Source organism: Sciurus carolinensis, chromosome 18 (genome assembly GCF_902686445.1).
Source record: "Sciurus carolinensis chromosome 18, mSciCar1.2, whole genome shotgun sequence".
NCBI lineage: Eukaryota > Metazoa > Chordata > Mammalia > Rodentia > Sciuridae > Sciurus > Sciurus carolinensis.
Window position 1 is genome coordinate 9,904,712 of NC_062230.1, and position 221,741 is coordinate 10,126,452.

Genomic DNA, 221,741 nt, shown 5'->3' on the forward strand with positions numbered 1-221,741 from the left:
GTCATGACCGGGGTTTGTGGCCACTTATTATGATGATTCCGCCGTCTGGGACGGACCCTAACTACTGGGCACCTGCTGTGCGTCCTCGGGTTCCCCATCTTAACGACCCCGCGAGGTGCTTGTTACTGCCCCCAGGTTACGACGCCGGACCGAGGCTCGCGAGGGGGCGCGGGAGGGCTGGCTCCACCCGGACCCCAACCCGCCCTCCGCTGGCTCCTGTTAGGCCCCTCGCTGAAGCCTTCCCACACCTGATGTTTAATGGGTTTGTCATTAAGACTGTTGCAAAATTGGAACACTTAGGATCACTTCCTGTAGCTTTTTTCAAGGGCTGACCCCGTAGCACTTCCCGTTTTTTGTGCTTTTATGTGTAACCTGCATTTTGATTCCGCGCTAGGAAAACGACAACTCCTCTCAAACCCGCCTTGGTTTTGATTTTTAATAAAAGACCATCACATTCTTTCATGACAAGTTAGACTCTTCCAAGCCCATCCCCGTCTATCTTGTATCTCCCAAAATCCCATGGAGAACAACTGGGGAGTGGGCCAGATTCAGGCCTGACCGACTTTAGGGGTGCAGCCAGGTCAATGAGGTTGATGGGGAGTGACCGAGGGTTTCAGGGTGAGCAGAGGCCCTGGCTGTTGCTCCTCAGAGACAGAACAGAGCGAGAGGCCAAGTGAAGGTGGGAGCCCCTGTCCAAGGGAACTTGGCGTCCAGCCCCATCAACATGAGAGGTGGTCCCAGGTCAAGCTTCCTGAACCTGGTCAGCTGTGGCCACCCAGGTAGGGACCCTCATCCTTCCCCCGTGCCCTGAAGACTACTAGTAAACAGTCAGCCTGGCCTTCCTGATATCCTTTCCTTACCAATACCCAGCTCAAGCTGGAAAATTAACCTTCAGTTCACAGACTAATTTCATCTACCCTTATTCATCAAACTCACAAAAGGTGTGGCCTCTGGCTCCCTTCCTTTCCTATAAGTGATTTCTTTCCTCCTAGCAGTGCCTCTGGTTAGGAACTCCAAATTCACAAGTGCTCCTGGATCTGGGGGGGTGGGATTTTCCATCATTACTTTGATGATTACTGCTGCCCTTCATTCAGGCAGCATGCCACTTATGTACACCTGCTGTCCCCGTTCCAGTACTGAGGGGGACAAAGATAACACTGATGGGAACACAAAGAAGGAGCAGTTGGGTAGGGAGCCAGACAGTAAACTTGGAACTGCAGTGGAGTGACCTTTGTGTGCTGAGAGGTTAGAGGTGCCACACCCAAGGAGGTAATGGACCTGAGTGTCCTCGAGTACCAGGGCCAGAGCCCAGCTCAGAGGCCAGTGCCATGACTCTTAAGTCATGTGGTGTGGCCCTAGAAGGGGTCTCCAGGAGACAAAGGCAGAGCCCCAGAAGTGAGCCCAGTCATTGGAGGTGGGAGAGCATCTTGTAAGAGCTAATTGTGGAACTGCAGGGAGCTTAACCAGGTTAGCAGCAGATTTGCATATTAGAAAAATGACTGGCAGCAGAAGGGTCAAGAAGATGGAAGGAAAGTTGTGAGAGGTTAAGAACCCATTAAGACTTGGTAAGCTCCTAGGTAGAGAGATAAGGCACTGAGGACTCAGGATGCTTAGGTTTCTGGCTCAAGTGACCATAGATAGAGACACCTGCTCCTAGCTGAGGACTCAGGAGAAACCGCTCTGAGGGAAAGGATCAAGCAGCCCAGTTTGCAAAGGTGGACTTGAGCTAAGGCTGCGTCCCTGAGTGGCACCTGTGGAAAGCTGGAAGAGGATGCGTGCGGAGGTCTGGGAACCCTTGCTGAAAAGTCTGCCATGTCTCATGGCTGAAGTGGCTGATCCGAGAAGCATTTGTGAGCCTAGCCTGTGAGTGGATGCACCCAGAACAAAATGGAACATCCTGCCTACGGAGCTTGAGTTCTCAGGGCCTGGGGTGGGGGACGGGAATTAGGAAGTGAGAAGTGCTGGCAGGAATGAGCAGGCTCAAGGAGCCAGAGAGCGAGGGAACCGTGCAAAGACTAGAGGGCGTCCCACAGGTGGCCCTGGAGAGGGAAGAAGGAGCAGATCACGTTTGCCGGTTTGTTTAAGGTGGAGCAACAGATTGTTTGCAAGCTGATGGAAACTGTCCGGCAAAGGGAGGAGAATGATGCAGAGGGCGAAGAGGAGGTCCCACATGTAGTAGGGGCAGCCCCTGCTAGGATCCCAGATGGTCACCCAGTCACCACGGAAGCAGAAGCTGGCGTGGGCAAGCCGCTGGGTGCTGAGGGACGGTGCTCACTTGTTCACCCAGACATGCTGGCCTCTGTCCAGAGTGCTCCACTCATCCCCCCCACCATCCAATGGAAGGAAGCATTAACATCCCAGTTGCTTACGGAGGAAACTGAGGCACAAAAAGCTTTTGCAGTGCTTCCAAGGTCCCCCAGCCCTCGGACATCAGATCTACCACGAGTGGCCCTGAGGCGCGCCACACTGTATCTGCTCCAGCAAAGTGCTGTTTGCTGGTTTTAGCAGAACCACATTCCTGCTGAATGCAGTATAGTTCCCTTAGACCATGGTTCCTTCTAAGCTTATTTTTCAGATAGCTGAAATTCTGCTCTTTATCCACTTAATGTATCACAAAAACAAAAATTGTTTAGTATTGCCATTTCCATAAAAATAAGTAAATACAATTTTGATTTTGACTGTTTTGTGTAAATGTTTTCTCTGCTGGGGCCACAGCAGGGATCTGGTCATACAAGGAATCCACTGGCGCCTACCTGGGGGACTAGGGGAAGTGCCATTGTCCCCCAGACCTGACAGACACCATGACTCTTCTCAAATGTATCAGAGGAAACCAAAATAAAGATCATGCCCTTGAGAAGTGCTGATAACCCATCACGTGAGTTTCTTGGCACATACGGGATGCTGGTATCTCACATGGTTGGGATTGTGACCAAAAAGGGAAGCAAATATAATTTCAAAATCCAAGGCTGTAACCAATTACAAGTGCCTCGCTCAGGGAAGGACCTTGCCAAATATTTGCTGAATATGTGCTAAATGTTTATCTTAGATAAACACTTTTAAGTTTTATGGTAAGCCCGTGGTAAGCCTTACAATTCTACTGGGCAAATATTTCTAAATATTTTATAAATTAAGCACATAAGTTTCAACATCACACACAAAAAATGTCTCTTTAGTTGAATTGCTTAGTAAATCTCATAAGTTACATGCATCCATATTTAAATCATTCTCTAAGGGTGTGGTCCTCGCCAGATAATCCTGCTCACACAATGGAACATAGAAAGTCTCCCTTTGTAATCAATGTTTTCAAGCAATCCTCACAAGAACAAAGAGCAAATTCTGAATAGTAAGTTTCTGGTTAAATAGTTTTCCACGTTGCTGTCTAGGAATCCCCGAAAAACCATTGTAGCGTTAATGGTTGCACAGATGTATCTAGATGAACATGCTAAAACATGGACGCCAACACAATGCCGGCAACCGTGTGCAAAATTAACTGAATGCCTTTCCAAGTAATAAAACAGAGTATGTCTCCAAGGTGTGTGTGTGTGTGTGTGTGTGTGTGTGTGTGTGTCTGGGCGCATGCCCACACGTGGCGGGGATGGAACGCAGGGCCTTATGCATGCTGGGCCAGCGCTCTGCCGCTGAGCCACATCCCCAGCCCACCAAGACTTCCTGACGGGGCAGGAGGAACCCAAGGAAACTTTATCCAAATGTGGATGTTGAGGGAGGCACAGGGAGGGAGCAGACTGTGGTTGGAAGAAAAACGGGTTCTCATCCAGAGTGTTCTCAGACGTGCTCCCTTAAACTAGAGGCTTCAAACATCTTTCAGAATTAGAATAATGTCTCTTCTTTAAGGACATTTTGGCCTCATCACCTTCCAGAATGACAGAATCGCCCTTTCAAAATGGAACTTCAGGGCTGAGGAGATAGCTCAGTCGGTAGAGTGCTTGCCTTGCAAGCACAAGGCCCTGGGTTCCATCCCCAGCACCGCCAAGAAAAAGAAAAAGAAAAATGGACAAAATGGAACTTCAAGGGAGAAGGCAACATCTGTCACACACCTGTTGTGCGTTGGGCGCTGCGTGGTGATTCACACTTGTGTTCTGGCATCACATCTAACCCTCAGAACCAGGAGACACTATGCTCCCCAATTCACGTCTGAGGTCAAACGTTGGCTCTCCACTGAGTGGGGCTCCCTGCACCCCTTGTATCTACGTATCATCTAAGCCATGTTGTGGCGTGTATCATCTAATCTCTGTATCTGAAGCACCTGAACACAGTAGGTGCTCAATAAGCATTTGAAGTTGAGGTCACGTGCCCAGGATCACTTGCCTAATAAAGAATTCAAATCTTCCTCCTCCAGAATTGAGCTCTGGTGGAGGGACGATGCTAGTGAAGCTGGGAAGAAGAATGTTCTCTGGGATCTCACTGGGTGGGGCTTTGTGACTATGGGATATCATCAGGGGAAATGTGCCCCACAGCTTTCCTACCCTGTCAGAGAGCACCCCACAGAGGCCTTCCCCTTTGAAACCTGCCAGCTGTGGTTTACCAGCTGTGGTTTACTCTGCAGAGGCAGAGAAACCAAGTGGAACTTGAAGCACACCTGTTACCAGGTACTGGAGTGCCGAATCTGGAATCTTCTTTGGTTGGGGGAAGCAAACTACCACTCCCAAGTTGAGACAGAGAAGTCAGTCCTTGGTGGGGAAGGGACTTCTGGGACCCACCCTCCAGTAGTGATTTTTAGGGGACTTTCAGGGCCTAAGGGTCTTAGTCTCCTCTCAGCCATGTTCTGTGTTGCCAGCAACATCCAGAACTCAGTCCTCCTCAGGTCCCAGTGAAGGAGCAGACACGGGCTTTGAGTTGGTGTCCTGGGGCCCTGGCTCTGTGAAACAGGTAGGCTTGGGGACAGCTCTGGGAAGAGTCCTTAAGAAGAAGGGAGGTGGCCATGGTAGAGGGACAGAGGGAAGAAGCCACAGTGCCTCTCTTGCAGGAAGTCCTCTCCTCTCCCCATCCTTTCTCCCCACCAGGTCCCTGCACCCTGACATCTGGTGGGGCTCCCTCTCTGGCCTCCCAGGGGCCTCCTACCTGCTTCCTGCACCGTGGAGGCCATGGCTAGCCTCAGAGAGACACCCAGGAGCGGAGGAAGGGAGCCTGAGGTCGGGCCAGGAAAAGCCCCCTTATGGTCCAGCAGCAGGTGGACAGTGGCCGACATGAAGGAGCAACCCTGAAGGCCAGTAGGAAGGACCCATCCCATCGAGGGCGGGGGGAGGCCCAAGAGGGACTACACAGGGCCGGGCCTCGCAGGGGACAGAATGCAGCCTCACAATCCTGCCCTGCGCCAAGATTCTCAGGTTCTGAGCCTGGAGCCCTGCCTCCGGGAGGAGGTCACGGTCCCGCCTGCCAGACCTGTCCTCTCAGAGCGGAGCGGTTCAGGGAGAGGCCCATTTCCTCCCACGGCCGAGGGAATCCTTGATACAAAACACGACATTTGAGGGGCTGCAGAGCCAAAATGTGAAGACCAAATCCGCAGGGCACCAAAGACAGCGCCCACAGCCAGGCCCCAGAGAGTGTCCATGGGGACTGGGGAGGTGAGGATTGTAGCCTCATCTGTGACTTAGGCAGGAATGGCCCCCAAATTCCATGAACCAAGCTCCCCCAAACAGAGCACTCATTTATTTGGTTTCGGGGGTCCCTTCTCTTGATTTCCTGGGGCAAGGTCACTCTTGCATTTCCAATGTAGATCTTAGAAAAAGGTCTGTGTACTTCCACACCTCTGCCAAGATGTCCCCTGGGCTTTGTAAGGCCGGTGTCAGGACCCAGCCTCCATCAGCAGGAGGAATCCAGCAGGTCCACTCTGTCCAGGGCCTGCCTGCATTTGTTGACTAGCGTCCCTCAGCTGGGCAAAATCAAGTTCATCCTGGCTGCTGCAGGTGAACGTGGCGTCAGGTGTGAGAGGTGGAATCGTTTCTCGCTACGAACTGCGTACCACTCTGGGGGATCCATTTTCAAATCTGAGCTGTCATCTGAAGCTGACATCATCGCAATTGGCAAAACCGGATGCTGGGAAAGAAGTTTTGGTCTTTGGGTACCAAAATAATAATAATAATGCATCTTGTCACTTTTGGCTTCCGAGAAACTCCTTTCAGTGCACACCTGCTGCCCGGCTCCAGAATTTCTCTGCGTACACACAGGAGCTGGGGCCTGAAGAGGTTTTGTCTGCTTGTTTGTTTTTCAGTGCTGGGGATGGAACCCAGGGCCTCATGTTAGACAAGCACTCTGCCACTGAACTACACACAGCTGTTGGCCTTTCCTTCAAAGACTGTACAGATTTCTTTTCCAGCTCATGACCCTGATCCAGGCCCCCCCACAACTCCCAGACACTTGCAAGACTCTCATCTCTCTGTGTGCCTGTCCCACTCCACCATCAGAGGAATCCTCCATGAGAGTGAGTCTCTCGGCAAGCTCCCAGCTCTCCCTGCTTAAGGAACATCAGCGGGCACACCAGTAAGTCCAGCAACTCAGGAAGCTGAGACAAGAGGATCCCAAGTTCAAGGCCAACCTGGTCATCTCAGTGAGATCCGGTCTCACAATGAAATTTAAAAAGGGCTGGGGATGTAGTTCAGTGGTAGTGAGCTTGCCTAGCATGTGCAAGGTCCTGGGCTTGGTCCTGTTAGTGGTCCTGTTAGATGGAGACCTCCATCGCCCATGAGATCCAAGCTCTTCAGCATGCTATTTGAGATCTCTGTGCCCTATGCCAGGTGAAGCACCAAGTATCCCTGTTATGGCTTGGATGTGAGGTGTCCCCCAAAAGCTCATGTGTGAGACAATGCAAAAAGGCTTAGAGGAGAAATGATTGGGTTATGAGAGCCTTAACCCACTCAGTGAATTAATCCCTGGATGGGATTAACTGGTAACTGAAGGCGGGCAGGTTGTGGCTGGAGGAGGTGGGCCTGGGGGGCATGGCTTTGGGGTATATATTTGTATCTGGAGAGTGGAGTCTCTGCTTCCTGAGCATCATGGGAGCTGCTTCCCTCCGCCACACTCTTCCACCATGATGTTCTGCCTCATCTCAAGCCCTGAGGAATGGAGTCAGCTGTCTATGGACTGAGACCTCTGAAACCATGAGCTCCCAAATAAACTCTTTCTCCTCTACAATTGTTCAGGTCAGGTCTTTTAGTGGCAGCAGGGAAAAAGCTGACTAAAACAATCCCAGAGAAGCACCTTCATGCAGGTCGATCTTTCCTTCCCTCCTAGCATCCCAGCATCACTCACTTGATGCATCTCTAAAGTGCCATTTCCATGGATATTTCCATGCCAGTCCATGGATATTTATGCTAGTTCCTGGCATGTCCTCATTCCCAGTCCTTAGCTAGAGTCAGTCAGGTAGGGAGAATTTCTCCCACAGCTTCTGATAACGCACACAGACTCCAGATAAGACTGCAGCATTTCAAACTCCCCAATGCCCTGACCTACTAACTAGAAGCCCATCCGTGACTCAGTTGCCCCATCTGCAAAATGGGGCAACAATTGTAACGCTTCATAGATTTTTGTGAGGTAAATGGGGCCAGCACTTGTCCCTGAGGGGGTGCCATCCACACTCTGGAGTTCTTGCCTCTGAACACTCACTTGGTGCTGCCCGGGTACCCTACACACAGAATCCTCACAGCGAGCATTTACATAATGCTAAACATGATTGTCCCCTGCCCAGAGGTATCATAGTGATTGGTGTTGAGTGGATCATTTCATCTTCCCATTAGGTACATGTATGCTCCAGGGAAGTCCAAACTTACCCTCTCCGAAGGTTCGATAATTCAGTTGCTGAAAACAGACCAAACTAGCCAGATTAACAGGGAAAAGTATGGAAATTTATTAATAGGCACATGTATATGGGAGTCATACAAAATATAGAACCAAAGAGAAGGGCCAGATGGCTGTGGTCTAAATAGCCTCCTCACAGGGGAGAGGGCTGTAGGGGTGCTTGCTGTAAGCAACTGTAGAGGGACAGTGAATATTTTTTTGGGGAGTGGAGAATGAGCCCAAAGAACAGACAGGGCCTGGGGCAAAGCTCTCTGGGCCTTAGACATGGAATCGAATTTTTAGTTTCCCTTTCCGAGTCTCATCTTCCCTGGTGGGGGAAATTTTAGAAACAAGACACCCACTGCCCTCTCAGGCTAAGGTCCACACAGGTGTCTTTCCCAGGATCGTTTTCTGAGCTCCAACAATACGCAGTTTGCACAATTCGACTTTTTCCCCACGTTCGATCACACCCGGTGGATTTTCTGTTTCCCTTGGAGATCTTTGCACTCGCGTAGAGATCTTCCATGTCGTCTTCCACATTATTACATGTCCCTGTTCACTGGAAGGCCAGGCCCTGCACTCAGATTCCAGGACCCACGTCCTCTTTCCTTTGTGGACCAGGTTCCCGATTGTCCCAGAAGCATCTGGAACAGAGGACATCCGCACTCCCTGTACCTTGTTTAAGGTTCAATTTATTAAACTCATATGTCTTAGGAGCCAAAATTTTAAAGTGCTTCTTTTTGGCACATCTTAATAATGATTATGGGTGTCATTGTATTAATTCTCTTATGCAATTTAGCCTGCAATTATAAATGTGGCATGGTTGTCTTATAAATATTGCAAACACCTTACGTAGCAAATAAGGCATATGCTAAAAGTGACTACAAATCCAATTTCTTGATCTATAATATCAATATCATGGGTTTCACTTATTTCCTTTATTTAGAAAAACATCTTATTTCCTTTACTAAAAAAAAAAAAAAAAAAAAAGCCTTTCCAGCATTATAGTTCTATTTATTTTGATATTCTTCCAAGTTTGCAGACCCCAAAGTAAGCTAAGGCATCAGCTAAGGCATTTGGGTTGCAGATGGGTTGATGTGGGCCAGGACTGTATGCTGGTCTGGGGATTCGAACCGTGGTCCTCTCGCATGCTAGGCGAGCTCTCCAAGTGGAGCTATCTCTCGAGCTCTCGAGCTCAGGACTGTATGAAGATTGCTCTTCCCTCTGGGCGCGCACACCTGTAATCCCAGCGGTGCAGGAGGCTGAGGCAGGAGGATTGAGAGTTCTAAGTTGGCCTCAGCAAAAAGCAAGGTGCTAAGCAGCTCAGTGAGACCCGTCTCTAAATCAAATACAAAATAGGGCTGGGGATGTGGCTCAGTGGTTCAGTGCCCCTGGCTTCCCTGGTACCCCGCCCCCCAAATTTACATTTTCTTACTAGTATAGCATTAAAATTAGCCATACCATTAGAAATTCCATTGCTAAGCAGTGAAAGACTGAGACTCTACTCTGACCTCTCTTTGCGAAGACGCTGGGACCCTCTTCTTCCTGGTTCTCTTGAGGGACCCCCAGTCCTGGCATTCAGTTTGTTCCTTAAGTCCTGTTTTTGTTGCCACTGTGTGGCATCACTGCACAAGCAGATGAAGACTGTCCTGACTGTCCCAGAAGCATCTGGAACAGAGGACATCCGCACTCCCTGTACCTTGTTTAAGGTTCAATTTATTAAACTCATATGTCTAGCCATCTCCAGCAGTATTGGCTTTCTATGCTGCATGTTTTTGTGCCTCCCCGAATTTCATATTCAAACTGTCCACTAATCCCATTCATCCCCTTCAGATCAAATCACCATTGAAGGACCCACCACAGGGTCACATCACAAGGTGCAGCCCTCTTGAATGGGGTTAGTATCCTCATAAAAGAAGTAGGGGGGGGGCTGGGGAGATAGCTCAGTCAGTAGAGTGCTTGCCTTGCAAGCACAAGGCCCTGGGTTCGATCCCCAGCACCCAAAAAAAAAAAAAGATTTGGGGGAGCTCTTGACAGCTTCCACTCTGTAAACATGCACCAAGAGGCACCAGCAGTGAGGCAGAGCAAGTTCTCAGACCCTGGGTCTGCGGATGCCTGGACCTTGGACTCTCACACTGGAACTGTGAGCAATAAGTCTATTATTTATAAATTACCTAGTCTAATGTGTTTTGTAAAACATGACCCCAAACTTTGCACCTTGAAACAGTGTATGCTCACGCTCTCGGTCTCTGTGGGTCAGGAGCTTGGGTACAGCTTTGCTGGTCTTCTGCTCAGTGTCTCACGAGACAACCACAGCGCTGATGGGCCGCATTCTCATCTGGGGGTGGGAGTGGGGAAGAACCACCGCCACGTCATTCAGGTGGTTGGCAGCACTGGACTGAGGGCCCTGGCTTCCTGCTGACTTAGCTGGGCGCAGGGCCACCCAAAGTTCCCTCGTATGCAGCCCTCTCCAGAGGCTGTCTGGAAGACAGGAGAGCACGTCTCTACCTCAGAGAGGGCCAAATCCCTCTTACAAGGCTTTTACCTGTTAAAGCAAGTGTATGCAAGATAGTCTTCCTTTTGAATTAACTCAAAATAGTTGATTTGATTACATCTGCAAAGTTCCTTCATCTTTGCAGCATTTGGCTAGATAGAAGTCACAGTCCCAGAAAGAGGAGGGGATCACACCAGGGGCAGAGATTGGGAGCACCCTGGGGTGTGCCTGCCACGCCTAATTAATGAGCTCAGTCTTGCATTTCTCTGCATTACAAGCTTCACTTCATGTATAGTAGCACATCCCTTAGGAGTTTCCTTATGAACTCATGGCTGTACCACATCACTAGGTCCCCCAACCTCAAGGCTGACTGGTACATCTCTTACTTAGCCTCTAACCACACTGGCCTCCTTGCTGGTCCTGGGTCTTTGTACTTGATGGTCCCTCTACTTCACTCTTCCCTGAGATCCAGACTCCTTTACTTTATTCAGTGTACATGTTTTTCTATCTATTTACCTCTGCTAAAATATCATGTCACCCAAGACCCCAAGGCTGCTCTGAAAGGTCACTGACAGCAGGAAAGAATAGCCAGGCTCCAACTGATGGCTTGAAGGCAGAATCCCAGCTGCCTCTGCACCTGCCATGTGATCCCCAACCCCTGAGGCACCCGTGTCTCCCCTGATCAAGTGAGGACAACAATCAGGGCTGTGACAGTCACCTGGCTCATGTACACAGTTGTTCACCTTTCTGCTTTCTATCTGGTATGGAATTTGGGGGCCTCTCACATGTAGTTCCTGGAGGAAGTCACCTTCCTTCTTGGCAGTCTGCAGCCCTGGTCTGTACTTGTCTCAGGCTCTGCTCCCTTTCCCTGGCCTTTAGATTCATAGATGTAATCATCTTGGGCTGCCTCTGGAAGCTTCTCCATACCTAGACCAAATTGTCTGTCATCCCAATCACTTCCACTACCTGCCCCCAGTGCACTAACAACAGACAGATTCACAGGAGGAAAGACACACAAATGTCCTAAGTGCACAGGGAAGACCCATAGGAATGTCATCAACTGTGAACTGAAGGAGGTTTAAAGCCTCGTAGCCTCTTCACGATTGGAGGAGAAGGAGGGGGAATACGGTGACCTGGAGGGATAGAGAGTGATTATTAGGGAGTATGAGTGGACCCAGGAGGCAGAACTCAGCCTGCAAATGACTCTCTTTGGAATCTGAATGAGCCTAAGACAGACATCTTGTGACGGGAGTCCATCCAAGCGTGGCTACAGTCCTGAGTCTTTCTGTGGGACAGATTGTGAGATTTCAGAGAAGCGACAGTGTTGTCTTTGGCAGGTTCAGTCTTAAGGGAGGGAAGGGAACATCAGAGCCCTCCCCCCCCCCCTTGCAAAACAAAGAGGATCAAGAGATGGAAGCGGGGGTCAGAGAGAAGGGGAATCTAAGACTATCTCCCCAGCTCGGCACATCAGCCCCACACCATTTGCTGAGCCCTGACACCAGCTCTTATTGAGCACTTACTGTGGGGTCTTCTCTGCCACGTCTCACGTGGAGGAGGAAAGGGCCAACTGCCAGAGGAGGATGTTGGTGGTTTTTCTATCTATTACCCAAAAAACTAATCTACTCAACGAACACACGAGCACCAATACGCTCTTCATACGAGAGGGGTCGTGTCGGGTCTGGCCATGCAGGCTCCAGTCTCTTACAACATGGAGTCGCCCAGCTCTCCTTTGTTTATAACATAGAGGTAAAGGGGGCCAGGACCAGGAGGAGCTTCTTCTGTGATGGCCAGGATAGGGTGGAATTAGGGAAGCCACTCTCTTAGGGGGAAAATTCCAGAAGGAGGCAGGGAACCACTCCCACGCAGCGCCACATGCTACCCGGCGGTTCCTGGAAGCCAGGCCTGTGCGTTCCATGGCTCAACCTAGTCTGATTCTGCCAAATAAGGACGGCTTCCCACCACTTACTATACCTACCGAACTGTGCCAGGGAGTGACAGCTGGACAAACTATCCCCAAATTCACATTCCTACAGCCTCTTTTAACTGATGATCTTTATTGCTTAGGGAGGAAGAAGAGAGGCAGTAACTGTAAACACTGGGAAGAGATGTCCTGCATGGAGTGCTTCACCCCTAGGACACACACTGTTGACACGATGGTGACCTAGAAAGAGGAAGTCAGGGATTATATATTGAAGACTTCCCAGTTAATGTCCCAGCCAGAAATGGCTTAAGAGATTAGACTCTGAGCTCCGTAAGGACCCGTGCCTGACCCGTGACTTCTCGACTCCCTGGCAGGCTCTATTTATTGACTTGAAAGTGACTCAAGTGCTGTTGAAAGGTTCTGCTCTGTGTAAGGGGACCTCAGGTTCCTGCCGGTGGCTTCCCAGGCCAGCACAGAAGGATGCACTTCCTGTTTGTGAGGATCTGAGGCCCACAGTACGGCATGTGGCAGGGGGTAGACGTGGCCCCCTTGTGCCCAAAGCAAGACAGGGACATTAGAAATTCACGTGGTCCCAGGCAGGAGTCTCAGTCCTACAGTCGCTAGTTCTGAGGCACAATGGCTGGATTTTGACTGTGGAGGGCTGCAGTTTGGATCTTGCATGTCCTTCAAAGGCCCAGGCATGTGTCGAAGGCTTAGTCCTTGGCGGGGCACTGTTGGGAAGTGGCGGGGTGTGGTGGCAGAGCTGGTTATTGGGGATATGCCCTGCAAGTGGTGAATGAGAACCGCCCCTGCTCCACCTTTCTCTTTTGCTTCCTGGCCACCATGATGTGAGCGGCTTGGCTCTGCCTCGCGTACCCGGCCATTGTGTGCTGTCTCAAAACAGGTTCAAGAGCAACAGGGCCAGCCAGTCTCAGACTGGGGCCTCTGGAACCGTGAGTCAAAATAACCCTCTTCTCTGTATAAGTTGATTTCAGGGATTTGTTAAGTGATGGAAAAGCAACAAGCATCATGTGAACTCCCTTCTGCTTGGATGTCTGAGCAGGTCTGGTAGAATATGAAGTACAACCATCTTGGGCTCCAGTTCCTGCCACAGAGCACCAAAAACCCTAGGAATTTCCGGAGTGACAGTATCTCCTGTTATCCATCATACCTGAGTTTGTGTTACTGAGGTGACTTTACCCTCATTGCCCGAAAGACAAGGACAGTCCCTTCTCCAAGAATGCTACTGGTGGGAAACTGCTATTTGGTACTCTAGCTTCATTAATGGCTAAAGTGAGGGGTTCTGTCCTTATAAATTTCTGTCACAAGGGGCTAAAAGTCACTCATAATGCTTTAAACTATGTTGGGCCATTTAGGGCTTTTGTTTTAAATTAGAGCAGCATAATTATACATGTAGTTCATTTTGGCAAAATCATACATGCAAGGAATAATTTTAATCCTGATTCCCCTCCCCACACTTTTCTTCCCCTCCACCCTCCCCTATTCTCCCTCCTCTACTAAAGTTCCTTCTTTTTTTATGTATTTTTTATTTTTATTTTTACAGACTGCATTTTGATTCATTATACATAAATGGGGTTCAACTTTTCATTTCTATGCTTGTACACAATGTAGATGACACCATTCATGTAATCATATATATACATAGGGTAATACTGTCTGTCTCAGTCTACTATCTTTCCTTCCCCTACCCCCTCCCATCCCATTTTCCTCTACACCATCCAAAGTTCCTCCATTCTTCTCTTGACCCCCCAGCCACCCAACCCCCATTATGTATCATCATGTACTTATCAGAGAAAACATTCAGTCTTTGGTTTTTTTGGACTTGGTTTATCTCACTTAGCATGATATTCTCCAACTCCATCCATTTACCAGAAAATGCCATAATTTTATTCTTCTTTATGACTGAGTAACATTCCATTGTGTATATATACAATGAGGGGGCCACGTTTACCCCCTGCCCCATGCCGTACTGTGGGCCTCAGTTTCTTTATCCATTAATCAATTGAAGGGCATCTAGGTTGGTTCCATAATCTAGCTATTGTGAACTGAGCTGCTGTGAACATTGATGTGGCTGCATCACTATAGTATGCTGATTTTAAGTCCTTAGGGTATAAACCGAGGAGTGGAATAGCTGGGTCAAATGGTGGGTCCATTCCAAGTTTTCTGAGGAATCTCCATACTGCTTTCCAGAGTGGCTGCACCAATTTGCAACTCCACCAGCGATGTACAATGTACGCATCTGCTCCAACACTTATTATTGCTTGTGTTCTTGATAACAGTCATTCTAATTGGAGTGAGATGAAATCTTAGGATGGTTTTAATTTGCATTTCTCTAATTACTAGAGATGATGAGCACTTTTTCATATATTTGTTGATCACCTGTATATCTTCTTCTGTGAAGTATCTGCCCAGTTCCTTAGCCCATTTATTGATTGGGTTCTTTGTATTTTTAGTGTAAAGCTTTTTAGTTTGAATCCATCCCATTTATTGATTCTCGCTTTTATTTCTTGCACTCTGGGGGTCTTGTTAAGGAAGTCTGGTCCTAAGCCAACATGATGAAAAATTGGGCCTACTTTTTCTTTTATTTGGTGAAGTGTCTCAGATCTAATACCTAGGTCCTTGATCCATTTTGAGTTGATAAACTTCATTTTTTCTACATATGCACACATACATAAAGGTGAAGTCCCCTGTGGTTCCTTTACATATGAATATTACTTGACTTCTTAGAGTCATTCCATGTATCTTCCCCTTTCCCTCCTTCCCTCCGGTTCCCCTTCTTCTACCCCACTGATCCTCCCTGTATCTTTATGATACCCAACCCCTCCCCAACCATCTTCTTTCCTTTGTTTTGCTCTGTCTCCCACAGATGAGAAGACAACATTTGACCCCTGCTTTTCTGAATCTGGTTTATTTCATTTAGCATGTTTTTCTCCATTTCCATCTCTTTATTTACTGGCAAGTGCCATTGTTTCATTCTTCTTTATGGCTGAGTAGAACTCCATTCTGTGGAGTCGTGAGCCAGAGAGCAGAGGGCGGTCGTGCCTGGGGAGGCTGTGGCGGTAGCAGCGATGGAGTCAACTAGAAAGCGGAAGGCGGGGCTGCGCCAGCCTGGTGGCTCTCGCGTGCTGCAGCCAGGGGCCGCCCTCTTCTCCCGTGGGCAGTTTTCCTTCCCTCCAGGAGGAAGAAGCCAGCTCTGGCCGATGGCAGCAATCCCGAAGGCGCCCTCCTCCAGGAGCAGGGTTGGTTGATGACGTGCTCATCTTTGAGGACGTGGGCTTCCCCAAGGGCGTGGGTGACATCAAATTTCTGGTCTGCGCCGACTGTGAAATTGGACCCATTGGCTGGCATTGCCTCGATGACAAGGACAGTTTCTGTGTGGCCTTGGAATGGGTTTCCCAGGAGTAACTGAGGGGACGGGGGCTCAGATCCACCCCCAACTATAAAAGCTCTCCCCACGAGAACTGGCATCTGCCCGGTGTAACTGCCCTGCTGCCTTCTCTGTGCGACACCCAGGACGAGCCCTGCCACCTACAGGGGAGCATGCGGGGCCAGCCCTGCTCCCCGCACGCCTCCCTGCACGCCTCTTGCTTGGTCCACTGTGCATAACGTGCTGATCCCTTTTTCCCCTAGATTCAGGACACTGTCACACCTTCACACATCTAGTCTCATGCCTGGTGCTCTGCAGAGGCTCCATTTTACCCAGGTCTTGCTTTTTTTTTTTTTTCTTGTATTCACCGTTTTAGCCATGACACATGACAAAAGATGCTCCTGTGCCGATAGTGGAAACTCCACCTTTTTCTCTCCCTCAAGAAAGCAAACCTGTATTGGAGACAGACTGTTCGGGGGCTAACCTTGTTAGCTACAGTCATTTATTCTTTCTTAAAAGCAAAAGGTTTATGAACTTCAGTATTTAAGCCACTAATGAGAAACACATTACTTTGGATACATCTCTAATACCATGTTTGAGACCCTTTACTCTGGGTTGATACTGACATTTTATGCAAAGATGCATGTGGTCCCTCTTCCCTTTGAATCTTAACGTGGTTTCTTTTATTAGCACCTCGTGTCTACAGCCTATACATCAGCATCAGACTGTCAGCTCCGTCTGGCAGCCACCCAAGGGGAACAAACCCTGGCTGTTAACTAGGCAATCCTGGAGAGTGGAGGGTATGGGATATGTAAGGGAAAGGCCTTTGCCTTTCTCCTCTGGCCAGCTAACTTTCTTCCATTGTTTTTAGGAGACTTGTATAATAGTATCATCATTTTACTGGACATACTAGACCATGGTCCTCAGAATTTTGATTTCATCTAATCTCCCTACCAATCCAGAATACAGACTTCTCCCACTAAACACACACACACAAAACTCCATCGTGTGTGTGTGTGTGTGTGTATATATATATATATATATATATTTTTTTTTTTTTTTTTTTTTTTTTTTTTGCACCAGGGACTGAACCCAGGGGCACTTAACCACTGAGCCATATCCCCACCTCTTTAAAAAAAAAAAAATATATACATATATATATATATATATTTTTTTTTTTTTTAACTTAGTGACAGGGTCTTGCTAAGTTGCTGAGGCTGACTTTGAACTTGTGATCCTCCTGCCTCAGGCTCCTGAGCCACCATGCCCAGTTATATCATATTTTCTTAATCCATTCACCTACTTACAGGCATCTGGGCTGATTCCATAATTTGGCTATTGTGGATTGTGCTGCTATAAACATTAAGGTGGCTGAATCACTGCAACACGCTAAGTTGAGATATTTGGGGTGAATACTGAGGTGTGGACAGCTGGGTCACAGGGTGCTTTTGACAGTGGTTGTACTAATCTGTAGTCGCACCAACAATGGAAAAGTGTACTTTCCCCCACATGCTCATCAGCCTTCATGATTATGTGTGTTCTTGATAACTGCCATTCTAACTGGAATTGAGATGTAATCTTCCTGTAGTTTTGATTTGCATTTCCCTAATTGCTAGAAGATCTGAACATTTTTTGTTTTTGGTATATTTCTTGGTTATTTGTGTTTCTTCTTTTGAGAAGTTTCTGTTTAGTTCTTTTGTCCATTTATTGATTGGGCTATTTGGGTTTTGTTGTTGTTGTTGGTTCTGGGGTTTGAATCCAGGGGTGCTTAACCATTGACCCACATCCCCAGCCCTTTCTTATATTTTACCTAGAGACAGGGTCTCCATGAGTTGCTTAGCACCTCGCTGCTGAGGTTGGCTTTGAACGTGAGATCCTCCTACCTCAGCCTCCCGAGCAAGCTATTTGTTTTTCTGCACTGAGTTTTTTAGTTTTTTATATATTCTGGATATTAATCCTCTGTCAGAGGAGCAGCTAGCCAAGATCTTCTCCCATTCTGTAGTCTCTCCCTTCACTCTCTTAATCATTTTCTTTGCTGTGCAGAAGTTTTTTAATGATTCTTGATGGCATCCCACTTATTGATTCTTGGTTTTATTTCTTAAGCTTGAGGTGTCTTGTTGAGGAAGTTGGCACCTGCACCTGTCTGATGGAGTGTAGAATTTGGTGCTTTTTTGATATTTCAAAATTGGTTTATTTATTTGTGTTCAGTTAGAAAAAAGGTTACAAAAGCTAAACAAATTAAATGTAAAACACAACTAGTATTCTGGGGTCACTAAGCTTAATGATGAACCACTATTGCTTGTGTTACACAAATTTGCAGTTATCTCAAAAAAATACTTTGGGGTTTCTTTCTTTCTTTCTTTTTTGGTACTGGGGATTGAACCCAAAGATGCTTTACCACTGAGTTATATCCCCAGTCCTTTTTTTGGGGGGGGGTGAGGGGGGTACCAGGGATTGAACTCAGGGACACTCAACCACAGAGTCACATCCCCAGCCCTATCTTGTATTTTACCTACAGACAGGTTCTCACTGAGTTGCTTAGTGCCTTGCTTTTGCTGACACTGGCTTTGAACTCCAGATCCTCCTGCCTCAGCCTCCTGAGCAGCTGGGATTACAGGTGGTGTGCCACCACACCCAGCTTCCCCAGTTCTTTCTAATTTTTTTATTTTGAGACAGGGTCTCACTAAGTTGCATAAAGCTTCACTAAGTTGCTGAGGCTGGCTTTGAACTTGTGATCCTCCAACTTTAGCCGCTATGATTACAGGCACCAGCTCTGGGGCTTCTGAGCATGTGCTTTCTCCAGCTTCTTTTACTCCCTCTAGTTCCCTTCAACGCCCCTCCCCCATCACTTCACTTTCCTTCCTCCCACGCTCCCTTTCTCCCTCTCACTGAGCCTCCTTTCTATACTGAAGTTGAGCCCCCTCAAAAATCTAGCTCTGATACCCCACCTATTTTAATGGCCCCTTTTAAAAGTAAGACTAATAAAGATAATAATAAAACTGTTACTTATGGACAAAGGCTGAATTACATACTATTGCTGAAGATGTTCCCAATGTTAAGGAAGACTCAATTGAATTTTTCTGACAATTTGATCTTGGCCTTTCACATTTATAACAATTAAGTTGATCCACCTATCTGTGGAAGATGTTTTGGCTAAGGAATAGATTGCAGTGGCAAATTTAGATGACCCCATTGGGGATTTCTCTAAAGTGGGTGAAAGAGGCCAGGCAAAAACTCAAAAATTAGCACCACTTCATAAACAAATGCCAATTCTATTTCCCAAATGCATGGACTGGTGTATTAGCCAGCAGTACATTCAGCAGCCAGACGAATTTATTTATGATTATTATGCTTGTTTTGAGAAAATTTTTAAAAAATCTGGCATTAAACACCTGACACAAAATATGCTCTTTTACTTCTGTTGTTGAGACAATCTTCAGGATGACAAGTACTTCAGATAAACGATACTCCCTGTCCTGAATGTTTAAAGAGGTTCCATTAACCGGGGACATAGCTTACCTAGTATGCGCAAGGCCCTGGGTTCCATCTCCAGCATTGAAATTAAAAAAAAAAAAAAAAAAAAAAAAAAAAAAAAAAAAAAAAAGACCTAGACTTTTCTTGCTGAACAGTGTTCAAAACTCTAGCTCAAGAAAACCACAGAAGGGCTGGGACTGTAATTCACGGACAGGGTACTGGCCTGGGTTCGATTCCCAGCTTCATAAAGACAAAACTAGTTATGGGCACTTGAATTCGGGTTGCTCAGTTTATGAGCTTTCACATTAAACTATTACCACTAAACCAAATTCCTCAAACTCCTTCAGTTCTCCCAAAGACATGAGTTACTCCCCCCAAACAAACAAAAAACTAAAAATCCTGGTCATTTTTAAACAACTATAAAAAGTATTGCATGTACGTTGGCAACAACAGCAGGGCTTTAATAAACTCCACATCCTTAACAGCAGCCCTCGGTAGGCTTGCGCTGAGAAATCACATTTTCCCGATGTTTACAGCAATCTTTCTAGGGCTACAGATTTGATAAACAGAAACGAGGTTATTAAAGCCCTGGTTGACACAAGAGCTACCTTTTCTGTCCTCACCCCTATCAGCTTCTCAATTCCTCTTCATTGGAGTCAAGAACTCCATGGCAGGGCTCTCAAACCAGCCATTAATCCCAACCCATTCTGTTTCACCTGGGACCTAGGTAGGAATTTTACCAATTCCTAATAGTTCCTTCTATACCTATACATCTGTTGGGAAGAGATTTTCTTTCTTTTCTTTTCTTTCTTTCTTTCTTTGTTGGTACTGGGGATTGGACCCAGAGGCACTCAACCACTGATCCGCATCCTCAGGTTTTTTTTTTTTTTTTTTTTTGTATTTTATTTAGAGACAGGGTCTGAGTTGCTTCAGGCCTCGCTAAGTTGCTGAGGCTGGCTTTGAACTCTTGATCTTCCTGCCTCAGCCTCCTGAGCTACTGGGATTACAGGCATGTGCCACTGTAACTGGCTTAGAAAAACAAGTCTTAAAAGAATTAAGGTCTCGCCTGGCGTGGTGGCTTAACCTTCTTTTAGTTGTATTTGAATGACTGTTATTAATATGTATCATTATTGACTTGTATGTCTCCTCCCTAGTGGAAGCCTTCCCCCTGCACAGGACCATAGCCATGGCAGGCAGTAAAATGCTACTTTTAAAAGATTATCGTTGGGCGCAGTGGCACACACCAGCAATCCCAGCAGCTCCTGAGGTAGGAGGATCGGGAGTTCAAAGCCAGCCTAAGCAATGGCGAGGCACTAAGCAACTCAGTGAGAACCTGTCTCTAAATGAAATAACAAAATAGGGCTGGGGATGTGGCTCAGTGGTTGAGTGCCCCTGAGTCCAATCTCTGGTACCTTAAAAATTAAAAAAAAAAAAAAAGATTATCATTTTGTGGGGAGTACCTCTGAGCTGCATAATGACAGATCATCTATTTTGTTAGACAAGTAAGTGTTCAGTTTGCAAAATCTGGCCCATATTCCAACGTTTCCATTGTGCCTGCCAGCTTCATCCTCAGGATCGATGGAAGATACTGATGAAATCCTAAAAACTCAATTAGCTAAACTACTGGAAACCTTTGTCTTGGAGTAAGGCTCTGCCCCTGGTGCAACTGAACCTTAGACCTACTGCTTCAGGTAAAGGTGAATTGTCACTGTTGAAAATCATCAGCAGCAGATCTCTAGACATGTTTTTTTTTTTTTTTTTTTTTTTTTTTTTTTGCGGTGCTGGGGATTGAACCCAGGGCCTTGTGCTTGCAAGGCAAGCACTCTACCAACTGAGCTATCTCCCCAGCCCTCAGCAGATCTCTGAGACCAGATCAAGGACTCCATAAACCTCCTATCCAAAAAGAACTCTCCTTACTTAATGTCAAGAATTTGCAAAAGCCAAGCTGGTATTGTGGCTCAGTGGTGGAGTGCTTGCCTAGCATGCATGAGGCCCTGGGTTTGATTCTCAGCTCCACACACAAAACTAAATAAAATAAAGTTTTAAAAAAAGGTAAAATTCTTTATTAATAAAAAAAAAGAATGAACAAAAGCCCTTAAAATAAGTTCACAACTTATAGAACAATCTTGTCACACTAGCAAACAATCTTCAACCTGGCAATTATTGTGCTAGAAACCCCATCTTCATAAGAGCACTTTCCAATCTCATTAAAAGGCTATTATTAACTCACTTTAAGCTGCTAAACTTAAAGACATTGGCTCAGTTTTGTGTTTCTCACTTAAAGGTAAGTTACTCTACCTAAATAGTCTACTGACATCCCTGGAGACCTCAAATTAAAATCACTGGTCACCCAGAAAACAACTCACACCAGTCCTGGAAAAATAAAGCAGATGGCACTGGATATAGTCAGCTCTCCCAGAATTTGGGAACTGGGCTTTAAATTATTTTTACAACTTACCTAATGCTGACAATACTTGCTCTTTTCTTTATATATTTTCTATATGATCCCACACATTGTGTAACCATTTCCCCTGCCAAAACGCTGATTCCAAGATGGACTGGGTGTAACCACTCACTCTTACTGGGTCACCTCTGATGAAGAATATCAAGGTATTGCCTAGCCCTGCTTCTGAATGTCTCATTGTCAGTCTTTTTTTTTTGGGGGGGGGAGTGGGGGGGGCACCAGGGATTGAACCCAGGGGACACTTATCCACTGAGCCAAATCTAGCCTCTCTTTCTTACTCTTATGTGGCCTCAAGTTCTCCATCCACAGTCACCTCTTTGCTTCCTCCCTCCCTGGATGACTTTCTGGGAATGAGCCTTTCTAGTTCCAAGGGACAAGACCTATGAAAATCAACACACAATCCAAAGATTGATCTTGATGGTTTTCTTTGAAAAGATCATGATCAAAGTGGAGTGGGGGGAGCATGCAAAAATTAAAGGAAAACTATGATGAAATCACTGAAAGAGCTTTTCAAGAAAGAGTGGGGAGGCCATCAAAGGAGGACTTATCCATGGTTTGACTACTGCCAAGGAATGTGACCTTTGGTCACCTTCACCCTTTGACCATAGGCATCTAGGATGACTGGAAAGACCAATGGCATTGTGTCCTGAGATTCAAGATGCACATCAAGTTGTTATCAGGGGCCTGGGGGTATAGCTCAGTAGTAGAGTGCTTGTTCAGCACGCACAAGGCCCTGGGTTCCATTCCCAGCCAAAAACACACACACACACACACACACACACACACACACGTTATTCAACTTTTGTTTTATGGACATTCCATTCTGCTTCAAAATTCTTTTCTTTTTGGCTAACAGTTACGATCCCAGTTCCTTCTCAACATGAGCTCCCTGCTTCCTGCCTTGTTCACTGATTCAGAGTTGTCTGAACTTGTGTCTCCCAAATTGCAATTCCTAAGACCTCCCCAAATTAAACCCTTTGCTTTTACCATTTCTGAGTTTGGACTGATTAGTAAAAATAAGCATTTCCCTGACTTCTCTGAGTCATTCCAGCAAACAGTGAATCTGAGGCCAGGGTCATGGGGACTGCTGACTTACAGTCATTTGGCCATAAATATGGGAGGCCCAGGCATGCGAATGGCATCTGAAGTGGGGCAGCCTTGTGGGACTGGGCCTTTACTTTGTGGGATTTGACGCTGACTTCAGGTAGATGGTATTGGAAATAAAGTGAATGGCAGGACATCCTGCGGTGACAGATAATTGGCTGGTGTGGGGGAGTTCAGAGTGTTCTGTATCAAACTGTAGAGAAGCAGGTGTTGTTAAAGACAAGCCTTGCTCTCTCAAACTCCCAACCCCCAAGATAAGGACAGAGGAGCCCTGGGTGTTGGCCAACTGATTCTCAAGTCTATGACTTCAGACCTGCAGTCAATGACGAAAAGGGTAGTTAGGAACTCATTCCACTGGTGGCAGCAGCACCCTGCATCCAGGATCCAGAAGTGAGTGGAGACAGTGGCAATGGGGCCATGCCAATGGCCCCAGTGCCACGTCATGATCCGGCTGCTGCCCTGCAAGCCTGGAGCTGTGGTTTTCCCTCTCGGCTGCCCTTGGCTCCTGTGTCCTGACCTGGCTTTTCGACCTTCTGTGGATTCCACAAGTCCCACGACATCCGGTACCACAGATTCCCTTTCAGCTTTGGTTGGCAACCTATGAGCTCTGACTAGCCGTGTGAACCTGGGCAAACTACCTTCTCCCTCTGTAGGTAAAGTCAACTGGGGCTAATAACAGTTACTGAGTCTGCCTACATATGGGGTGAGCTCCTCTTTCTCCATGCGAAGCTCCTTCGAAAGATTTGGTAACATTGGCTAAACGTTTTGTTGAGGTGCTGAGGATTGAACCCAGAGCCCTGAACATGCTAGGCAAGCGCTCTACCCGTGAGCTACAGCCCCAGCCCCCTGGCTCAACTTTCTGAGAATGAAATGGATGTCTTCTTATAACTAATAATTTGGTTTTATATAAATATTTTGAATTACATTATGTATGAAATACTATTTTTAGATAATTTTTTTTCACTCTCACTTTTCTAGAAATAACTTTCTGGGGCTTCTATTCATTCTTGATGGTGTCACCACAGGACCCTCCAGGGCACATCATCTTGTCAGTTCTCTGGGTTGGTCAAGATGTGGCATTTTAAGAAATCAGGTGTGGTACTGGATTAGTCATCCCATTCACGTAAAATCAAGGTAGCTGCTTCTATCTTGTCCTTTTTAGGGGAAAAAAAGAAAAACTTTCTTAGTTGTAAAATATAATACAAAATAAAATGGAAGAGATAGGAATGTTGTGAATCAATCATTATAAAGTTAAACTTAAGTAATCATCACCCATGACAAGAACTGGAACACCCCCATGCCTAAATGTCCCCTTGGTGCCCCAAAGGCATTCACATCCTAATTGCCATGGTAACATTATGGTAATCACTTCCTTGCCTTAATCCTTATTTTTTTTTCCTTTTGTACTGGGGATGGAATCCAGGGGTACCTTACAACTGAGCTACATCCCCAGGTTTTAGTGTTTATTTGCTCAGGGTCTTGCTAAATTGCTGAAGCTGGCCTTGAATTTAGGTCCTCCTGCCTCAGCTTCCCAAGTCGATGGGAACAAGTTACAGGAGTGGGCCACCACGCTGCCTTCTCATTTTTATCATCAAGCACACATCGTCAAACATAATGAAGTTCTTTGGGATCACAAAGACTCTTTGGGGTCTGTTTCTTCGCTTAGCACACGTTAAGACTCATCCATGTTGTCACATCTAGTTGTACCCTATTCATTTAGTGTTACCAACAACATTCCACTGTAGGACTCCATCACCATTACCCATCAACCCCCTGGGGATGTACATGGGGGCTGTTAGGAACAGCGCTGCTAAGCACTCCCTGCATGTTCTCCGCTGTGTCTGTGGTCTAGGCCTCAGGGAGCGCCCATCTCCAGCTTTCTTGGTGATGTCACCGATTTCCCCAGGGACAACATTACCCTGCTTACTACTGAGGAGGAGCAGTTTTCCGTGTTTATTGGCTGTTTGTTTCTTCTGTTTTTCAGGTGCCTGTTTCTCTCTCTACTTGCCTGTGGGTCTTTCTCCTACTGACTGCAGTTCTTCCTATTTCTGGATCCTAGCCCTTTGTTGGTTGGGTGTTGCAAATACCTTCTCTCACTCTGTGGCTCACCTTTCCCCCCTCTTAATGGTGTCTTCATAAAGAAAAGTTCTTGATTTTATAGTTGAATGGATTTTTTTTCTTTGAGGTTAGTTCCTTTTGTGTCTTTTTTACTTTTTTTTTTTTTCCTTAAATCCTTCCTTATTTCAAGATCTTTAGGATATTTTCCTTTCTTTTTTGGTACTGGAGATTGAACCCAGGGCTTTGTACATGCTGGGCAAGTGCTCTACCACTGAGCTACACTCCCAGATCTTTTTATTTTTATTTTGAGACAGTGCCTCGCTAACTTGAGGACCTCCTGCTACAGCCTCCTGGGTAGCTGGGATTGCAGGTCATGACCGTGTAGAATACTTCCTTTATTATCTCTTACAAGGTGTTCTGTCCTTCTCATGTAGATCCATCCTAGAGGGGCCATGTGTTTAGGCTTAGGCCTCTGAGCCTACCACCTCATCCGGTTAGTATCCCTTTTTACTCTCAAAAGTGTCTGTAAAATTTCCTTAAGCTTTTCTTTTTGAAAAAATGTAGCATTTCTTTGCTTAATTCTGATCACTGTACATGACTGGTTTTTGAAGGTTTAGAGAAGCATAACCAAATACTACAGAAGTTCCCACCTGCTGGCTGGTGACATGGATCCTCAGTGCCCTGCCTGCCCAGGATGGCTGTGCGAGTCTCAGCAGAGCAGAGACCAGGAAGTGCCTCTTCAGGCCCTGTGGAGGGCAAATCCTGCCTGCAGCAACAGTTGGCAAAGTTCCATTTCCGTATTGGAAAGAGAGCTGATGGGCTCAGGATAGAAAAAAATTCACCTGGAGTAATGATCCTAAAACTCATTTGTGGGTTGAGGTGGTAGCTCAGTGGTAGAGTGCCTGCCAGCATGTGTAAGGCACTGGGTTCAATCCTCAGCACCATATAAAAATAAAATAAAGGTACTGTGTCCATCTACAACTAAAAAAATATTTTAAAAAATCCTCATTTATATAAATGATCACAGAACACAAATACAACAAAAAACCCTTTAGTTTCAATAACTGATGTGACAATTGTATTTCTGGAATCAAAATACACAGGTATGTTCCTTTTATTTATTTTTGCAGTGCTGGGGAATCAAACCCAGGGCCCCACTGTGCTAGACAAGTGCTCTACCATTCACCACACCCCAGCCCCGGGCATGCTCCTTTCACATACAGGCATAACATAGATTACTTGGGTTTCTGACAACCTGTGATTTTACCATCATTAGACACTCCTCAAACTGTTACCAACAAGTGGCAGTCATATGGTAGTCATGCATAGAGCAAGCACCAGCCCCTCCTAAATACAGAGGTGCATGTGCCTGCCAGCACATAAAGAGTTGGGATCTCAAATTAGGGTAGGAGTGCAAGTTTTATTTAGCTTCTTGGAAAGTAAGTGAAACCGGCTTTCCTTCTATTCCTGACCCTTGTACTTTACCATGGACCTTAATTAAAGAACTTTATGCACAGAACTCAAACCCCACGGTTGTATGTGGACTCTCCTGCCCTCTTGTACACTGCTCTCTCCCCACTGGACTTTTTTAACCCCAGATGAAAATATCTCTGGCCAGTGTGAAGAAACAACACTGCTAATGAGGAACATAACTCCCAGGAAGAATCTGGACATGTCTGTCAAAGGAAGGTTTGATTCAGCCATGCTTGCACGATTTGACGATCTGATCTGGCACAGTCCGGAGTTTTCCTCAGGCCTAAGGGACTTATCATTGACTTCTAGGTTTGGTTCATTGTTTATCTGTTTTAAGTTTTAGAGGTCTTAGGGTTCTATCTTGGGGCGGTTATTGTTTAGGTTTTTAGAAATAAAACATCACTTCACTGCAGGGCACTGCTGCTTGTGTTTTGATATGAGAATCTGGACATGGACATGAATTTCAGGTTTCACTTCCTTGCAGATGGTTTCCCCTGCCAGGGATTGGGGAGGGTGGAGAACAATTTAGCAGTTTCACTTAGCATGTTAATCATCACAAGGAAAAAAATAAATGTTGTACTTGATTTAATTAGCAGAGTGTAAAGGAAGGAGCTGGCCACTCCAGGTCCAAGTGGGGAGAAGAGGCAGACAAAGCCAAGAAGCAGGGTTGGCCAGGGTCCACTCAGGAGGACCAGGCTCACTGCCAGACATGTGACTAGCTTTACAAAGGAGGCATGACTGTAAGCAAAATTTAAGTAAAAACACTACTGGGAACCACTTGTGATTAACAGTGTACTCCGAGAAAGTAAGCTTTCACAGAAGAAAAGAATCTAATCATGGTGAACAAATGGGCCATCAGAAAGCGAAAGACCTACCCACTTCCACCTGCAGCTAATTGCCACACACATTGCTGGTGGAGGTGGGAGAGAACATGGAGACAGGGAGCCATGGACTGGCCAGTTCTGCTAATCTCTGCCCTTTCTCTAAGGTTCTTCCAACATTTTTCACTGCATGACCTGCTGGTTGGTTTTTCTGCAGGTCAGGGGGCACTGTATTCATTCCTTTGGTATAAATCCAGTACCTATTATGAGTTAGTCAATCATTAAGTCCTAGAAATTCCAATACATATGAAAACATCCCTCCCTCAAAAATCTCATAGCATAGTCAAGGAAAAAGGAGAGAAAACAAACAATTATAATACAACATATGAAGGGTCAGAATGGAGAATGTACAAAATCATGAGGGCATCAAAATGCAGGCCTACTTTCCCTCGGGGAAGAGTTGACCTTTGCTCTGAGACTTGAAGGCTGAATGAGAGTGGACAAGGGTGCATAGGACATCTGAGACAGTGGGGGCTGTGTGTAGGAAGCCTACACTGACAGAGCCGGGCAGGGTCAGTAGTAGCAAGTTCTGCTGAAGCTGGAGCCTCAAAGCTCAGGGGAATGGCAGACAAGAGGCTACCAAGGAAGGCCAGGCTAGTGGGCAAGATCCTGAGCTGATGGGCAACCATGCAGCAGGGTAGCAGTCCTCCCTCCCTGTCTCCAACACCACATACAGATGTAGTAAGTCTGTCATCCAGAACCCAGTCCTCTGTCTGTCCTGTGGAAGGATAATGAACCCTGTACTACTTCTCAAGTGTTTCTGGAACTCTCATTAAACAATGAGCAATGATGCAAATGGCCAAGTACCCTAAATCAAAATATGCAGAGGATATAATAATAATATGCTGGATGCCACATCCCTTCTCACTTCATCCTCCCCACAACCCAAAGAAGCAGGCAACAGTGTTAACTTACAGGCCAGGACTCAGGCTCAGAGCCTGAGCAACTCACACTGTGACAGAGCTGGGATTGGAACCCACTGGGTCTGGCCTGGAAAGAAGTGGCAAGGTGAAGACAGAGAGGAAACAAGAAATGAAAGAGATGAAATATAATAAAGCAAAAATAGGAATGAGGATTATTCTTTGTGGGTGAGGGCAGAAAAACACAGACCTCCCGACCATCAAAAGGGGCTAGATCTGCATAAACTGAAAAAACTGGGAGTAGAGGGGACAGGCGTTCCAGGTCTGCTTCATCAGACCCTAAATTCAAGGAGACTGCTATGGAACTGGCCCAGTACATGAGCACTGCAAGGAGTCATCAAGAGCCACTAATCAATGCTTCTTTTACTGAGGAAACTGAGACCAAAGAAGAAAAGTGGCTACGTAAGTGCACAGACAGCAGAATCCAGGTCTCTCTACCTCTACACGGTATTTCTGCAGTCTAGTGGTCACTCATTCTCTTTCTGCTAATAGTACCCCAAGTTTTCTCTGAGGAACCATGCCCTTTGCCTCTCTGAGCCCTCACACTTTGCGAGGGAGGCGAGGTAGAGGACTCTACCCACATTTCCAGACTAAGTCCACAAATACTAATCCCTTAGGTGTAAGAAAGGGTCAACGTTAGATGCAGCGCTCCACAAAGCCATCCAGGGTTAAGAGGAGGGTTATTCTTTTTCTTCCACTGGTGTTGACCTATCTGGGGCTTCCCAGTCATGACTGCTAGGGAAAAAGTCTACCTGCATTCTCAGAAAGAATGCAGACAGGAGGGGCTGGGGTTGTGGCTCAGTGGTAGAGAACTTGCCTAGCACATGTGAAGCATTGGGTTTGATCCTCAGTACTGCATAATAATAACTAAATGAAAAAAAAAAAGGTATTGTGTCCATCTACAACTTTAAAAAAGTTAAAAAAGAAAGGAATGCAGACAGGAAATGAAAATGTTCATCAGCTTTCCATTACTGCAACAAATACCTAAGAAAATTAATTTATAAAGAGAAAAGGGGAGCTGGGGTTGTGGCTCAGTGGTAGAGCGCTTGCCTAGCATGGGTGAGGCACTGGGTTCAATTCTCAGCACACATATAAATGATAAAGGTCCACTGACAACTAAAAATATATTAAAAAAAAAAAAAGGAAAAAAGTTTTGTTTTGGCTCACACTTTGGGAGGTTCAGGTTACTGGTCCTGTTGCTTTTGGGCCTGTGGTAAGGCAGTACATTATGGCAAGCAAGATGGTAAGTGAAAGAAAGGAAGAGGACAGGGCTGAGGTTCTATTACCCGCTTTCAGAGCAAACTGTCAATTATCTGATGACCTCTCACCAGGCCCCACCTCTTAAAAGTTTCCACCTCCCAACAGCCTCAAGCTGGAGACCAAGGCTTTAACACAAGGACCTTTGAGGGGCATTTCAGGTGCCAACTCTAGTACCGAGGAAACTAGTTTCAGGTGGCACTGTTTTAGCCACTGTGTCAGGCCGTGCATGGCTTTTCGCCAGACATCCCCTAGTTTTTCTCCCAGTCCAGCAGCGGATTCAAACACCCACGGTCCAACACTTACAGTGCGAGTCGGTCATTCTCTGAGTTTGTGTCCTCTTCTTAAAAATGGGAATAACATCCATACCTGCCTCTTTGGGTTATGGAGAGGAAAACACGTGTTAATATTATTAATTATGTTAGCTTTAATTAGATTGTCCCTGGAAACAGTTGGTGCAACACAGTGACCTAATATTGACACCAGGGCACGCTACATGTAGTCGCACGGTCACGTTTCCAGGATTCCTCTCGTGAAGTGTAAAACTTTAAGTCTGTGTGCTCGAGGGTTACATTTCTGCTCGATGGAACCCACGGAGACACCGGTTGCCAGCTTCCTCTTCATTCCGCGGGCGCGGCGCCCACACGCCGGCGCTCCTCTGGTCCCAGCGGCGGGTGCACCCAGACTCCCTCCCGGCCCGCCCCCTCTCCTCGCCTGCGGGCCCCGCGTCCACACAGCCTGCTCCACTTCTGCGCAGGGTCCTGGGAGGCGACGGCCGGCCTGCACCGGGTTTCGCAACCTGGAGCTCCACAAACTGGACCCAGCCCGACCCGGCGCGACCCCGGAAGTGAGCGGGCGCGCGACCCTCCGACCCCTAAGCCGACTGGAGGCGCCGCGCAGCAGCCAATAGCACGCTCCTAGGCCGCTGCGTCATGGAGAGATTGGCCAATGGGCGCGGGCCTGGCCGCCGCTTCCGGCCCGTCCTCTCGCCTGCGGCCGGGGCAGGACCGGCCCGCTAACCCAGCTGCGGAGCATCCACGGTGACCCCGCCCGGCCGAGTGCCGACCCAGGTAAGCGCGGCGCCGCGCACCCTCCGCAGCGGCGCAGGGTCGTGGGCACTCGAGTCCCGGCCTCTCCGGAAAAGTTGGGACCGCGGCGCCCCTGCAGCGGCTGCGTTTGCCTGGACTCTTGAAGGGGAGGGAGGGACTGTACCTATGCTCTTTCCTGCACACCTGGAGGGCGCCGCCCCAAACCCGGTCGGGGAATGCCCAGGTGCCAGCGCAGGGGCAGATTAAGATGACGCCCCCACTCCAGCCTTTGGATTGACGTGATTTGAGTAGCAGATCACTGGAGGCTCGCGGTTTCAGAGAATGGAGCTTCAAGGGGCCTGTCTGGCCTTCTTCCTGGGCAGCGGTGGGAGCAAATCTGCTTGTCTTGGGATTAACTGGGCAGATGGTCAATGCCGCTCCGACATATGCTACTGGTGGCAGTGCAGGGGCCCACCTGTCGCCTAAGTGCCGGAACTGGGATGAAAGCCAGTCTGACTCAGGGCACCTCCTGCCTGGTGATACTGGGTGGACCCTGTTCTTCGGGAACAATGCGAGTTCTGTTGCTTCCTCGCACCTTTTTGGACCCTAATATCACTTTTGAGCAGTCTGCACTTGGCAACCAGCAAACTGCATTAGTAGCTCAGTACGCACCAGGTGGGAGTGACAATTTAACAGACAAAATAAGCAAGAAACTTTTCAGGAAGGGTCCTAAGGCGGATTCGGAAGAGGTAAATGCATGGAGAGCTTCCTTGTTCTGTGTCCCTCCCTCTACCACATCTACCCCCAGTTGCCTTGGGCACTTTTTGGTTTCTGGAAGGGACGTGTGTATAAACTGAGGTAGAAAAGCAGATGGCTTTGAGGGTGCAAACTGACTGAAGGTTCAGCTCAAATTCATTTTGTAGTTCTTGGTGAGTTGAAGCCTCCTTGGTAGATAGGCACTCCATCCCTTCTGCTCTACAAAACAAAGACGCCCCAGAATTTCAGAATGGTAACACTTAATGCTCCAACTCCTCTACAAGAGTCACATGACTCAGGACAGGTTGCTTGGGTATCTCATAGCCAGAAAGTAGCATGTGAGGAGTTAGGGGTGCCTCCTGGCAGAGGCAGAAAGGAGGTGTGCTGACCAGTGATATTTACCCCGTCGTCACCTTTAGCTGGGTAGTGACTGCTGTCTGAGTCTCCATGTTGAAGGGAGTTTGTAAACACAACCCCCACTCCTTCCTTTCTCTGCAGCAGAGTATTCTTCCATTAACTGCCCAGAAGGTTCAATTATGTCTGGAAGGAAATTACTGCTTAGTCATTTATCTAAAGAAAAGTGTATCAAATACAAGTCAAAGTCTCTGTTCTTTGAGCTTAACCTGCGACCCGGTCTAACTTAACTGGTTGCTTACGTGTTGACTTGTGAGGTATCTTTGCAGAAAAAATTATATTAAAAATGACACCATGGAAACTGACATTATTTTTAATTTCCCTCTTACTATTTTCTTTATTTTTAAATTTTTTTATTAGTGCATAATAATTGTACACAATGAAACTGACACTTTTAAATGAAACTTTTTTGCTAACATTTTATGATGAAGATTTTCAAATATATAGCTGAATTGAAAGAATTGTACAGTGAATGCCCCTATACCCACCATCTTATTCATTATACTGTTGACCCTTTACTTGCTCTGTTGCATCTCTTCCCACCAATTGTGACCTTATTATTTATTTATTTTTGGTACCAGGAATTGAACCTATGGGCATTTAACCACTGAGCCACATCCCCAGCCCTGTTTTATTTTTTATTTTGAGACACAGTGTCACTCAGTTGCTGAGGTTGACTTTGAATTTGTGATCCTCCTGCCTTACCCTTCTGAGTCGCTGGGATTACAGGCATGAGCCACCATACTCAGCTGTGACCTTACTTTTTAACTAATTTATGATGCTTTGCTTTCCCAGAGCAGTGGTTCTGTCTGGGCTCAGAGAGTTGGCAGTACATATTGGAGGTAGGTAGAGGTCGTTATCATTAAACGGTTGAGCACCCGCCCTGTAGATCGCTGATAGGAGGAAGCAAAGAGGCCCCAAGGCTTAGGTCCACCAGAAAGGGACCTGATTTTTTTTTTTTTTTTAAATGAGAGATAAGTGGCAGTTTGTGGTAGTAAATGCCATGTAATGAAATGATATCAGTAGCACGATTGAGTTCTTACTGGATACTGAACGGTGTTTATCATAAGCTCTATGCTGTATTTAATTCTCACAAGATAAGTAGGTCACTATTCCTTTCTGACTTTTATGCATTAGTAAATCGAGGTACAGGAAGGTAGATAACTAGAAAGTAAGGGAGTGAGGACCCAAATTCTGGCAGTCTGAGGCCAGACAACTCTTCTGAGTTATTGTGCAGGTACCAGAGGGACCCTTGCAGCCTGACCAGGGAGGAAGGGTGCGCTAGCTAGGGACCACCAGGGGTTCTGACTCAGGCACCTGGACACCAACACAGCTGACTCCAGAGGGTTGATGTTCCGGTGGTTCGTTTGTGTGTCTGACAGACATTGGCGCTCATGAGGTTGAGGAGGTCAGCGGTTCTGTGGGGCTCTCTCCCCAGGCTTGTGGCTGATCGGTGTCTTTCCCATTGTCTGTCTCTACTTCCTGTCATGGGTGTTTCCACAAACTTGGCTTCTGTTCTGCCTCCCATTTCCCGTTCCACATCCCCTCCGTCACTTCCTCCTCAACCCTCACTCTTCTTCAGGTTTGTCAGATCCACTCTGTTCCAAAGAGCCTATTTTGCCCACGGCACATGCTCCTGTTTTCAGTATGTCCTATCTCTGGGCATCAGTACAATCGCAGTGCCTTCTGGAGCGCCCACGTGCCTCTGGCATGCTGCAGTGGTAGGATGGCATGGCCCAGCCTCAAGGCACCTAAATAAACCTGTCTGTCTCCTGGTAGCTCCAGTTTCCAAACCAGATGGGCGGTATGCGTGTCTTCAGGCCTTTCTTTCTCCTGTCCTTAGGGCAGTATTCCCTTGTTGGATCTGGGAGCCGCCCAGTCAGGCAGAACTCTTTGTTGTGACTCCCTGCCACCCTCAGCCTGCAGCCCATCACTCTGTGTTTGGCTGCACTGGATCTGGCTTTGTGACCCTGCTGTAGTAGGACACCTGCTCCTACCAGAAGCTAGGACTCCAGGAATTATCTCAAGGAAAAGTAGCATTGTCTACCCAAGGGGTTGGGGGACAGTCAATGGCAGATCTTGGCCACCCCAAACAGAGCACAGAGAAACAGAAAGGGGAAAGGGTTCTCTGTGCTTCCTGACTGTCATGTCCTGAGCTACTTCTGCCACACCCTTCCACCATGATGTTCTGTCTCCTCTGGGGCCCAGAGCTATGGAGATGGCCGACAGTGAACTGAACTTCTGAAACCATGAGCCAAAATTTCTTTCCTCCTCTAAAAAAGGAAAGAGAGGAAAAGGAGTGGAGAGTGGCAGAGGGAGAAAGACAGGAAGAAAGGGAGGGTGAAGAGAGGACCTTTCTGTCCTAGAATTCAGAGTCACCTGGCCCCTACACATTAGCACCCGACTTACACATTGGCAAATCCAGGTGTGGACAGGTTAGCTTTTGTGCTACTAGAAAGTGATGGATCCAGGACCTGTATTCTGGTGGAATAGTAGGAACATAGTGACCTACTTACCTTATGAAGATTAAGTCAGATAATACAGGCACCGAATGTGTGATTATTGAGGACCATGCACAGCTCTGGCTGGAATAGCCAGGCTGTGTGGACACCCTTCACCAAACCCAGACAGGAATGTCACAGTGAGACCAGCTCAGGGGAGGACCAGATTTTACCAGATCTATACACTTCCATTTGAAAGAATATGGTTTCTGAAACACTGTAACAGAATAATAATATGCATTAGATTTGGGGACTTGGGTACGTGGATGTTACATATTTTTTTCCTGTACTTTTCTCTGTGTTTGAAAAGTCCTCATAATGAAAAGGAAGAAAAGGCAAAGAAAGAAAAAGCAGTCCACACTGGAAGCTGGGCTGTGCTTCTGATCTGTGGGGTGACCACCGATTCCTCCCTCCGTGCCCCGTTCTGCCACCTGTGCATGAGGCTGTCATGGTGGAGGGCTCCCAGGTCCTGCCTAGCCCTGATTTCCCTGACTGGGAACCAGGACACTGATTCTGTTTCTCTCTTGCCACCCATTTTCCTCCAGCCGCTGCCACTATGCCCACCTCAGCGCTGTGGGCGGTGGACCTCTTTGGGAGAGTGTACACTCTCTCCACGGCTGGCCAGTACTGGGAACTGTGCAAGGATGCCCAGCTGGAGTTCAAGCGCGTCAGTGCGGCCACGCAGTGCTGCTGGGGCATTGCCTGCGACAACCAGGTCTATTTGTACATGTGCGCCAACGATGTCCCCATCCGCCGCCGAGAGGAGGCCTATGAGAATCAGGTAGCGGCCCACGTGTGCACCGTTGCTCAGGTGGTTAGATTGCTGGGTTATTGGTTAAAACGAACTGGAGAAGGGACAGAGGTCCCAGCCTGCCCACCAGTCCCCACATCTGTTTTCGCTGTTGTACTTAAGATCCACACATCTTGGGCTGGGCTTGTGGCTCGGTGAAGGAACCCTTGCCTAGCATGTGTGAGGCACTGGGTTCCATCCTTGGCACCACATAAAAATAAATAAATAAGATAAAGATCCATGCATCTGGGGCTTGGAGGGCTGCAGCCCCTGGTGTCTTGTGAGAATAGGCTGGTTGGGTCTGTAGGAAGCGGGCTCCAGCAGTGTTCAGAGCCGCTAGAGCCCAGGCTGACTCATGCCTTCTACTTCCTTACCCCCTTGGAGTACTGCAGCTATGGGTGGGTTCTTCCCCAGTTTGGGGCTGTGCTGATGCACTGACATTATTTTTTTTTTTTTGGTACCGGGGATTGAACCCAGGGGCACTTAAGCACTGAGCTACATCCTAGCCCTTTTTGTATTTTATTTAGAGACAGGGTCTCACTGAGTTGCTTAGGGCCTCACTAAGTTGCTGAGGCTGGCTTTGAACTCACGATCCTCCTGCCTCAGCTTCCTGAGCTCCTGGGATTATAGGCGTGTGCTACTACACCCGGCCCTGATGCCCTGAGTTTTGATAAAGTGGCATGAAGTCCTTGATTCCTGAGTCCCAGTGCGGACCTTTCACTAATCTTCCATGCCAGAGATAAGGGGAGGGGTCTGCTGGCCCGGGACCCATTGGACCTGGAGGGGCCCTGCCCAGCTGGGTCCCTTTCTGGCAGGCTCAGGCCTAAGGCCATCTCTGTATCCCTGGCCTCAGCGCTGGAACCCCATGGGTGGCTTCTGCGAGAAGCTCCTGCCGAGTGACCGCTGGCAGTGGAGTGACGTGAGTGGGCTCCAACACCGGCCGCTGGATGGGGTGGCGCTGCCCTCGCCACACTGGGAGTGGGAGTCGGACTGGTACGTGGATGAGAATTTTGGAGGGGAACCCACCGAGAAAGGGGTAGGTGAACTCAGTACCCACCGTGGCAGCCCCTGGGGGAGGGGGAGCTTGGGCCCAGCCTGTGCCTGCAGCGCTGCTGTCCCCAGTGGTGTCTGACCCCTGCTGGCTGTGGGGTCTGCTTCTGGTCCTGCTGTCACACGAAACCCTGCTCCCTCCCCTTCCTCCCCACTTTCCCTAGCTCTTCAAATTGTTTCCTCCAGAGCCTTAGAAAGTCCCCATCTTGGCATTTCAGGGCTGGACGTATGCCATTGACTTTCCCGCCACCTACACGAGAGACAAGAAGTGGAATTCGTGTGTGCGGCGGCGGAAGTGGATCCGGTACAGGAGATACAAGTCCCGGGACACCTGGGCCAAGGTCCTCCTGCCTGGGCATGGTGTGGGGGTGGGTTCTGGGGACAGTGATCCCTGGTAGGAGGGTCACAGGTAACTTCATCCCACCCACTGCTTGTGGCCAAGGGGCACCATGCCCACCCTGGGACCTGGCCCTGGGTGCACCATATGTCCCTTCATCTGGGAGATGGCCACATAGGGAGCTACCTCAGGCCACAGCCTAGGATGACAGAGCAACTCCCCTCCTCCCAGGCCGCCTCCCCAACCAGGGGAGGCACCTGAAGCTCCAGTGCTATTCCCCTGACCCATAGGAACCTCCAGCTCAGGGACAGGGGGCCTGGCCTCAGCATTCACAGCTGCCAGCCTAGCCTGCTGGCCACCGGGGCTGGGAGAAGCCAGGAGAGCAGGGTGTCTGTGGAAGGTCTGCACCTGCAGGGCCATGTTCTGCCATAGCCCCATTCTAGGAAGAGTCACACAGGCAGGTCACTGGGAAGCCAGAGCCAAGACCCTCAGGCAGATCTGCCTTTGAAGCAGGAGCAGCAGTGCCATTTGGGGTGGCTTAGGGAGGAGGGGACCCCGGCCAGGAGCCTACAGTGCTCTGGCTGCCGCCTTCCTGCAGTCAGGCTGTTGTGGGCCAAGCTGAGGATGGAAGTCGTGTCCTGGGGGGTGCGGGGGAGGAAGGTGCCATGTGGGGCCTGACCAGGTACTCACCAGGTAGTGACAGCCACTGCTTCTCACCTCCTCATTTCAGATCCCCTCAAAGGATGACCCCAAGGAACTCCCTGACCCCTTCAATGACCTCTCTGTCGGTGGGTGGGAGATTACAGAGGAGCCTGTGGGCCGCCTGTCTGTCTGGGCTGTGTCTCTGCAAGGAAAGGTAAGGGCACACCCTCTGGGTGTTCTGGATGGGAGGCAGCCAGGGAGGCCAGCCACAGGCTGGGGTGTGACAGGGGCTTCCTGAGGTGGGAGAAGGAGGGCTGCCCTTGAGACTTCCTGCCTGGAGCTGGGGCTTGCTGAGCAGGCCCTATGTTCCCAGGCTCCCCGCAGGTTTCCTTCCTGTGGGTCTCTGGGTCTCACTCTTCCCAGAAGCCTCTGATCCCCATCCCATACCTGGTCCTGGCCTGTCCTCTAAGACCATCTTGGGCTTAGGTGCCAAAAATGTCTCCTTAAGCAGATTCTGGGCTCCCTGCCAGCTCCCTAGTGGTGCTTCCCACAGTCTCTGGGAGTATTGTGCCTGTGTGGGTGTGTGGGCAAATGGACGGATGCTGGGTGGGTAGATGGATAGTAGGCAGGGGGTGGATGGTGGGTACGTGTGTAAATGGATAGATGGAGGATAGGTAGTTGGGTAATGTGCGGGCAGATGGATGGTAGGTGGATGAATGGGTGGCAGTTGAATGGATGGATGGTAGGTGGGTAGATGAAAAGATTGTGGGTGGTTGGAGGGACAGTGGGTGAATGGATGAATAGTGTTTGAGTAGGTGGATGGATGGATAGCGGCTGGTTGGATAAATAGTTGGTGGGCATGTGGGTGGGTGGATATTGGGTGGGAAGATGTTTAGAGAGAGAATCCTTTTCTCAGGGAGTTTGTAAATTAAGCAAAGGAATAAAACCCACCTCAACAGCAGCAGTATCACAGTCCCAAGCAGAGGGCACCTAGCACTTTTCATCGTGGTTTCATATCATTTTAGATTGTATTTTATGATTGTTCAGTAACTCTTACCACAGAGTGACCACAAGTCCCCTGCTGGCTTTGGAACTGTCAAAGCAGGCATTTTTAACAGGCTCACCTCCAGGGTCATGTTGGGCCCAGGTTTAGGTTAAGCACAGGTGCTTCCTCTGAGCCACCCTGAATAGTGGTGGTGAGGGACCAGGCAGGGTGAAGGAGCAAGGGACCCTGCCCACCTGGATGCAAAGAGAGGGGAGGACAGGGGCCACAGAGCAGTGTTGACGTTCTCAGTAGCAGCCACGAGCCAGCACCACTCCTGTGGTCTGTGAAAGATGGCACCAAAACCCTGTGCTCCAGGAAGAGCTAGAGAGGTAAATGTATCCTGAAACCGACTGGTGGTGGAAGGGGACTTCCAGGCCTGGTTCTGCAGTGTCTACTGAAAGGACGGGTAGGTAGGATTGGGAGAGTAGGATCCAGCCTTCCCTGGACCAAGCAGAGGTGTGCAGCTTCCTCCAGATGAAATGCAAGCAGTTTGGACTATGTTCGGGAGCTGCTCAGAGTAACTATTCAGTTTATGGAGCAAAAGAAGTGGGCATTTTAGACTTTGTTTAAACTGAACTAGGGGGTTTTCCTCCTAAGCACTTGGAGTCTGGCTTCTCCTAGAGACCAGTGTCCTGAGAGCACATCACCACTAGGGGGCGCAGGACACCCAGGCCAGCTGGGAGCCTCTGGGCACCAGTGTCTGAGGCTGAAGTGGTGGGTGCTGGGTAGAGGATTCTCACAGGCAGATGACCAGGTCAGTCCCATGGGGCCACTCAAATCCAGGGTTTACATTTTTTTCACCACCTTGGGGTCATTAACTTCATCAGCTGTGGGGGACATACACCATCAGATATGTGGGTGCAGCAGAGACCCCCCCATGTGCCACCTGTGTGAGCTGGCAGATGTGCTGATGTGAGTGCCATGCTCTGCTCTCTCTCCCAGGTGTGGTACAGAGAGGACGTCAGCCACTCCAACCCGGAAGGCTCCTCATGGTCCCTGGTGGACACCCCCGGAGAGGTGGTCCAGATCAGCTGTGGGCCCCACGACCTCCTGTGGGCCACCCTCTGGGAGGGGCAGGCGCTGGTCCGGGAAGGAATCAACAGGAACAACCCCAAAGGTGGGCAGCTCAGGACTGGCCCTGAACCCCAAAATGGGAAGTGGGGTGGAGGGAGCTTGCTCCCCAGCATTTTGGCTGATGGAGTGCCGCCTGGGGTTTCTTTTGGGCTTGGCAGGAAGTTTCTGGTCCATAGTGGAGCCTCCTGGGTCTGAAAATGGGATCATGCACATCTCCGTGGGAGTCGGCGTGGTCTGGGCTGTCACTAAAGACCGGAAAGTAAGATGGGGATGCTGGGGGCTGGGGGCGCCTTTTCATGTTGAGGGTTTCTGTTCTTGTGAGGGTGGTCCATATCCTTGAGAATAAATCTGGCATCAGCCAAGCACTGTGGACGTTTTTGCTGTTGAAATCACCGCCTGTCCCCAGATGTTCCTCAGTATCTGCCCTTGCCCTCACCCATAGCGCTGTATTGACGTGGGTTGCTGAACAACTGCATTTACCACTTCAGAGCCCAAACATTTCCAGTAACCAGAAGCCAGTCAGCTGAATGCCTTACCTTTCTCCTGTCCAGTGTTTGTTATTTGTATTTTATCAGTGGCAAGCCCAGTAAGATTAGCCAATTTCAGATTGCTTTCATGATTTCTTTCCAACCACACATCAAGGGGATCCCCTAGCACCCAGGAGGATAGGGGCCCTCAAATCTGAGTCTGTATCTCCAGGGCCTCAGGCCATGCCTGGCCTGAAAAAGTACAGCAATGTATCGCCAGTAGGTCCCAAGCACCCCACTTCCTAGGGATCACAACTTCCAAGTCCCTCTTACAGCAGCACATTGTCCCCTGTAAAGTAAATGAGCAAAAATTCGATTTATATGGGAACTTGTTCAGCCTTCAGACAAACGTTTGATGTTCTCACTTTCTTTGGTTAAGAGACACTGTAGACATTCTAGAATTTTTTTTAAACTGGTCTTGCTGTGTTACCCAGGCTCAGCAATCCTCCTGCCTTAGCCTCCAAAGTAGCTGGTATAACAGGTGCATCCCATCGCAGCCAATTCTCCAGAAGTTTTTGTAAGAGGGATCTGAGGGTCTTCTCATGTAACCCTTCCCCTCCCCATACCCCCCCACCTCAGGAATTCTAGAACATGTGAGTGCTGCTAGATCAAGGTCCCCGTGGGTCTGAGACTGATGGGGTCCAGTACAGGCCACCATCCAGAGTGGGTAAGAACAGCCATAGGGGACAGCTGATCCAGGGTAGGGGTTGTAGCATGACCAGCAGGGGAGTTGTGGAGCCACAGGTAGGCCTGGGGAAATTGTTGTGTATATTTTTGCAAGTCAACATGAAAAAAGTTAGCATTAAAGAGACTATTTCATATAACATTAAGAATAATCCCCCAATAGGGTATTTATTCAGTAATGAGTTTATAAAGAAATAGTTTTCCTAAATGACCCTTTGTGCATGTTAAGGCAGAGACTAGATGAGAAGCTGCAGGATCCGTGAAGCAGAGGTCAGGCAGGATGGTGCCAAGAGTAGGGGACACGGCAGGATGTGGGAAGACAGGCATGGACGTGGATCCACATCTCCTTTCTAACCCGTCCATGTGCCCTGCTCATTCATAGCCAAAGGATTCATTTGTTCTTCCCGAGCCTTAGAAAAAAGCCCTCTGCTCCATGGTTCCCCCAGGGAGGCCTGTTTATTTTGGACTTTTTCAGGTGTGGTTCCGAAGAGGTGTCAACTCTCACAACCCCTGTGGCACCAGCTGGATCGAGATGGTTGGAGAGATGACCATGGTGAACGTGGGGCTCAACGACCAGGTGTGCACACGGCTCCAGGGTCCTGACACACCCTCGCTGCCCAGCCCCCCGCTGCTCCTTCTTGCTCCTGGGCTCTACTCATGGGAGTCCAGCTGTGGATGGCACCCAGGGTCCTGGAGTCTCCACTTGTCCCAGCGTCACTTTCCTAAAGACCTCCAGAGCAGTGAACCTGGATCTGCTGGGGTGGGGGTGGGGTTGTCCCCGAGACAGGAAGGTGTCATTTAAAGGTATTTGGGGGAGTCAGAAACGAGGGTTGGAACTGGCCTCCAACTTTGACTCTGGACTTAGCTTCTCATGAGTGTCATCTGCATAATTTGACAGTGTGACCTCCTTATAAACAATTAGGTTTGGGTCCTTTTGAGACTCAGAATGCAGTCCCTTGCTGTGAGGTGATACCCCCAGCCCCACCTCCACCCCTAGAAACATGGAAGTTCCCTTGGGAGTCAGCTCCCACCAGAGGCCACACGGAAGATAGTGTCACAGGCAGACCTTGCACCCCGGCACAGCCCCACTGTCCCTGGATCTGGCCACCCAAAGCTCCCAGTCTGCCTGAGGTCGAGGAGCCAGGCCTGGGGCCCTGCTTCCCCTGAGCTTGCTGCTGAGCTCACCCCCTCCATCCCTGCTGGGCTTCTCTTCTGCATTGGACTGTTGCACCCCCCGCCCCACTGACCTCCCAGCCCTAACACACATGCACGTACCCCGGGCACGTCATGGGGAAGGGAGCGCTTGGCTGCGTTTGCAGATGTGTTCTTCAGCCCTGCCAGCCCTTCCCGCCACCTAGTCTCCCCCTGTGCCCCCAGTGAGGGCTAAGAGACCCAGGTCTACTTCTAGCCTCTTCTGATAAGCACCTCTGTTCCAGGTCTGGGGCATTGGCTGTGAGGACCGAGCTGTATACTTCCGGCAGGGTGTCACCCCCAGCGAGCTCAGTGGGAAGACATGGAAGGCCATCGTCGCAGGCCGCGAGTGTGACCGGTCCCACTCTGGCAGCTCGTCAAGCCTTCTCAGGTGATCCACGGGTGGTAGGGCATGGAGGAGCTGGAGGGAGACAGGCTCTCTGTGACCTCAGTAGGCAGGGTCCCTCTGGTTAGTGGTTGCCGACGGGCATGCACCAGAGTCTCCTGGAGGCTGATCAGACAGATCTCTAGACCCCGGCTGAGTTTCTGGTTGAAATTTTGCATTTCTCCCAATGATAAATGATACTACTGTTGCACTTTTGGCGACCATCTTGGGACCTATGGGTCCAAATTGTGTGGGCAAGTCCCAGCTCTGCCTCCAGTCACGAGAACACAGTCAGGTGACCTAACACCCAAGCTGTGGACACATTGGCTCTACCATGGGAGTGCCCACATTCATGAGCCTTGACCAAGGTGACCTGTGGGTCCTGTCTGTAGCCTGGGCCCTCCCACACTCTAGTCTACTCCCCTCAGCCCCACCCCCCAGAGCTTGGCGATCAACACTGTACTGTACTCCAGCCCAGTGCCTGGGAGATTGACCAGGGCAATTGGCTTAGGTTTTACCCAAGGGTCTGGTCTCGGTTGTTTTCAAACTGGACTGTATGTTGGCATTAGTCCAGAAGCTGCAGAAACTACTGATGCCAAATTTTCATGTCCTTGGATTTGGCAATGGTGTCTTAGATATGACACTGAAAGCATAAGCAACAAAAGGAAATACAGTCAGGCAGGGTAGCACATGCCTGTAATCCCAGGGACTTGGGAGGCAGAGGCAGGAAGATCTCAAGTTAGAGGCTAGCCTCAGCAACTTAATGAGACCCTGTCTCAAAATTTGAAAATATAAGAAGGAGTGGGGGATGCAGCTCAGTGGTAGAGTACCTCTGGGTCCAGTCCCTGGTACTTTAAAAAAAAAAAAAAAAAAAAAAAGGAAATATAGATGGTCCTTTATGGTGATTTCATTTAAGCATTTTTCAACCTTGAGAGGGTGTAAAAGCATTCCCATATGGCTATTCTCACTTTCAGTACATTTTTCAATATATTACATGAGCTCTTCCATACTTTTATTGTGTCCTGTGTTACAGGGTTTTGCCCAATTGTGAGCTAATGTAAGTGTTCTAAGCATATTTTCGGTAAGCAGGCTAAGCTGTGTTCAGTAGTTAGGCATGTTAAATTCATTTCCATCTTACAATATTTTCAGCTTATTATGGGTCTATCAGGACATAACACATCAGAAGTGGAGGAGCATCTGCAGAGAAAAACTGAACATCATCAAAATTAAAAACTTTTGTGAATCAAAGGACACTATCAAGACAATGATAAGTGCCCACAAAATGGGAGAAAATGTTTGAGAATCATATATCTGATAAGGGCCTAGTATCTAGAATATATAAAGAGTATATAAAGAAGTCTTGCAGCCCAACAGCAGAAAAGGTCAGGTTGGGGTGGTAACTCTGGTAGCTCTGGTAGGCTCTGGGTTCAATCCCCTGCACCAAAATAAATAAATAAGTAAATACAGAAAGAAAAGAAAGGAAAACAAAAGAGAAGAAAGATAGTCCACTCCTATAATCCCAGCAACTTGGGAGGCTGAGACAGGAGGTTGCAAGTTCAAGGCCAACCTGGACAAGTTAGCAAGACCCTGTCTCAAATAAAACATTTAAAAAAGAATTGGGGGTATATCTCAGTGGTAGAGCATCCCTGAGTTCAATCCTTAGTACCACAAAGAAGTGGGGGGCAAAGCAAAGGAGGACCTGAATAGATATTTCTGCAAAGATATACAAATAACCAAAAGAAACATGAAAAGAGCTCAGTATCACTAGTCATTTGGGAAATGCAAATTAAAACCTCAGTGACATAACCACTTCACAGCAACCAGGACGGCCATAATCAAAAGAAAGATAGTCACAAGTACTGGTGAAGATTCATGGAAATGGGAACCCTCATACATTGCTGATGAGGACATAAAATGGAGCCCTTGTTGTGAAAAAGAGTTTGGTGGCTCCTCCAGAAGTTAGGCATAGAATAGCCACATGACCCAGTAAATCCACTTTTTGGTGTATAAACAAAAGAATTGAGTACAAGTGTTCAAGCAAAAATGTATACAGGAATGTTTTTAGAAGTATCAGGGATAATAACCAAAAGATGGAGGTAGCACAACATCCATCAGTGGTAGAATGGATGGGCCAAAAGTGGTGTACCCATTTTTGGTCTATCCATTCTTCCATGTAATGGGGTGATATTGACCAATAAAAGAAATGACGTACTGACATGTGGTACCACGTGCATGAACACTGAAAACATGATGCTAAGTGAAAGAAGCCAGATGCGGAAGGCCACCCATTGGTCCCACGATTCAATTTATATAAAATGTCCGGAATAGGCAAATCTGTAGTGACAAAAAGCAGATTAGCAGTTGCCGAAGGGGTTGTGGGTGGAGGAAGGGGAGGGTGGGAGTGACTGCCTGGTGGGCACAGGGTTTCCATTTGGTGATGAGAAAGTTCTCGAACTCAGTAGAGATGAGGTTGTACAACATCAACCCACTAAATGCCACTAATCGAACGCTTTAGGATGGTTTGTTTTACCACAGTGAAAAAGATGCTAATTCCTGATCTTCACCCCTGGGCACATTGAGGTGATTGGTCTGGGGTGAGGCCCAGGCGTTTCAGCTCCCTGGGAAGCAGGTCTTGTGCAGAAGAGGAGACAGGAGTTCAGAGAGGTCATGGCTCCTGAGGTCACATGGGTAGTCACAGTGGGACTGCACATCCCCCATGATGATCTGCTCTGTTCTGTTCCCAGTGCTGGCTGCTTCTTTGGTGATGAGGTGAGGGTCAGTAGTGACTCTACATCCCATGACACTGACGTTTCTTCAGAAGTTGAGAGACGGGACCTTGAGCAGCCTCTCCCCAGAGAGTCTTTGGACAATCCCAGGAACCCCAAGGAGAGCTCAGCCTTGGAACCTGGGGTCAGCAGGACTGCAGGTTGCGATGAGGAGAAGGCCTGCCCAACTGAGGGCAGAGGGGAGCCTGCTCCGGCCACTGGTCCCAATGAGCACCCTGGCCTGGCCTCCACCCCAGCTGAGCTGCCCTGGACCAACATTGACCTGAAGGAGCCCAAGAAGGCACCCAACCACTCAGCTGCTGGCTTTCCTGAGACCACCGGCCTCTCCTCACTGGGGCTCTTCCCCCTGGGCTTGGAGGAGCCCTACGGGGCGGATGACCACCCACTGTGGGCCTGGGTGTCAGGAGGTGGCTGTGCAGTGGAGGCAGGCTCCGTGCTCAAGTGGTTCACTGTCCAGTCTGGTAAGGGCCATGTAGGGTCGGTAGGACCAGGTGTCCCAGGAGATGCCGCTAAGGGGAATGGGGCATGGAGCAGGCCCACTGTCCTGCCTGAATGCCCCAGGCTGCTCAGCAGCCCTGACCCAGCCCTGGGTCTGTGTGGCCTTCAGAGTTCTACTGGGGTGGTCAAGAGAAGGAGCACAGAAGCCAGGCATCCCCTGCCCTCTGCAGTCCTCTCCCAGTCCCGGCTGGGGACAGTAACTTGCTTATGAGAGCAGACTGTGGGAGGAGGGCTCACAGGACATGCCACCGAGATCGGAGCTTCCAGCAGGAAGGGCTGATGTGGGGGTGGGGAGAGCAAGCCCTGGCCTCCTGCCTAGCTGTGGCAGGATGACACTCTGGCCTCCTGCAGGCCTGTCTCCCTCAGTGCAGACGCTGTCCCTGTCCATCACGCCAGCCCAAACTGCCGCCTGGAGGAAGCAGATCTTCCAGCAGCTCACGGAAAGGACCAAGCGGGAGCTGGAGAACTTCAGGCATTACGAACAGGCCGTGGAGCAGGTGGGCACCCAGCTGCCCCCAGTGCCTTCTTTTCAGGAGACACTCATTGAGTGGGCCAGAGGAACATGGAGGCCTCTGTCCGTCCATCTTGGATGTGCACCATTGCTTTCAGGCCCCAGGGTGGACTCAAGGATCAGGAAGTGGCTTGTTTATTCCTCCATCCTAAAGGACTTTTGTTGGGACCTCACTGTCTTTAGGGCACTTTGTGGGCACTGGGGCCCAGAGATGGCGACGGGCTCAGGGGTGGGAGCAGGCAGGAGGCGAGAAGCAAATCCTGGCGTTCTTGCCCTGCCTGAGAACCGAGTGCCCTATGGTCTTGCATTTTGTTGAAATGGGTCCGGATAGAGCTGTGGGCAGCCACACCCTGCCCATGGCGGCCCTGCCTGGCATGGCCCATGCAGCCTCCAAGGTGGAGCACCACTCTTAAAGGCCCAGAGTCAGGCTGAGGAGGGAGGAACCGCACCAGGCACACACTGGGCTGCCCTCGGAGGCCCTGGCCCATGCTCATCTTGTGCAGAAGCTTCCAAAGTTGGGTCTCAGCTCAGGGCAAACCATGTTTCCAGGTCTGACTCCCTTTCTACCACTGGGCTGGCTACAGATCGTCCCTGAGCCCCAATTCCCCATCCAGAACATGGTCTAACCATGCCAGTCCCCCTGGCTAGGTGAGAAACAGCAGCCGATGTAGACGGCTCTGACTGGGTACGGTGCCTGATAGCGACTGTCGTCAATGGGAAGAGGGGCAGCTGGGAGGGTGGAGGCTGGGAGCACCGGGCAAGGAGCCCCTCACCATGCCAGCCGAGGTTAGGATCCAGCGTAGCTCAGGGGTGCCGGGAACTGGGGTCTGTGGACCTGCTTGTGATGGTGTCCCTACTGCCCGGATGCCCATATGACAGTCGGTGTGGGTGAAGACCGGGGCCCTGCAGTGGTGGTGTGACTGGAAGCCCCACAAGTGGGTGGACGTCCGCGTGGCCCTGGAGCAGTTCACGGGGCACGATGGGGCTCGAGACAGCATCCTCTTCATCTACTACGTGGTCCACGAGGAGAAGAAGGTAACCAGCAGCGGGTGAGGGGAGGGCATCCTCAAGGGACAGGGTTTCCTGGAGAGGGCATGCAGGGCGGTCTCCAAGGTGCTCACTCCAGTCTGGCCAGTTCACAAGGTGCCCAGTCTTGCTCATGCCAGTGGTAGGCCTGTGTGCCTCTGTATGTGTGTGTGTGTGTGTGCATGTGCGCACGTATGTGTGCACATGTGTGTGCACACGCACGCCACACCACAGCCTCCTAGAGCCACCTGCCCTCTAGCAGCCATTTACAGTCACTAGTTTTTTAACTCAGAAGTCAGGCTGGGGAAGAGGAGGCTACCCATCCTCCTGACAGCTGGCATGTGCCAGGCAGTCAACACCAAAAAGAATTTCTTTAAAATGTCACTAATGCCAAGCACAGTGGCCTCGCCTATGGTCCCAGTGACTCATTAGGCTGAGGCAGGAGGATATCAAGTTCAAGGCTAACCTGGGCAAGTTAGTGAGAACCTATCTCAAAAAAAATAAAAAGGTGAGGAATATAGTTGAGTGGTGAATCACCCCTGGGGTCTGTCCTCTATAGTGCAAAAGAGAAAAATGTCACCAAAGCATGTGTTCGCAAAGTGCGGCTTCAGTACTGGCACCTGCTGGGCCCTGTAGCTGCCGGCGTGACTAGCAGGCCCCAAGGAAGAGCTCTAGAATGAGAGTGGCCCCAACCCTGCCCGCGATCACTGCCGCTTGGAGCCCCAGCACTGCCCTGAGGCCACCCTGTGCCCAGGGTGACAGCCTTGCTGTGTGCTCCTCTTCCAACAGTACCTTCACGTGTTCCTCAATGAGGTGACAGTGTTGGTCCCAGTGCTCAACGAGGCCAAGCACTCCTTTGCCCTGTACACCCCCGAGAGGACACGGCAGAGGTGGCCGGTGCGCCTGGCTGCTGCCACCGAGCAGGACATGAATGACTGGGTGAGTGAGTAGGGGCCCCAAGGGCCAGGGCATACGGGGCAGCCAGGCTCGGCCTGCCCCAGAGTGACTGACCAGGTCTCCACAGCTCGCCCTGCTCAGCCTGTCCTGCTGTGAGAGCCGGCGGGTCCACGGCCGCCCATCCCCACAGGCCATCTGGTCCATCACCTGCAAGGGAGACGTCTTTGTGAGTGAGCCCAGCCCAGACCTGGAGGCCCACGAGCACCCACTGCCCTGTGACCAGATGTGAGTGGGCTGCACCTGCATGGGCCTGGGGCCTTCCTTCCTCTTCCCCTGAGCACCTAGAACTTGTGGTTCCAGAAGTAGGGGTCAGGAAGACCAGCCAGAGCCACCGCTAGACCTACTCAAATCTGGGCTCAGCCCAGGTCAGTGCCACCCACTCAGCAGTCACAGAATGGCCAGGGGAACGTGGAGTAAGGTCACCAGACTTGACTTGCACTCTGTAGGGCTCCCGGGTCAGAGAAGCCAATCTCCCACCACCAGCACACGGACTCAGGCTGCTCCGCCACCTCTCTCTCCTCTGAGCCCCTTCGCTCAGGCCCCTGGAGGCAGAGGAGAGAGAATACCTGGAGTGGTTCTTGGGGTAAAGCTGGCAGGCTTGGCAGTCGGGTGTGGGGCAGCTGTGTGGGGTGTGGGAGGCCTGGAGCAGGCTTAGGCTAGCTCGGGGTGGCTCTTTGGGGGCATTTAAAGTCACAAGAGGGAACGAGATCACTGAGGGCCATGGTGTAAACAGAACCCTGAGGAGAATCAGCAGGGGACACTTCCTGATCAGGTGCTGGACTCAGTTACCATGGGTCACCATGGAGCTCTGGAAACCCCCACCATAGAGGGGGATCCTGGATGCTCACTGAAGCCATGTGCGCCCCACACCTTCAGATGACAGGGTCATGGCTTCAACCTGCAGGAAGCTGACCCAGCTGCTGGTCTTACTGTTGCCCCTGCAGATGATGAGACATTCTTGCCCTCTGTCCTGGCCTTCACGCCTGGCCACACCTGCATTGTGTGGCCAGCCGGTCCCCATACCCCAGCCTGCAGGGGATCTCCACCCTGATCATTCAGCTCAGGGTTGGGGACAGGCTCCTGAATACCTGCTTTGCCCTCTTTAATGTCGGTTAACACTAAAGTGGGGGCCAGGTGTGTTACCAGTTCTGCTGGACCCAGGACTTGTAGGACAGCTTGTCCATGAGAGGCCAAAAGGAAAGGCCCAGGACAGGTGGAAGGACAAAGCTGGACTGAGATGCCTTTCTCGGCCCTCTAGGTTCTGGCGGCAGATGGGAGGCCACCTGCGGGTGGTGGAGGCCAATAGCCGTGGCGTGGTATGGGGCATCGGCTACGACCACACGGCCTGGGTGTATACAGGTGGCTATGGCGGAGGCTGCTTCCAAGGTGAGATGGCTAAAGTGCCCCTGGCTGGCAGGACTAGCTCCCAGGCCTGCCCAGAGCCTTCCCAGGTGCTCCCTCCTCTAATCCCCTTCTGGTTTCCCTGTCCAGTGCCAGGGCTGCTGTCCCAGTACTGACACTTGGCTAAGAGCTGGCTGACAGGTGACCTTCACCACTGCCAGCCTCTACCGAGGACAGTTCCAGGCCAACCCATGAGACATGAGAGCCCGGAGACCAGGTCTCGCCTCCACGAAGCCCTCCAAGAATGAGTGGAGGGCCTTGAAGATTCTAGAAGGCAGCTGCCAGGTTTCAGCCCCTGGTTTCACAGATGAGTCCTCAGGGTGCACTGGGGCAGCTCCGCGACCCAGGCCTCCTGACGGCCTGGCCCAACCCCTGAGTCCTGGTGGGCCTGTGGAGAGCAGAGGCAGAAGCAAGTGTGGAAACAGAATGTGCTGGGAACAGAGCATGGGTTGGGGTGTGGGAGGTGGCGTGCTCGGGAGGTTCTCATCCAGGCAGTGCAGCCCCAGAGTAGGCATGTCACAGAGCAGAGACACCCAAGCCCGACAGGCCCTGTGAGATTCACTTAGCAGGCCTGCAACCCGGCTCAGCTGCCTGGCTCCAACCCACCCTCCCCACCCTTTCTCTGAGGGCCTTGGTGCTTCAGAAGGAAGTCAGGGGTTCCAGGCAGGCCAGTGGGGCCTCAGGACCATGTGGCCTCCTCTGCCCACAGGCCTGGCCAGCAGCACCAGCAACATCTACACACAGTCGGACGTGAAGAGCGTCTACATCTATGAGAACCAGCGCTGGAACCCCGTCACAGGCTACACCAGCAGGTGAGTGGCACCAGGGCACCCTGCCTGGGCCAGGTCACAATCCTGACAAAACTGGACAGCAGTGTCCAGTGCAGCCTCGAGCTGGCATCAGGCCCTCTACGTGGAATTAACTGAATGTTACTGCTTGTGGAGGGCGCTTTTCTTGGTATAATGAATATTAAAACTTGCTTACTAAGGGGTGTAACATAAAAAGTTCACGATACTTATGTATGTATTACATACATACCGTGTGCACCTCCCACTGGGCTCACACCTCCAACACCAGGTCAAGAGACAGAACATTGCCGAATCGCACCCAGCCCCCACCATCCCCCCACCCCACTTGCCAAGCCCCAAATCCTAACCGCTAACAAGATGGTGGTCTTATTTGGGTGTTTAGGCAGGTGGAGGTGGTGAGGGACTGTCTCCTGTCTTGCCGGAATTTTCTCTCAGCAACTTTTGATGTTTAAGTGCATGTAGTGTAGTTGATCAGTCCTTTCCTTTATATTAAGTTAGGATCTTTAAAAAAATCCTGAAGTGAAATCTTACAATCTGCATAACTCTGTGGTGGTCACCTCAAAGCAGCCACAGGCAGCATGTCCCTGAAGGAGCACCAGAGTCGCCATCAAACTCATATACAGATGCCAAAATTTGAACTGCATAAAATTTCCACCCGCCACAAAATGTGATTTTTCTCTTGATCTTTATCGACCACTTAAAAATATAAAAGTCACTTAGCTGACAGGCAGTTCCAGAACAGACGTGCGCCTGTTTGGGCCCACGGGTTGTCATTTGTTGACCCCGTTCTGTAAGCTTCATTCCTCAGCCTGGGGAGTTGCGTCTGGAACTGTTATGTGTACTACGTGGCATGAGGTCCTTTGTTTTGTTTGGTGTGGTTTCCATTTATTCATATGATTTAATAAGGCTTTGTTTTCCCCGGTGTACAGTTGCTGTAGCATCTTTGAGCCTTTCCCCTTTCCTTGCAGTACTGGGGATTGGACTCAGGGACTCTCTACCACGGAGCTACATCCCCGGCCCTCTGTTCATTTTTATTTTGGGCCAAGGTCCCGCTAAGTTGCCCAGGCTGGACTTAACTTGCAATCCTCCTGGCTTGCGAGGTCACAGGTGTGGCCATTGCCCTGGGCTCTCTTGGAGCATCTGCAGGGCAGTGGGGCACCTCCTGCTGGTGCTTCTTGTGTGAACCACGTGCTTTGAAAGCAGAGGTTAGTCCTTATTGACGAGCTCCTCGAAGGCCACGCTGGCCAGGAAGCGTAGCTCTTCAGGTCTCCAAGACCATGGTAGGGACACATGTCTCTTACAGTTGGGAAATACCTCCAAGTTTGTCATACAGGACTAGCTGATGGAGCTGGTCCCAAATTTTGCCGTTAGACCCCTTCTTTCAGGCCTTGTTCACAGGGTCTTTTTCTTTCTGAGCTGCCTCTCTCGGGGTCTCCTTCCTTCTCTCCGTGACCTTTCTTCTTGCCTTTCACGAGACCTAGAAAGCGGTGGTGACCACTTGTAGCCTTGCAGGGATGTGATTTTCACTTGAAATATCCAGGGACTCTCGCTCCTTATTGAAAAGACTGTCCTTTTCCTCCTGGATTATAGGGTGCTTTCGTCTTAAATCAGGTGTCCACACGGCGCGACTCCACTCCACGCCTTTCTCTTCCATCAGGCTATTGGGTGTCCTGAGGCTAATCCCACATTGACCCAGTTATGGTCCCTTTACAGGAGGTTTTCAGTGCTAAAGGGACAAATCCTCTCACTGTCTTCAGTGATCTATTTTTTAACTATTCTTCTCGATGAACTTGAAAAGCAGCTTGTCCCAGTCCTGGAAAGCCATTGGGTGGCCTTGAGTCTGACGCTCAGTTCGGGTACAATAGCTGCCTTACGTAGTAAGTCTCTAAAATGCCAACAGAGTTCATTCTTCCACTAATTAACTTCTTTTCCTCCTTTTCTTTTTTTGTCGAGATACTCGGGATTAAACCCACGGCCTCACTCACTGCTAGGCAAGTGCTCTATCACTGAGCTATGCCCAGCCCTATAATTTCTTCTTAATCAGATTTTGTGATTTTTTTTTTCTTTTCTTTCTTTTTATATTTTATTTTTCTAGTACTGGGAAATGAACCCAGGGGCATGCTACCACTATGCTACACTATTTTCTTTTTTTTGTTAATTTTAAGACAGGGTCTAAATTGCCCAGGCTGGCCTCAAACTGGATCTTCCTGCCTCGGCCTCCCAAGTATCTGGAATTATGGGTGTGCACCACCCTGCTCAGGTTTTGAGATTTTCTACATAGGGATCTTGACATCTTTAAAGACAGTATTTCATATTTTTGGTGCCATTATAAATGGCATATTCAGATTTGTTAATTTCATGGTTTTTAACTGAGGCCAGAGTGCAGTTGGTTTCCTTTCTGGCTTTTTCAAAGTTGGTGAAATAAATATCAGGCAATTGAGGAACAAGCTTCATGGCTGCTCCAGTCTCACTAACCAGAGATACTAACTTCCCTGTGCATTTTGGTGTCCTTCTCACCTCCTTTGATGCATGTGGGCCTCTGGGAGGGGAGAAAGACCAGTGCGTGAAGGTAGGCTGCAGGGACAGTCCACCCGAGGCGACCCTGCCCATCCCACCTTCACTCAGCCCTGGATGCAGGACAACCCACAAGCACTTCCTGTGTGTAAATATTTGTGTGTCTCACTGTTTATCCTAGTAAACCAGAGGCAGAGCTTTCCTGAGGCAGTGGGTACTCCCAGAAGCCCACACCCGGACTGTACCAATGTCCACGGCCTGCATGTGCTTGACCTTCCGCTTCCCCTCTCCCCTCCTTGTCCTTACCAGGAAGGGCTCGCTGCTCCCTAATCCAGAGAGAGAGCCAGGTGGGCATCCCAAACATGCTCCAGCCGTGGGCTCTGGGCACCTGGGCCTCACAGCTGCTGCCCACACCTGGTTCCTGTGCTGCTTGCTGCTGTCATAGTGCCCTGTGTGGCTGTGTGGCCTGGACAATAGAGATGCATTGTCCTGGGCTCTGGAGGCTGGAAGTCAGAGGTCAGGGTGTCACAGGGCTGGTTCCTTCTCTCCTCTTCTGCCTCGCCAACAGCGCTCTTCACATCCTCCTCCCTCTGCGTGCATGTGGGTCTGCATTTCCCCTTTATATACCAGTCAGAGTAGGGCCACCCTCGTGACCTCCTCTCAATCAGATCACATTCGTACTTACTGGCTATTAGGACTTCATAGTCTTTTGGGGACACTATTCGACTCATAACCCCAGGGAAAGAGAGGCAGCTCTCAGACAGCACTGTGGCCTTGGTGGACAGCATGGTTGTTATGGCAGGGCACCATGGTGACGTGCGTTGCCTGGTTGGTCTCCCCACCATGGGCCAGTTCTGAGTTTGCCCGCCACGCCTGGCGAGCGACTGTGCCTGGGGCCTGCTCCCAGGGTCTCTTCACCTCCCTGCTCTTGTCCTGCTGCAGGGGTCTGCCCACTGACCGGTACATGTGGAGCGATGCCACTGGGCTGCAGGAATGCACCAAGGCTGGCACAAAGCCCCCGTCCCTGCAGTGGACCTGGGTGAGCCCCCGGTGGCCCGGAGGAGGGGGCCCTCCTGCACCACCCTGCCCTCCCCAAGTTCCTGGCTGGCTGCAGACCTGGGCGTCCCGTTCTCACTGACACTCCTCCCCAGGTCTCTGACTGGCACGTGGACTTCAGCATCCCAGGGGGCACAGACCAGGAGGGCTGGCAGTACGCCAGTGACTTCCCTGCGTGAGTGTCTCTGCCCTGGGCTCGTGGGCCAGGTCCTTGAGCATCAGGACCCTGGGCTGGGTGGCCTCCTGGCTCTTACCCCTCTGCCAGGCTGGCCTGCCCCAGCCCTGGTCACTTCAGCTGCTACGGGGGTGGGGCTGGTGGAGAGGAGTGGGAGCACCACCCACACCTGGCCCACCTGGCTGCTGTGGTTCCTTAGCACCTGGCTCCATCCTGCTGTGTCAGCCTGAGGGTTCTGGAGGGACCAGTGGTGGGACCTGCTGTTCTGGGCTGAGGGGCTTCAAGAGGGCAGGGGACCTTGGGCACCTTAGCAGGGAGTCCTGGGGGACTTTGGGCCATTTCCTGGATGCCAGGTGGTAGTGGGGCCAATGCAAGGGAAAATGTCAGGGTGAAGGGCAGCCCCTTCTAGGCCCTTGGAGTGAGGCAGGCGCCATTCTGGGAGGCAGGTGTGCCCAGGTGGGTGGGTGGACAAAGAAGCAGATGCTGAGCCACAACGTGGAGGCTAGTGGGCAGTGGGCGGTGTTGAGGTCCATGTGGCTGTATGGACCCTCACAGTGTGAACCATGTCCAGTCCAAGGAAGACCAAGCCAGGGAGCCTGGATGGACCTCGAGTGGGTGGCTTCCCAGCAGGACGCAGCTGGGAGGAGGAGGAAGGTCCCGCGACTAGGCCTCCAGCACTCAGCCTTCCTCCCTCAGCCTCAGACTGAGGGCTCCCCCCAAGAAAAACTCTTATAGGGCCTGGGAGGGGAAGGCCCCCTCTCCTGACCCTCTGAATGGGCAGTGCCAGCCCAGGCCCCAAGGAGGCCCCGGTCCCAGGAGGCCCCAAGCCCAGGGGGCCTTTGTAGCAAGACAGCCCTGACCCCACACTCATCTGACCCCCTGACCTACATCAAGGCTTTGCTCTGCAGCAGTTGGAAAAGAACGTGTGTAGTGTCCTTTTCCAGAAACTCCCGCTAGGTGGTCTTGGTTTTACCTCCTCTTCTGCAGCTCATACCACGGGTACAAAACCATGAAGGATTTTGTCAGGAGAAGGTGCTGGGCCAGGTGAGCTGGAACCACAGGGTGGTGGGGGTCACAGCCTGGCTCTTCCTGGGCCAGATCTGCTGGCCTCTGACCTCAGTCTCTGGGGAAGAAACGGGGAGGGGGGAGGGAGGAGAAAACCCAAAGTAAATGTCAGCCCAGGAAATGCCCGCGGGCTCCCCGCGCTCTGGTTTCTGAAGAGTTTGTTTTCAAGAACAAATAAGAGAAATGTCACTGGCAGGCCCTGCTTGTGGGTAGGAGGGAGGCCTGGTCGAGTTGGGGGAGGTGTAGGGGGCAGAGAGGGGGCCCCTCACTCCTGCCCCCGTGGTGCCCTCCAGGGGTCCTGGCCCTGCCCTCCCTGAGCCTGGAGTCTTCTGCTTTCCTTCGCTGGCAGGTCGGCCATCTCAGTTCTATTCACTGCGCCCTCAGGTGTCCACCTTAGGTGGCCGGGGCAGTGCCAGCCCCTGAGGCTTGCTGTCATGCTGGGCCCCTGAGTGTGTATTCTTTCACTGAACAGAAAATGCAAGCTGGTGACCAGTGGGCCCTGGCTGGAGGTGGCTCCCATCGCCCTCGGGGACGTGTCCGTCATCCCAGAGAGCCCAGAGGCTGAGGGGTGCCAGCACAATGTCGCCCTCTGGGCCGTCAGTGACAAGGGGGATGTGCTGTGCCGCCTGGGCGTGTCTGAGCTCAACCCTGCGGTGAGCACCTCCGGGGTTCAGGACCGCCGTCATCCGCGTGCTTCCTCAAACCGGAACCTTGCTTTGGAGCCAGGCTGGCTCAGGCTCCCCAGGCCGGCCCAGGACGGCCCCTGTGCGTGGAGCTGGTCAGAGGGCCTCTGGGCAGTTGGTGCTGAGGATGAGTCGACAGGAGGAGCTGTCATCTTTCGGGGCCAGGACCTGGGCCAGGGGGTGGGGGGGACAGAAGGGGCCCAGGTGACATGGGGGCTCTCTGGCACCCTTGTTAAGGTGCACATGCAATTATTTTTCCTGCTTGAGGACTGAGAGGCCCAAGCCCAGGGGTTCAGCAGCAGGCCAGGATCAGGCTGTGGTCAGGGTGAGTCAGGCAAGGCCAGGTTCATGTGTCCCTGGGCTTCCCTGGACTCCCTGCCCTTCCCCAGGTTTCCAGCCCAGAATTAGATGCTGGATCTTGTGCCATACTTGGTCCTGGGGGCAGAGGGGCTCCCTGACTGGTGGCCACATCAGCTGTACCCCGTCCCGTCTCTAGGGTTCCTCCTGGCTACACGTTGGCACAGATCAGCCCTTCGCCTCTGTCTCCATTGGGGCCTGCTACCAAGTGTGGGCTGTGGCCAGGGATGGCTCTGCTTTCTACAGGGGCTCCGTGTCCCCCTCCCAGCCAGCCGGTGAGTGCCGCCTTCCAGGAGGGCCCCACGGACAGCACGCTGTGACGGGGCCATCAGAGCAAGGTTCCAGTTCAGCTTGAGAGGTGCTAGTGAGTGGTGCCTCTGGACCAGTCACAGGGCCAAGCCATAGCTGGTGACAGGGCCGCCCTTGTGCAGCTGTCCTACGCCCCGAGCCAGGCCTGTCTGACCCTTGCTGTGTGACCTACTGTGACCACTCTAGCTGCTCTTCATGGGTATCTGGAAAGTGTCCAGCTGGGAGGGTAGTCAGAGGGATGGCTGAGGGGCTTACAGCCCCCTCCACAAAGCGGAGGTTGAAGGTGGCCACCATGGCATGCCTGCTGTGTGCCAGGCTGGGCACCTTCAGGTCTACATTGGTTACACTGGTCTGTTGGGCCCCTGTTGACACCTGCCATGCCCTTCAAGGGCCCTGGGCAAGGCCAGGATATTGGGTGGACAGTGGAGCTGAGCAGCCTCGCTGGGCCTCAGCTCACCAGGCCCCAGCTGCATATGGACTCTCAGATTTGGTGGGCAGCCCCTGAGTCAGCTCTCCCGTCACAGGTGACTGCTGGTACCACATCCCACCTCCTCCCAAACAGAGACTGTCCCAGGTGTCTGTCGGGCAGACGTCTGTGTACGCCCTGGATGAGAATGGCAAGTGGCTTCTGTTCCTGCGTGGTCGGCTTGGATGGTGGGGTTCCCTGGGGGACAGTGGGCAGGCCACGGGGAGGCATGATCTCCATCAGGAGCCTGGGATGGCCCGCCTCTGGATCTCTTCTGGAGGTGCTTAGACTTTCCTGAGCCATGTTTCCCCTGGGGACATGGAGTGCCAGGTGTCAGAGACAAGCAGTTGGCCTATGCCAACTGGCCTCCACATTGTGGAGGTAGGACACTAAGCTGCAGTTCAGGTCTGGAGAACTTTGTACTGCCATGAGAGGTGTCCTGAGGTCAGCCTTGTTAACCAGGGCTCCCCAAGTTAACCAGGGCTGGGGGAGTCACTGGCTCCAGATAGCTAAACCCTAATTGGACAGAAAGCTGGTCATTGCCACCACTGTCAAGGCTGGTGACCACATGGCAGAGCTGGCACTGGGAGTGTCTTCTAGAAGATTCCATTCAGGCCTATGACATGGAGCCCCATGGGCAGCACAGGGCTGGTGTCAGCCATACCTGACCCCTCTGTCACCTTAGGCAGGGCTCTTAGGCAAGTTCTGTCACTATAGATGAGGAGATGGCTAGGAAAAGGCAGAATGGAGACTTGAAATCCAGGGTGTTTCTTCCAGATCCGGTTCTCTATTTTGTTTAAAAAATTCTTTGTCCTCAGTTTCTACCTCAGTAGAGACAGGATAACAGCAGCGCTGCCCAGCACAATGGGGCAATTATGAAGCGCAGGTGAAGCCCGGAGTGTGGAAAGGGCAGAGCTGGCTGCGGCCCAGGCTCGGCTGTGGGTCAGTGGGAGCCGGGGTGTGGAGAAGCATAGGGGCACCGCCCCCCACGTCCCAGACCCCGATGCACGCTGGAGGGCCGAGGCTCTGCCCTGACGTTGGCTGCCTCTCTCCAGGGAACCTTTGGTACCGCGGAGGGATCACGCCCAGCTACCCGCAGGGCTCCAGCTGGGAGCACGTGTCCAACAACGTGCGCAGAGTGTCCGTGGGGCCTCTGGACCAGGTGGGGAGCGGAGGGTGGCGGCTGCTTGGGGTCTCCGGGCTCCCTCCCTGGCCTTCCTGCTCCTGCCCACAGCTGGGCGGGGGCTTCAGCGGGCCTGTGTTTCAGGTCTGGGTTATTGCCAACAAAGTCCAGGGGAGCCATGGCCTGAGCCGGGGAACGGTGTGTCACCGCACAGGCGTGCAGCCCCAAGAGCCCAAGGGGCAGGGCTGGGACTACGGCATTGGGGTGAGTGTGCGCCACATCGCTGTGCCCCCTCCTGAGGCAGAGCCACTAGAGCTGTCAGCCTGGCTAGAGCCTGACAGAGCCCAGACAGAGCCCCTCAGGGGTCCTTGAGGCCTTGGTAATGTGGCTCTGTCTTTCTAGGGAGGCTGGGACCACATCTCTGTCCGGGCCAATGCCACCAAGGCCATCCGGAGTGTGTCCCAGGAACAGGAGGCTCGTGGCCCTGTCTGCTGCTGAGGCCACCCCTGTCACCTGGAGGCAGGGATGGTGACAGGCTCGAGGACGAAGCTCGAGCCCTTCTTGTGCTGAAGTGTGCCCCGTGAGAAGGTATCGCCCAGGCTGACTCAGGAGGGTGCCTGGTGGGGGGCGTGGCCCCATCGGAAGTGCAGGCTGAAGTGCCAGGGTGTGAAGCTCCGCTGGAGGCCCCCACACTGTCCCCAGTCTTGAGGAACTGGAGGAACTGCGGGCTGCGGGGAGGGCCGCGCCCCGCCCGCCCCACCTGCTCCTTCCCTGTGCCTTCCACCTGCCCAGTCCCTGAGCCTGGAACTTGGAGCTTGCCAGAAACTCTGGCCCTGGGAGCAGAGCCAGGGAGGAACGCTTCCGAGCCAGGTGCCCGTTGCATCTGGGCCCTGCCCTACCCCACGAGAAATGGCGGTGGGTCTCCAGGCCTCCTCAGAGCAACACTTGGGAGTTTTAAGAGTTAAGCGGAGCTGGCGAGTTGCAGATAAATGCTGAAGTGAGGTGTCCTCCGCAGGTGGGTCGGGGCCTGCTGGGGTGCGGGGGACATGGTGTCCAAGTGCAGGTTCACCTTGAGAGCCCTCCGTGGGGGAGGATCTGGGGCCCTGTTGCAGGATGGCTGGGTAGAGAGGAGCAGCATCCTGAGCCCCCCAGGCATTGTGGGAGCAACGCTGTGCCCACGGGCAGGTGTGGACGGAACCTGAGCTGTCCTGCCCCGGGGCAGGGAGAAGGCACCTTCCACCCGGAGGCGAGAGCCCTGCCTTGCCAGGTGAGGAGGAAGTGCCTGGCCTGCGGCCCTCGCCCTCCCTCCTGCAGCCTCCCCGCCGTGGTCACCCCCGTGTGACCCTTAGGCGAAGTCTCCAGCTACTTCCTACACTGTGCCTGGGAGGTGACCAGAGCCAGGCCCTGTCCACGCTCCTTCTGAGATGGAGCGAGTGGACTGGCCCCTGCCTGGCCCTCCCAGGCTGCGTCCTGTCCCGTGGTTAGGAGTGGCCAGCTCTGCGTTCACATGCGATTCCACTTTGCTGTGCAGGGCTTGTCACCAGAAGCTGACCCTAAGCATGGTCTCTCTGGGGGTCCCCTCCCACGTGCATTTGAGGGCCTGGTGTCCACAGTTTCTAGAGGTGGGACCAGGCATGCCTGAGTGCAGAGCCCAGGGGAAAGACAGGAGTGACCCTGGGGTGACCCTGTCGGCTTCTATCTCAGCGTCAGTTTTCAGGGCGGGCATCATGGATTGTTCCCCCACAATGTGACTTGTATGTTCCTGCTGTGACTTGCTGTCTGCAGGTGGCTCTTAGCGAGGCATTGAGGTGTCACTCTGCCCTCTAGAGTGACATGTCCTCTTGCTGCTCAGCACCAACTGTTCACCTGCTCAGCATCCCCACACTGTCTTGATCCCTTGGATGCTTTATTCAATAAAAATTTACACCAGTGTAAATGGCATATTTTTATTAATACATTTTGATTAAAATGCACAGTTCCCCATGCATCTGTATGGGGGGGGGCAGAGCAGCATTTGCCCTGAAATCTTTTATTTTCATTTACAACACAGCATCAATTTTACTAGTACTTTGAAGGGACCATTAGAAAAAAATAAAAGTAACGTTGGGTCACTTATGAAGCATTTTTCACCACAATGATGGGGCGCAGGCCATCCAGTACCAGTTGAGTTTTCCCAGATGGAAATTGCTTGCAGTTCTGGAGTCTTGCTCTGGGGGGAGGTGACAGGATCTGGTGGCCCAGGTGACCTGGGCTCAGAGCAGGTGGATGGCTCCAACCCACTCATCCAAGAACTTGAGAAAAGAGCCCTGCAGGATTGAAGAGTCCAGCCTGGGCTTGGGGTCCAGGGCATGTGTGGAGGGAGGCCCAGCAGCAGGCCCTGCTGACTGGCTGCCTGCCTGCCAACCTGTTTCCTGCCCTCTCCTCAAGAAGGACTTGGGCCTCTGAAGATCCTTGATGTGGCCAAGGGCATACAGATCCCTTGCCACAGGTGAATAAGGCCTGGCCAGCTGGGCCCAGGTCACTCTCTGGGAAACAGGTGCAGGTGCCATCTGAGTGCAGAAAGTGCCAGGAGGCCATTGTCCTACAAGGCAGTGATTCAGAGGCAGCCTGGTAAGCCAGCCACAGGTGGAGGGGATGGGCGCCTGGACAGAGCCCTGATGGCGCCCACCCCCCATGCTTCTGTACTTCACTAGTCAGCACACCTGGCAAGTGCAGGGTTGCACGGGGCCTGCTCTGGCCCAGACTGCTGGAAACAAGAGCAGCTGGTCTGCAGCCCCATGATTCCCTGCAGTGGAGGAGGCCTCTACCATCTTGTGAGCTGCTGGGTAGGTCCCCTACAGCAGGGAAGGACTGAGCCCTGTCCCAACCTCAGCTCACATTGGTTGGTGCCCTGACCACTGACCTTCCACAGTGGCCATCCGGGAGGGGCAGACAGGAAGACCTGGAGTACCCACCTAACCCATGAAGAATGCTAGCTGGGGCATTGAGGCCAGACCAGGCCTTCAGGGCTGGCAGGAGGGGCACAGGATCAAGTCTCCTTAGGACAGGGATACCAACAAGCCTAGGGCCATGTCCACAGAGCCTGACCAGGAAAGTTAAGATTGAGTGGTTAATGCCTGTTCCTTGGGGTGCACATGACCAGGGCTGACCCCAAACCCACTGGCACCTTCAGTGTCAGGTGCCACACCCCTCAAGCTTGGGTAGGGCAAGGCTGCCCACTGTGGGTGGCAAGAGTTCATGGCCCCCACCCACAGCAACTCAGGAGGGGCCTGGCTCCCAGGGGACTCTGGGACAGCCCTGGGCAGAGGGCCAGGGACGGGGAGATGCCAGCAGGGGTTGACAGCAAAGTGGCCGAGTCCGGCAGAGCCAGTGGGGCAGGAACGCCCCGACAGACGGAAGCAGGGCCAGAGGCGGTAGGGCTGCCAAGCCACCCAGTGCTTGCCATTAGGGAGTACACTGTAGGGGGAGGGACGCTCCTGCCACCTCAGGCTCCTCTTTGCACGAAACCCCAACAACTCAAAACAGGACCCAAGAAATCCTCAAGTCTTGTGCCAGTTAAATGGCGACCCCACATCAGCGACAGAAATGAAAATGAATAGCAAGCGGGGCGGGAGCCTGCAGGAGGCCCAGGACAAGCTCTCTCCCTGTGCAGGGGCTCTGGAGCTTCTCTCCAGGAACGTGGTCCCCTCTCCACCCCCCGCCCCACAGCACCAGGGCCGCAGACTCCCAGGCCCGCAGAGACCCTCCACAGGCAGAGCCGGAGAGCTGCTGCCTCCCCAGAAGCACCCACTTAAGAAGGAAGAAACTCCTCCCCGCCAGCTCCCTTTAGGAAGAACCCAAGATCATCGATTAGTGTTTCCAGGGGCTGAAGAGCCACCATCTTGGCTCTGCCACATTCCCTGGGGGGCTTTGGGCCCTGGGCCTGGGCTTACTCTAAACTGGGGGGCTGAGCTCATGCCCTTGCCCTACAATGGAGTGTGGAGGATCCCTCCCCGGCCTTGGCTTCTGCAATAGCGGGGGAACTCGTAAGCAAACATTTTCCTGGAATCTCCCCATGCCCAGGAGGGAGGCCCCCACTGGTGTCCACTTGGGAAGGTGAGGGCCTTTCCATACAGGCCTAGTCCACTTGGCTCAGAGATAAAATGGAGAACTTGGGATGTGCTGAGGGGCTTGGGGCTCATGCTGCCCAGGGTCATGGCCCAGACTAGACTGCTTTCTTGTCCCTTGGGCGACTGGAAGAACCTACTCCAGGGAGATGGCTGAGCTGAGCATTCAGGGAAGATGGATCTGCTGGGCCTGCAACCTCATGGAGTGTCACCAACTGGTCTGGGGCTTGCGGGAAGGACGACCAGGGTTGGGCTGGGCAGGCTGGGCCACCACTGCCAGCCCACCCCAGGGCCTGGCTGTTAGGTGCCCTCACGGAAGCTGTGGATCTGTGTGGAGTACCGCTGCAGGTGGCCCTGGGGTTGGGTCTCGGTGGCTCCAAGCGAGCCCCCAGCCGCCTGCTGCTGTTGCTGCTGGTAATGTTGGTAGAGCTTGGGGCCCTGCCCCTCCAGGCCCTGGAGGCAGCCACTGGACATGGTCAGGATGGTGGTGGTCAGCGACTTGATGTAGTTCTTGGCCAGCGTGAGCGTCTCGATCTTGGACAGCTTCTTGTCGGCCCGCACGTGCGGGATGACCTCCCGCAGGGCCTGGAAGGCGTTGTTGAGCTTGTGCATGCGCTGTCGCTCCCGCTCGTTGCTCTCCAGCCGCCGCTGGACGCTGCTCTCCCGACGGCCGCTGGCGCCCGGCCTCCGGCGCCCGCTCTCTGCCCGTGCCCCAGCTCCGCGGGTGGTCCTGCTCCGCAGACCCTTGGTCAGCTCTATTCCTGTGCCCGACTGGGGCCTGTCCACTGTCTGCTCCTCAGGCGTGGCCTCTGTGTCCTGCAGCGGTGCCCGGCGCCGGGGGGGCCGGTTCTTGGTCTTCATGGCTGCAGACGGGTCGTCTCAAGAGGTGGTGACTGGGAGGGGGAGGTCTTTGAAACTGAAATCCAGAACATAGGCCATTCTGTGGTCACTCAGCATGTCCAGTAGACACTCAGGGTGGCCTGTACGTGGGTGCCTTTGCCAAAGAAATGCTATCACTAGCCAGGGGCAGTGCAACACTTGGAGCAGGTAAGGAACCCCAAAGTCCTTCCCAATCACATACTGAACCCTGAGCTCGGGTGGCCCTGGGGCTGGACCTCAGTGGCCTCAAGTGTTCCTCCCAGCCTCTTGCTGCTTCTCCTCATCTCCCTGTTTAATTTACATAGAGCCCCAAAACTTTCCTGTATCTCATGTCCTGTCTCTAAGGGGGTGGGTGGCTCACATTGACCCGTGGACCTTATTCTGGTTCCATGCCCCTCACTGCTCCTGAACTTAGGTGACCTTTGACACTTTGTTTAGACCACCCAGAGATGTGTCCCAACCCTGGTTCAGAGTGGCCCCTTGGCTGGAGGTTGCAATGCCTCCTGTTTGCCCCAGGGATAGGCACGCTGCCTTGCAGGAAACACTCAGGGGCAATATTCGAACCAGAACCACTGTGGACATAAGGCACCTGTCACAGGTCAGAGGGTGACCATTGCAAGGGCCCTGTAGCAGAGCCGAGTACCACCACGTGGATAGCGCCAACTGTGTGCGTGTGTGTGGGCGGGCGGGGGCTCGCGGTGGCCACCCCCTGGGTTTTCTCCGATCGGCCCTCTGGTCCTGCCTCTGGGTCCCCTCCCCGCAAAGCACCCAGACGCCCAGACTCCCGGTTACCTGGGGATCCGCGGACGCACGCACCAAGGCTGCCCACGGGGGACAAGGACACGTCGCTTTAGCCGCCCCGGGCGGGGCCGCAGACGCATGTAAATGAGCCCGCTGGGCGGGGGCGGGGGCGGAGGCGGGGCCGGGGCCGGGCCGACAGCACCTGCGGGCCGGGTGGGCGGCCACGCCCCCGTTCTCGGACCGGGTGGCAGCGCAGTGGCGGCCCGCCCCCTGCCTACCCACGGGCCAGCTGCTCCGGGTCCGCCTGGAGCTCAGGCCGGCCGGTGCAAGGCGGGCGGCCGCTCTGCGGGTGGGGAGCCCCAGCTTCATGAGGCCTGCGGAAGCCCCGGGACCGCACCTGGGGTAGAGGCTCAGAAGGCCCAGCCAGCCAGTCGCCAAGCAGCCGCTCTTATAATAGAGAATCTTAACTAATTTTTAGAATTTTGAGACAGGGCTGCCCTAAATTGCCCAGGCTAGCCTGGAACTTGCAATCCTCCTGCCACTAGTAGAGAATCTTTAAAAGGGTAGCAGTCACAATCCTTGAGCAAGGGCCAGGTTTCCCCAGCTCCCAGCATACCCCAATTTTTGCTGTGAACCCTGTACACCCAAGGGCTGGGGGACGCCTGCTCTGCTCCGCCTGCCTCAGCCCCGCTTGGGGTGGTTGCTGCCTTTGGTAGCTCCTGGTGCCTGTCCTGGTCAGCGGGGAGGAGCTGGCGATTTCTGGATCAGCATTTCCAGGGACCAGCGGCAGACAGGTTGGGCTCAAAACTGACTCTGCTACTCACCTGCTGTACTCCATCATCCCTTGCCTCAGCTTCCCCACCTGTTACAGGGATTTAAAGATGCTCAAAGCAGCACCTTGCTCAGGAGCTAAGACAAGCCCCAAAGCCACATGAACTGTCATGTGGCTGGCAGGCCTGAACCCCACTGGGTCATGCTGCCGAATCTTGGGCACCTCTGACATGGGACTCAGGTCTGCTTCATCCACACACTGAGGGTCTCACCTGTGACCTCAGGTGACCAGAGTCAGCCCTATGGGCCATGGTTAGGGCAGGAGGCTGTCACCTCCCTCTTGGCCACTTGCACCTTGGTAAGGGACCAGAGGGACACCCAACTCCATGCAGAAAGGCTGGTTTCAAGTGGAGGTTAGTTTGGTGGTGAGAGAGAGGATCTTGAAGGCTGAGCCGAGCAAGGACCTCAGAAATTAAAATGCTTCTGAGTTCTTCAGCAGGTGCAGAGCCTTCAAATGACAGGTAAGATGCTAAGGCAGCCCAGCCAGCACCAGGGCCCTGCTCTTGCATGATGGAAAAGCCACAGAATAAACGAAGCAACAGAGTTTATAAATATATAACTATATTTATTTTGAATATTAAATAGTTTTTAAATTACAAGCAATTTATTGAATCACACTATGCATCAATATACAGTAAAAATCTTACAATTTAAAAATGTACACAATTTAAACTGAAAGTTCATTAACTGTTATATTGCCGTGAACCTCTTCTGACTGTGAAGTACAAAGGCCTTGTAGGTATGATCACCCCAGGCCCTCATCTGTAGGTGAGTCCCACCACCCAGACCCAGCGAAGCCTGCATGGACTTCAACAAGTTAACAGTCCGTGTTCGAGCGTTCCAGCTGACCCGGATGGGTGTCAGTAATGCAATACTGTCAACACATCTTCAAGAACTTATTTATATGCTAAAGAGAGTTTTCTTTTTCAACAGCCAAGACTGGCGCCAACCCCATTGCTACTTAGGAATATTGTTTTTGAGATTTTCATCGGGAGTAACTGTATGCCCATTCTTATTTCAAGGCTACTCCTCATGAGCTCAATGCTCTGAAGCCCCCTATAACTGACATTTGTAGTATGACACTTGCTTTGCATCTGAATTTTTAGGTGACTGGCTGAGCAGAGGAAAACGAGGAGCTGCCTCCCTTCTGCCAGGCCCCTGGGACAGACATGCAAAAGGTCATTAGCTCTACAAATACCCTATGGGAAATATGAATAAAAGGAAGAGGTTTTTGGAAGGTGTTTTACGGCAGCAAGACATACAAAGACTTTTTTCTTAGATAAAACCATCTCTATAGAAACAGGCCTGAACATTTAAAAATAGAATGGATGATCTTTTTAAATTCAGCTTTCTTCTTTCACCCTTAAGATGAATGGCTTCTGACCCAGACATGGATCTGAGTCTCAGAAGGATCTGGGAGGACTTTCTCTACAGTTTTTTCTGCTTATGACAGGGACATTTGATAACAGGAATCAGCATCTAGCTAGGAGGGGAATGACAAGATTATTCGTATTACAAGATTTAAAATATACACACTCCACCAAAGTAAGATCTAAATCAAGTTGGACACATCCTGTATGGCTACCCAAAGGAGGGCCAGGAAGTGCCTCAGGTATTAGAAACCTCCCCACTTCGTCTAGAGAATGCCGATGATTTACTTCATTGCATAACTTATTAGAACAAGTACCGTTCATAAAACCCACTACTGGTAACCAACTTATTAGTTAAAAAAAAAAAAAAAAAAAAAAAAGAAAGAAAACAAAAAAAGAAAAAAAGAAGCCCAACAACAAACCCCCAACCCTGAATTGAACAACAAGGCGCATGCTTGACACTTCAAAAATGGATTGAAGTTTTAATCTATTGAATTAAATTTCTTTGTATTGCTTGAGATTTCAAAAAACCATGTTGACTCACAAGTTTATCAGAAATACAGTCTTCCCCTCCATGCAACACCACAGTAAGAGCCACCCCACCCCATCCCCAACTCAAGGTATAAAATGCTTTTGGCAATTAATTATGAGAGTGATACAGACCTAAAATAAATAAAAGTGGGAATTATGTTGTTAAAAAATCTTAATATAGTGAAAAAGGTACAGCCCCAAAATATCAGTAAATGTATCCTGGGCTAACTATGTAAGAAGGCTATATAGTCTATGGATCTGCTTGATTTTAGTCACTTAAGTCTGAACTCTTAAACCTATAATTTAAAAAAACGAATATAATCATATCTCTCTTAACTAAGACTGGTAGATAGAAGTAAAAAAAAATCAGAAAACTCAGGAAGTCGCCATGGCAAGAAATTCAGTTCTGACATTTTGGCAAAATCATCTTCAAAGCCCTGCTTCCAATGTCAAGACCCAGTGCTCTCGGCAGACCCGGAGAGCACTGTGTTCAGACTAAGTCGGGGGCAAGGGGACTCCATTCTGAATTTTCTTGCTTTGGAAAGTTTTATTGCTTAGTAGAAAAAATTTGTGGAGTGAATCAGAATTCATAATAAAGGTCATAATTTACCACATAAACTCTAGCCAACATCCACATTTGCAGTTTGCACGGGACTGGAGCCGGTTGATGTCACGCAACCCCGGCAGCAGTCTGGAGATTCATTCCAGTGTCTTGCTGGAGTCTGGAAAGCAGATCAGCACCCGAAAATATCTGGGGCGAAGGGCCAGTGTGAGGGGACTCAGCCCAGGAGGATCAGTGCTAGCTCAAATAGTGTTGCTACGTCGCACTAGCCACTGGAGACTTCCTGATGTCAAAGCAGAGCTCAAGGACAGCAGGATGAGGTCGGCTTTGAGTCAGGGAGGCCCGATTCCTGCCGGCTTGGGATGAAGCTGCACTGGACGCACTCAGTCCCTTTCAAATCAGAAAGAGAAGGGAAAGGCTGTGCAGATAAGCCCCTGGGCTATGTAGGCTGTGACAGTCACACAGGACAACCAGGAGGCCACATCAGCTGCTGAGGCTCTGCCGTGGTCCTGTCTTCTTCCTTGTAGCCGCGAGACGCGGTCTATCTCCTGGGTTACAAAGACACCCGCCATGACCTGGAGGCCCAGCTCCAGAGATTTCTCTCTTCCCAGTGCTATGGAACCAGGGTCTTGGGCATGCTGGGCAAATGCCCTACCACCCAGACCCCTGGAAATTTTTTAAGCGCTTGACTCAACCACACCTGAAGTAGACAAACAGAATTATTCACACGGCCCTCAGCATCCAGAGCCCTCTACAGGAACACACCGGGATGCCAGTGCCTCGGAGGAGGGACACACACAAGAACTACAGCAGTTAGGCCACTGGGGGACGGGGGAGTGGGGAGGAGGCCACACACAGCCTGCAGCTTGCCTGACCTGCCACACCAGAACCTGGCCCCAGGGACAGCAGCCTGCAGCTGAGTTCTGGGGTGCACCTCCTGTCAATCTTTACCAACAAAGGGTTGAAAAACAGTGGGGTCAGAGTGGGAGCATCCCACAGAGAGGCTGCAAGATCCTTCAGCTGCTCAGAGAAGCCTCATTTGCTACAGGGAAACCATCTAATAGAGAACAGACAAAATGTGTTTGATTCTATCAACAAAACAGAGCAGTATTTTTGGATTCATCAAAAATATTTCCTATAAGAACATAAAACACTAACATTCAGAATCAATATCATTTATGAAAGAGTACCATATGTACAGTTCCAACAATTCTGAAGACGGCATAACACTCAAAATATTTAAGCTTTACAAGTACCATGCAGAGCAAATAAACTATTAAAAAAAAATCAAACTAGTGAATAGCACCAGCTTGACCTGCCGTATTTTCCTTGAATAATTTACGATTCTGTACAATATTGGGACTCTTAGAACACTTATCCACAGTGCAATTACAGAGAGCAATTAGTGATTTCTTTAAAAACAATAAATATGGCTCACTTGTGACCATTCCCCTGGTGCACCCTCCACAGCACCTGTGCCCAGACCAGGAGGCACAGGTGTGGATATGGAAGAGGAGGCGGAAAACAGACACACACCCGGGTGCACACGGTTCCCCATACACATGGAGGCCGCGTGACCACCTTGCCAGGATGACCAGCCATGAGCACTTCAAGTGTGAGGGGGCCGCAGGTGAGTAGCTGTAGAGGGGCCAGCTGCCAGGCCCGGCGGCGGTCCAGCGACCCTTCACCTCTGAGTCCCTCTCCCAGCTCACAGCAGCAGCGGTGGATATGCTTGCTCAGGCTGACACGTGGAACACGGCTTGGCCAGAGTGCGTCGCAGCCAGCTAATCTTTTTCTCCATCTTCACTGCTGCCTATGTGGGAGAGGAAACAGCACAACAAAATGGGTTTTAAAAAGGATTGTCCCAGGAAGTGAGAGTCGGGGGAGTCTCTGACCAGTTTGGCAGGAAAAGGATATAGCCGTACCTGGCTGCCCCACACCTGCCTAAGCCAACCCGTCCTTCCTCAGAGCAGCACCTGCCGACTGCACACACAGCTGCTCAGCTCCCATGGCAGCTCCACTTCTGCACCCAGGGCACGAAAAAGCCAGCCCCAACCTGCACGTCTGCCCCAGAGACCATCAGGCGCAGCATTATCTAATCGGCACCAGCCAAACAGTGCAAACACGGATAACAACTCTTTATATTTCACATTTATTATTTGAGCTGTAAACTTCAAAGAAAAAAAAATGTACCTATTAACATTATCTTTCAATCTAGGTACGGGGAAAAAGAACCCAAATGTTCAGATATTGCACCTTCAAATGTGCCCCTGCCATGAATTCCCACCTGGTCCTCTATCACCGAGAGACCAAGACTTAAGACTTAATGGCAAAATCAACAACCCCAGGGAAGAGCCAGAGCACACCAGGTTCAATTTCAAAACCACAGGTCGAGTGTTCTTAGCATGCACCTTCTGAAAGGCTGGATCTCTGGGAAAACTAGAGACTGGGGGAGTGGGAGCAGCAGCAGAAGGGGAAAGGGGGCAGGAAAAGGCACCGGCTGGGAACTCGTAGAGTCCCGGAGCCAGGCAGCCTCCGGCTGGTTCCCACCTTTGGCTCAGGTCACCAGCCCAAGCAGTGGCAAACAGTAATGAGCCCTCAGAGTAACCCCGAGAACACTGTTAAGATGGTGAGAGTTTTACAACAAAAATGTATGATCCACTCAGCAAGTACCAAGGAAACAGCTGATCATGGCTTTGAGTCCAGGGAACACCCCAGGCTGAAACCTGCCCCACCTCCACCACCCACCCAGCACACAAGGGGCACATCTCACCTCCCTGCTCAATGTCCGAGTCAGTGAGATGCGTGAGAGAGAAGCTGGCGATGTTGGCAGGAGAGATGGAGAACCTGGAACAGGGAGACACGTGCGGCCAGCTCTGCTCTGTGCTCCGGGCTGGTGGTGGCGGAGAGAAGTACTTGGATGTTTGAAGAGAAGGCTTGGAACCGAGGAGGTTGCTCGTTGTCTTCGACATGAAAGGATCTGCAGAGAAGTCATCGTCCCATTCGAAGCCTCCACCTGAAAATAAACAAACCCCCGATTATCACTCTGTGATAAGGAGAGAGGGAGCACTCAAAGGCACAGCTGTACTTGGCTGTCCAGACACAGCTCAGCTAGCACCTGGCGGGCCGCTCCCCATGTGTCACAAGGCTGAGAAGATCACTTGAAGCAACAAACTATGTTCTCCCAAACGATCCCATTCTTTGAAGCTGTTTTTTGGGTTCTTTTAAAGTCAGCCAGGGAAGGGAAATACCTTCTTCATCCGTGGGGCTTTCAGAATGCATGCACCTGCTCAGGTAGGGGGAGCCAGGAGACGGTGCTGGGCTGTCTGGCCCGGGGCCATGTGCTTCTCCTCCACAGTGTCCCAGCTCTTTGGTTGGGGTCTCCTGAAAAGCCAAACAGAAATCCCTGTCAGCCTGCCTTCAGGAGCAAGCACCCAGTGTGGCTGCAGCCAGGCTGGCAGGTGCATCAGATCGACTAACTCTGAAGTGAGCATCTCAGAGCAAGAGCGGCTTCAGGCCTGGGCAGGGTGGGACAGGCCCACCGTTGCCCTTCGCTCTGAATACAGCTGACACCTGGGTAGGATGTGTGAAGCCACTCCCTGGCCGCCGAGAAGTCACCCAGCAGGCAGATGGGGAAGAACCCCAGAATTTAAGTGCCACCAAACCACATTTCCTCCGGCTATCCCCTCCTGGACTCAACCCTGCCTGACAAGCAGTGGGCACTAGTGAACATGGGGCTGCAGGAGAGGCCTTGGTCCTGTTCCAGCGAGGAAAGGGGCTTCTGATACAGAGAGAGGCTTGGCAGCAGAAGTTTCGGGTAGCTTTCTTCTTTTTTCCCTGTTTGTCACCCAGCCCCATGCAATCCTGGGATGAAGGTGCCTACGATTCTGAGGGGGAGAGACTTCCTCTGCACTGACCAACAGCAATCCCCCAAAAGCAAGTGGGTCCCCTGCCGAGTGCCTGCTGCCTCTACTGCATGGCCAGACACAGGCCCAGCCAGGCACCCTCGAGCAAGCATGAAGCACAGAGGGGACCAAAGTCCAACCTTCTAGCTGGGGACCAAACAGGGGAGGCCCAAAGAAGTGAACAGCACAGGGCCATCACAGAGGGAGGAACTCAGAAAAGCAACCCTAGAAAGTGGGTGAGGAGCCCCCGGGCCCACCTGAGCTGACTCTAAATAACCACGAAAGCTCTGAAAACTGAACTTCAGGAACTGCAACCAAGTCCCAGCCCAGCCCATGGACAGCATCCACAGGTACAGGTGAAGTACACAGCAAAGCCTTCAAAAGGGGAACTAACACTGAAACCACAACCCACAGAAGGCTGGCTGGAACACGTGACCTGGTCCCAGCTGGGTGACAGCCTGCTCAGACAAAAATACCACCATTCTCCATGGGATCTAAGACAAAGAGTGCACGTCATGAGAGAATAAAATCCAGAATTGCTTAGCATCCAAAAAAACAGGAAAAACTCAATTCACAGGGCAAGTGATGATTGGCAGATGCCAATGCCAAGAGGACATAGGTATCAGAATTATCTGAAAAAAAAAATTTAAAAAGTGCTGAGGCTTGGGGTACAGCTCAGTGGTAGAGCATGTGGGAGGCCCTAGGTTGGATCCCTAGGGCCACAAAAAAATAAAAATAAAAAAAAAAAGGAAGGGGGAGATACGTTAATGAATGGAAATACCGAAAGTTTTAGCAAAAGAATAGATAAGAAAAACAAAATGCCAACTTCAGAGTAGAAAGCTACAAATGGACTTTTAAAACTCATTAGTTGACAAAGAAACAGTCAATTTGGAGATAGAGCATTAGAAATAATCTAATCTAGCCAAAAGCAAGGGGGAAAAAACTAGAAACAAAAGCAGAGGTCTGAGATCTGGGGGATGATCCCAAAGCCCAACACTGCGGTCCCAGGAGGAGAGGAGAGGAGACAGAGTATGGTATGGAAAAGGTACTGGAAGGGACTGGGCCCAGTGGCTACCCCTGTAATCCCAGCAACGAGGCAGGGTGAGGCAGCAGGATGGAAAGCTCAAGGCCAGCCTAGGCAACCTGGCCAGATCCTCTGTCAAAATAAGAAAGAAAAAGGACTGAGGGTACAGCTCAGTAGCAGAATGTCCCTGGGCTCAATCCCCAGTACCGGGGGCGGGGGGGGGGGGGGGGGGGAGTACTGAAAGGGATAAAGGCTGAAAACTTCTCAAATTTGGTGAAAGACATAAAACTACAGATTCAAGAAGCTATGTAAATCTGAATGGGATTAACACAAAGAATTCCATGCCCAGAGGCATCACAAGCTGCTAAAAGCTAAAGACAAAGAAAATATCTGAAAGCTGCCAGAGAGAAAAGACACATATTTATAGGGGCATAATGATCTGAGTGACCACAAACTTCTCATGAGCAATTACGAGGGCCAGAGAAAGTGATGCTGCATGTGTGTGTGTGCATGTGTGTGTGTGTGTGAGAGAGAGAGAGTGTGTATGTGTGTGTGTGAGTGTGAGAGAGTGTGTGTGTGTGTGAGTGTGAGAGAGAGAGAGAGAGTGTGTGTGTGTGTGTGAGTGTGAGAAAGAGTATGTGTGTGTGTGTTTGCCTAGGACATGTTAGGCGAGCACTCTACACTGAGCTACATCCCAGCTGGAAGTGATAAAATTTTTTGAATGTGGTAAGAAAAGAACTGTCAACATGGAACGCTACATTCAGAGAAAATATCCTTCAGGCCTGAGTGTGAGGAGGAGGAAAAGGAAGACAATCTGTTGCCAGCAGACTTGGGAGTGAGCGAGAGGGGGAAGGGAGTGGGGAAAAGACAAGAGAAAAGGCAAACAAACTTCTCCAACTGGAAGGGAAATGACACCAGATGGAAACCCAGAGCCATCAGTAATGAATAAAGAACAACAGAAGTAACTATCTGGGTAAATATAAAACTATTTGTCTCCTCCAGAATTTCTAAAATATGTCTGATGATTGACAGTAAAACGGCACACTTTGTGACAGGTTTTGGGGGTACGTATGTAACATACAAGACAATGTCAGGACAGGGAGGGAGGGGGCGACCTGGGCAGTGGCTAGAGTCTTGCAATCCATGTGCAAGTGATGAGAACCTGATTCTTAGACTGTGAAAAGGTAAGTATGTATACTGAAACCCTCAACCACCAAAACTATAACACACACACACAGTAAAAGACACAATAAATGAAACATAATACTAACAATGTTCTATTACTCAAAAGAAAGAGGAAGAATCAGAAGAACAAAATGGGATACCTGAATCCAAGCTTATTAATAATTTTATTAAGCTGTGTGTGGTGGCTAATATCTGTAATCCCAGCGGTTTGGGAGGCTGAGACAGGAAGATCACAAGTTTGAGACCAGCCTCAGCAACTTAGCAAGACCCCATGCAACTCAGTGAGGTCTTGTCTCAAAAAAATAAAAAGGGTTGGGATGTGGCTCAGTGGTAAAGCATCCCTGGGTTCAATGCCTGGTACCACAAAAAAAAAAAAAAAAAAAAAAAAAAAAAAAAAAGCCTAAATTAAATACTCTACAAAAGAAGGATTTTTAAATAGGTTTTATTTTTTTTTTTGAGGTACTGGGGATTGGACCTAGGTGTGCTTCACCACTGAGCTATCCCCAGACCCTCCCACTCCATGCCTGTCTTTTTTGACAGGACCTTGCTAAGTTGCCCAGGCTGGCCTTGAACTTGGGATCCTCCTGCCTCAGTCTCAAGTCACTGGGATTATAGGTGTGTGCCCCCCACCTTTCCCATGGGGATGGAAGGGGTGGAGAAGGTTGATCAATGGGCACTAAGAGAGGAGTACTAGTGTGCTGTCCTACAGTAGGGTGACCACAGATGATGAAAATGCACTGTGTATTTCTTGAAGCTAGAAAAAAAAAATCTTAATGTTTTTTGGCCATAAAGAAATGATAAACGTTTGAGGATGCAGATATGTTAACCCCGATTTAAACAACACCCGATATGTATGTGTGTCGCAACATCACGTCACCCCAAAAATATGTCCAATTGTTTTTATGTACCAGTTAAAAATACAAAAATTAAAAAGCAACCAATTATATACTATCTATATTAAATTCATGATATATTTAACATTAAAGATAGATTAAAAGCATAAGGAAGGGCTGGGGATATACAGCTCAGTTGGTAGAGAGCTTGCTTCACATGCACAAGGGCCTGGGTTCAATCCCCAGCACCACAAAAAAAAATAAATAAATACACTTTTTAAAAAAGCATAAGGAAGAAAAAGATACACTACACAAACAGTAATCGAAAGAAAGTTAGAGCAGTTATATGAATATTAAAGGGGCTGGTGATGTAACCCAGTGTAAAGCACTTGTCTAGTATGCCCAAGGCCCCAGGTTCAGTCTCCAGCACCACACAAAAAAATAAATAAATAAAATAAAATAAAATAAAATAAAAAAGAAAAAGGAATAAAGGACATTAGGAAAGGAGTAAAATGTCAGCTGACAAAGACATGATCACCCTAGACATACATGAACCAGCCAGAGGTGGCTCGGGTAGAGCACCTGCCTGCCTGCCTAATGCGCATGAACCTACCACAGCTGCAAAACTTCAGTGAGGCGCACACCTGTAACCTCAGATAGGAGGAGGCTGAGGCAGGAGGATCTTGAGTTCAAAGCTAGTCTTAGCAAAAGCGAGGAGCTAAGCAACTCAGTGAGACCCTGTCTCTAACTAAAGTACAAAATACGGCTGGGAATGTGGCTCAGTGCCCCAAGTCACATCCCCGGTAGCCCACACGAAAAAACAAAACAAAACAAAACTAAACAAAAAACACCTCAGCAAAACTGACAGCAGTGAAGAGAGAGCTGCAGAAATCCACGATTATAGCGGCAGCTTCAACACCTCTCTGAAGAGTAGTAACTTAGAAAATCAGCAACTGAACAAGACCATCAACAAACGAAACCTGACATTTACAGAACAGTAATCCACCATAAAAAGCAAAACACCCGCACTCAGGTGCACATGGAACACTGACCCAGGTAGGCCACATCCTGGCTCTCAAATCAACCCTAAAAGGTGTAAAAACGGAAACCACTCTAACCACTGTGGGGCCAAACTAGAAATCATCAACCCAAAGGCACAAGAAAATGTGTAACCCTTGGAAATTAAACAACATTACAAATAATCCATGGATCAAAGAGGACAGCCTAAGGAAAACCAGAAAATCACCTGAGCTGAATGAAAATGAAAACACATTCTAAGAACAGTGGGCTGTGGCTAAGGTGGCACACAGAGGGAAATTACAGCACTAAATGCTAATGCTGGAAAACTTGGAAAAACATCAAGTTTTTACCTTAAGAAGCTGGGGAGGGGGGAGCAAAACACATTCAAAGTAAGCAGGAGGAAGGAAATAATAAAGATAAGGCAGCAATCGATGAAACTGAAAGGAGAAAAACAAAAAAGAAAAAACCCACGAAATCCAAAGCAATTCTTGGGAAAGATCCCCTCTGCATAATTTCTTCCAGAAACCACAGGAGTTTGAGGAAACACTCGCCAACTCATTCTATGAGGCCAGCATGACTCTGACACCAAGACCAAGACAGTGGCAAAAAACAGACAAAAACCCAAACCAAGGAACCAAAACACCTGGGTGGGCCCAAGAACGTTTATTTCTCAAAAGCTGCAGTGCGTTCTGTGTTCACCTGCCTCCTTTTTGCTCTTGGTAGAAGAGCACCTTCTCTTCCTAGGCTGGCTGACAAGGGGTCTCAGGTGTGGGGTGGTGGGGAACAGCTGGGGAAGCAGCAGAGCAGGCAGCCTCCTGGACACCCACGTTCAGACCCAGCCCAGGAAGCTACTCTTCTTCCTTTCAACACCCACCTCCTGCTGAGGTGCCTCTGAAAGCAAATTGTATTCAAATGGGAGATGTATCCTGATTTTTTGGGAAACCCCTTAGGAACAAAGGTGAACAGAGCGCAAAGAACAACAGAGCACAGAGCAACAGAAAGGAAGACTCAGAGGCAGGAGGTGGAACCGCTGTGGGTCCAAGAGGGAAGGTGCTTCACAGAGGCCAAACTGCTAAGGGCTCTGCTCCAAGAACTAAGCAAAAAGGGAGCAAGCACCATGAAGGACGCCAAGGACCCACACCTTCTGGAACATGAGGGGGCCCATTCCCACGACTGAGCTTCACTTATAATCCAGCTGATTACAAAAGCAAATTCAAGGACTACAAAGACCAGTAAACAAAGAACATTAAAAAACAATACTCCAGTTAAAAGTTGTTCCATTTTTTCCAGGAGCCTGTCTGTGCCCACTGAACAGCACATATTAAGCCTCCTGCTCCATAGGGGAAAAACAGGACGGGTCCAGGGGATGGGGCAGACGGGCCACAGACCATCCTGATGCCAGCACATCACGCTCCCAGACACACTGCAGGGACTGCTGCTGGCTGGCGCATCTCCAGAGTTGTGTGCCAGCGACTGTTCTAGGCCTGCACCCAAGTGCCGGGTGTTATTGCCAATTGTCAGATTCTAAAAATTTGGTCTGTAAAGGGTAACTGAGAGACCCAGGAAGAGCATCCAGGTCCGCTTCCCTTAATTTAATATGAATTCCCTGGGCAAACTGGGCATACCTCTGACTATTCTTGGAACTGGAACAAACCCCAAATGACTGTGAGTAATCGCAATCTGTTGCCTTGAAATGGTAATTACAAAAGACCACAATCTACACTCAACTTCGTAACATGTTCTGGAATTCTCTAATACAGATACAGGCATATAAAACAACTTAGAGGCAACAGATACCTGGTCAAACAGGTAGACTGTGACATCATCAAAAAAAGTCACTGCCTTCTTCTCCTTCTTCCAGTCATCAGGCAGCTGATCAATGGCCTCGGCTGCTGAGGGTTTCAACAAACTCCGCAGGTGCCTGCTGTCGTCGTCGTTGCTGAGGATCACAGGCACAGGGTGTTCGACGTCATCCTCTGACTCGGAGCTGAGGCTGTGGAGGTTGAAGGCCCTCAGATCCTCGTCGGAGTCATCGCTGTTCTCATCCTCCTCATCTGCGTCCATCCCGTCCTCGGAAAGGTCAAGCATCCCAGACACGGCCAGCTTGCCCAAGTATTTCCCTTCAATGTCGGGCTCCTTCAGCTTGGGGCCCTCGGAGTGGCTGGACAAGGATTTATCCACTGAAGAATTCGCATATGCAAGGAGTTCATTAGTGTTGGTTCCCGTGGAGGTGATGGTGCAGGGGCGATCTTCTTGTGTCTCGAAGTCATCACTGCTAAGTTCTGAATTCAATAAACTCAAGGGGCTCCTGGCCTCATCTTCCATGGGATGTGTCTGTCTGGAAATCTCGGCCTGCACTGACTCCAACATTTCTTGTACTTCCAGATGACTGGAATTCTGCATATCAGATGGACAACTTCGATCTGGTTCAATCTCGTGGGTTTCCAGGCAGCTATCTTTGGCACCAGGGCTTTGCTCTGGGGTGACTGGCTCGGGCAGGGACTGGCCCTTTACTAATGCCAAGGCTGAAGCGGAGGTTCCGGGGACCTCTTCAGACTTTTTATCCGGCTCTGAGTCATTATCTGAGAAGTATGCAGAGTCTCGATATGAACTCTGGGAGCCAGGTGCAAAAGTCTGTGAGGTGCCTTCTGCCCCTCGGTGGCCATCACCTGCATCTGAGATAACGATGACCGGGTTGGGAGGCAGACTGCTATGACTGCCATCACCCGCTGCAGCTGAGTCTGAGTCTGAGGTACCCTCAGGGGCAGGGTGCAGAGTCCACTCAGGAGACTCCAGGTTCTCTGTTTCATAGCCACTATCTGCTGGCTTGTCAGGGGGCAGGAGTTTCTGAGGGGTGTGGGAGCCTAAGGATTCCAGTAATGCTTCATGGACATCCACTGAGTCCAGGGAGTCTGGGGTCTCCACTGACTGCTCTGAGGTTGGGATGGGTGTTGACAAGCTGTCTTCTAAAAGGCTATCTTGACTGGTGGAGTCTGATGAAAAGGCAGACACCAAACCTGCATCTTTTGTGTCAACTTTATAACTGAGCTGATTTAAAGTCTCCACAGTTTCCAAGTTTTTCTCCAGCAAACTGCCTTCGTGATCGTCTTCCGAAAGCAATTGATTTTGTAAGTTCTGTCTCAATTCTGGAAGACTGTTCCCTGTACTCCCCCGACTAGCAAGAACATCGTCTATGAGAATGGAGTCCCCTTTGGTTAATATCAAGGCCTCCTGGCTTTGGTGCAACGAGTCCCAGGGCCCACTGTCCACACTGTGGGTTCTGGTGTTGGTGGAGGGAATCTCAACCACAGCAGGTGTAGAGTCCGGATTCAGGTCCTGGAAGAGAAGGTCCTCAGGGATGCTGACATCCAAACCTGCAGGCTTGGTCCCTTCCTGCTCCAGAAGTGACCCTGGGGGGCCATCAGGAAGCATTTCTTCGGCTGTGAGGGAGGTAGGAGGTACCTGCACTTCTGGGGAAGACTGCAACGAGGTGTTCCAAGTGTCGCCCTTTAGTGTGACTCCTGCCTCTCTACCCTTTGTGCCCAGATTCTCCTGAGACAGAGGGAAGCCTGGTGTCTTTTCAGTAAACTTAAGTTCAGTGTCTACAGAGTTTCTAGGAGATGTTTCTAAAACAGTGTCAGTAAAACTGGCATTCTTAAGTTCTGTTTGAAGATCACTTATAAATTCCTTGCTAGACAATGAGCCTCTTAGTAAGTTTTTCTCTTGAAGAAATAAAAAGTTTTCTGTCAATTCTTGAACATTCAAAGGATCAAAGTGATCTTGGCGCAAAAGATTTTCTGATAAACAAAGAGGATCATGGTCAAAAAGCTTACAGGGCTTTTCTTTGTCTGAGTGGCAAGCTATTCCTGACTCGCTGGGGTCATCCAAACTAGAACCTAAAGTGGTTGGCTTAAAGTCAGTTTGAACTCCATTTAGTTCCATTAAGTCGAATATTTTTTGGTGACTGGGCAAATCTTCTGTTTTGTCAAGATCATTAAATATATTGTTGAAAGGGCTCTCAGGGCCACTGGTAACATGTAAATCCTCAGCTAAGCCAGAATCCTTTGGGTCTGTATTGCTCTGAAAGAAATCTTCATCTGTACTGGATTCCTCAAATTCCAGGTTCCTGAGGGCAGGAAACTGGGATGCCTCTGCTCCAACCCTTTCTGGATTATCCATTTCGGTTGTGAGCAGTGCAGGTGGGTAATCAAGCTCCAAGTTTCTACCGCTTTTCTCTTCTAACTGGATGTAATAGTCACTTCCAACTGAAAGGTTGTGAGCATCAAACACAGGAACCACTCCAGGGGCCCGGAGGGGAACCTCCTGGCCACTGTCATCCTGTTTTCCGGGCCCAGGATCTGAAAGGGAACTCTCAAACACTTCAACTGGAAAGAAGATGCTTGAGTAGGATAAAGCCTCATCAGGGTGGCCCCGGCCGCGCTCATCAAAATGATCATGCTTGGCGGCCTCCCAGACGTACTCAAAGCTCAGCCCCTGGCTTGTTTCGGTCACTGTGAGAACCTCCTCCATTTCACGACCAAGCCGATCCCTGGTAAAATGGTCGAGGATCGGAAAGGCGGCGTTGCTTGAAGTGTCTCTGCTATTGGTGTTTGGTTTGAGAGCGTTCCACTGTTGTTCAAAGTCAACTTCTGCCTCCCGCTGGCTCTGCATGCGCAGGTAAGTCAACAGTCTGTGGACATCTTCAGCTGCTGGTCTCTTGTCTGGTGACAGCCAGCAGAACTGTAGGACTTCATACCTGAGTGGCATAGCAGAGATCATGAATGGCAGGATGATAAATTGTCTTAAGAACACACTTTATAAGGACCCTAAAGCCAATTTAACACCCCAAACATTTCTACACTTTAAATCACTGCCAAGCACATTAAGGAATTTAGTTCATGGTGAGATCAAGACTCAAGAGGAAATGAAGAAATATAACATCTGATCCACTCAATTTTTGGTTTTGGGACACTCCATGGTAACCAACTATAATTCGTGTTCCAGTCATTTGTTCTTCTAGTGTTTCTACAATGACTGAGCCACTGAATTTAGAAACTGTTCTTCCATGCCCTCCCCACACCCTTTTCTTTTTTGTTTGGTATTGGGGATTGAACCCAGAGTTGCTTTAACCACTGAGCTAGATCCTCAGTCTTATTTTTTTTTTTTTTTTCGTAATTTTTATGAGATGGGAATCTTGTGAAGTTGTGGCTGGCCTCAAACTTGGAATCCTCGTGGGTCAGCCTCCCATGCTGCTGGGATTACAGGTGTGCACCACCAGGTCTGGCCCATGCTCTCCTCTTAACACAACTGTTAAGTAGGGAATGTATCTATCTTACACTTTTACTCATTTTATTTTGTGAGAATTCACAGACAAATGCTGTTGTAACTAATCTCTATTTCCTGGATAACAAGTTTCTGTGGCCCAGGGCTTCCTGTGATCATGAAAAGAGATGAAGGTAGAGACAGCAACCAGGAGCAAGGTCTTCAAAGGGTTGTCTGAGTACGGCTGACATCTTAAACTGTAGTCATAAGCAGAAGGGGAGACAGACAACCTCACAGGACTGGGTTTATGGAGTAAAGGTCAAGATGTTCTCAATGAAACAGCTCTAGAACTTGGGGAGCTGAGCAGCGCCTAAACACAGGGAAGCCAAGCTTCTGAGGCACTGCCAGCTGGTCTGAAGGAAGGTGAACCTGATCCTAATTGGAAACTGAGCAGAACAGATCCAAAGTTTCTCATATAAAGTAATTTTGTAGGGCTGGGGATGTAGCTCAGTGACAGAGTAGTTGCCTAGCAAGTGTGAGGCCATGGGTTCCATCCCACATACACATACACAAATGATTAAAAGTAAATTCATATTTAAGATGTCAATATACATTACACAAATCAGTCTCCACTGCCAATCTGAACACTCTCTTTTTCATGTTATCCATGTTTTCTCCCATGTCAGTCATCACTTATCTTCCATTGAGCTACATGCCCGGGCCTCTTTATTTTACTGATAAGACAAGGTTTGGTTTAGTTGCCAAGGTTACAGGCATGTGCCACTGTGCCATAAATGGCTTCATTTTAAAATAATTCCACAATGGAAAGTTCCCTTACTGTTGGCTTCTTTATTTAGTTCAGGTAATTTTTTTTTAATTTCATGTAAAATTTAAGTTCCTGCTTGTTTTAAACATTTTTTGAAATATTAAAATTTTAAGAAAGAGCAAGGTGTGGTGGGGTGTGCCTATAATCCCAGCAGCTCAGGAGGCTGAGGCAGGAGGATTGTGAATTCAAAGCCAGCTTCAGCAACTCAGTGAGGCCCTAAGCAACTCAGTAAGAAATAAAAAATAATAAAGGCTAGGGATGTGTCTCAGTGGTTAAGCACCATGGATTCAATTCCTGGTAAAAAAAAAAATTTTTTTTTTTTTTTTTTTTAAGAAAGCTGTTTACTGTAAAATTAGTCATGGGTAATGTACAAATGAGTGTTTTTCTTAACACCTACTGCTTAAAAATAGGAAACATATGAACTAGCATCCATGGAATCACAATTCCCTTGCCTTCCGAAGATAACAAAGAAAAACATGAAGTTACCCACCATCTATCAGAATAAGGCTGCTCCAGCTGGGGCTTCGGGAGCTTCATCTCTCTCTCTCTAATGACTTGATTGAGGACATCCAGGTTGGAAAGGTTTGCATATGGCTGGGCAGCGTTATCAAAAAGTTCCCAAAGGGTCACACCCAGCGACCTGTGGGAAGAACATGCCTTTCTCTCATTAGATGTCAAAAATTTAACACCCATATATTTATTTGAATAGACAGCAGTTTCGAGAACGAGGTATGTACTGAAGAGACTAATAATAATATAATTAACATGATAAAACTCCCAAACTAATAATCTGCATCGAAATTAATAGCAAAAAGAGGCACTGCCATTAAATGAGGAGAACAAGACTGCCTTCTCACATTTAGCCATTTCTACTCTAGAAGTATTGACCAAGGCAAAAAATATGAAGGCAGTATGAGGTAATAACAACTGTCAACTTAAGTAATTAGTTGAAAGACCATTAGAATGTTTTAAGAGTTCAACAAAATGACTGAAGACTAAATAAATACCTGAATTCTGGGGTAGGAAAAAAATTCCATATTCACAACAGTTGTAAACACCAGAAAATATTACCCCGTTCCTACCCCCACACCTCCCGTAACTAGGGATAGAACCCAGGGCTTCATACATGCTAGGGAAGTGCTCTATCATTGAGCTACATCCACAGTCCTTTATTTTATGTTGAGACACAGTTTCATTAAGTTGCCCAGGCTGACCTTGAACTTGTGATCCTCCTGCCTCAAACTTCCACAAACTTCCATGCCCTCAGTAACTAGAATTACAGGTATGTGCCACCACGCATGGCTCAGAAAACACTAAAGAAATCTTGACATGAGTGAAAATTCTCTTCCCCTTTAGACCCACATCTTTTGTTTTTGGTTAATCCTCATTATCCTGAGTCTAAGGGACCTATCTGGTACAGGAGCCTCAGGGCTGTGCAGGTCAGATGAAGTGCTTTCCTTTCCACTACTTGCAGGAGTCTTCTACCTACTGCCAGGTTCCCAAACATGCTGTCATTTGTGTCATCCGGGAAGCTTTAAACGTGGACAGAGTTATTTAGGATTCAGGTGTGGCCTAGGAGACTGGATTTTTAAAAAGCTCCCTAGTGTGGGCTGGGGAGATAGCTCAGTTGGTAAAGTGCCTGCCTCGCAAGCACAAGACCCTACGTTCAATCCCCAGCACCGAGAAAACAAAGCAAAACAAAACAAAAAACCTCCCTAGTGATTCTGACTTCTACCAGATTGGGATATTGGTGGACTAGTGACTCTGATCACCACCTACCAGAATGTTTCTTTGACTTACAAACTGCACTGAGGAAATAGTTTATTTGATGTTGTACAATAAACTTTAAATTTTATTACACTTTTTTTTTTTACAAGTTAGTGAAAAAAATCAGCATATTGAGTATCTTAGTTGAGAGATCATCTCCATCAATGAAAATAAAAGGACCTGAAGCTCCTGATCCAAGCCAGAAGGTAAGAAGTACTTTCTCTTCTTTGGCACAGATGTTAGGAGTAGATGACTGTTTTTTTGTATGAAAGAAATTTAGGACTCTGTCAGTGACTTTAGAGAGTTTATAATTTAACTGAGGAAAATAAGAAATTCATGTGAAATACTAAAATCAAATAGGCATTGTATGATTAGTGGCAAAATTAGTTTATTACCACCAAGCCTGGTTTGACCTTGGCCAAATTCTGTCTACCTGTCTCGATTTCCCCAGATTTCTAACTTACCTCCCTTCCCCTCTCCTTTTAAAAAGGTCCATTCCAAACCAAACCCCTTTTAGGTCACAACCACCCCACATTTGTCAGAGGCATAATGCACAGCTTCCCAGCTTCTTAGTACCAGCAAACTGCATTTTTCTAGGAAGAAAAAAGCCCTGTAGTTTTTCCCCCCTCCCCACCAAATTCTGCATGAAGTCCCTCTTGCTCATCCTGGCACAAGCAGGGAGACTGCACCAGCACGGCCATCAGCGACTGCTCCAACTGTCAGGAACAAGGGCCGGCCCTGTCTCAGGGAATGCTGGCTATGTAAATCAGGTGAATCATCCTGCTAAGTGCAGCAAAAACCTGGATGAAGCAAAAAAAGCATCTTTTTAAAGGCATCACAGATGCAAAGAATATAAAATCTAGATCTTAGAGAACTAAGGAGAACAGAAGAGCATCTTTGCCTTGGGGCATCTACTGAGTATCTAGGCTTCAGTTTGCATTTTTGAGGCCTAAGGGACGGGCTGTGGTGAACAGGACAAAGCCCTGGGCCTGTCCAGGGTAAGGGGTCTTAAAGAGTGACTTCCTCATGGCAGGAATAACCCTGTCTCTAAAAGGCAAGCTGCCAAGGCAATGAGATAGGGGGAGGGAGGGAGAGGAAGAGAATAAATGTGTGTATGTAAGGGGCTGGAGCTAAGAGTAACCACAGAGCTCACCTTTACTGGATTTGCAGCCTAAATTCACATCATCTGTGTATTCCAAAAAATGGAAATATGGAAAGCCCTGGCTGGCAGTGCCCCAGAACACCCACATGCCCAGCCGAAGCAAATACAGGCCCTCTATAGAGGAATATGCCTCATTCTAGATCTCTAAGGATCAGCACCATAAAAAGCCCCAGAGGAAACAAGGCATCACCAAGAATCAGGAGCCCATCTGGGCATGGTGGTGCACTCCTGTAATCCCAGTGACTCGGGAGGCTGAGGCAGGAGGATCGCCAAGTCAAAGCCAGCTTTAGCAACTTAGTGAGACCCTAAGTAACTTAGCAAGACCCTGTCTCAAAAAATAAGGGCTTGCAGTGTAGCTCAATGGTAATGCCCCTAGATGCAATCCTCAGTACTGCAAAAATAAATGACAATCACAGTATTACCCAACGGTCCAACCCCTTTAGATTTTCACAACAAATATTCATTCATCATCTACTATATCAGGCCCTGTGGTAGGACACAGAATATAAAACAGACTTGGTTCCTGCTTTCATGGAGGAAAATGGGTAGGAGAGGCAGTACTGGGAAAGCTAATTACATTGTTAGAACTGTGATAATTGCTACGGTGTCACCGAGTTGCCTTTCCACACCATCAGGCACTCTTTGTTTCCTCCATCTTAAAGTAAATACTGTCACATTTAAAGAGAAGGAAGTGGGTCCTTGTTAAAAAAAAAAAAAAAAAAGCGTAAGCAGTAAAACAGACACGTACCAGATATTACTATACTTAGTTTGCTCTGCAGTTAGCAGTCTATCTTGAAAGCTGGTTACTAATTCTGGAGCAGTCCATCGCAGAGGGAAAATTTTTTTATCATCTGTCTCAATATAATCCTCCTGTGTAGTTAGAAAGCATACGGAGTTTTCAAAAGAATTATACCTGTCATGAGCTCAATGATTTAATTCCAGGACATTCTCAGAAAAATTCATACTCAGCTCCAAAACATTATCAGAACAAAAGTGGGCAAGAAGAAAGACGTTCTGGGTGGAGGGAAGGGGTGAGGAGTTTCTCTGAAGCCTGCTGGGCTTCCTGAGCTGGTCTCTGAGCCATGAACGCTCACTTCGTCACCCTTCCTGGAAAAGGAAGGTACGCAGTGTCTGCTGCAGCGACACAGAGCCTGAGCAGAGCTCTTTTCCACACAGGCTGGGCCTTATGCACTCAGGGGGGGTGTGCCGTTAATGAGTAAGAGCCCGGGCCTGAAAGCCTGACAGATGGTTGTAGGTCCTCATTCCGTCAGTTACCAGTGATGTGGTTCTCAAAAAGCAGCAATGAGAAGCCTTTTTCCTTCTCTGTAAAATGGGGATCACACAAACCTACCTACCAACCTTTGGAATGGGGATTAAATGGTAATGCTCACAACTACTTCACAGTGTGTGGTATATGGCAAGTACTCAAGACACTAGAGTCACTACAAAATGGTAGACAAATAACCTACTTATATTTGCATAACTCATTCTGAAAAGATCACCCCTTCTTTCCACAAATAAACCCCATAAGACTGTATAGATATTATCCTCCTATTGCTGCTTAGAAAGTAAAGGTCAACTGGCACAGGTGAGGTCTCCTGACAGAACAGAGTTGGGACAACTTCATTTGGTTGGGCTACACACACAACACACAAACACACACACACACACACACGTGCACACACACATTAGATGAAGCTCTTAGCTACCTTTTTGGTAGGGATGTTTTTGGCAGAGTATAAAAATCAAACCCAAGTTACTGAATTTGAGCCAAAATTTTACTGATCATGGAGAAGCATCTATTTGACATGTACGTTTTGTTACATAAGTAATAATTGTTGCTTACAAGTTCATTCTAAAATTCATTTACGTACCATCAGACTATATATCAATTACAATGAGCACAACTCTTTTTAAACAGAGTATTTGGAAAGTTGTCACAAGACTTTGGGCACAGACAGTGCTGCAGACAAACCACACACTGGTAGCAATATTCCCATTATGAGAAGCAGAACACACCCCACTCCAGAGACGCACTTGTGACCAAGACTCTCACCCTCTCTTCCAAGAGCTGAGTGGTGTTTGTGACGAGACTTCATGCTGAAGCTAAATGAGACTAAGGAGCCAGCAGTTAACACAGGGCTTACCTTGTATCTGCTAAATCCTATTCCGTAATCTCCCACCTTCACGTTTAAGTCAGAGGTTAGAAAGCAATTCCGCAGGGCTAAGTCACTGTAGAGAGAGCACAGTGGACACAAAAACAAGAGAATCAACAATCAGGATAACGTGGCTCGAAACTGTCATGGACAAAAGGCTTTCAATAGAAACCAGAGTAGTGTGCAAATCTGACTTAACTACCAGGTTTTAAGTCTTTTTCAGAGAGAAAGGGCTATATACCATAGTTCTAATCACTTAATGGAGGTCACATGTGGCAAATAACTATGACTGGTAAGGCTAAACACTGATCGCATCTATACCATGTTCTGCACTGAAACCACATTTATGGCTTATTCTCTAGTGTTTTAAGTGTGACCAAAAGAGAATTCTAAAATAGCTGAATTTCTTGGAAAAAAATTTTTTTTACATCTGTATTGAGTCTAGTAAGAGTCTACTCATTTATAAATATTAATAGTTACCACTTCAAGCAGCCAGAAGTAATCCACATTATTAAAAATATTTCATTTCCCCCCTCCTTTTTTCAAAGATATGCAAGCATTTTATATGGGGCCCTTTCAAATCACTCTCATCTATTCTGAACTCTACCTCTCTACAGGGAGGTAAAGAACATATTTTCAAGACCTATTAAAATAATTCATTTACATAATTTGTTTTCAGAATGAGCTAATTTTCAAAAGCACATACCTTGACAAGTAAAAATTAACTTTTTCTAAAGGAACTTCCCACAAAGATATCAGGTTAAATTTTCTGGAGTTTTGGTTTTTTAGAAAATATCCACATACATTCATACATACATATCTGTATATCTATAGGTACAGACATATGTATGTACAGGTAGGGGGGGAGGGAGGGAAGGAGGAGTAATGTGCCATTTGAGGGTAGAAAACTGAAAATGCAGACGTTAAGCTTTACCCATGGGACTAATAATTGCAACTGTGCGGCACTGTGGGTTGTGACAACAGAATGGAGGTTTAGCTAGCTGCTGAGCACCACTATCTAGCACCTTTAAGGTCTTTATATCCAGATCTCATTACACCTTCTCCACATTTCCAAGACCAGGGGTAAAATCTGGATAGCAGTATCCCAACAGAGGTGTGTGGGTGTCCTCTTCAGATGGGGACAGTTCAGAGCTTAGGGCCATCTCAGGGCCACAGGATGACTGTATCCCCCACCCCATTCTCCTGTCCCTCCAGACAAATGTTCAGTGTAGGTCTCAGATAACAACAAGTGTGAATAGTCAGTCACACATACAGAAGGCCTCTGGATTTGAATGCAGACTGACTGACATTCCAGGGCAAGGAGGAACACTTTTCTTCGCTGAAACCAGAGGCAATGGGAAGAAACAGGGGCCTGCCACATCCCGCCTCCACCCCAGCACTGCCCAAGCTGCCACAGCTCGGCACAGCAGGAGGAGCCCTGGATGTGCGACTGCACTGCTCCGGAACCCTGCGGTGCAGGATAAGACACGTGTGTGCGTGTGTGTGTGTGTGTGTGTGTGTGTGTGTGTGTAGTGGAGGCTCAATCTCCTCACAGGACTACAGTGATGCTGGAGATGGCTAACTCCCAAGATTGTCAAAGGGTAAAATAAGAATGAAGGTGGGTGTCTTGAAGCGCTGAAGTGCTATCCAGACTCAAGGTGGGAGATAATCTGGTAAATTAAAACTGGTAACAATCAATACTCCCTGAAGTTCAGCAACATGTGAAGGTACAGAAGAGAAAAACAGCAGGTAACCTGACGTCAATGGCTGCTCCTGTCAGGAAATACAAACACACAGCCAGCATATTATCCCTCAGGTTGAAAAACAGGTCTAGTGACGACTTCCGAAGTTCCAGCCCTGAAGAGCTCTCAGAAGGCTCTGACTGGTAACTCCATTTGGCAGCACTTGCACTGGTCCAGCTGACAATGACTGTGAGGGACTTAGGGCCCTGGAAAGGGAGCTGGAAGGTCCTGAGCGGGAGGCAGGAGGTTGCAGGACACAAGGTTTCCAGCCATTCACATGGAAGCACAGCCACTTGTTTTAACTCTTGCAACTACAGACCCACCTTGGGAGAAATTTTCCAGTGTAAAAGGCTCAAGGAGGCAGGAGCTATTTCCAAAACAACCCGGGCCCACATGTGTGACCCAGAGTAACTGGAATTCCTCAGAAAGGGAGCAACAATAGGAAGTCGAATGCCTGAGAGTTACTGGATACTCAGAAGCTTAGCATACAGTAACCAATTTAATCTTAACAGCACTTCCAGGTGAAGAGGGTAAAAAAAACAAATTTGTTGAAAAATAATCTCGAGAGGACCAAGCAAGAAGGCTTACAGCGGTGAGGCTGAAGAGCGGCATTCCGACCACTGCAGCCGGGTGCCCTCTGCTCCCCACGCCTTCTGCCCCCAGCAGCCACAGAGCTCAGGCTGAAGAGCCTCTGTGAACTGCTCTAAGTGGCACGCAGAGATGCCAGGAGGAGACTAAATTGAGAGGATTCTGGGGGATGCAAGGGAGGCCTTCTCGGAGCTGTGGCTCTTCCGCCATGCTTAAGAGGTCAGTCCCTGCCAGCTGAGCATCTACTGCCAAGTCAGGCACCTGCTAGATGCTGGGTACCTGGAGTGTGAAATTCTGACCAGACTCTGAGGAAAATGCCTCAGGTTGTAGCGGGCCCGTCACTCCCAGTCAGGTTTTGAGGACTGGTGACAAAATGGGATAAGTCCTCCAATGCAGGTTTTCTCCAGGGTTGGCAGGTGCTGAGACAACGCTAGACATCCAGGTCTAAACAGGTCTCAACGGGCTCTGGCTTACTGGTCGCTATACACAACTGCAAAACTGACACAATACATAAGGAAGAAGTTTTCAGGTACTGGACAACAGCCCACCTAAGGTTCTGACCCAGAGAAGGGCAAGCTCCACACTCCCTCGCTCTGCTCAAGGCCACCTAGCACACCTAGGCCGAGATAGAGCCTAGGGAGCGAAGTCTCCTGGTGGTGGATACAGGAGTAGATCTGGAGGCTGAAAAGGAGAGGCTGCTCTGACAATGTCTAAAACCAAGAAGAACCTAAGCTGCTAGGTAGCCACCTTCCAGGACAAGGCTATTCACTTTCAGTGGGGTAGTTCTCACGCTGGAGTGTGTATCAGAATCACTTGAGAGCTCTGAGCTGGGTGTGGGGCACACACCTGTAATCCCAGCAACTCGGATGCTGAGGCAGGAGGACCCCAAATTAGAGGCTAGTCTCAGCAACTTAGTGAGACCCTCAGCAACATATGGAGACCCTGTCTCAAAATGAAAAATCAAAAGGACTGGGGATGTAGCTCAGTGGTAAAGCACCCTTGGGTTTAACCCCCAGTAGTTCCCCACCCACAAAAAAAACAATCGCTTGAAGGCTCCTTAAAACAAAAGGCAGTAGGCCGGGGGACAGGGGCAGAGAATGTGCAATGATTAGGGTTCAGGCTCTTATACCCAAGACCTGCACCACAACCACCCAGGTTTGCAAGGGAAGGGGTGAGATGCCAGACAAAGGCTCTTCCTTTCACTGAACAACTACATACAACCTTCCCAATTCAAGTCTAGACTAGAAGCTGCATCGGATCAGGGTCAAAGACAGTCAGCACGTTTTGTGTGTGCACATTTTAATCAGTGCTCAAACTGCTGGTTAAAAAGGCAGCTAGCACATTTACCACAGATCCCAGAATGGTGATTCTCCCAGGGGGCCCAGGCTCACCTAGGACAACGGAGCGTTGGGTATGACCCCAAGGCGAGCGGCTGGTCACTATCTGATGCTTGCCTCTGTTTTCCTTCAGTGTTGCATGCCCTGAGCCTGTGGCACGCTTCTCCTCCCAGAACACACCACAGCTCTGCCTCCCCGATCCTCTTATGCACACGCACGCGCACACACGTTCTGAACTACTGGGTGATGGAGATGCTAGGCTCTTTCTGCATCTTCCTGAAGTAGGATCCTTTTATTTACAAATGCCTTCCTCCATTCCTTCCATGTTCTTGTATTAACAAATTGGCATGTGCCATCTACATAATTTTTTATATAATATATACATACTTAAATATATAAATACACACACACACACACACACACACACACATATTTTTGTAGTAGGGATGTAATCCAGGGCACTGTACATCCCCAGCCTTTTCACTGAGTCAGGTTTTGCTAAGATGCTCAGGCTGGCAACTTGTAAAGCTCCTGTCTCAGTCTCACTGAGACATGTTCACAGGCAAGCATCACTTACCTGACTCTTTATAACCTTTCCCTACTTTTATACATAACACGCATGCAAACATACACAGATATACAGATGGGGATTAAGGAGTATTTGCCTTACAAAAACAATTTTATGCCTACTAATCTACATCTTCATATAACATGGAAATACCTAACAACCAGTCTAGCAATTCTGTCTTTCTTTACAATAGCAGTATAACATTCCACAATGCAGATGTTAAGTTATTCTAGTTCCTCCATAAACACTTGGTTTTTCTCTACTTTCTATGTGTCACCCTTTCAAATAATGCTGCAATAGTTATTTCTAACACATATTTTGAAGTTTTAGTGTTATCCCATTTTCTATGGGATTGAGTCTAGGCATGGAATTAAAGGCAATATGTATTTTTAATTATACAGATATTGCCACATTGCTTTTCAAAAAATGTAATAGCGTACACGTAACACAGGACAGCTGCCTCCCAGCACCAGATGCAGCCAGTCCTTTAACTGCTCAGTCTCAGGTAGAGCTAACCCTTGAGCTGCTATCTGCATTGCGATCATCTTCCCAACCTGTTGGCTTTGTTTATGGCTATCTGCTATTACACAAATTATTTCATTTTTATAGTCAACCACATGTACTTTCCATTTCCTAACTCCTGGGTTTCCTATCTTAATTCAGAAGGTCTCACTCGCACCTGTGTGATACATATAGTCTTCCAGAATTCTGTGGCACATTTAATTCTTTTAGCTGTATTTTCATATATGGGATAAAGAAGTCCAATTTCTCCCAATAACTGCTTGTGCCACCATTTAATAAATATGCTACCCTTTTTTACACAGATTGGAAATATCACTTTTGTTGTACGTTCACTTTCTTTTTTTCTTTTTCCTTTTTTCCGGTACCAGGAATTGAGCCCATGGGTGCTTAACCACTGAGCCATACCCTTGGCCTTTTTAATTTTTATTTTATTGATTTGAGACAGGGTCTTGCTAAGTTGCTTAGGGCCTCACTATGATGCTGAGGCTGGCTTTGAATTTGGAATCCCCCTGTCTCAGTCTCTCATGCTGCTGGGTCACTAGGCCCAACCATATATTCACTTTCTATATGTATCATGCACTATTAATATATTTCTCTGCCAAAACCATATTGATTTTTATTATAGTGGCCTATTGTATATTCTGATATATGGTAAGGCAGGCTCTCCCTTCTTCCCTCATGATTCTTTTTTTTTTTTTCCCATATTTTATGGCTCCTTAAGACACTTACACTTCTATAGGAAACTAATGATAATTTCAACCAAATTCCTCCTGCCAAAAATGAAAACCCTGTTAGGAATTTAACTGGAATTCTTTATGTTAACTGACTCTTTCTGTTGTCTTCCCATCTGCCCAGGTACTGTTTTATATAGTTCAATAAGATTTCACAGTCCGCTTCATTTAGTCCTGTGTCTTTCTCACATAATTTGTTCCCATAATTTATGTTTTTGGCATTACTATACATAGAATGATTTTTCTTCCACCCTTGTTTCTATGTATTTATACCTAGTACAGAGAATAACAGCTGGTAACTGGAAATCATTCAATAAAACTTAACTACTATTTCTAAACTGATTATTTTCTCACTTATGCTTGTATTCACTAGTACCTTCAAAGAAAGGTTGAAAACTAATGGAAATAGTATGCATCTCTCTCTGCTTTGTAATTTAGTTGCAAAGGCTTTATTTTGCCATTTAGAATATTTGCTTTTGAGTTTTTGTAAACAGTCCTTATGAAATGTCCTTACGCTATGTAAGTTGTTTCTCTTCTTTCCTATTCAAGATTAAAATATGGAATGGCTGTTAAACCGTACAAAATGATACTGATATATTTCTCTTCTTTGATCTTGCCAATGTGATAAATTATGCAGATATTCCATATGTCTAGAAGTTGTACCTGTTTTATTCACACATTGCTGGATGTAATTTGTTAGTATGCGTCTATATTCATTAACAAAAACTGCCTGTGGTTTTTTTTTTTTTACACCACCTTTTGTTGTTAAAACCATGATGGATTCATAAAATGAGTGGTAGACATTTCCATCTTCTTTATGGTCTAGAAGGGTAAATAAAATGGAGTTTTCCGTTTGCTCAAGGTTAGCTGGAAGTCACCATGAACCCTCTACACCTGGCACCTTTTTAATGAAAGCTCTTTAATCACCTTTTTAGTACAGCCACATCGTCCATTTCTCACTGGGTTTAAACTAATTTAAATTGGTTCTTTTCCCCTGATGCCTTTCCTCATTTCTATGTGAAACACATGGTGAGAGATAAAAAAGTAAAGAAGATCCAACACTGGGCTTCAACACATTTTTCACGTAGGAGGTAAAATTAAAAGCATCCATGGACAGCCACCACCTACAAATTCCTATTTGGTTTTCTTGTCAGTACTTCCTTCTCTCACCAAGCAGCCCCGAACTGTACTGCAAAGCGATTAAGTGCTCATATGCAGACACACACCTTCTAGACACGCCCTCTCATCACCTACAGAATGAGCCCAACGGCCTAGTCTTTGTCTCTATGCTCTGGCTTCCAGCTGCCCCTCCCTTCTCTTTTCCCCATGTGCTGCTGTTTGTCTTCTGTGCCAGTTAAACTAACAGCTCCCTACACTCCTTTTCTTCGTTCCTCCCCTAATACATGTCATCTTGCTACTTCATTCTCCAGCAACTTCTTAATCTCAATCCTCTACTTTATGCTCATTTAGGATCACTAAAATGCCACCTCCTTCAGAAAACCTCTGGGGATGCCCCAAGACCACATTATACCACACTGGTATAAATGAGCACACAGAGTGTTTGTGCCTGGGTTCAAACTGCTCCTTGCACTGGTGGCTGAGATAAACAGTTCACCACTCTGAGCCTCAGTATTCTGCTCTGTAAAAGGGGTTAATAACTGCACTATCCTCATGGCTCAGAGGGTTATTTCTATCTGGGAACAATCAAATAAGTATTCACAGAATGTTCTATGCAGTGATCACCCTGCCAAACACGGCCGCCCACGTTTTAACTCTCCTGCTGGGGCATCAGCTGAAAATATAGCTTTGATTTTAAATACATTTCCCTCTCTCTCACCTTCTATAAACTGAACTTTGCAGACTATAAAAGTTCAATCAGTGGATTCTTATCCAAGGAAGTTTATGCTGTCTTCAGTTTATTATCAATCAGATTCAAAAAAGCAAGAAAACTTAAAATTCTGAAAAGAAACTGAGGACCACACTCATTCATCTTTGTTATCATCGTCACCATAGTCATCTCCTCTCCCACGTCTTCCTCCTGTGTGTGACACTAGGCACTCCATGACTTCATTACTCTACATTAATCTGAAGAATTCAGCACTGGCATTAGCATTCCACTAGTGAAGACCCGAGGCCTGGCCTGCCCGCACCCCCGTAGGTGTCCATGACACTAGAACTGCAAAGCCTGAAGGGGAATCCTTGTTTCCATCAGGAAAGCAAAGTGATGTTAGAGTTCTACTTCTTTTTTTCATTTAACACCAGTGTATGCCAGGCACTACGGCTTTGATTTGAATTTAATCAAATGAATTAAAAGCAAACGCACACATATTGTCATATATGTATTTTTTCCTTAAAGACCAATCTTGACAATAGTAAGGATTTTTTTTTTTTGTACCAGGGATTGAACCCAGGGGCACTTAACCACTGAGCTGCATCCCCAGCCTTTTTTTTTTTTTTGAGGCAAGGTCTTGCCAAATTGCTTAGTGTCTCCCTAATTTGCTAAGGCTGGCTTTGAACTTGATATCCTCCTGCCTCAGACTCCTGAGCTGCTGGGATTATAAGTGTGTGCCATCAGGCCCAGCCAGGAATTTTTAAAAGTATAAAGATTTGACATTCACACAAAATAAGGAAAACCCCTAATAATTCACTAAAAACAAGTCAGACCAGGGCTGGAGTTGTATCAGTGGTAGACCACCAGCCTAGCTTTGGGTTCAAACCTCAGAACCCACATAAAAATAAATAAAATAGGGGGCTGGGGAGATAGCTCAGCTGGTAGAGTGCTTACCTTGCAAGCACAAGGCCCTGAGTTCGATCCCCAGTACCACAATAAATAAATAAATAAATAAATAAATAAATAAATAAATAAATAAATAAAATAAAGATATTGTGTCCATCTACAACTAAAACAAAACAAAACAAAACAAAACAAAAAACCAAAAACCCCACCAGACCAGAGGTGCAGCTCCCTGATTAGTGACAAATTTGTTAAGTTTTACCAGTGTGGGCACCAAGGATACAATCTAGTCAAACAAAACATAAAAAGACACTTAACAAGGGTCTCCCCCCACAACCCCTGTACTAGGGATTGAACCCAGGAGCACTCTATCACTGAGCTACATCCCCAACCCTTTTTACTTTTTGAGACAGGGCCTTGCTAAGTTGCTGAGGCTGGCCTCAAACTTGGGATCCTCTTGCCTCAGCCTCCTGAGTCACTGGGATTACAGGTGTGTGCCAACACACTGGGCTACCAAGGGTTTATTTATGGTGCCCCTACACTGCAGGATTACCTGATACTTTGGTAGCTGGAAAACTTAGTGACCTCAGTGTTCTTGGCAGAAAGTAACCTGAACTTTAAAACCAGACGTACTCTGAAGAGGCTTTTCGGTGCACTGGCATCACCGGGGACCTCCTCAAGGCCTCTGGCTACCTAAGCCAGCACAAGGGCACACCTTGCCTGTTGGATACTCAGCACTAAGCCACCACAGTGACCTGATGGCATCTCACTGCTCAGGAAGCCACTGGGGCAGACAACAGGGGGTCCTGATATCTAGGCTACCTGTGAGTAGGAACAACAGTGCTTGCTATTGACACAGCACTCAGGAACGCTGTCAGGGCCACTCAAACACAGGCTGCCTGGAACCCAGCCATAGGGCTCTTCTCACACATTACAGAAAAACAAGACTCAACTAGGGCAGGCGATCAACCCAATCAGTTCCCAATCACTACAACTCTGGGTTGGAGGGCCGCTGCCCTATTTCAACCCAACCAACACGGCAAGTCCCACTTTGAGTCAACCAACAAATATTCTAAATCTCAACTTTTAAATATGCCATATGGTAGGCTACCCACACACACAAAAAACAAAAACAAACAAACAAACTTAAAACACAAAATCCTGACCCACACAAAATTTTACATAAAACAGGCCTACTTTTAAAACAAAACATGTCAGTGCTTTCAAGAATTTTCTTTACCTTGAGCTTTTGTTTGTACTTGAATAAAATCCAAATCATGTGATTTAATTTATCATCTTTATTTGTTTAAAGTCCACAGATTCTAAGTAAAACTTTAACTCAAGGGAACTCACAAGAACATACTATTTACACTGACACCCTCGGTCACTTTTTAAAATATACCAGTGACAGGTACTTGGGCTTTAACACAATCTCTAGCTGTCTTTGGTAACTTTAAGTTGTTAATTATGATTTTTAAATGTTACCTTTTCCAAAATTTAAAAATCCCTAAGGCAAGTATTAGGCAAAAATCAGCTGTATTTGACAAAAGATTAACAATAAAAATTGTGCTACATATTAACGTGTTATAGAAGATACAAAGACTAAATATAGGGTTTCTCCATTATAAAATGAAAAGGTATTTACATTCTAAGTTCTAAGTAAGGAATTCTGCCTTGGGTCTTAAGAAATCCATAACTTTTCAGGGCTTTTAAGAACATTTTATCAGAATGACTTGTTCATTACAGCAAATCAAATAAAATGCAGATGTGTAGGAAAAAGATTCACGCTTCTCTTTTTTTTCCCCACCATGAAGTAATACTGAGAGTGTGACAAAAACTTTTCTAAGCCTGTCCACACACTCCTAACAAATGCAACCAGGTCTTCTCTTACTTTTAAAATCACAGTCATACTACAAACGTATTAATCTGCAATCTGGTTTTTTTTTTTTTTTTTTTTTTTTAATATAATACTTCACAGACACCTCCCTCAAATCAAGATATAGGTGTTCCTTTTCAGGTCTTTGTGTTATTAAGAGCTACATGACTTACTCAGTCAACTAATGAGATCATCCCTGGTTTCCCCAGAGAGCTAAGAAATTAAATGTCTTTAAAACATAAATCGGAGGTCAAAAATCTGAAGAAAACAAGCAGAAATCTCTGGGGTTCACAGAACAGATCCCTCATCTGCTACAGGACTCAAAAACCTTGATTGTTTTCATTATGAAAACCACCAATGAACAAAATAAAATGTACAGGTGTTATTTCACACAGGGTCCTTGAAAGTTTTCAACAGAAATGTTACTTGGATCACTGCACTGCTCACACAGTGCCTGACCACGTCTACCCTGGCCACGAGGACAGGCCTCCAGATCCAAGGCCACGACACCCTCTGCTTCTGAGTTGGCACCTTTAAGCCAACCCTTTAAATGGTGAGACGCCAATACTATGACCTTCTATGAAAAGATGCTATTGGTCTTGCACTGGGGTGTGAACTGGGGCATACTGTGTCTAGCAGGTACAATCAGAAGCCTAGAGGTGACATGAAAAGGATGCAGCAAGCAAGATGTCATAAGGGAGACTGGGTCTGTTTATTCCCTACTCTGTGGCATGTATGCTTTTTTACATTCTTTGAAATTTTGGAAATAATTTCCAAACCTTAAGCTGTATTAAGATCATTTATTCACTAGTATTGGTTTAATGAAACCCAACTCAACCTTTACTTGGACACTGGGAAGAACAGATGGCTTCTACTTGTTTAAGCCAAGGTTTACTCCACAACCTGTCCTCCTTCCATAGTGCCTTTTCACAAACTGCACAGCCTCTCTGGTCACAACACTAGTGATGTGTGAGAAGCGCTTGTGCCCAGCCACACCCACCTGTGCAGGAAGTGCAGCTTGTGCATGGCCGCCAGCCCCGCAGCAATCTCGCATGCCATCCTCTGCAGCAGCATGGTCTGTGAGTCCCCCCGCATGTGCTCTTGCTCATTGCGCAGGTAAGCTTTCAGATCACCCTGCAAAAAACCAGCTCATGTGAGTGTCAAGGAGCATCATTCAAACAAACCAGCATCCAGACGTGTGCTTTAGCTGACACTCACTATCAAAGTCACTTACCAAGAGCTACTGAGGTTTGCACTTAATGAAGAACCTTGGACTGAAGAAGCTTCGAATTACAAATAGTAAGTACAACCCAGTATTCCAAAAGTACAGGACATGGTTATGCTCTTAGGGTCAGTCTAACTAAGAGTTTTAAAATGTAAACACATAAAGCAAAACAGTAAATAAACACAAATTTGTAATTACGCAGAATGTAAACTAAGTGCAGTGCAGAAGTCTAGAAGTTTCCAGGAACCAAGGGGTGATGTGGAGAATGAAAGGAATGGTGTCATTTGACTGCATGACTTCAGATTTGTAGGAGACAGGTGGTCAGTTAGCCCTTTCACCTTTGAAGCACCAGCGATCCAACAGAGAAGAGAAGACGACAAAGATGAAGGAGGGAAGGGGAAGTCTGCTCAGTGCAGAAGACACTATGCAGGTCTCCCCCAGCTTCCTTCCCAAGGATCCTGTGCTGCCCAGAGACCACTGTGAGAAAGAACATTCTGGCCACTCCAAAATACTTACCAAGCTAATAAGGCTATTCAGAGGACAGCAGCCTGGGCAGGAAAAGGAACAAATCCCAGTCAGGCATCTGACACACATTCCACATTGAACACCTTGGCTATTCTGTGCAACTGCCCTGGGTCACCCATCTTTACTTCATGATGGCATGTCTACCTTCTGGGGGAGCACACTTTTTGGGGGGTACTGAGGACTGAACCCAGGGTTGCTCTAACACTGAGTTACACCCCCAGTCTTTTTACTTTTGAGATAGGATCTTGCTAAGTTTCCAAGGCTGGGCTCAAACTTGCAATCCTCCTACCTCAGCCTCCTGAGTAGCTGGGATTACAGGTGTGTGCGACCATACTGGCTTGGGGAGTATACAACATAATCAAATACTTACTGATGTGATTTAATTCCTGCCTCCCACTGCTGAATAGAGCCTACTAACCTGGACAAAGGGGCATATATTTCTTACAGGAAACAAAAGAAAGATGTCTATTTCTCCTCTGGAGTAGTGCAATGGGAACAAAAGGATAAAATGACAGGTTTGGAGAGAAGTCTGAGGGGGAGAGCAATGTTGGCTGGTGTGCAGGGTGGAGCCAGTGGAGGGTGCTGCTTCCCTGAGCCCACAAATTGATGTGTTGGACATTAACTTATTCCATGTTCATTTCTAGAAAACAAATTGATTAAATCTGCATACTGATTTAATTCACCTGCTAAGGTAGAATTCTCTTGACTAGTTGGTAACTGAAAAGTAGAAGCACATTCTAGCCATCTATTAGCTCTGCTGTCTTGAGCAAATTTAACGTCCCTAAGCCTCAATTCCGTACCTGGAAAATGTGTGCAGTTCTAAGAAGTGTGTGCCACAGGTAACCAGTGCAAAAAACCCTAGCGGGTGCTTGGCACAATGCTCAAAAGCCCAAGTGGTAGGGAGAGTCACTATCAATATTATCACTTGTGCAAATATCACTGAAACTGGGAGTGGAAACAAAGGCAGATTCTTGGCGTGGACCAAGAAGTTACATTAGAATGTACTTAGTGTTAAACGTGGACAAATGTTGATAAAGGAATATTGGGTTTTAAAATTTTATCCTGGGAGGAGTTTATAAAAGTTATAAGAAATGTGCCATTTAGTTGGTCAAGGAAAACTTCCATCCTCAGGAAGATATAGATAACAAGTGAACTCAGAAAAATTCTGGTAAACAACTCCAGACCTACAGCTAATGGGATTCTTGTTTGTTTCCTCTGGTACTAGGGACTGAACCCATGGTACTCAATCACTGAGTCACATCCCCAGCCCTTTTTATTTTATATTTTGAGACAGGGTCTTGCTAAGTTGCTCAGGGCCTCGTCAAATTGCTGAAGCTGGCTTTGAACTTACAATCCTCCTGCCTCAGTGTGCTGAGCAGCTGGGATCACAGGCGATCACAGGCGTGTGCCACATGCCTGGGTCTAAAGAAATTCTTAAAAGGTAGCCCAACTAGAAAGTAAACGTGAACAAAGCATGAGTCTACTGATGTTACCAACAAGAAATGGCGACTTAAAATCTTTTACCTAAACCTTTTGCTGCAGCAACAGCCACCAAAGGAAAAACTAATCCTCACATGAAAGTATGATTATATGGTGCTGTGTCTAGCCAATTCCCAACACAAAGAGTAGCTGCTGGCAAGTGGTGTCACAAGTCACTCTGGCCATGAAGCTATTTTTCAAGGTTATCTAAAGTAGATTCATTGCCACTCACTGTTCTTTAACTGTCTTCTCTCCTAATATCCTACTTCCAAATTTCATGGGAACATTATAGAGAGAAGATTTCACTTAAGAATAGAGAAGGTCACCACAGTCTAGGCCAAAATATCTTTGACCAGGGAATGAAAAATTAACATCAAAGTCACAGGCTCCTCAACCCAGCCAGATTACTGCTCCTCACAGGGGTGACTCATGATGGGTTATATGGGATCCATGGTTCATTCCACGTTCTAGAGAGCTCTCCTGGCACCATAGTTTATTTTTTTTTATTTTTTTTGGTGCTGGGGATAAAACCCAGGGCCTTGTGCTTACAAGGCAAGCACTCTACCAACTGAACTATCTCCTCAGCCCCCTGGCACCACAGTTTAAAAGAAAAAAATCAGCATACAACTTTTAATCACTATAAAGATTTTTATATTAATCTACTCTATCAAAGCAAACAACTTTATTTATGTATCCGCTTTGTTTTATTTATATTTTAATGGTGCTTGATAAGTACACATGGATTATTACTTTGGTCTTTTATTTAAAGAAAAACCCCACCAAGAACAGCAATGTATTTGGAATTTAATTACATTTCCTTTATTCAGTTTTTAAAAATTTCTCGGGGCTGGGGATTTAGCTCAGTTGGTAGAGTACTTGCTTTGTAAGCACAAGGCCCTGGGTTCGATCCCCAGCACCCAAAAAAAAAAAAATCTCAGCTCCTTCCCCACCACCCCGCAAAAAAAAAAAAAAAAAAAAAAATTTCAAAAGAAAAATCTCTGCCACTAGGTGGCAGCAAAGGGCTACATTAAGAACAGACAAACCAAGCAACTTGTAAGGGCTTCTTGGAATGAGCTCATAAATTCTAACACAAAAGGCCAGCAGGGTTTTATCTATTTTTTTTCCCCTTGCAGGACAATGAGAGCAATGAATTGATTTCAATACAATATAAAAATTCAACAAATAAATATCTTTATGATGAGAAATTATCATCATAAATTTAAAATGATTTTAGGGGAAACTTATAACTTTTCAATAAAATTTAACAAAAAGAAGAAAGAACAGTGCCATGCTGGGTATCCGCTGAAGAAGCGAAACCTCACTGAGCCCCGCCAAGCCTCCATCCACAGGCCGTGCCTCACATACATCTCCCACACCCGCAAATCTCCTTTGTCACCAGGGATTATTACCCTTGTTTGTGCCTTCTCAACTCAATGTCCTCGGTAATTCATCATGTCTCAGCTCTTTACTGCTGAAATACTTGTCAGGCAAATCCAACAAAAGAACAACTTGTCTTCCTCCTGTTCCAGCTCCTCTCCTGCTACCTCCTATTCCTCTTCCTGGACAAACTTCTGGGAGGCCTGGCTGCTCTGGCTCCATCTCCTGAGCCCCTACACACTTTCAACCACTGCTCTCCTCCACACCCAAACGATGCCTCCTCTAAACACCAGCATAACAAAGCAGGGGCCCCTTCCTTCCATCTCCAAATGTCATCTTCTCCTGGCTTTGGGACAACCTTTCCTGAGTTTCTTCCTGTATCAAAGTCCCTCCTTTCCAGTGTCTTTCACTGAGTCTTCCTCTTCTCAGGGACTTGGAAGTGCCACATGCCCTGGGGCTCAGCTTGTGGTCCTCAAGGCATGGACACCTCTGTGGGATTTTATCTACCCCATGGCACCAGAGGCCATGCCTCACATACTCTCTGGCCCAGCTCCTCATCTCCAAACCTGTGCGTTCCCTCCCTGTGCATCTGAGAGGCACCTCAAGTCAGACACGTCCAGCATAAAACTGCCAATCTGCTGCACTGTTTTCCAGCAGATCACAATTGAATCAAAGATGTCATTGTTAGTCTTCTTTGTCACGAGACCCCACCTTCAACCCATCAGCAAGTCCTACACCTATTTTCAAAATGAACTCAGAACCAGACTACCTTCACAGGGCCACACTGTCATGCTGGCCCAAAGCACACCCCACCTGACGGCATTCCTATGACAGCCAGAGAGGACTTCCTACTCCCACCTGGGCAGCAAAAAGTCATGAGTTACCCTGGTTATTCCCTGAAGTTCTGTATATTTTTGGCCTGTCCCCCCCACTAGAAGAAGGACACGGCTGGGTTCTGGCCAGTTTCTTACTGTTTTTTGAAACTAAAGAACAGCACAGCAGTGCTGGGTACACAGCACATTCAACAACATCTGCTTACTGAGTGGGAGGAAGAAGAAAGGACTCAGAGAAGTTCAAATGACAACCCCAGATTAAGATGAGATGATCATTTCCCCAAAGCAGTTCATCCCAGCATTTGTGTGTGTGTGTGTGTGTGTGTGTGTGTGTATTGTTTATTGGGAACTGAACTCAGGGGCACTTATCCAAAAAGTCACATCCCCAGTCCTTTCTCATATTTTATTTAGAGAGAGGGTTTCACTGAGTTGCTTAGAGCCTCACTAAGTTGCAGAGGCTGGTTTTGAACTCACGATCCTCCTCCTTCAGATTCCCGAGCAGCTGGGATTACAGGCGTGCACCACCATGTCCAGCATCCTACCATTTTAATTGAAGTCGAATAATAATGAACTTAGGAATAAATCTGTAATTTCAAACTTTTATTGGGCTTTAAATTTTTTCATTACTTCATTACTCTGTATATTAAACTTAGCCAAAGACAATTTGGGAAAATACTATTATTTTTATTTTAAGCAAGTACAAATCTGATTGTGTTTAAAGTTATGCCTTCATAGGGCAATACAATATATTTACATCAAGGACAGGGGGTGTGAGCTGGGTGAGGTGGCAAATGCCTGGAATCCCAGCAGCTTGGGAGGCTGAGGAAGGAGGATTGCGAGCTCAAAGCTAGCCTCAGTGACTTAGCGAAACCCTGAGCAACCCAGCAAGAACCTGTCATTAAACAAAATACAAAAAAGGGCTGGGGATGTGGCTCAGTGGTTAAGTGCCCCTGTGTTCAATCCCCAGTACCCCTCGCCACGCCCCCCGCCAAAAAGAACAGGGGATCTAAATTATTTTAAAACTCAAAGTTGTCACCCACATCTCAGAGGGTGTTTCCACAGAGATCCATCACAGAGCACTGCCATTCCACAGAAACACAATGCTAACAGAGAGACAATTTTAAATTCTAGTGGCAATACCAAAATCATAAGGAAATAAAAAGCAGGTAAATGTGGGCTGGGGTTGTGGCTCAGTGGTAGAGCACTTGCCTAGCAGATGTGGGGCACTGGGTTTGATTATCAGCACCACATAAAAATGGATAAATAAAATAAAGGTATTGTGTCCATCTATAACTAAAAAAAAATTTTTTTAAAGCAGGTAAATGTAACTTTCGTAATATACTTTACTTGACCCAATAAATCCAATATATTATTTTTACATGTAATCAACATTTAAAAATTACTGAAGTTGGGCCAGGCATGATGGCACATGCCTATAATTTCAGTTACTTGGGATGCTGAAGCAGAAGGATCTCAAGTGTGAGGTAAGCCTAGGTAACTGAGCAAGATTCTGTCTCAAAACAAAACATTTTGAAGAAGGGTTGGGGATGCAGCTCAGAGTTAGAGCTCCCTTAGGTGCTATCCCCAGTACCAGAAAAGAAAATGAAAGAAGAAAAAAGAAAAGGGCTGGGGATATAGCTGGGTGATAGAACACTTGCCAACACCTGTGAGGCCCTGAATTCAATCCCAAGTCCAAAATAAGAAACAAAACAAAACCAAAAAATAACAAAACAATTTTATCTTTCTTTTTTGGACTAAGACTTTAAAATCTGATAAGCATTTTATAGGTCACAGTACACCATCCAGCCAAGCCGCATCCCAGTCCCACAGGGCTGGCTGCTGTGCTGTACAGTGCAGCCACAGATCCTGACCAGGGCCCAGGCAGCCCAGCCGGGAGCACCAGGGAAGCCAAGGTGCCAAGACGCCTGTTACAACAGCACCTCCACCCTGTGCTCCTGCTCTGGGCTGCACAAAGGTGCTGTGAGCAGTGAGAGTTGTCACTGCAATGACAGGAGGGAGCAGGGTGGTCACAGGAAGCTGGTGGAACAGTATTAGGAAGCAATGCTGGGGTGGCATGAGGTAAGCAGCAGGGTAGGCAGTGAAAGGCCTGGCCACAAGCAGCCAGGTCTGCCTATCACAGAGGGCCAGACTGTGCTGTCCCAACTAACAGCTAGGCATGGGAGGGGAAAGGTCCCTGACAGGCACCAGAATAGGGCCAGGCCGGGGACTGGGAATATGCCCTCCCCACCTGGTCACCCCACACCCCCACTCTCAAGCCTGATAGGGATACTGGCAGTAAGCACAAGCATCCATCTGCTGGCTCCAAGTCAGACAATGATCACCTGCTCCTCTGTCCTCCGCACTGTGACTTCATGTCCCTGCTTTTCTAAGTGATCTCCATAGGGTAAGGGACATGTCGTTCCTCTGTATGCTCAGCATCTGGAAGAGTCCCTGGAGCATGGGATTCATGACTATAGTTATAAACAAGAGACTGAACTAATGAGGCATTTTCTGTGCAGAGGGCACAGGACAGAATCAGCCACTAGTTAAAACCCCCACTTTAGTACTAATAATACAAGCCCTCGGGCAAGTCACATGCATAAAGGACAATTAGAAACAGGACCTGAGGACATGCAGACCTGGACAGGATTCTTCCACAAGTCCCTTCATCTGACTCAGGCTCCTACCTCACCCAGCCGTCAGGCGACACTTGTGATGAGTAATACAGTCCCAACACAATGCCCGAGGCTGACATAGCACCTGGGTAGAGCAGCGTCACCCAAGGCAGGAATCTTCCTCCCTACACCCCACGAAACCAGCAACTCAGATTTCCTTCCAGGTCTAAAAGCTCTGAGCCTTTAGTGCCCCTTGATTCTGCCCAGCCAGTCACCTGCTCTTCACCAGCCTGAGGAAGGCAAATTCCAGAGGAATGCGGGGCACATCAAATACCAAGCAGACTTCTCTCCTACTCTCATCTGGCCACTGCTAACTGATTGCTTTCAGAAATTCACTCACTGCGTTAGTCTGAACACAGTACAGGAAATAAGAACACCACACTCAAGAACAGACCCTTGCAAACACAATATGATCACCCTTGCTCTGCAGTCTGGTGATGGAGAACTGTTGACTAGGAAGAAAGTTCACCTCCACTCTTCTTACCATTTCAGCATGCAGTCTGGTCTCCAGCATGGTCATCTCCCAGCCTTCCACCTGATCCTTCCCAGCAGGCCCAACCTGCCTCACCCACCATGGCACCATGCCCCTGCCCCAAGTCTCCATGTTTCAGTGGCCAGGTCACCTATTGTTCCCACACTTCCAAGCCTGGCCCCTGCTGCAGCTGCCATCCTTTCCTGCCTAAAGAGTTCACCCACTCACCTTCCAACACTCAGAGCAAATGCCAATTTCTGTGCAAAGCCTCCCAACCACAGCAGTTAGAATTTCTATACTTTTGTGCATTCTAAGCAAGCCTTTGTTTGAAGGGCTGGGGGTATGGCTCAGTGATAGGGCATTGCCTGTCAAGTGTGAGGCTCTAAGTTCAATCCTCAGCACCTCGAAAAAATCCAAAAAACAAAACAAAACCCAAAAAACCTCACTTTCAGTGTACTTTTTCTGTCAGCACACTGGCGTGTTTACTTGGAGACTGAGTGGAGTCTCAGCAGCAGTGTTGTCATTAGCTGTTCGAACCTTTATTTAATAAGTAATTATTGTCAATTAAGCAAGTGAAAATAACTACCATTTACAGAACACTTTCTGGGTTCAGTAATTTTATTCACCATGTTATTTCATGGGTGAAAATTTACAGGTATCTACACTGAGGCTTATGGAGGTTAAATAAGCACACCTGGCGGCAGCCGGGCAGGGACCATGCTCACGACTCCTGAGCATCGAGCACCAAGCACCAAGCACCAAGCACCAAACACTAAGCACAGCTCTTGCAGCTCCATATAGGTTCGACATTTTTGTGCTGAATGAGTGATCCTAACCGAACAACCCCACCGCCCGGACACCGCTGTGAGGCGCTGTGTGCCTGTTCCGCCAGCAGGGTACACACGACACCCTGCAGCCATCACTACTACCTCATTTCATGACACGCTCCGTCTGCACTACACACCAGTGCTGCAGACCAGCTACCAAACTCACTTGGCAGAAGTTTTATTCACTTTCAAAATAATTCCAAGCTTTCTAAAATCAGGATGATGGTCTGTTTTATACAGAATTGCTTAAGTGTGGAAATATTCTCTCCTTTCCCCTTGGGAGATGGCTGCACTGTGACAAAGACACTGGAGGCAGCTGGTCCTTTCACTGTGGCTGCCGCAGCTCATGACAGACCTGGGACCACTGCCCTCTCTGACCCTTGGATGGTGGCTAGAGGGCAGTCCCTGCCTTGGATGATGCTACTCTGTTTGGGCTGGCCTGTTTCTGGGCAGGTTCTGGTCGTGCAGGCTGGGAGCAGGGCTAAGTGTCCAAGAGAGGCCCTGTTGTGTCCTGGGGACATCCTGCAGTCTGCAGGCGGGTGCCCTCTTCAGCTCAGTGGGCAACACCACGTAACTGCTTCTCTAGTCTCTGCACAAGTTGATCCCAGAGTAGGTAGACTTCAGGGCCAGTGACCTGGTCAGTGACGCATCCTTGCTGCTGAAGAACCTGTTCCTTTTGAGGTTTTCCAGGGCTAGGGGTGTGAGCATGAAGCTGGCCCATGGAGATAAAAGTGCCCTCTCACTGCTGGGCAAGCTGGAGGGAACCGAGGTTAACAGGCTTCACCCTGGTATGGAACTGTCATGTCACACAATGACCAAAGATTCCCAAAGGGCATATGAGCCTCCTCATAGCACAGATAACACCTATAGCACCTTAACTAGTAGGTTTTCTTAAAATATATGGTAATAAATGCTTAACATAAAAAATCTATCAGCTCAGCCATTTCTAAGTTGTACGTTCCATAGTATTAGTACATTCACACTGTTGTGCGATATGGCTACAGTCCACCTACAGTACTTTTTAATCTTGCAACATGGAAACTCTGCATCCATTAAACAACTATTCAACTCCCTTGACAACCAGTCTGCCTTCTACCTTCTGTCTCTATGAATTTGACTGTTCTAGGGTCCTCCCTATAAGAGGAGTCACATAGTACTTGTCTTTTTGCATCTGGTTTATTTCATTTAGCGGAATGTTCTCATGCTTCATCTACGCTGTAGCATGTGTTAGAATTTTCTTCCTTTTTAAGGCTAAATAATATTCCACTGCCTGTATATACCCACATTTGTTTACCTACTGCTCCATGAGCGGACACCTGGGTTGCTTCCATCTCCTGGCCACTATGAATAATCCTGCTCTGAACATGGGTGTGCAAGCATCCATTCCACTTTCACTTCTCTGGGACTATCCCCAAAAGTGGAAATGCTGGACTATATGGTAGTTCTATTTTTAGTTTTTTGAGGAACAATGACTGTTTTTAAAATTTTAGTGTTGATCAGCCTGTAGGAGTGAAAGTTCCCTCTGTGACTTAGATGACTCATGTAAAAGAAGTTTCAATAAAACTAATTTGTTATTCTGGAGGGTTGTATATGTAATCTTTACCCCAAAGTATTTAAGTTCAACAAATCTAAGTACATTAATATGCTTTGAACACTTATTTCAAGTACCTGGATACTTAAATATACTGGTGTATATTTTAAAATTTGAGATCTGTTAAGTATTGGGGGGGATTTTACAAGATTGTTAACAAAGAACATACATATTTGTTATATTTTCATAAAAATAATGTCTACACAGTGATAGAGATACAAAGAATACTCTAGAATTTTGTCAATACTGGATCATTTATGGTAAGTGTAAAGGAGGTATGTATTTGGCTATGTTTTAAGTGTTTCTTTATAAAGCAAGTTAAATTACTACTTCCCCAAAAAAAAAAGCAGGACTGGGGACATAGCTCAATTGGTAGAGTGCTTGGCTCTGGGTTCAATCCCCATCTCTCTCTCACACACACACACACTAGAATAAGCAGCTTCAATAAAAACTAAATTAAAACAGCACTAAAACAAAATACATCTCTTGAACTCATTCAGGGGAAAACAGATGTATTTTACCATTCCAGGAAAAAAAACAACCATAAAACTTTCAGGAATGGACCAGGCACAGTGGTCCATGGCTATAATCTCAGAGACTCAGGAGGTTGAGGCAGGAGTTCAAAGACAGCCCCAGCAACTTAGCAAGCCCCTATCTCAAAACAAAAAATAAAGTCGGGCATGGTGGCACATGCCTGTAATCCCAGAGACGTGGGAAGTTGAGGCAGGAGAATCTCAAGTTCAAAGTCAGTCTTAGCAATTTAGCCAGATCCTAGGGAATTTAGTGACACCCTGTCTCAAAAAAACAAAAACAAAAACAAAAAACCCAGAAACAAAACAACAAACAAACAAAAAAAAAAACCAAAGGTTGTGTAGCTGTGTGGCTCAGTGGTTAAGAGTCCCTGGGTTCAATCCCCTGTACCAAAAAATAAAATAAATAAAAAATAAAAAGGGCTGGGAAAGTAGCTTGGAGGTAGAGTGCTTCTGGGTTCAATATCCAATATCAAAGAAAAAAAAGCCAAAATAAAATGTCTGAGGTTTTATAAACCCTCAATTAGCCCAGAAACAGGTGATACTTTAAAAAGGTGCTGATTCCTATGATATTCCTGTTATGTTCAGTCACAAAGAGTGTATTTCAACTGTCACTTATAATCAACACTGGGAACTTAGGGAGCAAAGGTGGCATGCTCAACATCAAAGAAACGTGGACTTCTGACAAGCAGATCTATCCTCACACATGGGTGTATTTGGTGGTGCAGATTTTTACTCAGTGCTCTGTCGCACTGGGATCATCTATTATGGGGGCCACCAGAGCTACATGAAAAGGAAGCTGTTTGCATATCACGATAACCTAGGAACACAATATTACAGCTCTGATCACACTGAGATAATTAACACAGAACACCACCGAGAACTCCTTTCTCTTCGTTTTTAAGTACTACTCAATACCTTACAATGTCTGTCCCTTCTACGTGAGACCTAGAGGACAATGCATTCTACCTCTGTATCTGGGAGAGTCTGGTACTGTCCTATTACAATAACTATTCAGGGCACAAACACCCTCCATCATGGGATGGCCCAAAGAAGTAGGTTTAATTCCAGCTCTCCTCATAGAAAGTGAGTCCTCTATGAGGTTTTGGTTTCCTTGGGGCAGGGTTAAAATATTGGTTAATTCTAGACTTTGCAAAGTTCAGTATGCATGTTACAATTTCTAGTATAGCCACGCACAAAATCAAGAGTTACTAAAATTCAAACTAGTAGATGGGGAAAACTGAAACAAGAAAAATCAAGAATCCAAAAACTTAAGAACAGCTCCCCCAGCATTCTCCCTCTCTCTCCTCCTCACTCTCTCTCTCACTCTTATTCTGACTTTCACTCACTCACTTTCTCTCTCTCTCACTCTGTGGGCAGACACTCTGCCTGTCTGCTTAATAAAATCTCTTGCGTGAGGAAAAAAAAAAAAGTGGCAAAAAAGAAAAATTGGTAGAGGAAGGAAGAATAACAGAAATAGGTAGAGAATTTACCAACTACCTAACTATAATAAATGTAAATGAACTACATGTTCCATTTTAAGTGACCAAGATTGCCAGATTAATAAAAATTTTAAAAAGCTATTTATGAGAGATGTAAACTAGACAAAAATGGATTAACAAACATGAACCTAACCAAACAGGTGAACTCTGCCCAATGGAATGCTGGCATAACTAGATTAATATCAGCAACAACAGTCTGTGTTGTTAGTAATGCTTTTAACCTTAAAGAGAGCCACACCACAATGATAAAAACTTAAAGTCATATAAAAATCATCATAAATCTGAATCCCTTCCACAACAAAGAATCAAAATGTATAAGAATGGCCAAAATTATAAGGAAAATTCACAATCAAGGTGGGAGAATTTAATATGACTCTCTTATTAAAGAACAGAAAATTGATTCAAACCCTTTTACCCCCTCAAAAAAAAAAAAAAAATCAAAAGGGTATAGGAGATTTGAACCTCATGAACTTGAACCCAAGGCCCCATCACACCGCCATACAAAACAATACCAGAATACACGTTTGTATATGTGCACACACCAGCATTTAGAGGCAAAAAGCACTGACTGTTGCCTGGAACAGAGCTGCAGCTGACCAAGAGCCAACATGGGAGCAGAGCGAGAACCACTTTATGGTTGTAAGTGCAGCCATGGGGACTCAAGGGTCACTATGGCAGAATTAAAAAAAAAGCTAATATGTCAAGCTTACTAACTGATTTTCCTTTGGAATTAACCACTTCTGCCAATGAGAGAAATATTCAAATCTCATGTAGGAATTAAAGCAAAAATTCACAATGTTTATTGCACTCTTTCTACTGTAACCACAGGAAATGCTATCTGAATTAACTGGGGATTTATTTTGGGGACTCCCAAGTTTCTGTGCACAGCCAAGAAGCTTAAATGTTCTGAAAACTGAGATGATACAAAGAAATCAATTAAAACCTAGAAAATTCAATTAACATCTTCCACTGTTTTTGGAAAAATAACAATTATGTGTTAAAAATAGGTTTGAGAAAAGATGAAATATTCCGCACAGGAGAAAAGATGTTTATAGGAAATTTTCATGTAGAAATTGCTATTAAAATGATTCACAAAATGTACAAAAGACCAATCTTTCCAACTAAAAATCTCTGTAATATTACCATGCTAAGAAATACTTAAGATAATATATTTATCTAAATTTTTAAAAATATTAAAGTCATATACATTCACTATTTTCAACAACTGAGAGATTGTGGGTGTTCTATTGGCAGGAGTATTCTTGGGCTTCCTCAATGTGGGAAATTAAAATTTTAAATGTCTGGTTGAAGTGAAGACCTCGAGCTCTGATTCAGTCAAATACTTGATACACAACATTTTCGTAAACTCACTGAGCTTTATTTTAATCATAAATAAAGTTTGGACAACTGTTCATACCTCGCTCAGGGGTCTGTTATTATGAAATATGGTACTGTGAGTGAAGAGCTCAGCACAGGGCATGGAGTATAACAGAACACTCATATAGGTGTCAGTGAACACAATTACCAAAGGTAAGGAGTCAGTGCATCACAAATTCTTCAAATAAAGGACAGACATGAAAGCAGCCCCAAATCCACCATTTATATCTGTCAAAAACACCTGATTGCCAGGTGTGGAGGTGCACACCTTTAATCTCAGGGACTTGGGAGGCTAGGTAAGAGGATGGCAAGTTCAAGGCCAGCCTCAAAACTTGGCAAGACCCTGACTCAAAACCAAATCAACTAGGGATAGAGCTCAGTAGTAAAGCACCCCTTGTTCCACCCCCAGTACAGCAAAAGGAAAAAGAAAAACAAGAAAGAAAGAATGAATAAGAAGAAGGAAAAAAAAAAAAAAAAAAAAACATGTAGATATAACTCTTTAAACCTTCAACTGAAATCTCTATTAAAAACTTACCAAGTCGCAGAACTCAAACACCAAAAGATAGGGAATGGCTTCTACACACTGTCCAACACACTGAAGAATATTTGGATGCTGAAGAATACTAGCAAAAATAAAATTCACGGTATTACTCATCAGGAAGCATGCTTCAAAAATTGTTTAAATAGTAATTCAACTTTAACAACCATAATGATTTAAATACAGGATGACAAAGTAAAAAGATCACATAAGGATTATATGAAACAGATGCAGACTATTACCTAACGATTAAATAATTCAAAAACAAGTATTTTCTCAAATTAAAAAAATGAACTCCCAACATAATATTTGTCTTCAGTAATTTCAGTTTAGAGAAAATATTCTGAGGCAGCATTTAAAAGGAAGGCAGACAAATACATAAATTCATAAAGCATTTCTATCCAAATATTAAATAATTCAAGTCTCTCCTGTGGCTGTCTAGTCTATACACAATTTCCATAAATTTCCACAGCATATGCAAACTCTTTCTGGAAAATAATTTTTCCAAAAGAAAAATAAAGTAAAATAAAAGACAGTTCAAAATAATTTTTTAAATACTCATTCTGAACAAATATGAGTTTATAGGAAACTGCAAAGTCAGTGTAAGAGGTCTAGTACCCCTCACCCAGTGTCCTGCACTGGTACACCTGACAAATCACCTACAGTACAACAGCAAAACCAGGAAACTGCCTTGTAATGAAGTGTCATGTGCACACAGCTCCCCGCCAGGTCACATGAGCAAATTCTTGTGACTACCACCTCAAAAGAGATACAGAATAGTCCATCAGCACACAGATCTGCCCCACACAACCCATTTTTGTCCCCTAGCAACTATTAATCTGTCTTCCATTTCTAGAAGGTTCTCATTATAGAAATATAGGTCAAGCATTCCTTATCCAAAATAGCTGGGACCAGGGGTGTTTCTAATTTCTTTAAAGTTTAGAATATCTGCATATACCCAGTAAGACTTAAGTGTCAACAAAAGATTCATTTATGGTTCATATACATTCACTATACACACAACCTGCAACTGTCATACGGTTAGGTGTGGAATTTTCCACCTGTAGCTCATACTTGGTACTCTGAAAGTTTCAGATTTAGTAACATTTTGGATTTCTGATTAGAGATGCTCAACCTGTATTATATAAATGGAAATATATGGTACGTGGTCCTTTGAGATTGATTTTTTTTACTCAATATAATCCCCTTGAGATCATCTAAGCTGCGGTACCCATCAGCAGTTGATTCCTTTTGATCGCTGGGCACTAATACATGGTATGGATGACCCACTGTTTGTTTACCCATTCATCTACTGAGGGATACTGTCATTTTTCCAATTTTTTGCTAATACAAATAAAGCTGCTATGAACTCTCACAGAAAGGTTGTTGAGTAGACATTAAATTTTCATTTGTCTGGAATAAACGCCCAGGTGTATATAGCTTCTGGGTTATGTGAGGTAATGGTTAATTTTATTTATCAGTTTGGCTGGGCAATGGTGCCCAGATATTTGGTCAAACATTATTCTGAGAAGGTGTTTTTGGATGAGATTATCATTTAAATCAGTCGACTCTCAGTGAAGTAGGTCCCTCCATGTCAGTGGGCCTCATCCATTCAGCTGAAGCCCTTGTAGAAAAAAGAATACTCTCTCCACGGAAGAAGGAATTCTGTAGCAGACAGCCTTGAACCCTGACATCAGTTCTTCCTGGGTCTCCACCCTGCTGGCCACACTGTAGATTTTGAACTTGTCAACACTCACAAATGCATGAACCAATTCCTCAAAATAAACCTCTCCATGTATATATAAGTCCTCCATATTCACAGGCTGTACATCACACACACAACCAAGGATTGAAAATATCTGCAGAAAAAATTGAGTCTCTACTGGATATGTATGGACTTTTTCTTGCCATTAATACTTAAAAAAATACATTATCACAACTGTAAACAGAATTGAATATGTCATTTAGAGATGATTTAAAATATACATGAGGACACGCATAAGGTATATTCAAATATTCTTTGTCATTTTAGGTAAAGGACATGAGCATCCTCAGAATTTGGTATCCCGGGGGTTGGGGTACTGGAACCGATCTCCTCGAATGCTGAGGACAACTGTGTATACACCCCGAGCAATATATGAAGTCTAGTTTCTCCACATCTTCCCAGCATTAGGTATTGTCACTACATTTTCACTTTAGCTTCTCTAACAGGTATGAAGTGATATCTCAATCTTAATTAATTGTAATTAATTGTGATCTTAATTACTTTAGTAGCCAGTGATACTCAATGTCTTTTCATGTGGTAACTTGCTATCCAAACATACATACTCTTTGGTAAAATGTTTCTCAATCTCTTTTGATGTTATAATTGGATTGTTGTTGCTTTTTATTTTTTTTTTTCCTGTTGAGTTATGAGAGTTTGTTATAAATTCTAGATGAGTCCTACTGTCAGCTATGTGGTTTGCTGACACAAAGTATTTTCTTCCAGTCTATATCTGGTCTTTTCATCCTCTTACCAGGTGTGTTCAACAGTTATTTCACTGCTGTGACTAAAAAGATCCATCCAGAACAATTGTAAAGGAGGAAAAGTTTATTTGAGGGCTCACAGTTTCAGAGGTCTTAGTCCATAGAAGGCTGGCTCTATTTCTCAGGCTCAAGGTGAGGCAGGACATCATGGTGGAAGAGTGTGGCAGAGGGAAGCAGCTCACATGATGATCAAGAAGCCAAGAGAGGGATCCACTTGCCAGATACAAATATATACCCCAAAGTCACACCCCAATTCCCACCTTCTCCAGCCACACACTACCATTTTAATTACCACTCAATCCCTAACAGGAGATTAATTCAGTGATTGGGTTAGGACTCTTATAACCCAATCATTTCTCCTCTGAACCTTCTTGCACTGCCTCACACGTGAGCTTTTGGGGGACACCTCACATACAAACCATAACACCAGGCACTTTCATAAAACAGAAGTTTATAAATTTGATGACACAATTTACAGATTTTTTTTCCTTTAAGGATATTTTTGGTGTCATGTCTAAAAACTCCTGATTAAGTTCTAAATCTTAAAGATTTTCTCCTATGCTACGTTCTAAATTCTTAAGAGTTTTATTTTTTACATTTTAAACTATGGACCACATTGAATTAACTTGTGCATGAGAATCTTTTCTCCCTACAAACACCCAGCTGCTTCAGCCCCAGGTACTATAAAGGTCATCCTTTCTTCAAAAGCTGCTTCATGCTTCTACCAAACTTTGGGTGACCACACTTGAACCAGGCACGAGAGGGCTATTACTAGATTCTGTTCTGTTCCATTTGTCTATCCCTCTCACAGTAAGAGGTCTTGAAATTGAGTAGATGATTGTTCCAACTTTATTAAATATTCTCATTCTTCTTTTAGCTATTCTAGCCCCTCTGGTTTTTGTAAGTTTTTTTTTTTTTCCCTTTTGCTTTAGAAACAAATTTGCATGTCATCCTTGTACCTGGGGCCATGCTACTCTTCCTGAATCATTCCTATTTTTAGTAAATATGCTGCTGAAGTGAGCATATAACCTTATATATAACCTTATAATTACCTTATATGTAAGTATGAAAAATCTTAATGAGATTTTGATAGGAAATGCAATGACTTATATATCAGTTTGTGAAGAACTGACAACCTCACTACATTGAGTCTTTCAATCCATGGACGTGGTCTGTTTCTCCATTTATTTAGATCTTTGAATTATTTTATCAGTTGTTTGTAGTTTTCAACATACAAGTCCTATACATGTACCCAGGTATTTACTTTTATGCAAGTGTAAACATTATTAAATGTTATTATTATTAATATTGGCACTAGGCATTGAACACAGGGGCACTTTACCACTGAGCTATATCACCAACCCTTTTTTTTTTTTTTTTTTTTTGTGGTGCTGGGTATTGAACCCAGGACCTTGTGCATGCGAGGCAAGCACTCTACCAACTGAGCTATATCCCCAGCCCCCCAACTCTTTTTATTTTTATTTTAAGTCAAGAGTCTTGGTAAATGTTGAAGAGGACCTTCAACTTGGGATCCTCTGGCCTTAGACTCCCAAGTCACTGGGATTACAAGTGTGTACCACCACATCCAATTTTGGTTTTCACACATTCATGGCTAGTTTATAGAAACAAAATTGACTTTTAAAACTGTTTTGGCAGTGCATGGGATTAAACTCAGGGCCTGAAGCATGCTAGGCAAACACTCTCTCACTGATTTACATTCCAGTCACAAAATGATTTTTTTATGTTATCTTATATTTTGCAACCTAGTTCTGGAAGACCTTTGTGTAGATTCCTTGGGATTTTCTACATAAAACATCATGTCATCTACAAATAAAGACACTTTTGTTTTCCTTTCTGATCCATATGCCTTTATTTTCTTTTCTAGCTCTAGTGAGTTGGCAAGAATTTCTGGTACTATGCTGAATAACAGCAGTTAAGAGCAAATATCCATGTGTTGTCCTGAACAAGAGGGTAAAAGCATTCATTCTTTCACCATTAAACATTCCAAATGTAGTATTTATTTCTTTAGAAAAATTTCTTTGACTTTCTTTTAGGGTAAGTTTGCTGCTAATAATCTCTTTTAGCTTTCCTTTGATTGACAATGGGCTGATATTCTCTTCATTCCTAACACATCTTCTCTGGACATGTAATTTCACAGTTCATATCTTTTAGCACTTGAAAAATGCCATCCTGTTTCTTCTGGCCTCCAGGGTTTCAAGCTGAGTTTCCTCTCTCGGTAAGGTGCAGCTTCTTCACTATTAACAGCTTTTGTCTTTAGTTTTCAAAAAAGTTTGGGTTTATCCTGTTTAGGACTTGCTCTTGAATTGATAAGTTTTGTCTTTTCCAAATTTGGGAAATTTTTAGCCATTATTTCTTTGAATACCTTTTCAGCCTTTTCTCTTTTCATTCTGGGACATCTATGGCATGAATGTTAAATTTTTTTGTTATAATTCTCAATGTCCCTGAGGCTTGATTTTTTTTTTAAGTCTATTTTCTTAAATTGGGCAATACTTATTATTTTATCTTCGACTTCACTGTTTCTTTCCTCTGTCCTCCGTACTCTGCTGCTGAGATCATTCACTAAGTTTTTGTTATTTTGTGGTGCTGGGGATTAGGACCCAGGGCCTTGGGCAGGCAAGGAGAGCACTCTACCAACTGGGCTATATCGCCAGCCCTCATTCACTAAGTTTAAAATTGCAGTTTATTTTTCAGTTCTATAATTTCCACTGAGGTCTTCTTCATTTGTTTGCTGAGACTCTGCCTTTTTCCCATTTGTTTCTAGTGTGTTGCATATCCCTGAAGTGCTTTAAAATCCTTGCCAGATAATTCTTGCCACTCCATCATCTCAATGTCAGTGTCTTTATCTTATTCAAGTTGAGTTTCCTTGCCTCTTAGAATGAATAGTGATTTTTCAATTGAAATGTGGACATCTGGGGTTTAGTGAGACTCTGAGGTCTTAGGGTCTTATTTAGAATGTATGAAGGCAGAAACCCCAAAGCAGTTTTAAACAGTTGATTTTTTTTTTCCCCTTTGTGTGTGTGGTAGGGAAGGCAGGTTACCAGGGATGAACCTAGGGGCACTCTACCACAGGGTTACACCCCCAGCCATTTGTGTTTTGAGATATGGTCTCGCTAAGTTGCTGAGGCTGGTCTTGAACTTGTGATGCTCCTGCCTCAGTGTCCTGAGTACCTGGGATTATAGGAGTGTACCACTGTGCCTGGCTAAACTCTTGATTTTAAAAAGACCACAGATTATTTACAGGACAAATGTAAGGCTTACTTACTAGTAAGGTTCTCCATTTTTCAAAAAAACATCTTGTTCTTTGGGGCTTGCACTTGCTTTTAACTCCTTCACTATTACTCTTGCCACACTGGTACCTGTGTAAATCTCCCCAAGAAGGACCTAAAATCAAATAACAGGTTTTTTTGTTAGTTACATCAAAATGGTAAAAAAGCATGTCTCATTAACCAGGAAATGGAAAAAACGAGAATCAACAAATCAAGCAAAGATGGTTTTCTACTACTTTATATACCATCTCACAAAAAGCGTAGAAAACTCAAGTATTTTTCTTCACTAAAAGGGCCAATTTAAACTATTCATTAGAAATTTACAACATTCATATATTTCACACATATATCTTTTCTGTTCATTTAAAAAATTCATTGTATTTTTATGGAAATAAACCATGACATTACAGAAAAGCAATTTATAAGTTCATTTCAAACATAACTCAAATGTTTCTCAGAACATTTTGAACTAGATTGATATTTAGCCTATTGTAAACACAAGGAAGTTAACTGACAGCTAGCCAATGTACAATCACTGCACTAAAATTTTTAAAAAATCCATGGTATTCCAATGATACCAGGCCCTCCTCTTGTACCAAATCTTCAGCCAAAACACACATAAAAAACACTTCACTGAAATTATCAGAATGCAAAGTAAGAATGAGCTACCTCATGTAAGAACTAGCTACAAGAGAAATATTAAATACAACACAGGTTAGTGCAAAAGCACTAAAAAATACCATATTTTACCAACTTAAAATGATGACGAAGTAAAAGGCTTTTATTATTTCTAGAGAATTATCAAAACTAAATGACTTCCTTTAAGAGAACTTTTTAAAAAAATTTCTATAAAATAGATTATGTCTATTTTACTGCCTGAAAACAGTAACATCTTGAACAGAACTCAATGTGTTTATCAGGAATAAAAGGGCAGAAAAGTAAAGAAAACAAGAAATTCTAAAAATTAACTAAGTCACATTCTTTGTTTTAAATAGTTTATGCAAGTATAATAAGCATATCATAAGACATAAATTTTAAAAAAGGGGGGAAGGAATAACAGCGGGCCACTGTAACAACCTCACCAGTGCCAGTCTTCCTCTCTCGGCCTTCCTGGTGTACACTGTGCAGGGCCAAGTCATTCAACACCTGGCCTCTCAGTTCTTGTACTTCACTTCTACAATTTCAGCAATCACTTCCAGGGATCTACACCTAGCTAACAGTTATTCCCCAACCTTGGATTCTGCCCCTCCTCTACCAGGCCCTTTATTCCCAGCTTACCTGCTTCCACACCGACTCTGCGAATCCATTGACAGTACCAGTTTCCACTGGCGGCCTCCCCTGCTCCCACCCTCTCTCACCTCCTTCACCTTCGCTACTCCTTTGCCTTCTCTCTGAAGTGCATCAGCTTAGCCAAACCACAGTGCTGAAGTAAACTGCCAGTCTCAAATATAGAGGAAAACACCAGCACGATGACAGCTCCCATTTCAAATTTGTGGTGGTCCCGAGAGCTGCCCACCATGTCCCTATACCTCCTGAGCGGATGCACTTTCCTAGATGGCTCTCACACCTTCTCCTTCAAACTTTCAACACATCTTTTCACTCCTCCCTTTCAAGGGAGATAGTGGCCTCCTAACCCACTGAGACAACTATCACAAGGGCACCTCCTTATCGTACCACTACCCCATGTACCTGCACCTACGTCCTCATGCTCTGCTTCTGCCCCATTTCAAGAGAGAGACCGCCTCTGCTCCTAAGACCAAATCCCCCAACCATGCTACTGACCCCTGACCTCCTGTTCATTAATGACTTTGCTCCTACAATTACTCTCATCTCCTGCACTGTCAGTGTCCTCCCTCCACATAAACATGCTGCCCATCCTACAAACATAATGATAATAAATAAAAATCACGAAACCTTTCCTTGGCCCTCTGGATGTCCCCAAACAACTTACCACTCCAGTTCTCTGCTACTTTTTAGAACAAATCCCCCAAGAAAGTTGTCAAATGCACTTTGTCTCCTCTTCCTCTCTTGAACTCATTGTTTTTAAGGATATGTCACTGCTATTCCCCATAAACAGTTTCTTTCCAACACACCAAGGGCCTCACACTGCTGAATCCTAGACCTTAAAGTCTGCATCTTACTTGGCAAGCCACAGCATTTGCTACAACTGATCAACTGATGTTCCGGGAATTCCTCTTCATCCCACTTTTAGAATGTGCCTCTCCCTACTTGCTGGGGGACTCCTCTAAGTTCCTTTGTTGGTTCCCCAAATGCACCAACCTCTCCCCGCTACACAATCTCAGGGCTCAGTCCTTATGCTTCTCCCCGTTTTTCATTTTGAAGTAATTTCAGCTAGACTCACTGCTTTAAAGACCATCTATGTATTGAGTTCTTCTATCTACCTATCAATCTATCTATCTATCTATCTATCTATCCATCTATCTATGGCCTAGAACCTCCCTCTTGAACTTGATCTGCATTCCCAGCTGCCTATTTGCTAGCACCACTTAGATGTCTAAAAGCCATCTCACACCTTACTTATCCAAAAAAGAACTCCTGACTTCCTCCTCCATACCTGCTCCTCCTGTTGTCTTTCTCATACTCCAGCTGGAGGGAAATCCATTCTCCCAGTTATCAGGCCCAATCCCACAGCTACCTGGGTTCCTCCCTTTCTCACCATCCCCAGTGCTATCACCCAGGATCAGGTATGACTGGGTCTCTCCCTGGATGCTCATGGCAGCCTTCTAACCAATATCTCTGCTTTAACCTTGGCCCTCCATAGACTACCCACTACAGTGTTCCTTTGAAAAGGTAAGTCAGATCATGTCACTCATCTGTCAACACCAGAGCAAGGCCCTGGGTTCAATCCCCAGTACCACACACAAAAAAGCAGTCTTGGGCTGGGGAGATAGCTCAGTCGGTAGAGTGCTTGCCTTGCAAGCACAAGGCCCTGGGTTCGATCCCCAGCACCACAAAAAAAAAAAAAAAACAAAACACCAGAGCAATCCCTACTTCACTGAGAGTAAAAGTCAAAGTCTCCAGCTGCGTGCACTGTCTGTGTCTACAGTTCTTCAGTGATTTAGAAGCCACAAGGGGAAGGGAAGAAACAAGAAAGGGGAAAGAGAGAAGGGAGAGAAGAAAATAATAATTTACTCTGAGAAGGATAAAAAGTTTCTAAAAGTCCAGGTCCCTTCTCTTCTTACTGTTCTTATGCTAACAATTAGAAAAGTCTCTTGATAGGGTTTAAAAAAAATAAAATGGGCTGGGGTTGTAGCTCATTGGGAGCGCGCTCACCTAGTACACACGAAGCCCTGGATTTGATCCTCAGCATCACATAAAAATAAAATAAAGGTATTGTGTCCACCTACCAAAAAACCTAAAGACTAAAAATATATTTAAATTTTTTTTTTCTTTCCCCCTCAGGTGTGAATGTTTGTGTCCCGAAATTCCTAATGTGAGACTATTATAAGGCAGGGATTTCAGGAAGAACTAGTTTACTGTCCTTCTGAAAGAGAATCCAGCTGGGTGTAGTGGCATGTATCTGCAATCCCCCAGCTACTCAGGAGGCTGAGGCAGGAGGACTACTTAAGCCCAGGAACTGAGGATGAGCTTGGGCAATGTAGCAAGATCCTCTTTAAAAAAAAAAAAAGGCTCCCAAGAGTCGCCTCGCCCTTTCTACCAGGTGAGAACAGTGTGAAGGTGCCATCTATGAATCAGAAAACAGGCCTTCTTCACCAGATGCCAAATCAGAAGGCACTTCCCAGACTCCAGAAGTGTGAAAAATAAATTTCTGTTGTTTTTAAGTTACCCAGTTTATGGCATTTTGTTATAGCAGTCTGAATGTTAGACAATCTTCTGAAAGAGTCACATACCCAGGAATGCTGCAACCTGCATTCCCATGCAGTTTTATGGACAAAAAGCAACCTCTATGCATACTATAGTGTCTATGGAGAAAGTGGAATGTCACACAATTCAATTCAAAATTAACTTTAAATTCTAAACTGTATAAACAAGAGGGGGAAAAAATCAAAGTGAAAAACATTATACCTTTCCGAACCAGCCATTTCCAATTTCCTGTATATAGTTTAGGCTGTGGCGGGCAACTTGAGACTTCAAACCTTCTGTAGAGAAAAAAACATTTAAAATATAAATATCTAACTAAAAATAAGTATTAAATACATAAGTACAAATTCTAACACAAATTTAACGCTTGTGCTACTAAAGGTAGAAACAAATACATAAAACACCTCTTTAAAACTAATAAAACCGGGTGCTGTGGCACATGTCTGTCTGTAATCCTAGCAACTCAGGAGGCTGATGCAGGAGGATCAAAAGTTCAAAGCCAGCCTCAGCAACTTACCAAGGCCCTAAGCAACTTACCAAGACCCTGTCTCAAAATAAAATCATAAAAAGGGCTGAGGATGAGGCTCAGTGTGTTAAGCATCCCGAGTTCAATCCCTGGTACCAAAACAAAACCAAATAAACCCCTAATAAAGCCAAAACAATTTTAAGTCTTAATATGGACAATATTTTTGAATTAGCCTTCTGTCTGATTCTATAATACCTCGCTCTGTTTTTTCTGATCCAAAAACTCTAGTGTGGGGACAATATCAACAGGACCAATATAGACCTAATGGGAGTCCCAGAAGAATGACAAAGAGAAAAAAATAATTGAAGACAATGGTAGAAAATGTCCCATTCCTACTAAAGGATATGCATCTACATATCCAAGAAGCTCCATAAACTCCAAGTAATATTAAACTCAAAGAGATCATCACCAATACACATTAAATCAAACTCTACCCAGAGATAGAGAACTGTATAAGCAGTAAGAGAGAAACAACTCACCATGAGACAGAATCTTCAATGAGATGAACAGTCAATTATTTATCAGAAACTATGGAAATCAGAAGGCAGTGAGCTCACAGATAGAAGTGGTGAAAGAAAAGATCCACGAATCAAGAATTCCATATCTGGCAAAACTATCTTTCAAAAATGAAAAACAGCCAGGTGCAGTGGCATATGCCTATAATACTAGTGACTTGCGAGGTTGAGACAGGAGGATCACAAGTTTAAGGCCAGCCTCCACAACTCAGGAAGACCTTGTCTCCAAAAAAGGTGGTGGGCTGGGTCTGGAGCTCAGGAGTACAGTGATCCTTAGTTCAATCCCCAGGGGACAGAGGGCGAGTGAAGGGGAAAGAGGAGGCGAGAGGGAGAGAAATGGAGAGAGACAATGAACAAACAGGAGAAATTAAGATATAAAATATTCTCAGATAAATGTTAAGGAGTTTGTTTCTAGTATACCTGACCTAGAACAAACATTAAAAGGCTCTTTTAAAAGAAATAACGATCTCCAGTAAACCTAAGTAGGTAAATAAGATGGTAATGTTCTTGTATGATTTATATTGCTCCTCTATTTCCTACATGATTTAAAATAGGAATGCTTTAAAAAAAAGAAGTAGGCACAAAATGTGTAACAATATACAATGTAACGATGTAAAGGGAGGGAAAGGGCTGTACAGAAGCAGAGTTTTTGTTTGCTACTGAAGCTGATTATCAATTTAAACTCAATTGTTATAAATTTAGAATGTTAACATGTAATCTTTCATGTCCACTAAGAAAATATGTGAAAAACATATTCAAAAGGGAATGAGAAAGGAATCAAAATGGTATACCAAAATAATAATTCCTATCAAATTTCAATGGCCTATTTTGTAGAAATGGAAAAGTTAATTATAAAATTTATATGTAATTGCAAGGAATTCAAAATAACTAAAAGAATCTCGAAAGAGAAAATTGGAGGACTCACTCTTCTCCATTTCAAAACTTACTACAAAATAAAAGCTACAGTAATCAAAACAATGTTGTAATGGGATAAGGACAGGCATACCAACCAATGGAATATAATTAAGAGTCCAGAAATGAATCTAAACAAATATGATAAATTTATTTTCCAAAGGTGTGCCAAGAAAATTCAATGGAGAAAGGACAATGTCTTCAAACATTGTTATTGGGGCAAGTGGATAACCACATGTAAAAGAATTAAGCTAGACCCTTACCCTACACCATACAAAAAAAATTAAGTCAAAATGGACTAAAGACCTAAATTAAGGAGCAAAATGACCTAAATTCATGAGCTAAAACTATAAGTTCTATAGAAGATAAAGAGGAAAATCTTCATGACCTTGGATTTGACAACGGTTCTTAAATATGACACCAAAATCTCAAGTTATCCAAAGAAAAACAAGATGATTTGGAGTGCACCAAAATTAAGAACTCTTATTCACCAAAGGACACTATTGAGAGAGAGAGAAGTGAGGACCTACAGGGTGAGAAAATACGCAGATCATGTTAATATGAAGCCATCACAGTTAAGACTGAGACAAAGGAACAGACTGATCAACTAACAAAAGAGAGCATGAAGCCTAAAACAGAGCCACACACACAGGTAAGCAGAGAGGAAAGGAAGGACCAGCAAGTGAATGAGGCTGGGGGTGGGGGGAGCAGCAATCTACAAGAAAAACTTGCATTCCCACATTCAAAAATCTACTCAAGGTAGATTATAGGCTAATGTCAAACCAAAATCTTAAAACATTATCCCTTTTTTAAGACACTGAGTCTAAGACTATTAAATTTTGGCATCTAAAACAGACTGCTAAGCCATCTTAATATCAGTTCATTAATATATCACTTTTTGTGTAGGTATGTGATTGACTTTCTTTTTGTTATTTCCAGAAGCCCAGAGTGCTGGGGACTCGAACCCGGGCCTGCAGCATGAGAGGCTGGCACTCTACGAGGTGTGCTATATGGACTGCTGACTTTCTTTTTTAGTGAAACATTTTGATTTCCTTTCCTGTGAACTTTTTTGTGGTTACCATGGGGATTACGGTTATCCTAAATTTATAACAATCTAGTTTGAACTGACACCAACTTAGCTTCAAAACTACAGCATAAACCATTGACACCCAGCTGGCAGGAACAGAAACTGGTATAACTTCTGTGGAGGGCAAGTTGGCAAGAGCCATCAAAATGGAACACATACATTATCTGACCCAATTCTAAAAACGTATTCTACAAAGGCACCAGCACAACAACAATGTGCAAAACAACCTAGATACCGGCTTTAATGACAAAAGATTAGAAACAACCCAAACATCCATCAACAGGAGACTGACTGTGATAATTCAAATAGTATAACTTATAGGCAAGAATAAATATGCTCTCTTTATTAATATGAAAGTATCTCGAAGATACATTGGTAAATGGAAAAAAAAAAAACATGTCAAGCAAAATATTTACCATGGCAACTTTGGGTAAAAGGGGGAACTACGTGTGTGAGGGATGGAGAGTACATGGAAACCTCCGGACCTTCTTTCTTCTCAATTTTGCTGGGAACTTAAAACTGTTCTACAAAAATAAAAAATTAAAACAAATTTTAAAACAGTGGGGAGAGGTTTGTATCTAGAAACTCTGGAAAAATACTTAAGAAACCAAGAAGAGCGGTTCTTAGCTAGGGAAGGCAGGGGTGGGAAATAAGGTTGGTTCAAATATTACAGGGTGACTTTTCACTACTTATACCTTTCTATCTGCTTTGATTTCTGAACTGTGAATATATTATCTATTCAAAAATACAATTTAAAAAGAGAAAAAAGGGATAAAAACAGAACTTCTAGACTTGCTTGTGAATATGTGGCACACCTTTTTTACATATTGCAAATATCTTTCATAGTCAAATACAACTCATCTTCATCCTTTTGCAGGCATAAAAAATAGTCCATTATTTGCCTGTACTGGAATTTAGCAAGTTACATATTAATATTTAAACATTTTCCTTTTTATATTGCCAAACAATGCTGCAATAAATCCCTTTGCACATGTTTGTATACTTAATTCGTTCCTAAAGATAATTCATTAAAAGTTAAAGTGCTGGATCAAGAGCAAACATATTTTACACTTGTGTGTGTGGTGCTTGGGACCGAGTATCTTACATACTGATGCAAACTGCCAGACTGCCCCTCTGGGAGGGAATTTCTTTCCACGACACAGCTGCACTAAGGGCAAGTGGAAGAGACTTTATATTTCTCTCTTACACACACACATACACCCAATCATGACCTACAGCAAGTGACACATTACTCTTGTTCTTATACTTGTGAGAACTTTTTTTTTTTTTTTTTTTTGCTTTTCTCTGTCATATTAAGGATTGAACCCAGGGACGCTCTTAAATTGAGCAACATTCCCCATCTTTTTTTATTTTTATTTTGAGACAGGGCCTTGCTAAGTTGCTGATACTGGCCTTGAACTTTTGATCTTCCTGCCTCAGCCTCCTGAGTCACTGGGGTTACAGGTCTGTGCCACCATAAATGGCCTCTGAACTATTAATATGTAACAGTTTTCATTCTTTTTGTAGTTTACAAATTTTTTTGCTACTATGTCAAATAGGCATATACTCCTTTTTCCGTATCAAATATTTCATTTTATGATTCAAATCTGGCTTTTTTATGGCTTCTAGATTTACTGCTATATTTGGAAAGCCTCTTATATCCCAAAATGATAAAAATACTCTGAAAGTATTCTAAACTTACAATGATTTCTTCCTATTAAGAGGGATTTTAGAATAGAGGAATTCAGTAAAACAGAAAGAGGGGCACGTATATGAATGCTACGATAGCTGCCCAGTTCATGCCCATTGTCAGTCTGCGCATGTGCTGGAGGTAAAGTCAACCAGAAGGCCTATAAGAGGTTTTACTTTCTGGCCTGAGGAAAGAGAAGCTCCTTTCCTCCCTCACTGCAAAACCACGGAGATACCAACAAGGAACAGCCAGCAGTCATGCTCCCCACCGAAGAGAGAAGCCATCTGAGAGATGAAACTGACATACAAAGGGAAGAGAAAATGAGCAGTGACTGTAAAAGGCCCATGGAGTTCAAGGCCCTGCTTCCAGCTGTCTTCAAGGGCAGCTTCGCCCCTTTCCCATGGTCTGGGTCTCTTTTCTACTGATGCTGATCTGAGTTAGGATTCAACTAATTGAAAGTAATTTAGGGTTAAACAATAGACCTGGAAAAGCCCCAGTCTCTCAGGGCTTTCCTTAAGTATGAAGGAAATAAAATTTTCAAACAAACTACAATAAAGCATTCCAGTGTAGAGATGAGTATACTTAAGTTATTTCAAGTATATTTTGGACTCCTTTCAAACTAAACTATTTTTTGTTGAGGTAAGGGTATTATTTACAGAAATTAAAACTAAGAACTATGTGTCATTTTCTAATATTGCAAAACACACAAATATTAAATACATCTTACTTTACAAATACTTTAAATGAACTACATCAGCATATAGTATTTTACCTTATTTTTTCTTTGAGCCATGCATGCTGACAGGAGTATAATCAACTTGAATTTGTACTGCTCTAAGCACACCCCACAGCACATGAGGTACCACAAATGGCAAGCTTGGCACCTACAAGACCTTAAACAGCCTTCTTATACCAGTCCTGGAAAATCCTACTTCTTAAGCCCTCTTCCCACCATACAAATAGCAATAACTCCTTTAATGCATTCAAGAGATCAACTAACATCTAATCAAACTCTATCTTAAGAAGTAAATGAGTGCTGGCGATATAGCACATCACGTAGAGTGCCTGACTCGCATGCTCGAGGCCCGGGTTCAAGTCCCCAACACTGTGGGATTGCGGAAATAGCAAACAAACAAAAGAAGTAAATGAAAAGCCCATCTGATTAGCATAACTGTATATGCCCCCCTCCCTCAAGTAGAATGTTCTAGTGAAGACAGGAATGTCCAGAGTCTGCAGAGAAACCAGTCTACCCAAGGACAGCCAAGGAGCTCAGCACCAGTGTGCAATTTCAGTGCATCAGGAGAGAGGTTTTACTCTTTTATTAGACCCAGAGGCCACAAAGAAAACAAGGGTTTTTTTGTTGAACCCAGGGGTGCTTAACCACTGAGACACATCCCCACCCCTCGCCCCCTTAAACATATTTTATTGAGAGAATAAAGTTGCCTAGGGCCTTGCTAAGTTGCTGAGGCTGCCTTTGAATTCACAATCCTCCTATCTCAGCCTGGAAACAGCAGCCTTTGCAGGAATGAAACAGGCCTGAGCACTAGAACACAGCTTCACAGGGAGCAGAGCAAGACAGACAGGCAAAGCAGGAGGTGGGCTGCCCAATACTGCATGAGAGCAGCAAGGTTCCTGTTCTCACTGCTCAGAGATAATGCACCACAATCTGACATTAGGTAAGGTCTTACCCACAGAAGGCTGGAACTGTGATGGAGCTGGAAGTGAAATATTTGGTACTGAAAGTGTGAAGACCTCTGCTGGGGACTGGACAGAAGGGGTGTCTTCTGCTGGTGGTGTGAAATCTATCTCATCATCAAAATTATCTTCAAATTCCTAAAATCAGAGGGAACCAGTATTAAAAACCACTGGCTAACATTTAAGATATGAATATTGCTTCACTCATTTGGGATATGCTGTCAAAATTCCCCCAATTCATACTTACCTCAAGTAAAAAGCATATGCGATTATGCTCTCCAACTCCAAAGAGCAAAATAAATAAAATTTGAAAATAAATTATACATATTTTATGTAACTTTTAAAATTGATAGTTTGAAGTTAAATGCAAAATTTTCTAAAATGGAATGGAACTTAACATGGAAATACTCAACCAGGCTCAAAAGTTTGCTTATAAATGATTAGAGTTTAGATAATTCTTCTAAAATTATCATTTACTTTCACAAATATCTCTGCAAATCAAAACAAATTCAATTTTATTTTTAATTGTGTGTGCATTTCTAATTACACTGTGCTTTCTATTAAAGACAGTTAAACAACTCAGAAAAGTTATTTTTAAGTAAGCCCTACTTCTCTGGAGAAAGTAACAATGGAAAAATTGCTACGCTGGGTAGAAAAACCATCAGCATGTGAACCACAAAGGCTAGCAAGAAACTGTGTGGCATCAAGGTGCATTTAACATACAAGAGGATCTGGTGTTCCCAAGATGAGTACTTGAAAATTGAAGAAGTACCAATCAGGCTGTGGGAACATTTAAATGGCTCTAGAGGGCAGAAAGGCTCCCCATCTTCCTATTCTCATTCCCATGAATTGAGCACCCCTTGGAATGCAGGTTAATTTAATACACATAGAGAAGACTGTCAAGTGGTTTGCTGGTTCAGATAATTACCAAGTATCCCCCCTTCCCCAGCACCACACAGAAGCTGAGAAGAGATTAGTGAACAAGATCCTTTTTCATTTTCTGCCAACATCCTTCTTTTCTTCTTCTACCACCTTCCATTAGCCCCCATCCAATATAAGGGAGAAACAAAACGTGATAATGGTAGGTTTCCCTGACATTTACGTTTTCGCATGCATGTGAGAAGACTTTATCCTCATACATGTCACATGCATGCTTGAATGCATTAAAGGACATTATTGTTATTTATATGGGAGGAGGGAGCAGGAAAAATGTGGTACTCAAGTTCGATCTATGAGGGCACTTCTGAATAAAGAGATGGTTCGATTTTCCTTGGGACATTCCTAAAGGGTCTTTCATTAAAAAAACTTGTCCATCATGCCTACCTTAAAAATAATGCCACACAAAATGTGGCAGCAGCATGATATACCAGATGATTCTAAAGATTCAGAGAGGTATACAGTATAATAATAATTTAAAAAATGACCTAAGTCTAGCTCTTACAGTTATGCCAGTGACTATCTGGATGAACCTGGGCAAATCACTTTACCAGACTGTAGATTCCTGGTCTATAAAGTGACTTTCCTGGGACCATTCAGTTCTAAAATTTCAGAGCTCTGTATCCAAAGGAAACATGGCAATATTCTTATTTAGTCACACAGATCCCAGAGCATTGTGGCCCCTGCATCGAAATCACCCTGGCATGCTGGATAGCAATAAAGAATCCCAGCCTTCAGGCAGCATCACAATAAACTCCTTCATTCAATACTGACATTCAAAACAGGACAATCTAAGGCAAGAATGAGGTATCACGAAATGTGAGACCTGACTTCAGTATCAGCAACACTGATCAGACTTTATCTTTGTCCCAAAATGGCCAGGTTTCTATACAAAGTCCCTCAGCAAAACTGACCAAGAAGGGACATAGATTCTCTACCCACAAATATGCTCCCAGTAAGTAGGTTGTCATTAAGTCCCCACAGAAGTATCTTCAGTGATGTGAAAGCCCAGGGGCTGGTGTAGTGAAAAAAGCCTCACAGGTCCAGGCAGATCAACTCCTCCAGACAGGGGCCTGTGCTGGGTGAGTCCTGCAGCCTTCCTTTGCTCTTGGCCTTCTGTGCATCATGCAGTGTTGAGTCCAGAGGATGGCATGTCTAAGTCTTTAGAGCTGCCTCCAGACTCCAGAATAGAGATCACACAATAAAACAGGTAGGAGGCTGGAGAAATCAGGTCCCATGCCCAGTGAAAAGGTTTGGGTAAGAAGTAAACTTTGTTTTCCTATTTGAACCAGTGGCCCTCAGGACAGTGCAGTCAGTAGGGCAACACATTAAGGAGCATTTTCTCTGGAGGCATACACTCCCTATTTACTTTTCCCCATGTACTCCTCCTTAACTAGTATTTTTAGAACTCTAATACACGCCAGCAGGCATGCAGCAAGCTCTAAGGCAGGAGTTCCCAGCTTGTTTTCTGGTAGATTCCATCCATCTGCTGCTACATCAGCCCCTCTCTGTCATTCCTCTCTGGGCTAGGATTTTATAGTCAGCAGCATTCTCCCTCTCTTTGGGGAAATCAAGGTTTCAAGGTAAACCTGAGATTTCAATACTCTTCCTCATATACAAAACACCAGGGGATCCCTTTGTGATCTAATGACCACAAAATTCACCAGCCTACAAAAGTTTAGAAAAAACCCAAACCAGTCTGTTCTTCCATATAGACACTTCTGAAGAGCAATGATCAGTTGCTTAGAACTTATGGCAAGTAAGTTCAAATACAATGCTTTATTCCCACCTAGCAAAAACTTAAACTCACCACACCTTGTGCTTATTGTCAAAGATGCTCCAAGGCAGGGTTGCCAAACTAAGGCCAGAGGGCCAAATTCAAACTGCTGGTTTTTGTAAATCTAGTTTTACTGGCACAAAGCCAAGACCAAGACCATTTATTAACACAGTTCTGTGGCTAATGTAGCACTATGACTGCAGGACTGAGGGTTGGGCAGCTGTAAGAGGGACTTTAATGGTCCACAGTATTTACTACCTAGTCCTTACAGAAAAGTCTGCTGACCCTTGCTCCCAAAAGACTGATACACGCCACTCTATTGAAAATGTATCCAAAGATGACTACCTGCTCTGCCATCTGTGCTCACCTTAAAGTCTATTTCTGGGTCCTTACAGCAGGAAACACAGTTTGCAATTAACACTATTAATATCATTAAGCTGCACACAGACAGGATCACAAAAGATGCAGGAACTTCTGTAGTAGGTGCCTCCCCTAGAGACAGAGAAAAAAAAAAAAAACATTAAAAACATACACATTCCAAAATCCATCTTAACTACTAATACTTTCTTCTAGACATAAAACGGACCAAAGGTTAATAAAATAATGCCTGTTCATGATAAAGCTGATGGTCAATTCAGAACAGGAAATTGTTTTTTTCTTAAACTTTTTATTTTGCAAATCTTAGATTTAGAAAAGAGAGGGGAGAATTCAGAGTTCCCACATACCCTTTGCCCAGCTTCCACTAATGTTCAAATCTTACATTTCTGTGGTACATTCATCAAAACTAGGAAAAAACATTGGGTATAACACTATAAATAGAGCTTCAAATTTTATTTGGATTTTACAATTTTCTCCACTGAAGTCTTTTTTCAATTCCAAAGTTCAATCCAGAATACTAATGTTGCATTTAACCATCGTGTCCCCCTAGTCTCCTTCTGTCTCTGATTTTCTCAGTCTTTCCTTGTGTCCCATAACTTTGACACTTCTGAAGAGCAATGATCAGTTACTTTGCGGAATGTTCCTCAACTTGGGTGACCTTATGTTTTCCCAGGATTAGAGTAAGAACCTAGAACATCACAGGGGTAAGGTGACCTTGTTCTTGCATCACATCAGGGTCACAGAACTTGTTCCTGGTGGGCTGAAATTTGACCGCGTGGCCCAGGTAGTCTCTCCACCATACAGTCTTCTCTTTACAGACTCTGTGCCTTACAAGCAGGTTCCAAAGTACATACCCACAAAGAAAGCAAGCAAGCTATACTTTATGGAGTATATGTCTGAAGAGTTTGCAGACATATCAAAAAACTGTAGCAGGGCTGGGGTTGTGGCTCAGTGGTAAAACACTCACCTAGCACGTGTGGGGCACTGGGTTCCATCCTCAGTACTACATAAAAATTAAAAATAAAGGTATTGTGTCCACCTACAACTTAAAAAATATTTTAAAAATACTACAGCAACTAATAGATACTTGGGGGAGATACTTTGAAGTTATTATGCAAATACTCTGCTTCTCCTTAAAGTTTTGCATACCAACTTCCTCATTCATCTGCCTGCAGTGACTGATACCAAGATATTTTCCGAGGTGCTGGGGATTCAAACCCGGGCCCATGTGCACGCAAGGCAAGCACTCTGCGAGCCAAGCTATTTGCCCACTCCTGATACCAAGGTATTTTAATGTGGATTTTCTAGTTCCTTCATTCCTTCTAAATTTGTTATTCAGAATTCTTCTGTAAGGAATATTTGTACTTTTCCTCCATGTGTTTATTTTATTCCATCACTTAATACAGCTATGGGCTTGATGGATGTTTGTTCTTCGGGTTACAATCCAGTATCACCATTATTTATTTTGTGGCTCAATCTGTTCTAGCATTGGCCACTGGGGTTCTTTCAAGTTGACTCTTGGCTCCTTTGACTGCCCCATCCTGTTCTTTTTAATCAAACACTGCCTTACTTTCTGTAGTACAGGAAGCTCCAGGTTCCTCTTGTATTTTCCTACCCTGGCTCGAATCAGCCACTTCTGCAAGGAGCCCTGGCCATGATAAGAGGCTTCTAATAGAGGGGTGTCTGTAAACTACAGCCTGGGGCCTGTTGTTGCATAGAGGAACCTCTAGCTAAGTATGAGTTTTACATCTCTAAGGGTCTGCTTTAAAAACAAACAAAAAGAATATGTAATGGGTACTGAACCAGGAAGCCAAAAATATTTTACTATCTGGCCCATCCCTACTTAGAGCATAAAGATTTTTACATTTTATTTTTAGAAAAGACTTAGTTCTCCTGGAAAACATTCAACTAGGATAATTTTGAACCTTTTCTGAGCAAACTGTTAACTCAGTTGCTGGTGTTTTACTAAGAAACTTTTTCTTAAAAATTCTCATCTATGGCTACTGCACAAAAAAGGAAGATAGAGGCAAGTTAATGATGACACCGTTTTTTAGATGAAACTATGGAAATAAACCCAAATTCCTATGTGAGTAAAACACAGTCTTGAGTATAAAATAACCCTTGTGAAGACCAGAGAAGTCTAAAATGAACACAAACAGGACGAGTCCTTTTTCAATATCCAAAGGTCTACCTGTAAAAGCAATACTGAAACTTCAAAATCACTGGTGGGCTCAGCCCTGCTGAAATCTGTGCTCAGAAGCAACAGTTAGCTAAATGGTGCTGAGCGCTTGCAAGTTCTAAGCGAACAAAGTCCACACGGAGGAGGAAATGTGATGGCACCTCTCAAACCAATCTGGAGGCAAACCAACTGTGGCTGAGAATAAGGATCTCCCAGCCAGACAACCAGTGAACGACACAAGGAGCCTAAGGCCCTGGAAGCCAACTGTCCACCAGTGAGGAGCGAGAGGGCCCTTTCTCCACCTCTGCAGCTAGCTGTCCTCTTAGCCAGTTTGGCTAGAGCTTCCCCGCTGGTATCTAATCCTAACTCTGCTCCCTCTCCTGAGTGAATATGACTCCTGAGGATTATATAGCAAAGTGCTTTCACATACAGTATGGCATATTCTATTCATTTTTAAAATATATAATTCATCCACCTCATTTTAACAAGCCTGAATTTCCGGTGCATCACACTTGAAACTAGGTGGGTTTAACAGGCAGCATTTCTTCTTTTAGCAGTTCAAAAGGAAGGGTGTAACATGATGGATTGCATCTGAGATTTGATAAAATACAGTATTATTTCATTTCACTGTTAACAAGGCCTCTGAAGTAACTGACTAGTTCCCCATCACAGATGAGGAAACTGATATGACCCAAGCACAAGGGGCTACAGACCCCAAGGGCGGGTGTTCAGAACAAGTCCCCATCCCTTCCTGGACATTACAGTCCTGCCTACACGTGATTCACTTTTAACACTTAAAGACAACCTGGTGTACTCTGAAACCAAGTCTATCACTGCTGATGATGGCAGTTCATTCTCCAGAGGGCCTTCTCCAAACTCCACAAAGCTACCTCCTCTTCCTCTCCTTTCACCCCCAGAATTTTTTTTTAACCCTCATACGCTGTGCATTTATTGTAAAACTGGATCAGGCCTGCAGGAAGGCAGCCCAACTATCTGATTCACGAAGTGGTCTTTGTGAGTCATCAGGTAGGCACGAAGTCACACCCACAGTCAGGAACAACAAGCTGGGCCAGGTTTTGCTAGACCTTTCTACCATGCCTGTTCATTTGGGCCAATAGCGAGGGACTGCCCTCCCTTACTCAGATTTCCTCAATGTGACTACCACATGCAACCTCAGCACCTAACCAACTCTTTAAAAGGACCCTACAGATTTCTGTTTGAGAAATTTACTCAATAGCCTCAAGCAGACATTTTAAGTTACCAATTTAAAAAACTATCCATTTGCTGGTGTTTTTCTCTGAAAAGTCCAAAGCTCTGTGCTTTAAATAAACTCTATATACCAATGGAAGAAAAACTTCCATAAAATGAGGAAATCAAATCACAGGCCGGAAGGTGAGATGGGTTTGCACAAACCACAGAGAGGAAGTAAATCTTAGACATGGGCAGCCACAACTGAAACCCCCAAGTCCCTGTGGCCAAACCAGAAACCTAACCCAAAAAGGTTCCTGGTTGCCACTGTTAGGAAGTGAGGAGGAAAGGTGCTTTTCCTCCAACACTGCCAGCTTACAACATTCAAAATGTGTTAAGTCAAATCAATCGTCTGCTCCAGAAAAACGTCAACAGCAATAGGCGTGTCACCCACATTTAGACAGCTTTCCTAAGTGTACACCAAAGGGGATAATTAGAGGCTCAGGGTACTCAGTGCACTTCCCCAAGATGAAGTTTAAGGACACCTGGCATCTCCATGGCGCATCCCATGAGTTTTCATCTTGCAGTTTCCAACGCATTCTAATAGCTACGTAGCACTTGACTCCATAAGCAGAAAACCGGAGGAACTCCAAGAGGTAGGGAGGTACCTATTATCTGCTTTCGCAACAGGGAATTTGGGGAAGGCAGTTTCTCAGCATTGACTCAGGGCAGGAGCACTACCCAACAATTAATTCACCATCAAAAATTCAGTAGGATTATCTGATTCATGATGCCTAGAACCTCAAATGGAACCTGAACACACATGTAATTAACTAAAGACTTGTTAGTGAGTCCATTTCTGAGTTGAATAAAAATCACTAAAGGTCCACAGGTAAAAAAGAAATGATGATCCATGTCTAGATCCATCAGGGATTACATCATGCTGGTATTCTCATTTCGTCATTCCTTCCTCAGTTTATACCTGATACGCTTTTATAAACAAAAGTTTCCTCATATCTGTTTGGTTCAAGTCAAAGGAGAAAGGAAGGTTAGACATGTAAATCTTTCTTTTTCTTTACCAATTATTTTAAAATATGAGTTGGTTCCCTAGCATTCTGTGGAAGTTACCAGTTAGGAGTGTTATTGCTATTGTTTCAGGAAATCATTATGAACTGATGGATTTAAACTACCTGATGAGTTTCAATCCTCTTGTTACTCTTACTGATGTTCATGCCAGTCCATCTTCAGTCAGCTGGTCTGCTCCCAAGTCCTTTACAAGGATCCCAGCAGACTTGGGATGCATTGTTTCCTGGTATGTTCCAAGCTCCCCTTTTGTATTTTCTGCTTCGGACTTCCTATCAATCATTTCCCCAGGGGAGCCCTGGTTTCTTTGAGAGTGGTTTGCTTATTTAAGATCCAGCCTTGGTCAACAAAGTTGCTTATTCACTGCTAGCATCACAACAACTATAGAAAACAATTTGACAGAATTTGGAACACTGAAGGTTGGTATCAGTGTAGTCTAAGAAGTTCCTCTTTTATATATAGTGTATGAGCCTGTTTTCCATTGCTATAACAAAATATCTGAGGTTGGATAATATATAGAGAAAATGGGGTTTACAGTTCTGAGTTTTGGAGATCAAGAGTTCAAAATCAGATGGCCTCTGGTGAAGGCCTCAGGTCAGATGACATGATGATGGGAACACATGTGAGAGGCATCACATGGTGAGATAGGAAGTCAGAGATTCAGGGATCAGGCTCTTATAATCACTCATGAGAGAGCAACCAACTCACTCTGCAATCCAGTATCAATATAATATTTCATGACCTGTGAAATTCATCAATAGCTGGTTGCATGCACACAAAGACAAGACAAAGACAAGACATTACTTGTTTCCTCATGGGAAAACACATATCAACTTGGAAACAGTACACCCCAAACAAACAACAATAAAGTGTCAAACCTGAACTGATTCAAATACTAATGTAACAGGACAGAAATAGAAGGGCGTGTTAAAAACTACCAATGGATATGGAGATTCCTCAGGAAACTTGGAATGGAACCACCATTTGGCCCAGTTATCCCACTCTTCAGTTTATACCCAAAGGACTTAATATCAGCATACTATAGAGACATGGCCACATCAATGTCTATGGCAGCTCAATTCACAATAGCTAAGCTATGGAAACAACCTAGGTGCCCTTCAATAGGTGAATGGATAAAGAAAATGGGGTATATATACACATTGGAATATTACTCAGCCATAAAGAAGAATGAAATTATGGCCTTTGCCAGTAAATGGATAGAACTGGAGACTACCACGCTAAGTGAAATAAGCCAATTCCAAAAAACCAAGGGTCACATGTTCTCTCTGGTATGTGGATGCTAACACACAAAAAGTGGGGAAGAAGAAGAGAAGTTCATTGGATTAGACAAAGGGAAATGAAGGGGAGATGGGAATAGGAAAGACAGAATGAATCAGACATCACTATCCTGTGTTCATATATGAATACACGACTAGTGTAAGTCCACATCATGAACTATCACAAGAATGGGAAGTTATACTCCATGAATGTACAATATGTCAAAATACATTCTACTATTACGTATAACTAAGAAGAATAAATATAAAATTTTAAAAAGTTAATAAAAAAAAGAAAAAAAAAACACTACCACTGGAATCCAATGGGCAAAACACAGTAGATGAAAGACCCCTGGGGAGAAAAGCCTGATGAACAGTGAAGGGAAGGGAGGGTCAGACATCAAGAGACTTAAAGACACACCAACCAAGTGCACTGTACAGATGTTACCTGAATCATGACTCAAACTATTAAAATCACGACATTTGAGATGTGGAAATCCAAACACTGAATAACTGACTATGTGCAGAAGGTAGGAATCATTTCTTCTAAGAATGTCAATGGTAACATGCTGACATTTTAAAACATGATCCTCATCTTTGAGATAGTGACCTATGTAACAACGTCCGAAATTTGTGTCAGAATAGCACAAGGAGCACATGGAGTGGATGAAGTTCAGGCTGGGTGAAAGATATGTGGGAATCCATCATGGTATCTGTCTAGTCTTGTAAATGTCTCAAGTTTTCCTTTTATTAAGTAAACAATTTTTCCATGCATTAAAGTTTAAATCAAAAATATTAGATATAATAATCTGCAATCTATATTCCTGCCTACTCTTAACAAAGTGTCTTAGCTGGCCAGGGCTGCCACAAAAGTATCACAAACCAGATGACTTAAACAAATGAAATTTATTACCTCACAGTCCTGGAGGCTACAAGTCCAGGATCAGGTATTAGCAGGACTGGTTCCTTCTAAGGGCGACTGGTCCTATGTCCTCTGGCTTTCACTTCTACAACCTGAACTCTGGCTCTCAACTGACCTCTCTCATCTTTCCAGACCCATCTTCTGTCCCTTCACATCCTCCTCCCACTAGGTAACTTCCACTGATCCCTCTTCCCCTTGTTCATCATGAAAATCATCCCTAAGGTTCCACAGTTAAGAGTTCTTGTCTTTGGACCCTCAATTACTGCATTTCCCCATCAAAGAATTGAACACACTAGCTTACATGCCCAGGTGTCTTCCCCTCCTGGGGTCTGGGACCAGGCTGGGTAATCCACCACTGACTCCTCAGAGCCCAGGCCAGGGCAAAAGAGTGAGTGAGAGAGATAGCAACCAAGGGGCACCACCAAGGGAGGGAGATGCGCAAGACGGTCAGAGATCAACCCATAATGAACCCAGAATAAACATGTTTTCAGTGTCAAATAAGTAAGACTGTAGAAGTAGCACTCCTTCAGTAATTTTATGCTGTTACTTGGTAAGGATCTCCCACTAACATCTACTATATTGAAATGATAATCAATTATTCCCCAGGTTTTCAAAAACTCCAACAACATTATTTACCCATTTTGCAATTTATTTTTAGCAATTGTTTCTTTAAAAAAATAAGTTTTGTTAAAAAGTGGATTTCCCCAACCTGTGTTCTCCAGTGATGACAAGTATTTATCCACAAGCCCCATCTTCTCTACCCTCACTTCACAGAAGCTGTCAGGGTAGTTATATTCTTCTAAGTAAAGCAAGAATCCAAAGGCACCCACTTCTCCACGGGAGCCCCAAGGAGCACTGGGCTTAGATTAAAGTCCAGTGCAGGAGCAGGGCATTCCAACATTTGTTTTTAAAAAAGGAACCTAAATTGAGGCTTCTAAGATGTAACTCTAACTTTGTCTGAACATCATGAGTGTGTTTGCTAGTGCTGCTGAAATAAAATACATAGACTAGGGCCTTTAACAGAAAGGAACTGTCCCATAGTTTTGGAGGCTTGGAGTCCAGGTTCAAGGTGCCAGTCAACTTGATTTCTCCTGAGGCGTCCCTCCTTGCCAATGCTGAACAAGTAGCTTTGCATCCCAGAAACTTAGTATATCACTTGGGGAGAAAAACGTGGACAATCATCACAGAGCACACATTTTTATTTAACACCTCAAAATTACAAACCCATCTATCATAAAGGTATCCTGTACATTGGCTCTTAAGTCACTGAATGTTTTCCTTGCTCTTAAGGTAACAATATATCTCTTTGTGACAAGATCAAATAATCTACAAGCTCCCTAATGTATCCTAATATTAGAAAGGGAAGGGGAAATGAACATAGAGCTAAATATACTCAAGCATGCACAACGGCAAGCAGCACACTGATGATCTGGTCAATGAATCAGAGGCTCCACAAAGACCCTCAGCAGAAGACCCGGCCTAGGAGAACAAAATGTACCATGCAAGAGTCACAAGGGCAGAGCATTCCTCTAGTTCAGAAGTGATTTTCAAGGTCAGCCAGCCCAACTGTTCTCTCACACTCACAGAAAGGTTATATAATTCAAGTGCTGAGTACCTGAGAATGAGATCATTTTATATGAAACTGGTTTCTCTTGGCCTAGTCCATTAAAATCTGTTATCAAAGGGTCAGTTCCCTTGCACTTTAAGAACACTAACTGGGATGGGAACTACTGCAGAAGACCTAAGATAGCACAATTTGGCCAACAGAACGTCAGGCCCAGATGACTTCTGTCAGGCCAGTGTGCCCCATACCCCAAAGAAGGGATGGGATGGAGTCTGTGACCTAGAATCTTAATTCAGCTGATGGCACAGCTGAGGTGCAGTGACCTGCCGCACTTAAGTCTGTAACAGCCTCCAATCAGGATCTTTCCCTGAAGCCAGTTGGGAAGAGGAAGCACCTAGTCCCAGAGACAGAAACTCAGAGCAAACTTCCCAGGACTTCTTCCCCAGCAACTGGCCACCTGGAGCCCCTAATGTCTGGGGGAAGGATGTTCTCTTCCACACAACTGCCCACTGCAATCTGGAGAAACGTGTGGGTGATTCGATGGCAGCACTGGATCCTCCACACTCGTCTACAGAGTACAGCCAAGAGTACAGACAAGAGCAGGGCAGAGAGGAGAATGTGTGTGTGTGTGTGTGTGTGTGTGTGTGTGTGTGTGTGTGTGTGTGTGTCTGGCTTCCGGGCAAGGAAGCAGCCCCAAGTATCCCAAGAAAACATGTTTGCCTTTCTCAGTGAATTTCCTACAACACCTTCACAGGGCCATTGTCCTCAGACCCCTTCCAGCTTCCTAAAATCTAACATCAATTCCAGCTAATATGATTGAAACACAATCCGCAGCAATGTGTCCTTAGAAGGACTCTCTTTAGTGAGGAAGTAGTTGTGATGCTGATGCAGCAGAAGGTGGTGTGGCCATCGGGGATGATGGGACTGGGAGAAGGATGGGTGGAGAATTCATTATACTCATCTGTCTACTTGTATATGTTCAAGTCTCCATAACAGTTTTACTTTTAAGTATTATTTTCATAACTAAGCCATATAATGCCTATGACACTGATCTTGATGTGGTTCCATAGCACATAAAGGAAAGATCACCTAGGGCTTCCTGTGTGATAATGCTCCTACTGTTCTGTCTTTATATCATAGAGAAAGATAAGCCCAAAGACAATGTAACCAAATTTAACTGTTTCTAGATACTCAGGACCAACAACGATAAAAGACCTCTAGATCGTGAGGAGAGTGACGGGAGAGGGTGCCTCCTACTGCAATGGCTTCTCAGTCTGCCTACTATGAAATCGTCAATAAGCCCCACCCAGTTCATTCATTCATTCAACAAACCTTTACTAAGCATCTTTTAGGACAGGCACTGCTATATGTTCTGGAAATACAGAAGTGAGAAAACGAAGTCCCTGCATTCAGGTTACATTCTCACGCAGAAGACAGATAACAGGCAAACATATTAATACATAAATAAATATATAGTACGTCAGATGGCAAGAAGTACTATGGGAAAATGAGGAAAAGCAGAGATTATTATTTTACAGGGAATGATCATGAAACACGTTTGATATTATAATAATTCACACACAAGTAACAATGGTGATTTGGTCCCAGGAAGTTATGAAATACTAATACTTAAATGGTAATTATCATGCGCCAGGCACTATTCTAAACTCACGCAATTCCACAACAACCTTTGAAGTAGGTACCCATCTTAAAATGAAGAAACTGGACAATGGAAAGGTCGAGTACTTATCCAAGGTCACAGCATTACATGCGAATGATCAGAGGGCATCCTCTTGCACCCTCCATGAAGGGCAGAGGGCAAGAGGAGGGAGCTGGCAGTGCCAGGACTTGACAGCAGATGGGAGGTGGAGAATGAGGGAAAAGGGCCAAGGAGGAGACCTCCAATCGGCTCCTTAATCCTGTGCTCTTAAACAAGATTAGACTTTCAAAAAAAAAAAGAAAAAAAAATTACCTGACATTTGAGAAAACCTCTTAGGTCAAGGATAGAAACCAACATAAACAGACGATGTGGGGGCAAGGATAGGAAAAAAACTAAAAACAATTACAATATTCTCAGAATAAAGAGGAGATACTACATGCATGACGGAAAGGTAGAATTTAAAAAGTAGGGGAGCTGGGTACAGTGACATGCACTTGGGAGGCTGGGGTGGAGGATCACCTGAGCCCAGGAGTGAGTCCAGCCTGGGCAAACATTGCAACCCCATCTCTAAATGAATGAATAAATGAATGGAGGAAGCTCCTGGCAATTAAATATAACAGAAAAATACACACAGTAGAACAGAGACAAAAAGAGCAACAGAAGTAAAGCAGAGTCTCATTCTAAAAAGGAAAGAATGAAGAAAAGGAAGAGGAGGCAACTCTCCGTTAAGGTGTGTGTATGCATGTGTATGTGTGTATGTGTGTAAACATAAATGAGAATTTTCCAGAATCAAAGCACAAGGTTCTCAAGATGCAAAGGGCTTGCTGGCTGTCTATGTTAATGAATGTAATAAATGGGAAGAGACACCTACCAAGACACAGCTTCACAACTTTTAGAATCTAGAGAAAAGTCTAAAAGCTCCCAAGGAGAGGGGAAAGAAGATGACAAAGGAAAGGAATAGGTCAAACGGCCTCTTACCTCCCAAAGAACACAAGGGGCAGTCAGAGCACCACCACTCCATGCCCCGAACAGTGTCCAGACTTTCCAGGACAGATCAATCAAACAAACACACTGGGATTTAAAGGCCTGCCCAGCACTGTGGGGATGCATTAATGATGTGTACACAAAAACTGAAAAATGGTAACAAAGGGCAAATCCAAGGAAAACAAAAGATGTCAATCATCAGAAACACCACAGGTCAACTGGGAATATCTGTAGTCACAAAAATAAATAATGAGTAGAGAGTTAATCAAAAACTCTGAATAACTACTGAGCCCAGCTCAGTGGTACATGCCAATAATACTAGCAACTCAGAAGGCTTAGTGGGAGGACTGCAAGGTTGAGGCCCGTCTTGGCAACCTGGTGAGACCCTGTCCCAAATTTTTAAAAAAGGAGCTGGGATATAACTCAGTGGTAGAGCTTTCAATCCCCCACAAAACCTCAACAGAGAAGGGGAAGTATGTATCCATGTGTGTGAATATATAAATTATCTTCCCCAGTAGAAATTTAGTATCTAATTAAATCAACAAACAGTGGGGCAAGCATGTAATTTGGCAATATGGCTAAGACAGCTGCAGGACATTGTGGTTGGGGATCAGGCAGTAAGGACAGGATGGGAAAGGGGCTCTCTATTTCCATTATAAGCCCTGGAAAAGCATTTCACTTTTTAAACCATTTACATGCATTATTTGACAAATATTATAACTTACAAAAGAGATAAAGGGATGGGGGGGAGGGAAAAGAAAAGAACACCAAGGAGACAGAAACTATTTAAGGAACAGGACAAAGAAACAGCTGAACAAGAAAGAGGATGGAGGATTCTGCACAGGCAACAGGAATGCACTGCCCTGGAAGACAGAGAAGGACAGATTTTTTTTTTTTTTTGTATTGGGATTGAACCCAGGTGCACTTAACCACTAAGCCACATCCCCAGACCACTTCACTTATTTATTTGTTTTTAAATTTTGAGACAGGGTCTTGCTAAGTTGCTTAGAGCCTTGCTACGTTGCCAAGGCTGGTTTTGAACTTGTAAGAGGGTGGTCTTTTAAAAAGGGTCATGGAAAGAAATACGGTGATCAGTAGTAAAAGAACCATAAAATTAATCAATTTAAAAAGATTATCCCTGATAACCTAAACTAAGAAAGTCATTCAAAATAGGATAAGGTCATGAGGAAAACAATTCATTGAACTGTAATCTATTACACATGCAAGGGGAAGAGATGAGAGCCAGGGCAGCCGCTGCTGACCAAGCTCCAGAATGTTGCTGGAGCTTAGAAAGGAGGGGATAAAGCCCTCAGATCAAGAAGCTGGTGTTAAGGAGCTGAGAAAGAAAAGAAAAATGGCATTTGCCTCTTACTGCACACACTTAATTCCTACCTGACTGTGTATCCAGAAAGAATACACAAAATACCTGCAGAGGAGCACCGTTCTTGGGGATCACAGCAGTCAGCAGAATCTTAAAAGGGTGTAGCTGCCCCACCTCCCTCTCCAAAAAACATAAACACTGATGGTGTCTGAAAGATTTTCCATGTTTACAAATGAATGTTTATGTGTTTATGACTATATTTCTTAAAAATCAGAAAAAATATTCTTGCCACTTTTAATTAAATGGTGTAGCTTCATTTCATTGGTGGAAACTAAAGAGTTGCTCTTGCAAATTAAAATATACATATATAAGAGCCAGGCATGGTAGCACACACCTGTAATCTCAGTGACTCGGGAGGGTGGGGCAGGAGGATCACAAGTTCCAGAAGCCTTAGCAAATTAGCAAGGCCCTAATCAACTTAGCAAGACCCTGTGACTGGGGGTGTGGCTCAATAGTTAAGCACCCCTGGGTTAAATTCCCAGTACCAGAAACTAAAATAACCAAATAAATAAACAAAATATATTATACAATATTTATTATAAATGTATAATAAATATATGAAAGTGTTTTTTAACCTAATTATGGAAGTTAGCATTTTAGTTTCTAATTTTCAAATTGTACTCTTTTAATTCTTCAAGAATCAATTTATGAAAGCTTAATATTTCATCTCTATATTTTCAGACAGTGACTAGACATACAAATCTAGAGGAGACTGACTGGAGTTAGGCTGCATATATCACACAAACGAGAGTGTCTCCAAAGTATGAGGTAGTTCCCCTGTGACTATATGCTAGGATTCCTCATGCCAGAATTTACATCTGACCCTACCTGTCATATGGGATGGCACTGTGACTTAACTTCTCTGGGTCTTCATTCCTCCATCTGTAAATTGGTATTTCAGCTCTGAGCTTCTGTGGACAAGGATTTACAATGCCAAAATTTCTAAGCCTACCAAGTGCCTATGTGGCTAACACTGGTGATCAGATCTTTTATCAAAGTTAATTTTATTTTCCTTAAAGAAAACTAAGTTAAATGACAGATTTCTGAATTGTACTGCTACAACAGTCCTCTGGTAAAGATCCCAGGGACTATTTTGGTAAGTTTGTTATTTTTCAGTGCCTTACTAGCAATCAGTGTATGGGTGTTGCATTTTAATAACAGTCTGAAGTAAAAGTCAAGTGAGCCTCTGCTCAGTAACTGACAGGCTGTAACCTTGGGAGAGAACAGTTGCTGCCTACAAAGACCAACTGCCAGGCAGGTAGGAAGAGGAATCTTCTTTTCAAAGAAGCACAAGTATGATTTATTGAGGTTCTAAGGAAGAATATACAATGTGTGTAAGACTTGAAACAAATTTAGCAGCTATTTTTTTTTTTTCTTTTCTTTTTAAGATGGGGTCTTGGGCTGGGGAAGATAGCTCAGCTGGTAGAGTGCTTGCCTCGTAAGCACAAGGCCCTGAGTTCGATCCCTAGTACTGCAAAAAAAAAAAAAAAAAAAGATGGGGTCTGACAATGTTGCCCAAGTTGGTCTCAAACTCCTGGGCTCAAGCAATCCTCCTACCTCCGCCTCCCAAGGACCTGGGTCCACAGGCACTCATGACTGCACCCAATTTTAGCAGCTAATTTGGAAGATGCCCAAGAGATCACAATACTTAAGTTTTGCAATAAAAAGCTAAAACTACAAAATTTTACAATTACTAGTTGGTTAAAACACATAATTTAAATGTGCAAAATGACTGCAAACTCATCCTCCTTTCTTTTCTAAGTCCAAGATGCCATAGAGATGTACTTCACATAATTAAAGATTGTAGCCAGGAGTGGTGGTGCATGCCTGTAATCCCAGCAACTCAGGAAGCTGAGGCAGAAGGATTCAAGTTCAAGGCCAGCCTCAGCAACTTAGCAAGACCCTATCTCAAAATAAAAATAAAAAGGACTGGGGATATAGTTCAGTGGTACAGTGTCCCTGGGTTCAACCCCTACTACTGAAAACAACAACAACAAAAAAGTTACAATTACAGTGTGTCAAACTCAAGTCTCCTCATCCACATAGCAAAAGTAGTCCCTATTAAGGGAATGGACTTTGAACAGGAATTTGAAGGGGGAAAAGATATGTCCTTTAAAATTGAACTGCAGTCATTTAACTTAAATAAGAGCAACCTCTCTCACAAAACAGTATCATAGATGCTTATAACTAAATTCTCCCACTCAAGGTATACATGTTGCTAAGAGTGTACTACAGTACGAGCCTATGATGTTCTCAAACTCAACTGATTATATGATCATTACAATGTAGCAGTAGTTTCAGAGATAAATGGTTCACTTAGCTCATCATCAGAATATTTCACACATCAAATCATCCCTATTGAAAAACAGGCCACAAATTCTAGGCTATATCAAAATAAACTAACTGAGAAAAATAAACATTTTAAAGCAAAATGTTAACAACATATCCTGGGGGTTGGGGGACCCTGTCAGTTACTATATAGATGAAGAGTCAGGGGATAGTTAAAGATGTTGCTGTGTTACACCTGCTCTAACTTGACTTCCTGAAAAGTGCAAGGCCACCCTGACTCAAGCTGCAGAGGACTGATGCCTGGCAGGTCTATGCCAGGAGGTCCCCAGTCCACAGTGCCATGATCTGACTGTCAAGCTCCGAGCTTCCAGTTTTTACTAATTATACAGGATAGTTATAAAATGTACAGAGGCTGTTATCCATATCAACTTCCGGAGATCAAGTTGAGTTAAAAAAAGGAGTTACTTAGAGGTTATAGCACCCCTGCTTTTCAGGGAAGACTCTTCAGAACAATGTCTAGATACAGTGACCAGCACTGGAGATTGGATCTCTTCAGAACTTTAAAATTTAATTTTTTCTCCTCCCTTGAATCTCCTTAATTACACCAGTCAGCAGATTTCTATTAAATAAACATGATTTTGTATCTAGAAAACTAAGCATTTGTGTTGCAGAGGGGTGGGAGCAGAAATAACCAGAAGAAAACTCTGATTCAGGTGGTTAGTCTGAGTTCCCGTGTCTATACTTCTACAAATACCTAGGAAATCCTGATCCTGATGCAAGCAATCCTGTTTTATAAAAACAACTTTCTTCCTGAAATAGTTACAACTGAACTGATGGGGGTCGGGAGAGACACGCACAGGGGATTTACATCAAAACAAAAGAGTCCTTTCTGGCAGTGGTAAGGGTACAGGTGAAACCAGACTGACCATAAATTTAAAACTGCTGATGCTGGACAAAGGGGACATGAAGATTCACTATTTACTTTATTAATATATGTTTGACATTTTTCATAATAAAAATGAAACGATAAGCTCTAGAAACAGATGGAAGCAAGTCCACAGACCTCTGGGTCCTTCCAGAGTCTTGCCTTTGGACATTTTATCTGAACTTGGAAACAATTAAAGAAGTTGCCTGCAATCCCTTTAAAGGATTCCAGTGTTGAAAGACCTCCTAAAATAATCCTCTCTTGCTAAAGGCCTGGCCAAATAAGTTCCCCTTACATTCTTAAAAATTAGGCTGTTATTGGGAGAGGGTAAATCAAATCTACTTTTACACATCTACTGCTCTAAAAAGAAAAATAAGGTCCTATAAATATCATTATAATGCAGTTAATACCACAAATGTGGCATTTAGAATATTTAAGATGGTATTTAAAAGTTTGCCAGGAAGAGAACATGGGCAGAGTCCTTGCAACTTGTCTGTCTCTAACTGGTTCTTTGTCCCTCCAAAACTGCTCTTCCCCCAACACTAAAGAGTAGACAAGGGAAGTGGAAGATTAAAACTCATATTATTGTAAGTGTCCCAGGAGCAACAAGCAAACCCAGCACCCAGATCTTGGTTTATAATATCCTTCTCCAATCAAATGAACCAGGGGTCCCTGGAGAAATAACTGATTCTAGGGCTGAGGCAGGGAATATACAAATGAGCCTGTCACTCCTTGTAATGCCAGAAAGTAAGGAAGTGCTATTGCAAAAAAAGAAAAAAAGAAAACAGGAGCCAACTGAAAGAGCTCCCAAGGGCCAAGGCTAGTACAATTTGAGCAATAAAATAAATAACACAGTATTGGATTACAAGTCAATAAACATCCATGTGTCCATATTGATATAAATAGATGTGTGCATAAAGAAATAAATGGGGGAAGATAGTCAAATCTCCCATACAGAAGAATTCCAAATCCTTATCTGTAGCTACTTCCCCCTCAGGGTGGAAAGTAACTCGCATGTGCAGTATGCAGATGACAGTTTGGAGAGGGAATAGAAAGTAACTTTACAGTAAGGAAAGCTGACAAATTCCCCCTTCAGCCAGGTGACCAGTGTCAGGTCATGCTGAAAGCATTTAGCAACCTTGACATAATGTGATGAGAAAGGCATTTTATCTTTGTGATCTTCCTTTCAAAACCCATAATCCCCATCTTATCATGAGAAAACATCAAAGAAACCTCAGTGGTGGGACACTACAAAACACCTGATGAATACACCTCAAAACTGTCAAGGTCACCAAAAGCAAGGAACAAACTAGAGGAGCCCAAGGAGACATGACAACTAAACATAATGAGGTATCCTGGAGAAGAAAAAGGACATGAGAAAAACATTAAAGTGAGAACTTTAGTTTATAATAACATATTAATACTGGTGTGACTAATGTACTGCATCAATATAAGATGTTAACAATAGGGGAAACTGGGTGAGAGAAATACAGGGACTCTGTACTATCTCTGCAACTTTTCTGTATATCTAAAGGTAATCTAAAAGCTTATTTTTCTTAAAGACCACCACAAACTTTATTAAAACAAAGACACTCAATAAATGGCCTCATTCCAGATGAAGGACTTGACTAGCTGAAAAGTTAAATCTTCAGGAGAATGAGAGACGCTAATTTCCACCAACCCCTTCTAACACACCTGCGCTATGATGCTTGGGGAAACTCAGTTCTCCAGTACCATCTTCATCATCCTCACTTATAAATTCCAACTGGGTATCTACCACTAGTAACACACCATGAAACACTAGAAATGCCAGTGATACGAGACACCGTCCTTGCAATCCAGATAGAGATTTAAACAAAGACGGAAGCGGTGGTACATGCCTGTAATCCCAGTTACATGGGAGGTTGCAGCAGAAGAATCAGAAGTTCTAGGTCAGCCTGGGCAACTTAGTGAGACCCCCTATTTCAAACTACAAAATAAAAAGGGCTGGGAAGTGTAGCTCAGTGGTAAAGAACTCATGGGTTTAATCCCCAGTACTGAAAAAAAGAAACAATGATAAGAAGTAGTGTTCTATTAAGTACAAGTGGGGGGCTGGGGAGATAGCTTAGTCAGTAGAGTGCTTGCCCTGTAAGCACAAGGCCCTGGGTTCAATCCCCAGCACCCAAAAAAAAAAACAGTTCAAGTGGTAGACTCATACAATGACTCCAAACCCATTTGATCACACAGTCCAACATTAAATTTTCCCTACTTCCATTCCATGTAAATTATCTACAAACCACTAAATATGTTAATGTATCAATATATTGTATATCTGAGTCACATTAGTCAAAATCTTAAAAGGATGAACGAAAATAAATCAAAACCTAAATTGCAAAGTGTTCATCCAGCACCCATGCAATATCTTGTCCCACAGGAAAGACCCTAGAGTTCACCAGGGTAGCAATCTCTAAGGGCTGTGCCACGACACAGAGCTCAGTAGAAAGCTGAGTCTATAAAGAACTTAAAAAAAAAAAAAAAAAAAAAAAAAAAAAAAAAAAAGGATGAAACTGGAGAAGAAAGAAAAGAGACAGGCATTTGCAAATAGGGAGAATATATGCAGAAATGGAGGATGGGAATTTGCACAGAATATTCTGCAAACTATAAGCAGATTAATTTAGCTCTTAAGAAAGTGTCACAGGAGGTGGAGAATGGAAGCAGGAACGAGACACACTAAGCTGATGTGTAGATGCTGTGACCTTCCCTGACCAAAGTGGGGTTAGATATAGGGAGCCAGGGGTTACTGTGGTCACAGGACACTGTTCACACATCTATTTGACCTGATGGAAAGGAAGTCTTTTAAAGTATGAAAACAAACACATATTATATAGTAAAATAAAAATTGCCAAACTTTCTAGATGGGGCAGGGAAAATAAGAGGCACTCACCCCTCTGTCAGGTTTCAGGCACCTGAGACATTTGGCATCAACTGTTCTCACTTTTCCACTTGAATCACAATAAAATCAAGTGAGCTTTGGGATTGCTGCACTGTGCTAACCTTTGCCAAGAAAACATTTTAAAAATACTCAGGTTATTTTTCTGATATGACTGTTTTCTGTGGCAAATAACTGTAATGCCAGGGCATGGTTCCAAGTTAGTCACTTGCCACAATTTTAAAATACCTTGCTTCAATATTTTTGCTCCACAGACATGCTGATTTAACCATATTTCCCCAGCTTTCTCTTAAAATGGTATTTCATATGAGGACTCAAAGAAAAGTTGAGTGGAATCGCAACAATCCTAAATGTGGCAGTCTGTTCCAGACCAGAGATGTTTGTTCAGTTTCTCTCTACAATATTCCTTACCTCTCAGCTGAGTGGCACAAAAATTACAAAGAGTAAAGCACGGCCAGTAGACTGCAAAAGCACTAATTTTAAAGGAAAGAGAAAGAAAAAAACCTTAATCTTCCCAAAGGACATTTTCCCAGGGGAAACATCAGTCCTAGGCAAGTTCTTCCTCAGCCTCACTGCCTTTGGGGATGCTTTATGCAAATATGCAACTGTGTCTGGGATCAAGGAAACTTAGATTGCTCCTGCACTTCGAAGTAAATTAAAACCAGAGACTGTTCACTTGCAAGAGCTTTAGTCATCTTAAGGTTTAGAAACAGGTTTATTATAAAAAAGGAAAACTGATCTAGATCACCCTAAAAATTTACAGCATAGTTCCTCAACATCATATATTTCAAGAAGTAAAAATACCAATTAATATATCATATTTAAATTGACCAGATTTTTTTTATTTCTCTAGAGTCTCCATTCTTCATATACCAAGTTATTCTAAGCCACAAAGACTTTTCAAATCCAGTAAATTGTAGGCATTCCCTGTGAAGTAGCTTAATCTCTGAAGACATACCATCTGCCATTAGTCAATCCTATGACAACCCACCAAATTCACAAAGAAATTTGAAGCAATTAAGAAATCTACATTACCAAGTGCATAATACTAACAGACATGGCCTACCACTGTGACCCTACCCCACCCTCTCAACATCCCTTTTATTGTCAGCCTGGTTTTTAACAGTTGAGTGCTAAGGAGCCAGAAAAGCCCAGGTAACTGGCCCAAGATCTTAAAGTTAGTGAAGTAGAAAGGGAAGACTTTACACCTAGGTCTAACTCCAAAGCCTAAGTTCTTTCTAGGACATCATGTTCCTCCTAGGATTGGTTCACAGATTTACTCTCAACTGCACTGAAAAGTTATATTCTTTTTCTATATCCAGCTACAAGGACTTTTTTAAGGACTCATTTGTTTAACTGTTTCAGAACCCTGGACATCCCTTGTTTACATGACAATGTCTTTTTTATTATATGTACAGTTGTTATCTAAGCGACACAGCCCACAGGGGACAGAGAGGGCCCAAGGACTCTCCGAATTTCAAGAAAATTGCATGAACAAGCAGCACATTGATATCAGCAAAACAGTAGGAATTTGGTAACTTCAGCGCTGATCAGCTACGAAACTGGACAGACTTCCTATTACTGTGCAGTTGGGCATATTTAGTAACACAAAAAATATCACCAAGTAAAAGCAATTATAGCAATCTCAACCTAAATCCAATTTCAAACCTTATAGCCATAAATCCTGAAAAAATTTGCATGGAAAGACTGTTGAAATTTTTATTTCTCAAAAATTGTTAAAATCACGAAAACTCATACTTTAGAAAGTAATTCCTTTACTTTAGAAATCTTTTTCAAGATACCAAGTCTGTTTAAAATGAAAACCCGGGTTTCACAAACTGTGTTTGTGGCTGAGTCCCACCGGCTTCGCAGGCTTCCGTGAGGGCCTTTATCTGGAATTGCTAAAAGCTTCCTCTGTACTCTGTGACCTAATATACCGCAGAACAATAGAAGTGGGCTTCCCTGTCTAACCACTATCCTAATATTAATAAGAAAGTGAGGCTCAGAGGAATGCTTTCATATATACACAGTCTTTCTTTATTTTGAATCCCAATTTATGATGTGAATCCTGGGAATCTTACAAAAGGCACGTCATGTTTTCCAAGAGAAGAATGATTTGATAACCATGATCCGGAGGAAAAGACTGAACTGTAATCTTAGTTTGGTTATTTAACAGTGTGCAGAAAACAGTAGACTTTCTCTCTTTATGTAAGCTTCCTAGTGGGACCAGTAAGGTCTCAATCTACATAACAATAAGAGCCTTGCAGCAGAAATATTGGATTCTCAGAAAAAGAGGCTCCCAGACAGGGGCATAAGGGCATTCCACAGCCATGAAGAGGCCCAAAACAAAGTTCAACCAAGAAATGCCTTCTGGTCTGAGGGTCAAGGGCAATCCACATATTTACACAGTTTTATTATGATTCAATGAGTAAACACCTTTTCAACTTTCAAACCTAGAAATAACTCTGGGTGATGAAGGCACTTTGGATTAATAAACGTCAAATTAAAAGCTGAATTTTAGTTAAATGTCTCATCTGTTTCGTATACAAATAGGTTGACAAAGAATAAAACTCAAGTGTTTTTTTCAACCTATTTGTGATAAGCACGCTTTTGCCACTGTGCCATTAAAGTTTGAACTTTAGAAAGAATATGACCAAGGAAGCAAAAGGCCCTATGCAAAGGATCTATCCTTACTTGAGAAGGTTAGCCCTATCTTGGTTTGGAGAACAGGCCCCGAGATCATCAAAAGCCTGAGAGTTAGGTTTTCATATCTCAGTGCTCTTTTACCTTCCATAAATGTTCAAGAGAGGTTCTTCTTTTCTTAGCCAGAGCTCTCTAATTGGGATTAGCTCAAAGGTTTCTTTATTCTTCTTGGTCTAATAGATTCTCAACCAAGAATCTATACCAGTTACAGGATTAATAACTTCTTCTGGATGGAAAGGCAAACCCCCATAACTATGTTTGTACATCTTTTCTGCAGAATTTAACTCTAGGTACCTGTTATTCATGTACCATACACCTAACCACACACGTTTACTCCAAGGACCAGAAAGAACAATCTCAAAAGTTGCTATAAATCACCAAATACTTCCCTGTGCTTTATTTATGTCAAGATCTGATATTTCTATTTAGGGGTTCATTTTTTCTGATTGCTTTATTCTACAGTAACCTAACAAAACTCAGTTTTTGTAATCCATGCGTGCATAAAATGGTAAAAGAATGGAATAAAAGACATGGGAAGAGGTGTACAGTCAGACATAATTTCATAGGTTCCTATAAAGAATATGTCAAAATACACAAATATTCAATTAAGTGCAAAGTCTTCTGGAAGCTTCTTGAATTCCCTTGACATAAAAATACTTTGTATTCACCATACTACTTCAGTTCTGTGAAGTTCAATATCAACATCCTTAAATATCAACATCACTATCTTTCCATACAATCTTTCATAACTTCCCAGGTAGTTTGAGACTTGTACCTGGGCTGCCTATACACTTTGGACAATATTTTTATGTATCAGAACAAAGAATTCACCTTACAAAGATTTGCTCTAAGGTAATGGCAAACATGTGGTGCTACCTTATACAGTACTAACACTCAAAGGGCACTCAATGGCATATCCTGTATATAGTGTAGCTCTGGAAGCAATTGCATATAGTTTTCACTGAGATTTATCTGAGAAATGTGAATTTACTGGAGGCAGAACTTCCACACTTAGCACCCAATTAACAATATTCTAAAATAACTCCTGAGTCAGGAGTAGTATTCCATTAATCATTATAAGACTTGAGGTAAACTGGAAAAAACACACAAGGGGAGAAATCTAAGACCTGGGTTTGTAGCTCCAACTACAATTTAGCTGTGTCACCTTGGGTAGGTCATTTGACCACCAGGTCATTTGACCACCATTCTTCACCTATAAGATGAAGAAGCCGGACTAAATTTTATTTAAGGTTTCTTCCAACCCTATTTTTTTACCTTATCAAATTTCAATGGCTCCCCACTGCAAAAATAATCAGTACACAACAATCGCAAGTTTGTCTAGATATTTTTCCTTCTTAAAAAAAAAGGGGGGGTGCCCAACTTGAGATGCTTTCTTGGGTTGAAGCTTTATTTAGGATAATAAATCTCCAAAATGAAAACAACATGGAGAAAATGTGGAAGGGGGAATAAAAAGAGAAAAAAGAAAATCACACTGTTAACGCTAAAATAGAAACCTCAATTATCCTTAGGCCAGTTTGTCAATAGTTATTCAAAAGCTGCTACTCTAATCACTGGCTTCCTAAAATAGAAATATTTATCGTTGTTTCCTTCTCATCCCCTGAGATTCATTCCAAATAAAAAGCACAGTGTCTAAAATCAATTTACAACTTCAGAACAAGTTGCAGGGAGGGAAGGAAACTGCACGGCTCGACAAGTCATTTCCATTTATATGATGATAGCTAAGAAACGGTTCTTATAATAAGATGTGAGAAATGCACAAGAGGCAGGTGACATCTGGAAAGGGAACAGAACTGCCATGAAGGGAATAAGCTGGGGACCTTTGGGCAACAGGTCCGAAGCCGCTACCGCAGCCTACCAAAGAGGGGTCGGTGACTGCCACCTCGTCCGCCGCCCTCCCCAGCCCCCACGGCACCGCCTCGCCCCCGCCCCCATCCCACGCCCCTGCGGCAGAAATCTCCCTCATTACTCGCGTCCCGGGGCCTCCTGCCCTCCGCAGGCCCTCTGATACCTCCGCGCCGAGGCAAGACCCTGCCAGCCCGCGGACCCCGCCTCGCCGCAGCGGCTCCGCAGCCCCGCGCCCGCCGCGGCCCGCTCACCTGCACCTGTTTGCGGAAGTGGCGCGGCCCCGGCACTACCGGCGGCCAGGAGTAGCAGTAGCAGCAGTAACGCCGGCGGTCCCGGCATCTCGCCCACGGCGCAGCCCCCCGGGGCCGGCTCTCGGGTCGCCTTCCGTGGGTCGGTCCGCCCGCCAGTCAGTCGGTCCTGCCTCCCTCCGCTGCCTCAGAGACACCCGCGCCGGCTGCTCCTGGGCACACGTTGCTTCGGCCAAACCTCAGCCCGGCTCCTAGTCCGCACCCGCCGCTCCGGCCGCAGAACCATCATCCTTCCCGCCAGCCTGCGCTGCCTGCGCCGCCGCCGCCGCCGCGTCTCAACAGCAGCAACGGCAGCAACCCTGCGGAGCCGCGGGCCCGGGCAGCCGCGCTCCTGCCGCCATGATGGGCTGCATCATGTGACGTAGCGCGGAGGCGGGACGTCGTGATAGACAGCCCAACCAGCCATTCGTCAGTGCATATCGGCCGGGGGGACCCCGCCCCTCACCCTGGAGGAGGTGGCGAGGTGTCCGCCGGTGCGCCCCCTGCAGACGGAGGAGTGCGTGGGCAGCAGGTACTACTGACAATTATTTTAAATTTAAAAAAAACACAGGAAAATATAAAGAAGACCATAAAAATCCACGCAAAATTCATCCTGATTTTCCTCAGTATTTTGTAACACCAAAAAATAGGCCTGGTTTGTTTTCTGCCTTTTTTACTTGTCAGAGCCGTCTTAGGCTTTTCTCCTTAGGTTGACCTACACATCCTCAGCCTTCTGTGAGCTTTGGGCTTTTTATTTAATTCAACAAGAACAGAACGCCTCTCCTCTCAGCACCCACTGACTGAGCTCAAGCTGTTCCCTCTGGCAGGAGAGCCCTTCCTGTCCCCTCTTGTCCACCTGGCAGACACTCTGCCTTTAATCTGTCAAGACTCACCTGAAGTTTGCTTCATGGAGAAAGGCTCCTCACCAATTCCCGGGACGAATAACTGGCATCTACTGGAACTGTGAACCTGGCACTCTCCTATCCCCGCTGCCATGTTTTATTGTTCCTGTGACTGAAAGCTCATTGAGGACAGGAACTATGTCTGATTCAGCTGGGAGATCCCCCAGAGAAGGCACAGGACTTGGCTTGGAATAAGGGTTCTCTAAAGGAATGGTGCCAGGTCTTAGTCCTGGGTGCTAGGGAAGAGCACTCCAAGGTGAGGATGAAGCCATAGTCTGCAAAGAGAATGAAGAAAGTACTTTCTAGTCATGTGTAACACAGAAAAATGCTGGAGAAGCACACGTGGTCCAGTGTGCACAGAAACTGAATTGAATTCTATCAGATAGGACTTTACCAACTGGAAAGGGAGCCTCCCTGATCTCCAAACTCCCCAAAGAAACATCCTAAATGCTAACTGTCAGTGGTGCTAACCCAGAGCAGGACACACAGATAATGCCAGGGGAACATGTGTTGAATGACTGAGGAAAGTCAGTAAACAGGTAAGGAAAGCAATATCTGATGTGTGGCACACCAAGTTAAAAGATCCATGGCTTGGGCTGGGGTTGTGGCTCAGTGGTAGAGCACTTGCCGGGCATGCATGAGGCACTGGGTTCGACCCTCAGCACGACATAAAAATGAATAAATAAAATAAAGGTATTATGTCCATCTACAACTAAAAAAAATTTTTTTTAAAGAGATCCATGGCTTTCTACTGATCTTTCTGTGAGAAAGAGAAGGAAGGCAAAGGTCTAGAAAAGAGACACAATCACTCTCTTGTGCTTCTACGTCTATCTGGAAGCTCTGAGTTTTACATTCAAGGAAGCTGGGGAATGCTCACTCACAGTACGTCCTGGGAAGAGACTGCTTACAGCATTGTTGGCTGGGTGAAGGCCCTGCCTCATAATCCTGTGGTAGTTAATTAAGGTACACCCCAACAACACGTCATTCTACAATCACAAAGCAGGTTTTGTTATTATTTAAGCAAGCCCAAAAGTTTAAAAAAAAAAAAACCCACACAACATTTTCCCCCCTTGTACAGAGCAGGGGTTAAGGTACACATTCTTCCGAGGGTATCTGATGGAAACCTTTACTCCACCACTCACCTCACCATATATACCTTTGCCCTGTATTTCCCTTGAAGACTTCCAGTTATAGATTTTATAAAACAAACAAAATCCTGTTGGCTTTGTTAACTTTCACCCAGGAGTCAGAAAACAGCCTTTAGCACAATTTGGGATTAGATCCCTAAGATAAGAAGTGATACCTTTCAGCATTTCTATAACAGTTCTCACGTGCCTGCAGCTTTTTCCAAATTTTCCTCCCTGCCAAGTCATCACTTGGAAGACCCTCTGGCAGTGTGTGTCCTGCCAGGAAGCTCTGGCAGTGTGTGTCCTTCAGACACTGAAGGTCTATATACTGAAGAATATGGAGTCAGTTTGGTACTGGATTAGCTGTACCCCTGGAATACTTTTAGATACTCTGCACCCAACAAATACTCTAAAGAGTTTACAGAGCTTCACTGGATCAAATGGGGGTATCCTGGAGGGTCCATCTGTGGGGCCCTGGAGGAGGCTGGTTCCAACCAGTGACAGCCAATTATTACATCTTCAGGAGTTTTGCATGTCAATTCTCAAACACAGCCATCATTAAAAATTAGATTTTATAGCCAGGCACAGCAACTTGAAAGACTGAGGCAGGAGAATTACAAATTTGAGGCCAACCTTGGCAACTTAGTGAGACCCTATCTCAAAAAAGAAAAAAAAAAAAAAAAAAGAGGTTAGGGATGTAGTACAGTGGGTTCAATCCCTGGGTTCAATTCCTAGTACCACAGAAAAAATAAATTTTATAAATTTACAATTAAATAAATTATATTAAAAACAAAAATATTGAAGAGAAGTGCTTCCAGAATGGAAAGCAACAGGAATGCTGGCCAATATTGTCAAAATCAGCTTTTCAGAACGCTTGAAATAAGCCAAAGATGTGAAGCAACACAAGTTGACAGTGAGTTTCACAGCATTTTTCACTTGTTCTGTCCCATTTTCTCTCCCCACCTCTACAATAGCCCCGGAAACAAGCAGAATCACCACAATGATAACTGTGAAAACAAGCAGCTTACTGCTACTGGAGTGGGAAGAACAGGTTTGGAACTCCTGCAAAAGCTGTACCCCCAGAGGATGGTTCAACAGCACCCTGGAAAGGCACCATGTTCAAGGCTTGTCTTTATTTGATATGATTCTGAGATTCCTATCCCCAGTTTGTTGAAAATAGTCGGCGGCAATCATTTAACATTGCAGCCGCCTGAGCCAGGAATACCAGTTGGCTGTCAGAAACTTAGAAGAAAAGAATGATATGTTAATAAGGGCTTTGAAAAGCTTTGCCATATTCCTAGAACTCTAGAAAGTCACATGCATGTACAGGGCTGTGAATAGGACCAGGAAGAATATGAGAAGGCCTTCATTGCTCATCCTGGCTAATCTTGCAACTATATGAGCAGAAAATGAAGATAGGGCAAAATTTTAGACTGCAAGAGCATTCCCCTTACCACATAGCACACACACCACACCAGGAGGATGTATTGGTTCAAAGTAGTTGAAGAAATCTCGGTATAATCATTAACTGATCATTAAGCTAACTGAACAGAGACTTGGGTAGCCATATGCAAATTTAAAAAGTAGAGACCTTATATAATTAGTTCAGGAAAGTCACCTTAAAAAGTGAATCGTGGGGCTGGAGATATAACTCAGTTGGTAGAGTGCTTGCTTCACATGCATGAGGCCCTGGGTTCAATCCCCAGCCCCCCCCCCCACACACACACACAAAGTGAATGGTAGAAGCAGCAGCAAAAAAATAAAAAACTGACAGGGAAGGGAAGTATCAGGGAAAACTGATTTCCAGAGCTTCCACCTTATATGATTTAAAATGTCCAGTTCTATACATTGGAGAAAAGATGGCCTCCTCAACAAATGGTGCTGGGAAAACTGGAAATCCATATGTAACAAAATGAAATTAGACCCCTGCATCTCACTCTGCACAAAATGAACTCAAAGTGGATCAAGAACCTTGGCAGTAGACCAGAGACCCTGCCCCTGTTAGAAGAAAAAGAAGCCCCTCTCTTCATGTTGGCTTAGAAACCAAATTCCACAACAGAACTCCTAAAGCACAAGAAGTAAAATCAAGAATCAATAAATAGGATGGTATCAAACTAAATAGCTTCTTCACAGCAAAGGAAACAATCAAGAATGTGAAAAGAGATCCAACAGAATAGGAGAAAATCTTTGCCACCTGCACCTCTCCAGAATGTATAGATAACTCAAAACACTTAGTACAAAAAAAAAAAAAAAAAAACCTAATCAATAAATGGGCAAAGGAACTGAACAGACACTTCACAGAAGAAGAAATACAGTTGGTCAACAAATATTTGAAAAATGTTCAACATCATTAGCAAGTAGAGAAATAAAAATTAAAACTACACTGAGATTCCATCTCACCCCAGTCAGAAGCGCAATTATCAAGATTATAAGTAACAATAAATGTTGGTAAGGATGTGCATACATTGCTGGTGGGACTGCAAATTAGCGCAACTACTCTGGAAAGCAGTATGAAGATTCCTCAGAAAACTTGGAATGGAACCACCATTTGACCCAGTTATCCCACTCCTCAGTTTATACCCAAAGGACTTAAAATCAGCATACTACAGTGATGTTGCCACATCAATGTTCATAGCTGCTCAATTCACAATAGTTAAGCTATGGAACCAACCTAGGTGCTCTTCAACAAATAAATGGATAAAGAAAATGTGGCACATATACACACTGAAATATTACTCAGCCATAAAGAAGAATGAAATTATGAACTTTGCCAGTAAGTGGATGGAACTGAAGACTATAATGCTAAGTGAAATATGCCAATCCCAAAAACCAAAAGCTGAATGTTCTCTCTGATAGGCAGTTGCTTACTCACAATAGGCTGGGGGGAGCAAGGACAGGAGGTTCACCATATAGAACAGAGGGGAGTAAGCAATGGGAATAGGAAAGACAATAGAATGATTGGGTGTCACTTTCCTATGTTTGTATTTGAATACATGACCAGTGTAACTTCACATCATGTACGACCACAAAAATGGAAGTTATGCTCCATATATGTATGATATGTCAAAATACTTTCTACTGTCATGTACAACTAAAAAGAACAAATAAAAATAATAAAAATAAAATGTCCAGTGTTCTGAAAGTTACAAGACACTCAAAAGAAATGGTACAATATGTTCTACATACAGGATGGAAGAAACATTCAGTAACACTAAGGTACATGGTGGCACACCTGTAGTTGTCACTACTTGAGAAGCTGAGGTGGGAGGATCTTTTAAGTTCAGCAGTTCAAGGCCAGTGTGGCCAATATAGTGAGATCCTGCTCAAAAAATAATAATAATAATAATAAAAGGCCAGGTATGGAGCTCAGTGGTAGCTCACTTTTGCACAGCACACACAGGGCCCTGGGTTCAGTCCCCAGTGCTGCGAAAACAAAACCAAAACAACACAACACAAAATCTTCCCTAAGGAAGCTGAGGAGTTGGACTTAATGTACAAAGGCTTGAAATCATTATCATAAATGTCTAAATAATTAAATGTCTTTCAAAAGACAATAAAGAAGACCTCAGAAAGTAGCAAGACACTTCATGTTTGTGGAGCAGAAGACAATATTGTTAAGGCAACACTCTCCAAATTGATCTACTGATCGAATGGGACACCTACCAAAATGCCGTGTTTCTTTTTGTAAATTGAGACTCTAGTCCTAATAGTCATATGGACATTTTGGGAACCCAGAATAGTCAAAACAACCTTGTGGGGGGATAAAGAAAGTTGGAGGACTCACACTACATGATTTAAAAATGTATTGCAAAGAATAAAAGTTCAGTGGATTAGACAAAGGAGAATAAAGGGAAGGGCAGGAGACAAGAATAGGAAAGATAGTGGAATGAATATGACCTAACTTTCCTATGTACATATATGAATACCCCATAGTGAATCTCACCATTGTGTACATCCACAAGACTGGGATCCCAGTTGGAATAAGAGATATTCCATGTTTGTATAAATATGTCTAAATAGACTCTACTGTCATGTATAACTAAAAAGAATAAATAAAAAATTTTAAAATATAGTACAAAAATATGCTAATCAAAACAGTATGGTAGTGGCACATGTAGTTCAAACAATTTAATTGGGGATCTAGAAATAAACCTTAACATTGACATTCAATTGATTAGCACCACGAATGCCAAAACAATTCAATGGGAAAGAATAGTTTTTCAACAGATCATATGGGGTAGTGGATATCCACATGCAAAAGGATTGTGGACCCCTGTCTAACACCACAGGCAAAATTAACTCAAAATGGATCAAGAACCAAGCACTAAAATCATGAAACCCTTAGAAATAATATAGGTACAAATATTCATGATCTTAGATTAGGTGATACTTTCAGTGAAGGAGACCAGAAGCACAAAACACAGAAAAGTTGATAAAATTGATTTCATCAAAATTAAAAACATCTGTGCTTCCAAGAGCTGACACCAAGACAGTAGGAAGACAACCCACAACTTGGAACAAAATATTTGCAAATCATATATCTGATATTTGCATCCAGAATATGTAAAGAACTCTTACTACTTGACAAGAAGGTGAAGAATTCAATTAAAAACTGTGCAAAAGATATGAATACGCATTTCTTCGAAGAATATATACAAATTAACAATAATCAACTAGAACAACATTCAATCCTTAGGCACCAGGGAAATGCAAATCAATGCCACTTCACACCCACTAGGATGAGTTTTCGAAGAACATACATCAGTGGCCCAGATACTTTGGAAGACAGACTGGCAGTCCCTTAAAATGTTAAACAGGGTGTTCCCATCCTACCCAACAGTTCCACTTCCACATATATATTTCATAGTATTGAATATATACGTGCATATGAATCCTTGCCTACAAATGTTCAAAGTAGAATTATTCATAATAGCCAAAAAGTGGAAGGAACCCAAATGTCCATCAACTGAGGAATGAATTAGCTAAATATGGTATATCCTTATAATGGAATATTAGCAGTAAAGGAATACATACTATTCACTTAGTACTGCTCATTCAGAACACAAGTGAAAAGACAACCCTCAAAATAAAAAAATTCTCCAAAACATGTATCTGATAAGGGACTTGTGTTCAGATATATGAACGGCTCTTTTAAATGGATCAAGATCTAAGTAGGCAGTTCTCCAAAGAAGATATACAGCTGGACAAGGTGGTGCCTGCCTATAATCCCATTGACTAAGGAGTCTGAGGCAGGAGGATCACAAATTTGAGGCCAGTGTAGAAAACTTAAGAACACCCTGTCTCAACATAAAAAAATAAAAAGGTCTGGGAACATAGCTCACTGATAGAGTGCCCTTGGGTTCCATCCCCACAACAAATAAAATAAATGGGCTGAGGATGTAACAGTGGTAGAACACCCCTGGTTCAAACCCCAGTACCACACACACACACACACACACACAAAAAAAAAAAAAAAAAAAAAAAAAAAAGAGGAGGAAGGAGGAGGAGGAGGAGGAGGAGGAAGAAAAAGAAATAGGAATGGCAATAAACACATAAAAAGATGCTCAGCACAGTTTACCATTAGGGAAAGGCAAATCACAACTGTAATGATGAGCCACTTCACACCCACCATGATGGTTGTATAAAACAGACCATAAAAAGTGTTAGTGATAACGTGGCGGTTCGAACTCTTATTCATTGCTCATCACCATATAAAATGATGCAGCTGCATTGAAGCACAAGCGGGTCCTCAAAATGTTGTCCATAGAGTCACCTTATAATCCAGCAAGGTCATTTCTAGGTTTATACAAAAGAGAAATGAAAACAGACATCCAGACAAATACTTGCACGTGAATATTCACGGAAGCATTATTCATAATAACCAAAACCCTAAAACCGCTCAGCTGCCCATCAACTGGTGAATGGATCAACAAAGCGTGGTGTAATCATATTAATGGAATATTACTTGGTAATAAAAAAGAATAAATTGCCAACGCATGCTACAACAGGAACAAACCTTGAAAACGTTATGCTAGGTGGGAAAAAAAAAAGCCACTAGTATTCATTTTTATGAATTGCCCAGAGTAGGCAAATCCAGAGACAAAGTAGATTGGTTGATGCCAGAGACTGAGTGGGGTAAGGAATGGGAAGTGACCACTAGTGGGTGAAGGTTTTGTTTTTTAAAGTGACAGAAATATTCTAAAATTAATGGTGATGGTCCTACAACTCTATAACTGCACTAAAAGCCACTTTAAGGAGGGGAGTTATAATCTGTGAATTATATCTCAATAAAATTGTTTTTTAAAAAGAAAAATAATTGATCCCTAATTATTTTTACTACATTTTACTGTTACCTGTCCTCTTGAGGTGATTGGCATCTGTAGTTTCTGTACAATGGAAATTATAATACTGTGCCTCTTTTCCAGCTCCAGGTTCAGTGACATCGTGTCTGCGGCTTGGAATGAGCCCTGGTGTGAGTGTTGAAACCAAAAAAATTGGCCAACACTACTAACCAGGGCTCTTTCCTCCCAAGAGAGCCATTTCTATTTCTTTTTTTCTCCTGGCTTACCATTTACCAGCACCCTAGTGGTCTGGGTACCCTCCACCAAGCCTTTTGGATTGCTCTTGCTTGACTCGAATCTGTCCTGCCGTTGTGTCACTTGAATACAGCCTTTGGCAAGTAGGGAGACCAAGTAGGGTAAAAGTCATCAGACTCTCCTTAGTTCTCCGCCAATCAAAGGTCGCTTACTGCTTCCTGTGTGGCAGCTGACTTTATCCACACGATGGGTTGGCTCTCTGTCATATGCCTGTGTGTGACATCCTCACATTCTCTGTCTCCTAGAGCCAAAGCCTAAAGCTGTCTGACTCAGGGACAGCTCATCAGCATCTGTCAGGGCCCTGGAGAGGCAGGAAGATCCAATATTGGTAAAGTTAATGTCTAACAAATTAACACTTTTAACATACGTAATTTATACTGTAATATAACGATACTATCTGTGAGAGAATGACAGGATTTATAAAAAGCACACAGACAATAAGACTCAATTATGGAAGACCACTTTAAAATTGCATTATGAACAGATTTTTTTCCCCCAAGTTCATTAACATGTGTGCCTTCCTTTGGAGGTAAGTTCTATTTAACAATGACGTACAGATCACTTTTGATGTGTCAGACGCTGCTCTAAGCACTTTATAAGTAATAACGCTTTCATCTTTATCTAATTTTAGAATATTTTCATCACTCAAAAAGGAAAGTCTGTACCTGTTAGCAGCTACTCCTCATTCCCCCAACCTCTGGCTTCCTGCTTCTATTCAGAATCTATATGATAAAGATCAATTCTGGATACTTTACATAAATGAAATCATACAATATATGGCATTTTTTTGCAAATGGCTTAATCTGTTTTCATTCCCATTTTGTAGATGAGAATATAGAAACAGAGAAGTTAACTTACCTTGGCCAAGGCCACACAGCTGTAGTAGAATCCAAACTCAACCGCCAGAGTCCTTGCTAAGTCTCAAAATCAAAACTGAATAATGTCGAAGATGAACAATGAAGATCTTTTGTGAATATGAGGTGTGGACGAAATTGTTCCACGTGGGCTTCTCAGATGAGAGATTAACAGTTCGACTTCTCCTGGGGCCAGAGGTGGGGAAAGACAAGAATGGCAGAGAGGGAACAAATACTCCCCTGAAGAAGTAGTTGCTCAATAAACCTTTGCCTCTTGACAAAGATAGCATCTCCCCCGGGATGAGCACCTGTATTTTAAATTCCTCTGGCCTGCCCAGCAGCTGAATTCCTTGCCACATGGAGAAAGCTCCACCATACAGTCTTAATGGTAGGAAGGTTCTCTCATACTGCAAAGGCTGAAGGCCAAACATGCTCTCTGGTCCCCAACCCAGGCACAGGCACTCCCCAGAGTGTGACCGGTCACACTAGCCTCACAACCCCCATGGTAGGACCTGGTGACCACCCCACCTGCCTGCCTGCCTTGGGTGCTGCATATGTTCTGAACCCGGGTTCCCCAACTCGGCCATGCCTGTTCTCTGCTCTCCGGGTATTTCTTAACCTTCTCCAAGCACCTCTCGACCCTGCTCAGGATCTCGAGGATCAGAAGAAACTTGTAACCTACTCTCAGCTGCTTTGAGCTTCTGTGGAGACCCTTGGCTCCTGCCCATGAGCGAGCCAGCATGTCAGGGCCACTCCTGGGCCAGGCCCCCTGGAGGAACCTGCCCCCGATCAGCCTGGCTGAGATATTCAGGAAGCATCTATTACCTGTGCATCCCTGTGCTGGGCACTGGGGAAACCACCATGCACAAGACAGGCTCAGACCTTGTCCTCCTGGTGCTACTGGTCTGGCTGGGGACTAAAATCACCCGGCCGATTACACAAGGCACTATGAATACATATGCAAGGCAACCGACCTGACCCTGGTGATCAGAGCAGGCTTCTCCAAGGAGGTGACATTCGATCTGCACTCCTGAGGATGAATAGGAGGTCGTTAAATTGGGGCAGGAGGGAGGGAGAGTTCCGGAGGGAGCAGAGAGAGTAGGTCTGAGTATTTTGTCTGTGGTGTGGCCAAGTGGAGGCTGTCACTGCCTGGTGGAAGGACCCAGGAAAGAAAGGAAGAGCCGTGTCGTTGACAGAGCTTGGGAGATGACCGATGACAGGGAGGGGGATGGCAGAGCCAGGCACGAGTGTGGCGTGGAGACCCGACTTGGGGGCGATGTGGGGTGATGTCGGGTCAGGCCCGCCTCCTCCCACCTCCCTCCCAGGGCACGGGGTGGTAGAGCTTCAGTCCCATTTCTGGCCTCAGGGCAGAGGCACCCTGTGCACACAGTGACCGTCACTTCACTTTCCTTGTGGTGCTTTGCACCAGGCAGGGCAGCCCCTGGACCTTGGGCTTCTCTTGCCCAGGGCTCTCTTCACACCTGCCCTTTTCCAATCCTTCTGTCACTGGAGAAAAGGTGTCACTGGAAAAGGGTTCCTACGAGTTCTCAGTGGAGGAGGGCACTTGACTTAGCGAAGTGGGTTTCTTGGCGTTTCTTGGTGAGGGAAAAGAATCTCTAGCACCCACCAGTAGAGATTTGTAGGCCTGCTGGAGGGTGAGAAATGCATTTTAGGGGATGCTGACTCCACTTTTTTTTTTTTTTTTTTTGTGGTGCTGGGGATTGAACCCAGGGCCTTGTGCTTGCGAGGCAAGTTCTCTACCAACTGAGCTATCTCCCCAGGCCCCCTGACTCTGTTTTTAAAGGGAACTTGGTGAGGGGTGGGCATGGGAAGGGTCGTGGGGACATCCGCCTTGTGGTCACAAGACAGTCTATGGTGGTTCCGTAATTCTCAGGATTCTTAAGCTGTTGTGGTCTTCATCATCTGATCAGTAGAGAACACTCAAAAGTCCCCTAAATATAGGTTTCTTAAAATATTGTATCTCCCTTTGACTAATTTATTTGTTGCATGGGCTTATTAACAGTGCACAAGGTCATTATCATAAGTGAATACATTTACAGTAACTTTAAGATTTATAGATTTCCCAGAATCTTGGTAGTGATATGCCTGGGAAGTTATGTGGAAGCACAGATCAGAACTCTATTTCCTTGTCCTTCCTGTATGTCTCCTTTCTACCTGTTTTTTATTTCTTCTATCCTACCTCAATGCAACCATCATCTCCACAAACACACCTGCTCCCCATGATGGGTAAGTTCCAGGCCAGGATTCACAAGAGGAGGTCCCTACCCTCAGGAGGGTACTCCAGCCAGGGAGAACCAGGACCTCTGTGGAAAACCCTGCCTGCCTCGGCTTCCCTGCCAGTCAGGGGACCCTCGCCCCAAGCCTATAAAACTGAAGTCGGCGTACAGGAGTCACCTGCTCTGTCGGTTCCTGCCAGGCCAGCTGGGTCGGGCGGGGCAGGTGCAGGTTGGCACGTGGACAGGTGGGGCAGGGCCCATCAGTTCAACTGACCAGCCAGTCCCTGCAACGTCAGCCACTGGCTCTTCCCTGGCTCTGGGCCAGAAGGGACTTCCGGAAGTTGGACCTGGACCTACAAGCAAAGCAGGTCCTGGGGAGGCTCCTCCAGCAAGGCCCGCCTGGCCTCTCCACCTCCTCCAGATTCCCTAGGGAGTTCCCAGAAAAGCGTGGGGAGGGTTCTGTCTTCCCCAAATTTCTGGGTGGCTCTCTAAGAGAGGGAGGGAGGAAATGACTCTTGGGTCACCAACAAAATCTGGGATCAGAGGTCACCCAAATAATCTAGGCAGTGCCATTTGCAGTTGCTGTCTGAGCCTGGCCATGGCTCCTTTCTTTTTGGGCTCGTAGCCCAGGAGGAAGCTGTGCCTTGCCAGCAGCCCCCAAACCTTGCTGCTGGGGCCCAGGTCGGGGAGACCACAGGTGACTTCCTGTCTCTCCAGTTGCTCCACCTGTTTGTGTCCTAAGGTATTTATTAGGGCCAACAGGCTCGGCCAGGCGGAATGTGTGGTTCCTTCTGTAATACTCCTTGGATTTATTACTTAATAGCAGAGGGAGATGTCATGTTTTCGGGTGTCGTTTGGGGTTTTTTGGTTTTGACGTTGCTGGCGATTGAAATGAGGGCGCGTCCTGCATACTGGACGAGCCTGCTGCCGCTGAGCAGTGCTTCCCAGCCCCCAGCGGCCTTTCCCCTGCTCCCTGTTCAGCCAGGTGACTCTCCCACCAGGAGTGCAAACTCTCCTCTGGATCCCCCAGGAGGAGACCACACACAATTCTGATTCTGTTCAGGGTGCTCCGCTGAGGCCTCTGTGTCCCAGCGGCCATCAGGGTCTCCCAGATGTTATGTCATTTCTCCCCGGAAGAAAATCTCTGAGGTTGGAGCTGTGGCCATTTTCCAGATGCAGGGATTGAGTCTCATCCCAGAGGATCACACTGCCTGGGTTGGTGTCCAGTCAGCAGCAGGAAGGAAGGGCCCCTGCAGAGACCCATCTGACGGCGACCTCACTTGGGCCTGGAAGCCAGCAGGCTGCCTCCCCAGGCCTGTTTCCTCTTGGGGGAAATGGGCCCTGCTTCACTTGCTCACTCCACCCTCCTGAAAGGCTGTGACTTAGCTAGCCAGGCAGGTCATTGGAGACTCAAGGAGGGACAGGGCAGAGGAGGCCTGGACACCAGGGACCAACATCAGAAGACAAACTCAACTAGCTTCTCAACTGAAGATCAGGGACATCTTCTCCCCTGGGGGGTGTCAGGTGATGAAGGGTGTGTGTGACATCTCTGGGCATCCTGGAAGACGGCAGGCCTTGATGTGGGTCTTGCTCCACCACTCCCAGGGTCCTTTGAGAACTTCCCTTCTTGACTTTCCACTCACTGAGATGGCTCAGAGATAGAAAGCCTGTAAGCTGATGGTTCATATGGGGAAAACAGATCGCCAACACCTTTACACTATAAAAAAGTATTTCAAAGAAAAGACACGATGATCCTGTTTAAAATATTACTTTTACTCTTTATCCTAGGTATGTAAGGTATACATACATGTACATGGTGAACCGCTTACTGTAGTCAAGCAAATTGACATAACCATCATCTCAGGCAGTTAGCGTGTGTGTGTGTGTGTGTGTGTGTGTGTGTCACAAACACCAACATCATGCTGGCATGGTGATGTACACCTGTAATCCTAGCAACCCGGGTGTCTGAGACAGGAGGATTGCAAGTTTGAGGTCAGTCTCAGCCACTTAGCAAGACTCTGTCTCAAAAGGACTGGAGATTTAGCTCAATGGTAAAGGGTCCCTGGATCCCATCTCTGATACCAAAGCCCAAACCAAAAATTAAAAAAAAAAAAAAAAAAAAAAGAAGCACCAACATCTAATCTTTTAACAAAAATCCCAAATATAATTTTATAACTATAGTCTCGTATTGTGTATTAGGTCTCTAACTTATTCATCCTGCGTATCTGCCACTTTGTATCCTTTAACCTACATGTCCCCATTTCCTACCCGACCCTCCAATAAATCTGGTGGGAGAATTGGTGGTGACCGGTGACAGGTGACCATTCACAGAGGCTGGTCAAGGTGGGACAGGGTCCTGGCCAGAGAGCTGGGATCTGGCAGGGTCAGCTGGGTCCCCAGAAAGGCCTGATTGCCCTGCACAGGCCCTGAGCACAGAAACACCAGTGCCCACACGCTAGTGAGGACAGGAAGACATGAGGCTGGAGGCGTGAGCCGCGGAGAATCAGATCCTGGTGAGGGACGCAGGTGGCAAGACAGAGGATTCCAGACAGGAGGGGCCCAAAAGTCTCAAAACACAGGAAAGGAGGATCACACAAATATGACCAGACAGGGAATGATCATGTCAACAGGGGGAAACGCTCACGTTGCCATGTTAAGTGAAAGGAGGCGGCGTGAGCCCATACGCAGATGCATATTAATGCTCACGTCATACATATTCATAAGGCTGGAAGGAAATCATCAAAGCATGCGAGCCCTAGCAGCGGCTGTCTCCAAATAGCAGGACTAGGGAGACTTCTTTGCTTCTTAAACATTCCTTCATTCTTCTATTATAAACTTGAAATATTTTATAGGCAAAAGGGAGAATTGTTTGTTTGTTTTTAAGCTGGTAGAGTTTGCAGACGAGATTTTTGACTCCCAGCAATATCATGTTAAGGGCAGAGACTTCGTCAACGGCCTAGCCTCACAATGGGAAAATCATTAAGGATTTTTTTTTTCCCAAAAATATGCTTTCTAATAGGGAAATGATTCCAGGGGGCCCCAAAACCATGAAATTCATTTCTGAACGTTGATATTCATGGCCAAGCCAGGCCATGTTTTCTTTCACACCTTGGGCTCTGGGTGCTTGATTATTCACTGTTATCCTCACCGACTCACTTGCTAGATCTGCTGCCTGCTGAGAGGTGTTAAAAAAAGCCCTTTTTTAGAGAGATAATTGAATCGACTGAGGGAAGTGGAGTGTTTTATTTTTGGTGGGGAGGGCTGGCTATATTCCACTGAGTCTTTTTAAATTTTACTTGAAGGATTGTCACCGTCTGGCGATAGATGATAGCTTTTTGATTTTGCCCATTTTGCATGGTTTCTGAGCAAGGTAGAGATGCCCCAAGAAGAAATTCTACTTGTCGCGTCTTTATTCAAATCTCTGTGTGTGTGTGTGTGTATGTGTGTGTGTGTGTGTGTGCTCAGAAGGAAGCTGGAACCGTTAGAGAGCTGGCTTGTTTGGAGACCAGAAATCTGTGTGATTTCTGGAATGTCTCGGTGAAGTCCCTCTTTCCATGAGTCAGGTCTGGTGGCTCAGAAGGTCCAGGTCTCCAGACCCATCAGTTCCCTCAAGCCCTTTAGTGGATCAATCTGTCTTTCTTCATAGCAGAACAGAGCAGGAGGCTTGGCTGGTTATTTTCCTCCGTATCGATTATAGTCGTCAATAAACTGACTCAACTGATGGGCTATTTTAACAATATGTTACTTGGCTTTAATCCTGACAGTCCAGTGGCATTAAGCACATGATTCGCAGAGTCTTCCCAGAATGAGCTCTGTACCCATTAAGACCCCCTCCTCCTCCCCCAGACCCTGAAAAACCACCATTCTCCTGTCACTGTGAGTGTGAATTCTCTAGGGACCTCATATCAGTGGAATAATCATAGACCATTTGTCCTTTCTGTGTCTGATTTGTTTCTTTAGCGCAATGTCTTCCAGGCTCATCCACGATGTCGCACGTATCAGTGCTTCATTCCTTTCCAAGGCTGAGTAATCTTCCAGTGAAGACATCGGCCACCTTTTGTCTATCCACTCAACATGGAGGGACACTGAGGTGGTTCTACCTTTCGGCCACTGTGGATGATGTAGGTCTGAAAGTGGATGTGCAAACTCCTGACCACACTCCCGCTTTCCATTCCGTTGAGTCTAGGTACACCCAGAAGTGGAATGCTGAACAAGCAGACATTTTAGTCAAAATAGAAACTAGGCCATTTGGAAAAGGCTCTTGTGTCTTGCTGTCAATACCTGCCTCCAGGGGAACCCCTAGGACATTTAGAAAACATGGCACCAGCAAACCCTCACCCATCCGTCTGAGAAGAAGGGTCATCAGAAGCCGTTGCATTCAAAGCCCTCCCTTTATGGATGAAGCATTTGCTTTGAATCCAAGTCATGTTCCTTTGTCCTGACCATGAAGGCTGGGCCCGGGGCACAGTTGATTAACTTCTCCTCCTGGGGATAAAGGAAAACAAAACTGCAAACCTAGAGAAGGAGCTGTAGGGGAATCTCCCACTGGGTCAGACGACGCTAGCTGTCTGGAACCCGTGTGCCGCGTCTGTATGCCTCTTCGGGATGGCCCAGGGAATTCCAAGAGGCACCAGACGGGCTCACTAAATCCAAACTGACAGGCAATATAAAGCATTAAAAGGTGCAGCTGATGGAGTTGTGGACTGAAGCCACAGGACATCAGGGATTTCCTCCATGCAGACAGACAGGAGAGGCTCTGTCCAGCAAGCAGCCAACCAAGGTTCTTGTTTGGCAACAACTGCGGGAAGGCCAAAGGTGGATGTAGAAGCCATTTATATTCTTTCTCACTGCTCAGCACCAGTCATAGAAGTCTGCTGATCATTTTCTCTGCCTTCCTTGAAGCTGGTTTCTGCCATGGGAACCTGTCAGAGGCAAGGGAGAAAGGGGAGTGGATACCAGGTATGTCAGGGTGGCTGTAGCTGCACCTTATGTCTAGACAGAGGGAATCCACCAAGTTACTATTTGCTCCCAACAGCATTAGCCATGGTGGCTCCATTGAACCAGCTCTGTCTTGTGTCTTGTACCTTGAGACTCGTTTCTGATTCTGTAGACTCCAGACCAGATTCTCCAGCTTTCCTAGAGATTCTGAGTTACCCAGTATTGTTTAATGCATTCCTTTTCTGCTCAAGTCAGTTAAAATTAGTCTCTGTGGTTCCAACTAAGAATCCAGACTGATTCAACAGACTACTTGTTATAGGTTAACATTAGGTTTGGCTGCGAAGATGGGTCACACCTCCCACCCCCATCCCTGCCAAATAAGAGTGCCTTAAACAAGAAATTTATCTCTTTCCCACATAAAAGCCCAGATGAGCTGTCTTGGCTGGTCTGGCAACACAAAGACCTCCAGTGTCCTCCATCCTTCCTGTTTCTCATTCTGCCATCCCTTGCATGTAGCCCCATCCTCATGGTCCAGGACGGCGGCTGGAACTCCAGCCATCACATTCACATTTCAATTTTTATTTTTATTTTTTTCTTAACGGAAGAAGGGACCAAGAAGATGGGCCCAAGAGTTTGTAACAGTCATTTCTTAAGGTTCTTGAATGTTTAAAACTCATTGGCCCTTCTGAAATGAGTGGTGACAGTAGCACGACTTTCCAGACTGTACTGAAAACCCCTGGACTGCACGCTCCAGAAGGATACTCTTTTTTTTTTTTTTTTTTTTGTGGTGCTGGGGATTGAACCCAGGGCCTTGTGCTTGCGAGGCAAGCACTCTACCGACTGAGCTATCTCCCCAGCCCCAGAAGGATACTCTTGTGGAATGTGAATGATATCTCAATTTGAAAAAGAAAATGAAAACTAACTGAACCATACTTGGCCACATGGCCACACGGAGCTGCAAGGAATTCTGGGAAATATAGACTCTCCTAGGTGGTTTCCAAGCCAACTAAAAATCTGGGCTTTCATTTACTCGAGAAGGGAGAAACAACAGAAATGGGGACAGTTTAGCAGTCTGCCCCAGTGAGGGGACAGGAGGAGAGTGCTCAGACCCTTGCAGCTGAAGGTCTTATCCCGCAGCTCTCCCCGACACCAGCCAGAGTCCTGGAAGCGATGCCTTCATTTTCGTAGAGGGATGTCCTCCTAGTTTCTCATGACCGTGGCTCAGTTAGCTGACAGCAGAGAAATTTAGCATCCTGAGCCCTGACTGGAGTACACAGCCCTGGGTGACCTGCAAGAGCCCAGGTGAAACGTGTGTCCCTGGGGGAGTACTTGGCAATCACGCTCGGCTCCACAGGCCACCTCGGGATCTGAGCATCAGGGGTCGGTGTGTCCGCTCACCAGCAGCATCAGCATCACCTGGGAACTTCTTAGACATTCACATTTTCAGGCCCCAGCCCAGGGCTTCTGAATCAGAAATGGGCCGGACCAGCCACTTGTGTCTACACAGCCTTCTGGGGATTCTGAGGTTGAATTTCGAGAACCACTGCTCAAAAGTCCAGGCGAGTTCTGCCTCTTACAGAGCCGTGTATGTAGGGTTTTGCATGCGCTACTGTAGTTCCCGGCAACTGGAAGGGGACCGGGCGCACATCGGTCCTCAATATGTGTTTGTTGAATGAGTGAGTGAGTGAGTGAATGAATGGATGAGTGAATGAGATGCTCTTGGCTCTCACTGAAGGAAACCGTGGAGTTCATGGTTTTCCTTTGCTGAGGGTACACCGTTAGTTGTCCCTCCGTCACCCCCATTTCCGATGCCCATGTAGGTGATATACACCTTCCACGTGAGAAATTTGTTTTTGAACCTAGAGCTAGGAAGAACTTGCCTCCCCTGAGGAATGGAGGCTGCATCAGTAGGGGTCCGGTCAGGGTCCAGATGACAGGCTTTTAGGAGGGTCACGTGTGAAGCACTGTTAACCAAGGCGTGGATAACCGCAGACAGGTGGTTATCACCCGGGGCTGGAAGGAGTGGGGAAGGAGGCGTGGCCAGACCCTGGCGGGAAGCGAGCTAGGAACGGAGGGATGACCTTCCATTGAGGGGAATAGCCAGCCCCAGAAGGCTGGACCTCAAAGGGACAAGCTGGGGGTAGGGAGTAGACACGCTGCCAAACCTCCCCCCATCTCATGTCAGTGCTCAACCCAGCCAGCAAGTGGATGGTACAGGAACCTGTTGATTCTCAGCTTCCTAAGACAAAGAATGGCCTAGAGAAAACTTGAAAGGAGACCTCAAGTGACAAAGGGGAGATAGGTGACATAGATGTGTTTCTTTCCTTGACAAAAAGAAGGGCATGATTGATGACTCCCGTCTCCCTTTTCACTTTGCCTGCCAGGAAGCTCTGAGCTGAATTAGAGGCTTGCCCAGAGCAACCGTATCAACCCTTGACTTACCTTTTGGCTTCTTTTGTTCCTGTGGTCACTTCTTTTTCATTTGCTTGGCTCTGATTCCTTCTTGCCATCTGAGGTATGATTATTTTATTGCATGCTTTCTTTTTGGCATGCCATCTCTACCTTTGTGGTTGGACTCCTGGCACATATACAAGGTTTTAAAATTAAAAATGAGAACCAGAAGAGAGGGTTTCAAAGGCTCCCAGTACAAATCAATGATAACTGTTTAAGGAGATGGAAATGCTAATTACCCTGATTTGATCATCACGCATTATATACATGTATCAAATTATCACACGGTACCCCATAAATATGTATAATTATTATATGTCAATTAAAAATGTAAGAAAAAGTTAGCTTAAAAAATAATAAAATATACTTTTCCTTGTGCACCCTTTTGTTCTATGTGAATTCCTCAGATAATAAATGTCAGTGGTGTTTTCTTTTTTTTAAAAAAATCTTTATTCTTTTTTTTTTTTTTTAAACCGGTGCTGAGAATCAAACCCAGTAGCTCACATGGAGAGGCAAGAGCTCTACCACTGAGTCACATCCCTGGCCCTCAGTGGTTGTTTTCTTAAAAAGAAGGAAAGAAAGAAAGAAAGAAAGAAAGAAAGAAAGAAAGAAAGAAAGAAAGAAAGAAAGAAAGAAAGAAAGAAAGAAAGGAAGAAAGAAAATTAATAATAATTAAATAGCAGGCCTGAAGGTATAACTCAGTCGTAGAGCACTTGCCTAGCATGTGTGAGACCCTGGGTTCAAATCCCAGTCCCGTCAAAACATAAAAACAGTAATCAAATTTAAAATCAAATGCATCAAATGACTACTCTGTGTCAAACACCATAATAGCTGCTTCCGGATGTAGGAAAACCCAGTGAGAGGCAGCCTCAAGGTGACCCCGGGGCTCCACAGTGGGGCACAGGTCAAAGAAGTGTGGATGCCATGATGAGGGAGCAAGAGGCTGAAGCCACTGGGGGAAGAAGGACTTGCACCAGCCCCTCTAGTGTTGGGTGAGAGTGCACAACTCTTCTGTCAGCTGGAGCTGAGCACAGGGCTTGGGGCTTTGCTTCTGGGACCAAGTCCAGGTCATGCTCAAACTGCCCAGGAGGATGATGGGAAAATGCAAAGGAACACCTCAGCGCGAGTCTGTGCAACTGTTTGCAGCTTCCTGCTTTGTATCCCAGTCTGCTCCCCAGTGATGAGCTCCAAGAGAACCACAGCTCGGGGCCAGGACGCCCCTCTCCTCCTCCGTCCATGGGGCCAGCAGTTCTGAGATGATGGGAATGTCCTGCGTCAACATGCTGTCCAATATGGAAGCCACAGGACAGGGACACATCTTGGGCACATGAAACGTGGCTGAGGGATGGGTTTCTCTCTCTCTCTCTCTCAGTGCTGGGGTTGAACCCAGGGCCTAGCACACACTAAGGTAGCACTCTACCACTGATGGAATTTTTGTGCTGTGGTACTGGGGATTGAACCCAAAGGTGCTCTACCACCGAGCTACACCCTCAGCCCCTATTTATTTCTTGAAATAGGGTTTTGCTAAGTTGCCAAGACTGCCCTCAAAATCACGGTCCTCCTGCCTCAGCCTCCCAAGTCCCTGGGATTACAGGCACATCATGCACGGAGACTGTGGTAAAATATACATAACACAAAATCAACCTTTTTGACCATTTTTAAGTGTGCCGTTCAGTGGCATTAAGGACATGCACATTACGGTGCAGCCATCACCATCACCCATCTCCAGAACTTTCTGTCTTCCCAAACTGAAACTCTGTACATACTAACTCCCCATTCTCCACTGCCCCTACCCCTGGCAACCATCGACTCACTTTTGGTCTCTATGAATTTGAGTACACTAAGGCCCTCAGATAAATGTACTAATTTAACATGTGCCCCTTTGTGACTGCCTTATTTTACTTAGCACAACTCCTTAAGATTCATCTACAACATATCCCATGTTGGAATTCCTTTCTTTTTTAAGACTGAATAATATTCCATTGTATGCATAGATCACATTTTGTATATTCATTCATCCATGAATGCATGCTTAGATTGCTTCCACCTTTGGGATATTATAAATAATGTTGTTATAAGTACAAGTGTGCAAATGTCTGTTCAAATCCTCCTTTTATATCCCTGGAAGCAGAGTAGCTGGAGCATATGGTAATTCCATGTTTAATTTTTTGATGAATCATCATACCAAGAGTGTTGGTCAGCTTTCTGTTACTGTAACAAAATGCTTGAGATGATCAACTTAAAAAGAAGAAAAGTTTATTTCAGCTTATTGTTTGGGAGGTTTCAATCTGTGGCTGGTTGGCTCCTTTGTTTTGGGTCCCAGATTCCTTCCAAGGGCACACCCTTAATGACCAAGTTTCATCCCAGTAGGCCCCACCTCTTGAAGGTTCCCCCACCTCTCCATAGCACCACAGGCTGGCACCAAGCCTTCTGAACATGGGTCTCTGGCACTCCTTCATGGCCCTCTCCATCATTCTCTCCCCCATGTTATCACTGATCCAGATTTCTGTCACCAGAGATGAGTTGTCTGTTCTGGAACCTCAGGCAAATGGAAAACAGGTAACACTGTAAGCAGTTTCTTTATTTTTTTTGTGGAGTGAAGGGGTTACTGGGGATTGAACTCAGGGGCCCTCAACAGGGAGCCACATTCCAGCCCTGTTTTGTATTTTATGTGGAGACAGGGTCTCACCGAGTTGCTTAGCATCTCACTTTGGCTGAGGCTGTCTTTGAACTCGCGATCCTCCTGCCTCAGCCTCCCGAGCCCCTGGGATTGCAGGGGTGTGCCAACCATGCTGGGCAGTAAGCACCTTCTTTCACTCCACATGTCACCCGTGCAGACCATCCAGTGCTGAGCTTGTAAAAGTTGAACCACAGAAAATAAAGAGGCCTGATTCCTCGTGATGTTCCTAGCTGATGTTCGCAGAGCAAACACTCTGGCCAGGGCCAACCTGTGACGGACGTCAGCTGGGCGGAATGAGCTGGCCCCAGCACGCCTGGTGCAAGCCCTTGCTGTGTGTTCTGAGTACTGGAATATGTTTTGCCCCATTTCCACACCCTGTGTGCTAGGGGCAGCCTACTTCTTCCTCCCCTGTGAGCAGGGCCCCTGGCTCTTAGCTGCCCCTTGGGGGGGTGGATCTGGAGAAGCTAGGTCACAAGGGCATCATCACCTGCTCCCTCCTGTCCATCACCCTCCACACCCAGGAAAGGGACACCTCCTCCTTCTCTTCTAACCCTGAGGTAAACTGAAAAAGTCAGTCCTGGCTCTACCAATACTGACAGAAACTACAGGAAATTAGAAAAACCCTCAGGACAAAGTTTACAATGATCTGTTGTCTGGAACCATGACTTCTTCCTTCTGGTTCTGTCCTGTCCTGTCCTTCCCTAGGGCAATAAAGCCTGATGGATTAGCATAGGACAAGGGTCAGCAAACTATCTCCACGGGCCAAATCTGGTCCCTGGCCCATCTTTGATATGGTCCACTAGTAAGAATGATTGCTACATTTTTTTATGACTGAAAAAAAAAATCAAAAGAAGAATAATATTTCATGATGCAGAAAATATATAAAATTCAAATTTCACCAGACCAAGTCAGAACACAGCCTTATGCATTGGCCGATGTGTCCTCTATGGCTACTTTCCTGCAAGGGTGGTGGAGTTGAGTCGTCTCAAGGGTGTGATCTACAAAGACTAAAAATGTAGACTGACTCTGTAAGAAAGAGTTTGCTGACCCCTCCCTCCCAGCAGGGAGAGGGAAGACTGAAAAGGGAGCCGCTGAAGGGAGAAGTAAAAATACTCCAGTTATCACATAAACATCTACATGTATCGACAGACTGTCGTGTTTGTAAGTTCTTATGTGAAATGCTTAGAGCACAGCTTCCAGGTTATGGAATGGTAGGGTGGCACCCGTTTGGATGTTTGGATGTTAAATGTTATAGGCGTGGTCCTCAGAAGGGCAGTACTGGGAGGTAATGTACCTTTAAGAGGTGTGGCCTAGTGGGAGGTCTTTAGGTCATTGGGGAGGGTGCACCCCTGAAGGGGATATTGGGACTCCAGGCCCCTTCTCATTCTTTTGCTTCTTCCGTTAGGAGGGGGATGGTTTCGTTCCACAGTGTAGGCCCGCCATGACGTACTGCCTCAGGCCCAAAACAACGTGGCCAATCGATCATGGACTGAAATCCCCCAAACTGTGAGCAAACATAAACCTTTTCTCTCTATCAATTGATTGCCTCAGGTATTTGTTATAGTAATGGAAAACTGGCTGACGCCAAGGGTCACCTGACAGTTGTTTTTTCCTCAACACCTAATCTTCTGTACTTACAAACTGACCTATTAAGAAAAAGTTCCCTGTTCTCACCCCCCTTGCTTCTGTTCTGATTTTCTTCCTCATTTTCTCAACCTCTGGATGGGGGACCCTGTACGAGGCTGGGTGAACATGAGAGCCACACAGGAAGGCCTTATGGGAAGCGCCCAGCTGCCAAGGGTAACCCTCACAGTTGCATTCTCTCCGAGCATCCATCTATCCAGTCACGCATCCCTTGGAAGGGAGGGAGTTTTATTGCCCTCTGTTCTTTATTGTTGGATTATAGTTGTACGTAATGGTGGGATTTGTTGTTATGCATCTGCACACGCACACACCTTGACAATATAGTTTGGCCAATATCACCCCCCAGTATTTCCCCTTTCCCTCCTCCCCCTGGTCCCTTCCGTCTATTCTACTGATCTCCCTTCAATTTTCTTGAGATCCCTCGCCCCCACTCCAGGAAGCAAGATTTCGACATCCTCCCCTGTACTTGAACTCTCGCGTGCATGTTTTTAAAAAAAAAAAAAATGTTTCGAGTTTCGGGTATATAGACATTCAACGTCAACGGTTCCTTTATAAACTGCACCCTGAATGTGCCTCACTGAGAAGTGTGTGCACTCTAGGCAACGCTGGGTACGGCAAGCAAATCAGAAAGAAAAGCAAAGCAGAACAAAATAAGGAAACAGAAAAGCAAAACCCAATCAGCCTATCGGAGCAAAGGTCCATCCCAGAGAGGTTGTGCAGGTGGGATGCTGAGTACCCAGACCCACCAGGGCCGGACCCTGAAAGACAACAGAACCCTGTTCCACACCTGCAGCCACCCGCCGGGAAGCCAGCGCAGAGGCTCTGCAGCCGTCAGCCCCAGACACCAGGACCCGGTCAGTGATGGCCAGCCTCCCTGATTTTTGTCCCCACTTCCAACGGAAGACCAACCGGAAGTGGCCGAATGTGCTAAGTGCTCCCCAGAACAATCGCACACGACGCCCGGCTTCTTGTTAGCCACCCAGCCTGCCCGGGCGGGCGGCCTCCGATGGGGACACCTTGGACCTCCTCGTCTGCACTGCAAAGCCTTCCCACTCCTCTGCCTGGCTCTAGTCTCTTCCCAGTGCCAGCGCTTCTGGCCTCACGCTCGCCACAGCAAGCTCTGGACAGAGAGCCTAGGTCCCATCTTCATTTACTTCACAGCGGCAGTCCCCTTGCTTTGGGTGGCAGTCCCCAGTTCCCTGCACTCCGTACAGCAGGAAGGGTTTCACTCTGCCTCCAAGAGGAGCGGGACTCGGTCCAGGCTACCCAGAGCCTCCCATTCCTCCTCCTAGGAGGGCGCCAGGGGCCTCAGTCCTTGGCTTCCTCTCTTATCTACCTGTAGTCTGGTCAGTCTCAGCCAGGGGTATATTTTTAGATATTTCCCACTAACAATTGTCTGACCACCTTGATCTTAAACCTCAGGTTTATATAGCAACGGTCTATGCACTGTTAAATAAAAATTATAGCCAGGCTTATTGGCACTCACCTGTAATCCCAGCGACTCAGGAGGCTGAGGCAGGAGGATCACAAGTTCTAGGCCAGCCTCAGCCACTAAGCAAAACCTTGTCTCAAAATAAAAAATAAAAGGGACTGGGGATGTAGATCAGTGGTAAAGCACCTCCAGGCTCAATTCCTGGTACCAAAAAATAAAAATAAAAAATAAATCAAAACTCCATGGGTTTATTGTTTTGAACAAAGTTCCTGTGCTGGGCCTCAACCGACCAGACTAAAAATCAGAATGGAGCCATTCATACTGAATTTCCACCAAACTGAAATGGAACTGATCATTCAACCTTCCTCCTCATTTAGAGTAAGGGTCTTTTGTGGGTGTCATTAAAGCGAGGATCTTGAGATGGGCTTATCCTAGGTTCGTAAGGGCCCCAAATCCAATGCCAGTTAACCTCATGGGAGACAGAAAAGGAGAAGGCACACAGAGAGAGCTCGAGAGGCTGAGGCAGGAGGATTGCACGTTTGAAGCCAGCCAGGGCAACTCAGCATGATCCTGTCTCAAAACGAAAAATAAAAAGGGCTGGGGCGTAGGTCAGAGGTAACACACCCCTGGGTTCAGTGCTCAGTACCAATCACACACACACACAAAAAGAGAGAGAGAGAGACAGACGGACGGACAGAGAGAAGGGGGCCACCTGAAGACAGAGACAGGTCCTGGAGTGAGGTTGCTACAGGCCAAGAAAAGTCGAAGATCACCAGCCCTGCCCGAGCTGGAGAGAGGCCCGGAACATGTAGGGCCATCCTCCAAAGGGAAACAGCCTCGCCCACATCCTGACTCCCGCTCCAGCCTCGGGATCTGGAGACAATACATTTCCTCCGTTCCAAGTCCCCAGCTCGGTGTTCATTTGTTTTGGCAGCCCTAAGGGAGGCAGAGTGCAGAGGAGACAGCGGCTGGCAGAGGCTGTGGTCGTCCAGGTGGGAAACCATAGGCTGAGGCAGTGAGAGTAAAGAAGAAGGAAGTGAGGGGAGTGGAGAGAGACGCAAGGCGTAACCCACCAGACGGGGCCTTCATCGACTGGCTGTGCTGGAGGAGCCCATGGGAAATACCCAGGGTGGTCTGAACTTGGGCCTGTGCTGCTGCAGATCTGCCCCAGCCCCTGCTGGACCCGCGCAGGAACTCATTTGATCATCCCATCAATCCAGGGAGGCAGGCGCTGTTACTGACCAGATTTTATAGACCAGGAAACCGAGGCACAGAGAGATTAAGTAACTTGCCTAAGTTTACACAGCAAGCAAGGGGCTGAGATTCCCATCCAGGTAGTTTGGCTCCAAGGTCTTTAAGCTAACCTACCTCGCTGCACTGGTTCTCTGCAGTTAACATTCAGTTAACAAAGAGAGAAAACCCCAAAATATCTGTCCATGCTGATGACAACTGTGAAGAAGCTCAGGCCTTCGAGAAAGTTCAAGAGATCGTGAGGTTTAATGTCCAGTAGGTTTTTGTGGCTCCCTCCCCTGCCCGGCTTAAATTCGCTTAGTTCATAGTTTTTTTTTTGTTTGTTTGTTTTTGTTTTTTTATAGCTCTGGGACTTTAAAGCTGATACAGGCAGTATTTGGAGGTGGTATGTCACACATTACAAGGGTTAGATGTGGCTTCCGCAGGATTCTTTTTTATTGCTTCAAGATTAGCTGCCACAAGGGAGTTTTAACTCTCCAGTCTACAGGCCAGAGCTCCGTAGAGGGAGGGAACCAACGACACCGTGCAGGGACTCTTAGTACACAGACGACTGTCTCGGTTCTCAGCGAGGACCCAGGCGGTCACTGATCTGTTGGCAAGGGTGCTACAGGCACTTGGAGCAGATGCCACCGAACACGCTGATCAGGTGGGGCCTCTCATCTGCCTTTCATTCCTGCTTCAGCTTCCTACAAGCCACCGAGAGGAGAGAGTACTAGCTTGGATCTTCCCGTCCCCATCTCAGCACTGTTACCTGTCCCCTTCACTGCAAGGTGGCCAACCTGGGCTGGGGTAAACAGACACAGTCCCCCAGGGTCCCCATGGCTGGAATGAGAACTCAATGTGAATGCTCAGTAAAGACCGATTGTTTAGTTGACGGCAGGGAGAAGTAAGGAAGCAGGCATTAGAAATACCACGTGAGCGGGGTGCGGTGGCACAGGCCTGTAATCCCAGCGGCTGGGGAGGTGGAGGCAGGAGGATCGGGAGTTCAAAGCCAGCCTCAGCAACTCAGGGAAGCCCTAAGCAACTCAGTGAGACCCTGTCTCTAAATAATAATACAAAAAGGGCTCGGTGGTTAAGCCCCTCTGGGTTTAATTCCTGGAAAGGAAGAAAGGAAGAAAGGAAGAAAGGAAGAAAGGAAGAAAGGAAGAAAGGAAGAAAGAAAGAAAGAAAGAAAGAAAGAAAGAAAGAAAGAAAGAAAGAAGAAAGAAAGAAAGAAAGGAGGAAAGAAAGAAAGGAGGGAGGGAGGGAGGGAGGAAAAAGAAAGGAAAAAGGAAGGAAGGGAAGAAAGGAAAGAGAGAGCGAGAAATAAAGGAAAGGAAGAAAGAAAAGAAAGAAAGAAAGAAAGAAAGAAAAAGAAAGAAAGAAAGAAAGAAAGAAAGAAAGAAAGAAAGAAAGAAAGAAAGAAAGAAAGAGAGAAAGAGAAAAGGAAGGAAGGAAGACTGTATGATTGAGACTTGAGCCATAAGGAGAGTAACTCACGGAACGAAGGAGGCAGCAAACTAGCCTGGGGAATCGGGCAAAGGAGAGGAGTTTACTTGAGATGTGCCATGAGGACAGCGTGTCCCTCTTAAAGGGGGCGACAAGCGAGGGCGCTGGAACCTGGTGTGGGGTGTGTTCTAGGACTGGGGAGGCGGGGACCAGCAAGGAAGAGTCATGAGGCTCTGGAGTGCCAGGCCGGGGATTGGGACTCTGTCCAGTGACCGTCAGGCCCCCTGCATGGGTGTTTTAAATTTAACTGGTGGCAGGGGACATTTCAAACATATGAACCTACATGGCCGAGTCCAAGGACCCTGCTCCCCACAGACCATTCACTGTAGCGAACCTTCCGTTCAAGGCAGCCGGCCCGGCCTCCACCCTCTCCTTCACCCTCCCACATTATTAAAAAGCAAGTTCCAGATGTTCTCCTGCCTTATTTGTAAAAGTGTCATTATACATCTCGAAAAGATAAGGGGCACGTTTGATTTAAAAAAAAACAAAACATGATAATAGAGAAATTTTCCAATTAGAAGATACTTGCAAAATTAAAACTGTTTAAAGTTTAAAAAAATAGTCACAATACCACCTCAGAAAATAAGAAGCAATTCCTTCACATCTTCGAACTCCCAGTTTCCCTGAAGGTTTCTTTGTTGTTTTGTTTTGTTTTGCTGGGTGGGAGGATGAAACCAGGGCCTTACCCTTGCCGGGCAAGTGCTCTACACTGAGCCACACAGAAAGTCACCATAGAAGGTTTTCAACAGAGAAATGATGTCACTTCTGGCGAAGACGGCAGCAGAGAGGAAAGACCAAGGGAGACTGGGAGGCCACTGCTTTCTTCCAGGCAAGGGCTCATGGTGGCTGCACAGGCTGAGCACAGGAGGACAGTGGAAAGAGGCAGCTGTGAGGCATTGTGGGCTTCGGTGCCCCCATCCCTGTGATGTGGAAGCCTATGGGTCAGCAGAGGGATTGCCACAGACAGTAAGGGGAGCATCCAGGGTGGGGCGTGTCCTGTGTGGCACCTGGATCCCTGACCCTCCAGCCTTTCCAGGATGACGGGACACACGTGCCTGCACCGCCCTCCTCTTCCTCAGGCTCACGGTTCGCTCTGCCGGCTGTCCCTTCCCACCGCCCTCCTCAGCCTGGCAAAAGCTTCCCACTGGCTCACGCACAGTGTCATGGCCACCAAAGACTGAAAACGCCTTTGTGCCGTGAATTGACCACGTCTTCTGTTTCCTATTTTCTGGGGCTTTGACAACTTAGGCTTTGCTGACCCTGGAGGGATGGCCCTCCTGGGCTCAGAAGAGACCTCTTCTTTGGGACACCATAGTCTGATCTAATCACCCCAGAGCCAAGTACCAGACAACCAGGGACTGTCCCTGTACCCCAGAGCCCATTGAAATTTTCCAACTGGTCAGTCCTGGGTCTGTTTGCTCACCTCTTCCTTCCCACAGAAACCAAAATAAAGGCCCTTGCCCACATTTCCCACTCATTTCTTCTGCTTGCTGACCAGTGTGGCCCACGTGGTGTGTCAGGCTGCTCCTCTTGGGAACTGGGTAAAAAACTATTTTTTCTCTCTCTTTCTCTCTTCTTTCCTTTTATCTTGTTTTTGGCACTATGATTGAACACAGGGGTACTCTGTTACTGACTTACATCCCCCAGACCTTTTTTGTTAAAATATTTTGTTTTGAGACAGAATCTTACTATGTTGCCCATGCTACCCTCAAACTTGAGATCCTCCTGTCTCAGTTTCCCAAGTCACTGGGATTACCAGCATGTGCCACCATGCCTGGCTCCCCTTTGTTTTTTTTTTTTGTTGTTACCAGGGATCAAACCCAGGGGTACTGGGGTAACCACTGAGCCACATCCCCAGCCCTTTTTCTTTTTAATTTTGAGACCAGGTCTCACTAAGTGGCTTAGGACCTTACTAAGTTGCTAAAATTGGCTTTGATCTTGCAATTCTCCTACCTCAGTCTCTGAGTTGCTGGGATTACAGGTGTGCCCCACCAAGGCTGGCTTCTGGTTTTTGTACCTTTTTTTTGGGTGGGGGTGGTACTGAGGATGAAACCCAGGACCCCTCACACGCTAGGTTAATGCTTTACCACTGAGATATCCCCAGCTCCTCCCTTTGTATTTTTAATTAGCCACCACATACTCTTTGTTTGGGAAGGTCCCCTAATAATGATGTCCAGGGAGTCATGAAAGTTTGGGCCCATGGAAGGCCGATGAGAAGATCATCTATGTGGCCCCCACCAAGCAAGCCTATCTTTTGCCTTTCCCTAAAAAGTCAGCAGAGATTTCAAAGTCTCCAAAGAGTTTTTTGCTAAATATCCTGCGTGTAGTAAAGAAGTCACCTTACCCAGAGAGAGAAATCTGTCCTTCCACCTCAGCTCCTGAGAGGTAACTTCTAAGACTTTGGCAAGTCCGACTGGATAAGAATGTCTTTCTTTACCTGGGCACCTTGGGCCATGCCAAGCCATCTAAGAATGTGATTTAGGGTAGCACCTTGGGGCCATGGAGAATCAGCACACCCTCCGGAAGGGCTGGAAACTGACAGTCGCGTGGGCTGTCAACCAGCTCTGCGCAATCCAGCCTCTAAAAATCCCAGATGCCACGGCTTGGTTTCTCTGCTTGGTAATATCCTTTGTGCGTGTCGTTACACATCACTGCTGAGAGAAGTCAACCTTGCCTGCAGCTCCCGGGGGGCACAACCCACGGCTCCACCCGTGGAACCCTCTTGCTCTGCTCTAGGTGCCTCTCTGGCTCATTTTCATTCGCGTCCTTTTCCTGTAAAAAAATCTAACTATGAATAGGACAGCTTTCCCGGGACATAGCAAACCTCAGGGTGGTCTCAGGATCCCCCAAATGTGTAGATTTATCAGAATGAGGGTGGTCTTGGGGATCTCTGAACTTTTTTGTTGGTATCAGAGATGATCTTAGGGACCCCCAGACTATGCATCCTACCTTCCCAGGACTCTCCCTTTTCAAAGTGGAATGTGGTCCCAGAGAGTTGAGGATCCCACCTGTGAATTAAATGACCAGAGGAAGACAGGGGGCCCTTGAGGGAGTATCCCCATTCAGACCCCATGGGAACTCATTCAAGGGACAACAGACCTACCTACTTCTTTCTCTTCATGGAGCATCTGGGACAACACTGTCCACGTATAACAGTCACTCCCCAACATCCATACCCTGGAAAATCCCTTTTTAAAATTCAGGTATTTACCCAATTTTAGAAACCATGTGGAGGGGCTGGGGAGATAGCTCAGTTGGTAGAGTGTTTGCCTTGCAAGCACAAGACCCAGGGTTTAATCCCCAGCACCATAAAAAAAAAAAAAAAAAAAAAAAAGAAAGAAAGAAAGAAAGAAAAAGAAAAAAGAAAGAGAAAGAAACCATGTGGGAACCTCTGCCAAAGTCCAGCCTGTGGATTCCGGTTGGTCTCATCCAGTCATTGAGACCAATGACAATTCCACCCGTTGCAGGTGATTGGCTCAGATGTGAACATGTGGCACAATTCTGTCCAATGAGATGTCTTGTGTCTAAGGGACATTCAGAAGAAGAGTCAGACTCCATCAGCAAATGGTGTTGTCTTGAAGGTGACACTGAAGAGTGTCTCCCATCTGAGGGAGCCATCCCTGAGGTTCAGCCAACACTGAAGGTGGCCATGTTGAAGCAGCTCAATATGTCCATCCCACTCCGGAACTGTCAAGACTCTGGACACCTTGCTGGGGAAAACAAGTATCTTCACGGTTTAACCCAACTTGGGTCCAGGAAAACAACAACAAGAAAACTCCATTATGTGTGGGGGCCTCTAGTTATCCCTAGTTGGTGAAGTCTAAGGTATCTCAATTAAGATGTTGAGATGAAAGTAACAGAAAACACACTTGGATCAGCTCAAATAAGGAATGGGGCTCAGTGGAAATGCACAAGGGCGTCACCCATATAAGAACAAGCAGGCTATTCATCCAGAGCTGGCTATAGCAAAGGTGTCAACAGCATTGTTTGCATTTGGTGGAGACTCAAAGCAGACGAGGAGAAGGAAAGCATTCGAGTATTAAAAGGGAAGATCTCGGGTGTGTGCTATGTGGGGGCTGTTGGTCTAGGGAAGCTGGAGAAAGCTAATTAGAACTGGAACATTCTGTGATTGATTGGGAAAGCCTGTTTGGCCTCCTCTGGTTGATTCTGAGATGGAAGTGGTTTGGGAGGCAGGAACAAAAGTTAGGGAAACTGTCAGTCATTGGTCAAGTTCTGACCATTCTAAGGCAATGATGCAAAGGTGTGGTTTGACTTTCCTGGACTGGTTGCTGCAGAGGTTTTATGGCAGAGTTCCACTGTCATATATGGATTGGCCAATGTCTGTGGGAATATCTGGAGGGGATTTATACCTGCTTCAGTATTGGCTTGACCCAGGGGCTCACCATTTCATTCTATTTTCTTCTGCCTTACAAGGTATAGGCTCCTTTCAGGATCCACAAAGACAGCCCACAGCTGCCAGGGCTGTGTGTTTCCTCCTCATGTCCAGTGAAGGAGTGTGGGGCTGGTGGGTATTTTCCCCAGAATCCCCCAGTCAGGGCCCAGATGGCAGGGTAGGAAGAACAACCACCCTGAATACAGGCAATAAGGATGTGCACTATCTGTTGAGAATTTAATAACAATAATAAACTCAACCCAAAGTTCATCTGCTTCTTATTATCACCTTGTGCAAGCCTAAGCATCAGCAATAAACTACAAATGCACCTTGACTTAATGATGGGGTTTAATCTTGAAAAACCTATCATAAGTTGAAAATGCACTGCACACCTAAACTAGCAAGCAAATCAAATTTGCATATTAAAAATTCTCAACTGTAAAGTCTTGCATACAACGAGGTAAACTTAGAAAGGTTTCAGTTTTGCAGTTGGCTCCTGTTGTATGCTCTTTCACTTCTCAATGGTTCCGTGTGTTGGAACTCACTTTGAACCTGATCTGTTGCTCATGTCTATGTTACTATAACATATTCCAGACACCACGAGCATAAAGACAAGACAGAATAACTTGGGTTACTTCAATTCTGTTCTTTTCATTTGTGTTTAAAATTTGAAGCAGCAAGATGAAAACCCACTGGGAAATGTGAAGTTTTTATTAGGTGTAATTTTTAGTCCACCAGCAAGATGCTTTGCTCAATTTGGGTATCAATAACAATAGGGACATGTTCTTCTCCTGAATCATTTTAAAACTGAAGAACAAATCTAGTCAATACTATTTACATAATTATTACTGAAGACATCTCTTAGAAAAGGGACATGAACCGTTTTGGCACAAAATTGAAAGTACAAATGACCCAAATGGGAGCCGATTCATGGATCAGCTATGCCTTTTATTCAACAGTGGAGTCGGGCATTGGGGGGCTCACTTTCTGGGTAGAAAATGACCCCTGGTTACAGAAAGGATCTGGATTTTTATATGTTACAATGGGAAATGGCTTAATCTCTTCAACAGAATGTTTCAGTTTGGGCATTTAGAAAACAGGTTGTGAGAATTTGAAACTAGTTTTTACTGGGCAAGGATGGAGGGTCCAGAGTTCAGCATTCTGTGTTTATCTCTTTCCCTCCAGGGTCCATTGTACTGTTACTGGGGAAGGATTTATTAGGAAAGGATCAATGCTTATCCTCTTCCCAGGGACTGCCATTTTAGGATTGGTGGATATCTCCTTCCTAGAGACTGTCTCGTCACTGGGAAAGGATTTATTGGGGGAACGATCAATGTCTTGTCTTTGTCCTCCCTCCCTCCTCCCAGGTCACTGTCTTGTCATTTTCCATATCCTTCAATTAGTGTTCCACGTGCTTGGTACACCAGTGCCCTGGAGTGATGACCAGAGACTGGGTTCATGCTGCATAATGTAGACCACATAGCCTGCCAACGGATGGGGGATGGGAGAAGAGGGTGCCCCTCAGACTCCAGAGCTTCTGGGTGCACACCAGGAGCTGAGGAAGGAGGAAGTGGGGACTCATTGCTTATTGGGCTCCCAGGGTCTTTTTGGAAGGATGAAAATATTTTTGAAACTGGATAGTGGTGGTTGCATAATATTAAATATCACCACATTGTTTCCTTCCTTCCTTTCCTTCCTTCCTTCCTTCCTTCCTTCCTTCTTTCTTTCTTTCTTTCTTTCTTTCTTTCTTTCTTTCTTTCTTTCTTTCTTTCTCTTTCTTTCTCTTTCTTTCTTTCTTGGCAGGGGTGGGGAGGTGAGGGAGGTGGGACCTGGAACTCTTGCCTAGACTGGCCTGGAACTCATGGACTCAAAGACCTTCCTGCCTCCACCTCTCCAGTAACTGGAACTATAGGTGCACCATCACGTCCGACTGAATTATTTGCTTTAAGACGGTTAATTTTATGTTATATGACTTTCACCTTAATAAAAAAGAAGAAAAGAACCCATGTGGGCTTCGAAGAAGAGGGGCAACCATCAGGATAACAACACAGAGCAGGGGAAGAGGCGTTTAAGCCATGCCTCGTCAATGCTGGATGGTGAACCAAAGGGAAGGAGCAGGTGTGTTCTGATGGGAGGCCGCTGGCCCCGGGAAACTGAGGCAGCGAATGAGAAGCCGGGCATCCCACGTGATTAGTTAGGAGAGCACCATTGGCTTATCCACTTGGTCCTATGTCAGAGCCAGGGCATCACTGATATGGTCCTGGCTGTTTGGGGCAGATGACTGCAGAGGCTGTTTGGCTTCCTGGGTTGGTCGGGGCAGGTGTGGGTCAGAGCCCTGTTGTCCTAAGGGGTCTGAAGTTTGTTCCTTTGTGTGCTCAGAGGATCAAGCACCTGAAAGGCCAGGCGCACAGAGCAGTAGCTCAAGCCCGCGCCCAAGCTCTTGGGTGCTGCGTGCCAACTCTACAGCCCTCTGCTTAGAGCCCGCAGGTCCTGGCAGGATGTAGTGACGTATTTGTGGGACTAATCCGTGGCACAAACACGGGAATGCCAGGGTGCCATAGTGCTCTCACCTCTTGTGTCCCTGCCCCTCCCTTCCTCTCTCCTCCTCTCTCCTCTCAATGCCATGGCTACATTTTTACCGGCAGGACCTGCCAGCAGGAAGTCCTTGGGGCCCCGCCCACCATGAGCCCTAATCTCACCACCAAAGTGGCCAGGAGCCAAAGCCAGGCTTCCTGCTGCTGGAACATTCCTTCCTGGAGCAGGCACCTCAGAAACCAGGCGACTTCCCCATTCCAAGAGGCACTGAGGCCCTCCGTGTGTACATAGGGGATGTGAACACCAAGAATGCTTGGGACCCCACACAGGAGGCTGAAATGGGTGGGGTAAACCTGTATCTGACACACTCAGTGTCTCTTCAATGTCTCCCAAGAGGACAGGCGGACCCAGGGCTCTTGGTTTAGTTTCTACAGAGGACAAAAAAATCTTGCATTGAACGAAACCGGAAAAACAAGCCCAGCCCCACACTTATGAGGGCACACAGGGAAGGCAAGGGACATTCTTCTGTTTTGCCCTTGGCCCAGAGATAACGGCTCCTAATCTCAGTTCTTGAATGTTCATGTGAGATCCTTAGGAAGAAGGCAAGAGCCAGGGACTAAGTGGTGATTTCTCAGCAATTTCCCAGCATGCCGTAAGGGAGAGGAGCGGAGCCCCAAACCCAGCACCAAGAGCCAAATGTGGGGAAAAGCGTGGCCAGGGTGAGGGGGCAGCCTGGGTCCTGGTGCTGTAAGGGGCTGACTCCCTCCTGCAGAGGGAGACATGGAGGGAGGGGCAGACATGGAGGGTCAAGCCTAACCCAGGTCCAGCCAGTCAGAAGTTGGGGGTGAATGTCTGCTAAGTACAGCAGGGTCTCTCCATGGCTCTCCATCTCCTTGGCCCCACCATTTCCTGCCCAGAGATGGCAGTAGTCGTCATTCTGTATTTGGCTTGGGTTCTAATTCCAACAATTATAAGACGAGGAGAAGACTTAGTGAGAGACAAGGAGAAGGACCTACTAAGATGGAGGCAGAGATTGGAGTGATGTAGCCACAAGACAGGGAATGTCTGGAGCCCTGAGAAGCTGGAAAAGGCAGGAAGGATCCTTCCCTGGAGCCTTTGGAGGGAGCATGGCTCTGTCCATGCCTTGATTTTGGACTTCTGGTCTCCAAAATGAGAGAATATTTCTGTTTTCAGCCACCACCTTTGTGGCCATTTGTTATAGCAGCGACAGGAGACGCATACTCTTAGGGTTCCCCATGTCCTCCCTAACCCCACCCCAGCACCCAAGGGATCTTCTAGGTCACAGCCCTTGCTACCCTTCCCTTCAGTGTCTCCTCCCAAGGTGCAGAATAGAATCCACGGCCCCTGCTCTCCTCTCACCCACCTCCTCCTTTTCCTCTCCTCTCCTCCCTCACTGGACTCCAAGCCTCAACTGTCATCTCCTTGAAAGCTTTTGCTTCTAGAAACTTCTGTTCCAAGAAAAGTCGCCAAGCTTGTCACCACCTCAGGACCTTCACGGTTATTGCTGTCTCTGGTTGGGTGCCCTTCCTCTGGGTCAGTGGATCTCAGCGGGATTGATTTCACCTCCCAGTGGCAACGTCTGGGGACCCTGGGGCTGTGGAGACTTGGATATCGAGGAGGGCGCCCCTGGCTAGAGATGTGGCTCATCATCCTGTGACACACAGAAAGGGTCTCACCACAGAGAATCATCCTGCCCCCCCCCCCCCCCCCGCCAAGGTTGAGAAACCTGGTTCTAGATCTGTTCATAGTGTAACCCTTCTTCCAGGCCTCCATTTGAATGCCACCTCCTCAAAGGGACCCTCCCCACAAGCATCCTTTGCAAAGCGGCCCCTCCCATCACCCATTCTCTGGCCACCTATTGTCACTAAAAACCCCCTCGCTTATTGGTTTGTATTTGTTCCCAACTGTCTCTTCCCCACCCCCGCTAAGATATCCCGGTGGATTTTCACAGCCGCTGTGGATGGAAATTTTTACTGTCTAGCCATCTCCCCGCCAATCCTCACCCCCACAACCCCCAGGGAGTCATTAATTGAAGGTTTGTTCTTTTCCATTTTGCCAACAGATATTCTCCCCCACTCCCCTGGGTCCTGGGGCGGAGGTGAGCTCGGCAGGCTGGGACCTGCCGGAACAAGCTTCCCTCTTCCCGGTTTTACCAGCACTTTCTAGTCCTGCCAGGGCTGTGAGGGCGGCTGTGCAGAGGGTGGGCCTGGCTTCGTGTGCAGGGAGCTCTGGAGGCTGAGGCTGGGGCAGTTGGGCCCTTGTCCCTGAGTGCGCCTAACTGAGTTTCCTCTCCCTCTAGACGCAGCCCAGGACCTAGCGGAGGTCAGGGCGAGGTCCCAGGAAATCCGCGCATCCACACTTCAGAACTAAGATGTCAAACAACAGGAGATGGGGCTCTGTGGGCTGAAGGTGTCCCTCCAGTTTTCACCTGTTGAAGCCCTAACTCCTGGTACTTCAGAATGTGACTGTATTTGGAGACCAGGTCTTTAAAGAGGTGATTAAATCACAATGAGGCTGTCAGACCTAAACCCACCTGACTGGTGTCCTTATAAGAAGAAGAGATTAGGACACAGACACTCACAGAAGGACCCTGGGGAGACACGGGGATGAGGCACCTAAGGAGAGAGGCCTCGGAAGAAGTCAGCCCTGCCCACACCTTGACCTTGGCCTTCCGGACTCCAGGACTGTGAGACAATTCGTTTCTGTGGTTTAAGTGATCCAGCCTATGGAACTTTGTTATGGCAACCCAGAAAACGAATACGGGTATCACCAGCGTTTCGACTCCTCCCTAATCATGTACTGTCAGACAGGCCACCTGGTCTTCCTGAGGTTCGTGTTGGCTACAGTCTGGATTTGGCTTGCGGGTGTGCCCCACGTGCTCATGTGCTGGAAGGACTGTCCTTGGTGGGGTGGCGTTAAGAGGTGGTGGAAACTTTACAGGGAGTGGGCCTGGTGGAAGGAGGCTAAGTCACTGGGGGGCATTGCCTTTGGAAAGGATTTGTGTAGCTCTTTTGGGACCCGAGTTAGTTCCCTCAAGAATAGGCTGTTATAAAAAAGAGCAAGACTGGTCCCTTCCTGGTTTTGGCTTCTTGTCTCACCATGTGATCTCTTTCACATATGCTTCCAACATGATGTGAGTTACCCTGCTGTAAAGCAACCAAGAGGTCCCTCACCAGAGGCCACCCAGTAGATCTTGGGCTTGTAGGCTCCAAATCTGTGAGTTAGATAAACCTCTTTTTTTAAAAAAAATAAAGTACTCTGCCTCAAGTTTTTTGTTATAGCAATGGAAGACAATTACAACATTCTCAGTTCAGTGGAGATAGTGAGGCTGTACTTACTTTATAGAGCTCCTCTGAGGTAAATGAGATAAAGTCAAAGTTTCTCAAGCACTACACATGCTCCACACTTTTGCTCATGATTTGATATGTATTTATGTTGTTTAATCCTCACAATGACTCTTTGTAATAGGTTCTCTTGTACCCATTTTACAGTCCAGGACATGAAGGCCCAGAGAGAACAAGTAACTTGCTGAAGATCACACTGCTGGTAAGTGCAGTCCTGTAATCGTGCCTGATCCCAAAACCTGGGTATTTAATCATAAGTATGTGATGTACCTGGTGTACAGGAAAGGCCAGTGAATTCAATTCTTTACCATAGCCTGAGTTATGCAAGTCTTAGATTGCTATGATTTGAACATATTCCCCAAATTTCAAGTGTTGGCAACAACCTCCAGATTCTCATGTTCATAGTATTTGGAGGTGGGATCTTTGGGAGTTCATTCAGTTGTGAAGGCTCTGCCCTCATGATGGATTAGTCCATGCATGGATTGATTATCACAGGAGTGACTTTGTTATAAAACTGCACTCTCTCTGACATGCTTGTTCTGTTTCACCATATGATGCCCTCTGCCTGTTATGAGGCCCTCACCAGACACTGGGCAAACTCCTGTACTCACAATCCTCCTGCCTCAGCCTCCTGAGTAGCTGGGAGTACATGAGTGAGCCACCATTCCCAACTTCTTTGCTTCTTACATCTGGAACCTCACTTGGAATTTGGGAAGGCAGGGGTTGTGGGAGAAGAGAATCATCTCATACAGTCACAGGTCTGTTATTCGGTACTGGGTGAAGCAGATGAGTCTTCGTTGGGGCTATCAATTGGAGCATTTCATATGTGGCCTCTGCAGATAGCCTGAACTTCCTCCGAAAAATGGTGACTCAATTATGAAGCATCAAGAAAGGCACAGACAGGGGTAGAAAGTACCAAGCAGAAGCTGTGTCCCTTCATGAATTAATTGCAGACATCACAGAGTGCCACTTGGGTCGTACTCTATTCGATGGGGAAGATGCCCAGATTCCTGGGGAGGGTACACTGCCTCCATGCTCAAGGGAGGTACGTCACTTACTCTGCAAAAAGAACATGAAGAGTGGGAAGATATATCGGTGAGGCCATCTTTGGAAGAGACGAACTGCTACACATGGAGAGACTGAATGCGTTAGTGACAAGAGATTCCCAAGTCATGGTGATGACCATGGAGAGATGTGGCTGAACACAGAACAAGTGAAATCAGAGCTTAATAGAAATACAAGATTTTACATGGTGGGGAAAAGGAAGTAAAGTTATTTGACACTGACTAGAGAAGATACAAGGATTCACAATTCACAATTCATGATACAGATGACCAGAGCTGAATGGGAGAGATTCAGGGGGCTCACCAAAGTGATACCTTGGCCAGTAAAACCACCTACAAATCCAGTATATGTTTTTGGAAACCCCAGAGCCACAAATCCAACGGAGAGCCAGTATGTTGGTGAATTTAGAATCTAATTAAGATGGTCCAGCCAAACAATGAGAGGAGACTGGGTACTTCCATAAATGATGCTGGGTCATTGGTTAGCTTATTGTGAATAAGAATAAAATCAGATTTCTTAGCTCTCACTTTATGGTATCAAAAAATTCCAGTTGAATTCAAGAATTCAATGAAAAATGTGAGTCATAAAGAAAGTAAGCATATCTCAGAGGTTGTTTACCTGACCCTGAGGAGGGAAAGGTCCTCCCAAAGGTAATGACTAATGGATCAACAGTAAAATCAACAATCAAGAGGGGATGTTCTCTATGGTGTGGTTTAGGAAAGAAAAATATCAGGAATCTCCCCACCCTCAATCCAATGGTGGAGAATTAATAAAATAATTATTGGATATACTCACATGTTGATGTCATTGTTAAAAAGCATGCTCTTTTTATACTTATGGGTATAGGAAAACATTCATGATGTATTAAATGGAAAAAAGTGGGCTATAGAATATTATAATTCTACCATGCTATGTTTTGCTACTATAATTGTAACACTGGCTGAGGTTCTGATTACTATGTGTTCAGCACTATGCATTATATCGTTGAAAACTACCCAAAGACCCTATGAGGCAGATCATTACTATTCCCATGTAACATAGGTCAGAAGACAGGTGTAGAGAATTCCATTCATTTGTTCAAGATGGCAGCTAAGCAAAGGCGCTGGGGGTCCTAACCCATGTCCATCTATCTGCAGAGCCAGTGACTGAAAAAGTCACTCTGAGGTTACGAATTTCTGATTTTGCAAGAAACCAATTCCTCCAAAATGCACGCGGAAGGGGGATCCTGGGAGGAGGAAGACCCCAATGTTAGCTCTGATTATTAATGCATGGGTGGTGAGACGATTTTCCACCTTTTCTACAGATTGATGTTACTTTTAGAGTAAAACACACTCATAAAACATTTTTATTTTTATAAAAGAATGGGCCTATGACTATAGAGAGGTCCACGCTGGCCGGTTATGAACCCTTGGGGTCTGCGAATGATTTGTTACCGGTAGCTCTGGGTGTTCCCATCAAGACACAGTCATAATCAATGCCCAGAGGCTGTGCGGGACACCAGGAGGCGCCCTGCAAAGCTTTGTCGGTCGACGTCAGCAGTCCAACGAACGTTACTGAAAACGACTTGTGCAAAGACTTGCTGAGGGGCTGGGGTTGGGGCTCAGGGTAGAGCGCTTGCCTGGCATGTGTGAGGCCCTGGGTTCGATCCTCAGCACCACATAAAAATAAATTAATAAAATAAAGGTCCGTTGACAACTAAAAAAATATTAGAAAAGAAAGAAAGGGGGGGAGAAAGAGAGGGGGGGGAAGACTTGCTGATTGATGATGCTAGGGACGTAGAGGGACAGGACAACGCGGGGCTTTACATCTGGGGAACCCTCGCGGGGCGCGCCAAGACCTAACTTGACGATTGGTCCAACCCGGCAACCAGGACCCAGTTGCCATGGATACCACTGGGCGGGGGCGGAGCCAAATCGGATCCCGGAAGTGGGGAGCTGTTCTCAGCTCCCAGGCACTGTCTGGTGTCATCCTCCACCCGGTTGCCTCCGATTCTGCTGCCCCCCCCCCCACCCGCTGCAGCCCTCGGTTTCCCCCTTTCGAAGGCCGGGACTCGGGAGGAGTGGGTTGGACAACAACCATTAATTTTTTTTTTTTTTTTTTTTAATTATGGAATTGGCCAAACATACAGAAAACCGTAGGGAGTGCAATCAAAAACTCATGTACCCTCCACCAAGAAGGAATATTAAGACTTTTGCTTTATGTGTTTCTGATTTCTGTCTTAAGGAATCCCTTTGCATCCCACCCAGATCTTATCCTCTTGAGGGCAACCCCTTCCCTGAAGCTGCTATGCTTTTTCAACTTTACTGCCTGGGGAGGTTGCCATAAACAATGGAGAGCCTTGCTTCCTGTGTTTTCAAACGTACACTTTCACTATATGCAGTTTTCCAGTTGTTCCCCTGCCCCTGCCCCCGTGTTATGCTGTTGGAATTTATTTATTTATTTATTTATTTATTTATTTATTTATTTATTTTGGTGCTGTGTTGAGAATTGAACCCAGGTCCTGGAACATGCTAAGCAAGTGCTTTACCACTGAGCTATAGCCCCAGTCCTCTTTATTTTTTTTTGAGGCAGAATCTCACCAAGTTTAAATATGGTTATTTGTATTGTTTCTTTCTTTCATTCTTTTTTTTTTTTTTCTGCTATTGCAAACAGTGCCTTGATGAACATCTTCCAAGCTTGCTGTTGGTGTTCCATGCAAGAGATTGTCTCTGTAATATGGTTTCTTTTTTTTTTTTCTTTTTTTTTTTTTTTTTGCGGTGCTGGGGATCAAACCCAGGGCCTTGTGCTTGCAAGGCAAGCACTCTATGGACTGAGCTATCTCCCCAGCCCTTGTAATATGTTAAGAAACACAATTGGGAGGTCTGAGCATCTTTGATTCACTGGAGATTGTCGATTACTCTGTAAATAACTGAGGGAATATACAGTCCACCATCAGGGAGGAGACCCCCCTTCCCCCATGTACTTCCTCATGGGGTGGGAGTCCTCTTTCCTTCACCAGTTCTCTCTTCTCTGGACTATCCCCCATCAGTTTATCCTTCCCTCACTCTAACCAATTGACCTTACCCACTTTTACTCCAGATTTTCCAAAGTGACTCAAGGTTAGGAAAATGAAAACATTAGTCATGGACTGGGACAAACATTTGCAAAATGCTTATCAGATAAAAGATTTGTGTGCCAAATATACAAAGAACTCTTTAAGTACAACCATAAGAAACTAAATGACTCAATCAAAATATGGGCAAAAGAGCTAAATGGATACCTCATCGAAGGAGGCATACAGATAGCAAATAAGTACTTGAAAAGACTCTTCTATGCCATGAAGGAATTGCATGAGATACTCCTACACGTGCATTACAATGGTGAGACTCTGCATTGACAACGTCAGATGTTGGTGAGGATGGGAAGCCACAGGAACTCTCATTCACTGCTGGTGGGAATGCAAAATAGCACAGCCACTTGGGAAGACAGTGTGGCATTTTCTTAAAATGACTAAGGTATCAGGATACAGTCGAGTCATTTAATTCAGAAGCAAAACTGGTTTGTCTCTCTGCTTTTTTTTTTTTTTAATCTATCCAATCCACTAGTATAGAGGATCTATTATTAAAGGAGAGGTCTATTATTAAAGGAGAGTTGTAGTGGGCACTGGTGGGGTGAGAAGATAGAAGTGGTGAGGGGTATTTGCTGGAGAAAGTTTGAGTGCAAATGAGACTCAAGGGTCTGGGATCTGATTTTGAGACATTTCTCCCCATGGGTGCCAGGGGACTGAACCCCAAGAAGTACCCCTGCTCAGGGCACTGCTGGAGCACCTAAGGACATCCTGGGTTCGGAGTCCTCCTGACTGAGCCATGAAGTCTCCCTGTGCTCATCCCTCAGTCTGCACAGTGTGGGGAAGCTGGCTCTGTGTTCTTAGCACCTGTGTAGGGACACCCACATGTGCTCTGGAGTTCTGAATCATTAGCCTTAATCCATTCTACAGATTAACTTTTATGTTGTTTCCAGTTTTCCTCTATTTAAAATGGTGGAAAAATGAACACCCATGTATATCCAGTTGGCCCTCTATATCCACGGGTTCAGCATCTGCAGATTTGGCCGACAGCAAATTGAAAATATTCGAAAAAAAAAATCATCTCTGTACTGAATATGTACAGTCATTTATCTCATCATAATTCCCTGAACAGTACATAACAACACTTACAGAGCAATTACATTGCAGTAGGTATTATAAATAAGCTAGAGATGACTTAAAAGTGTCCAGGAAAATATGCATTGGATATGTGCAAAATACTATGCCATTTTACCTAAGAAAGTTGAGCATCTTTGGGTTTGGGTATCTGAGAAAGGGTGATCCTGGAACCAACCCCCCTGGATACCAAGAGGCAACCTCACATGCCTAAAAGAGGGAGCATTTCTCCAACATGGTAGCCACTAGTTACATATGGCTATTCAAATGAAGTACATGTAGCTGTGGGGATAGCTCAGTGGTGAGTGCTTGCCAGCAAGTACGAGGCCCTGAGTTCAGTCCCCAACTCTGCAAAAACAACAAAACTCAAATGAAGTGCTTGTCAATATGATCAAGACCCAGTTTCTCAGTCTTACCAGCCACATTCTGTTGCTCGAGAGCCGTGCCAACAAGTGGGACAATGTAAATACTGACTATTTTCATCATGGCAAGGACAGGGCCGTGGGACCTGAGGCCTAGGTTGTGTCTAGAAGTGGGTTTAATTCTCAGCTCCTGCCCAGATCCAGGGATGGCTCACCACCACACCCCATCCTGCCTGATCCCCCAGCCTTGGACCTGCAGGACCCTAATGGGGGAATCCCAGAGAAACCTCACAAACGGATGAGCTACCAAAGAAGGAATGGGCAGACCAGGGCAACCCACACTTGGCTGGGAGGGGCAGGACACTGTTGGTACCTGTCCGGACCTGGGAGTGACTAGCCAGGAATGCGGGTCTCCAGGGAGTTCAATTACTGGGTGATGCCAAAAATCTCTTACTTGCTGACGCAAATCTCCACCCTCTGAAGAAGAGGCCACTGTTTTCACACTTCCTCTGCTGCATCCAGTGGCTTTTCTTACCCTTGCATAAGCCTGTGTGTCTCACACTACATTTATATCCTTGAGACCAAATTAAAAATACTTGAGATCCATTTGTGAGGTCAGAGCTAGAGGCTCCACAGTGGGGGCAGCAGAAGAAGCAAAAACAGTAGCTGATACTGATCACGGCTCCCTGGCTCTTTAAGGGAGTGCTCTGATTTGGAGCAGTTGCAAATACTTTCAGTATGGCTTTCAGGTAGGTAATGAGTAGGACAGGAACCCGGTGGAGGTTCTATGTTGGACCTGAAAGCAGAAGAGGATGAATGTGGTGGAAAGAGAACCTTTGGGAAAGACTGAGAGACCCAGGTTTGTATCCAGACTCCTCTGCTGGCCAGCTCAGGCAACTGGCTTCCACTTGCTGAGGCTCGGATTTCTCTATAGAGAACAGGGATGGTAAGGCTCCTGCATCGTTGAATCATCTGAGGATGAAATTGGGGACAGTTGCTATCATCCTTCACAACTGCTGCTCTGGCCCACCTCATATCCCTTCACCCTTATTAGCAGTACCCCAAGATTTCCTTAAAATATCCCCCCAAGGAAACTCAGTGTGTTTCTGGAAAGCAGGCTTCCTCTGCCTATCCTCACACCCCTCAAACAAGGGGAGGAGCAGGTGACAGGGGCCTAAGTTCATTGGGACAATCACAGTACTAATGACAGTGGATTAGTTCACAGATGGGCCTGTGACCTCAGCTGGTCCCATGAGCAAAGCCTAGAATCTGTTTGATGGTTAAAAGTGTGCTCCTTCCTGCTACCTGCTATCCCAGAAGAGTGCGGAACCCCATGAGCTGTACCCTATGATCACAAAGGGAAAAACCTTATGCCGGGTGCAGTGGCACATGCCTGTAATCCCAGAGGCTTGGGAGGCTGAGGCAGGAGGATCACGAGTTCAAAAGTCAGCCTCAGCAACTTAGCAAAGCCCTAACCAACTCAGTGAGACCCTGTCTCTAAATAAAAATGCAAAAAAAGGCTGGGAGTGTGACTCTGTGGTTATGTGACTCTGGGTTCAATCCCTAGAACAAAAAAACAAAGACAAAGGGAAAATCTTTCTGGCACCAACCCCAGGATGCAGAGATGAGATGTAGATTCGGGTGAAGGTGTGTGTATGCTTGATCAAGCCCCACCTGAAGCCAAAATGACTTCTGTGTATTCACACGACTGGATGGATTTATTTTCACACAGTTCTGGAGGCTAGAAGTCCATGATCAAGGGGTCTGCAGGGCTGATTTCTCCCAAGGCCTCTCTCTCATTTTGCAGGTGGCCTCTGTCTCACTGTGTCCTCACATGGCCCTTCCTCTGGGCACGTACAACCCTGGTGTCTGTGTGTCTTGATCTCCCCTTTTTACAAGGACACCAATCCTATTAGACAGGGCTCATCCCTGTGGCCTCGTTTTAACTTAATTTTCCTTTTAAAGGCCTTGTCTCCCAACACAGTCACATTCTGAGGTCCTGAGGTTAGACCTTCAACATAGGAATTATTTGGAGGAGACACACTGTAGCCCATAATACTGCAGCTGCTATAACAAAGTAACACAAACCGGGTGGCTTAAAATAACAGAAAGGCATTGTCTTGCAGCTCGGGAACCTGGAAGTCCGAAATCAATGAACAACAAGAACAGAAAGGCCGCTTGTCTCGACATCAGATAGGTCACGTTTCACACTGGGAAATGCAGATCCAGATGGCAGCCCTGGGTATCTAAGGTCCAAGGAGCACCTTGGCCTGACCCATCCAGAAAGCCCGGCTCCCCTGTGTGCTGAGAGCTGCAGAAGGAACTTTCCTCACCCCACCTCTCCCTCTACACCGATTATACCACTGGCAGCAAAGGGCAGAACAAAGAGAAATGGTCCCTACCAATCTCTGGCTCTGCAGGGCCCACCTGGTCTGTTCCCATAGGCGTATTTTCTTGCAGTTCCCGTCGGCGCAGATACAATTGTGGATTCTGCTTGTTTCACTCAAAACGAAGTCGTGGATGTTTTTTGCACATTCCTGCCGTCCTCGTGGCTGTTATTTTAAGAGCTGTGTACCCTTCCATCTGGGAGACGTACCATCATTTATTTTGCTCTTCTACGTTGTGGCCTGGTTTTTGGTCTTCCATCACTTTAAGGAAGGGACTGGCCAGCTGAGGGTCTGTGCCAAGGAGGCTTTGTCCTCGAGTCTCAAATGATCGTGGGAAGGGGCACTCCGGTCCTGTCCCAGGACAGCGTCAAGAATCCCATGAGCTGGAGCATCTCCAATGCTAAGGACCCAAACCAGTAGGGCACCCCAAAAGGCAGGTCCAAGGAAGCAGGGGTGCTGTCTCACATGCCACGCGGGATTCTGCCACATTTTTGGATGGGCAAGTGCAAGGTCAGGGCCTTGAGTCTGGTTTCAAGTTCAATCATTTGCCCAAAGGGCTCAGAGAACTTTGCAAAGCCATCTGAATCACAGTTATGGTTTATCACCATCAGGTTAAAATTGACAGTGGGGAGAGATACCTGGGGCAACACTGGAGAGGGTTCTGGACGCAGAGCTTCCACCTGTCACCTCCCCGTGGAACAGCGGGCAGCACTAACATCTCCCAGCAATGACTCGTTATGACACCCACGGGGTATCAACAACCAGAAACTCTCCCGAGCCTTGGTGTCTAGATTTTTGTTCATGGGGCTCAGTCACATAGATACGGTCGACTGCCCACATGGCTGGTCTTGGTCTCCAGCCCTTTCAGAGTTTGAGCTAATGACATGATGACCCAAAGTCTTCTCATCCTCAGATTATCTGGAATGGCCCAAGGCCCCCCAAGTAAATGAAGACACTCATCAAACAGAACTCCAAGGGCTTCTCCACTGATCCTCGCTGAGGACAAAGGCTGGACTTCTCTCTAGGTTGGGTAAAATTCTCTTTTTGGTCCTGGGGGTTAAACCTAGGGGCGCTTAATCACTGACCCACATCCCTGGCCCTTTTTATTTTTTATTTTGAGACAGGGTCTCGCTGAGTTGCTCAGAGCCTCACTAAGTTGCTGGGGCTGACTCTGAACTCGAAATCCTCCTGCCTCAGCCTCCAAGCCACTGGGATTACAGGCCTGTGACACGGCACCCCACTCAGATTACTGCATGAGTAACACTTCTGAGAAACCAAAAAGACTAACAAGCCTCCATAGGGAGAGTATAAGAAAAGGGCCTTCTTATGCTCTGTTTTGGGAGTGTAAATGATTGTGATCCTTCCAGAAGACAGATCGATGTTCTTGTACTTTATTGGGTGGAATAAATGGGAACAGACTTCGAAAGATGGTTTGGAAAACTATTTACCCACCTAAAATTCAATGAGTGAGTTCTTTGAAACAGTACTTGCACTTTAAGCGAGGGAGGTCACCAGACAAATGAGCAAATCTGGATGCTTTGAGCACTGAAGTTTTATTTAAACCAGTGAAATAATGGAAACACCAGGCACATGCATTAATAGGGAATTGGTTGAATAAACCATTGACCAGGATTGCTTTGAGTCTACAAATCAAACAAATGGCTTTAAGTCAATCTTACTCTTTCAAATAAGAAATATAAATCAAGCTGGGCCTTGTGGTGCAGGACTGTAATCCCAGTGGCTCAAAAGGCTGAGGCAGGAGGATGATAAATTGGAGGCCAGCCTTGGCAACTTAGCCAGGCATTCAGTAACTTAGTGAGACCCTCAGTTACTAAAATTTTTAAAAACTAAAAAGGGACTAGGGATGTAGCTCAGTGGCAAAGCATCCCTGGGTTCAACCCCCAGTACCCCCAAATGTGTGTGTGTGTGTGTGTGTGTGTATTGTGTGTATATAAATATATATATATATATACACATTTATATACAATTATGTGTGTAAGTATATATATTATGTACATTAGATAATATTTAATATGTAGATATGCAGTTCTTTATATATAATGTATGTATATTATGTTATATATTATGTTACATAATATATGTATATTATGTGAATATATAATATATACACTTTAGATAATATATTATCTAATATTAATATATACTAATCTAATTAATATATAACAATCTAATATTAGATTAATCTAATATAGCTGTAGTAATCTATATGGATAGATTAATAGATTACACAAAAAGGAAACTATTTTTTCACCTCTCAGACTGGCAAAGATAAAAGGTAGCATGTTATTGCTTAGGATGCAGAAACGTCAGCATGATTGATGGGACAGTCGCCCACGGATAATGCCCGCCACGTTTGGAAGACAGTTTGGCAACATCTATCAAAACAGGAAACACACACGCTCTTGATATGTCAGTTCCACTTCTGAGAATTTATGCCCCAGACATACTGTGATGTGGATTCAAAGGCCTGGATATGAAGCTCTTTATTGTGGCATTATTAACGGCCGTCAAGGCTAAGTGAAGACATGTCACGAACAGTCACACATTAAGAGGCACCCATAAACCCAGAAACCGTGCAGCTCCTCCTTCTCACAGGAAACACTTCCTGAGCCTCTCTCAGCCCTCCTCTCACTGTGCTAAGGTTCTAGTTGGAGGAGATGGAATGTTTTTCTAAACGTTTGCAGTATTCAAGTGATAAGATGCGTTAAGAAGAAAAATGAAGCCAGGTCAGGAGCAGAAGGTGCTGTGGTGTGTGCGTGTGTGCTATTTCACTGGTCAAGGAAGACATCTCAGATGACACTGGGGGAGAGGGCTGAGGGAAGTGAAGTGAGCCACGCAGATAACTGGGGAAGGGTTCTAGGCAACAGGAACAGCATGTGCAAAGGCCCTGAGGTGGATGGGTGGTCCCTGGTACCCTAGAGAAGCAGCCAAGTGGTCCAAGTGGCTTGAGGAGCAAGTAAGAAGAAAGGGGAGGAGGTCAGAGAGATGTCGGGGTGGCAGATCACCAGGGGCCCAGTCAGGTTAGGATTTCCTTGCTGGAGGACACTGGTCTGAGCTAAGGTTTCCATTAAAAGACAACTTTATTAAAATGTAATTAACATATCACAAAATTCACCCATCTAAAGTGTACAATCTGATGGATTGGGGTGCATGACATGATTAATTTTTAAATATATGTGTATTTATAAACTATATATATAAGACATAAAATCTGTCACTTTAGCTATTTTTAAGAGCACAGTCCATGGCATTCATTGTATTCACATGGTCTGCAAACACCACCACCGTTTATTTCCAGAACTTTCCATCACCCCAGAGACTCTGTACCCATCAAGCAATACCACCCTCCACCTGGAGTCCTGCCGGCCCGCGGCTTCCCCTCATCCACCCTCTGTGTCTGCGCCTTCACCTCTTCCAGATGTTTCACCCGCGTGGAAGCTTACCAGACGCGACCTTCTGTGTCCCGCTGCTTCTACTCAGCATAACGTTCTCAAGGTCCACCCTGGTGTAGCCTGAATCGGAATTTATTCCAAGCCTTCCGGTTTTCTTAAAAAAGACACATGGCTGCCGCGTGACAGCCTGGCCAGGTGGAGGCAGGGGAGAGGAGGAAGTGTGGGAGTCCAGCTGGCCAGTGACGGCTGCGTCCAGGAGGTTCACACCAGGATGCAGGGGTGTAGGAGGTGGGAACTGGAGGATGCTGGGTAGACTTTGAAAGCGGAGCAGGTGGGATGTGCCGTTGGGTTGGATGGGGTGAGGGGCGCAGAGCGCTGACTCTGAGAGGGCAACCTGACAAGTAGCCAGGAGACAGGTGGCTCTGGAGCCATCCTGTCTGGGCTCGTGTTCAGCTCTGTTACTCACGAGCTGTGTGACCACGGGCAAGTTCCTCGACTTCTCTGTTCCTCATCTACAATAATATGTAGCTAAATAGTAGGACTTCATTCATGGACTTATTATGGGGATTAAATGAGTTAAGGCACTTAGACTAGCACCTGGGTCTAGTCTACACACTACACACTTTTGTTAAAGAAAAATCAATTTAAACCTAAGTCCTTGTGGAAAGTGACTGGGCACTTCTCAGAATCAGAGAGGATGTCTTAGGGGTGTTGCAAGGGTGGGGAGAAAAGGTGAGACCCTTTCAGCCGGGTAGGTCTAATACGAAGTCCACGGGAGTGGTACAAAAATGGGGAGGTGAGAAGCAGGTCTTATTAACCGAATATTGACCTCAAAACTAGTCCGCTGCCCCAGGACCCACTGCACTGAGATACGACAGGGTCAAAAGAGGAGGAAAGAGTCACACTGCTGTGCAGGGAGGGAGTGGCACACAAACAGCACCCAAAACGAGGGGTGCGGGGTGAAAACGTGGAGCTCTCGCAAGAGGGCGCCCAGCAGAGGTGAGGGTGCACAGCCCCCCTCCTGGAAGCTCCTCCCCCGGGGGAAGGAGCCCCTGCCCAGGGTGCGCGGCGGGTGATGAGCTTGCAGGGCGCTGACTGGGGCTGGCCCGGGGGTCGCGGCCTGGAGAGGGCAGCAGGACCGCACGGGGGTGGAGGGTGAGCTGAGCTCAGTGCAGCCCCAGGGAGGTTCCTGCCCTGGGGCAGGGTCAGGGGCTGAGGGCCACTGCTGAGGGCAGCTTTCCCAGCAGGGAGGGAGGCAGTCCCTCACTCCCAAACGGGGTCATGGTGCTCGCCATGGCTGGGGACAGAGTGCGGGTGACCTGGGCAAAAGGCAGAGTGCCCAGGGTGCCACCGGTCCTCCCAGTCTTGCTTCCTGCGGCCATGCTCCTTTCCCTGAAGAGGCCTGGGGTTGGAGGCTGGGGAGGCCTCAAGGAACAGGGAGTCAGATGCCGGCAATCCTGGGTCTGTCTTTGGCCAGGAAAGGAGTCCCTTCTGCGTGGCCATCTCACCCCCACTTCTCTCCTGCTGACAACAAGCAGACCCACAGACAGGATGACTTTAGAGCTAGTGCTGCGGCCTCTCGGTGGCCAGGTAGCCTCCTAGAAGGCCCTGCCTCCACCTGTGACCAGCTGGGTTTCCCCACGCACATAATACGGATAAAAAGTTCATGCTGGGCAAATCACTGTGCTATCAGCACAAGGGTAGGGATCTCCAGGGATCCAGGGGGTCTCAGGTCCAGGTTCTTGGCATCCCAAGCAAAGAGTTGAGCAAAACTCAAGAGGTTGGCAGGCAAGGCAGAGGTTTATTGAAAGCAAAAGAACATTCTGGAGAGAGGAGTTGGCCAAGCTGCAAAGTGGCTCAAAGCTACACCGTGGAGCTTGCTCTTATTGGCCTATGCTAGCTCTCCCCCTGCTCCCGTGGGTGGACCTGGGGTACCTTGATTGGTACCTTGATTGACAGCTGAATCTGATATGATTTCTTCTCAAGAGCTCATGCCTAAGTGTCTTTTCCCATTGGAAAATGCACAGAAGGGGGCGGAAACTGCGATGATAATGATCTGTTAATTAGCAACAAGGTCACTTTAGGTCAGTCTCTGGGGCTATTGCGTATGCCCAAGATCGGGGATTTTCCCTTCAGGGTCTCTCTTTTTTTTTTTTTTTTTTGCAGTACTGGGGATTTGAACCCAGGGTCTTCGGGCTTGAGAGGCAAGCACTCAACCAACTGAGCTACATCCCCAGCCCTCCCTTCAGGGTCTTGAGTTCCCCTTTAACTGCAAGATGGCCCAGTTTTCCTGCGTAGGAAGTGTGTTGCGTGGGACTGAGGGCCCTGGCCCTTCCCCACCCCCTAACTCTAACCTGACATTGTACCTAGAACCCAATGCCTGACAGTCAACAGGTCCTTGTGCGTGAGAGCCTTTATTGCTATGATTGTGCCCAGGGGCACAGGCGGGAGGATGGGCATCACTCGTATACATGAGTTTGAGCCAAAGGGGGGACTTCTTTCCTTTTTCTTTTTTCTCTTCTTAGACAGGGTCTCTCTATGTTGCCCCAGGCTGGCCTCAAACTCCTAGACTCAAGTGATCCTCCTGCTTCAGCCTCCTAAGTAGCTGAGACTCCAGGTGTACCACTGTGCTCAACAAAAGGGGAATTTCTTAAAGGATATGGACATTTTACAGCTGCTGTGAGATTAATTGTGTTCCCCAAAAAGGTATGTGGAAGTCCTAACTCTTGGTACCCATGAACACACCCTTATTTGGAAATAGTGTCTTCCTAGGTGTAATTAAGATGAAGTCACACTGGATTAGGGTGGGCCCTACATCCAAAGGCTGGTGTCCTTAAGAAGAGAAGAGACACACATACACCCAGAGGGAAGACCATCCTGTGGCAATGGAGGTAGAGATTGGAGTGATGTGCCACAAGCCAAGGACTACCAGGACCTGTTGGAAGACCAGCCTTCAGCAGGAGCATGGAGTCCCAGCCTCCAGAATTGTGGAAAAATAACTCTCTGTTGTTTTAAGCCACTTGGTTTGTGATCATTTGTTACAGGGGCCCTGGGAGTCTAAGACACTACCCAACAATAGCACCTGCCCTGCTGTGGGCGGGGCTCAAAGATTCAATGGGAAGAGAACTTGCAGCCTTTGGAGGAGTGGGGTTCTTTAAGGGCTGTGTCTGCAGGCTTCCATTTAAGTTAGTCTCCCAAAGACTCCACAGCACCCCGGATGCCAGGATGAGCTCACTCATTAATTCTGCAGCCTCTTCCCTCTCTGCAAGATTCCTGTCTAGTTACAATGAATGGCATTGAGAATGTAATCATAGAAACCATCCTCAAAATAGGTTCTCACTCAAATGATTCCATCACAAAATACAAAATTAAAAAGCAAAATTGGGAAAGAAACCATTTCAACACTACTTAAATGGTTAGACCATTTGAATGGAAAATTTACCAAGTTCTTTTCACAAGGACAGTCTAATCTCCTATACTGAAACCTGGTAAAAATAACTCCCCAAAGAGAAGTCTGCAGAACAATCTCACATCTAAACATCAATGCAAAACAATTTTTTTTTCATTTAAGAATTCTAGTACTCCTTTTTAAAGACACAGTGCCAGAATGCAAGGCTGGTTCAATGTCTAAAAAATGAAATGATAGTGCATCCATTTGAAAGGTCAAAAAGAGAATTCTTCCCTGTCATGACTGTACAAGTGGGTGGATCATCATGTTTAGAGGGGAAACACTAGAAACCTTGTAATTTTTCTTTTTTTGGCACCAGGAGCACTTAATCACTGAGCCACATTTCCCAGTCCTTTTTATTTTTTTATTTTGAGACAGGGTCTCACTTAGTTGCTTAGGGTCTCGCTAAGTTGCTGAGATTGACTTTGAATCTGCAATCCTCCTGACTCAGCCTCCTGAGTCACTGGGATTTCAGGTATGTGCCACCACACCCAGCAAAAACTTGTCATTTTAAAGGGAATAATAATGAGACTGCTCACTTGCTTCAAATTATTAAATCTTGTTCAGGAAAAATTAGTTAAGGTAAGTAAACAAGAAAAAGAAAAAATATGTATTTGCAGTTGTAATTACTGGCAGATAGAATAACTGTACAGCAGACACTCCCTGCCTTGTCCGCAAGGGGTATGTTCCAGGACACCCAGTAGATGCCTGAAACCAAGATAATACTGAAACCTACCTACTATGTTTGTTCTTACCATAAAGCTCAGCAACATCAGCACATGATGTTTTTCCCCTTTCCTGACCAAGTCAAAAACTTTTACCTGTTTACTTAAAGGAAGGTTTTTCTGGTTTCTGTTTGGCATATCTGAATTTCCAGTGTCATTTCTCACTCTTGTGCTTTGGGGCCATTATTCGGTAAAACAATGGTCCTTGAATACAAGCACTGTGAAACCACGACTGTCAATCTGATCACTGAGATGGCCACTAAGTGACTCATGGGCACATACAACATGTATCTACTGGACAGAGGGATGATTCCCATTTCAGGCAGGAGGGAGGTGAATGGTGTGAGAGTTCGCCATGCTACTCAGAACAGCATGCAGTGTAAAACTTGTGAATTGTTCACTTCTGGAATGTTCCATGGCATATTTGTGCATCTCAGTTGACCACAGATCACTGACACCACAGTTTCAGCTAGTTGCCAAACTGCTACTAAGTAGGGATTACTGTTTCTAGATGTTGAAAAGAAAATACATGTGTTAGATAGACTTCCTTGGGTGTGGGTGATAGTTTAATGTTCATGAAGCAGTCGTATAAATAGTATATTACCTATATAATATATTATATAGTATATACAATATATGCAATACATAGTTATATACACTATATCCTTATGCTATATATATACTAGATGCATATAGTTGTATATGTATATATATATATATGTATATATATACTGGAATTGAACCCAGGGGTGCTTTACCATTGAGCCACATCCCCAGCCCCCTTTTTTTTTTTTTTTTTTTTTTTTTTGCGGTGCTGGGGATCGAACCCAGGGTCTCGTGCTTGCAAGGCAGGCACTCTACCGACTGAGCTATCTCCCCAGCCCAGCCCTTTTTATTTTTGACATAGATTTTTCCTAAGTTGCTTAGGGTCTCACTAAGTTGTTGAGACTGGCCTTGAACTTGTGATCCTCCTGCCTCAGCCTCCTGAGTAGCTGGGATTACAGGTACGCACCACTTCGTTCAACCAACAATATATATTAAATAAGGTGTTATTAAACAGAAACATGCACAAAGGAGGTTATGTACTGATGTGTTGATGAAAATTTGTGATCAGAGGTTCTTGGGAACCTCACCCTGTATTTTCCCTGGAAGCAATGGTTCGGTGTGCAGACATTTGGTGTCTGTGGCAACCTTAAAGAACATGGATAGGGAATGTTGGGGAAATGAATATGTTAAAAAAAAAAAAAAAAAAAAAGCCAGCTGCCCAGGCTGGTGCAGGAAGAGGAGCCTGCAGAGAACGTAGCTCCAGGGAAGTGGGATCAGCAGGAGAATAACCTACCACACCTCCCCTGCAGAGGACAGGAGGACATCGAGAAGAGGGCTGACAGGCCCCGGGGCCACGACCTGAGTGGAGCGGGGGAGTGGGGGGGGGACAGGACAGAAAGAGGCTGGGAGGCAGAGAATTTAGAGACATCTTTTGGGAAATTTGGCTACAAAAGAAGAGAAAATTGGGGATGACCAGAGGAGGGTGCGGGGGTCCCTGGAGGGTTTCGAGTGTTTTGTTCCGTTTCTAAGGAGACAGGCTAAAACCAGTTGAGAAGCTCCCAGCCAGGCTGCTGGAGTTAGCGGGAGGAGAGAAGGGGGTCCAAGCCTGGACCGGCAGCGGGTTTGGACAGTAGAGGGGACGGCAGGGAGGGCCCGTCTGTGTTTAGAAGAGGGGTCCAATTCCTTATGTGGGGGACGTGAAGCCACTGGCTCAGAGGCTGGGGAGTAGGAACCGGGATCGCAGGGGTGGTGAAATAGTTACTTTACAGTGTGGAGGCCACAGGACCCCAGGGTCGCTGGGGAGGGCGTGTGCCCAAGGTGAGTTCACAGTAGAACCCCTGGGTCTGCATGATTCCTGGGCTTCCCCATCCTCAGCCCTCTGACAAATACTCATCTCAGAAAGGAAATTACTCTTTTGTTTTGTTTTGTTTTTTGGTACTGGGGATTGAACTCTGGGGCACTCGACCACTGAGCCACATCCCCAGTCCTATTTTGTATTTTATCTAGAGACAGATTCTCACTGAATTGTCTAGCACCTCACTTTTGCTGAGGCTGGCCTTAAACTTGTGATCCTCCTGCCTCATCCTCCTGAGCCACTGGGATTACAGGCCTGTGCCACCACACCCAGCTTGCAAATTACTTTTGTTCACAATCCTCCCCGCATCCACTGGCCATTTACCAGCATCTCTAAGAGATGCCAGTGAAGAAGCTGAGAACATACACTAACAGAAATCTGGATTTAAAGAGACATGTCTACAAACTACCAAAACCTTAGCCTAGGGAACAGAAGTCAACTTTGCCATGTATTCACAAGGTCCGAAGCTTCTGGTTACGGGTTCAAAGAAGAACTTTGCGGTCAGCTCCTCTGATGTCAAGATCCCCCAGGAAACTGGCTTCGTTCCGCCGGCTGGTGGAAGAGACCCAGAGCAGTCTCCTCTCCCCCACAGGTGCCATCTGTGCCTGAGAACAGCCCTCCCCGCTCTGCTGGCTCCATTTCTGAGAGTCTGTAAGGGAGCGAAGCTTCTCAGATGTGAAGCCCACGGGAGACCCACACATATGAAGCAGTAGACAAAAAAAAAAAAAAAAAGAGGCAGCTCAAAATAGATTCTGTCTACAGCAGAAAATGATTTTTGTGCCAGAATGGAGCAGACTGACCAAAGCCGAGCCATTTCAAGGCCCTCTGGGGAACACACCGCAGGCAGTGGGTAATGGGATCTCAGGTTGCACGGGGACCACCGGGGTGCAGGCGGACCGTTGCCTTGATGGAGAAGCCTGCCTTTGGGGCCTGGCTTTCTAGAACCCACCCCCCGAGGACGGACTGGCAGCAGGATCCGTGGCAATCCTTTGGAAGAGAACACAATGATGTGCTGATCAGGACATTTCTAAAGACCGGAGGAGAAAAACCAGGGTGGTTTTTAAGTAAAAGGCTTTTAAATTTTTTATGCACAGGGGCTGAGGATATAGCTCAGTTGGTAGGGTGCGTGTTTTGGATGCACAAGGCCCTGGGTTCAATTCCCAGCACCACAAAAAGAAAGTATGCAGATGTTGGCGGCGAAAGCCTGTAATTCCATATTAATTATATTCCATGGAATATTAAAAAAAAAACACTCATGACACAGATCTAATAACAGCTCGGGAGGCTGAGACAGGAGGATTGCGAGTTCAAAGCCAGCCTCAGCAATGGTGAGGCACTAAGCAACTCAGTGAGACCCTGTCTCTAAATAAAATACCAAATAGGACTGGGGATGTGGCTCAGTGGTAAAGTGCCCCTGAGTTCAATCCCCAGTACCAAAAGGGAAAAAAAGGTTTTATGCACAGTTGCTGGGTGTGGCGGCTCCCACCTGTAATCCCAGCAACTCCTGAGGATGAGGCAGGAGGAGGGCAAGTTGAGGTCAACCTGGGCAACCCAGCAAGACCCTGTCTCAAAATTAAAAAAAAAAAAAAAAACAACTAGGGGGTGTAAACTGGGGGTTTAAGCCCCTCGATTCCATTCCCAGCACGCATGTGCACGTGTGCGCATGTGCACACACACACACACACACACACACACACAACCTCAATACCAGGGAAAAAATAGACAAGTTAGTCCACATTGAAATTAAAACCCACAAACAAAACACAAGTCACATATTTCGGGATTAATTTCTTGCCCAGACGCTGGCCAGACCAGCCTTGTCCCCAGGTGCCATCTGCACGCAGCAGGGACAACTTAGCACATGGAAATGCCTCTCTGCTCCCTCTTGGGCTGCCCACTTGTCACTTTGGCTCATCCAGCATCCTGGGCCTGGCCAACACTTGTTTTTTGTCCTTGGCTCTGGGCTTAAGGAGGAGTTCAAACTTTCGGCTTCCATCCTAAGAAACTGGACCTAGCCAGACACTTTCCCAGATTTAGACATTTACCTTGTTTTATTTGTAAAGAGAATTTGTATTCTCTGGAGTTAAAAAAAAAAAAAAAAGCATGAGGTAGCCAAGTGGTTACAGCCCACACCTGTAATCCCAGAGATTCGGGAGGCTGAGGCAGGAGGATCACAAGCTCGAGGCTAGCCTCAGCAGCTTAGGAAGGCTCTAAGCAACTTAGCAAGACCCTGTCTCAAAATAAATAAATAAAATCAAAAGCACTGGAGATGCATTAAGTGTCCCTGGATTCAATTCCCAGTAAACCCCCCACCAAAAATAGCATGAGGTAATTAATTATTTGGGGTTTTATCTGATCCAATCCCACTCACCCAGATGCTAGTCTGTGGAAGAACTAAGTTTAGGGTAGATCAAGTTCCACAGGTGACTCCTATTTCCTGCTGGAAGGTGAGCTGGGGATCCAACCGCCCATCTCCAGGGGGAGACTGAGGGCCAAGCATATGTCGTTAGGAGCACTGATGGGGGATGGTGATTTCTGATGTCAAGTTCCTGAGAGTGTCAGGACTCCCTGGGGACCTGAGGCCATTTCTGGGGGTTTGAGACCCTCTCTCAGGCTGGAGCCTCGTGGTGAACATCCATGCAGGAGGGGTCTGCTCAGCACCCTATGCTGCCGTTGCTTCTTTCCTTCACTCCCTGGAGCCCCTTACCCTGCCATGGTCAGCAAACGTGCCCTGAAGCGTCACCAGCTCCAGGCGCTGCCTCGTGATAGCACTTGGTCCCAGTGGCAGGCTGGTGCTGGTGGTTAAGAGACAGAATCTGGAGTCCATGACCGAGTTTAACTCCTGGCCCTGTGGATGGAGCAAACCATTCATTTAGTCTTTCTGGGCCTCAGTGACCTCATCTGTCAAATGGGAATATTAATGACACATACTTTGTCTTCATTGATTTTTTTTTTTTTTTCTGTAACTGAATACCACCGGCTGGGTACTTTATGAAGGAAAGAAATTTATTTCTTATTTATTTCTAGAGGCTGGGAAGTCCCAGGCTACAGGACTGCAACTGGCGAGGTCCTTCTTGCTGGTGGGGACTCTCTGCTTTTCCTCACCTTCCTCCATGACACCTATTTCCAAATCATGAACTCGGCAGAGTCTCAAGGCGATGCTGGGCCTCATCTGGTGAGACAGCAGGTTCGTCAGAGAGCTCTCACTTTTATAACCAAAGCTCCTCCCTTGTTAGCTGTTAATCCATGAATGGTTTCATCCACTCACAAGGGCAGAGTCCCCATGACTAAATCCCCTCTTAAAGGTCCTACCTGGTCCCTCCTCTTAAGGCCTCGCAAGGGGCATTAAATTTTAACGTGAGTTTTGGGGTCATTCAAACCCCCACACACACTTCATAAGGCTTATTGTAGCATTCAAATGAATTAATTTAGCCAGATGCAATGGCACATGCCTTTAATACCAATATCTCAGGAGGCTGAGGCAGGAGGATCACAAGTTCAAGGCCAGCATGGGCAGCTTAGTGAGACCCTATCTCAAAGTAAAAAATAAAAAGGGCTAAAGGGATGTGGTTCAGTGGTAGAGCATCCCTGGGTTCAATCCCCCCCCCAAAAAATTAATTTATAGACAAAACATTTAGAATAGTGCCTGGCCTGGTATACGTTCTATAAATAATTAGTAGTGTTATATTTTAAGGGGAGTCAGTCCCCTGAAAGTAAACCAATGCATAAGGTAGTTCCAGAAACTTAGTGTCCATGAAGAAAACAAAATAGAAAGGAAGATCTTAGTTTGAAGATACAACATGCAAATCAGGAAGTCTCTAAAAGCCTGAGAGAGAAAATACAGTGGCTTACAGTTGAGTCCTCTTTTAAAAGTTAAATTTTATTATTTTATTTTTACAGACTGCATTTTGATTCATTGTACACAAATGGGGTACATCATTTGTTTTCTATGGTTGTGCTAAATTTTAGTTATATATGTAATAGATGGGATATTCGAAATACCTTTTCCATATAAAAATTCGAAATGTTACAGATCAGGGTTCTCAGAAGCAGGTCTAGAAAGGGACAATCAGACTCCCGGAGATGGAACCAGGACCACCACCCTTAATCCAGTCACCCTGACTGCATCCCAAGAATATGGGTTAGTTCGTGTTAGAACCAGCAGAGTTCCTGATAGAGCCAGAAGCTGCCCTGGACAAACACCCAGAGATGTGTCCCATGTCTGATCTGTTAATTAGATACATTCTTTCAGGTTCCACAGAAGGGCCACATGGACTCCAGACCTGCTCTCTTGGAGACCCTCCCATTCCCAGGCATGGGTATATCTTTGGTTTCATTTGGAAAGTCTGGTAATGGTAAGGCAAGGAGGCATTTCCTTACCCTCCTCCATGACACCTATTTTTAAAGCATGAGCTCAGCAGAGGCACCCAGGTCCAGGAAGCCACTTGTGTTAATTAAATAGAGAATGCATTTGCCCTTTAGAAGTGACAGTCTCCAGACTTGGTGTCTGGACTGGATTCAAATTCTGGGGGCTCCTTCTGGCAAGGGGTCAGTGCAAGTCAGCACCCGGGATGGTGGCCAACAGTGTACATCCTGTCCCCAGACTGTATGTGGACACACAGGCTGCCCAGAGGCCAATCCAAACTGCAGGGCTTCTCTCCCCTCTTCCCCTTGCCTGTTTCCCACATCACCCGACCCCAAACTCTCCAGCCTGGATTTGGGTTTGAGTGCCAACAGAGGCAGACTGGGGATGTCAGAGCAAAGACGGTCACTCATGCTTGTTGCTTTGGGGCCAAGCCATGGTGATGACTGGCATTCTCTTCCCCAATGACATCAAGCCTGCTCCGACCAGCTGCAAAGGTGAGGGGGTCCTCTCTCTTCTTAGGACATGAAGGGTCCAGGGGTGTCAGGGTGGACTTGTCCCAAGGTCGCTCAGTCCAACCTTCTTGCTTTCAGATGTGGAAACTGAAGCTCAGAAGGGATGTGGGTTTATCCAGGGCTTAGCTGGCTTGCTTGGTCCTGCTCCCTGATGCCAACACCATGGCTCATTCTGATGCATCTGGCATGTAAGGGAATGATTACCTTGACAGACAGCACAGGGTTGGGCTCAAGTGCATAGGTGCCGGGTTCAGGCTACCCAGGTTCTGCCTCTGCTTGGCCACTCACCAGTCCCAGGAGACCAAACAATCATTTGATTCCCATTTAATAGCTATTTAGCTTCAGAAAATCCATTTGTAAAACAAAGATAAAAATAGCAGCTGTTTCATACAATAGACACCCAGTATCTGACATGTGGTTAAGTACTCAATAAATTCTAGATATTATCGTTATTGACTTTGACATCTTTCACTGGGGTCTATTTGTGAATTATGGCAAGATGATATGCTGCAGAAGAAACTGGGTGCATTTCTTTGCTATGTGTGGCCAGGTCTGCAAATCTGGAGAATTGCTTCAGTTTGCATTAGCACCCAGTCACACCTAGGGATAGTGTGTAAATTTGAAAAACCACTCTTTTGGAGGTACTGGAGATTGAATCCAGCACACTCTACCACCGAGCTACATCCCCAGCCATTTTTTTAAAAACTAGCTTTTAATCTCTTGCTAAGTTGCTGAGGCTGGCCTCAAACTTCAGCCTCCTGAAGTGATCCTCCTATTTCAACCTCTCCAGTCTTTGAGATTACAGGTGTGTGCCACTGCACCCAGTTAAAATAGCTTGTTTGTGTTGAATACTCCTAGACTTTGATACTTTGACTTTGCTGTTTAGAAACTTAGAGGTGGTGATTGTCCAGCATAGCAAATGTAGTAAATGCCACAAAACTGTTCACTTAAAATGATCTGTTTTTTTTTTTTTTTTTTTTTTTTAACTTGACCCTGGGACTGGAACCAAGGGCCTCACGCATGCTAGTCCAGCATTCTACCACTGAGCCACATCCTCAGTGAATGGTGAATCTTATGCGATGTGAGTTTCACCTCGGTAACACACACAAATGCCTAACCCATCTAACAAGGAACATTCAAAAAACAAAAAAGCAAAGAAAAAAAAAAATACAAAGAAGTACAAAGAACATTCATGGGGATGCCAATCAGGCTCTGTGTTCGTCAGCTTTGCATCACTATAACAAAATACCTGAGATCATCAACTTAAGAAGGAAAAACTAGCTCCAGGTTTTAGAGGTGTCAGTCCATGGATACTTGGCCCTGTTGCTTTGGGCTTGTGGTGGCACAGCACATCATGGCAGACAGTGCATGGCAGAAGAGGCCAATTCACCTCGTGGCAGCTGGAAAGCAAAAAAGAGACAGGAAGGTACCAGGGTCCCCAGATCCCCTTCAAGGACCTGCCCCCATGACCTAACTTTCTTCCAACAGTCTCCACCTCCTAAAGATTCTACCACCTCCCCATGGTGCCACAGACTGGGGACCAAGCCTTATCACATGGACCTTTGGAGGACATTGAAGAACCAGGCTATCGCAGGCACATTTAGGTTGGACCCTATCTCATGTTAAAAACAAATGAAAAAAAAAAAAGTCCTAGAGGGTCTCTGTGCCTCTCAGATCTGGCAGCTTCAACTGTCAAGCCCTCTCCCAGAGGGGTTTAGCCAACAAGAACACTGATCCAGAAAGGAGTTTCCACCCTAGGACAACGGGGGCTTCATCAAAGATGATGAGCTTCAGTAAAACCTTTCCAAATATTGGGGGGTGGGGAGAGTGGACAAAGCCAGAGTTAAAGGTCACTGGGGATTGTGACTTCTATGGAAACCTGGGAACAGTCCCCTGAATCCCAACCTCTCCAGTTCCCCCTCCACCCTGTCTCTGCCCTGGCAGTCCACGGGAAATCCAGGGGCTGCCAGCCATCAGAACAACAGCTACACCTGCTGGGGTTCACAGGGTGCCATGTGGGCCTCCCTGGCTGCCTGGCCAGCCTCCTAACGCACCCTGTTACTCCAGACTGGTTCTGATGCTTTTCTCACCATCTGCCTGGCCCCTGACAATAAAGGGACCCAAACCTTCCTCCAGGTAGGAGACTCTGACACAAATGGCAAGACAGAAACAGATATGAGCCAGGCACAGTGGCACAGGCTTACAATCCCAGCTACTCAGGAGGCTGAGGCAGGAGGATTGCAAGTTTGAGGCTGGCCTCAGCAATTTGGTGAGACTCCCATCTCAAAATGAAAAATAGAATGATAATACCAATAAGCTGAAAGAGCAACTGCAGGAAAAAAAGATCATTTCAACAAAGATGTAGAGATTCTCAAAAAAACAAACAAACAAACAAATGGAAATCCTTGAAATGAAGGAAACAATAAACCAAATAAAAAACTCAATGGAAAGCATCACCAAAAGACTAGACCACTTGGAAGACAGAGCCTCAGACAATGAAGACAAAATATTTAATGTTGAAAATAAACTTGCCCAAACAGAGAAGATGGTAAGAAATCATGAACAGAGCCTCCAAGAACTATGGGACATCATGAAAAGACCAAATTTAAGAATTATTGGGATTGAGGAAGGCACAGAGATACAAACCAAAGGAATGAACAACCTATACAATGAAATAATATCAGAAAATTTCCCAAACCTGAAGAATGAAATGGAAAATCAAATACAAGAGGCTTACAGAACACCAAATGCACAAAATCACAACAGATCAAAATGAAAAATAAAAAGGGCCAGGGATGTAGCTCAGTGGTAGAGCACTCCTGGGTTCAATCCCCGGCACCAACCTTCCCATCCCAAACAGAAAGGAGAAGGTGGTGAGCAGGACAGCTTGACCACCCTGCCCCCACACACATGCACCTGGACTCAGGTGCTTCTCACGCCCACCTGCCCTGCCTATCCCAGTTCTTCTGCTTCCCTGCAGGGGTTCCCAGCAATCCCTGCCAAACCCAGCCCCTCCTTAATTATTACTTTTATTATTATAGAGGTCCTGGTCTGATTTTAAAGAGGACACTTTAGTTTCTCCAGACCTAAGCCTGTCCAACCAGTGATTCTCAAGGAAAGAGTGAGAATCCCCATCTGGAGATATTTGTAGCTATCACAAGTGAAGAAGGGAAGGGGTGCCATTGGTGTCAAATAGGTAGTGACCAGAGATGTCGTTAATTGTCCTACAACACACAGGACAGTCTCCCACACAGAGAGATCCCACCTAAGATGCCTACCGGGCTGAGGCTGAGAAGTCCTGGGCTAAATTTGACATTTATGTGTGTTGAGAGAGAAAGCCCGACCCAGGTTCCTCCATCTTGAGTAACCTTGGGACCCTTTAAAGGAAGTCTTGGCTGGGACTCCTGAGAATATACTATAGATTCAAGGTTCTGTGGATCTCTGCTTGAGAAGCAACAACTTCAGAATCTAATCTCTTATTCAATAAAAATCTGTCAACTACAAAGTGTCCTTAGAACAAAGGATGAGTGTTTGAACTGCTAAGATCATTGTTGAAAAGACAGAAAAGGAGCCCACAGGAACTTCTGTAACGATAGAAATGTCCTATATCTTGATCTGGGTCATACGTGTATGAAAAAATTTATGCATCTCAGTGAAAAACAGGCACACTGGAAATGACAGAAGCCAAGAGGGAAGTGAATGGAACAAACCGTAACAGGCTTTTTACCTGGCGAAGATAGAGGGAGGTGGAAAATTCTAGTGCAAAAAACTAATCTCACCTCTTCCGGTATGGAATTAATCGATGACAGTAAAATTAAAGCACGCTATTTTTATATAAGTTAAAAAATTACAAAATTAAAACACTGAATTTTAAGAATTCTCCTAGAGACAACAGGCCTTGATTGGAGAAATTCTGGAAGGGGCATGAGATGGGTTAGTACCTGGCCCCCACCTGTGCCGATCAGAGCGATAGCTCACTGGCCACACATGGGAGCCAGCAGTATGTTCTAGGTGCCTCCTGTCTTCCATCCTCTTTCCTGGACTTACCAGGGCCGCCTTTGCAGAGCAAGAACCACGTCTCAGAACTCTCTATTCCTGCAAGCCTACAGGTCTGTGTGTCCAAGTCAAGGTACCCAGACGTGCTTTGCCCCAAAACACCATGAATGCTGGCCCCAAGTGATGGTATGACCTGGAACACTTCCCCTCAGCCTCGGTGACCCCCAGGTTCCACCTGTCAGATGAAGCTATTGTTTGGTGGGTTAACCTGAGACCTCCAGGGTGCTCCACAGTCCCACAGATGTCTACAGCTTGGAAAAAGCAGCCCGGAGCTCTCTGAGAGACGGTGTGTCCACCTGTAAAGCAGGGAAAACAACCCCTCAATCTTTGAGCTGCTGCAAGAACAAACTTGAGTTAGGAGATGTGAGATCCCGGGTTGGGTAGGACCAGTGCTTGGGGCTGGGTTTGAATCCCACTTTGCCCTCTTGTTAAATTATATGGAACCTGGAGCAAATTATATGACTCTGAACTTGATCAAAGTTGAGTTGACTGGTAAAAGCACTTGCCATACTCCTTACCTCAAGGGATCGTTATAATTTGACAATCCATTTAATAAATGAGCAGACATCCAGGGTTTGGTGGCGGTGGTGATGGTGTTTGTTGCTTACAGTGCTCAAGTTAGTGCTGAATAAATGTTGGCAGCTGATATGAGTCTCAGCCTCCTTCTCAGGTTCACCCTTTCTGCCAGTAGCCTCTGCCTTATATGTGGAACACAGAGGCAGAAGCAAGATCTGGACCAAGGGAGAGGAGGGAAAGAAAGCAGATGAATGAGAGGGGTAGGGAGGGCTCTTCTCTCAGAGAAGAGACAGAGATAGATGAATGTACCACAGATACAGAAGCAGCTGCAAACCAGAGTCTAGATCTTAGGGTCTGCAACCCTGGGTTCCCATTCTTGCTCTCACCTCTTGCAACCCATTTAACTTTGCACAGGTCATTCGGTATCTGAGCCCGACACAGTATACCCATCTGTAAAATGGGAATTTTTTGAGGATCTCATGATGCAGGACACTTTGAGTTCTCAGAAAGTTTTCCTATGCAACAGAATCAGAACTGGGATCCAGACCCTCTGACAAATGAAGTTTGTGAAGCTTTTCTCTTTCCAGTGACCTGGATGTTAATGCATTATCCCAGAGTGAAAGTAGTCACGTCCTGTACCCTGACTGCAATGAACAATGATCCTTTATTTCCTAACCTGCGGCCACGATCCCTGGAGAAGATAACGCTCACATGTTACAGCTCATTATTTTTTTTTTTTTTTCCCTCCTGGAATGTCAACATCACTGTCTTCGTAAAATAGAACTTAGGGATTTGTGTGGGCAGGTGCTCTGGATGTTGAGCTGGTGAGAGTCACACAGGCGTCCCAGAGCGAACCCAGTCATTTGTCATCCTGTCCCCGCTTCATCCTGGGTCAGATTAAACTCAGATCAACATGGAAATTCACAATGGTCTGGAAGGAAAGTCCCCCTGTCCTTTTAGAGACAGTCTCCAGGGGGTGCCTACAGGATAATCTCTGAGCCCTGGGATGGTCCGGGCGAGGATCCTAAGAAATGACAAAGACACTTGTCAGAGGGGAACTTTTCATGAACAAGAACAGGCAGCCCAGGGAGGGGCTTGTGTGGCAGCCCCAAGCCTCCAATCCAGGGACCCAACGAGGGCATCAAATCACAGTTATGTGGGGTATAATGGTGCACGTGCAGCAATGATCCCCTACGATACGATCATGTAGTATTTTTACCGTGCCTTTTCTATGTCTGGATATGTTTAGGCACATGAACACATCCCATGCTGTCACAGTTGCCTGCAGTATCCACTACAGCGACATGCTGTACGGGGTGCAGCCCAGGAACAGCAGGCTGTCCCACATGGTCTAAGTGTGTGGAGGCTGCAGCCTCAAGGTTGGTGTCAGGCTGGTGTTTTCATAGCAACGAAGTTGCCTAACGCTGCATTTCTCAGAATGCCACGCCGGGGCACCGACTCCGTGGAATGTCAACAGCCCTGCCCTCTTTCCACCTTGTGCCACCAGCAGGATTCACAGTCGCAGGGCGAGACCCAAAGACAAAACAGCCCAGCTCTCGGCCCCATCCGTGTAGCCGGGGTTCCGAGGGAGAGCCTTCTGGAATTAAAATCCACTTCACTCCCTGTTGAGGCTCCAGGTTTTTGTTTTTGTTTTTTAGTGCCAGGAATTGAATCCAGGTGTACTCAACCACTGAGCCACTCCCCAGCCCCCCGCCTTTTTTTTTTATACCTTTATTTTATTCACTTTATGTTGTGCTGAGGATCGAACCCAGTGCCACACATGTGCAAGGCAAGCTTTCTACCACTGAGCCATGATCCCAGCCCTACCCAGCCCTCTTTTTAATATTTTATTTAGAGGCAGGGTCTTGCTACATTGCTTAGGGGCTCACTAAGTTGCTGAGGCTGGTTTTGAACTTGAAATCCTCCTGCCTCAGCCTCCCGAGGGGCTGGGATTATAGGTGTGCACTACCATGCCTGGCAGGTCTGTTGATTTTTTTAAAAATATTTTTTCAGCTGTTGATAGACCTTTATTTTGTTCATTTATTTGTATGCGGTGCTGAGAATCAAACCCAGTGCCTGACACATGCTAGGCAAGCGCTCTACCACTGAGCCACAACCCCAACCCCAGGTCTGTGATTTTTGACACTCTAGCTGCCCAGGTCTTTGCCTGTGCATCTCCCAGAAGTTCCCAGCAGAGAGGAAGACCTGCGTAGGAAGACAGGGATGTGCCCACAGTCCTCAGGTGGCTGCAGGTGAAGATGACCCTGTGGCAGCTGGCTAGGCTCCACTGGAAGCTGCACCTCTGGGTCCTAACCAGAGCGAAGCCCTGGGGCCCAGGGCACCTCGCCACGACATTCACTCGGACACCAGCATGCTCATTCCTCAGGTCTGCCCTGGAGTCTTGCACCCGGCAGTAATGACTTGATTTGATTGGCGTCCCTCCCTGTGCCACCTCGAAAATGCTTCTTCTCTCAACAGAGTTCCAGCCCCTGGGAAAGGCTGAGGCAGTTCTGGGTCCAGCACAGGTAAGAGCATTTTGTCCCCAAAGCCCCTTGGTGCTTCTGGACTCATCTGCATGTTTCCCCATCACTGTGTGACATTGACCTCTCAACCCTGTGTTGCTAACTGCACCCTCAGGACGGTTGGCCAAGTAGGCATATTGGGCGACACACTGTGGGTCCCAACCGGGGCAGGGTCACAGGCAAGGGCGTGGCACTCACAGTGTGGCATTTGGGGCAGAAAAATAACGTAAAAAGAAACCCATCAAGATATTGGATATCTTTCTTTCTCCCTCCAGCACCCTCTTTCTCTTCCTGTGCTGAACTCTCTCGGGTCTGCCCAGCTTCTCATGATGGGCACCTTTGTCCATGGGGGCGTCCAGCGTCCAGGGGAGATTTTGGTCCTGCCTGGATGGGCATCCTGAGACAAGAAGGCAGCAGAAAGTAGCAGAAACTGCCACAAATGCTAGGAAATGGACATGGCACCAGAAAAAAAATAGGAACAACTCAACCAAAGGAGGAAAAGGATATTTGATGAAGGAGCAGGAAGAAAACACTCACATATAGGTTTAGAATATAAATCAGTATAAATTTCCAAAAGTCTACTTGGCAAATGTAGTACAAGTCTTCAAATTTAAAATGTGTGTGTTTGCGTGTGTGTGTGTGTGTGTGTGTGTGTGTGTAGAAAAATATGGGAAGAAATGGGCCAACAGAATGTAGTGATTTATCTAGTCAAAGGAATCATGGACAATTCTCTTTTTATGATGTCCTATAACCCACCCCCTCAATGTGGCTAATTTCCTCAATGAGCAGAAAAAGATATTTTTTAGAGCGAAGAAAGGAAAGAAGGACTAGCCGACAGGAAGGTGACCTCTTTTGCACGGGAGACCCAGGTCAACCTGGAGAGGGAGATTGAGGATTAGTTTCCAAAGCAACATTGTCCCTAAACACACAGACTTGGGGCCATGCCATGCTTGGAGGGAAGTTTTGTGACCCTGGACAGGTAATTTGATCCCTTGAAAACTTGGTTTCTTTGTAAAATGGAGGGAAATACAGTCATCCCTCCGTTTCTGCTAAGGATTGGTGTCAGGATCCTGAGGACACCAAAAACCTGTGGATGCTCGAGTCCATAAATAAAATATCTGAGCGTTTGCCTACGAGCTACAGACATCCTCCTATATACTTTAAATCCTCTTGATTACTTGTAATACCAACTATAATGTACATGCCACAGAAAGAAATCGGTGGTATACCGTATTGTTAATCAATAATGGCAAGGAAAAGGTTTATGTGGTCGGTTCATACATGGCTTCTGTGTGGTGTGGGGTGGCACTGGGGATTCAACCCAGGGTCTCACACAAGCTGGGCAAGCACTCTCTTGCTTAGCTACACCCTCAACCCTTTTTGTTTGATTTAC

General features: G+C 46.1%; 4 protein-coding genes across 9 annotated transcripts; 2 read left to right on the forward strand and 2 right to left on the reverse strand.

The window, feature by feature from the left end:
* The first annotated feature begins 15,295 nt into the window (after positions 1–15,295).
* Positions 15,296–15,632, forward strand: LOC124970654 (guanine nucleotide exchange factor MSS4-like). Its single transcript, XM_047534155.1, has 2 exons — positions 15,296–15,380; positions 15,466–15,632. Exons 1-2 carry the CDS (start codon positions 15,296–15,298, stop codon positions 15,630–15,632), a joined length of 252 nt encoding a protein of 83 aa, XP_047390111.1.
* A 14,520-nt stretch (positions 15,633–30,152) lies between these two features.
* Positions 30,153–59,321, forward strand: Tecpr1 (tectonin beta-propeller repeat containing 1). Of its 4 annotated transcripts, XM_047533298.1 has the most exons (26): positions 32,246–32,265; positions 34,235–34,316; positions 34,470–34,705; positions 35,568–35,750; positions 35,983–36,105; positions 36,832–36,957; positions 38,731–38,905; positions 39,021–39,121; positions 40,549–40,650; positions 41,510–41,655; positions 44,394–44,896; positions 45,285–45,430; positions 46,324–46,479; positions 47,260–47,409; positions 47,495–47,652; positions 48,686–48,813; positions 49,538–49,640; positions 53,094–53,190; positions 53,303–53,382; positions 54,370–54,426; positions 54,920–55,100; positions 55,627–55,762; positions 56,321–56,413; positions 57,318–57,424; positions 57,530–57,649; positions 57,788–59,321. In XM_047533298.1, the coding sequence occupies exons 3-26, from the start codon at positions 34,481–34,483 to the stop codon at positions 57,881–57,883; spliced, it is 3,492 nt and encodes a 1,163-aa protein (XP_047389254.1). In that variant the 5' UTR covers positions 32,246–32,265; positions 34,235–34,316; positions 34,470–34,480; the 3' UTR covers positions 57,884–59,321. The 4 variants fall into 4 exon arrangements, with proteins under 4 accessions (XP_047389253.1, XP_047389255.1, XP_047389254.1 ...); XM_047533297.1 differs by lacking the exons at positions 32,246–32,265; positions 34,235–34,316 and adding an exon at positions 30,153–30,295; XM_047533299.1 differs by lacking the exon at positions 34,235–34,316 and having other exon boundaries at positions 32,243–32,265.
* Positions 59,322–59,323: 2 nt separating this feature from the next.
* Positions 59,324–63,213, reverse strand: Bhlha15 (basic helix-loop-helix family member a15). The gene is made up of 2 exons (XM_047533301.1): positions 63,163–63,213; positions 59,324–62,407 (listed from the first exon to the last, which is right to left on the reverse strand). Exon 2 carries the CDS (start codon positions 62,350–62,352, stop codon positions 61,792–61,794), a length of 561 nt encoding a protein of 186 aa, XP_047389257.1. The 5' UTR covers positions 62,353–62,407; positions 63,163–63,213; the 3' UTR covers positions 59,324–61,791.
* Positions 63,214–64,492: 1,279 nt separating this feature from the next.
* Lmtk2 (lemur tyrosine kinase 2) lies at positions 64,493–153,371 on the reverse strand. Of its 3 annotated transcripts, none has more exons than XM_047533361.1 (14): positions 152,974–153,371; positions 129,756–129,880; positions 126,669–126,813; positions 120,455–120,528; positions 116,404–116,522; positions 110,592–110,679; positions 96,644–96,777; positions 85,537–85,621; positions 84,138–84,259; positions 80,951–81,100; positions 76,170–79,128; positions 69,657–69,789; positions 69,179–69,421; positions 64,493–68,218 (listed from the first exon to the last, which is right to left on the reverse strand). In XM_047533361.1, the coding sequence occupies exons 1-14, from the start codon at positions 153,053–153,055 to the stop codon at positions 68,190–68,192; spliced, it is 4,488 nt and encodes a 1,495-aa protein (XP_047389317.1). In that variant the 5' UTR covers positions 153,056–153,371; the 3' UTR covers positions 64,493–68,189. The 3 variants fall into 3 exon arrangements, with proteins under 3 accessions (XP_047389317.1, XP_047389316.1, XP_047389318.1); XM_047533360.1 differs by having other exon boundaries at positions 152,968–153,371; XM_047533362.1 differs by lacking the exons at positions 116,404–116,522; positions 120,455–120,528; positions 126,669–126,813; positions 129,756–129,880; positions 152,974–153,371 and adding an exon at positions 97,385–97,416.
* Positions 153,372–221,741: the final 68,370 nt, after the last annotated feature.

Coding starts and splice junctions, on each gene's coding strand:
- LOC124970654 (XM_047534155.1), top strand. CDS start 15,296: ATGGAGTCAACTAGAAAGCGGAAGGCGGGGCTGCGCCAGCCTGGTGGC. Junction 15,381..15,465: donor AGGGGCCGCCCTCTTCTCCC/GTGGGCAGTTTT, acceptor CTCCAGGAGCAG/GGTTGGTTGATGACGTGCTC.
- Tecpr1 (XM_047533297.1), top strand. CDS start 34,481: ATGCCCACCTCAGCGCTGTGGGCGGTGGACCTCTTTGGGAGAGTGTAC. Junction 39,122..40,548: donor CTGTCACTAAAGACCGGAAA/GTAAGATGGGGA, acceptor GGACTTTTTCAG/GTGTGGTTCCGAAGAGGTGT. Junction 53,191..53,302: donor CGTCCCTGCAGTGGACCTGG/GTGAGCCCCCGG, acceptor ACTCCTCCCCAG/GTCTCTGACTGGCACGTGGA.
- Bhlha15 (XM_047533301.1), bottom strand. CDS start 62,352: ATGAAGACCAAGAACCGGCCCCCCCGGCGCCGGGCACCGCTGCAGGAC.
- Lmtk2 (XM_047533360.1), bottom strand. CDS start 153,055: ATGCCGGGACCGCCGGCGTTACTGCTGCTACTGCTACTCCTGGCCGCC. Junction 96,778..110,591: donor TGTTTGAGTTCTGCGACTTG/GTAAGTTTTTAA, acceptor GGTTTTTTGCAG/GGTGATCTGAAAGCTTACCT. Junction 68,219..69,178: donor CTCGGACATTGAGCAGGGAG/GTGAGATGTGCC, acceptor TCTCCCACATAG/GCAGCAGTGAAGATGGAGAA.